Here is a 288,358-nt window from a genome sequence, read left to right as displayed (position 1 = left end):
TGAACGGGCAAAACGAAATTTCTAATTTATAGTAAAACAGGAGCTAAGAATAACCACAGAGAATCAATCATGCCCTTGGATGAAAAAAATAAAATAAAATAAATAAAATAAAAACCTCTTAACTTTTTGCAATTTCTAATTTAATTTAATACACATTGTATTAACTTACCAACACTTTTCGTTATTTTTCTTTGATCCTGAAATAGAAGGCATTAAAGTATGCACAGATTATTGAAAGGGGCAAAGAGAACAGGCTCTGGAACCAGACCTGCCAGTCAGGTTGGAATCCTGACTATGTGCAAAGTGGGGAAGTCCCAGGAGGCAACATGAGAAGAAGATTAAAAGGTTCAGAGTTACAATTCCTCCACCAAAATAAAAGGTCTGGGTGCTACTACTAAGGTTTATGAAATTTGCGGGGCTGATTACATATTGTTTTCTATAAACAAGAAGAAAAAAAAATTGCTTCTTTATTCCCAGCTCAGCAGACATCTCCAAGAAGTCAAGAGACTGAACCAGAGATGAATTTTCAAAATATAATTTACTATGCATTTATTATGTGACAGGCAGTGTTGCAAGCAGTTTATATTTATTAACTTATATAATCTTTGGAAGAAGCAGGTAAAGGATGTCACCAGGAATGGTGGAGTAAAAACCCTGAAAATCCACTTCTCCATAAAAGCAATAAGAACACTGAGAAAAAAGGTCAAATCGTAATTTCTGGAACTCTGGAAATTAGCCAAAGTCTTGCAATAATTTGGGGAATATTTATTTATTTATTTATTTTATTTGAGACAGAGTCTCGCTCTGTCGCCCAGGCTGGAGTGCAGTGGCACAATCTCCACTCACTGTAAGCTCTGCCTCCCAGGTCACACCATTCTCCTGCCTCAGCCTCCCGAGTAGTTGGGACTACAGGCGCCCGCCACCATGCCCAGCTAATTTTTTGTGTTTTTAGTAGAGACAGGGTTTCACCGTGTTAGTCAGGATGATCTCGATCTCCTGACCTCGTGATCCACCCGCCTCAGCCTTCCAAAGTGCTGGGATTACAGGCGTGAGCCACCGCGCCTGGTCAGAGAACATTTATTTTTTAAAAATAGCTGAAACGTGGTAATAACCATGAGCTTTGTGTCATTTTCAGTTCCTTTATACTCACTCTCCTCTCTAGCTCTGCAGTAGCCTTGAAAACCAAGAGCCCTGTGATCATAATGAAAACAATCATCCTAGAAGCTCTGGAGGAGGGAGCACAGGTTTGGAGCTCCCCTAAAACATCATTCTCAGAGAACTACCATCATTTGCCTAGAAGTTCCCTGGAAACTTCCTCTCAAAGGGGTTGTCTTTATTTGGCCTGAACCAGTGATCACTGACTGTGAACAGCCGTTCTCCAGAAGTGTTTGTCAGAAACAATCAGCAGTAACTATTTAACATGAAAGCTGCCTAAAGCAGCGATAACATTTGGAGACAAAAAGAAGCTAGCCAAAAAAACTTAAAAGTTTGAGAATCTGAGGAATAAGATGTCATCGGGAACTTTGAAGAGCTCTAACATAATCCTGAAAATCTGAACAGCCACACACATGAAAAAGAATGTGTGACAGCCCCGGGCTGTGCATATGCCCAGGAAACACCTGAGAGGGCTCTAAGCTCTCACCTCTTTATCACCTGGAGACGCTGCACAGACAGGAAGTGAGGACTAAGGCAGAATTATAAACTGCCTTCCTACACGTTGAAGGCATACCTCAATACCCACACAGCCCCTTATCAGAGGCTTGAAAGATGGGAATTCGGGGCATTTCTGAAAATCTGTGTCCAGACATTAACTGACACAATAAACTAGCTATGCAGAGACTCCAATAAATACATATGAAAAAAGATGCAGACTTTAAAGAGTCAGTCCAGAAAATTAACGAAATAAACAAAGAGCAGCAATGAGAACAAATCCTGTGGAGAAGAAAGAATATGATTTCCAGAGTGGCCACATATTATTATTTAAAATGCCCAGTTTTCAACAAAAACAGCCCAGCAGTTTCTTGGAAACTTAAACATAGACTGGGACCCACAAGCCACTCCCAGGTATATCCCCAAAAGAAGTGAAAAGAAAGCAGTAACACTGCGTCTATTTGAAGATGACAAGATCTTGCATATAAAAAAAATCCCGAAGAATCCACAACATAAAAACTCATATGCAATGTCTGTATAAAAACTTGTATACAATGTTCATGGCAGGATTGTTTGTAATGGCTGAATAGTGGAAAAAACCCAGAAGTCCATCAACTAATGAATACATAAACAAAATGCTGCATATTCATGCTGTGGAATAGGATGCAACCATGAAAAGGAATGAAGTACTGATAAATGCTACAATATAGACAAACCTTGAAAACATTATGCTGAGTGAAAAAAGTGAGAGACAAGAGGTCACATACTGTATGATTCTATTTCTATGAAATGTCCAGAATGGGAAAATCCACAGAGGCATAGATTATTGGTTGCCAGGACCTCGGGCAAAGCAGGGTGTATGGAATGACTACTAGAAGATGTGAAGCTTCTTTTGGGATAATGAGCTTGTTCTGAATTCCATAAGGGTGATAGTTCACACCTGTGTGAATATACTAAAAGCCACTGTGGGGGCGGTTGTGGGGCTGCTGCAGTCTTCTCTATTCAACAGATGATAAAACGGAGGTACTAGAGATTAGACAATTTATGCTAAGTCACAAAAGTAGTAGGTGATAAAAATGGGATTCAAACTTAGACACTCTGACTCTAGCATCTAAACTTTTAACTACTATGTCATGTGGAACTTGCAAAGGTCTCTTTCCTAGCAAAATTCAACTAACAAACCAAACAGGTGATACCTTGTTTCCTTTTGAGCTGGAGACAATGATATAAAATAGAGATATTTGTGCCATTTTTGTAGATTAGGTGATATACCCAGATATTCTGTAAGATTCTGATGACATGTAATGAAACCTATAAGTACCTTTACAGAAACTGCCTCTCATTGGATCATTTGGTTCCAATTTTGCCATATGTAAAAGCTTCTACTATAATGGCACAGGAATAAGACTTTATCCTGCAGAAACTCTACCAGTGTGGACTTGTCATTTTCTGTTTCACAATGTTACTCAAGCCCTCAATGTTTACCTTCCTTGTTTAAAATACAGGGATAATAGTGGTATCCCCTTAGAGGACTGGAAGTAACACACTTAATACGCTTAGGCTACTGCCATGAACACAGGGCTCCTTCATAAGTGCTAGCTATTGTAGCAATAATTAATGTTATGCTCATACTGATACCATGAACAAATCAACCGCATAATTCTTGTTAATATAGGCAATATGAGAAAATAATTAACTTGTAACTTAAATGAGAATATGATCAATGTTCACCAGCCACTACAACCAATGCAAGAATAGCTAGTAACTCATGGACTGGGTGGATGGAGAGTGAACTACACAAATGAGGTGAGGACACAAGGAGAGAAGTATTCTGCTGAATTAGCAGATATTTTCCCTAAGTGAAAATTTTGGAAATGGATGGAAACTATAACCCGTTGAATTTTCAGAGTAGGATTGTGAGACCGAGTAACATTTTTCGAACATTTTTAATCCATATTTGGTTGAATCCACAAATGTGAAATCCACAGATATGGAGGATGACTGTATGTTTAAATAGAATAAATATATTAATTAGTTCAATTTATTTATTTATTTTTTAATTCTCAAATGGTGCTTGGACTGGGTCACTGGTCACTAGCTTAATTTTTGATACCCAGGGAAATTTTCTCACACAGGCACAAGATTATAAAGAAATCAGTGTTTATTCTCAGATGCAACACCAATTCCACTTAGCAGAAGGTCCCTGGGTTTCAAAAGAAGGAAATGAAGTATCTTGGTTTGATGAGGGGAAGTCACTGACTATGAGAAGGATGTCAAGTATTTTGGACTGATAAGCACAAGTTGATGAAGAAAACAGAATGGATTTAGAAGAGCTCTGATCTTGTCCTGGGGTTTTTCTCTGACTTTATAAAGACCTAGACTTCATATCTTTGCTTCTATGGAGACCAGATGCCTCATTTCCAACAGGAGGGGCTTGATCAGTTGACCTCTGTGTTCCTTTCTCAGAGGTCTCATGTTCTACAATTAAATGTCAGTCAAGAGCAGGCATCTCAGATTCTTTGGAAGAACCGCCATGAAAGGAAAAGAATGGAGAGAAGAAGAGAAGTGACTGAAGGAATAAACATGCTGCTTTCTGAAAGGGTGGAAGACACGTGACAACACAGCAATTAATAAAAGGACAAAAGAGATCTGGGAGCAGAGTTTTCATGTTTGAGTAGACGGACTCAGCAGGAGGGTTAAAAGATGGGCAAGGTGGGCGAGTCACCAATGAGAAATGTAAGGTGGGGAGGTGGTATGGTGTTGAGCAATGGGCAAGGGATTTGAGTCCTAAAACCTGGTTGAAGTCATTCACCAATTTATGTAACTGAGGGTAAGCCACCCATGTTTCTGAGCCTTATTTCCTCATATGTAAAGTGTGAACAATATTTATACTAGATTCCTGAGGATTCACACAGGATCCTTCAAATGATACCTAATAGTAAATTAGTTAATATATCCTGCACCTAGTTTGTGCCCACAAATTTCTCTTTGGGTGCAATCTACAAAAACACAGAGTTATCTTTATCCCTTGAGTTTTGTCCCTGAAGTTATCCCTGGAGTTTGACAGAAAGGCACAACAAAGCTCGTCTCCTAATCCCTTCCCTTCTCTGTCCAGAAGTCTACAAAATCCCCCTCAAAACTTACAAATATTGTAAAGCCTTACCAGTAAAACCTACTGTGATAAATAGAAGCCACAAAGTTTACTCATATAAAATGCAAATTCACATTATATGAGCTAAATGGATGAACTCAGCAGCCTTCAGAGTATTCCACTGAGGGTTCTGATCTATCCTAACCAAAATCACAGCTGTGGTTTGGCACACACGGTGAGAGTTACCTTCTCCTATTGATGGAGATGATCCTAGGCTCTGAGGCTTAGCAGCTCTAAGGATCTTCTCTTCATGTGCACCTTGAGAAGATAAGGCCAGGAGACTATTGTGGTTGGGGGGATGCATCATCCTCCTGCCCTCTTTTCAAGATGGGCTTGTGTGTTTCATCCTTCCCTCCACATTCCCCTCCTAGGCCAGAAGATAAGAACTTTAGGAATCATTCTCCCCATTTAAGAATGGGGGCTTGGCAAAGAACAGATCCAATCACGAATTTTATTGTACTATTGGGGTATTTTACTGTAACTCTCACATCCGAAAAGCATCATATCAATGAGTGTTTGTGTTATCTACTATTTTAACTGATAAGGGCTGACTTGTGTCTCTGCAAAATTCATATGTTGAAGTCCTAACCCCCAGTACCTCAGTATTTGGAGACAGCACCTTTATAGAGGTCATTAAGTCCAAATGAGGCCAGTTAGGATGTGTCCTGATCCAACATGACTTGTGTCTTTATAAGGAAAGGAGAACAGGACACACAGAGGAATGCCAGAAATGCATAGAGAGAAAAGACCATATGAAGGCCCTTGGAGAAGGTGGCCATCTGCAAGTCAAGAAGGGAGGCTTCAGGAGAAACCAACCCTGCCAGCACCTTGATCTTGAACTTCCAGACTCTGGAACAGTGAGAAAATAAATTTCTCTTATGTAAGCCATCCGGTCTGCGGTATTTTGTTATGGCAGGCCTGCATTTGTCCATGTTTGCATAGCTATCAAGAAATACCTGAGACTGGGTAATTTGTAAAGAAAAAAGGTTTTGTTGGCTCACAGTTCTGCAGGCTGTCCAGGAACCATGGCACTAGCATCTCTTCCTGCTGAGGCTCCGAAAGTTTCCAGTCATGACAGAAGGCAAAGGGAGAGCTGGTGTATCACATGGCAACAGCAGGAGCAAGGGGTAGTGGGAGATGCCAGGCTCTTCTCAACAACCAGATTGCACATGAACTAACAGAGCAAGAACTCACTGCAATGCGGATGGCCCAAGCCATTCATGAGAAGTCCACCTCCATGACCAAAACACCTCTCACCAGGCCCCACCTCCAACATTGGAGATTCCATTTCAACATGAGATTTGCAGGGGACAAACATTCAAACCATAGCACAGCCCTGGTGGACTAATATATTAACCAAATGCTAATGGCAACCTCTATTGAGGGAAATGGACAAAACGGAGAAAGAAACCCACATTGCCGAGCCTTATGCACCTTCTCCTTCCCTATTCCTTAGAGTAAATAATGGAGGCTGACTCTTCCTGATGGGAGTTAAGGCTCAGAGAAACACACTGATCTGAAGAAATTATTCAAAGCTCAGGAGAGCCTTTCTGCACAGGAATGGTTACAATAGGCCATTGTATCAGTTATCTGTTACTGCTTCACACAGTGCCACACACTGAGCAACTAAAGCAACAAGTGTTGTCTCGCAGTTTCAGTGGGTCAAGAACACAGGACTGGCTAATCTCGGTGGTACTGGTGCAGGGTCACTCACGAAGCTTCAAGCAACATGTTAGCTGGAGATGCAGAGTCATGAAGTTCCTGAAGCTGTAGGCGCCAGTTCTCAGCTCACTCACATGGCTTATTTCCTCACCTCACAAACCTCTCTCTAGGGCTGATCACAATGTGGCAGCTGACTTCCTCCAGAGCAAGCAATCTGAGACTGAGAGGAAGAACAACCAAGATGGCAGCCACAGTATCTTGTATAACCCACCTGCAGTTTCTTGTATAACCCACCTGCAGTTTCTTGTATAACCCACCTGCAGTTTCTTGTATAACCCACCTGCAGTTTCTTGTATAACCCACCTGCAGTTTCTTGTATGACCCACCTGCAGGAGGGACATATCATTGGGTCTTCCATGTGCTATTGGTCACACAGAACCCCCACACAATGTAGGAGTGGACTAACACAAGGGTGTGAATACTGGGAGTTGAGGACCAGTTATTTGCAACCACCTTGGAGGCTGGCTACCATTGAAAAAGTCTCAGAAGAGAGTGTAGAATTTACTAATTCTCTGTGCTTACTCACCTGAATCCATTCCTTCTCCCAAACCCATCCGCCCCGAGTAAATACAGATCAATAGAACCCAACATTTCCATTACATGTACTCGTGGGGGAAAAAAAGAAGAAGAAGAAAGCTGGTGTCAGGTAAAGTAGTAAAGTGGGAAGAGAGTCAAATAGTTATTTACCCATTATATTTGTGAGCAAATAGCATGTGTGGAAAGACCCATCTAATCATAAGTAAGACAGAAAGAAAGGCATGTTATATAATGTTGGCATCACACAGTTAGAAAACACACATACAACCAACAGCAAGGGAAAATTCGGGTCCTAACCTAGGAGAAGGTATAAATTGACTCTTCATAGTTGGTTTCTGCTACAAAATAACCTTAAACCAGTATTGATTCAATAAAACAGCATCCTAAAGATAAGATGATGAAACAAGAAGATTGGAAATGAAAGAAATTAAATTGCCAATCACTACCACATCCCTTTGGAAGTCATTAATTAGAAAAAGCAGAGAACAGAATAGTCATCTCTGAAAATCAAATTAATGACATAAAAGAAATACTCCAATATAGATTAAATAGAAAAAAAAAATAAGAAAGAAACTAATAAATAGAAAACACATGAGAATATTATTGTACCTACAGCAGAAAATCCAACAGATTGACAAAAAGATGTATTAAAAGGTAAAAGTAAATGTCTCTGAAATAGAGAAAGTATTGAAGTTGCAAATCCCAAAAGCACAATGTGCCCGGGGAAATTTGGTATAGAAAGCTTACCACCAAGATTTGTCCTAGTAAAGATTTTGAAAATCAATGATAAAGAAAATAGTTCTTCAGGCACCAAGCAGAGAGAGCAAGTCGCTCTAAAGAAAGATATGACCATGGCTGGTTTTACAGTTTTCTACAAATACTGTTCAATAAGAGAAGATATCAAAAAATACCTACAAAGTTCTGAGAAGAGAAGTCACGGTCCAAGAATATCATACCTCGTTAAGATGTCATGAAGACATAAAAGCGACTCATATATATTCTCAAACAGGGAAGAACTAAAGATACATAATGCCTAGGAGCCTTTCTTTCGTTTAAAATTTAAAAATTGCTTGGCATTAAAATTCATCGGCCAGAGATGGTGGCTCACATCTGCAATCCCAGCACTTTGGGAGGCCAAGGTAGACAGATCACAAGGTCAGGAGATCAAAACCATCCTCACCAACATGGTGAAACCCCATCTCTACTAAAAATACAAAAATTAGTCGGGCATGGTGGCGCATGCCTGTAATCCCAGTTACTCGGGAGGGTGAGGCAGGAGAATTGCTTGAATCTGGGAGGCAGAGGTTTCAGTGAGCCAAGATGGCACCACTGCACTCCAGCCTGGCGACAGAGTGAGACTCTATCTCAAAAAAAAAAAAAATTATCAATTACAGAATGAATTTAAGTGTGGAACTCATGAAGGTAGAAGCTATGATGAAACGGTAGGTAATCAGCACCTAATCCATTTAAATATAAAGCTAACACTTAATAACTATGCAAGTGATGGTCGTAGAACAGAATATGCATGTTATAAACCTAGACGATAAAAAATAATAATAACACTATAAGCAACAAAAATTGACACTGAGGGAGGGGAGCTACGAAACACTCAATGATGGTGAAAGGACTCATTCCTCCATTTTTCAAAGCAGTCTCAACAGATACTTTCCTAAAAGCTCAATATGAGTTTACCAAAAACAAAACAAACAAACAAACAAAAACCTCCTCATGTCATAAGGAGTGAAATCTTGAAATATTTCTCAAAATTTCTCTCTCTTTCTTAACTTTAAAATCATCTTGAGATAACAGTCACAGCTATTCTTGGCATGGTATTTATTTAAAAATTAAGAATTCATTCAGTATTTTTCTTCTATTTAGTTAAATCTAAAAAGTTGAATTTAAAAATAACATCTAGCATATCATTCCATTTTTATAAATGTATTAAAGGCACAATTATCTATTTATTCTTCCCCTTTTTTCTGAATAAATATATAGAAAAAGTGCTGAAATAACAGCCTAACAATTGTGATAGTAATTTCTGGGTAAGTGGCTTGGATGCTTATTTTTATTTTTATCTTTATGCTTTTACATTCATTGATTTCTTTATAATTTATAAGCATCATTCATTGGAAAAAAGTGGAGACAAATATGTCAAGATGTTATCCATGGTTAAAACTCAGTTGTAGGACAAGAAGCAATTATTTTCTTCCTTATATTTTGATGTTTTCTCAATTATTTTGAAGTGGAAATTTTTAAACAAAAGGAAAATCATTAAAATTGGGAGAGATTTTAAAAACCATCTAGTCCAGACCTTTTGTTTAATAAATTTAAATAAATGCAACACACATTTATTAAGTGTCTACTGTGTGCAGATCAATTCAAAGATGAATAGGATATAGGCTTTGCCCTGAAACCAGTGCTGTGCTGGAGTTGGCTTGTGATAGCTCATGAGGGTTTATTTTTAAGTTTTCAGGAATTTAGGGTGCTAGTTGTTACATACAGCTATTATTTAAAATTACATTATATACTTCACTGTAGTATTTTTCATGCTGGTAAATATCTTTAATCTTATTTTGATATGCCACATTATAAATAAAAATGGGCTACCGACAGTGCCTTTCTTAAAAAATTACACCCAGATGTAGTGGCTCATACCTGTAGTTCCAGCTACTTGAGAGGCTAAGGCAGGAAGATCACTTGAGCCTCGGAGGCTGAGGCTGGTGTGAGCCATGATGGCATCACCTGCATTCCAGCTCACGTGAGAAAACAAGAAAAAATTACTAAATTTTGTCTCAAAAAAATAAATGATACAAACTTATAATTAAATAAATTATATTAAAATTCTTAAATTGTGTCTCAAAAATTACACAAACTTATAATTAAATAAATTATATTAAAAAGAAAAGTATGATGCAAATGTAATTGTGGTTTTTGCCATTGAAAGTATTGGTAATTTTTAAAAGCAGTTAAAAGTATTTTTGTCATTAAAAATAATAAGTACCCAGACAGTTCCAAGTGATTTTATTCCACGCGCTGTTACCTGAGCTCTTGGGAGCCGTTTGGCATGTTGCCTCTGTCTGGTGGAAACCTGTGCCATGGGGTGCCGTGGGGGCTACTGCGCACCTCTTCTCAACTCTCCTTCAAGGACATCGCATTGAGAGGCTAAATTTGGCTTTTGCGGGAGGATTTTCACCATGGAAAGCATTAACTGCTACACGTTTGAGCTTCACCATTTTAAAGAAGCCATGAGAAAAAATGGGAATGATGTAGATTGTACTTCAATGTATGCCAAGCTTGTAGCTATGACGTGAGTATCACAAATTTAAGGAAAGAAATATTCTTCCAGTATTTGGAAACTGTCACTCAGTTCAGTAATCACTCATGTTACTGACAAATGAATGAAGTTACAACTATGTCTTCATTGTTTCAGTTTTGTCTTGCTAATGCAAATGGAAATACCAACCAACTGTCATGGCAGAACTACATTCGTTCCTCAATTGCAACCGTACGTTGGCGGCAGTTACTGGAGTACAGTTAATACCAATGAAAACATCTTGTGAGAATCAATTGACTAATTGGAATTGACTATAAAAGGTATCATATGATATAATATTGTATTATTATATTTAAATGGCATGCTGTATCCTCTTTATATTGGTGAAAGTTGTAATAAACGTATGAGTGCGTGTGCACATGCTCACATATAGTTTCTTTTACAGTTGGTCGTTACACATTTACTAACACAAAACTGTTCATAATCTAGTGTGAAGGAAAAATCTGTGAAAAACGATCAATAACGAAAGGCAGAATGAAAGAATCAAAGTCATATCCTATGAGGGAACAGCGTGATCATCTGCCTGGTGAAAGAAAGCAAGGAAAGGATCTAAGGTTCAGAAGGATGATGAGAATGGTGCAGTTGATTCCGTCTGCCAGCAAAGTCAATCATCGCCAGAGCTCAGCACCCTCTCTCCCAGCAGCCCATGGAGAATGTCAGACTCTTTCCCTCATTCTGCTTGTATGCTGTAGGCACATGACGCCAGGTTCATTCTAAACCAAATTCACTGAGATTTTGTGCTATCAAGATGCCTTGGAGTGACGTGGTCAATAAACCGAGAACCAGGAAGAGATTTCTCCTCTCCGAATCACCGTTCCGTCGCTTCCGTCCTTCCTCTGTGATTCTTCCCACGGGAATCCTTTTACACCTGCAAGCCTGAGCAGTCAAGAGAACCATGGCACATTTCGACATACGACAGGGGAATTCTCTTTCTTTCTTTTATCTTTTTCTTTCTTTCTTTTTTTTTTTTTTTTTTTTTTTTTTGAGGCGGAGTCTCGCTCAGTCGTCCAGGCTGGAGTGCAGTGGCGCGATCTCGGCTCACTGCAAGCTCCGCCTCCCGGGTTCACGCCATTCTCCTGCCTCAGCCTCCCGAGTAGCTGGGACTACAGGCGCCGCCAGCATGCCCGGCTAATTTTTTGCATTTTTAGTAGAGACGGGGTTTCACCGTGTTAGCCAGGATGGTCTCGATCTCCTGACCTCGTGATCCACCCGCCTCGGCCTCCCAAAGTGCTGAGATCACAGGCGTGAGCCACAGCGCCCGGCCACGACAGGGGAATTTTCTAAAGAGACACACATCCCTGACTGAGGCAGAAGCTTCATCTGAGGATGCAGGAAGTCGAATGGTCACGGTGTCATTGCCTCTTCTAAACAGAAATGGAATCAGTGGGAATAATTATAAAACTGGAGAATATATAAAAAATTACCTCTAAAATAAACCTATGTCCTTCCTAAGAAGTAGCCATGCTCACCAGATGGAGTGGAAAGGCAGCTGGGGAAGTGGGTCAGTCCCACCTGGGCCTTCACCCAGCTGGGTGACCCAAGACCTTCATTTTTATCACCTGTAAAATGAAAATGTTCAACAGGCTGTTTTTCATGTCTCCTTTCAGCCCTAATGTTTCTTAATTCTAAGGAGTAGCAGAGTAGAGATCTCTCTCTAAGGAAATTTAAGAAGTTCTTAGCCCCAAATAGAGTCTGTTTTGCTACAATGCGTGTTTCTGCAATTTAAATTAACTCATCCATGACTGACGATTTGGGGAATATCTGAATGGGAGAAAAAGCGTGCTAATTCACAGTTTTTACCAGCAGTTTAGATTTTGTGCCTCCAAGTAACAATAGCTTCATGCAAAGTCCACCAGCTCAAAGTCCACCAGCTCAGCTAAACACAGCCAGGTATGAAGGATTCAGCACAGCACTGCACACTCAGGTGACTCAAGTATGCTCCAAAAGCTCACAGTCAGAGCGTCTCAGACGAGCTAGCTGGAAATGCAGAATCCCAGGCCTTACTCCAGGCTGACTGAATCAAAATCTGCATTTGAACAATACCCCTAGGTTATTCATATGCATATTAGAGATTGAAAAACCTTGGTACCTTCAACATTCATTCATGGCACTTTCTACTACTCCTGCTACTCAACTCAGTTTTACTCATGTCCTTTCTTTCTTGGATCTGTTTATTAAGTGGCTCTCCCACTTCTGTTAAGCTACTGATAAGGTTTGGCTGTGTCCCCAGCCAAATCTCATCTTGAATTGTAGTTCCCATAATCCCCACGTGTCGTGGGAGGTAATTGAATCATGGGGGCGGTTACCCTCATGCTGTTCTCGTGATAGTGAGTGAGTTCTCATGAGATCTGACGGTTTTATAAGGGGCTTTTCCCATCTTCACTCTGCACTTTTCCTTGCTGCTGCCATGCGAAGAAGGATGTGTTTGCTTTTCCTTCCGCCATGACTGTACGTTTCCTGAGGACTCCCCAGCACTGCGGAACTGTGAGTCAGTTAAACCTCTTTTCTTTATAAATTACCCAGTCTCGGGTGATTCTTCATAGCAGCATTACAACGGACTAATACAGCTATCTACAATTTTGTTTTGGTTTTAAGGGATTGAAACTGTCATTTTAACTCTGATTCTTCCTCCTAGATCGCTAATGTTTTTGTCAGTACTGCGGCTAAAAATTTGCAACATTCTTTTTCCCATAAGGCTTGTTACATTTTAGCACATGATTTTGAGATATGTAAAGTTTTTTATGATCTTATATATAACATTATAGCAGAAATGCCAGTATATTGCTTCAGTCCAGTTCTGTCTTTATTAAACTAAGTTATTGAAAAATAAATATATCCTTTTTTATGCTAGTGTGGACTATTCAGGAAAAGAAGGAAAAGTAATTTTCGCTGATTTTTTACCAGCCCAACCTCAGGAGGGTTGCTTTCCTTTCCCTCTTCCCTAAACCCACACTCTACCACTGAAAGTGGTGTCTGTTCCTGGCTCTTGGTATGGGAACCACAATGAGTATGAATTACCGATCATAAAAATATTTTGGTCTGATATTTAAAAATTCATTGTATCCTCATCCTAATAAACCCAGTAACCCTTAGTGAGGCCACAAAAAAAAAAAAAAAAAAAAAAAAAAAAAAAAAAAAAAGGCATATTTGCTTTCCTGGGGGCTTCTCTTCCGGTTCACCTGGGTAGAATTCTGGGTGTAGTTCCTACTTCTACCACTAGGGACCACTCCCGTCTCCAGGGACCTTGCGCATGTCTCAGTCATGGACCCACAGCACCTGTCCCAGTCCCCAGGACTCAACCACTGGGCAAGGAAAGCTCCCAAGCAGGGATTCCGCTTCACTTCGGTTTTCTGTGAGCCACGTTTTCTGCTTATAGACCTGGGAGGTAGGAGCTGACCCAGTGTCCCACCGGGTCCTCCTCTGGCGGTTATGGCCAAGCCAGCTGGCACACCCCTGAGGCTGGAAAGGAGCACGCTGCCCAGCCCGCAGGGCCCCGCGCTGTGGCTCTCAGACCTCTCCTGTTAGCTTCAGCGAGGTTCTTCTTCTGGCCTAAGGAAGCTGCTCTTCTTCCAAACCATCTCTCTCAAAATAGGTTGCCAGCCACTATGGTCTACTAGAATTGAGTCTCCCTATTTGAAAACAAGGTTTTGTCTTTAAAAAGAAAAAAAAGAGCGCAAGGAAGAAGTCGATTTTGTTTATATTTAGTTGAAATATTGTTCCCTAATCCTCCATTATCATTTTCATGTCCCTCTATCCTTCAGCATTCTTTATTATTCCAGGGCTAGACCTGCCGTGGGTCTGATCACACCATTAAAACTGTGACTTAAAAGCCTGTATGTGCACAGCCAGGAAGGCTGCCTCATTGGTGGAGCACTGCAGGGCCCTTCTCAAATGGACCACCATCACTGGGCCAGAGGCAGTAACCCCTGAACATTACTTTTACCTCCATGAGGAGCTAGTGAGGCTATAGTGCCCAGATATTTGGCCTACCAACAGTACTGATGTTTCTGTAAAGGCATTTGTAGATGCAATTAGCCTTTAAGTTATAATTTAAATGTTAAAAGATAACTGCATTTGTAGATGCAATTAACATTTAAATTAAATTATTATAGAAAGGAAGACGGGAAGGAAGGAAGGAAAAGAAAGAGAGAGAGGAGAGAGAGAAGAAAGAAAGAAAGAAAGAGAGAGAGAGAGAGAGAGAGAAAGGAAGAGAAAGAAAGAAAGAAAGAAGAGAGAGAGAGAAGGAAAAGGAAAGGAAAGGGAGAAAGAAGAAAGAAAGAGAGAGAGAGGGAGAGAGGGAGGGAGAGGGAAAGGGAGAGGGAGGGAGGGAAGGAAGGAAAGGAAGGAAGGAAGGAAGGAAGGAAGGAAGGAAGGAAGGAAGGAAGGGGAGGAGGGAGGGAAGGAAGGGGAGAGGGGAGAGAGAAGGAGGGAGGGAAGAAGGTAGGGAGAAAAAAATAACACCAGGTGGCAATGAGTGATTTCATGACTTACAAGATTTGAAATTGGGTAGACTGACAGCTTCACTGCTAAGGAGCTTCTAAGTTGAAATGAAAACTATGAATCCCAGACTTTTTCCCACATTTGCCTCCCACATTGCTGTGCATATAAGCACTAGGTTCCTGTCCCTCTGACTTCACAACAGAAAAATAGATACTGGAATTCCTGTATATATCACCTTTTTAACCACTGCTATACCTTTCTGGGGCTCTTGTTAAAGTAGTAAGATTAATTTACATAATGAAAAGTGTTTTTCTTTTCTTTTCTTTTCTTTTTTTTTTTTTTTTTGAGATGGAATCTTGCTCTGTTGCCCAGGCTGGAGTGCAGTGGTGTGATCTCGGCTCACTGCAACCTCTGTTTCTGGGGTTCAAGTTATTCTCCTGCCTCAGCCTCCTGAGTAGCTGGGATTACAGGCCTGTCCCACCAGATCTGGCTAATTTTTGTATTTTTAGTAGAGACGGGGTTTCACCATGTTGGCCAGGCTGGTCTCCAACTCCTGACCTCAAGCAATCCACCCACCTCGGCCTCCCAAAGAGCTGGGATTACAGGCATGGGCCACTGCACCCTGATGAAAAGTGTTTTTCTACAGGACACATTAGCACTTTCATCAACCACTAGTTCAGAGCCTCAGAAGTCCCTAAAAAGTGGTTCTCAACCCTGGGGGCACATTGAAATCACCAGAAGAGTTTGTCAAAGCTACTGATGCTCCAGCCCCATCAAATATGATTAACTCACAATCCCCTGTGTAGACCATGCAGAGGAAACTTCTTGAAGCTCCCATAGGGACCCGGACATGCAGAGGGGAGAAACCCCGTCCTGAAGACCCAGAAGTGGGCCACCACCACCATTTGTCCGTGAACTAATGTCACAGTCATTATTCAATGGAGCCCATAGTAAATTGGCTAGCATAGGCTTATTTCTCAGCTTGACTCTCAGCTTGGCTCTCTGGGAGACCCGATGTCCTTTCGGGCTCAGCTTACCAGTCATTTGACATTTCAGCCCCCATCCAGCATCGGCAACACCACCAGCACCGTGGTGGGGTGGTGCCAAGAGCAGAGGTTACCTGACTTACAAGCCGAGGCATTGGGCAGTGACCCTTCATTTTCATCTCTGTAAAATAGGAAGAATTATCAAAATACCATGGGGTTGTCTGTAATATTAATGCAGTATGTGTAACATTCACTGCCATAGCTAGCAAAATAAATTACTGCTGTGGGTAACAGAGGTTCTTACCAAGAGCTCCACAGGTAAGAGTCAGGAGGTGCTTTTGGGATTCCAATAATTTGGAATGAAATGATGATGAATTGCAATTTGGTCGCAAGTAAAAACAAGACAAATTGATAAGACTTGAGGTAGGAAGTGCTTGTGTTTGCTCTCTGTGGCAGCCATTGAGGCTGCCCTCAGATCTGTGACTCAGGCCTTGATCCTTTGTGACATTTCTTGACATCCTTTCCTGCCCTCCCCACGACTGCTGCCTTCTCAGCCTGCACGAGCCAGCCAGGATGATGGTGACTGATACTCTCCAGTCTGTCCATTGCAACATGATTTGTAATAATAAAGAGTGAGACTAACAGACATATTCAACAATAAAGGGGAAGTTGAATACATGATGTCTTTGTTTTTCAATGGAATCTGAAGAATTTCAAAAGAATTACAAAATGCTCACAATATAATTTTAACTGATCCAAAAGCAAGATCAAACTGATGATGTAGGTCACTTTTAATTGTGCATGTAGGCGAGTGTTTGGAAAAATAATCACTGTATCGAGCACCTGTGATTAGAAGCTGATCTTGAACCTTACCTCAAATGCTCATCTGAGACTAGCCAAGTATTCCTTGCTTTAAAGAGTCAGGTACCTTATCAGTATATCTATTAAATGATAGTATCTACCCAGTCACCTTCGGTGCTTTAGGAATTAGGTGGGGAGGAAGATTAATTGAAAAAGATAGTTAATTTTTTTTCTAAAAATGTTTACCTTTAGACATTTCTCTGGCTCCTCAAGACATCTCAGAGATCAAATTTCATCTATTTTGTGTGTGTGTGTGTCCCAGATTAAGGCTTTCCACCATTTTTCCTCAGAAGCACCTGCAGTAGTTGACATGCACAGCTTGGACACACCTTCATACGCTGACAGATTATTCTGGGAGCTGTGTGTTTATCTAAAAGTCTTAATGCCAAGGAAGATAAGGAAAAAAAGCCATTGAAGGGGAACTGGAAATCTGTCCCCAGTGAACAGATAGAAAAAGCCCCACGGGCTCTCAGGAAGAACTTTCGGGAACTTTGAAAATGGATTCACATTCAGAAAATGCTGTTTTGTGACCCTTGTTTCTCACCCAGGCCAAATCTGAGTTACAGGCAGTTCAAAACAAGTACAAACAGGGCTCGTGGTGTTACTAGGTTGGCTTATTTTCTGGAAATACAAGATCTTTCCAGAACTTCTTTATTAATTGATATGAGTAAAACTTTCCCCCTTTCCTGTCCATCAGACAGAAATAGTCACACCTCAGAAAATGACTAAGTGTTTTTATAGTAAACCTCAGATGAAGGCTTCAGGGAAGTGACTGGGGCAGGGGCACCTCTTGCACCACAAATGCCTTACGTGGATGTGAATGCTTTAAATATTATATCAGCTCCAGGGTTTATTACAGTCCCTGTAAGTTTCTCAGAGGTGAAAAGGCAATAATCCAATAGTCAACCATAGGGGGACTTGGAAATGGTATTTGTGCTTAGCCTTCTACTTGTTATGTTGTTTTCCCAAACACCCCTCATCAGGTTGAGAAACTAAATGCTAAGGCGTCGCCCTGGCCTCCTTTCTCCTAAGTCAGAGACTGTCAGTCTGGGTTAGGTTCCAGGAACCTGTATTTTCCAAAAGCTTTAGACATGATTTTAGTATGTTAAGACTTGAAGTTCGCAAGCTTGTCGAGGAAACATTATCCTATGTTGTAAATAATTATATTGATAAGTTAACATACAGAGGCAGAATGCTCTGAATTAACTATAATATTTAGAAATGTTTTTCAGCAATGCTGTGAAAAGAATTTTGCTATATGTATCATAAAAGTAAATAACCCTTAATAACCGACTTATTGTTAGCTTGGCATGGTAGCACATACCCTTTAGTCCTAGCTACTCAGGAGACTGACGTGGGAGGACTGCTTGAGCCTGGGAGGTCGAGGTTGCAGTGAAACATGATCACGTCACTGCACTCCAGCCTGGGCGACAAAGCAAGACCCTGTCTCATAATAATAATAATAATAATAATAATCTACTTATTAAACTACTGGTAAGTAGCTCTTGCTATATGTAAAAATATATGGAGTTGCGTCTCATTTTATGTAAGAATTAAATGAAAATCTTGCGTATTTTATTGGTTATTGACCCACCATTAAGAACCATAATGATAATCATTGATACTATTATAGACAATCTGAAAATAGGGCAGTTTGTAAGAGATACTGTCTGTTAGCATTTCACCGGGAAAACAAAAAGCTCTTCAAGCATTTACACAAAGGAAACTCATTGCAGGGAGAGGGTAACATGGGTGCGGAAGGAACTGAGAAGCCACATTGAGGCAGCAGATAACCTGGGGATTTGCAACAGCAGGAAACTACTGCTGCCCTTAGGCTGGGGGCAAGAGAAGGAAGTAACGCCACCTGGGAGCAGCTCCATCTAATGGAAGCTGGAACCACCTCAGGTATGTCTGTCTGGTCAGAGCAGGATTCACAATGGGGTGCAGCTGCTAACAGACATACCACATAAGGCTAGTGGGGAGGAAAGCAATAGCCCACCCTCTCCCTCCCAGCCCTCCAGTCTCTCATCAATTAGCTGAACCCAATGGAAAGCCAATTGACCTGGGAGCCTGGGAAGTACATCCCTGGTGTCAGCGCTCCTGGATACAGAGCAGGGCAGGGGCAGGATGAGGAATGGATCTGTGGGCAACAGACAGAGGTCGGTCCAGCAGAGAGAGTCAGAGATGCTGTGAAAGTAAGTACCTGGGTGATTAAAAGTGTAAAGGGAGGGGAAAGATGGTTAAAAACAAAGAAGGTTGACAAAGTTTAATTACAGGCCAAGAAAGAATTATTGACCATGAACTTCAAACTGGAACAACAGGCAGCGAGCGATCAGGCTTTCTGCTTCTGCTATGAATTAGACCCTCAAGCATTAAAGAATACTGAAAACAATGCAATACATTGTGTACGGGGTAAAATGTATATGGTGAACCCCAAAGACCTGAGGCAGGTCTCAGTTAATTTAGAAAGTTTATTTTGCCAAAGTTGAGGATGTGCACCCCCGGCACAGCCTCAGGAGGTCCTGACGACAAGCGCCCAAGCTGGGCAGAGCACAGTTTTGTTCTATACATTCGAGGAAGACATGAGACGTCAATCAACATAGGCAAGATGAACACTGATTCAGTCTGGAAAGGCAGGACAACTAGAACCAAAAGAGGAAGACTCAAGCGGGGAGGAGCTTCCAGGTCATAGGCAGATAACGGATAAATGGTTACATTCTTTTGAGTTTCAGATTAGCCTCTCCAAAGGAGGAATCAGATATGCGTTTGTCTCAGTGAGCACAGGGGTGACTTTGAATAGAATGGGAGGCAGGTTGACCCTAAGCAGTTCCCAGCTTTACTTTTCTCTTTACCCTAGTGATTTTGGGACCCTAAGGTTCATTTTCCTTTCACAATATCAAAAGTCATACTGATGTGGTTATTATTAAGAATTATTCTTTATTTAAAACATCTCATGACTCTCAGGTTTCAGAAATATAAATTAGTCTCAGGTATATTATACATACTAGAGAAAAGGAAGATGGAAAAGGATATCTGATTTTCTTAGAATCACTTATAAGTAACTCAGTTGAGAGTGAAAAATTTTTCTTAAGTATAATGAAATTGTATTAATATTAACATTCTTCTCTCCTTTTTTTTTTGAGATGGAGTTTCACTCTTGTTGCCCAGGCTGGAGTGCAATGGCATGATCTCAGCTCACTGCAGCCCCCGCCTCCCGGGTTCAAGCAATTCTCCTGCATCAGCCACAGGAGTAGCTGGGATTACAGGCGCCCGCTGCCCTGCCTGGCTCAATTTTTTTTTTTTTTTTTTTTTTGTATTTTTAGTAGAGATGGGGTTTCTCTATGTTGGTCAGGCTGCTGTCGAACTCCTGACCTCCTGACCTCAGGTGATCCACCCGCCTTGGCCTCCCAAAATACTGGGATTACGGGCATGAGCCGCTGCACCCGACCTTAAAATTCTTCTTTTCTTTTGTCTGTCACAGTGAATTTAAATGGACGCTTCTGATTTATAATAAGTTTTATGTTCTTATTCTTTGAGGTTTTTTTAATGTCCAAAAGGCTACTTCAAATAATTCTATATTTTATGAAACTCAATTTGGAGATGAGATATATTAACTTTATTCCTAAGCTTCATTTAAATGTTTAGTCTTAGAATTTGCATTTTTATTCTAGTTTGGAAATTTACATCTATATTAGAAATGCTAGTTTCTGGATGGTCTATAGATAAGGAAAAGAATGAAAGAGAGAAGAGAAGAAAAGGAGGGGAGGGGAGGGAAGGGAAGGGAAGGGAAGGGAAGGGAAGGGAAGGGAAGGGAGAAGAGAAAAGGCATCCAAGCAAGGATTTGAATCCCTTCAAAATCTATTAAGTGAAATGCAGGTAAATAATAGCTATACTAAGGGGAAAAAAACCTATAACCTATTCAAAGAAAATACTTTTACTTTAAAACGTCATTGGCTTACCTTGTTTATATCAATTTATTTTTTACCGTATAGAATACACTTTGTATCAGATAGGTAGACTATATTTGTTTTTTTCTAATCTCCTTATGTGCAATAATATCTTTGTACTATGTCATTCTACTCACAGGTTTAATTCTAAACTTCCTTTGCCACAAATATCTAAAAATAAAAATTATTTAAATGTTAGTTTCTGTCTTGCTGTGATCATGAAAAACATGATCTTATAGAGCCAACAAGCTCAGTGATCTCTAGCAGAATAAAAACAAAACACATTTGACTTTAAGCATATCGTAGGTAAACTTCTAAAAACCAGAGGCAAAGAGAAAATCTTGAAAGCAGACAGAAAAAAAAAGACATATTACATAAGGGAACAAGAATTATTTCTAACTTTTCATAAGAAGCAAGAGAGACCAAAAGATAATAGGATGTCATAATTAACATACTGGAAGAAAAAAATAGCTTTCAAACCAGGACATTATATCTAGAAATAAAGTTTTTCAAAATGAAGTTACAATAGACATTTCAGATCAAAAAAAAAAAAAAAAGATCTGAAAGAATTAGCCTACAGAAGCCTTCACTAATTGAAATACTAAACAAAATTATTCAGGATGAAGGAAGCTGACAGCAAATACAATCACAGATCTATAAGAAGGAAGTGAGGACACAAGTAATGTTAAATACTTGGGTAAATATAAATAACTTTAAAGAAGACATGTGACTGTTTAAAGGAAAATGATTACACTGTATTGTAGGATTTATAACACATGTGAATGTAATGTACAGCACAAAAGGTAAATGAAACTGTATTGATGAAAGTTTCTTACATTTTACCTGAGATGATAGAACATATCTTCTAAGTACACTGTGAAAAATGAAGGATACATATTATAATCCCTAGAGCAACTATAAAATATGATGCAAAAAGTTTAGCTGAAAAAGAATAGAAAATTAAAGTGAAATGTCTAAAGTTATTCATTTAACCCTTCAAAACAGAGAAGAGGAACAAGAGATTTTTTTAAATATGGGGAAAAAATAGAACACAATAGCAAAATGATAGATCTAAATCTGATCACACTAATGACTACACTAAATATAAGAGGACTTTACATAAGAAAAAAATACATGCCTATGCCAATAGATTCAAGAAATAAAGCATTTAACAAAACTCAACACTCACTAATGATAAAAATCCTAAAGAAACTAGGAAGTAAAGGTAACTTTCCCAAGATAAAATACTCCTGTGAAAATTCTGCAGATATGATATTTGATAGTGGAGTATTGAAAACCTCCTTCCTAAAATGAAACAAAAAGCAAGGATATCAACTCCCACCACTTCTATTTAACAAGATATGGGCATTCCTAGACAATGCAATAAGGAAAGCAATAGAAATAAAACTTGGATGGGGTAAAACGGTTGTTCTTATTTGTTGACAAAATTATTTGGTGGAAAATTCTAAGGACTCTTCAAAGCAACTACTAGAACAAATAAATGAGTTTAGCAAGGTTATGGGACACAGGTCAGCAAATGAAAATTATTTATATTTACTTATGCCATCAGAAATGAACATTTAAAAACAATTCTTACATTAGTGTTAAACAATATAAAATATTTAGGAATAAATTTAACAAAAATGTGCATAAACTGTAGAGTAACATACTGAAAAGTGTGCAATACAGTAAAAACTACTACATAATATTGCTGAGAAAAATTAAAGAAAGCCTAAATAAAAGACAAAATATACCACGTTCATGGTTTGGAAGATTTTCTCCTGTGAAAATGTCTATTTTCCCCAAATTAATTTATAAATTTCATCCAATCCTTATCAAAATTGTAGCATTTTTGGTAGGCATTGACAGATTCTAAGATGTATATGGAAATTGAAAGGTTTTACAGTTGCTAAAACAATCTAGAAAAAGAATAGTAAAGCTAAAGAGCCTATCTACCTTACTATAATACTTTCTATACAGCTACAACTGAAAAGTTAGCATGGTATTGGCATAAATACAGAAAACGAAATCAATGGAACAGAATAAAGAGTCCAGAAATAGACCTAAATTCATATGGTCAATTTATTTTCAACTGAGACACCAAAGTAATGGAATGGGAAAGTGTAAGTCATTAAATAAATGGAACAGTTAGATATACATACAGAATAAAACGTACCTTAAGGCATATCTCGCACTGCATGTAAAAGTAAATTTGTGGTGGATTATAGGCCTAAATGTAAAAATTAACACTATGAAACTTCCAGGAAAAGCATAGAATATCTTCATGAACTAGCAGACAAATATTTATTAGACAGGATCCAGAAATCACTAACTATAAATGAAAACATTGATTAGCTACACTTCATCAAAATAAAAAATTTCTCAGCAAAAAACACTGTTGAGAAAATGAAAGGGTAAACCACAGACTGAGCAGAACTATTCGCAATACCTAAATCTAAAACAGAACCAATGTCCAGAATATATAAAGAATCCCTTCAATTTAATAATAAAAAGACAACCCATTAAAAACATGGGCAAAACAACTTGAATAGGCACTTCACAAATACATTTTATTAATTGTCAATAAGCACAGGACAAATACCCAATGTGTTGTCATCATCAGGGAAATGCAAGTTAAAATCATGAAGTGATATCATTATAGAGCCACTAGAATTGCTAAAAGTTAAAATATTGAGCAATCAGAAGTAGCATACATTGCTGGTAGGAATGTAAAATGGTATAACAGTTTTGGAAAAAATGGAACAGTTTCTCATAATGTGTTTCCCCTACTACCCAGCAATTGCACTCCTAAGTATTTACCTAAGAGAAATGAAAATATGTGCCCACACAAAGACTTGTAAACAAGTATTTACAGCAGCTTTCTTTATAATAGCCCCAAACTGGAAATAACCGAAACACCTACTAACTGTTGAACAGATCAACTTCAGAAAGATTAAAAAACCAGTGTATTCAGTTAAACAAAGGGCTCTTTTAAGAGAGAAAAGGTGTCCTTCAATCAAGCCAAAGAGCCTCTAGGGAGCATTAGGGTATCCTTCAGCCATTGCCACAGAAACCAAAGAGAGTGAACTGATTACCTTGAAAAGATTTGTGGATGTGGCTTTTATCAAATAGAATGACATCCAGTGAAATTCACCAAAGACCCACCGACTTCTTAAGAAAATTGTTCCAGCGGAAAAACTGCCAGCTTGGGCTGAAAGAGACACAGCAAGAAATGAAAAGATGCTATTGAACCCGCAAAATTCTCTGACAGGGAGCAAGCTGACAAAACTACTCAACTGCAAACAGGAGCTACCTTTCATGAAAAAGGAAAGATAATTCCTAGATCCAAGAGCCCGGGAAAATTATTCTCGTCTTGAAATCTAATCAAGAAACTTCTATTTGCTCAGATGCATTTTGGAATTGCCTTTAACAGGTGGCTTTTACCTTTCATTTCCCCATTTTTTGAACGCAAAGTCTGCAGCTTTTATTCTCTGCCTATCCCACCACTGTATGTTGGGAGTAAATAATCTGTAGTTTTAGTTTCACACGTCAGCAAATGAAGAGAAGTGGTGACCCAGTAGCTGTACTCAATGGATTACACCTAACAGCCTCATTGGTAATGATTTAGATTTTAGATTTGAGCTGATAAAATGCAGATGAGATTTTAGGCTTTGAACTAATGCTGCAGCAGAATGAGACTTGTGACTTTTGGAGAGGTTGATGTAGTTTGCATTTGGGATAAATAAATCATTAAGGGCCAGAGGGTGGATTGTGGTAGGTTCTAACAGCATCTGATTCCCACCCCATATTTCATCCCCCCTCCCTAGAATGTGGGTGGGAACTGTAAATATGAGAAGATACAGCCATGATTGGGTACAAATCAGTTGACTTTGAGTTCACCATAAGGGAGAATATCCTGGGTTGATGTGATCTACCCAGACAGGTCCTTATAGAGAAAAGAAGCAACAGTAGCCATGCTCCTGCTGGCTGGAAGGAAGGAAACAAATGGTCATCTTGTGAACTTCCTAAGAGGACCACATAATAGGGAGCTACCAGCAGCCTCCAGGAGCTAAGAGCAGTGCCTGTTAACAGCTATCAGGAAAATGGGACTTCAGCTATAAAACTGCAATGAAATTACTCTAGCCACCAGTGAGCTTGGAAGAGAACCCTGCACCTGAGATGAGGTAGCAGCCCTGGCCCACAGCTCCCTTTTAGCCTGGTGAGACGCCAAGCACAGAACCCAGCTGAGCCCTATTGACTCCTGACTCACGGACACCGTTTTAAGCTACTGCATTTGTAATCATCTGTTATGCAGTATAGAAAACTGATGTTTTACTTAAAGAGGTGATCTTTGGAAAATAATTATGGATCTGTTTCCTTCCTCTTCCTCAAAATCATACAAAATGTGAAACCAAGACTGAGACAGGGATGAATGACGTCCTTCCACCAGCAGCTCCTCATTCCTAAGAATGACGAACATGCAGAGGGGATGCATGTAGCCTTTTAGCAAATGCTAAAACTCTCATATTTGAAGAGGCTGAGTGGATGGATAGATGGACAGATGATGGAGGTGCGGGCTTTGCCAGAAGTTTGCTGCCTGGGTTGATGAAGGTGCTATGCCTGCAGAGGTTTTCAAAATCGTTCTCTACTTCAGACTTAGCAGTCTCTATTTCATTCTCATCAGATTTTCTCTCGAAAGTGAGATCATTTGACCATGACTGGGAGATAACAAAGGTAAAGTATTTTTTTTCTAATGTCATCCCTGTGGCAAACCCATTGTCTATGATGTATCTGGGTTGAGAATATCCTACGAGCCTACCTTCATTCTAATGCCTTGCTTCACCTGCCTGTACTGGACCACTCCCATGTACTAATGGCACTTTGATTAAGGGACGACTCCAGACACTACTGTTTTCAGTGAACCATTTGATTGAAGGCACAGAGGTTTTTGCATCCTGGGGCAATGCATCCTGTTAAGATACCAGATGGGTGAGAATTCAGAGGTTTTTGCAGCGTGGAACAATGCATCCTGTTAGGATCCCAGGTGGGTGAGGGTTCTACCTCTCTTTGAGAAAGTAAGAGATGGGTGATTGTGAAGGGAGATAGCAAAAAAAAGAAAAGCATAAGAAGTTTCCCCAAATGCATTCTCGGACATCATTTTTGGGGAAAAGGACACATGAAAATCAAGTCAAGAATCTGGACATTAACTCTTTTAATACTACCAGGCCCTTGTACCACCTGAAAGGACTTCATGAAGCCCACATCCCCACTTTGGAAATTGAAAATCAAGAGATTTCTGAATAAAAAGCCTAGAAATGTAACTGCTAAAAGCATAAGCCAGGGTAAAACAGGTCTTCCCCACTTCTCCTGACTTAAAAGAGATATTTTTAGACAATTACTGGAAACTACTACCAGAGACCTTGATTCGAAAAACCAAGGTCTTTAGTTTCATTTTAGCTAGACATCAGAAAGTTTTGTGGGGTGTGCATGGGGGTGTGTACGTCTGTCTGTTCTTCAGTGTGTCTCTGTGTAAGTATTCTGAATAAAAAAGGAAACTGCTACTTGAGCTGAGCTAATAATACAGTTTTGAATATTTATGCATTCGTTAAATCTTCTCTAACACAGTGGCTCCCCCATGAATCTGGACACAAGACCCAACTCACAGGTGGCGTCCAGTCTAACTGCCCTATTGCCCTATAGTAAAAACCGGAACATAAGAGTTAATATTGCTTTATCACTCAAAATATGATCATCCAAAAGACCAATAAATTTAAGGAGATGACTTCTTTTTTGATGAGATTTTAAAAAATAACAATGAAAGTTTTTTGCCAATTCTAGTTTTGGTGAATGACAATAGGAAGGTAATATATTTTCAGGACTCAGAGTAACATTGTAGATCTACTCTTTGTGGTAATATAGACGGAAAGAAGTTTGTGTATAGATTTATTACACCAAAACTCTGCGAGCAGTTCGTTAACCTTCAAGGAACTACCATGTATTCCATTCAAAGACAAAGAAAATCAAAACTTTGTCTATCTTGGCGCAGTCATGATATTGAAGACAGGTCCATAGTATTTTCTTGATTCTGAACATAAAATTTCAGCTCTTTCAGAGAAGTAGAGGAAGATGCAACATGGAATATTCTTTAAACCTCATTATAACTCCCCCCTGACTTTCTATGACTTAAAATTTGCGCTGAAAATTCCTGGTCATGACTCTTTCTAAATTAAACAGACTTTCCAGTTGCGTATTAAAATGTGGGTCACTTCAGGGCAAGCGACAAAGTCAGGGGGGAGTTATAATGAGGTTTAAAGAATATTCCATGTTGCATCTTCCTCTACTTCTCTGAAAGAGCTGAAATTTTATGTTCAGAATCAAGAAAATACTATGGACCTGTCTTCAATATCATGACTGCACCAATTGCAACTTTATCCTCATTTTAGCCTCCTCTCCCCATACAGAAGATTGACTAAGATCATAGGCATAATCCATTCCAGAGAAACCTCTACCTCCTTAGAGCCCCCCCCCCTCCAGCTCACCCAATCAAAGCCTAAATCCTATCATTGGTTTTTGTCAACACCTCTTACAGGGCCACCCCATTTTCCTCCATGGTGTGTGTTCTCTCTCGCTGCAATAAGTAATAAAACCAACTTGTTTAACTACAGGGGTGTTTCGGTGACCTTTGACTGAGGGTCAGTGATGGAGTAAATGAATTTCTTAATTGATGCTAGCATTTCAAAACACATCTGCCTTGGGATTCCTTAGGTATCTTAGACATCACAACTCCCCAAAGCCTTTTGAAGGAAAAGAGTTTTACCTCTTTGTTTCTCTAGCAAAATAGATGGATTCTTCCAACTCCAGGAAAACCTCAGGAGATTCATCTCAGTGGGATTTAGTCATCTGAAAGTAAACCCATAAGCCAGGCATAAGGGATGGGAAAGACTTTTGAGTAATTTTTAAATTATAAAATGAGCTACATTATGCGTTGGTGTAGGTATTTATTCACAACCACAGAGTTATCACTTATAAAAACAATTTCAAATTACATCTCTAATCCATAGCCAGCTACTTTTTCAAAGTATTGGTACATGGAAGATTTCAGCAGTTCTTCTAAGTACAAAGTAATGAGACAGAGTAGCCCACCTGTTACTCAGCTCCCGCCCGACTAATGTATTTTTCTATACATGTCTGCTGACCGCCAGACCTTACAGCACCCCCTGATCAGACCTTGCAGACTGAGTGAAGACACTAACATCAGGAGCACCCCACTATAAATCTTACTCAAGGGAGCTAACCCTGTCATCTGCATGTGCACAAGACCACGAGAATGACCAATCCTAACCCTTGCCTCCTTGTAATACTAAAATCCCTGCCCAGTGAAGGGCTTATCTGCCATGTGATACATGAAAAAGTATGTCTCTACACTGCCCTTGCATGGCTGAAATTCCTTCCAAATCATGTTTACATACCTTTTATTTAACATCGACCCCTTTTCTTTTTTTTTTTTTTTTTTTTTTTGGAGACGGATTCTCGCTCTGTCGCCCAGGCTGGAGTGCTGTGGCCGGATCTCAGCTCACTGCAAGCTCTGCCTCCCGGGTTCACGCCATTCTCCTGCCTCAGCCTCCCGAGTAGCTGGGACTACAGGCGCCGCCACATCGCCTGGCTAGTTTTTTTTTGTATTTTTTAGTAGAGACGGGGTTTCCCCGTGTTAGCCAGGATGGTCTCGATCTCCTGACCTCGTGATCCACCCGTCTTGGCCTCCCAAAGTGCTGGGATTACAGGCTTGAGCCACCGCGCCCGGCCGACCCCTTTTCTTTCCCAAATAAAAGATCCCAAGCAGCTCTTCCCAGGGAGCCAGCCAGGGAATCCTTCCTCCTGTGCTGTCTCCCTTGTGCTCAAGCTTAAGCCCTCAATAAAGCCTTGTCTGGGAAACTTGCTTGGTTTCCTGTCAATTTCTATTGCGTGGGAGCCTAAGAACCTGTGGTCCGTAACAATAACAGGTCTTACTTTAACTTTGTGTTCTACAAACACAAATCGCAATGAAGAGGGCTGGGAAGGAGAAGGGACTTGGAAGTCATTCTTAAAGAACATGGTGCCAATGCTGGACGCTAGTTAAAGTTGATGAGAACAGATTTTATTCACTCTATGGCAAAGGCAAGTGTCCAGCATAAACTGAGCTCATCTTTTTCTGCGCACCGGTGACTGGGTGTTTCAAGGAAAGAATGAGAAAGTAGGGGTAGGGATGGAACAGAGGTTCAGTAGAGTCAGGGAAGTAGAAACTTAAAACAGCGGGAAGGGGGTGGTTGGTTTATGTGATTAGTCCATCCGTGTTTGTTAACTAGCGATTATCCACTTAGGCTTCTGTCCTCCCATGGAGACTAGAAGGCAGGTGCCCTATCTTCAGGGGTTGGCAGGAATGAAAAGTAAATCCTTCTGGTAGCCTTGAGTTTTCCCAGGCAGGAACTTAAGGAGCCTGGAGTCCTCATCCCAGGAGTGCCTCCTTGAGCTGTTAAGAACTGTGCTGTGACAGTGCTGACTCCTTGTTAGAGAAAAACTTGCTTGAATACAGTTATTGCCTCACTTGAGTTTGTACGTTATTTACTAAAAACACCTTCAGGAAAACAAGATCTTCAACAGAGATAAAATTTGCCAACCAGCAGATCTAGGAATGGGCTGACGTGCCTGATAAGAATAGGGTGACAGCATCTGCAGAAGGTCACAAAACACTGATGAAGAAAGCAATGATTAACTGGCTGCCTGTGATTATGCACATTTCATAGAAATGTTTTGGTCATCATTTCCCCTAATTTCCCTTAACCCCCCCACCCCGGATCAAGTTCCAGAGGCAAAGCTCAGAGAGGTGGTCTCTGAGTGCTAGTTCACTCCCTCCTCCGGGTTGCTGGCTTCTTAAATGAAGCAAACTTTCTTTTCACCAAAGCGCTCTTGAGTTTTTGGCTTTCAAGCAATGAGTAGCCCAGATCTGAGTTCAGTTACAATGATAGTGTTTGTTTGTGTCTCTTAGTGTGGGAATGAGTAGAAAAAATCGTTTGTGCTGCGAGTCAGCCATCCTCACGGGCCAAGGTTAAGGCCTAGTTGAGAAGATGGCTCAGAGGAGCTTGACCTTAATCAAGAAGAGAGTCTTCGTCAGTGGGAATGTAACCAAGTATCCCCATTTTTTTTAAGAGAAAGAGAATGAGTTATTTTTTAATTAATATTTTCTTCTTTTTTCTTTTCTCCTTTTCCTGTTTCCCCACTTCCTACTTAGCTCTTTAGAAATGCAATTAGAACATTCTACCTTCTCCAGATGTTCTTGACAAGGCAAGCTTATCTAACTGTGTACTTACTTAGAGGCTCCGGAGCAGAAACCTCTCCCTTGGGAGATGCCTCAAGAGACAACAGGCCAATTTACAACCCAAAGTATTCCCACCATGAAACTCTCTCCCATCTGGAGCGTATATTGAGACAAGTGTGCTTTGCAGCCTGGTTCTGCCTGTGATGGTGCCAGCTTGGCCATCTAGTAGATAAAGCACTGAAGCAAGTTCCATGGACTCCCAGGTGCTCACTCCCTCCCCTGCATGCCACTCATGCCAGGCCTCCTTTTAAAAGTGCCCACTTTCTGCTCCAAAAGCGAAGCGGTACCCTTAAGGCAGGAAGCCTGGACTTCTTCCCATAAGCTAGCTTTAGAATAAAATGTCACTTTCTTTATACCAGACCTCGCTCCTGTTGATTGGACTCTGCAGGTGGTGATCAAGTGAACCTGTGATTCGGTTACAGGGTGATTGACCAAGCAGCTCTGTAGCTCCGTTTCTCCCAAAAACTATCGTAGGTAGCTTCTCCCAAAGTGGTGATGAGGTTAGTGGTGTACACGTAAGTAGACACAGTAGTTATCTCCACAACTTCCATGCTACCCTCCCTCTATGTGTAGCATCCATGAAATTTGAGTGTCAGAGAAGGGCAGAGTGGAGAGAAACATCGAAGACTAAAACCAGGACTCTGATTCAAGAGCTAAGACTGCTCTGCCTCTAGCCACTAGATTTCCCTTTTTGTTTAAGGCAGTCTGAGTTTGCTTTTCTGTTACTTACGACTGAAACCATCCAAACTGAAATATACGTTTTAATATAATCTTTTGGGGTAAGTAAGAGAACAATTCAAACATAACCAGAGGACAAACTCTTCATTTATTGTCAAGGGAACTGCAACTAGAAAGAATAAATACAGAATGTTTTTGCAGTTTAATAGTTTGGTGTTTCATCCATAGAAGGGATAAATTTCCAAACCTATGATTCCATATGGAAAGATGGTGGCTAAGTAGTGCCCAGGAGCGATCTCAGACACCATCCTTTGTACTCTACGTGGTTGTTCATCTGGGCAACATTTATTATCCCCAGCAGTAATGGGTTGCTCCTAAGCGTATGTTAAAATAAAGTTAGTGAATAATGACCCCTTTTAAATTCATTTGCTATCGTGATGTCAATTTATTTGAACAGTTGGCTTAAAAAGCTATTGTATTGAACTAGGCATGAACACGTTGACATGCTACTGCCTTTTATAACCCTGGTCTCTCTATAAGCTCATCCATTATCTCCTAATTAAATAACAAAGGTTCCTTGGAAAGACCCCAGTTAGACGTCATTACCAAACATTTGGCCATCATTTGCTAGATTAATGAGACTAATTATACAACCCGCAGCAACGAGTCAAGACGTTGGTGAAACAGGAGAGATGAGATGTACAAATCCTTTTGTAAATTGCTTTAAATCAAAGCAGTTCGTCCCCTGTTGATAGACTGGATTACTTTGAATGTTAGTATCTCTCTTCCTGTCAGTCATTGCATGCTCTGAAAGGGGAATGGATGACTCATAACTCTCGGGAATTCACTCTCTGCCTCTCTGTGACAGCATTGGATCCATTTTCAGCTCTACAGCATTGAGCATTTGGGCTGGGTGAGAACACTAGATATTACATTGGGTCTTCTGGTTTCGATTAGAAGTGGGCATGAGAAGAAAACTCAGTGAAACATGCAGCACATGATTAAGAACCATTCTTATCTAAAAGAATTGGAAGGAAGATTAACATTGGTTCAAAAGGTGGGCTCTGAGGATAAACGACCAGGGCTCCTGGCCCCTCTCCTTCCTACTTGTGCAACCATAGGGAAATTACTGCATTTGGTGTTTGTAAGCCTCATCTTCCCATTCTGTAAAATGGGAACGTAATGGTACCTTTCATACACTGTTTTCTTGAGAACTCAGTGTGACAAGGTGCTCAGCCCCAGTGCTTATTAACGCTCAGTAAATGTTAGCATGTGGTTTCACAAGGAGGGTAATGACACTGTGGTTTTTTTAAAAAAAAAAGCTAATATAAATATGTTTATACTTACATGTATTCTTACTGCTGTCTCAGTACCATTTCAAAGGAGGGACTTCTACGTTTGTAATATTTTGAAGTCTGAATTAAGATAGGTCTTTCAATGTGGGTGTGTAATTAGGATTGAGTAAAGATCAAGATATAATAGTTTAGGATTGATAGATAAAGCAATTGTACGAGTTTCCAGGTAAGAGGTTCACACAATCTTAGGATATTATCTGTCCTTTCATGTTTTCTAATGGTGAGTTGATGGATCTTTCAAGATATTCCTGAAATGAGCAATAAGGTTATTTTCAGGTTTATTTTCCTGGGCAAGAGTTTAATAGACTAGCAAATTATGTTGAAAGAACACAGTGGAATAATAAAGTCAATAAGCTCTGTGAATTTCCATGTTCAATGTAAAATAAAAGTGGTTAACCCAAAATTCGTTTCTATATAAAACTTTCTGCAGTTAATTTTGCAGCAAATTTCTGTGTTAAATTTTATTTTATGAAAAGCGCTGCTAATGTCTTTGTATGCATTTACCATCTCTTCATGGACAAAAAGGAACCATTAAGGGAAAAGTTGGCCTTAGATCAAAATTTCTCTTCAAGAGAATTCACATTTGTAAAATCAAGAAGCAAGTTACCATACTCAATAATAAAGGATTCCCTGAGGGGCCAGTCTCTTTATTTAGGGTGTCATTAAGGTTTAATTTGTGGCCACACTACTGAAATCTTATTTTTAGAGGGGAAAAAGAAAAACATTAAAAAGAACATGGCAAAAATTCTTCCTTCATGTCAATCATTAGACTCCATCATATTTTCTCATCATTTAACCACCCCCATGACTACGTTCCTCCTAATTCAATTTAGGAGGATCAATATTCTACAGATCAATAGTGCAACCACTCCCATTGCCCATCCTTCAGTTCTCTTGCCCCTTTCATTCTAGGTCCCACCCCTGGTAAAACACCATCCGTTGATAAACCCGGCTGTTGCAAACCGACAGCCATATCCACTTGTACTTGACCATGACAAATTCTTGGTTATTTTGAAAGAGAAAACAGTAGTATGGAAAGTTCTATGCGAGTGAGGGTTGGCTACCGTCTCACAAATCTGCCACCTGGTTATCATAAAATCAAGTCACAGATTCAACACCACCACGTATTTAGATATTTTGTATGTAATCATTTATTAGCAGGCAGATGGGAAGGGTTCTGCAAGCTTCGTGGAGTCTGAGCTCCCTGACCTTTCAGAGATCTGTCCACATCTTGCCAGAGACTCTCTGGGACATACACAACATTGCAGAAAGAGGACTCTGTGACTCCCACGCTTGTCATCAGGCAACAAAAAACCGTCTGACTCACTCTAAACACAGGCTCAGATAGGCATGTAATTTGCTATTCTAAGTGTAAGTAATGTCTCTAAAATATTTTAGGCCACCCATACCGTTTCACTACTACTAACTTTTTGTAATCTCAGCACTTTGGGAGGCCGAGGTGAGTGGGTCATGAGGGCAGCAGTTCAAGACCAGCCTGACTAATGTGGTGAAACCCCGCCTCTACTAAAAATATAAAAATTAGCTGGGCATCGTGGTGCGTGCCTGTAGTCCCAGCTACTCAGGAGGCTGAGGCAGGAGAATCACTTGAACCCAGGAGGTGGAGGTTGCAGTGAGCCGAGATCATGCCACTGCACTCCAGCCTGGGTGACAGTGAGACTCCATTAAAAAAAAAAAAATCCCGTTTCCAACAATTGTGTTCATTAATGAGTCTCAAACCTCACAAAGAAAAAGGCACTCAATATTTATTAAGCTACTTTTTAAAAAAGCTTGGAGTTGACCAGGGATAGAAGGAATCAAATTCCTCGTAGTAAATGCCTATGGAGGATGGACTTTCTGACACCCTGAGAGTAGATTTCTAAAACAACAACCAAAGGCTCCCATGTGCAGACTTCTCAATCTTTTTAATCTGGACGGAAGTTTTAAATGATGCTCAGGATACAAAAGGTTAAAGATGTGTGACACATGGTACATGCAAGTGGAAATTTGTTTCCCTTGTTTAGAACTAATTATGTCCTTTTTTTTTTTTTTCTTGAGATGGAGTCTCGCTCTGTCGCCCAAGCTGGAGTGCAGTGGCATGATCTCGGCTCACTGCAACCTCTGCCTCCTGGGTTCAAGTAATTCTCCTGCCTCAGCCTCCTGAGTAGCTGGGATTACAGGTGCCCACCACCATGCCCAGCTAATTTTTGTATTTTTAGTAGAGGCAGGGTTTCACCATGTTAACCAGGCTGGCCTCAAACTCCTGACCTCAGGTGATCCACCTTGGCCTCCCAAAGTGCTGGGATTACAGATATGAGCCACTGCGCCCAGCGTAATGATATCTTTTTAAGCAAAAAAATTGTTTCCTAGAAAAAAACATAACTAACTTACCTTTCGAAATTAAGCTCTTCCCTTTTGCCTCAGGAAAAATTCACTCAAACTGGGCTTCTCTGTTCTCACACTAGAACGATAAACACAGAAGACTTCTATGACCAAAGATGGAGTTTCTTCTCACCACCAAGCAGTGGACCCCAGCTGGGTGTCCTCCATTGAATTCCAATTCTATCTGCCTGGAGATAGTTACCGATCCCATAGGTTGAAGGCTCAGTCTTCAACCCCCTCCTTCCTCCCAGTTGCAAGTCCAAGCCTCCTGAACTCTGACCAACTGGCACCAAGTCAGGGTTTCCACGACTGTCCCTGGGTTTGGTTAATTTTCAAGAGCAGCCCACGGGACTCAGGGAAGCACGTTTACTGGTTTATTCTAAAGAATGTTGCAAAGGACACAGATGAAGAGATGCGTATGGTGAGATACGTGGAAAGGGGTGGAGAGCTTTCATGTCCTAGGCATGACACCCTCCAGGACCCTCCACGTGTTCCACTCACTGCAAGCTATCTGAACTCTGTCCTTTTTAGTGTTTATGAAGGCTTCATTACACAGGCATGACTGATTCAACCATTGGCCATTGGTGATCAACTTGACCTTCTTTAATGTGAAACATGTGCGGCCTAAAAATTAAATTCTGAGTCAAACTTGAGGTACACACAGATGTCATTTTCAACTGAAGGGCTGCCACTTTTTCCCTTGCTCTTGGTTTTATTAAATAACAGAAAATTTGCTCCTATGTGTGAGAAGTTGCAGCTGCAGTGAAGTGTTCATCGTTTCCCTGAGACTGGCAGAGCACTCTCTTACCTGGAAACCCAGGACTGGCCTCCGGAGGGATGTGCGTGTCTCATCGAGAGAGTCTGGGGTTGCATGGGGTGCAGGATTCTTCCTCTTCTCTCCAGACTCTGTCTCAGACTGAGTCAAAGATTCAGAAAAACGCTTCCTCGCCTGGTCGTGCACTTGTGTTTAAAGAGAGGGAAAGTATGGTTCAATTTCATTCTGCAGTTCTGCCAGGTTCTGCTCAATAAGCAGGCCCAAGCAACAACGGAAACATCTCAAGGATTTCTTTCGCAGCATGGTTCTTTTTATAAAAATTTAGTTTTCTTTTAAATCCTAAAAAATCTTGACATTTGTGGTGAAAACATTTTCTCCAGGGCTTTGCAGAGGCTTATTTGACTGCTTGTTGTTATGAAAAACATCTGCCAATGTGACTGGTGTTAACAAGTCATTCTCCATCTTCAAAGCATTCCCCAAAACCTGGTCTTATGTTGTCTTGAAAGTATCCCTCAAGCACAGTCATAACATTTCTGTTTGGAGGAGGAGATGATGTCTCTTTATCTGACTTTTCACAAAATTTTAAAAATCTCGGTTGAATTTATCCCTGTTTAACTGTATTTACAGCAGCATTCAAACCTTTTGTTACTTTTATTTATTTATTTATTTATTTATTTATTTATTTATTTATTTATTTATGTAGAGACAGAGTCTCGCTCTGTTGTCCAGGCTGGAGTGCAGCAGTGAAATCTCAACTCACCCCAACCTCCGCCTCCTGGGTTCAAGCGATGCTTGTGCCACAGCCTCCCAAGTACCTGGGACTACAGGTGCCCGCCACCACGCCTGTCTAATTTTTGTATTTTTAATAAAGATGGGGTTAAAAAAATTCTGAGCAAACTATCGCAAGTACAGAAAACCAAACACGGCATGTTCTCACTCATAGGTGGGAACTGAACAAAGAGAACACTTGGACACAGGAAGGGGAACATCACACACCGGGTCCTATTGTGGGGAGGGGGTAGGCAGGAGGGATAGCATTAGGAGATATACCTAATGTAAATGACGAGTTAATGGGTGCAGCACACCAACATGGCACATGTATACATATGTAACAAACCTGCATACTGTGCACATGTACCCTAGAACTTAAAGTATAATTAAAAAAAAAAAAAAAAAGAGCTGGGGTTTTACCATATTGGCCAGTCTGGTCTTGAACTCCTTACCTCAGTGATCCTCCCACCTTGACCTCCCTAAGTGCAGGGTTTACAGGTGTGATCCACTGTGACTGGTCACTCCAAGAGTTTTTGACCCCAGCACTACTGCATGAACAAATCAGTGTGTTGTGACAATTCCAGGTTTTTCTTATTCTACAGAAGATGTGAAGCCTCTTATCAAGTCAACCCTGGATGAAGTGTTACTGGTACAGATGCTAACACAATGACCCCAACACAGATGCCTTGTTTAAAGATACATAGACAAAATTTAAAGTAGATCTTGGCCTTTGCTTGGTTTGAGCAGCTCTTCATAGCTGAAAATATTGCTTCAATTTCATTATTATTTACCAATCTTACTTACAAATGACGTGACTGGTGTCAAGTTAGATGCTGCTGCTGCTTTTATCAGTTTATTATTCAGAACCTTTTCAGGATCAAGAGGCTTTTCAGCAATATCTCAATTTGTCTTACCATTTGAGAGTGGATTTCTTTTTTCAATTTCTTACACTAAAAATGGGCCTAGGATTTAACTCAGTATAGTTTTACATACTAGGGATTATTAAGTTTTCACCAAAAGTGTGGCCTTTTCTTTTTTGAGCAATAAGTTCTGCTAGTAAGTAAGTTGAATTCTGAGTCATTTCTCAGAAAGCGACTCTTTTTAGCAAATACCTTACACTGTTTCGAGATTCCAATGGCGATCTCAAATAATCAGCTTCTTTACTTCTCAGATGTGAGGTGAAGGGTCTTTTCCATTCTGCTGGAGCCATCGCTGTGGTCACAAGTCGTTTGCCAGGAAAGACACAAAATCTGGCAAGACACAGTTGCCCCGTGAAATTCACTGATAAGCAGTTTCCATTGTAAACATGAACATACAAATTTATTATGTGCCCTTTATTGCACTTATGCAATGAAATGACTCAGAAGATTGTAGCTCTTCATCACTTTATCACCACAATCTGTAGGTCTAGACTTAAATTATCCTCCTCTTTCTCACATCTCATTTTCAGAAATCACCACATGGACTCTCCAACATGATTGGCAATATAAATGCTAATAAATGATAACACAGAGGGCATAATAAGTACTTGAACAGAAATTGCAAAAAAAAAAAAAATGAAAATGTCACAATAAAATTCTCTTCTAACCTATATAAACCTTGCCTTGCAATACTTATAACAGCAAAATGCCAGAGCAGAAGCTGAGTTGCAACACACACAAAAATTCCTTCCGTAGAATGGAAATGTCCCTGCAATTTACTATTAGGCTGGGTGCAACTTGCTTGCTCCCTTGTATCTGTCAGGAGTGTAAGAAGGTTGGTCAGGGGAGGTGACTTTGGGAGGGAGAGGCTGGTACCTTCAGCCTAAAGTCTTTCCATGGGCCCTATAGCATTCACCGATTATCAACAGCCTTCCCCAATTTGCACGGAAAACTGAGAATGGACTCCTACAAATAAACACAGTCCTGTTCACGGCAACACAACAAGGCTCAAGGATCCCTAACAAGATCCCAAGAGGGCTGCTACGTCACTAGTGTTGTGCAGTACGTGAAGTCCAAAAATTGGGGTTTACCCACAATGTGATACCAGTTTACTCCTGCAAGAATGGCCATAATCAAAAAATCAAAAAACCATAGACATTGGCATGGATGCAGTGATCAGGGGACACTTCTAATTGCTGGTGGGAATGTAAACTACTACAGCCACTATAGAAAACACTGTGGAGATTACTTAAAAACTAAAAGGAGAACTACCATTTGATCCAGCAATCGCATTACTGGGCATCAACCCAGAGGAAAAGAAGTCATTATATGAAAAAGATGTTTGCAGATGCATGAGAAAGATACTTGCAGATTCATAGCCGCCCAATTCACAATCACAAAATTGTGGAACCAACCCAAATGCCTATTAATCAACAAGTGGATAAAGAAACTGTGGTATAAATATACAATGGAATAATTCTCAGTCATAAAAAGGAATGAATTAACGGCATCTACAGTGACCCAGATGAGATTGGAGACTATTATTCTAAGTGAAGTAACTCAGGAATGGAAAAACAAACATTGTATGTTCTCACTCGTATGTGGTAGCTAAACTATGAGGACACCAAGGCATAAGGATGATATAATGGACTTTGGAGATTTGGGGGAGAGGGTGGGAGGGATTGAGGGATAAAAGACTGCAAATAGGGTGCAGTGTATACTGTTCGGGTGATGGGTGCATCAAAATCTCACAAATCACTGCTAAAGAACGGTAACCAAACACCACCTGTACCCCCAGTAACCTATGGCAAAAAAAATTTTTTTTAATTAGGGTTTACTTTTTCATTCACACTCCCTTGCAGAATCACCAGCGACATCTCACAAGATACCATCAAAGAAGCTCTGTCCTAGAGCGTAGCTTAAATGAGCATGCACATTTATGTGTGACTATCCATGCCAAAGAGTTCTTAAAGAACAAGTGTCAGCCTGCTGATGCGCCACTCTCTCATTGCCCTGTGCATTTGAGTGTTTCAGAAGAAATTCATATGACCACACTGGGACAGAGACTCGTCTGATGCCATGAAACTTTGAGTAGACACAAATGAAAGGCAATAAATTAAGCACAAGAGAACTTGGTTCAGTATCTGGGGCCAGCAAGGAATTACGCACTTAGAACCCAGATGCTAGGTTTCAGTGAGGCAGGTTATCTTCACCTCTCCCTATCCCTACCCACGAAGCCCAAAGAAGGTGTATTAGTCTGTTTTCATGCTGCTGATAAAGACATACCCAAGGCTGGATAATTTATTTAAAAAATTTATAAATGAACTGGTTTAATGGATTCACAGTTCCATGTGACTGGGGATGCCTCACAATCATTGTGGAAGGCAAAAGGCACATCTTATATGGCGGCAGGCAAGAGAGAATGAGAGAACCATGTGAAAGGGGAAACCTTGTATAAAATCATCAGCTCTGGTGAGATTTATTCACTACCACAAGAACAACATGGGGGGACTGCCCCATGATTCAATTATCTCCTGCTGGGTCCCTCCCACAGCACGTGGGAATTATGGGAGCTTCAGTACAATATGAGATTTGGGTGGGGACACAGCAAAACCATTTCAGAATAGATAAAGGTTTCTGACACTAAAGGATCCTGGAACAGGCACCACTGAATCCTGGATTCATCTACAGGAGGAACAGGTAAGGGACCAGAGAACAATGATCCCTTACCCTGTAACGAAATGTTTATATTTTAAATGTCTCCTTTACTTTATTGCTGAGGATATGGTAAAACCTAGTGAAAGTAATGTTAGACAAGCCCAAGTCCTTTTTTTGTCAGTTTGTTCACCCAGACCAATATTTGGGGTCTGCTCTAGTTTACGGATTAGTCTCATTTTGAATTCATGTTGATAATCTCCAATAAACACTCCTCATGGCCTGGAAACTCTGAGAGGCTTTTCAGGTAAGTCCGCTCTACCAGTTCTTATCAAAGTGACCACTCTCTTGCATGTTACCAAATATGTTGGATATTTGTATCCTGATTTTACACCACCTTTTAGTAGCATTTTTGTGCATTTCACTATCCCATCTTTTATTTTTTGCTAAAAGAATATGTATTTATTGTAACAACTTTATTGAGTTATAATTTACATACCATGCAAATAATTCATTTAAAGTATACAATGTGATGGCTTTTAACACAATCTGTCTTAGAATATTTCATCACCCCAGAAAGAAACCGGTACCCATTACCCATCACTCTCTAATCCCCCCAGCCCTCCTTCCAGCCCTAGGCAACCAGTAATCCACTTTCTCTCTCTAAAAATTTATCTATTCTGGATATTTCATATAAATTGAATTATTTATCATGTGATCTTTTGTGACTGACTTCTTTCCCATAGTATGTTTGCAAAGTTCATCTATGTTGTAGCATATATCAGTATTCCATTCCTTTTTATTGCCAAATAATATTTCACTGTATAGATCTACCACACTTTGCTCATCTATTAATCACACGGTGGGCATTTGGGTTATTTCCAGTTTTTAGCTATTATGAATAATGCTGCTGTGGTCATTCATGTACGAGTTGTCCTGTGGACATATATTTCATTTCTTTTGGGTATATGCCTATGAGTAGAAGTGCTGGGTCATATGTTAACTCTATGTTTAACCTTTTGAAGAACTGCCAGGCTGTTTTTTCAAAGTGACTAAACCATTCTTACATTCCCATCAACAATGAATAAAAGTTATAATTTCTCCGCATTCTCATCAACACTTGTTATATCTGTTTTTTAAAAAAAATTACAGCCATCCTAGTGGGTGTGAAGTGGTTGTGGTTTTCACTGGCATTTTTCTGATGACTAATAAGGTTGAACATCCTTTCATGTATGTATAGGTTATTTTTATATCTACATTGGAAACTGTGTATTTAGATCCTTTGCCCATTTTTTTAAATGGTTGACTTGGTATTTTTTTTTAATCAGTGAGTTATGTTATTTATATATTCTAGACACAAGTCCCTTATCAGATATATGATTTGCAAATATATTCTTCAAGTCTTTGGGTTGTTTTTCCACTTTCTTGATGATATCTTTTGAAGCACATGTTTTTCATTTTTGAAGTTCAATTTTTTTTTTCCTTTTGTTGTTTGTGCATTTTGCATTGTATTTAATCAACCATTGCCTAATCCAGAGTCCCAAAGATTTACCCGTGTGTTTTCTTCTAAGATTTTTACAGTTTTAACTCTTACATTTAGGTGTTTAGTCCACTTTGAGTTAATAATTACATATGATGTGAGGAGGGGTCCAACTATTTTCTTTGGCATGTAGATATCCAGTTGTTCCTGTATCATTTGTTAAAAAAATTCTTTTCTGTTGTTTTGGCAACCTTGCTAAACATCAATTGACTATAAATGTGAGGGACTATTTCTGTGTTCTCAATTCTATTCTATTGATTTATATGTCTATTTTTATGCAGCACCACACATCCTCTTCTTGAAACACTCTGCTCTTGGCTTCCAGACCACAAAACTTTTCTGGGTTTTTTCCAATCTTTCCATCTCCTGTGTAGTTTCACCTACTTGTTCCAGCCGTATCCCTGAGCTCTAAATTTGTCTATCTGACTGCTTCTGCTGCATCTCCATTTAAATGTCTCATTTAAGGCATTTCATACCTTACATGTCCAAAACTAAACTTTTGCTTATCTAATATAGCAAAATATTCTTACTCAAGTCTTCCCATGAAAATGGAATTTTCATCCAACCAACTTAGCTAGAAACTTGAAAATCACTTTTGTCTCTATTTCCTAACATCATCTGTATCAATTGGGATCAAGTCAAAAGACAGAAACCACACTAGTTATTTTAACAAAACAAATTTAATATAAATAATTTCAACCAGATGTTAGAGAATGCAAAAAAAAAAAAAACAAAAAGAAAACATAAAGATATCACAAAAGTATTAAATGCAGTGAAAAACTATCTGCCTTAAGTCTGGGGGAACACAGAGATAAGGCTGGAATTATTAAGAGCTTGGGATTATGAGACCCCTGGAGGAAATATTCCATAAAGTAGGACTTAGACCTCTAAGAAGGGCTCTCCAGCAAGCTGTTGCTCCTGTCTCAGGATGGGTTTGGGATGGGAATGAAGCTGAACCTGGGAGTATTAAGAAAAGTGCAAACAGAAATCTACTGTCACAGCCAAGATGTATTAGTAGCATCTTTGCTAGAACATTGCCAACAGGAACTGGAAGCAAAAAGGAAGGAGCAGGTCTCTTCCCATGATGCCTCCAGCCTTTCAGTATCGCTTTAGTGTCTTCCTTCAGCAGAGGTTAGCATGTTGGGAGTTGATAATGCAGAAATGTTGTTTTGTAGAGTCTCCATCTCAGCATCCAGAAAAAATGAATGTGGAAGGACAGCTTTGAAGCTGAGAAGCAAGAGCTTAGTAATCAACTCAGTCCATCCTTTTGATTACTCAGCACCCATACTTCCTGTTGTTTCTGCCTGTATTCTCTGGACCCTACCTGCCTCTCTAGCCTCAATCCCTGACTCACAGTGTGTTGACGATGTTAATATTCTTTCAGGTCCCCAAATCCCCAAAATGATTTCTGGCCTTAGAATTATCACATTTCACCTGGACCACTCTCTACCCCACACCCATACCAGTTCTTTGCCTGACTGGTTCCTTCTTATCTTCAAGTCTCAGTTAAACTCTCTTCCACAGAGCGGGCATCCTTAACCACGCAATTAAATAAGCAACTGACTCTTGCATACAACAATTTTTCTTTTCCATCATTGCATTTATATATTTATTGTATGTTTATTCATGTGAAAATTTTTTATGTCTGTCTCCATCAATAGAATATGAGCCCCATACTTACTTCGCTTATTTCGTTTATCATTTCACATATATATATATAAAACATCCATCATAGCCCCTGATATTTCATAATGTTGAATAAATATATGTTGAATAGATGCTACTGAACCAACCACTGTGTTGTCAGGGGTACCATATTCATCTGCAAAAGAGATCTTTTTTGTGTTGGGCAAGTGTTAAGTCAAGAAGTGGGGGTGAACATTTTAAAAACCTAGTGGAGGGAATATTTTTCTTGCCCTAATGGTAACCATGGTGCACCCAGACCAGAGACGCATTAAAAAAAATTTTAGTTAAAAAAAATAAAAAATAAAAACATTTCAGGAAACAGGATCATAGTCATCTGGAAAATAAAAACAGAAAATGGATATTTGGAAGAACTGGAAAATAGGTAAAAGTAATTCAGATTATGAACACTTTGAAGGCCAAGCACAGGATACACAGCTATTTTATTTCCCCTGAAAACTCAGCAAAAAGGATGAGCTTCTGTTGCAGTAGCAGTGGTCTAGTTTTACCAGCAGGAAGAAATCCCAGTAAAAGTTATGTGTCATTTGAATAGATCAACAACAGGCAGGTAACACATGTATTCAGTAGAAGAGAGGAGATGTTTGGGACTTGAAAGTGGAGGAGAGGAATAAGGAAACAGCATCTTTCAAATTGACTTAGAATTTCCTCTTTTCCGTGTTCATGTTTTTCACTAGTTGTTCCCAAGTGTCCTCAAACAAGTCATTTTTCACTGCAAGGATAAGTCTCTGCCAATATCTTTCACCAGATTACATGGAAGATTCCTAATTTATAGTAGGGGCCAGCATCATGGGCATGTGACCCATGTAGTCACAAAGAGCCCTGTGTCCAGAAGGGCAACACACTTGATATGCGGTTCTGCTGTTGCCATCATGAAATTCATAGATTTCTGATAAAGTGATCCTGCATGTGTATTTTGGACTAGACTCTGCAAATGGTGTAGCTAGTATTACTCATAGTCTAAGTTCTGAGCCATATTATGCTAAAAGAACTTCCACATATAAGTCCTTCCCAACCCTGGGCTTCGTTTGATAATCTTATTTTATTAATATGAGTTTAGAAAGTACTATGTCCAATCACCCTTCCCAGTCCCTGAGATTCCCTCCCCTGCCCTTGATGACATGCATCATTTCTGCTACATAATAAGCATGGGTGGGAATTCACTATAATTTGATTTTCCAAAATAAAGATTACAAACTAATAAATCTGCTAAAGATGATCTTGCACATAACTAAATGACTTTTGTGCAAGGGGAGATTTAAAAATATATTTCCTGAGTGTAAACTGCCTCCCTTCTTTCTCTGCTACCTCAGATCCCTGACCTCACACCAACTAGAAATACAGTGGAAATTATCAGTACAGCATTACTGATTATAGTTTTCCACTAAAAGATCTGTATTGTTAAAGCAAGACTTTATATATGCAGCATTTTGTAGTTCTGTGAGTGCTTTCAGATACTTTGCATCATTTGACCATCACAACAACTGTGTGGTAAGCGGAATGGTCTTATAAATTCTGTGTAGGAACAGTGTCAAGAGCAAATACAAGGAGATGGCAACTCAGGGTCAAGTCTAGCCTAGACCACTTCCTTGGTAATAAAATGAAGATGAAATGTGATCATATGTGTAAAACTCCTAGTACAGTGCCCAGTGTGGAATACATACGAGTTTTTGCTGTTGTGTGCATGCTACCCTGGAGAAATTGAGGACAAACGTAGTCCTGATTAGAATCCTATCCACTCACCACCATCTGTCTCCAGCAGTTCCCACAAGCATCCTGCTTTCTCACGGCCTCTTGACTTTCCACCTGCTGCTCTGTCCAAAATTGCTGCTGCCCATTTTCCACCTGGTTAACTCCCACTTATTCTTAAAGACTTATCTCATGTGGCCCTTTTTCTAAGGCTTTTCCCTATCAGCTCTTCTCCAGGCTGTGTTAAGTGATCCTTCCTGGGGCTCCCATCTCCCTCTCCTTGCTATGGCTGCACTGTGTTGTGCTGTAGTTGCCTGCTCCCAAGTTTGTCTTCTCTGTTGCCAATACTTACCTTTAGGTCAGGTAATCTCTGTTTTGCAGTTCTTGAGTAGATGTTCAGTCAATATTCTTTCCTTAAGTGAATGAATACATAAATGAATAAAAGAAGGTAAGAAGGAATCAATTAATTTGCTTTTTGTGTGTGCCCCTTGTAACAGAACTGAGATGCCAACAGCTTTTCCACTATCCTGGAGATAAGCCAGCACTCTGTTTTAAAGCTGAAAGCAACAGGGCATGATTTCCCTCAAGGAAAGCATTCCTTGAACTTCCAAGGATCTAGCCTGTGGCCACAGGTTTAGAAATGGTAGACAGCTGAATCTGAGTTGGGGGAAGGAGCATCACTTGATTGCAAAGATCATTTTTCTTGGCACTAGTCAAAGAAGAGGACAGAGACATCTGCATGTCCCAATGACATCACTTGGCCCTGCCTTGCACAATAGAGGAAAAAAGCTGCCAGGGCAAATTTCCAGTTTATCTAGACATAGCTGGGCCAAGGCCAAGATTTTCCACCCCTCTCCCTACCCCTACTGCTCCCAACACTGAAAATGGCCTTTGGAGCATAAAACTGCTGGGAAAGAGCCAAGCTCTTCATCATGAGTTCAAGGTGGTGTCATCATATACCCTGGTCCTTCTGTGCTTCCACTCACCACCCCCAACTTCCACCCAAGAAGCCACTCCCTGAATTTGAAGGTTAGCATTGCTACACATGTTTTATACTTAAACTATATATGTATATATCCTTAAAACTGTAGAGCCTTGGTTAACACTTCTTAAACTTTATATATGTTTTATCATGTTGTACACATTCACCTTAACTTACGAATGTCTTCTCAATATTACATTGTGAAATTTACCCACATGAATATTTGTAGCTCTGCTTCATTCATTCCCTTGGGTAACTATCAGGTTGCCAGGGAGGGTGTCAAATGTGACAGAAGCTAGTTGGAGATGTGCTCCGTGTGGTATGTGAGGCTGGTAGGAGGGCGTGAAGGGGCACATCACTCTCAGCTCTTACCCTGCTCTCATCTTGGGGTAAACGTGTATCCGGGGAGGATCTGTGGTCTGCTTCAACACATGGAGACCGGGTTGATCTCATTTCCTGAGCTTTGTTCCCCTCTTGAGTGATTCTACAATCAGACAGTATATTGAACCAAAACAACGTTGGTCTGGAAGTCAGAAACCTAGATTCTTGTCCCAGTTCTGAAATAAGAACCCATGTCACCTCCGGTAAGTTATTTCACCTTAGCAAGCCTCAGTTTCCATGTGGAGTATAACTCAGTTTTCAGAAGCCTTACAAGTCACAGAGGACCCATGAGGCACAATTCTAGGGTGGACTGCAGTGAAGTTGTCAAACTTTGTACAGAAGGACCCTGCGATGGTCTCTGCACCCCCACTTCCCACCTAAAGATAACTATGCAGATTACCTAACTTTCCTAAGCCTCCCTTACCTCCTCCCCACAAATTGAGAGAATAATGATGAAGTTATAAAATGCATGTAGGCCGGGCATGGTGGCTCACGCCTGTAATCCCAGCACTTTGGGAGGCCAAGGCGGGTGGATCACGAGGTCAGGAGATCGAGACCATCCTGGCTAACATGGTGAAACTCTGTCTCTACTAAAAGTACAAAAAATTAGCCGGGGGTGCCAGGCACCTGTAGTCCCAGCTACTCAGGAGGCTAAGGCAGGAGAATAGCGTGAACCCCGGGAGGCAGAGCTTACAGTGAGCCTAGATTGCACCACTGTACTCCAGTCTGGGCAACAGAGCAGGACTCCATCTCAAAAAAAAGTAAATAAATAAGTAAAATGCCTGTAAAGTGCTGAGCACAAGGCTGGCACATAAAAAGTGATAAATGTTAGTTAATAGTATTAGCATTTTTCTGAAGATAATATTTTCCCATTTTTTGCATAACTTCTGTCCTCCTAAAAATATGCATCCCCCATACATATTCCTATTAAGTTTTTGGAGGGTATTTTGTCATCTCCTGTAACTGCCACTGATTATGCCTCTAAACCCAACCATGTCACCACAAGGACACAGAGGCCACGGCACTGGTGCTATGCTGCCTTTGACCACCATAGCCAGCCTCCAAGTCTGGAGCACCAATGCTCCTTTTATACTTTTCCCAAAATCCCAGACTTTTTTGCATTTCCCAAAAGTGAAAAAATCAAAGCAAAACAGAAAACCTCTCAAAGTCATTATTGCCTTATTTTGGTTGCTGATTTTGATCATTGTTTTTTTTTTCAATCCCTTTTCTTCTTAGCACTCACGGAATATAGGCTGGGAAACAAGTCTCACAGAACTTTGCCTCTGTCTCCCAATAGCCAAGGGTAGTTTTGTCTCTTGAGCATATATCTGAGATCTAGGTCATATCTATGTACCTTATGCTCATCTCTGAAGATAGGCTGTTGCCCAGGAAATTTTTGATCCCTCAAAAATTCCTGGTCGCCATGCTTGCCTTGGTTCCGTCTCTAGCTCTGCCACTCCGGGACTCCGGGAACCCTTCTGAGCTACAGTATTCCCACCTCAGCCCCTCAGTGCAGAGGCCCACCCCTCGGCACTCTATGAAGACCCTCCCCTTCCTCTTGTTGGCAGATTTCTCAACCTCTTAATGAAAGAGTAACCATCGGGTCTCTCTCAGGGGACATCATTAGAGGGTGTCATAGAAAAAAATAATTGTCCCCCAAAGATGTTATTATAATTCCGGAACCTGTGGATATGTATTTTATATTTCAAAAGGGTCTTTGCAGGTGTGATTAAGTTAAGGCACTGGAGATGGGGTGATTATCCTGGACGACTGGGTTGGGCCCAATGTACAAGAAGGAAACGGGCATCGGAGTTAGAGAAGAAGATGTGGCGAGATGAGCAGAGATGGGAGAGAGAGAGAGAAAGAGACCTGAAGATGCTACGCTGCTGGCTTTGAAGGTGGGGAGGGCAACATGAGTCAAAGAAAGCAGGAAGAGGCAAAAATAGATACCCGCAACCCAAGGTACCCAGGAGGAACACAGCCCAGACCACACCTTGATTTTAGGACTTCTGACCTCCAGAACTGGCACATAGTAAATGTGTGCTGTCTTAAGACAATACATTTGTGACTTTGTTACAGCAGCAGTTGGGACCTAATACAGGTGAGTGAACAATTTCCTTATGAAGGATCCACCCCAGTCCTCCCAGCTCCTGAAGTCCTTTAGACCCTCTTTTGCCTTAACGTGAGGCACTGTGAAGTCTCAGAGTCCTTGAGTCTGAACAGCGACCTCCTGAGGGCAAGCTTCAGCCAACCCTCCCAGCAAATGTTTAGAATCCCTCTCTGTTATCTGAGCTGGTACATTGAATCCAGAATCTCTGGTAAGTGCCCTTAATTTGAGAAATTCAGCCTCATCTAAAATTGCATTCCTTTCTTCCTAGTTTATGACCTTAAAAATTCATTCTCACCCGTGCTTCTCTGGTTTCTGCTGGTATTCATTGGCAACATCTTGTAATTCACTGGGTCTGTAAGCATTCTCCTCCCAGGTAAGACTGTATTTACCCCCTGAGCCTTGCTGGGATACAGCTCTGGAGTTATAAGGGAGAGAGAAATCAAGACTCTGGAGGCAATGAGAGACTGGTCCTGTGTGAGAAGCGTGGTTCCTGTTAGAAATCACCCAGGTGAGATGTTTGCGCTAAGCCTCAGGGGAGAAGGACTTGCTTCTGCAAGTGACAAAGCCTCTTTGGGGTTTGAATCTGCCCAAACATTCTCTTTCTAATCCTCCCGTTCCCAGAATTGTCCTATTTTCTCACACACACACACACACACACACACACACACGCACAACGAATGGGAAAGCTGGAAAGACAGAACCTGGGCTGTAATTCAGCGGCCCACGAGGACAGACCACGCCTGATTGACAGCTGTGTCAGCCCCATGCCTACAAGCCATGAGCACACTCAGGGAAGTGCTGTGGTCCTCTGCCTGTTTCTTTCAAAGAAAATCTCAACCGTGAGCTCATCAAATTATTTTAAATTAAGCTTTCTGGCACAGTTAAAAACAGGTAACCTGTATTGTGAAGGTAGAATATCTTTGTTGCTTTCACACTTAATCTGATAACATCGACAATCCAGACAGCCCATTTTCTTGAAAATAGTTGTACCAATTAGAGTAAAAATGTACTGGCAAAGAACAGACTCCATTCTGGCTAGTTTAGGTAAGAAGAGATTCTTATCACAGGCTAGTGAACACCTTCCAGAATCATTGGGAAAGATGCAAAATAAAACTCTGGGCCGTGCTTTTAGGAATAACATTCAAATGATACTGCAGTCTCTGGCAGACAAGAGAATGGTTGCTTTTGCCACAATCGGGCACAGGGAATATGCAGCTTGAGGGATGGAACCTGCCTCTGCACACAAGGGTCCCCCTGCCAAGCCGGCTCACTAGGATCCATTTCAATGGAAAGGAGGTTTCTTGTCCACCTCAAATTCAAGTCCTGAGCAAATGTTTCTGCTCGCAGAACCTAAATCACATCCCAAACTCTAACTGCAAGGGAATCTAGGAGATGTCATTTTTAATATTCCAGCCTCTACTCCAAGAAGGCAGTTGAAAGCAATCTGCAGCGTCTGCCCACTCCCCTGGGGATTCCTCCAGGAGGTACCACCAAGGAACCATCTGGAAAATCACGCAGCGAGGGTAATCCAAGCCCAACAGCTGCATCCGTGAGCTCGGGACACGCCAGAGGCTTCTTGGCAGATGAGCTGGGAGTCAGAGCCCTGAGAAGAATGCGGGATCAGTTGTTTGGCAAGTGAGGGAGGCAATTCAAACTCAGCTCAGATGTTATGTGGATCAGGAATTTGAACTCCGAATTGTGCTCCATTGTTACCTTTTTGTGTGTTGGATTTTTCTTCATAGTTCCTTTTATCTTATTGTTTAAAGATCTCCAATTTTATTTCAGAAATGGGGAAAAAAGACTTCTACACCGTAGTCAAGGTCTCTAATGGGAGAACTCACTAGTGAGAGAGTAATGGTTCCCACCAGAGGGGAATTCATCTGACAAGCTTCTCAATTTACAAATTCTCAGCTTATGTTGAATATGGCAAATGAGAGCCGCATACGCATTATTTTTGTTTTGGAATTTGGATCTATACAATTAACTAAGTGAAAGCTAGTATGCTATATGAATGCAAATTAATTGCTCCTCATTTAAATAACAACAATTAAGACATTGTTAGCTGTACTGGTTTGCATACGCAAATTGTTTGTCTTTGCTATTCGAGAAACTCACTGATCACAGCTGCATGAAAAATGTCTGGTCTATGAAACTTCAATCCATCTTCACATGATAATGCTTAGTTACGCAAAATTAATTAACACTTGCAGATCAAGGGATGTTACTCTTATTTTCATCTACCTTTAACTCCTAGAATTGTATACAATTACTTCCTGAGAAAACTTGTGCAGAATAATCACTTAACATGAAATAAAGTAATAAAACATTGAAACTCTGATGCGCATATGTGAATGAGTCTGGGAATGGGTGAGTTTCTGACAAATTGAGCATATGGAGCCTTGTGATTGATACAAAAGTAGCCATCTCCAAGAAGCCCCAAGCGCTCGTGTTTGCACAGATTCTCTAGTGACTAAGACTGTTCTTGTTTTCTCTACACCTTTTTGTCTTTTTCCACTTTCCCATAAGCATTTTTAAACTACGTACTGTTTTGCTACGCTGAAATACTCAAATCACCTCCAAATCTCAAAACCAAGCAGGGAAAGGCCATTATTTAATCACAGCAGTTACGGGATGCAGAAGCAGTCTTCACATTTCCCAGGCAGCCAGAAATCATTTCCTCCCTCTGTAAACCCACCAGATTGTTTTTTCAACTCACAGGAAGAAATAGTGTTTTGGTCTCACTTATTTGGAGGTATATTGGAGGTCTGTATATCAGAAAAGAGAAGCTGTCTCTAAGCCCTCAAACCCAAACCAAGGTTAAAAAACACCCCCTTTTTCCTAGTTATTTGGCCTGGAAGCCAAATAATGCTTTTAAAGTAAACCTGGGCATTTTTAAAAACCGATGTGGATAATTCAGAAAAAAAAAAAAAGAAATGTTTCAAGTTTTCTCTCAATTTTGCAGATCTGACCACACATCGCATCAGCCTCCGGGTCTTCAACATTTTGTGACTGCCACGAGCTTTCCCTAGATTGGTAAGATCAACACAGGTGGCTGAATATATTTCTGTCTCTAATTAAAGGCTTCCTTCTTCTATGCTGAGCTATTGATTAATTTGTAATCCACTAGCAGGTCTTCTTATGCTAGTTACCAAATACACAGTTCCAGAGACAAATTCTCTTTGAAACACCTCATTGATGCTTATTTAAAGTAGGGATCCCTAACCTCTGGCCTACAGACATGTAGCATTCCATGGCCTGGTAGAAACCAGGCCTCACAGCAGAAGGTGAGTGGCGGGCCAGCAAGCCAAACTTCATCTGTATTCACAGCTGCTCTCCGTGGCTCACATTACCATCTAAGCTTCGCCTCCTATCAGATCAGCGACGGTATTAGATTCTCATAGGAGCGTGAACCCTATTGTGAACTGCACATGAGAAGGATCTGGGTTGCATGGTCCTTATGAGAATCTAATGCCTGATGATCTGTCACTGTCTCCCATTGCCCCCAGATGGGACCGTCTAGCTGCAGGAAAACAAGCTCAGGGTTCCCACTGATTCTACTTTATGGTGAGATGTAGAATTATTTTATTATATATTACAATGTAATAACAATAGAAATAAAGTGCATAATAAATGTAATGCACATGGATCATCCTGAAACCATCCCCTCTCTCCACCCCGTCCATGGAAAAATTGTCTTCCATGAAACCAGTACCTGGTGCCAAAGTGGTTGGGGACTACTGATTTAAAGGATACACCATCATGCATCTTAACTACTTTTTTTGAGGACAGATGTGAGTTATCCTGAATAATCAATGTTGTTATTCATCTGTTTCTTTTTTTATATCTCTCACAGACACTATTTATCAACTGGATAATTTCTCTGAGTAATCAAGAAATTAGTAGCCTATGCTTGTAGTATGTGTTAACTGGGGAAATAAAGATCCCAAGGATAAAGAGAGGAAATTGATCTAATCAATGGATGGAACACCAATTTAAATGTTTAATCATTTCTCACAACTCTGCGAGCCCCTTGAGATGCTCTGTGTTCTCAGGCAGCTGCTATGCAGAGCCTGCGAATCCAGCAGGAGACTCCTGAGGCACCAGCAGCCTCCTTGTGAATGGCACCTGTCCCGCTAGCAAGACCACCTCCCCGGCCTGGCTTCATGACCTGGCCCTATAAAGACAGCAGTGTTTCGCTACCTTCCCAGAGTTAGTGCTGACTCCCTTGAGTACCCAAATAGGAAACCCACAAGTTTTAAAGCATCCGTTTAATCCACCATGCTTGGTAACTTTCACATTGGCTTATGCAAGAACTTGCTCCAGTACTGTTTTAAATCATCTATTCTGGAACTGGCAAATTGTCTGCTTGGTTTTGCATACACCAACTCCAACGAACTCATAATAGCTCCTAGGAGCACTGCACTGAGAAGGATTCTGAGGTCATATCTGAGCTTAATGGGAAAGCACATTGTGTCAGGCAGCATTTATGTCCCATCAGTCTTGCTCCAGCCACTGCTGCAGGAACCTCCTCTGCACAAGTGACCCTCACAACACCTCACTGCAGCTTCCTGGTGTCTCTTTTGCCTTCTATCCAAGGGCAGTTCTGCCCCTGTGGTGAGGAATCTCTGTAGGAACCAGCCCAGCCACGCTGCCAGTGGGCTAATTGTTGGGGTAGCCCTTGACCCGTGGGCTGAGAGCCAACGGGGAAATACTCCATTTCTGTGTCTTGGGTGGACAGTGCTGAGGAACATTCTACACCATTGTAGATGGCCCTTGACGTGGTTTGGCTCCGTGTCCCCACCCAAATCTCATCTTGAACTGTAGCTCCCATAATTCCCACGTGTTGTGGGAGGGATCCAGTGGGAGATAATTGAATCATGGTAGTGAATAAGTCTCACAGGATCTGATGGTTTGATAAGGAGTTTCCCTTTTTGCTTGACTCCCATTCTGTCTTGTCTACCGCCATGTAAGACATGGCTTTTGCTTTCCACCATGGTTGTGAGGCCTTCCCAGCCACGTGGAACTGTGAGTCCATTAAACCTCTTCTTCTTTATAAATTACCCAGTCTCAGGTATATCTTTAACAGCAGTGTGGAAATGACCTAATACAGCCCTCCCTGGGGTTAATCCCACAGCCGTAACCAGCTAATAATGCATCTATAAACTGGCTGGAATTCCCACTTTCCCTCCTCACTCTCCTTAGCTCCCCATTCCTGTTCTCTGAGATCACTTCTCAAAGTAAATTATTTCTATAAGAGTTCTTATCTCAAGTTCTGCTTTCTTGGGGGGAAATCCAGGCTAAGAAAAGGCCCTGCTAAGTTATTGGGGAAACTGACTCCAGTCAGCAACAGAGCAACTGATACAATATCACTGAGGAGGCAGTTCAGTTAGTTGACAGTTGTTATCATTATGTATAGTTTAGAATAAACAATGTGTTTGTTTTAACTCCAAGTTCAATCTTTTGTTCATCATCTTTAAAAATTAAGACAAATGTTTCATCCTGCTTATCAACAACAATATCAACAATCTTTTCTGGGTGATTTTTTTTAGAGTACTGTCTAAAAAGTACTGTTGAGAATGACTAAGGAGAAAAAAAATAGAGAACTGCTTGCAAGGCTTAAAGTACAAATGATAAAAGAGGGTAGGGAGCTGAGGGGCTGAAGAGAGGTTGATTAATGGGTACTATACTAGTCCGTTCTCACACTGCTATAAATAACTACCTGAGACTGGGTAATTTATAAAGGAAGGAGGTTTAGTTGACTCACAGTTCTATAGGCTGTACAGGAGGCATGGCTGGGAGGCCTCAGGAAACTTACAATCGTGGCAGAAAGGTGAAGGGGAAGCAGGCACGTCTTCACATGGTGGCAGAAGAGAAAGAGATCAAAGGGGGAAGGGCTGCACACCTTGAAACAACCAGGTCTCATGAGAATTTCATCATGAGAACAGCAAGGGAGAAGTCTGCCCCCATGACTCAATTGCCTCTCATCAGGCCCTTCCTTCAACATGTGGGGATTACAGTTTTACATGAGATTTGGCTAGAGACACAGAGCCAAACCATATCAGATACTAATATACACTTAGAAGAAATAAGACCTGGTGTTTGATACATCAGTAAGTTAACTATAATTAACACAAAGTGATTGCATATTTCAGAATAGCTAGAAGATAATAATTTGGACATTCCTAGCATAAAGATAAATATTTAAGATGTTGGATATCCCAATTACCCTGATTTGATTATATGAATGTATCAAATTATCACATGTACCCTAAACATATGTACAGCTATGGTGTATCCATAAAAATAAATAAATATTTTTATAGAAAAAAAGATCCAAGAGCAAAAGCTATAATAATAATAATATAAATTGCATATTCTGAAAACTAAATAAATGGCACAAAGAAAAAAATACTATCTTTAGGGAAGAGGTGGAACTTGAATCGGATGTGCAAAAAAAGGATTGTATTGGCAGAGGAGTAGAAAGAGAATTCCAGGCTGAGGACTGGTTTTAGCAAACGTGCAACATGGGAATGCACGTGGCATGTTCAAGAATTAATTAGGCAACAAGTTTAGGATAGAGAATATTTATGGAAATAGAAGGAGATAAATTTAGAGAAATAGACTGGGATTATACTCTGAAGGATGATAAAGACCAAAATAAGAAGTCTGAATGTTTATTCTACAAGCCATAAGGTCTTATTGGCTATTTGGTGACACACACTATCAATAAGCCTTGAAGCTTGCAGACCAGAACTAATAAAGCATCTCAGATAATGTATATGAGCACAAGGAAGACTGCAGTGCACTCTTGAACCACACAACTGCTACTCACAATTCTTTTGAATAATAAAAAGTGAAGGTGAGAGCTTTAATGCTTAAAAGAAGAGGAAATAAAATAAAATTGGGATGTCAGAGAGCAATATGCACTCCCATGTTCACTATAGCAATATTCAAAATAGCCAAGATATGAAATAACCTGTGTCCATCAAGTGATAAATGATAAAGAAAATGTGATATAAGTAAAGCCTTAAAAAAAAGAAAAATCTATCATTCTTGACAACATGAATAAACCTGGAGGACATTATGCTAAGTGAAATAAGCCAGGCAGAGGAAGAGCTATGCCACATTATCTCAAACCATCTCATGATGTGGAACATAAAGACGTCAAACTTATAGATGCAGAGAGTAGAATGGTGGTTACCAGGGACTGGAGGTGGGGGAGAAAATAGGGAATTGATGGTCAAAGCATACAAAATTTCAGTTCAACAGGAGGAACAAGTTCAATGTATCCATTCTACAACATGGTGATTCTATGTGTTGTATACTTGAAAATTGCTCAGAGAGTAGATTTTAAATATTCACTACAAACAAATGAAAATCATTTGAGGTAATGTATATGTTAATTAGCTTGATGTAGCCATTCCACACTGTACACATATTTCAAAACATCATATTGTGCACCATAAATAGATACCGTTTTTAAAATTTCTCAATTTGAAAAAAATGTTTTAGAGAAGAAAGCAAAGAAGACAAAAGGCAAGACCTTACTTGTGAGCCTGAATCCACCAGCCTGGATACCAGTGGATTTTCCTGAAAGAAGTCACTGATTTTTTTTTTTAAGTAATCATTACTTTTCAATTCTAGGACCTAGAAAATGCTTCTAACATGTTTACAAGACAGTAAAGGATTAGCCACTGAATATATCAATGTGTTAAAATGATAAAATAATTAGGCAGGCAAGATGGAAAAGGAAAAAGGCTTTAAAATCTGCAGCGGAAGGATGGATTCAGATAGCTGCTTCATACCTCTTCCTTCTTGTTTTATATTTTTAATCCTGTTAAAAAAGTCACTCACTCAACAAATATTCTTTGAATGGTGACTGTGTTTCATGGGAAGGTTACCAGAGGCACAGGCTTAAAGTCAACACTGCTTTCAAATCTATACTCTGACATCTACTCACCCATGATTTTTGCAAATCGTGTGTACTTTCTGATCCTTTTCTGTAAAACGAAGATATAATATCTACCTCATAGTCTAATGTAAGAATCATGCTTATAAAAGTTCTATAATATGCAATCAATTAATGGAAACTTAAAGATTAAAAAGTTTCATTTTCCATATCATCAAAAAAAATGGAAAGATAAATAACTGTGTGATAGGGCATTTACTAATTTCCTAGCTATAATTTCAGCCATTGTGATAGGTTCTGCCTACAGAAATAATTTTAGTTGGAATTTAAATATCTTTATTAAATCTTTACATTTCTGTAGGAAACATAAATTCTGACTTATCATTTAAAGATGGCCTATCCAATGTCCATGGATTTAGTTTCTCTGCTTCTCTGACTTAAAAAGAAATGGTATACTGAAAGTTATTTATTTGTTTCACATAATTCTACTTGAATTGCTTGAGATATCTGCTTTCTAGCTTCTCATTTAAAAAATCCCTCAAATAATCTTGAAATACACAGTAACTTTTATTTTGATTTTTCCATTCAGCTTCGAGTTTAATTCTTTGAGATTCAGTGATTTAAGCTTTTAGTAAATTACCATTATGATTCTATTACATCACCAACTCCAGAATTATAGCACTGAGAGAAAAAAATATATAAACTCACAAGTTTAAATTTTCTACAACTAATTATTGAAAAAAAAGCATTTTAATACTAAATTAGATTAAGGCAGAGAGCATACAACTGATAAAAACTCCAAAAGGTAGCAAAATCCCTGACACTCATTGATAAGCCCATTGTCTTTGATAGCACTGTGATAATGTTTCTATTACACAAGAAGCTTTGTACAAGTTAGAAAAAATACTTAAGTGACGTTATCAAATGTCTTTTTTTAACCCACATCAAAATAGCAACTAAAAAAGCACATCAGAAACATAATAGCCTCAGTTAAAGAGTTGTTTTTGTCTGAAAATGGAAGAAAATCTAACATATTTACCATCTCCCCACAGTTTGCATGTCTCTATCAGTTAGAAAGGACAAAAGTATACAGTGAAATATGATTTCCCTCAGTAGCTTGAGGCAGCCAGCAAAAGAATTTTGACCTTACAGTGTCTCCTTCAAAGGACGCTGTGCGAGCAAGTGTTTTCTTCTCAAAAAGCAAAACCAGTCACTGTTCAAAACCAACATGGCTAGGCTGAAGATCTCAGCAACATCTGTGAATTTCTCTGCAAACTCATCAGCAGGAACAGGTGGTAATTTACCAACCAAATAAGCGAGGTAAATGACTCTACAGAGAACTCCCTGGTACAGCACAGACTACGGGGGTTGAGGAAATCGGATTGCATTCTAAAGACCCACTACATAACATTGTGCCAGTAGTTAACAACACGGAACTGTGCACTTAGAAATTTGTTATGAGGATAGATCTCATATTAAATGACCTCCTAAAATATGCTGGAGTGATGTCTCTCATCTTTTTTTCTGTTTAAAATTAGGTGTATTATTTACATTGCTTTATTAATTTTACTATTTTTGTCAATTATGTTAAGGAATAATTTGCCTACAATATAATTCACACATTGCAATTGTACAAGTCGATGATTTTTTCCAAACATGTATCATGTAACCGCTACCCCACTCAAGACACAGAAATCCGGTGGCAGTGGGCAGGGGGGCGGGGGGCGGGGGAAGACAGGGAGGTGTTGGTCAAAGGATTCAAAATTTCACACAGAGGGGAGGACTCCTTCAAGGGATCCATCGTACAGCGTTGTGTGAAATGGGATCCATTGTACAGGGATCCATTGTACAGCATTGTGACTCTAGTTAATCACAATGTATTGTTATTACTTGAAATTGCTAAGAGAGTAGATTTCAAGTATTCTCACCGCAAATCAACCATAAATATGTGAGGTAATGCATACATTAGTTAGCTTGATCCATGCCACAAGGTGCACAAATGTCCTAATATGTTGTATACCATAAATATATATAATTATATTAAAATTAAAAGTTCATTAATTTAAGTAAATAAATAACTTTTTCAAAAAGATACAAAATATTTTTCATCTTGCCAGAAAGGTGTCTCATGTCCGTGTGTAGTCAGCCTCTGTCCCCCACCCTCTGACCCTGGAATCCACGAATCTAATTTTGACCACCACAGACAGGTCCTGCCTGCTCTAGTATTTGAGGCAATGGAATCACAGGGTCTGTGCTCTTATTCTGTGACCAGCTCCTCTCACTCAGCATCGTGTGGAAGGGGTTCTTCCTCAGCCATTCATTTACACGAGGTGTCTGCAGCGGCAGCACCAAAGTCCCAAAGCAGGATTTATCCATATGGCATGAGTGCCATCTGTGTCACTTCTTAAAATGTTTCTTCTCTGACCAAGGGAGGGAGGCAGCCACAGTGCTGCTCAGGACACTGAAGGGACCCTTCCTCCCACCTTGCTGGAGCCTCCCAGTAGGAGCCCAGGCCAGCCAGCAACTTCATGTTCTGCCTTGTGAAACTTGAAGAAGCCAATTGAGTGAGCCTGGACTTCTGACCTACAGAACTGTGCATCAATACGTTTTGGTTTTAAGCTACTTAGTTTGTAGTGGTTTGTTACAGCACCTGTAGAAAACCAGTGCGGCACCCTATCTGGAAAATAGAGACTCCTCAACTTGGACTCCACACTGCTAGAATCATGACCAATGAATAAAGAAAGATGCCCACCGTGTTATGACTTATATTCATGGAGGCAATTTGATTCCAACTGTCGGAAAGAGGATATTCCACTTGAGGTAAAGAATTTGCTCTTTGTTTTTATTTGTAAATGAATTAAATACTTCTTAAGATGTGAAAGGACTAATTAAATCCATAGCGACCCAATTCTTCTGCATGAGTGAATGATTTCATATATCTGTGCATGTATTGTGATTAGTTACATTTAATTCATGCAATTCATTTAACAAACGTTGTTTGAATGCCTACTATGTGCCAAGTACTCTCTAGTTGTTGGGATACAATAATAAGTGATATAGGAGGAAAATCCCTGCTGGCATAGAGTTTCTATTCCAGAAAGGTGAAGCCAACTGGGAAGAGGGATGGGGAGGGAGACAGAGAAGAAGAGCACAGGGTCTAGAGTGTATACGTGGACAGGGGTTACAGAGGGACTGAAATTTAAAACAGAGTGATCAGGGAACTCATCCTAGAGAAACTGATGTTCAGGCCAAACCTGAAGGAGGCCTTGTGCCCTGGGCTCCAGCCTGCCAGGATGCTAAGAAGCAAACAGGGGCTGATGCAAACGGAGTTGGGTGGGGAAGATGAATCAGAGATGGATCTGGGGCATGGGGGCTGGGCAGGTCCTGTTGGGAAAAGGAAGCCCTGGGGCCTGGGGCAGAGTGGCAGGTATGACTCTGCTGTTAGGGAATCTTTCTTTCTGGCTGCTTGTGCTGAGGGCAGGCTGCAGTGGAACAAGTACTGGAGGAGTCCTCCCTCCCATCAGGAGTCCTCCCCAGTGCCATCCTGTATTGATACAAATGCATGTTTCACCATGCACATCTGTGCTTGTGTATAAATACATACAATAAGATCTTGCTGTCTGGCAGATAAGAGTTTGATACAGAACAGCTCACTCCAGCTTTCCTGTTCTATGTATGCTGCAGTTCTTCCCTCTAAAACTGAACTTGCACGTGAAAATGACTTGCATCTGTTTTTATTGATACACTGATGTGCTCTACTCACATTCTTATTTGATTGTCATCAGTAAAGCAATTAGAAGGAAAAAAATCTAAACTACTATGTGTGTATTACTCTGTTAACACGTTTTTCTCTTGCAGGTTGAACAGCTGGTTTCTTGAACCAATATATAACATTCATTGGAGTGATTTCCCACCCGCTCCTGCTAGGTACCCTGGCCACCTGGAAAGAGGACTTCCAAAGTTCAAACAGCAGTCTGTTGTGAAACTAGAATTTACTTAAAACTTACTCCATATCTCTAATGGTTGTAGATGTTTACAATGGAGAAAATTCAAAGGCGTTTTTCTTTTGTGTTTTGCATTTCTTTCTGATTAACCAATTAACTCAGATGTGAGCTCATGTCGTAAACTTAGTTGGCGCTCTCCAAATATTTATTGAATAATTAATTAATTTTAAGTATCAGGTAAATTCAATTGATTACAGCAAACTACAGAACCAGTGGCTGAAAATAACTGTGAAGTAAATGCTACAGAGGAAGAGCTATTTGAACAGCTACTTTGCTTCAAGATGGGATCTGAAAACGGATTCTTGGAGCTACTTGCGTATGAGAAGGACTGCCTGAAATGATATTTTCTTTAGGCTTCCCAGAATTTGAATGAGAAGAGAGGGGCCGCTTGAAGACACGGTAGAAGATTGAAAATATCCCTGGTACTAAAGCCTTCGCAGTTCCTCAACCACAACTGCTCTGATTGCCAGCAACAGATGCCATTGGGCCCCATTCTCATCAGCTTTTGAAAATTGCAACAATTAACAGTGTTCTTCTCAAGAGAACACTCTTCTGACATGGGTTTTCATGTTTAAAGTAAAAAAGGAACACCCCACAAACATTCTTTCTGAACTACACCTTTTCTATTTTCTAGTGGAAATTGTAACCACAGGTTGCCATGTTTTCCTTCCTGTGTTTGAAAACCACATGTGTTTTAGTGAAAACATTAAGGTGAGTAATGAAATGGAAGATTTCAAAGTGCCAGCCACCTGTCACTAGAAATGGAAATATCTCACTTAATCCTTCTTCTAAGGCAATAAATTAGAGTGAGTTGAAGATGTAATTTTTAGTCAATCCATCTCAGCTCAATAAAAATCACGTATCCTGATCTGGAGTAAAAATATTATACAAATATTTGTCAGAGTTAGGTTCTTTTGCACTTTATGGATTTGTTAAATGGAAAGAAATGTTATCTCGTCCATTGCTTTGTTATACAGCAGAGGAAACTGAGGCCCAGAGAGATGATGGGACTCCCCAAGTCCTCATGGCTTGTCAGTGGTGGAGCCCAGACATGTCATGATCATGAATCTGGAGTTCTAGGACTCTGAAGTCCACCATCGGCCACCACAGCACACTGCCCTGTTCCCCTGCTCACAGAGCAGGTAACAGCAGAAAAGGGGCGGGGAGGGACAATATTGAGTGCTTCTTAGGAACTTCCACGTTTTATTTCAACTCATTCTCACCTGTGAGGTAGATAAATACAGCAGAGGTGTGTTATACAAACTAACCAGCACTTACTATGTGAGCATGTTCTTCAAGTATCAATGGAAGACGTTTGTTACGAGGATTTGTTGCCATTACAGGTGAGGAAGAAGGTGATGATGTTTCTTTAAGGCTGAGAGTGAGAAGCCAAACAAGTTAACATCTATGCTTTTCCAAAAGCATAGCTTGACATTTTCCTCTATTTCTCTGACTTTCTCAGCAACACCAGAAATATCCTTAGGACCATAAGATAATTGCCAGTCGACTCCCTGGAGGGGAAGGTAACTCAGCAGCCACAGGTGTCTGCCAGTGAAAAGCTGAAGGTGCAGCTGGATGAGGAGAGGAGTCAGGAGCCTGATGTCCATTCCCACCTGGCCACGTGCGGCTTCCTCTGCCTGCCTCACTCTGTCACCCTGTGCCCCCCTCTGCTCTGGGCATAGCTGGCTACTGAGGGATGAGACCCTCGGGACGCTTTCTCCTTGAATATCTCCCATCCCAGCACTCGATCCTGGATTTAGCAGCTTTACAAACTCAGTTTTGTCTGGGTAATCAGTACATGATGCAAAAGCATGCAAGAGACTCATGTGTCATCCGTCACGGAGGGTCTGCCTCAGATCACCGATATTGTTCAATCACTTGGGGGGCTAAACCACAGATCAGAATGGTTCTCCGTGAGCAAAGACAAATGTGGCAAGACAATAATTAAGAGGATATTTATCTGAAGCTATCAGAGGTGAATCCTCCAGCAGTTTAGGAATATTTTCAACTCTTTAAGGAAAGAAGTACAATTAAGTACAATGGAACAATTCAGAAAACAAGATGACAAATTTTTATCGTCCAACTCTCTTTTATTTATTTTTCCATAAGTTTTTGGGGTACAGGTGGTATTTGGTTACAGGAGTAAGTTCTTTAGTGGTGATTTGTGAGATTTTGGTGCACCCATCACCCAAGCAGTATACATTGCACCGTATTTCTAGTCTTTTAGCCCTCGCCCCCCTCCCACCTTCCCCCTAAGTCCCCAAAGTCCATAGTATCATCCTTAGGCCTTTGCATCCTCACAGCTTAGCTCCCACATATCAGTGAGAACATACGATGTTTGGTTTTCCATTCCTGAATTACTTCACTTAGAATAACAGTCTCCAGTCTCATCCAGGTCACTGCAAATGCTGTTAATTCATTCCTTTTTATGGCTGAGTAGTCTTCCAACATGTAAATGTACCACAGTTTCTTTATCCACCAACCCTCCTTTTAAATATTCTTTGTCAAGCCCCAAGACTTTTAGCCTTAACATCTTATCTTTTATGAACTCAAATTAAAATCTCCCAGATGATTATGTTCCCTGTACTTACACTTTATGTCAGTGACGTGATGACACTTTCATCTCACAGATGAGACGCGCCACCTCTGAGGGACAGAGTGAGGAAATCCTCACCACTCCTGCTTGTTCTTGGTGCCTTCTTGCTATTGGATTCCATTTAGAAATTGGCATGGTCTGTCTTTTGCCCAGGTTGAGATAAATTCTACTTTTTAAGTGTTTAAGGCATGTAACCACTAACTACAATGTAAAATTCACACTTTACTGAACTTTTTCCTTTACAGATAATTTTTACAGCATTATTATTTGCTCTACGCAAGACATGGTGCCAGGAAACCAGAGGAGATACCAGAAGAGATCTAAAACAAACTCAAGTCTGGGGGGGCAGAGATGGGGGTGGAGAGGGAGGAAACAGGAGAGAGGAAGAGAGAAAGATGACTGTGAAATCAAGAGGTCAGAGGAAGCCTCACAGAGAAGCAGGGGGCTGGAATCGTAGCAGTGAGGATGGGAAAGGACTGGAGACACCATTTTAACTAACATTTCACTCATCAAATAAGAAAAAAGGATTCAGAAAGTATGCATGGCTTATTTAAGGTCACACTGTCACCAAGCCTAACTTGTTACCTTACAGAATAGCAGAGAGAGAGGGAGAGAGAGAGAACACACTGGTCCCCTGCCCTCCACTCACTAAGCTCCTGACGAATTCTCAGTCACCTGGGAAACCAACCCTGTTTCTGGCTACATAGAAAGGGCTATGTTATATTAATATATTATATTAAATATAATAATATCATACTTGATTTTCAAATAATCTTTTTACCGGAGTTGACACATGCAGAAAAGAATGCAAGTCACAAATGCACAGCTAGATGAACTTTTACAAAGTGGACCTACCTATTACCTACCTGCTACATCAAGTCATAAAAATAGCGCCATAAGCCATCCTGGTGCTCCCCCCCTGACACTCCAGCACCCGCCTCCCCAGATGCAGTAGCTACTCTCGTGACTTTCCATTACATGAATTAATTTTACCTGTTTTTGGATTTAATGTAAATAAAATCGTACAGTGTGTCTTTTTTTTGGACCTGGCTTCTTTTACTTGACATTTTGCTTTCAGCATGTGTTCAAGCTGTGGCGTGTTTCCACTGATGAAAATACCACAGTTTACCACAGTTTTAGTGTGCAGTCTCCAGTTGGTGGATGCTTGCGTTTTTTCTACTCTGGGTTGATTATGAACTGGGCTGCAGTGAACATGGTGTAGATGTCCTTTAGTGCCTATGTCTACATTTTTGTAGGGTATGTACCCACGACATGCCTGGGTCACTGGTTTTGCATATGCTCAGCTTTAGTAGGTACTGCTAAACCGTTTTCCAAAGTTGTATGAATTTACATAAGAATTCCACTTTCTCCACTCCCTCCTCATGATGTACATAATGGACTCACTATGTCCAGGGAGTTACAAAGTAGAGCATTGAACTTTTTGAATTTTCTTTCCTAGCTAAGAAGTAGAAGAAAGAATTTAAGTTGAGAACTGTGGGAGAAGTTCTTCATTCTATCCAAACGCAATCACAAGAAAAAGAGAATGTGTGAGTCTGCAAAAGGTAAGTAAATGTAGAGAGGTTTGGGGAAACAGACACAGGTATAAGGGTTTTGTTTTTTAAAAATCTTTTTAGGGCTTTGACTTTATGGAGTGTACAAAGACTATAACCTCAAGAACTCAGGTTTAAAGAATTTCAGTTCTTCTATTGTTCGGTTTCTTTAGCTCAGGTTTTTACTACGTTCCTAGGAAAGGTGGAAGCTTGGGAGTAAAGCTATGGTAGCTAAAATGTGCTGCACTAAGCTGAGTTTTATCGAGAAGCCTTTTAAGTTCTTAAATGTTTATGTCTTTTCTATTTCCCTTGGCAGAGCAAGGGACAGGACAGAAAGGTTCTGGGAAACAACCATCATGTCTTTTGCTCAAGAGAAACTTTCTCAGTGTGATTAAAATCCAGTCCACATTTCTGCAGCCCTCCCAAATTGATGTAACTCCTCCATTTACATACCTAATCTGGCAGTTCCGTATCAGTTGCTTGAGACTTGACCTTTTCCTCTTGTTAAAAGCCCATGATCCCAGATATTAAACAAGGAATTTGTGGTTTTCTTTCACTGTGCAGTGGAAATGCTTTTAAAAGTTGCTTTGGAAGAAAGAAAATTTGAAGTCATTCTTTGGCGTTATAAGGGCAGATTTAAACAGTATCATTACTCATTCTTTGAGTTTTTTTTATATGTGTAGGAACAATATTTGTCCTTCAGTAAAAAGCAAAGTAGCTTGTCCTATTCAGAGCAACCAGAACATTCCAATCAGCCATCTAAAAATCACATCTGCAATTTTCTAAAAAATTAGAACATCAGCAAATCAAGTCAAAACCAAACAAACAATTGTAAAAATGATGTTGTGGCCTAAACTATAAACTGTATGATATAGAAAATGTGGGCTTCAGTCTCAAGATATGTGACCTCAGCCACAAGGAGGATAAAATGCCAAAGTACTGACAGGTATCTTTATATTTTGAGATTAGCAATGACTTCAAATTTCTTTTATAGACAGTTTTATATATTTCAAAATATTTATGGTGAATATTTATCACTTCATAATCAGGCAACCAGTAAAAGTTATTTTTAAAATAAAATAATTCAAAAAAGTATAGATAAATGAATATTTAAAAATACCAAAATGTTATCTGTCTGTGGGTGGTGACATTCTGACTAATCTTTTTTCTTTTCTCTAATTTCTAGTTGTGTGTGTGTGTGTGTTTGGGTATACATAATCTTTATCATAAGAAAAATAACAAACATTTCTCGAAATCTATATGTGGAATACGACCCTTTCTTTTAGCCTTTGCAGTTGGTGGTCCGAATTCTCTAGACAGAGCTCAGCGTGGCTCCTAACGAAGCCTGCCTGGGTTCTCATCCTGGCTCTGCCTCTCACTTGCTTTGTGGTCTTGTGTAAGTTATTTACTTTCTCTGAGCCTCAAGTCGTCATCTGTAATGTGTGCACAGTCCCCATATCATAGGATTGCCGTAGGGTTAAATAAGATCATATATGGAAAATACTGTGATGCAAATGCTCTATAACGGGTAGTTGTTAATTCAAATTGCACCATTCTCTTCTTGAGGCTTATAGGGATCAAAGCACGTTAGAGGGTATGGCTAATCAATCTTACCTATAAAAATGCTGGGAGGTGATATGAATATACCCTCCTTTTAGTAATTTTAAAATCACCACTTTGAGAAGAGTTTGTGAAATAATGCATGACATTTGTAATCTGCGTAGAAAAACAAACACATTTTCTGTTTTCAAATACCACGTATCTTTGATCTTCACACATCTTATCTCCATCAAGTTCTCATAAGAGATATGAAAAGATTAGTTCATTTTTAAAATTATTTTTAATATTATACAAATATTAGAAATAGAATTGTAAGCCAATAGAAATACAAATGTGAGCTATTAAGACTATTTCTTAAGTATAAGAGATTTTTCTTCAGTCATCATCGTGCATTTTATTTAAGTACCAGGCAATCCAGGTGCGGTTTTGTTTGTTTTAATGAGTAAACTGGAGATCGAACATCTGCCTTCTGGGTGATCTGCTGGACTCCACATGCATGACTTTCTCTCTCTTACGTGCTGCCTCTACCTAGTGATAGGCAGACAAAAAGGAAGGAAAGAAGAGAAAGGAAAGGAAATGTCAGCTTGGCTCCACTCACAGCAGATGAGCCAATCCAAGGTGAAAGAAATAACCCGTCTCCAGGTTTGCGGTTGCGTCCCAAATAAACATTTTGAGGGTGAGATGCTTGCGTTGAGGGATAAACTGCGACCAAGAAACAAAGCACGTCTAAGTGACTCACACAACAGGCACACATAGTCAGCCACATTAGGCCACTGTGCTAAGCCACCAAGAAAAAAAAAAATCTTTACATTTTTGTTCCACAGAAGTTTTTCTTTAAGAGTGAATGGTCGAAGTGATGATGTAGCCAAAAAAGCTGGACACAACACAGAGAGTAATGATTTTCAGTGTTTTCCTGGTACCACCAGTATAGCCTTTTATGCAGGTGTTTGCAATTTTTTTATGCCAGTGAATATAGGAAATTAGCAATGAATACCACTAGAAGCAAATTGTAGTACATCCCCCATCACTGACAATTAGTACTTTAATTTGATAGTATCAGAATTTTATAGCTGGAAGAAACCTGATAGAATATCCTGTGTAGCCCGGCATACTTTCTGTAAAATGAGAAATCTCTTCCCAATTTGTGTGTGTGTGTGTGTGTGTGTGTGTGTGTCTGGATGGCAGAATAAAGCCAGGCTATGGACAAAGGAGAAGGGAATGATGAGGGTCAGGTGTGGCATTTGCCTTTTCAAAAAAGAGACTGAGTTACTGACTCTAAAGTAAGGTGCCTTTCAAATCTAAACAGATAAAGTGACATACTCAAAAGTAAGTTCCCTTTCAAATCTCAAGCAATTGCACTACGTCAAACGATGAAATTGCAACCATCAAATTTATCAATATGACAGTTTTCATCTTGATTTCTTCCTCCTGGATTTACAGATGAATTCTCAGATTGATTAATCCTTCCTGGGGAGGACTTGCCATTAAAACGTGTGGTCTTTTGGGTTTTCAGGTTGCTGTTGTTTTACCCTGCTGGAAGATAATCACTAAAAAGCAGTCTCTGGGGATTATCTAATCAATATCTCTTTAATTTCAGACAAAATTTTATACCCACTTGGGCCATAGTTATTCTGCTAATATCTCTAGGCTTCCCAAATCCAGGAGAACTGTGTCTGGGGGATCTTTAGAAATACTTGGACTGACTAGTTTTATGTTGGTTCTACCCTTAGAATCCAGAAACACACCAGAAGCATATCCTGTTAACTTCTATCTGTGTTAAGACAACATTGAAAACGTAATTATTCACTATCTGATTTAGAAACTAATGTCACAATTAGAGTCTCTGTATTGGTAGTGGTAACAACAACGATGACAACAAATTGTACCCATAGAATTTCCAAAGCCATAATTAAAACCAGATGGCAAATACTGTTTTTATAACTCCCACCTTTAAAAAAATAAAATACCAAAGGAACTGTTTCTTGTTTAATTTCATTCTTGTATAGTGTAATAGTAACTGATACCCAGGAAAAAACAATCTACTCTAAATATTCTACACAGTAAGGATTAAATTCATTTTCTATGGTTTTATTATTTAGTGGACATTGTGATACATTCTAATCTACACATTGCCCATCTATCCATGTCTTTTGTCCTCAGAATATCTTATTAATCAGAACTTTCATAAACATACACAATTCTTTGACTGTTTCAAGAGTCAGACTATAATTTCAGCTCTTGTCTTGTTTCTGTGAATATGATGGCAGAAATCATGGATTTGAAGATCAATCGGACCGGTATCAAGCAGTCCCCTACCACTTATTGGCTGAATGAGCTTAGGAAATCGTTTGTTTAACCTCCAAGGCTCAATTGTCTCATCTGTAAAATGAAGAGGATATTATCCAGCTCAGGGGATTCGTTGTTAGAATCAAATTAAATAATTAAAATAAAGTGTGTCACACTATGCCTCGACACAGGTAGTAAATGTACGATAAACATTAACTAATATTCACACATTATCTCTTTTTAAATGAAGGAATAATACATACTTCCCCTCCCTTGTGTAAGATTTTTTAAAGTAACTTAACATTACAAAGCATGTCTAATACATATTTTAAATAATGGAACTTTCAAATCTATATTGTAAACAGTTTTCAGACCTTAATCTAGGGTAAGGTTTACGTTCGCCTTTCACTGGTTTTCACTGGAAGAGTTGATATCAGTCTTACTATCAACAGTAATCGAGGTTCATCACTCCCCAAGAGGAGGGCCCGGCTTTTCATTTGTTTGTTTGTTTGTTTGTTTCAGGGTTTAGGGCTCTTTTCTGGCAATAACAATTTCTGACTTCTAATTATCTTTCTCCGGCTTGAAAATCTAAAGTTGGATTGAAGAAGAGAAATGACAACATCTCCCTTTTTCTTATCCAAGCTGTGAATTTAAAATACCTATGTTTTTGTTTGTTTGTTTATTTGTTTGTGCCTATCAACTCTGACCCATAGCTCCCAAAATAATTTTGATATTTTCTGAATAAATTGACACTAGACTTCACACATCGCTCATGTGTTCGGTTAGGGTAGGTCACTGTCCTCTAATTCCATGCTGATTCTTCTAGGGACTCTGGTGAGTCACTCGAAAAACAATTTCTGCCAAACCTTTGGGAAAGTATCAGTGGTTTGGTGGCCCAATTCTTCATCAAATAGTGCAAACTGGTTTCCTCCAAGCTGTGACTGCTGCAGAGACAGAAATGTCCTTGTTAAGTAACTCTGTCCTCAAATTTTCTATGTGTATCATATAGCCTGCTTCTCCCCGAATAGTACCTTTCTCCAAATCAAGACTCAAAATAAAATGTTTTCTTTTTAATTTCTATCCTAAATCTCATATAGAAGGAAGGATGCAAGAGGTAGTCTCCATGGAAGAGAGAGTATAATCACCAACTAGGTCCAAAACAAAAGCAAAGTGACGTCCTGGGTTCCTTTTTCCAGGTTCCGAGTTGCAGGAAAATGGGTTGTGGCAGCTCCGGGAGCAGACACATGGGAGTTCCTCCTTCCTCAGCTCTCAGGAGGGCTGCTGAATCCAAGGCAGGGGTCAGGTGCTTCCGAGATGAAGTGAACTGAATGAAGCGGCTACCGGACAGGCAGTCCTCAGCATTATTCCAGGAAACGTCAGGGTAGAACCTGAAAGAGGAAAAGAAGTACACAGCTGAAAGTTGGTGTGTGTTTAACGTAATGAGTGGAACCTCACCGCCCACGTGTCATCCCCTCCAGGAAACGCCATTTCCTCTTCCAGGAACAAAGGTGTGGAGAACTTCTGAGAGCAGCCGTGTTTATAAAATGAAGAGACTGTCTGATAGAAAACAGAAACACCCTGTGACCTGGGAAAGGAGGTGGCGGGTCTACAGGACGCTGGCATCAAGAATATCTAGAGGTGTCCACTACACCTAACGGATACCCAGAACAGACGTGAATTTTTTGTTTTAGATGAAATTTTAAGATGAAAAAATCCCAATTTTTTAGATATATGATGGATGTTGTTTTAAAAGATCCAGTCTTCAGGTTAACAGGTTTCCTATTGTAGGTTTCCGATTATAGGACGTCTGAGTAGCCAAGAGTCCTCAAAGATCAGTTGTCCAAAAGAGAAAGAAAGAGAAGCTGAGTGCACGATGTAAGAATGGAGACTTGGCCAGGTGCAGGGGCTTATGCCTGTAATCCCAGCACTTTGGGAGGCCGAGACGAGCGGATCACCTGAGGTGAGGCGTTCGAGACCAGCCTGGCTAACATGGCGAAACGCCATCTCTACTAAAAATACAAAAATTTGCATGGTGGCACATGCCTGTAATCCCAGCTACTCAGGAGGCTGAGGCAGGAGAATCACTTGAACCCAGAAGGTGGAGGTTGCAGTGAGCCGAGATTGTGCCACTGTACTCCAGCCTGGGTGACAGAACAAGACTCCATCTCAAAAAAAAAAAAAAAAAAAAAAAAAGAGAATTAATTATTCAGCAGCTCTTGAGATGGTGGCTCAAGCCTGACCTGGGTTTGAATCTTGGTTCTGGTACTTTATTAATTGTGGGATCTTGAGGGAGGTGCATAACCTTTCTAAGCCTCGTTTCTCTCTTCTGTTAAAGAGAGATGATGATGATGATGATGATACATATCACATAAGATTATGAAGATTACATGAGTGGTGCATCTAAAGTCATCACAGGCTGGGCATGGTGGTTCACCCCTATAATCCCAGCACTTTGGGAAGCTGAGGTATGAGCATCACTTGAGCCCAGGAGTTTAAAATCAGCCTGGGCAACATAGTGAGACTCCATCTCTACAAAAAAAAAATCTTTTTAAATATTAGCTTGGGCATGGTGGTGTGTGCCTGTAGTCCCAGCTATTTGGGAGGCTGAGGTGAGAGGATTACTTGGGTCCTGGGGGATCCAGGCTGCAGTGACCTATGATCATGCCACTGCACTCCAGCCTAGGCAACACAGCAAGACTCTGTCTCAAAAAGAAAAAAAAAAAAAGTCCTTCTCATACCTGGTGTATATACGAAACTTTTTCTGAAGCCACTAACTACTGATTAAATTAACAGGACATATGAGCTTCTTTTCAGTGCCTAATTGTCAATGAGAAACCCAGATATGGGGTGTGAGGAACTTACCATCGTTTAGGCACAGCAGCTGTTATCGGTTTGCCATTTCTTCTTTGCAGTGTAACAGGATCCACTGAAAAACAGTTGGAGAAAGAGCCAGGTGGATGGCACTCTGAGCTAGGGACGCTTCTGTTTTGTAGTTTGCAGAAAGAATCTGCTTGGGAATCACTGCTTCGGCTCTGCCTCCTTGTTTCCACACATAGACGCACTTTCCTGCCAAATTTCCATAGCAAATACCCAGTGAGCACCTACTATACGCCAGGTTCTGCTGATGTCAGAATGAGCCAGCACTTCTGAGGTACTGGCCACCCTTGAGCCTCCTGGCTAGGATCTTCCAAGAGCTACAGCCTCTGGCCTGAGGGTCAGTCCAATGCTGTTGGATATTGACAAATGTGGGGCTAATTTTAATGGAATATAGTTTTATCCTTAAAAGGTGTGTGTGTGTGTTGGCTTTATTGGGTTCATATGGATTAGGGGCATCATAATAACTCATTTCCCAGTGCACACCTGAGTGATTTAATCAAGTCATGAAACACCTTCTGGGCCTCAGTTTTCATCTGTCTTGCCATCCGCGGAGGTCCTTTTTAGCTGACATTCTATACTCCCATGACCAGAAGGCTGCTAATTCAACTCTGGGCTTTTGCTACACCTTTTTTGTTTGTTTGTTTGTTTTGTTTTGTTTTTGGGTGCAGAGTTTTGCTGTCCCTCAGACTGGGGTGCAGTGGTGCAATCTTGGCTCACTGCAACCTCCTCCTCCCAGGTTCAAATGATTCTCCAGCTTCAGCCTTCTGAGGAGCTGGGATTACAGGCAGGTGCCACAACACCCAGTTGATTTTTGTATTTTTAGGAAAGAAAGGATTTTGCCATGTTGGCCAGGCTAATCTCAAACTCCTGGCCTCAAGCGATCCACCTGCCTCATCCTCCCAAAGTGCTGACAATACAGGTGTGAGTCACCGCACCTGGCCTGTTTTGTTTTAATCGTTTTTAATGTCTCTCTCAAAACAAGAAAAGAAAAAAGGACAAAAAATTACTGTTTCACTTCTCAGATTCATCTGATCTTAGTACACTACAGCAAGAAAATACTTAATCAAGTACATTTTAATAATTTGATGTCATCATTGCAAGGAAACCATTAAGTGTATTAGTAACCAGACATACAATTTTCTAGCCTGAATGAGAAATTAGTTACATGGAGTACAGAAAGGAAACCACCCCAGTTATCCTCATTGTGACCATCATTAGTATTACCCACAAGGCATAAAAAGTCCTAAAATGACAAGCACGGTGGCAACATCACCTTTGCAGCTTCAAGCACAGTGAAGTTGACAACAGTTCCCCCTTGGCAATTGTGTATAAAACGACAATGTGCAGATACAGAAAATCAAAGTCCCAGGTCAGAAGCCACCTAGAAACGATGATCCCAGGACAGAAGTGTGCCCAAACTTCCCGGGGTAGGTCATTTTAAAAGGAGCAATGTTTACAAGACCTTTCTAGCGTAAAAAAAAAACCAGAGAAAACAGACACAGCTCTTTCCACCCAATCTGCTGGAGCGCCGTTTCGTTTTCAGTTTGGCGACAGGGAGGCATGTGGCCTCTCGCCCCTTTTCCTGACGCTGAGAATGTGGCCGGAGCCTGGGCGCTCCTGCTCGGCCTCGCCGCCCTCCCGGGGCTGTCCTGGGCCCTCCGGCCGCCGCCTCCCGCTCCAGTTCGCAGCTGGGCAACAAGTGGCTGGTAAGGAGGTGGGGAGCGGGAGGTGGGGAGCGGGAGCCGGGGCGCGCGACCGGGGGCGCACGGCGGGGGACCGAGCGCGCGTCCCTGGCCAGGGGTGCCGGGTCCCGGGAGGCTGGGCTGGCTGAGAGGCTGGCGAGCGCCCCCTGGCCGGCAACGCCTTCGGGGCGCACCCGCAGTGCGCCGGGCCCGCCAGCCCCGCCAGCCCCGCCAGCCCCGCCAGCCCCGCCAGCCCCGCCAGTCCCCGCGCAGTCCCCGAGCCACCGGGCAGCAGCGGCGCCGCGCACGCTCCAGGTAGGGCCCCGGGCCCCGCGCCCCGCGCCGCAGCCGGGAGGGAGCAGGCTGGAGGGGCTGAGACCCGTGGCGGGAAGGGCCACCCGGGGCCCCTCGGAGAGCCTCCGGGAAGGGGTGAGGGCTACCGGGGGAGCAGGCGGAGTAGGAAATGGAACCAAGAGGGCGCAGGAGCGCACCGGGGGGGCATTTCCCCGCTGGGTTTCTGGGGCGCGGGTCGCATGGGATGCGGGAGGCTGGCGACCTTAGCCGGGTGGGGGCCGCCGGCCTGGGGGCGCTTCGTCCTTTCCTCTCTCTTTTCCTTCTCACCTGAACGAAAGGCGGCCTGCGGGGAGGGAGGAAGGTGGAAAGTTTTTATATTCTTGGTAAAAAACGCGTGAGGAAAGGTGTTTTCTGGAGATGGTATCCTGTCCACAGGGGAGCATACCCCGTTTTCTGGGAATGTATTGGAGCACGGACGCGGGTGCCGTTGCTCAGGCTTCTAAACAAGCCAAGTTTCTTGTCAAGGGCCTGGGGGAGGGGGAGGCAGGTCTTTGAAAGATAACAAAAAAAAAAAAAAAAAAAGTCTGGGTGCTCATTCCTGTGGCCTCAAGTGAGGTTATTCTCCATCTTTGAGCGCCAGGTTAACCAAGCAAAATTTGTGCAATAAAGCATCTTGTGGTATTGGATTTTCGAGAGCCGCCGTTATCAATGGGAGAGTGACTGTTGAATGCTACAGCCGTGGGCGCTCCCCAGTGGGCATGAAGACAGGTCCACGGGCTGGCTGGATTGGGAGACTCCGGTCCTTCCTGCATGGAGAGCGCCACAGAACGGCCTCGTCCCCTGTGCTGTCCTGCCCGTCTGCGGGCTGGACGTGGTGCTAATAAAAGATGATTCCGGAGTGGCACGGGCTGAAGGGGACTAGGCTGGAGAAGGTGGAGCGAAGAGAGAGCATTCCGTGCCCTCTCCCTGCCCGTGGGGAAGTGAACCATCTGTTCCTGGTGTCCAAGTCCTTGACGTTCCAGTTGCCCTTTCAGAACACACCTCAAGCCTGTTGAATTCTTTTGAGAACCACCTACAAGATCTGAGGAGTCCGCCCACGCTTTCTGTCAACTCCGGCCTCTTTGTCCTTTTCTTTTGCCAAAGAAAATTCTAAACCATTGGGATTCGGGAGGCTCCATGAGAGATGCAGGAAGCCTGGAGGGTCCACTCCATTGTTCTTTTCCCTTAGTTTGCTCCCTAGAAGCCACGGTCCCCACTGGGCCCTTCCTGCCCGAGGCTGTGTGACAGACAAGCCCTATTCTTAAGGTCCTGGGTCCCCCACCCCACCCCACACCCCGACCTTGTGAATCATCATCTTCATTTTTCCCCTAACTTATCTTGGGTAACGCTTGTAAAATGGCAGGCTTACTGCGGATGCTTAATCTCTTTTAAAAAAGTGCTGTGTCTAGTGGGAAGAAGGGTGACATTTACCAATATGGTTGCAAATTACTTTTGAAGTTTATGCACAGCTGTTTAAAATCCCTCTGAGATCAGTGCCATTGTTTGATGCAGGTGCCTACCACAGAAGGCTCTTGTTAGCCCTTTCCTTCTGCTGACTGAACATACATATATTTAAAGACGTGGCGTAGGGAGAGCTTCTAAAACCTGCAAAGCCTCAGCTGCACAGCTCCTGCAAGTTAGCGATCCACTCTAAGTTTTTTTTGTTGTTTCTGCCTTCTTGTCTCTCATGAACTTTTGTTTCTGATTTCAAGAGTAACCTGCTGGGCACCGTCAGCCTCTGTTTCAGTGGCCTGCGATTTTCTTCTACACTTTAAAAATGTCAGTATCCAGGCAAGACTCTTGTCACCCACCATCCGCGTTGTCATGTTCACTTCCGCTGTTGTCTTGTGCTGTGGTGCCTCGGGGTGGCAACTGTTACTTGAGCAAACTTCTACCTCTGTTCTCCTGCAGAAATGTCCTCTCTGCGTCTGCGCTTACCACACACGGTGCAACAACTGGAACTTTGATTTGTTTTGCTGTCTCACTTCTCCTTCAGGCATTAAGGGGATGGTGTTTGATTATTCACACCTCAGCCCTTTCTATAATCTCAAAGATCCCTTTCAACAATAATACTCTCTGTCTCTTGCTAACACCAAGCATCAGAGGCCCCCTTACATAGCCGGCTTGTCATTGGTCATTTCTATAAAGTATTCTCATTCTAACATATGCTGTCTTTTCTGTGGAAAAGACTAAATTCTTCTCTGTAATGAATTAGATGTTTTAACCAAAATTCTATGTGGACTGGGTCCAGAATTTTCTTTCAAGAGTATGAGCTTGTGGTACAAGTATGTAACTTCGGGGATTCAGAAGTAGACCCACGCAGACGAATCTCCTTAGAACGTGTGATGTAATTACGGTATACTTGCCTGTCTTGAAATTAGGAATTAGAGTTAGTACTTCCTGTTTTTAATGCATTTGATGTCTTAGAGTTGCTGATTATGTTGTTGCACCTAAAAATGTTGCTAATGTGATGGTTCGTTAGCAAGGTTATATTTGATTTCAGGTGATTTCCTTTTTATGGAGTTCAGTCTTTCATTTTTATGTAATAATTTGCCTCAAATCATTTAAAATGATATATGGTTATACAATGAAAAATCTCAGCAATATAGATGTGATTCCGCCTGTGTGTGTGTATATATGTGTGTATGTGTGTGTGTACTCTTTAATTTAAAATAGGGAAATTAGTATTGTGATGGCATACGTAGCATTAAACTCATGCTTGCTGTTTCTCTTATTTTAACACTTTAAGCAGCTCATTTCTAAGTAGCTATGTGTTCAGCGTAGCTTTTTCGCACCTATTCCAGTTGTTAAGGAAGAAATCATGAGAAGCTATAGAAAAATGTGATGTTAAACCAGAGAAGATGGATGAAAAGGTGTTTCCTTACAATGGTGAAAATATCTTTCATTATTTTAACATGCCAAGCATTTATACATGTCAAATTCTGATTGCTCTGTCACCTAAACACATTCTTGGGGACAAAAGGAGCATCAGAGTGTTAGAAATTAGGAAAGCTCACTCAAGCCCAGAATCCTAGATTTTTGCTCCTGGATTAAATTAGCAAATATTTGGCGGGACATCTTTCTGCAGGTTGCTGTAGGTTGATGTTAGCTTTTGAATTAAGCTAATAGTATTAATTATAATAATCAGCATTAACAAAACCAATGATATATGGTTTTGAGTCATTATTATTTAGAATTTATGTGCCATAGATTATACTCAGAATTTTATTTATATGTAAGAGGCATTACTACTTCATTTAACAAAAGCCTTCATATAAATTAGATATTATTGTTATTCTTCTAATTTTTCAGATGAGGAAATGAGGCTCAAGGGGTAGAGCCCTTGTCCAGGCCTTATAACTGGTAAGGGGTAGAGTCAGGTTAGCTGGACCATCCAGATTAGTCTAACCATCAAGCATTTGTTTTCAACCACAGTCCCAGGCGACCTACCAGTTAACTTTTTTATTGTGTTAAAATATGCATAACTTAAAATTTAACTTCATAACTATTTTCTAGTGTACAGTTCAGGGACATTACGTATATTCACATTGTTGTGTGACCATTGCCATCATCCATCCACAGAATTCTTCTCATCTCCTAAAACTGAAACTCTGTCCCCATGGAACACTAGTTCCTCATCCCTCTCTCCCCTCAGGCCCTGGCAGCCACCCTTCTACTTCCTGTCTCTAAGATTTTGACTGTTCTGGGGACCTCACATAAGCGGAATACCGTATCCATCCTTTTGTAACTGTCTTATTTCACTTAGCCTCAAGCTGTATCCATGTGACAGCATTGGACAGGACTTCCTTCCTTTTTAAGTCTGAATAGTATTCCATTTATGGATATACCACATTTTGCTTATCCTTGCATCTGTTGATGGTTGCTTCTAACTTTTGACTATCGTGAATAATGCTGCCATGAAGAGGAACGTGCAAATATCTGTTTGAGATCCTGCTTTCAATTCTTTGGGGTGTATATACCCAGAAGTAGAATTGTGGGGTCACAGGGTAATTCTATGTTTTATTTTTTGAGGAACTGCCATACTGTTTTCCACAGTGGCTTGACCATTTTACCTTCCCACCAATGGTAGAAAGGGTCCCCAGTATTCCATATTCTTAGCAATGCTGTCTTTTTTTTGTTTTTTGAGATGGAGTCTCGCTCTGTCGCCAGGCACGATCTCAGCTCACTGCAACCTCTGCCTCCCAGGTTCAAGCAATTCTCCTGCCTCAGCCTCCTGAGTAGCTGGGACTACAGGTGCATGCCACCACGCCCAGCTAATTTTTGTATTTTTAGTAGAGATGGGGTTTCACCATGTTGGCCAGAATGGTCTCCATCTCTTGACCTCGTGATCCACCCACCTTGGCCTCCCAAAGTGCTGGGATTACGGGCATGAGCCACTGCACCTGGCCTTTTTAAAAAATCTTTTTTTATAGTAGCCTTTCTAATAGGTGTAAGGTGCTGATGAGTTAACTTTTTACCCAATCATCGAATGTCCAATGGCAGGGATCTCGGCGGATGCTACTCCTGAGTTCATTGTTTATTTCCTATCCCAGCTTGAGCATATACACATTTTTCTAGTGAAGAATTAATGGAGGAAATACAACTTACACAGCACCTAAGGGACTAGGGAAGCCATGGAAAGGACAGTCCCTAAAACATAAACAAAATGTCTCTGTGGGTATGGTTATCTCCACCTCCGTGAGGAACCTTATGATTCAGAAATGAGTAGTTGTTGAGAATAAAGTGAACATGGCATCAGTGTTAATAATCCTGAATGTGAGGGACAGATACTTTTTAGAAGGTTAGTGACAGATACAATTATCTTTTGTATGTTATCAGAGCAGGACAAGTTCCCAGGACAATGGAGAGAATGGAAAGGGAAACTGCTATTGATGAATTCACCAGGCCTTTGTTGCGAGCCTCCGATCACACACCGTGCTACAAAACCCACAGGGAGATGTAGTCAGGCAAATAGGAAATTATAATGAATTGTGATGAATTCATGAGATATTTGTACTATTATATATCCGTTTATAATGTCATGCAACTCTACTTTATATTTATTAGTTTCCTTTCCGTCTCTTTTTTCCTCTAGCATGAAATTCCATGTGGGCTGGCATTTTGTACCTAGATGTGTCCCCAGCCACTCTAACAGGGCCTGGCACATACCAAGTTCTGAATAAATATGTGCAGAAAGATGGTGTAAGTGTTTCACTAGGGGACGCACACGGTGTTATGTGTGCAGCTAGATTTGGGGTGTCCCAGAGCTATCAGTGATGGCTGAGCTGAGACCTGAAGGGGAAGTGGCAGTGAGCCAGACAGGGGGTTCTGGGAGGTAGGAACAGTGTTTGTAGAATGGCCCTGTAGCATTTGAGCCTGGAATCCCAGTGCAGTCGAGTCTAAGCCTTGCAGGTGAGTGGAAATGAGCAGGGTAAGCATCGCAGCTTCCATTTAAACCTCTTCTCCTCGTCCTAATTTGCCATATGACCTTAACCAGTGAAATTCTTGGAGTGAAGAAAATTGTGATCTCTGATAGCAGTGATGCTGTGAGAAAGGAGCATGTGCCGGCGTGTGGGCTGTTGCGGGTTGGAGCTGGAGGGGTCAGCTGCGCCAGATCACACAGGGCCTGTAAGCAGGTGAACCATATGCATTATCCTCCAGATGGGGACTGTTCATAGAGTGAAAGAGCATGTTATTAATCACTAAGCTTGGGTAACAGGTACAAACCCAGATTGTCCTGGGCAAACTGCCCTGTAGAGTTGCCCTACCTTTAAGTCATGTGAAGGAGTTTGATCCTTTTCTAAGAACAGGAGGAACCCTTTAAAAGGTTTCTCTACCAATGGATACAAGTGCCATTCAGGTTCTCTTCAGCATTTCAGAGAGTTTTACCTGCCCATGAACTCACAGCACTCGGCTTGCACTGGAAGCTCACCTATACCTTGACAGCTGTCTCCTCACTGGGTACTTAATTCATGAACAACTAGGAGGGAAAGAGGACAAGACAGTCAGAGGTCTGCTCTTTAACTCTTTGCATTTTTTTAATGGGGTATTGCTCTGTCGTCCAGGCTGGAGTGCAGTGGCACAATCTCAGCTCATGGCAGCCTCCACCTCTGAGGCTCAAGGGATCCTCTGGCCTCAGCCTCCTCAGTAGCTGGGACCACAGTTGCATGCCTCCATGCCCTGGCTAGTTTGTGCACTTTGTAGAGATGGGTGTTTTGTCATGCTGTCCAGGCTATTCTCTAACTCCTGGGCTCAAGTGATCTGCCCACCTTGGCCTCTTAGAGTGCTGAGATTAAAGACATGAGCCACCACACCTGGCCTAGCTCCTTTCGCCTTTAACTGGAGTGTTAGCTGATGCCAAGAACACACCTTTTGGGTTTTTCTTTTTTTAACCTTGTAACACCTAAAAGACTGGGTGCTAAGTGTTAAAAGAAAAAAATCTCAATCTGGTGATTTAAATATCTGCACAAGCAGAATCATTGTCATCCTGAAACTTTTTCCCCTGTGGGCGAGAATTCCTTATGAGTGTACAATCTATTGGAAAAATCGAAAAGTGAACAAACTACGGCAATATATTCTAACATTGACCGGTCACTATGGGCCATTTGCTGTGCTAAGCACTATATGTAGATGATTTCTTGGGTGCTTCGAGAACATGTAGAAGGGAACCAAGTCCTGATTCAGAGGTTCAGGAAAGGCTTCCAGAGGACAAGGTATCACAGGTGGGGATGGAAGATGTATGAGAATTAGCCAAAAGGACAGGGGTTCAGAGGTGAGCCAAGTCTGTCCTGAAAGTAAACAGAAATGTTCTTCTTGTCATTTTGAGAGAAGTTCATCTCAGCTGTGTTCAGCATTTTTAAGGCATAAGCTTCAACATTTTCCATTCTGTTTTCACTGATGTGTTTTAGCTATACAAAACCAGGCCTTCTGCACAGTTTTTCAAATTCCAAGACACAGTCCACTAGTGGGCAATGACATTAATTTTGGGAGTGATAGCAAGCATGAAATAGAATAAAACAGAAAATACTAGAATGCATTTAATGTAGGAAGGGTAATTATTTCATGAAACTTTGTATCATTTGGTTTGGGACACATTCAATCTGTTTCTTAGCTAAAAAAAGACATTCATGCAGCCAAAAAACATGGAGAAAAAAACCCTCAACATCACTGATCATTAGAGAAATGCAAATCAAAACCACAATCAAATACCATCTCATGCAAGTCAGAATGGCGATTATTAAAAAATCAAGAAACAACAGGTGCTGGCGAAGTTGCAGAGAAATAGGAACGCTTTTACACTGTTGATGGGAATGTAAATTAGTCCAACCATTGTGGAAGATGGTGTGGCAATTCCTCAAAGATCGAGAACCAGAAATACCTTTTGACCCAGCAATCCCATTACTGGACATATACGCAAAGGAATATAAACCATTCTATTATAAAGATATGTGCACACGTATGTTCATTACAGCACTCTTCACAATAGCAAAGATGTGGCATCAACCCAAATGCCCACCAATGATAGTCTGGATAAAGAAAATGTGCTACATACACGCTGTAGAATACTATGCAGCCATAAAAAGGAATGAGATCCTGTCCTTTACAGGGACATGGATAGAGCTGGAAGCCATTATCCTCAGCAAACTAACACAGGAACAGAAAACCAGACACCTTGTGTTCTCACTTATAAGTGGGAGCTGAATAATGAGAACACATGGACACAGGGAGGGGAACAACACACACTGAGGCCTGTCAGGAGGTGGGATTGGAGGGAGGGAGAGCATTAGGAAAAATAATACCTAGGTGATGGGTTGATAGGTGCAGCAAACCACCATGGCACACGTTTACCTATATAACAAAACTGCACGTCCTGCACACGTACCCCAGAACTTATTATAAAAATTAAAATTCAAAAAGTAAAGTACATACCTATGGCATTAAGTTTTCTATACCATTCCTTTAAGTTATAGAATCGGGTGAGCTTAGGGGCCAGAAGGAAGAGGGAGCGATGGGAAGGCAGTCGTTAGTCATGCCCTGTGCCCGGAACCCGGGAATCAGTCATTCGGAAAGCCCCATATGTTGGGTGGATCTCACAGCTTACAGAGAAGCCAGCTGAGGTGTGCAGGTTAAGAAACTTGATCAAGGGTCACACATCAGATTACTAGTGCTGACCCCTGATCTCTTGGCTTCTGATGTGGCATTCTTTCCATGCCTCCAAGGACTGTGTTCCCAAAGTTTGTTAGTTAAGTGGCTGTTTAGGGAAGGACCACACGTGGTTCCTGTTTGTTTGTTTGTTTTTGAGACAGGGTCTTGTTCTGTTGCCCAGGTTGGAGTGCTGTGACTCAATCTCGGCTCACTGCAACCTCCGCCTCCCAGGCTCGAGCAATGATTGTGGCTCAGCCTCGAGGGTAGCTAGGACTACAGGCATGCACCACCACACCTGGTTAATTTTTGTATTTTTAGTAGACAGGATTTCACCATGTTGGCCAGGCTGGACTTGAAATCCTGGCCTCAAGTGATCCGCCTGCCTTGGCCTCCCAAAGTGCTGGGATTACAGGGGTGAGCCACCCCACCCATCAGGGGAAGATATTTTCTTAGGGGGAGTATGTGATAACCATGTCCCTGGTTTGTTAGGAAGGATATAAACTTTGAAATGTACCCATCAGTTTCATAAAGAACAAGACAGGTTAGGAAGAAATAGCGTTTATTATACAGACCAGAGATCTTTCAGCATGACATTGACAAATATAAACTTGGCCACCGTCCCTCCGCTAAAGCGTTTCCCTTGCTGCTGAGGAAGGACCACCTGGTGATGTGTGAGATCATGCACTTTCTTTGCCGCCTCTGTGGTCGCTGGGATCATCACAGCTAAATCCAACAGCCTGTTTTTCCAGCGTTTACACATAGGCTGATGAGTTCTCCTGGAAAACATGCCGCTCTGCAAATTCAGGATGCCGTAGCTCTGTGACTTCCCCCTTAGTCTAGGATCTCTGTCTTCCCCAGCTCCCAGACATTTCCCTGGCCAATGATCTTGCTTTCCATGGCAGCTTCTCCTCAGCTGCTCCCGCCTCTGCCGTCCCCTTGCGTTCAGCAGCCGCCTTGCCTCCTGCTTCCCTGAGAAGGTGCAAGTTTCCCGAATGAGAACTGCCCCCACCCTGGGATCACAGGAATGCACGCCTCACTTTATCTGAATCCACCCTCTCATCCTTCTTTTCTTTCACAACGAAAGATACCCCTCAGTTCCAGCCAGGCGCAGTGACTCACATCTGTAATCCCAGCACTTTGGGAGGCCGAGGCGGAATCACTTGAGGCCAGGAGTTTCAGACCATCCTGGCCAACATGGTGAAACCCTGTCTCTACCAAAAATACAAAAATTAGCCAGGCGTGCTGGTGCATACCTGTAATCCCAGCTACTCGGGAGGCTGAGGCAGGAGAACCGCTTGAACCCAGGAGGCAGAGGTTGCAGTGAGCCGAGATTGACCCACTGCACTCCAACCTGGGTGATGGAACAAGTGTCTATCTCAGAAAAAAAAAAAAAAAAAAAAAAAAAGCCGGGCGCGGTGGCTCAAGCCTGTAATCCTAGCACTTTGGGAGGCCGAGATGGGTGGATCACGAGGTCAGGAGATCGAGACCATCCTGGCTAACACCGTGAAACCCCGTCTCTACTAAAAAATACAAAAAATTAGCCGGGCGAGGTGACGGGCGCCTGTAGTCCCAGCTACTGGGGAGGCTGAGGCAGGAGAATGGCGTGAACCCGGGAGGCGGAGCTTGCAGTGAGCTGAGATCGCGCCACTGCACTCCAGCCTGGGCGACAGAGCGAGACTCCGTCTCAAAAAAAAAAAAAAAAAAAAAAAAAAAAAAGCCCCTCAGTTCCTGCCTGAGGCTCACCTCCCCTGGGGCCCCGGAATCCATTTCTTTCTTGTTCTTGGGAATCTCAATCCCTTATCTTCCCTGTCACCTGTGTTTTCCTTCTCTCCCTCATTTCTGGCCCCATTCTCCCTGTACTGTATTAAGTGAGCTTAAATCCCTTCCTTCTGTGAAAAAAAAAAAGAATTATATATCCTTTTATACATTCCTCCTGCTACTTCCTTGTCACTCTCCTCTTCACAATCAAACTCCTCAAATTGTTGTCTACACTTGCTGCCTCTGCTTCCTCACCCCACATGTCTTGAACTGTAGATGCCTGGCCTTGCCTCTTGAGCCCCTCGGAAATGATCCCCCACCCTCTCCCCATGAAACGATCACCCGCACCCTCCTCATGGCCGGTTCCCGTGGAGTTCTACCCCCCTCTTACCTGACTTCCTGCAGCCAGATGTGCTGTGAGCACACATGCATCCTGGGTGCTTGCCCCCCTGTGTCTCCCATGACCCCCCGCCCATGTTTCCTTCCCTCCTCTCTTCTCCTTCGCAAGCTCCTCTTCTTTATCAACCTGGATGACTGATGTTCCTCAATTTTCCCACCCTGTGAGCATCCTCATCCCTCATCGCCCTCCATACCTATCTCCTCGCTGGCCCTGACGCCGCCATGACTGCCCTTGCCGTTCTTCCCCAGATAGTTCCTGGGCACGCCTAATGCCTCATGCCGCAAAACTGGATGCACCACCTTCCCTTTCCTCTTTCAACATGTTTTCCCCTCCTGCTCTTTTCTGCAACTGGCATAGACATCACCTGCTGCATGACCTGAAATCTGTGTGTCATTCCTTGACTCTATCTCCCCTATTTCCATAACTTGCCCCAAACCGATTTTATGCGCTCACCCTGATTCCTCCGTGTTCCCTCCAGCCTGTCACACTCCCGCCACCTCTGCTCTAATTACAGCCACCACCGTCTCTCTTCTGCGTTGACGTGGAACCTCTTCCCTAGCCGTGGTTACCGTGTGCTGCCTTCTGGAACCCGGCGTGCCGCTCCCTGCTCTAAGTTCTCCAAAGGCTACCCAGTGCTCCCGGGATAAAGCCCAGGCTCTCTGATGTGGATGTGAAAGTTCTACCCCTTTCCTCTCCAGCCCTCACATCGGGTTCCTCCAAGTCTGAACCTCTTTAAGCTCCTCGGAGGTCCCTGCATCCCCTGGTCTCATGAGCGTCTGCTCAATCTCTGAGCTACTTCCTGTACCTCATCAGCTCCCAAGATGGCTCTTGTCCTCTGGAAAGCTCTTCCTGATCCTCCACGTCAGCACTTGGCTTTCTTCCACACTGCACACTCCCTGAGGACAGGATCCACACTCTCTCTTACTCTTTTTGTTGCACTTCTAGCATTCAGCATTGTATCTGACACATAGTAGGTGCTCAGTAAATATTAGTGGAATAAATAAAGGAGTCATACCTTTTAGAATCTGTAATGCCCAAGGGACGGTGTGCTGAGTGCTAGAGGAAAAGCATCCCAGTCTAGTGACTTAAATGTCTGCACAACAGAATTACTATTGTCTTGGAAGGTTTTGCCTCTGGGCCTCTGGGGTTATCTAGATAAATTCTACCAGAAATCAGAGCTGAAGGGGGTGGGAAATGTTTAGAATTCCAGGAGGCGACTTGCTGCAAGAAAAAGACTCCACCTCCCCTTGTATGTGGTTTGATTTTTTTTTTCCCCTTATCATCCTCTTGGCATCCTGCTTTATGGACCATTGTAATGTCAGTAATTAAAAAAAGATTAAGCTAAGCGTGATCAGGAAATAAAAGATAATATTAAAATATTCAAAAATATTCTATAAGCAAAAGAATGAGGCAACAGGTAAACATAAAATGTAGACATACCAAAAATTCATAAGTGATTTTAATAAAGAAAAAATAGTAAAGGATAAAAGAGATAAAATTTTGTTTAAATTAAATGAAAAATATTTTAAGGATTCTTCAGAACAAAATCATAATTTTTTTTTTTGTTAGTTTTTGGGGGATTTTTTATTTTGTTTTGGTTTCGTTTTGTTTTGTTTTTTCTTTTTTGGAGACAGCGTCTCGCTCCGTCATCCAGGCTGGAATGCAGTGGCGTGATCACAGCTCACTGCAACCTCTGCCTCCCGGGTTCAAGCGATTCTCCTGCCTCACCTGAGTAGCTGAGAGTACAGGCTCACACCACCATGCCTGGCTAACTTTTGTATTTTTAGTAGAGACATGTTTTCATCATGTTGGCCAGGCTGGTCTCCAACTCCTGACCTCAAATGATCCTCCCACCCGCCTGCCACCACCAAAGCACTGGGATTACAGGCATGAGCCACCACGCACGGCCTATAATCACTTTTAAATGTACTAAAATAGATACGAGTAAGAAAGGTAAAAGACTCAATTCAAGAATTAGGATGATAGAGGTATGCCCAAAACAAAGTAAGTGAAAGCGTTCACTAAAAAAGAATGTTTATCTTAAAAGGAAAGAGTAGTAAACTATTTAGGGGACTCACTTAAAAGTAGAATAAACCAACATTATGAAACCAAAGAAAAGCATAATCTTTTAAAGAAGATTAGAAATAAATCCCAGCAACAATAAAATAAAATGGGCACTCACATCTATGGGTTTCTACAACAGCTAAACCCCGGCTAAAACAGTGTTAAAGCCAGTGCTGAGGTTTCCAGCTTGTACCCCACAAGGCCTTGGTGACCTCAGGGATGTCACAGAGGGAAAACACTGGGACTCCACTGAGACATTTCCCTCCTGGGGAATGTAAGCACAGGGTCAGGTAAGGGCAGAAAAGAGAGCTACGCTCAACTTTGTCTGCAGAATTTGGATGACACGTCTTCCTATGCAAGACTTGGTACCTTGTGCATTCTGGCCCTGAATTGCATCTCTATCCATTGTGTTCTGCTATCCTTTTAGAAATGAGAAGGGAATGGGCTCTTTAGGGCCAAGAGTATCCCTGTCTTTGTTCATGGAGGTCTCTTCTCAAACAGAGTCCCTATGTCCTGTTCATGAAACACTATTTGCCCCTACTATATAATTGGCATGTTTTTAAGTGTCCTATTGTATTAGACCTTTTCCAAGTCACCTGTGATGTATGGACTTTCTCTCTGCTTCCTGTGTCTCTGGGGACCTGAGGCTTCTATCCTTCTTATTACTGGAGCTCCCTAATGACATTTTAATTCAATTATTGTCTCCTGAGTAAGCCTGAGAGCATGTACCAAGTCTTCTCTTTCTCTCTTTAACTCTCAGCACAGAACTCAGACAGAATCTTGGATTGAGGAGGTTCATGAGGCCTCCTATAGCCAGGGAATATATTTAATTTCCCTCCAGTCACCAATATGAAGGTTTCCAAACATTAATACCATATTTTAGGCCCTAATCATTAACATTGAGAGCCCTAAGCACTCCAATTTGGGTCTAGATCTAAAGGTGAGTTTTAGGGGAATCTGACTGAGAAGTGTTCCGGGCCAGCTCCATAGAAACCCTTGGGCACACTGACGTCTTCCTGGCCGGTGTCATCTGCTTGGTCATCAGCTGTATTCCTCCCCTCCTGAGCTCTCTCTGTCTCTCTGCTCTTCAGTTTCCTTGCAGTAATCAAGGACAGGTGGTGGCTGGCACACAAGGATATTGGGAACCCATTGGGTTGTCCCTTGTAGGAGAAGAGACTGGAGAGAGGCCACTGAATCTCTTTGCATCATTCACCCTACCTAGTCCCGCTCTGCCAGGGTCACGCTCACCTTCCAGACCTACCCAAGAGTGAAGTCGGACTGAAAAGTCCCAGAAGTGGGAATTGGGAGACAAGGTTGAATGGATTAGGGGCAGGTCTGGGATTCCTCCTGATTCGAATACTTTGTAGCTATTTTTGGGAGGCCCTTTTGGCATCTACCCATTCTGGCCAGACCAGGATTTCACCTGGACAGCTGGGGTGGGAAAGAAGTGGATGCATTTCAAGCTCCTAGGGCTGTAGTTGGTGTGTCCTGTCATAACCACTGCAGAACATCCAGTGTAGGTCAGAGGATGAAACCACTGGTGGCACGTATAACTCTACACCAATAAACTGAAGTGCAGTCACACAAACATGGGAGTCATTCAGCTACAATTAGCTTTGCTATGGACAGGAGGAATTAAAATGTAATGCCATAGCAACAGCAAAACATGATTCGTTCTACCGTGTTAGTGGGGATGGTAACACAAGGAACGTTATGATAACCAAGTTTCTCTAAAAAGGTCAAATGGATTTCCTCAGTGGGCTATGTTTCTGGAATATAAGATAATGATGAATAATAGAGGAAATCTCTCCTCTAAAAATGGGAACTCTAATTCATCTGCACTAGTCATTCAATAAACATAAATTGGCATACATTTTACTGGGGACATACTTAGAGGGGTAATATGAACAGTAGACATAAATAACTCTCGTATAGGAAGAACATGAATTACTCTACTTTGTAAATATTAGTTTGGTGCAAAAGTAATTGTGGTTTTTCAATTACTTTTGATGAACGTAATTCAGTGGGAAGTAACTTACATAATTCCGAGTTCTGAGGCAGAGGCAGCTGAAGTATTTGCCATGGTAATGAAAAGAAGGACTTTCCTCCTGGGATTCTTTCCTAGTTCCTGGACAAGGAGATTTGTTAATATTTATAGTACACTTGAGATCTGCAACTAAAGGTGCTTTAGGAGAACAAAGTATTGCAACAAGAGGGAAGGGATTTTTGTTTCTTTTTAAAATAAAATAAATGCAATTTCTTTCACCAAAAAAGGCTAACATTGCTAAGCATATATTAGCACTTCCTTTTAGAAATTAATAAAGTAAAACTCAACCATTAGCAATTTCCCATAGCTGGAGCTGGCAGAGGGGAATGTTCACACATCACATCATGTTTGAATTCTGTTATTTTTATAGAGAAGAAAACCAGCAAGCAAACCCCTTCTCTTGAGAGAAACAGCTTAAAGTATTCAGAACAGAGAGCATATGTGTCTACTGAAATAAAATAAAATCAATTTTCTCTAGGAAAATGTTATAGATATTTTCTCATGGAAAAATAGACTAGACTTCTGGGTCTAAATATGTAAACATAAAGAGAGATCACACTATTCATTCAAGTACTGTGCTATCTCAAGACACCCAGCCATGCTGCTGAGAAGGCACATTATAAAGAAGCATCAAACATTCTGCAGTTTCAAAAAGTGAAACGTACATTTGCTTGAATGTGCATCTAAACACTACCCATAGGAAAATTCAAACGAAATTCCAGGGAATTTTAATCCACATGCCACATTTTCTTAGTCTTTTGCAAGATAGAATCAGAGGATTACATTTTCTGAAAACTCCTTTTTCAAAAGCTTAAGCCCTAATCAGTTAAGTGTGACAAAGGCTGGAAATGGGATTTGGTAGTAAGTAATTAAGGATGAAGTGCAAGTTGGTATATATTGACAGTGGACCCGTGCTATTGTCCTGAAATTGTCAGTGGGGAGTTTATTCTTTATTTGACATGTGTTTATTTGACCCAGAGCATTGCTTTGAAGATATCAATTGCTATGGAACAAACTGCTCCCAAACTTAGTGGCTTAAAAAGCAGCACCATTGTATTTGCTCTTGATTCTGTGGGCTAGGGATTTGGGTCAGCTCTGGCTTGGCGGTTTTGGTCTTCACGGCATCCCTAGGGTCCTCTCATAAGGTTGCAGTCAGATCTGAGATGGGGTCACTCCCTTATATGGCCCCTGGGTGGTTGAGATCCCCCCACCTGTTATTTCTCCATATGGGGTCTGAAACTGGGAAGTTCCTGCTGACTTGGTCTTTGGGTGAAAAACAGGTCATAGGCCAGGCAAGATCAAGGAGGGGCAGCAGAGAACACTCCTGGGCGAGCAACACAGTGGCCTCACAGAAGGACAGGTGGGAGGGGAAGGGATAGGCTGCAGCAGCTGCCTTTGAAAATACCATCGAGCAATAGTATTGCAGCCATTTATACCATAATATTTCCTACAGAGGACCTCGCTTATTTTCCGAGACTGAGCCTCTAGTCTTGCTCTTCACACTGCTGATAGAGGATCTTGCTGCAACAAAAATGATTGCTCACTCCACTGCAAAGCTCTTTGGTTACTCCACATCACCTGCAAAATAGTATCCCGGACCTTCGCAGGGCCCGTGAGTTCTTCCCGGCCTGTCCCCTGCCTGTTAGACTCAGGCCTCCCTTGAGTCCTTGAGCACCTCGTAGCTCCCCAGGAGCCCCTGGCATTTTACAGCTCTGCACCTGATCCCAGGCCCAGGGTGCACTTCTCACGCTCCAATCGTCACTTGGCTAACCCTTGAGACATCACCTCCTCTGCGAAGGCCCCCACAGGCTGGGTCAAGGTGTGTCTCCTCTGCATGCCCTGGCATCCTGTGCACATGGACAGCTCAGCAGCTCTCACACGCCCTTCCTCCCTCCCCAACTGCACTGTGAGCTCCCGAGGGCAAGCTCTGCATCTCTTTGTCTGTCTAGCCCCTAGCCCTCGCCTTGAGCAGAGAGTCCCACAAGTAGCAAATACTCAGTAAATTTTGATGGAATGTCAGCTCAGTATAGGCACATGACAGAGTGGAGGAGTGTCGGAGGGAAAAGACCAGAAAACCCCATACAGGAAGAAGGTGGTGTGATCCCATGGAGAGTTGGAGGCAGGAAGAGGAGGAACAAAGCGGTGGGCTTAGGCTGCCAAGTGGAGGCTGAGAGCGCGCTAGGTAGACGAGAGATGTGAACAAGCATAAAAAGTAAAGCAGAAAATCTGATTCGATGTAAGATAAATCGAGGCATGTGTCATGATGAGGGGCTTATAGGGAAGAGGCAGTGACAAGGTAGGAGAGATGGCCCAACATCAGGATGGGCCATGGAGACCTGTGCCCCTGACCTGGACTCAGAAGGCAGGGCACCCAGAATCCCACCCATGCACCTCCAGACATGCAGTAGATCTCCCTGTCACCGAGAAGAGGAGGAGGGACACTGGGCAAAGTGAGGTTGCTGCTTCCGGGACTCTTGGAACTGTGGGACTCTCGCTCTGAAATCCCAGCCATCCCTTCACTTTCGACTGAATATCTTCACTCTTGAGCCAAAGTGATTGCATGCCTTTAAAGTGAAACTGTGTGTACCGGGATCTAGTTGACAAGGGACAGGGGCTATTGTTTTATTGGGGGAGGGGAGGTGGCAGCTGAGAACCAACCAAGGAAGTCCACCTTGAAAGAACCATAGCATTTTTTCAACAAAATAACTAAAAAGTAATCATTACAGAAAATATTTTAGTGCTAAATCTTGGAAGAAAACATGAGTGTTCTTTTGACTCTGAGTATGTAATAATTGCAACTAACATAGATTGAACTTTTTCTGTCTGCTAATAACTGTTCTAATCACTTTGCATCTATTAACCCATTTAATCCTATTATGATCCTCATTTTTCAGACAAGAAAACTGAGGTTAAATAGCTCGTTTAAAGCCACAGAGCTACCATACAGCAGAGCTGGAATTTGAACTCAAGCAGTTTGATGCCATGGTCTGTGTTCTTAATACTCCACGTAGCAAAGCCTGATTTTGGGAATATACCTTATCTACTGACTTACGTTTAAAAGTACTACCTGACATTGAAGTTAATTCTGAGAAGTGGGTTTTGAGACTTCCTTCTCTCTTTATAGCTCAATTACTGTGTGGGGCTATTTCCTTGTTTTGCTGTCCAATATATTACTTATTTTAGTAATGGAGAGAACACGCACTCTGGTTGAGCATCATCATCAAGCCGGGAGCTCTGCTTAGACCTAGTCGGCTTTGCTGAGTTCTTCTCCAGGCATTCTCTGCTGGGCCCTGGAGTGTGGGTCTCTCTGCTCAAGCACTGAACACTCCTCCTGGTGTTTAGAGAGATTTGGAAAAGGCTGAAAAACCACATGGAACTCCGGAAGTTGTTGTCTTTTCAGGGAAAACTTGTGAGGGAGACAGGAGATGGCCGCAGTGGTTTTCTTTGGGGTCCAGCACTGACCGGGGCATTTATGAGGCTCCCCTGCAGGAGAACCACACGGATGAGTTCATAGACAAGCCTGAGTGGGCTTCTCCTTTGTTCCTCCTTACCTGTGAGCGTCCACCTCAATCCCTCCCTCTTTCCTTTCCAGTATCTCCAGATGCCAGGTCCGTGGCTCAATGTATTTCCTTCCTACCAGCATTATTTCAAACTGACAATCTTGTAAATTTTAAACTATAGTTTAAGTAAACCTTAAAAGCTTATTTTAGAATCCTAATCTGCTTTTTCAGACTTTTATTCACCTCAATTCTCCAACTCCCTTTTCTTTTTCCTTGAACTTTCCTCCCTTCTTCCTGCTTTCCTCAACTCTTTCATGTCTTTTCATGCTATATTTAATAACGTGCTAAACACATTAAAAACGGCAAGTTCTATCATATCAACATACATGCACACACCCACACACATATATACTGACGACCGTCACTTGCAAAGGCTGTTAAGAAGAAAGTTCGTTTAATTAAAAACCAGCAAGAATGGTGGCCAGATTAACATTCTTGAGTCATAACTTGGAGGTTTGAACTTCAACTTTATGGAGCTGTTCTGAGAATTTAAAAAAGTAATCTATTCTGTCATACTGTGAGATCTACATAAATTATTTTTCAGCATAGGCCTTTGTAACTTTTTAATTGGCTTTTGAGTCGGTGTGTTTCTGTGTATGTGAATCAGTTGTAGGTTCACGTCAAATTTCTAATTGTTTCGATGCCTATTGTTTAGTAATATTTGACAGGGTCCTGAAGCACACGATTCCAAAAAGTTCAAAAAAATACCCTTATTCAAGAAAACATTTCTTTTTTCCTTTTCCTTTTTTTTTTTTTTTTTTTTTTTTTTGAGACAACAGGGTCTTACTCTGGTTGTCCAGGCTGGAGTGCAGCACAATCTCAGCTCACTGTAGACTGCACCTCCCAGGCTCAGGTGATCCTCCCACCTCAGCCTCCTGAGTGGCTAGGATTACAGGTGCACACCACCATGCCCGGCTAACTTTTTGTATTTTTAGTAGAGACACGGTTTTGCTTTGTTGCCCAGACTAGCCTCAAACCCTTGGACTCAAGCAATCTGCCTGTCATGGCCTCCCAGAGTGCTGGGATTACAGGCGTGAGCCACCGTGCCCAACCTCAAAAGAATAATTTTTAAAATTTCAAGAAACCTGTACTTTGTTTTGACTTGGTTTCTAAAATAGAAAATAAAATGGATTATTTATATTTGACCAAATAGACACATTTTCAGAGGCTGAACAATTCTCAGAGGCTGAACAATTCATTGAGTATGTAAGCATTAGCCCTGAAAATGAATAACAAGGAAAATTAGAGTAGCCACCAGGTGCAGCATATCTGTGAAACACTATCCTAGGGGCGGAGACAAAGTCTCCACACTTTCTACGGGTTCATTTTGTCTAATCGGTCCGTGATGCACCGCCTCTCAGCCAGCGTTTGCAGGTTTTTAGATTCAGTCGTGGAGGGGAAGAAGAAGCCGTGTAAACCAAAAACAGCACAGACGGATTTCTTTCTCCTTGGAGTAGGCTTCCCAACAAATCAAGGATGACTGCCTTTAGAATGCTGCTCCCCACCTAATCTCAAAATACTCCAGAAAGTTCTCCCTACACCTTATTCTATCCAGCACCTGAAATGCTGCCAGCTCGGATCTTAAGGGACACAGATCCTCTTAAAAATGCAAGCACTGCTGAGATTCCCTTCACCCATTAGCGTGGCTTAGGCAGTAACAAACAGAAAATGGATATTTTCAAGGACAAGGGGAAAGCTGGGTTTTATTCGGTCACTAAATGTTGACTGATCAAACACCTAACTTGTCACGCCTTTTTCTGGGTGTTTAAAACACAGGGGGAGAAGAGAGGGAAAAGGTACTGACCTTCGTCAAGCCTACACCTACTTTTTTTGGAGTAGAAAGACAATAAGTAAATAACACACAAATAAGGTAAAGTCAGGCACCTCAAATGCAATGACGTGACCACTACACATTCTGTGCATGTAACAAAATACTACATGTGCCCCATAAATATGCAAAATCTGAGGTATCAATAAAAACAAACACACACACACAAAACTCAAAGAACAATAAAACAAAGACAGTGAAGAAGTAAAGAGAATTTCTAAAATCTGGCCTGTTTTTAGATTATTAAATGTTTCCTTTTTTTATGGAGAGTGAAAAAAATATCTGATATTGTACTTGCTGCCACAAAATCATGGTTAACAAAAAAGATACAGGCCAGGCGCGGTGGTTCACACCTGTAATCTCAGCACTTTGGGAGGCCGAGGCAGGCAGATCACCTGAGGTTAGGAGTTCGAGACCCTCCTGGCCAACTCGGCCAAATCCCGTCTCTACTAAAAATACAAAAATTAGCCAGGTGTGGTGGTGGATGCCTGTAGTCCCAGCTACTCAGGAGGCTGAGGCAGGAAAATCGCTTGAACCCTGGAGGTGGAAATTGCAGTGAGCTGAAACTGTACCACTGCACTCCAGCCTGAGTGGCAGAGCAAGACTCTGTCTCAAAAAAAAGATACAAAGGAGTCACTAGATGATTTAGAAAAAGTCATGTCCCTCCTTCCCTGGCCCAAACAATGCACAGCTCTTATCTGCCCCAGTCCTCAAGGACTGGGATCAGGGCTCTTTTATTACCCAGAAGTTCCTTTACCAGTTCTTTTCCCGGCATTTAGTTGGTGACTAATGAATATTTCTTCCTAGTGAGCCTAGTATAAGGTATTTGACTGTGATCATTTATATTCATAATGAGGATATATAACTTTTCTTTTTAAGCCTTAACTTTTTATTGCTTATTGCTGAAATGTTAGCAGATAGGCCAATGAGTAGAGAGAACCTCGAGAATTCCCTAATTAATTCCCACTCATACAGTCCAGGGCCAAGCTCTCACCTCCTGCCCTGCTTTTAACTGCTGTGCACATCACCGCTGGAGGGACATGCCTCGCTGCGCGTGACCATACACTTGGGACTCTCTAAATGAGAACCAGAGAATCAATAGCCCTAGTTCAGTTCTGAATGAAGTTTCTCATTGCCCCCCTTCTCTTATACCCTAAGGCTAAAGACTGTCTCTGAGAATTTTCCCCAAATCTTTCTAACATAGAAATTAAAATAGTAAAATAAGAAATTAGATCCCTCAACTTCAACTTTAAAATCTCAATTCTCTTCCTGCATCACGGTGACCACGTCCTCACAAGTGCGAGAATAGATGACGATTGCCATGCCTCTCCATGACTCTCCTAAAAACCTGCTGCTCCTAGGGACTCTATGGACTGAGTTTCCTGGACCAAAGCCACTTCTCCGATCTTCATGTTACCCCGTGATGTTTGTTTGCTAAACCATCAGCTTAAGTTATTTATCCTGTATCTTTTATCTCAGTTTTCTGGTTGCATTTTATCTATGTCATCTTTACTTTAGTTGAGCTAACGCTGTGGTTTTGCAAATTAAATCAGCTGTGGGTTTCTGTATGTAACTCCTCTTTGTGTTTACTAAGCCTTTTAAAAAAAAAATAGTGCTGTATGTCTGTTTACATCTTTTCTAGTGTGTAAGGGAAGATTGTTTTCCTTAGGGTTCTTTTAAACAATTTCAAGGCTATTCAGAAGAATACATTTTAAGAAACCAAAACATCTTTTTTAAATGCCTTGTTTAACATATATATTTGGCCGCAATTGAATCCCCTTAAAATTTTGAAGTTTGTCTATGATAAAGAGGTTGTGTGGGTCATAAGTCTGGACTTTATAGTTTAGGCAAAGATAATCTGCTTCATGTTTCAAAGCAAGGAAGAGATTTTTTTTAAAAGACAGCCCACGTGGCCCATGTGGGGGAGGAAAAGGCAGCGTGAAAGAGCAAGGGGATACGTAATTAAACATCTATTGCAATCATGAAATTATTAAGAGAATATGTCTGAAGTTCCAGCACTAAAAGACTGAAGAGCAGTGATGAAATGCAACAAAAATAACCAGAAAAATCCATGGGACTTGTTGCATAGATGGATGGAGGAGATGAAGAGGAAGGAGAATTCACAGCTGGTTCCAATATTTCTAGCTTGGAAGACTCAGTAGGTGGTAATTCCATTGATGAAGACAGGACAGAGAGGAGAGGCACAGACACTGGGAAAGGAAGAATTCATGTTTGTTTCAGTTGTGTTTGAGGGGCTGGCGGAACATCACTTGGAAAAGTCCAATATGGAGTTGAATACAGGGGAATGAAGAAAGTGAATGTATAGTTCAAGAAAGATATTCTTTTTGAGGTTACTACTAGGTAGAGGATCATAGGAGCCATCAAAAAGGATGAGATTGGCCAGGAAGGTTGGTTAAAGAAAAAGGAAGGAAAGTCAAAATGTATTCCAAAATATTTAGGTAAAGAAGTGAAACCAACAGAATAAGCTGAAGAGTGAGCTGAGAGGGAAGGAGAGCAGGAGAGAAGAAGGAAGTCGACAGTGTTCTGTGCAGTGTCGAGGAAGAAGACCAAGAAATTGAATTAAAATACAATTTATAGTACAGAATTATATTTGGTGTGGAGAAAGGTCTCTGGCACAAAAGGAAGAAGGTCTCTGGTTGAGGAGGAAGACCATTTCCAGCTGCAGGATCTGGAAATGACCAAGTCATTGGCACTCTTGCAGGAAACAAGATAGATCCACAAAGTGCTGACTGGAGGAATCCATATGGCAGAGGGCAGAGGAGCTAATGGAAGGGGAGGAAGCAAAGATGGTTCAGGAAGCTGATTGGTGAAGGAAGGGAGGTAAGGCCATAGCTGCGGGAGAAGCCACGGCAGAAGTTGTTAGAGGATGGAAAACAGGAGGGTGTTTATAAGCGGGAGTGGGAGAGAGGCAGAAATCACAAGGATGGCAAGGGGTTAAAGAAAAGAACCATTCCAAGGGTGTGTGCAGGGTTAGGATCATGTATGCATGAGGCATTCAGGGAAGAACAGATGGAGACCGGGATAAGTTGAACCAGAGCGAAGGAAGTTGAGCCATTTATATTTTGCGGCTTCCAGTTTTTTCCTTAAAATTAACAAGCTCATCTGCTGAGGTGGAGAAGGCAGAGTCACAGTTTTGGAGACATAAGGGGAACAAGTGTGGGACAGCCCGTTTAGGAAATGGGTAAAGAAACAGGCCAAGAATAAGTTTAAAAATAAAGCCAAGATTGTTGGCAAATTCAGCAATAAATCAAATGCTTATATAATTCTTTTATTTTTATTGTGGTAAACATAAACATAACATAAAATTTACCATTTTAACCACTTTAAGTGTACAGTGCAGTGGCATTAATCAGATTCATGACTGTTTCCAGAATGGTTTCATCACTCAAGCAGAAGCTCTATCCCCAGTAAGCAGTAATGCTCCATTTCCCTCTCCTTTCAGTCCCAGGCCACCCCCTTCTACTCTTTGTCTCTATGAATTTGCCTCTTCCAGGTAGCTCATATTATATGTTCCTTTTTTTTTTTTTCCAAGACAGGGTCTTGCTTTGTTGCCCAGTCTGGAGTGCAGTGAAGCAATTACAGCTCGCTGTAGCCTCTAACTCCTGGACTCAAACATTCCTCCCAACTTACCCTCTTGAGTAGCTAGGACTATAAGCATATGCCACTGCTCCCAGCTAGTTTCTTATATTTTTTTGTAGAGATGGGAGTTTTGCTACATTGCCCAGGCTAGTCTCTAATCCCTGGCCGCAAGTGATTCTCCTACCTCAGCTTCCCAAAGTGCTGGGATTACAGGCATGAGCCCTCATGCCAGCCTATTTGTTGCTTTTATAGCATTAGTCATAGGATAAGAAAAAGGAATAAGTTATTCTTCTACTGTATAGCACTCTGTAGATGAAGAGGTCATTCCTAAACCATACTCTGGTTTTGTTGTTGCCGTTTGTTTGTTTTTTGAGACAGAGTCTCGCTGTGTTACCCAGGCTTCAGTGCAGTGGCGCGATCTCAGCTCACTGCAACCTCTGCCTCCCAGGTTCAAGCGATTCTCCTGCATCAGCCTCCCCAGTAGCTGGGATTACAGACATCCACCACTACCCCAGCTAATTTTTGTATTTTTAGTAGAGACGAGGTTTCGCCATGTTAGTCAGGCTGGTCTTGAACTCCTGATCCCAAGTGATCTGCCAACCTTGGCCTCCCAAAGTTCTGGGATTACAGGTGTGAGCTACTGTGCCGGCCTGGCCCATACCCTGTTTTTTAAATCCACCATGTGGTATCCACTTATAAAACCTTACTATTAATACAATGCTATGAAATTGATATAATGCTTGACCCTTAAGGTGATTCAAGTCAGCTGAAGTCTTTGAACCCCTCTAAATTCTACTTTGAATTAAATAATTTCTTTATCATACGCATACACAACATTGAATGTCTTTTTTTCCCAATCCGAATGATAGCACAGAAATGTGAATCTGTTTCTGTTTAGTGTTCTCTTCCAGAGGATTGCATTATTCACTGAAAGTCTGTTGTCTGAAATAGAAGTTCCCACAATACTTTGTATATGCGTCATTTAGGAAGATAAGAGGTTTTTCCTATTAAGATATGTATACAAATAACCAGTCTGTGTTAATGTTTATTATGGGTGACATGAACAGATCCTTCTCGAGGAAGTTTACATGAGTCACTATAGCATTAGATCTTTTTTTTTTTTTTTGAACTTTTAGATACGCGGGTATATTACATGATACTGAGGTTTGGGGTACGATTGATCCCATCACCCAGAAACTGAGCATAACACCCAATAGTTAGTTTTTCAACCCTATCCCCCCTCCCTGCCACCTTTACTTGTCCCCAGTATCTATCGTTGCCATCTTTATGTCCACGGGTACCCAATGTTTAGCTCTCACTTCTAAGTGAGAACATGCACTATTTGATTTTCTGTTCCTGCATTCACCACTTAGGATCATGGCCTCTAGCTGCATCCGTGTTGCTGCAAAGGACATGATTTCATTCTTTTTTGTGGCTGTATAGTATTCCATGGTGTCTATGTACTTCATTTTCCTTATGAGCATCTAGGTTGACTCCATGTCTTTGCGTTGTTAATGGTGTTAACATGAACATACATGTGCTTGTGTCTTTTTGGTAGGATGATTTATTTTCTTTTGGATATATACTCAATGATGGAATTGCGAGTTCAAATGGTAGTTCTGTTTTAGATTCTTTATAGACTTAGTAATTTTTAATGGAAATGAATTATCTTCCCAATGAAAGCACATTCTAATAAAAGACTTATTGAAAGAAATGTCTGATATTGGGATCATTTTCCTAACACAATTTCCATTTTCATTTTCTGTAAAGCCCCCACAAGAGTTGACAGAGTTCCTGTGGTGGAGATGAGTGAGCTGTGCCTCTTCCTATAGTGGATGTAGTGGATGTGGCTTTCAGATGCCTTTTACATTTCGAGCTGTAGATAGAAAATGCCAGAGGCCACAGCATTTCCCCAGGCCCTGAAGCTAAGCCGACACCCTCTAATATTGCCGAACCAAAGTATTAGAAAGGAAAACTATTCTCATATTGTCTCACTTCCCCAAATGTATCTCCCCTAATTCAATTCCAATCGCACTTTAATTCCCAATTTGGACCCCCATTTTCCTCCTGAAACTACTGCTGGAGAGTCCCCACTCTTCAGGGTTGCAGTTCCTTCTGTGACGTGCATGGACTTTGGTACCAACTGGCCTTGATTGCTTTGTATATGGGTCTTGTATCCCAAGGAGACTATAATCTTCCTGACGGTTGTGGGTTTCAGTTCCTAGAATCATGAAATAGTACCACTTTACAGATGAGAACATTAGACCCAGAGAGGTAAAGTAACTTGCCTAAGGTCACACAGCTGAATTCAGCAAACAGCTGAATTAGTCTTTCTTCCCCATTTGAACTACTACTTGAATGAGCGCTCCGAGACTTGATCTCCACAGCACTCTGTTTTTTTACTGTTTCCACGGCACTTTTTTGTTCCGGAGACCTTTCTCCATACCAAGTATAATTCTGTACCATCAATTGTATTTTAATGTATACAATTATAGTCACATTTCAGTTCCTGCTTCCCAGAGATAAACTTGACTAAAGTTTTAGGTGCTCGGAAATAATTTAATGACACATTTACAGATTTTAAATTTTGCTAAGAAATTTGGCAATAACTACCAAAGTTGAAGATATGTGCATACCACAACTCGGTAGTTCTATTACTTTGCATGTATTCTATAGAAACTCTCAAATATGTTCCCAAGGAGGTATGTACAAGGATGTTCACAGCAGCAAGAGTTATAAGAAAGTGGAGGAGAAGGAGGAAGAAGGAAGAAGGAGGAAAAAAAGAAAAGGTGAAACATCAATAGAAAAAAAGATGGATAGTATATTTCTTTCTTCTTCTTCTTCTTCTTCCTTTTTTTCTTTCTTTCTTTTTTTTTTTTTTTTTTTTTTGAGACAGGGTCTTGCTCTGTCACCCAGGCTGGAGTCCAGTGGCACTATCTCGGCTCACTGCAACCTCCACCTCTGAGGCTCAGGTGATCTTCCCACCTCAGCCTCCTGAGTACCTGGGACCACAGGAACACGCCCAGCTAGTTTTTATGTTTTTAGTAGAGGCAGGATTTTGCCATGTTGCCCAGGCTAGTCTCAAAGTCCTGAGCTCAAGCAACCTGCCTGCCTCGTATGTCATTCTGATGGAATCTGCAGCAGTGGTTCTCAAAGTTTTAAAACATGCTGTATGCAGAATACATGTTTTCAGGAACATAGAGGTATATAAAACATGTATAAAAAGTTATTTTTATATTTGTGCATATCTGAAACACTTTATAATACAATTGAAAAACTATAAATAGCTATATAAGCTCAACAACCACAAAAAAAGATTAGAAAATGAGCAAAAGACTTGAGTAGACATTTCCTCAAAGAAGATATACAAATAGCCCAAAAGCATATGAAAAAAGTTCAATATCAGTGATCATTAGAGAAATGCAAATCAAAACCACAATGAGATACAATCTCACACCAGTCCGAATGGCTATTATTAAAAAGTCAAAGAATAACAGATGCTGGCCGGGCGTGGTGGCTCACGCCTGTAATCCCAGCACTTTGGGAGGCCGAGGTGGGCGGATCACAAGGTCAGGAGATCGAGACCATGGTGAAACCCCGTCTCTACTAAAAATAGAAAAAATTAGCCGGGCGCAGGGGCGGGCGCCTGTAGTCCCAGCTACTCGGGAGGCTGAGGCAGGAGAATGGCGTGAACCCGGGAGGCGGAGCTTGCAGTGAGCCGAGATCGCGCCACTGCACTCCAGCCTGGGCGACAGAGCGAGACTCCGTCTCAAAAAAAAAAAAAAAAAAAAAAAAGAATAACAGATGCTGGCAAGGTTGTGGAGAAAACAAAATGCTTATACACTGTTGGTAGGAGTGTAAATTAGTTCGACTATTGTGGAAAGCAGTATGGTGATTCCTCAACGAGCTAAAAACAGAGGAACCATTTCACCGAGCAATCTCATTAATGGGTACGTACCCGAAGGAAAAGAAATCATTCTATCATAAAGACACATGTACGTGTGCGTTTACTGCAGCACTATTTGCAGTAGCAAAGACATGGAATCAACCTAAATGCCCATCAGTGGTCGATAAAGAAAATCTGGTACATATGCACCATGGAATACTATGCAGACGTAAAAATGAATGAAACCATGACTTTTGCAGAAATATGGATGGAGCTGGTGGCCATTATCCTTAGCAAACTAGCACAGAAACAGAAAATCAAATATGACATGTTCTCCCTTATAAGTGGGAGCTAAATGATGAGAACACACGGACACAAAGAGGGGAACAGCACGCACTGGGGCCTATCAGAGAGTGGAGGGTGACAGTAGAGAGAGGATCAGAAAAAGTATTAGGTACCAGGCTTAGTACCTGGGTGATGAAATAATCTGTACAACAAACCCCGTGAAACAAGTTTACCTATATAGCAAACCTGCACGTGTACCCCGAACCTAAAATAAACGTTTAAAAAAAAAGAGAGAAGATGCTCAACATTACTAACCATTAGAAAATACAAATTATAATCCCATTAGAGAAGTGCAAATCAAAGGAGATATTGCCTCGAACCCATTAGGATGGCTAGTATCAAAAAACAGAAAATAACAAGTATTGGTGAAGATATGGAGAATTGGAGCCTTTTTGCACTGTTGCTGGAACGTAAAATGGTATAGCTGCTATGGGAATCAGTATGGTGGTTCCTCAAAAACTTAGAATGACTACATGATCCAGCAATTCTACCCTGAGTTTATATCCAAAGGAATTGAAAGCAGGATCTTAAAGAGATATTTACACACCCCATTGATTAGCAGCAGTATTCTCAATAGCCGAGAGGTGGAGATGACCCACATATCCATCGACAGATGAATGGATGAACAAAATATGCTATAAACATGCAATGGAGGCTGGGTGCAGTGGTTCATGCCTGTAATCCCAGCACTTTGGGAGGCTGAGGCAGGCTGATCACTTGAGGCCAGGAGTTTGAGACCAGCCTGGCCAACAAGGCAAAATCCCATCTCTACTAAAAATATAAAAATTAGCCGGGCATGGTGGCATATGCCTGTGATGCCAGCTACTCGGATGGCTGAGGCATGAGAATAGTTTGAACCTGCGAGGTGGAGGCTGCAGTGAGCCAAGATCACACCGCTGCACTCTAGGCTGGGCGACAGAGTGAGATTCCATCTCAAAAAAAATAGTGCAATGGGATATTAGACGATTAGCCTCAAAAAGGAAAGAAATTCCTTCAGGTGCTGTAATATGGATGAACTTTGAGGAAATAGTGTTAGGTGAAATAAGCCAGATACAAAAGAACAGATATTGCATGTTCTACCTATGTGAAGTATCTCAAGTAGTCAAATTCACAGAAACAGGAAGTAGAACGGTGATTGCAGTGGGTATGGAAACGGAGAATGGGGAGTTATTTAATGGGTGCAGAATTTCAGACTCGCAAGACACAAAAGTTCTGGAGATGGATGCCCAACGATGTGAATACACAGAACACTGCTGAACTATACACTGAAAATAATTAAGATAGTGAATTTCGGCCTGGCACAGTGGCTCACACCTGTGTGATAGAGAGAGATTCCTTCTCAAAAAAACATAAAGAGTGTGGGGTGGGATCTCCAACTGCTTAGGCGGGAGAGGAGGTTAAACAGTCATCAGACAAATTCAGATTCTAAGGACAGGTGAATGAATAGAACCAATAAGTGAAGATCCAGTTTCCAGTTATCTCCATGTATCAATGTCCTTGGCCTAAGTCAGTTAGAGTTAATCACTGTAGAGTTAATGATGGTGTCTCTCCTTGCCATGAACAATATATTCTGTGGTCATTGCATTATTAGAACGGGCAAATTGGTTCTTCAGTTAACAGTGTGACCGGATCATTAAACAGACAAATCTCCTCGATGAAAAACCTTGAGTGATGTTGATTTTGGTGGAAGCATAAAGCCATCCGCAAACGAGCCTGTCCAGGATGGATGTCAGGTGGCAGGAATTAAGCTCAAAACTGTGACTCACCAACAGCTTAACTTCTTTCAGGTTGATTTTCCCCACTGGTGAAATTCCCATGAATATTCTACATAACCCTTTGATTCTTCCAACATGGTTTTTCCCAAACATCTTTCCTGAGAGCTCTTCAAAAGATGGTAAAGGTACCTTCGTAAGACACATGATGTAATGAACTTGACCTCGCTGAGGGGAAAACGGCCGTGGTAGCCTGCTTGGAAGAAATATGCAAACCATCTGAGAAAGAGGCAGCTCTCCCAGTGTCGTGGGGGTGGAGACCATATCTTTTCTTTGCACAACAGGAAGGGCCGGCACCTTCAGCTCTTTCGGTCCTGACGGCTGCCTGCTCAGAGCATCAGCCAAACAAGGTCTTGTCATCCCAGCCAGGAAGGATGAGCAGTGCATGGGAGTGGCAGGACATTGTGGAAGGAGTACGGCCAACTCCCCAGTTTCCTCCAGTCCTTGTCCCTGGGCTGGGGCTCCTCCCAGCACCTGCCATTCAGCCCTGCTCAGCGTATTTCTCTGGAAAACAGACCCATGGGCCTTGTCGGCAACCTGCTGTGTGAGTTGGGGTGTGTGTCTGATCATTGAGAACAGTGTTTTAGCATCTGGAGGTGTATGTTTGCTTTCCTTAGGTAACCACAAAATAGTGGTTAGCTTCTCTCTAATTGATAAGGGTGACAGAAGTTGCTGCTGGCTTTAGAATGATGCCTGAACTCTTCTTCTGACAATGAGTGTGGTTAATTTAGTCATGACAGACACACTTCTGACTTTTTCCTTCCTCCTTTTTTCCCCAACGCCACCTTTCCCCACGGTGGTGTGTTTCTGCTTTTGTTTTGTTTTCCTCTGTCTAGAGACTGAACGAGGCCAGACTGGGCTCAGCTGAAAGCTAGGGGAAGCCTGTGCTGCTCCTGCAGGGCTGGGCATTTTGTTTTCAGCTCCCTGGACTCCACCTGTGTGACTTTTTCTTCCTTTCTTTTTAAAAGTAAACATGGCAGGATGTGTGCTCACCAATTACCGAGCGCACAGAAATACAGGAACTGCTGGGCTAACCAACACGACTTCAAAGGACAGTGGTGAGGAGCCCCTGCCTCCCTGCCAGCCTTTAAAGGGCTGAGCTCTCCGGGGAGGGCAGGGCCCGCCCGCAGAGCTCCATTGAAATGACTTTCCAGCCTGTGACTTTCTTAGAGCCCTGTGGAAGGACTCAACGTAGGGAAAGGACACGCTGGTAGTGGGGATTCCCTCTTGCTTTGAGGCCAAAAGAAACCCTTTTATATTACTTTTTGATTGAATGTAATGACAGAAACAATGAAAAGAATGTAACCTTGACTTTGCAACTCTATTTTCCCGGCATATTCCTAACAACACCTAAGAAAGCTATGATGTAAGGTAGCTTTTATCACCTTTGTTCCTTTTAGGTAATGAGTTAGAAGCACAAAGCAGGCAAGAGACCTTGTAAGGTCAAATTTAATATTAAGCTGACCTTCTGATGGCCCAGGACATACCCCTGGGTGCTAGAATCTAACACGGAGACATGGATGGCCACGGGCACCCGGTGATCCAGCCGTTGAACTACACACAATTCTGCTGTTGTCCCCAAGGGAGAACTGTTCACTCTGAAGCTGTAGATGCTGTGTTATAGGGTGTTAAAGTCTCTACGGTTTCTGTCAATGCTGTTGCATTCATGTCTTGTTGCTCCTGCTAAAATGCAAGTATTTCTTTTTTTTTTTTTTTTATACTTTAAGTTCTAGGGTACATGTGCACAACATGCAGGTTTGTTACATATGTATACATGTGCCATGTTGGTGTGCTGCACCCATCAACTCGTCAGCACCCATCAACTCCTCATTTACATCAGGTATAACTCCCAATGCCATCCCTTCCCCCTCCGCCCTCCCCACAATAGGCCCGGGTGTGTGATATTCCCCTTCCCGTGTCCAAGTGATCTCATTGTTCAATTCCCACCTATGAGTGAGAACATGCAGTGTTTGGTTTTCTGTTCTTGTGATAGTTTGCTGAGAATGATGGTTTCCAGCTACATCCATGTCCCTACAGAGGACATGAACTCATCCTTTTTTATGGCTGCATAGTATTCCATGGTGTATATGTGCCACATTTTCTTAATCCAGTCTGTCACTGATGGACATTTGGGTTGGTTCCAAGTCTTTGCTATTGTGAATAGTGCTGCAATAAACACGTGTGCATGTGTCTTTAGAGCAGCATGATTTATAATCCTTTGGGTATATCCCCAGTAATGGGATCGCTGGGTCATATGGTATTTCTAAGGCAAGTATTTCAAGGATGAAATTCATGTTCTCCCACCAGCGCTTGTCTAAAATCCATGCTCAATGATTATTTACTGTATGCAGGTTATTACTGAAGAGAGGACTTATATGTTCTTCCCATGACATCAGAATGCAAGGATGTTTCTCCAAGAGAACAGGCTGCAGATGCATTCGCCTGAGCACAGTGGTGAGGCAGCCACTGAGCCCGGAGAGTCAGCACCACTCCAGGGTGTTGGGCTGAAAATAGACTAGAGAGAGTAATCTCTATGCCCTCATTTTATAGGCAAAGAAGCTGAAACCCACAGAGGGCAAGCAATTTCCCCACGTTGACTCTGTTCTTCACTGAGCTTTGTATTGGCTTCGTTGCTCTTCGTGAAAACACAAGGAATGACCACAGTCGGAGCCGGGATCCATGTGTGCATCCCAGGCTCCTGCCTCTCACAGAGAGTCGAAGAATCTGTTGAGAAGGTGTGGTTGCTTTCCTTGACCTTAAACTTAAATAGCGCAGAATTGCTTTGGGCTCAGCATTTTAATCACGTCACATAAAAATCAGATGCTATCCACAGAGAAGAAAAAAAATCACTTGAGCTGTGCATATGAATATTTATTAGAGAAAGAGTAAAGAGTAGATATTACTTCATATGGAAACGAGGAGGCTTGGAGCTGGTTTTAATATGCAGCATTAGTAAGAATCAATGCAGAGAGAATGCTATCTAGCAATTTTTAAATCTTCACTCAAAGAGAAATGGGCTTGAATTATAGCAGGAGAATTTCTGTTTAGTTGTTAAAAAAGATAAAAAGTAGTAATCAGTAGGACTCAACATGGACTTACTAAATTCATGCCAAATTCACCTAGTTTCCATTTTTGTAGAATCACCAGACTAATGAATTATTAGACTAGTGAGAGAACATTTTGATTTCAATGAGATATTTAACAAAATGGCTCATAACACTCCTATTAGAAACATGAAAATTACCTAGTGGGCACCTAGGGGGCAACGATTCCTTCAGATCCAGGAAAAGGGGGACTTTAGGGCCAGGTCATAGAATTTGGTACTGGATTCTGCCAGTCACCAACACTTCTAGAAATAAACATCCTTAAGATTTAGAAGTCAGGCCAAATTTATAGCAGACCACACAAAACTCAAAGGGTCAGTAGAATGCAGATTCAAAATGATCACGTAGACTGAAAAGCTAGGCCAAGGTCAAACTCAGATCTGACTTCGGCAAAAGCCTTTATGCAGATTCAACAGCTTAACTGGTCCAGGGCCCGGTGGGGAAAATATGACTTTAGAACATTATGATGAACAGGACTCTGGGGTTTTAGTTAATTGACATTTCTACCTGAGTTGGCAGTAGAATGTAGCATCTGCAAAAGTCAATTCACTCATGGTCTGCATTGATGGACCTTCAGTGCATCTGGAACTTTTATCTTCTGTTGATCAAATAGTATCTGGAAATACTGGTTATTCTGGATATGCATTGTAACGATATTGAGACTCATGAAAAGATGCTCAACATCCTTCCTCATTAGGGAAATGCAACACAAATCAACGAGCTCTGCTTCACACCCATTAGGACGGCTATTACCAGAAAAAGGGAAGGAGGTGTTGGTGAGGCTGTGGAGATGCGGGACCTTCTGGAATTGCTGGTGGACATGTGAAGTGGTACAGGCTCTGCGGCAAACAGTGCAGTGATTCCTCAAAAAGTTAAACAGAGTTTCCACATGATCTAGCAATTCCGTTCCTGAGTATTCTCAAAAAGATTGAAAACGAGGACTCAGATACTTGTACACTAAAGTCCATGGCAGCATTGTTCACCACGGCCAAAAACTAGAAACAGTCCAAATCTTCATCAGCAGAGGAACCAGCAAACAAAATGGGGCATATTCATACAATGGAATATCACTCATCTTTAAAACGAAATGAAACTTTCTGACACCTGCTGCAACACAGATGAATCTTAAAAACGTGATGCTAAGTGAGATAATCCAGACGCAAAGGACAGATACGCTAAGACTCCACTTGTATGAGGTTCCTAGAGTAGTCGAATTTATAGGCATAGAAAGTAGACGAGCAGTTATCAGGGGCTGGTGAGTGGGAGGAACGGGGCGTTAGTGTTGAATGGGGACAGAGTTTGAGTTTGGGAAGATAAAATCGTTCTGGAGGTGGATGGTGGTGATAGTTGCACAACAATATGAATGTATGAATGTCACTGAACTATACACTTAAAAATGGCTAGCATGATACATTTTATACTGTGTGTATTCTACCACCATAAAAAGGTTATTAAACGTAGACTAAGTATCCTAGACTAAGTTACCTAAATAACAAAAACTACTACAGAAAGCAAACTGACAAACTTTGTGTGTCTGGGCAAAGATGGTCAAGATCATAGGTCTAGAAACTGACAAAGAAAAGATAACTAAAGGAATTTGGTTATCATTTACTGTCAAGAAGAATGGGCAGAAGAGCATGCTGGCCACCCTTTACTAGCTGAAGGGATTTCCTGTGGCAGAGGCATTACATGAATTCCACTTATTCAGAGTAACCATTGCGTAGAATCAGGACCAATGGAAGAAAGTATACCCAAGGAGGTAAATTTCAGTGCAGGAAAGAACTTTTAACCAATTAGAACTATATTTTGAAAAGAAGGAGGGGCATTGCTAAATGCACAACTGAGTGTTCACAGTATACTCAAGACAGACATTTTGTGCAATTTGTGATGCAGAGTGCTGTGCTGATGAGTTCTCTAAAGCAGTGGTCCCCAACCTTTTTGGGCACCAGGGACCAGTTTTATAGAAGATTATTTTTCCACGGACTGGGGTGGGGAATGGTTTCAGGATGATTCAAGCACATTACATTAATTGTGCACTCTTTCTATTATTATTAGAGCCCTGAACTTATGTTCCCGCAGCTAGAGGGTCCCATCTGGGGGTGATGGGAGACAGTGACAGATCTTCAGGCATTAGATTCTCATAAGGAGTGTGCAACCTGGATCTCTCGCTTGCACAGTTCATGACAGGGTTTCTGGTCCTGTGACACTCTAATGCTGCGGCTGATCTGACAGGAGGCAGGGCTCAGGCAGGAATGGTCACTCACCTGCCACTCACCGCCTGCTGTGTACCCCAGTTCCTAACAGGCCACGGACCACCACTTGTCCATGGCCTGGGAGATGGGGGACCCCTGCTCTAAAGGGTCAACATAGGTAAATTTAGAAAAGTCAGCATCCTCCAAGTTCTCAGATACATTCTCCGATTCACTGATGAGTCCTGAAAATATAGTGAGGCAGAATGTTAGGGCCAACAGAAAGGAAAGTAGGGCTCTAGGGATTATAGTCACCAAGATTTCTACCCTTGTGCAAGAGAACCATCACTTAATATTTAGTCATGTCATTTTCAATTATTAAAAATAAATTCATCATGCCTGTAATCCCAGCACTTTGGGAGGCTGAGACGGGCAGATTAACTGAGCTCAGGAGTTCAAGACCCGCCTGGGCAACATGGTGAAACCCCATCTCTACTAAAATACAAAAAATTAGCTGGCATGGTGGGGCGCACCTGTAGTCCCAGCTACTCGGGAGGCTGAGGCAGGAGAATTGCTTGAACCTGGGAGGCGGAGGTTGAAGTGAGCTGAGGTTGCACCACTGCACTCCAGCCTGGGTGACAGAGCGAGACTCCATCTCCAAAATAAATCAATGAGTAAATAAATTCAAAGTCATTCATTTCTAGATAAAATGGAACTAGATAAAAGTTGACAGCTTAAAATCTGAACTAGGAGAATCAGTCTTATTCCAACTCCGACTTTCCAGAGTCCATGACCAGCTGGCACTAGGACGACTCCAGCAGACCTGTGTCACTTTGGTGACATCAGTGTGACGTCACAGCCGAGCAAGGGAAGGCCCCCATTACCTTAGTGCTGACTGGATGTTCTGAAGGCAGGAGGAACCAGGAAGGGGTCTCTTGGTTTTAAAAAGTTTTTCCCCATGTTCTTCAAACCGAGTCATGTCTATGACAGATGTGAAATGCAGCTTTTGTCATGACATTTCCCAATGGAACAGCTCCCGTAAAATGCTTCCTGTCTCTCTGCTGAGAGGTCATTCCTGTCTGGAATGCCTCCAGTCCAAAACCAGCCTGGCTCCTTTAGCTTCCCCGAGGTCCAGCGAGGAAAGACCCGGAATTGGTTATGAACAGGTTGGCCCAGGCTTGTATACCCCTCTCCTGACAATGCCGCCTCCAAGCTCAACCACCTCCAGGCCCCAGTCCGGGCAGCGCTGGGAGTTGGACCACTGGAACCTAGCACAGTGGGCCTCTCCCTAGAGCAGCTACTCCTGTTTCTGAGCCCACACACTGAGGCACGATAACGGGTGTTTCAGCAGGAACAGAAGGCACATCCTTGGGGAAGCCAGCAAGGGCCTTGGTCCCACTCTCCCTGAATTTGCAGTAAGCAAATTTGTCCCCGAGACAGCAATTCCCCTCCCTTCTTCTTTTCCTTCCTGTTTTGCAGAAGGCCAGATGTTCTTTTCATGCCACTTGCCTTTTATTTCCAAAGCATCCCCAGCGAGGAAGCACTAAACTGCAGAGGCCTCAGAGGAGGAAGTGCAGGGGCGGGGGTGCTGTGGAAGAGGAACCAGAAAAGGGAAAAGTTAGCTTGCCCTCCCTAGCCCTGAGTTTGCAGATATCAAAGTCAAGACGTGTGGCTTCCTTTCTTGGAGCAACTGAGGTGAAAGTGTCTTTGAGAGTCCCAGAGAAGTGTCAGATGAATAAGACCTGTCAATCATCATATCTCTGCAGCAAGGACCAGTGAAGAGAGCTCAGTGGGAGCCAAAAGTCTCCTGACGAAGTTCTCACCATAACCAACTCAGCCAGGTGCCATTAAAAATACTCACAGAACAGCACTTAGCTTACAGGAGCTCAAAGACCTATGCATACTTTCAGAATAGACTCTGAGAAAGGAAGGGCACTACCTGGGCAGTGCAATGTCCTCAGGTTAGCTTCTATGACACCTGAGTTCCCATTCCCACAGGGCTGGGACAAGCTGTGCATCCTTGGGCAAATGTCTTCACCTCTCTGAGCCCATTTCCACATCTGTAAAGTAAGGCAAGAGACCAACTTGGATATGTCACAAGATGGTGGCATTAAAATGGAGAGATGGAATGTGAAAGCACTTTGAATAAACATCGGATTTTGTTAGTCCTCCTCCTCATTTATTTCCTTAAGAGGTAAACTGAGGTACAAATTAACAAAATGGCTTATTGGTTTCAGTCCTTTTAGAACAAGATGAAATTTTATTTTAGAAAACAAAGTGAGAAATTAAAAAAAGAATCACCAACTTCCCTGCAAGCATTCAACAAATGCCCATCGTATGAAACCAACAAGAGTAGTCAAGCCCCCTCTTCTGCATCTCCCACCAGCCACACCCCAACACCCCCCACTGCGCCCCATCTTTCTGTCTCTGGTGCTTGTCAAATTGTTTCATCGCCAGCCCCACAAGAGCTCACGCTACTCTGAGCCCCTAGCTTGGGAGAGTGAGAACTGGGATGGGGAAGGGTATTCTTCCAAAGGTACTGTAGGTATTGTTTTGTTTCTAGGAGGGAAGATGGTGCCTCCAGACCTCTCCTTCCTCTTGCAGCTCGCAAGCAAACACAGATGGAGGAGATGCTCTAACTGTTTTTTCTTCTGCTTTCTCTCTCAGGGTTCTCACCCAGAAAACCTATCAGAATTTCAAATTTTCAGACCTCAGGAAAGTGTTGTGCCCCAAAGATGGTTTGGGGTTGTTTTGTGCTGTCAGCTGTAGGGCTGAGTCAGGACCCTGAAGCCCAGTGCCCCATTTGGTTACCACTCTTTATCTTATTTTTGCTTGGGAGAAGAACAGGGAGAACTGGCTGGAGGAAGAGGAGGAGAAGGGGAGGGGAAGAAGGAGTTGAGATTTTTAGAGTATAATAATAAAATTGTATTTTACTATTAGAATAATTTTGTATCTTCCAGAACATGTTTTCAGTTATAGCCTTGTCTGCTTCTTACTAAAGTCTTATGAGGTGTGCTATTCATTAGTCTACAAGTTTGCTGCTGTCATAGGGCTCCCAAGCAACAGTGACCGAAAGAAGACAGTGGACGTCCCTCCCACATCAGAGCCTGGGCTCAGGCAGTCAAGGGCATAGCTAACGTCATCGCCAAGGTCACTGCCAAGGTGATTTGACACCATCGCATCCATGTTCCAGCCAGTGGCAAGTGTCTGGGCCCACCCTGGGGGTTATACCCCTCAGCAAAGGGACATTGAGGGAATCTATGTCTGGGACCACCCAGGCTCAGTGGAGGCGGGGGGGGTTAAAGCTATGGGCTGCCCGAGTCTTCAGATGCCCTCACTTGTGGCCATCAGCTTCACACACTCCTTTTCTTCTCCTCGTCCTCCTCATTTCCACACACACGCAGACTTCTCCACTCACACTTGCTTCCCCAGGGCCCCCCTTACTTCCCACTGTCCTTGGGTCCCCAAAGGTGGCCTGGAGCTGGGGGCAGGGCGCAATTCCACTGCTCAGTAGGAAGAGGGCCTGTGATCCACTGCCATGACTGCCACAGGGCGGTGCTCCTAGAACTCCATGTGGGCGGCTGGGGGCATTTCCTCATAGATCTATGGCAAATCCACAACAGTTGGTTTCATCAATTTAAAATGAGTGACAGACAGACTGACTTTCCAAAGCAGAGACCTTATTTGGGAAGAGCAGGGGACTGCAATCGGGATCTGTCTGCTTTGATGGATCGCAGGTGCGTCTAAAGAGGCGCGGCGAGGGGAGACTTCAAAAGACCAAGAGGGGACGTGGACATGGGCTCAGTTCAGGAGGTGACCTTGGCGCATGGCTGGAGACAGATGTGTCAGACCAGCAGCTTGTCTGGAATACTTTGGTTTTGGGGAATTCCTTGCCTACTTCCTTGGTAGCCTCCCAGGTCTTTTTACTTGGGGTTTGACATAAGGGACTCCATTTTGATACTGGTAACTTTCACATTTTCATAGCACCATTTGGTAGTGGAAAAAAAAATGTATTAATACATATGTGGATTTAAAATCATGGGTAACATTTCTATGGAAAAAAATGTATATTCCCTGACCTAAACAAATGACTTATTAGTAAAGCTATAAATGTTTGCTGTTTCTTAAGTTAGGAATCTCCTATTATGAGGATTGGAGGATTCTTGGAAACAGGAACTATGGCTTAGATGCCCACAGTACTTTCCACTTATGGAACTCCTGATAGGTTGGTATTAGGTGAAAAAGAGACTTGTTAAATTACCAAATGTTATCAAAACTGGGCATCTGAATGGTGCCAGGTGATATCTGGGACCAGGTGAACAGAGGTCTTGTAGTGGAAAGAAACTAGAGTTCGAGTCAGTGGAAGTGGGCCACGTTATTTACAAGCTCGGCAGCCTTGGAGAAAGTGTTAATTTCTGTACACATCCATTTTCCCCTTCTTTATAATGGGAACAATTCATCCTACTTCACTAAATTGTTAGGACTTCAAACCGAAGAAATATATGAAAAACATTTTCCCTTTTTGTTATACAGAATTATTTTTTAAAATTTGAACTGCAAATTCCAAAAAGAGCCAGTTAAAATCACCTAATATCCCATATACTGAGAGATAACATTCTGTTCCAAATTTTTTCCCACTGACATAGATTTTTATATTTGTAATGAGTTTATATTTTTTATATATATATATATATATTTAGTATGTTTCTATTTAACTTTTAAGTATATTCTGTAAATATCTTTCTTTCAATAAATAAGCCACTGGTTATAAAATATTCCATTATAGTTACATCCCGTTATATATTTAAACAATATCTTATTTTTGAATCTTCAGGCTGTTCCTAGTTTTATTATTATTGAGCTATGCTTCAATGAACAGTCTTGTAAGTGTATTTTCTTACACTTTCCTTATCACTTTAAAGTCATTTAATACACATTTCCTTCTATAAAGCTTGTAGAGGTATCTAATCCAAATTGCTATGGCCAGATCTGCTTCATAATTCATGTTTTATAAAGGTAACAAGGTAACATGAAGGTAATAAAATATATACTGTATATTACAAAATTTTCCCAAAAAGCTGTGTACTGGGGAAGGATATTAGGAGTTATGTTCAGTAGAATACGTAGACTATAAAGAGCTTCATGTCAGATTTTGAATTTTGCTACAAAGTTAGTTGATATCACAGAATAATTTCTTTTCTATTTTTATTTATTTATTTTTTTATTATACTTCAAGTTCTAGGGTACATGTGCACAATGTGCAGGTTTGTTACATATGTATACATGTGCCATGTTGGTGTGCTGCACCCATTAACTCGTCATTTACATTAGGTATATCTCCTAATGCTATCCCTCCCCGCCCTCCCCACAATAGGACTCGGTGTGTGATGTTCCCCTTCCTGTGTCCAAGTGATCTCATTGTTCAATTCCCACCTATGAGTGAGAACACGTGGTGTTTGGTTTTCTGTTCTTGCAATAGTTTGCTGAAAATGATGGTTTCCAGCTGCATCCATGTCCCTACAAAGGACACGAACTCATCCTTTTTTATGGCTGCATAGTATTCCATGGTGTATATGTGCCACATTTTCTTAATCCAGTCTGTCACTGATGGACATTTGGGCTGATTCCAAGTCTTTGCTATTGTGAAAAGTGCCACAATAAACATACGTGTGCATGTGTCTTTATAGCAGCATGACATAATCTTTTGGGTATATACCCAGTAATAGGATGGCTTAGTCAAATGGTATTTCTAGTTCTAGATCCTTGAGGAATCACCACACTGTCTTCTACAATGGTTGAACTAGTTTACAGTGCCACCAACAGTGTAAAAGTGTTCCTGTTTCTCTACATCCTCTCCAGCACATGTTGTTTCCTGATTTTTTAATGTCTGCCATTCTAACTGGTGTGAGATGGTATCTCATTGTGGTTTTCATTTGCATTTCTCTGATGGCGAGTGATGATGAGCATTTTTTCATGTGTCTGTTGGCTGTATGAATGTCTTCTTTTGAGAAGTGTCTGTTCATATCCTTTGCCCACTTTTTGATGGGGTTGTTTGTTTTTTTCTTGTAAATTTGTTTGAGTTCTTTGTAGGTTCTGGATATTAGCCCTTTGTCAGATGAGTAGACTGCAAAAATTTTCTCCCATTCTGTAGGTTGCCTGTTCACTCTGATGGTAGTTTCTTTTGCTGTGCAGAAGCTCTTTAGTTTAATTAGATCCCATTTGTCAATTTTGGCTTTTGTTGCCGTTGCTTTTGGCATTTTAGACATGAAGTCCTTGCCCATGCCTATGTCCTGAATGGTATTCCCTAGGTTTTCTTCTAGGGTTTTTATGGTTTTAGGTCTAACATTTAAGTCTCTAATCCATCTTGAATTAATTTTCGTATAAGGAGTAAGGTAAGGATCCAGTTTCAGCTTTCTACTTATGGCTAGCCAATTTTCCCAGCACCATTTATTAAATAGGGAATCCTTTCCCCATTTCTTGTTTTTGTCAGGTTTGTCAAAGATCAGATGTGGCTATAGATGTGTGGAATTATTTCTGAGGGCTCTGTTCTGTTCCATTGGTCTTTATCTCTGTTTTGGTACCAGTACCATGCTGTTTTGGTTACTGTAGCCTTGTAGTATAATTTGAAGTCAGGTAGCGTGATGTTTCCAGCTTTGTTCTTTTGGCTTAGGATTGTCTTGGCAATGCTCTTTTCCATTTTTAGGGCTTTTTGGCATTTGGAATCGCAGAGAAGGGATTAAAGACCTGGATAATTTACGTATCTTTTATTTCTAGTAAAATTGAACTTGTTTTATTGGCCCTTTATGACTTTTCTTTTGTAAATTGCCTGTTGTTAGCCTTTGTCTGTTTTTTGATTAGAGGATTTGCCCTTTTTAATGATATTTAAATAATTAAATATTTTGCCACATATTTTGCAATTATGTCTCCCAGCTTTAAGTGTGTTAATAACACACAAGTTTTTTGTAAAATAGTTTGGAAATGTTTACCTTTGTGGGGCTTGTTTGTGGGATCATATCTAAGAAGTCATTCCAAATTCTAAAAGGGTATAATTATTGATCTATATTATCTAGTACTGTTAGTGGTTTAGCAGTTTTCTTTCTGCATGAATGTCTTCAATCTATCTGAATTTAGTATTATGTTAGCTTTAATGTAGGTTGTAGCTGGTAGACACAGTCCCATTTATTAAGCAATCTTTCCCTTTCCCGTTAAGCTTAAATACCATCTTCTTTAAACACAAAACTTTTATATATACTTGAATCTATTTCTGGGCATTCTATTTTGTTCTGGTAACCTGTCCATCTCTTTTGCTGCCAGAACCACATTATTCCCATTATAATATCTTTATTTTAATAGTATTAGGGCTGAGGGAAGGAAGGATGAAGAGACAGAGGGCATTTTTAGGGCAGTGAAACTTCTGTATGATCCGCTGTAATGGTGGATCCATCTCATTATCCACAGAATGTACAGCGTCAAGAGTGAACCCAGGCCAGGCATGGTGGCTCGCGACTGTAATCCTCTGACTTTGGGAGGCCGAGGCGGGCGGATCACCTGAGGTCAGAAGTTCAAGACCAGCCTGGTCAACATGGTGAAACCCCATCTCTACTAAAATACAAATATTAGCCAGGCATGATGGCGGGTGCCTGTAATCCCAGCAACTCAGGAGGCTGAGACAGGAGAATCACTTGAACTTGGGAGATAGTGGTTGCAGCGAGCCGAGATTGCACCACTGCACTCCAGCCTGGGCGGCTAAGCGAGATTCCATCTCAAAAAAAAAAAAAAAAAAAAGAGTGAACCTAAGGTAAATTATGAACTTTGGGTGATAATAACATGCAAACGTAGGTTCATCCCCAGCTCCGATGGGGGATGTTGATAATGGGGGGAGCTCTGCGTCTGCAGGCACAGGGGTTACGTGGGAACTCTCTGCACCTTCTTATTTTACTGTGAATCTAAAACTGCTCTAAAAAGTAAAAAAAAAATTGTTTAAAAAAACAAAATCTAAACATTACTTTTGAAGTCATAGAGCTTAGATTCAAGGGAGAATATGAAAAAATTAGAAAATTATAATAGATTGCAATTTAGCAAGTATTGTAGTAAAACAGGATACCACAGAATAGTGCTCTTCAACTCTGTGGTAAAGGGCCAGTGAAGAAATAAATCACCAATATCTCTTAGATTTAGCAGCCTCTTAATTATTCTTGTCTTTGAAAAGCTATTTGTAAACTGTAAAGTGCTCTGTGCGTATTAGTTATTTGCCACTAATCTAGAATGGACTCCTTTTAAAAATGAAGGTAGTTATTCACCCCATCTACCTTCTACTCTGGAGAATAATGAAATCGCAGTTATAAAATGCTGTCTTGTTCTCTTAAGAGACTGGTGTCTTATAAGAACAGGCTGAAGTATGTTTCAGACGAGATTGGGTGCATTCGGGGTGGGATGACTGTAGACTGAAGTGCATTTCAAGCAATGTCTCTCATCACAAAATAATCTGAATGGCTCACGACAAATTCACCAGGTAGAAGCTTGACATTTGCAAGCTGTATATCCCATAACCAAGTACTGTTTTTAAACCATGTTTTTCTTAAAGAAGCTAAGCTTTTAATCTGTTCGTATTATATGCATATCATGAATATAGAAAAACCCCTTTTAAAGTATGACGAGCGAGGGGTTCGGCTGGCCACTGGCTAATTGAATGCCAGCTACTGCACTGGACGCTGGCACACTGCTCAGAAATCAGTACAAGTTACAAGCATTAAGTCTGACAAGGTCCCACATCTGGCCATTTAAACAATCCTTCAGCCTGTATAATATTAATACTCTGTGCAGGAGCAGATCCAATCACCTATTCAAATCAGATCCTCACTGAGTGATGCCCAGAAGAGTCAAACACTGGCCCAGCCGAAAGAGGACCAAGGGAGGCACTGGGAGAACTGGCCCTAATCCCCTCCTGCTGCTAATTAGGTAGATAGCTTTGATCATTCGCCTTAATTTTCTGAGCCTCAGTTCTCTCTTCTGTTACATGAGAGGGCAGACCACTAGATCAATAAGGGCACTTTCAGCTTTCAAAATGAAACAAACAAACAAAAAACAGATCCACTAACTGATTTATTTCCTGCCTTATTATAATGGATTCATCCATTTACTTATTCCAAAGACGCTTATTATGGACATCTTACATGGTCAATTCCTGTGTCACATGTGGTCCCTAAATGAAAAGAGAATATGGGAAAGAGAGAGAGACAGAGTCCCTCAATCTACCTTCTTCCGTCCTCTGGGTGGGGCCAGAATTCACTGAACTTGAGGAAGTGATGAGAAGTGGTGAGGAATGGGTTGGGGAGATATTCTTAACATTACCATTTACCTAGAACAGGGTTTCTCAACCTCACCACTATTGGTTTTGGGAGGGTTCTTGGGGACTAGCCTGTCATTGTAGGTTGTTGAGCTGTGTCTCTGACCTCACCCTACTAGATGCCAGGAGCACACCCTCCCGCCATTTGTGACAACCAAAGACATCTGTCTCCAGACATTGCCAAATGTCCCCCACCAGCAACGTGACCCACTGAGAACCGCTGATTTAGACCCACCAGGCGCTGTGCTGGGTTCTGAGCAAACAGAAACGAGAAAGCTGCAGGCCTGGCCTGGCGGAGCCGACTCCAGGGCAGCTTTGCCAGCTTCAGTGTGCATCCATTCCCTGGCAGCCTTGCTAAAGCTCCACCCCCACCCCAGGGTTTCTCACCCAGCAGCTCTGGGTGAGGCTGCAGGATTTGTGTTTTTAAAGAGGCCTCAGGGATGCTGATATTGCTGTTTCTCCAGGAACCGCCTCTGAGAACCAAGCGGGCTCCACCCTGCTGACAGGTGAGAGTACAGATGTCCCCTTCTCACATCATAAAACAACTTAAGAGTTTTTTTTTTTAATTCAAAAATTAGGCCCCCAGTGGATACTCAGCCTACAGTAAATCTGAAATGTCACAGCGAGGAAGAAAAACAGAGACTCCCGTAAGCTAGAACAATGCCAATGGGTGGTCAGTTTTATGTATTAATTTTGGCTCCTTTCTGAATCAGCACATGAATGGTCAGTGAAGGGGCTGGCCTAGGAACCTAAGTATTACCCAATTTTAGAGTTTCCATGAATTCTAAACCCGAAACAAGTGCAACCAAGTTTTACGACACTTGCATTTGCAGCATTTCTGGCTGCAACTGGATGTGATCAATTCATGTTGCCCTAAACGCGTACATCCACCCAGGTAGACCCAGCTCTTTCTTTCTGCTTTTTCTTTCCCTTCCTCTGGTGCCCTTCCCTGGTCCACCCTGTCCCTTTATCTGCAGCAACCCCCCCGTGACTGTGATAGCCCAGTCCCCCGTCACCGGGCACAGCCGGCACATGGAGGATTCCGTAGAGTATTCTCTGTAAAACTGTTAGCTCACTGCGAACCGAGCACCGCTGCTTCCGCTTGCTGTGTTGATACTACCAAATACTGTATTTTCTCTGAAAAGTGTGACACGCCCGCAGGAGGAAGTGGGGTGTGGTGTCCCAGCAGCATAGGAGGACAGGAGTGTTTTTGCTACTGGTGTACCCAGGGGTGACAGCTCACTTGGCCATTTCTTGCTCTGTCTCTGACGCCAAGTTCATGGGAACCAGCCATGTCTGCATTCCTGGGATCAGAGGTTAAGAAAGTGGAGTCCAGGCTCTTGAAGCCTCCTTCTCTGAGTGCGCTCTAGGAAGGAAAGGTTTGCCCCATAACTGCCCCATAACGTATTGAGAACAGGGACCCGGTTCCAACTGCATATCCAGTGCAGTGCTTTGCAGTATGGTAGGCAGGTATTCCAAATGCTTAGTGACTAACAGCAAAAAACAAACGTTTGTGTCACTTCATCCCCTTCGCAAGTGGCTCAGAGGTGTTCTGGGCCATGTCTGATGACCCACGAAACAAGTTCCCATGGTATTTTCATGAGGGAGAATTTCTGAGGGTGTTTTAGTCAAGTGTAGTGTGATCATCATAGCCATCTTTTCCAGCAAACACTGCCATGCGCATTTTCCACGGATTAATTCATTCAATCATCACAACGTAGACATAGACCCAATGAGTGGGTCCATTATACACCTTGCTTTGCAGATATGATAATGCAGTCCCAGAGAGATTAAGTCACTTGTCCAAGACCATACAGCTTGGACACTGATAGAACTGGCCTGTACTCCATGACACCCACATTTGCAAACCGTGAGCTCCTTCGTGTGTTAACTCCTTCCTGGGTCTCTGTGCCTTTTTGAACTCTGCCATGCAAAGGTTCGAGAACAGCAGAGCCCCATGCCCAGGGGCTTCAGCTCGCCTTCTCAGTCTAGGCACCCTTTGACCAGAACACCCGAGTCCCTGGTCCCAACTTGACGCCCCTGTTTTGGGTGGTGTGCTCTTCCTCACTGAGCACCTACATGGCAGAAAGAAACGTCAGGAGGATTGCAAGGGATCCAGCATCTCAGTTAGAGCTACTGGGTCGCAAGATGGTAGAGTCTGAGAGAAGGTTGTCTTTTCAGAGTAAATTTTGACACAAAGAACAGAGTCCTACATTTCCATTTACTCCTATAGAAGGCAGCATCTTTGTGTCCAGTAAGTGATTATCCTAACCACAGTTAGAAAATGATGCCAGAGAGGCTTAGTTCCTCCCAACTTTATCTGATGAAGTTTCTTTCTAGACTTTGGCTTAGAAATCCTCATTGATCCCAATCAGCCACCTCTAAAGACATGAATGGCAGAAGCTTGGAGGGAATTGCACAGGCTTATAGCATGCTGAGAAAATTACCCCAGATAGGTGGAGGAGCCCTGACATCCAGAAGAGAACTTAGGGTATTCTGAGCCCATCTCTGTTTATATCGCCCACTTCTTCACTCTTCAAACCATAGCCATGGAGTAGAAAGAAAGATCATTAAGCCCCAGGCACAGACAAAGAGAAGCATCCTATTAGTGCTTAAGATAATTAAGCAAGTTGCCAGGAAAGCCTGTCCCTACAGTCATAACACGTCCTTTGCAAGTAGGGACAGGTGGGAGCAGACAGAAACAGTGTACAGCAAAACCCCCATGCATTCATGTCCTCCCTGACTTAACTTTCAAAGACATTTGCTAACAAGAAATAATGTATTAGTATGGGTGGAGACACTTAGCCACCAAGGCTGGGTTCAGGTGCTGTTGCTTACTCGCTGTGAGTCCTTTGCACAATTTTGTGGGTTGTGGGGGATCCAACACATAAGCCCTCTTGGCTATGCTTGTGCTTAAAACAAATGGTGTAGCAGATCAGGAGGCAGGGAGATGGAGAAGCATGTCCACCCAGTTATAACAAAGGCTGGATCGATGGAGATGGCTAAAGTGTTCAGGCAAATAAATTGGTCGTCTCTGTTCACAGCATCCCAGGTGATGCTGGACTGTGGCAGGGACCCCTCACCCCTGCCAACTGAGGACGATGCACCCCCCACCCTAGCCTACAGCATGGCCAAGAATAGTGCAGAAATGGTTCTGCAGGACAGCAGATCCTGCAAAATGAGAGGAGGAGGGTGGAGATGGGTGGGAACGGTTTATTCATCTAGAACCTGTTAACCAAAAAATGAGTGACTGAGGCAAGTGTCTCTATCAGTTGAGGTTTATTGAGCTAAAGTTTGAGGACACGCCCGGGAAAAACACCAGCCACAGCAGAACCTGTGACCTGTGCTTTCCAAAGAGGGTTTTAGGAACTCAGTGCTTAAGGAGAGGGGGCAAGCAGGAGGGAAGAGGGAGGAGGGAGGCAGTGAGGCTGTAATTGGCGCTTACCAAATCCATGTCTTACATAAGATAAGGTCAATGTGTGAGAACAGGGAGCAGAGGAACAAATCCATTATGCACCTGCCTCAGGGTCAGGGAAAGAGTGACTGATCTCAGCTGGCCCTTCTCCTGTACCTGGGAAGATGAGCTTGAAATCAACATTGTCAGCTGAGTTCCTAAAACAGAACTGTTTTAGAAGTTAAGCTTAGGTTGTAATCCTAGGGTTGCAATTGGCATAGGCTTGTTTTGTAAGGGAATGTGGATCCTGAAGGATTGAGGGGCCAGAAAGGAATTTCCTTGTGAGCAGTTTGTGAGGGTGGCCATCTGGAGAAACATGAGGTCTTTTGTCACTGTGGGAGCCTGGCTTACGTAGAATGCTGTGACACGCAGTTGTGAGGTGACCACTGTCTCCTGGGGAGAAAGAATGGCAGGGTGGCAGGACTCGGCTTCCAGGCTTACCTCTCCCCATGGCATAACGGGTTTGGGGACCCGAGATTTTATTTTCTTTTACAGACTTATCCATCAGATCAATCACTTTTCTTCCTGGGGTGCAGGAATGGGGAGTAAGGATAGGTTAGAGGGAGAGGCCCAGACCCAGGCAAGATTCTTTGTTTGAAAACACAAGGGGGGAAAATATGAGTTTTCTAATAATGACCACGATTAGCAACTGCTCGGTAAGTGATGGGTGCTGTTGTCCTCATAACCAACATCATCATCATTTCAGTTTTTATATCTTTTACCATCTGCTGTTTTCTAGATATGGAAATTATGTGACCTAGACCTCAAATATCTATCCCGTGATTCCCAATACATACCCACATGCCCAAGAAGTTTCAGTACCTGGCTGCTGAAAATACGACTTTTACATCCTTAGTTCATGTGTCTCAATTCTTGATTCAGAAAAGATAACAACGGTTTTCTCCATATCTCACAGTTAACGTGTTCAAATCAAACGTCTCCTCTTCTTGCACCATCTAGCTCTTCCCACAGGGCTCCCATCTTGTGAATGGGGACGGCTTCCTACCATGGGGTGGGGTCGCCCTGCTCCTCCTTTTCCCTCCCCTCATCTTCAGTCACTTGGCACATCCCGTCAAGAGACATCGAAATCCCTGCACGCTGCCAGGGTCCCTCTTCTGGTGCCCCGACCATCAACTGGAAGAGTGAAGTCGCCCCCAGTAGTATCTCTTCTTCTGCACCTGCTCCTTACAGTCCTCTCAACACAGGGACCAGGATACCCCCATTCTAGGTGTAAATAAGTCTGCTCTGCACTCAGAGCCAAAGATGGCATGTAGACCCCTCGGGCGGTGTCCTACCTGAACTCCAGATTCTCACTGTGGCCTGTGGACAGCCCCACGGGCACGCTTACCTCGTCTGTCTTCTCTACCCCTTGCTCACTCCACACAGCCCAGCCCCCTTCCCAGAACATGCCTGGCAGCTCCAACCTCACACCCATGTTTCAGCCGGGCACGCTCGCCTGCTATTGTCAGCGTAGCTCACTCCTCTCCTCCTGCAGGTCTTTACTCAACATCATTTCACGGAGACCCTTCGGAACCAGTGAAACCCTCCCTGCCGCCCCATCCAGCACTCCCCACCTCTCTCCTCTGCTTAGTTTGTTTCATGGGAGTTACCTGGTATATTTCATATTATATTCTTCTGCTTTCTTGTCTGTCTTGTGCATCTGGACCCCTGCACAAAGGATGGATTTTGACTCTTTGGCTGACTGCAGTGTCCTGAGACACTTAGTGCCTAGTAGCTCTAGTAACTGTTTGTTGAATGAATGAATGAGTGAATGGATGCATAATCACTATAATCAGAAATTGTGGACATTGTAATCATAGAACATTAGGTAATAAATACCAAGGAGCCTGAGGAAGAAGGAGAAAAAGTATCTATGATTTGGACAGCCATTTTTCCAATTGTGGAACATTGTTTTAGCATTTCAAATAATGAAAATAAACACATATAGAAGGCTTACTATGTGCTGGGCATTGTTCTGTTTTATACATATTAACTCATTTAATCTGTGCAATGCATGTAGGAGTTTATGGAGTTTCCTCATACCTTATCTCATCCAGTTCCCAAAATAGTACCAGCAAATTGTGGGTGATTACAACATTTTCAAGGATTCCTCCCCAGGGCAACTGCTTGTGGGAGAGCTGAGGTCTAGAAAGGAATTGGGAGCAGGAAAGGAACCAAGTCTGACCCCACCCCCACGCCAGCATTTTGATTTATGGAACCCTGGGAGGAGAGTTTCTCCAAAATGATACTTCATGGCCTCCAGCAGATCCCCCCTCAAAGAAACCAACCTGGGAATGGCCCTCTGTGTGGAGATCAAGGAGGAAAGAGGCGAGTGAGCCTTTCTTCTTTCCTGCTCATGGACTTAGAGTAGGAGTGTCCGGGACATCCATGTATATACTGTTTCCATTTTTCCTTTTGACATCTTCGATGTTCAAGAAGCCTGCGAAGGATTTGTTCAGAAATCAGAATTAGTTCTAAGGCAGTTGCCTGAATAACTGAAAGCTAATGACCCCACAGAGAGCACTAAGGCAACATAAAGTATGCAGGGGAGTATGGCGAGATGGGATTATTAGGTTGGTGCAAAAGTAATTGTGTTTTTTGCCAATACTTTTAATGGCAAATTTTAAAAATTTTGTATTTTTAATAGAGGCAGGGTTTCGCCATGTTGGTCAGGCTGGTCTTGAACTTCTGACCTCAGGTGATCCAGCCGTCTCGGCCTCCCAAAGTTCTGGGATTACAGGCATGAGCCACCACGCCCAGCCTTTTTTTTTCCCCCATTACTTTTAATGGCAAAATCTGCAATTGCTTTCACACCAAATTAATAGAATATTTGTTGAGTTTTAATATAATTATTGTTATTGTTTTTACCACAATTGACCTTCCCCTACTCTTACCCTCAGAAAAAAAGAAAAAAAACTTAAAATAAATCCATAGTCATTTCAAAAGTGACTTCAATAATTTTAAAGTCATTCGTTGTTGGGACTCTGAAAATGTAGGAATACTGTTACGCATGACAGATTTCCACAGCAGACAACAGTCACCTAGCACATGCTTGGTAGTTCAGCTGTAACATGGGCTAAAAGCTCATGGAAAGCCTAACCCCCTTTTAAACACTATTTCTATGACTGGCTGAACTCCGTGGTGGACGGCAAGGCTGTTTCCTATATCAGTGAGAGCCTGCCTGCTGCAGCCAGGAGGCACCTCACAGGGACTGCAAGCACAGAGGGAGGTGGGCCAGCTGGGGCCCGAGGGTCCAGACTTGGTGAGACTCGCAGACCTTGGCCCACTGCCCTCCTCCCTCCTCACCCACTTTTCTCCCTTCTTCTTCTTCACATCAGTACTGGTGGCAGCACCCTGAGCTGAAGGGGAAAAGTTCATATTCAACATCAGAAGGCATTTTATTTGTATGTCGCCTTGGTGAGAACTCTGTCCTATAAGAGAGGACCCTTCCCATCTAGGAGAAAGTCTACCCGTACCTGTCCCCATCTGAGCTAATTAATTCTATGGATTCTGGAAGGAGAAAAACAAAAGTGAAAAGTAGGTAAGAAGAAAGCATGGCAGACATGCGCTTGGAATACAGCTGAAGACGCTAGATCTGGCAGGTGGTAAGATGCTACGGAAAGGGACTGAAATCTGAGCCCTGAGTTTGAATTCAGGCCTTCCAAGCACTTTGTAACCATGGACAAGTCACCTAAACTTGCTGAGCCCCAGCCATAAAATCTATAAATTAATAAGATGGAGATTACTACCATAGTTGTCCTGTCCACCTGACAGCTACTGGAAGAGTTTATGGAGATAACGTAAGTCAAAGTATCTATGAGATTTCATTACAATCATCAATGTGATGATTATTTGTAATATTATTTGGTGAGTAACTAGTAATACCCACTCTATCTCACGGGATTTTTTAAGGATCTCATGAAACATGAGAAAGATTTCGAAAGATGCTGATTGTGCTTGGGTGGAGATGGCAGAGCTCAGAAACAGAAGGAATGGCATGAACAGAGCCACGGAGACAGATATTCAGGGAGCATTCAGCAAACCGAGAGAAGTCCAGGCAGGCTGGGACTCCACTGAGAGCCGTGGATGTGTGAAGAGGGCCACATGAATCCAATACATGGGGGCTTTTAAATAACAGGTTAAGAATTAGGCTTTAACTCAACAAAGACTGGGACGGCTTTCTCAAGTAATAGTGTAACTTGGCCAGGGCTATGCCTTAGTGGGACGATCTATTCATGGAACCTATTAAAATCGGTGTCAGAAGATTAATACTGTCATCCCAGGTGCTTTATTTTCTATCTTTCAAGGTTTCACTTCAATGCTATTGTTGGTTTTAGGGGGAAAGTGTGGAGTATCGTTAATGTTGGCAGGCAGGAGGGCAGCACTAGGTCTGTCCACGAAGCCTCCTTCATCTCTAGTTCTGACTGAGGGTTGACTGTTAGGCTTGGGTTTCTTTTGTCACTGTGTATTGTAGGGGTTATTTTAAAATATTATCTTCAATCTATACTTTATTATTATTATCATTATTTTGAAAGGGGTCTTGCTTTGTCGCCCAGGCTGGAGTGCAGTGATGCAATCACAGCTCACTGCAACCTTGACTTCCTGGGCTCAGGTGTTCCTTCCACCACGGCCTCCCAAGTAGCTGGAACTATAGGTGTGTGCCACCATGCCCAGCTAATTTAAAAAAAAAAATTAGAGACAGGGTCTCTAAGTATGGGCGCCTGGCCCATACTTACTATTTTAATTCACTTTTTGAGACCATTTTTGTTGGTGAAAGCTAATTAACCTCTTTGTAATACTGCTTGGTAGAAGTCTTAGCAACAAAGCAAAACGCTACCCGACTATGTGATTTTTTTTACTAGTTATCATCTTTCTTCTGTGGACATTGTGAAAAAGTCTTTTTTTATGTTTCTTTTAATAGCAGTCACTTTTACCTAAGAAACCTTTCTATCTCATAAAGAAATCCAAAGCTATGGGTGTAGCTTAATTTGCCAAAATTTTTCTGAATTGATGTTTACCAAATTTGGCTGAGCAGATGTAACTGGAAACCACTGAATGCTTTGTTTTTCATCCCCAATTTACTATTGATTAATCTGTGTTCTCTCTTCCACATGTGAGAGGTATTGATACAAGTGATGACTAGTGTTATTTTACTTCTGTTTTTGTTTTTCGTTTTTTTTGTTTTTTTTTTTTTTTTTTTTGAGACGGAGTCTCGCTCTGTCGCCCAGGCTGGAGTACAGTGGCCCGATCTCAGCTCACTGCAAGCTCCGTCTCCCAGGTTTATGCCATTCTCCTGCCTCAGCCTCCCGAGTAGCTGGGACTACAGGCGCCCACCACCTCGCCTGGCTAGTTTTTTGTATTTTTTAGTAGAGATGGGGTTTCACCGTGTTAGCCAGGATGGTCTCGATCTCCTGACCTCGTGATCTGCCCGTCTCGGCCTCCCAAAGTGCTGGGATTACAGGCTTGAGCCACCGCACCCGGCCATGTTATTTTACTTCTATGAGACTCTCCCCCAACACTGAACCACCTCCCACTAAATTACAGTAATACAAATGCTGTCCAAACATTTTATTACATGAAGAAGTTGGCTATTTCTTATTTCATTTGCTACTGAGGAAGAGAATTCTTGATATTTTTCAGTTGATGAGAGTATATTATACTTCTATTGCTTTCTATTTATATGGAATTTCTCCCCATCAGGTTCAGTTATGTGGACATCCTTGGCATCTCTATGAAAACATTCTGGGGGTTTGAATTGTGGAGGGTGAATCAGCCTAGCTAAATTGGGCAGTCAGTGCCCAGAGAATCAAAAGACCAGAATTCTCAGTTCAGGACTCAATAGTGTGGGACCTAAAGCACAGAGCCGTACCTGTATCAAAGCTACACACAAAAGACAAATGAGATCACACTTAAAGCTGAAAATAGTGAGCCTGTAAGAGTAAAGATCCTTTGTAGATCTAAAGTACATATGGGCCGGGCGCGATGGCTCACGCCTGTAATTCCAGCACTGTGGGAGGCCAAGAAGGGCAGATCACCTGAGATCAGGAGTTCAAGACCAGCCTGGCCAGCATGGTGAAACCCAGTCTCTACTAAAAATACAAAACTTAGCCAGGCGTGGTGGCACACATCTTTAATCCCAGCTACTCAGGAAGCTGAGGCAGGAGAATCACTTGAACCCAGGAGGCAGAGGTTACAGTGAGCTGAGATCGTGCCGTTGCACTCCAGCCTGGGCAACAGGGCAAGACTCCGTCTCAAAAAAATAAATAAATAAATAACATAACATAACATAACATAACATAATGTAACGTAACATAGTACATATCATGATGGTGTTTTGCAGCTGGGATAGCAAAAGCGTGGAAGATTGGATGGACATACCTGATATCCATCATGATAATGGCCGCATCCAGATAAGGACATCAGAGGGTAGTAAGTGCTCTGCAAGAGATAGATGGAGGGTTTTATGGGACCTCTGTAGCAGAGTGCAGAGGAAGGTCACATAATTTAGCTCAGATATGCTCCTAAAAGACTATTTCTACTTTCCTCCTGCTCTTTTTGGTACACACCAGTGAAGTTGAGAAGGCCCATTAGAAAATATATCAGAGTTGTAATAATGATAATAACTAACATTTATTGAGCATTTACTTTGAGCCAACCCCATTCTAAGCACCTTGTGTGTGTTTGCCCATTTAATCCTCATGGCTCTTTGAGATGAGTAATAGTATTATCACTGATTTCCAAATGAGAAAGCAGGCTTAGATAGTTTAAATAACTCCAGCAGTTCAGTGTATGAGGGCATCGATCTTTTGCTTATAACAAGTGCCGGGCTGCATCCTTTGCTCTTGACTCCCTCTGTAATTATCTGTCACTTAATTTGACCATTGTATACTCTTGCAAGTAAAACAAATGCATGAGATGAAGAGATTCGGTAAAACGTTGCTTTTGAAAATGAACTCCGTAAGCAAAAATGCACTGAGTCTCTAACATATATCAGACAGGGGGATCAGCTCTGGAGGCACATAGATGATGAAGTCATGGCCCCTTCTCTCGGAATTGTTGAGGAAGACAGATGTGAATCCATAAATCCAACAGCACATTCTAGGGAATTAGGGCAGTGTGGCCTCCGGCACTCTGTCTCTTCCCCTGTCTCACAAGCTGACCGCATTTCCAAAGGAATGTGGTCACAGAGGGAAATTGTTTATCATCACTGGGGATGAGGGAAGTAAGGCACCCACATGCACTCGTTCTGAGGAGTTCTTGCTAAATGTATTGCAGATGAGACCAGAGGGACTTGTGTAGTTGGAGTCGAACCCCTCTTCTGAGTGTATGTAGCATCTCAAGAATTAAGTAGGGGACATCCTGGTGGGGCTCTACTAAGTCCACACATTAGAGGGCTGAGAGCGTGGGAGCCACAGGATCAACCTCACTCGGACTGTAGAAATGGCAGGCGTGACGCAAATCAGTATGACAGGTGCTGTCTAGCAGTGCACTCAGAGAACTGCAGGAGCCGGGGCTGAGAACTTCCCATGGAGATGTGTTGATGGGAGGGCCCTAGAGGAGGGGAAGGAAGGCTTCCAAGAGGAGCTAGAGACTGAACAGGAACTTGAAAGATGAGGAAGCAGGCGGGGAGGATGGAGTGAAACAGGGAGGCATGCCAGGGAGAGGATGCAGCTTTCCTAGAAGTCTGAAGCTGTGAAACACACGGCATGTTGGAGAAACAGCAGCAGTTGTGCAAGATCCTAAGATCACTCAGGCTGGAGCATGGAGATTTGATGGAGATTGAGAGGTGACCAAGGCTGGACAGAGGAGGCAGGGTAAGATGCTGCCGTGAGTCACAAGAGAAGTGATGCAGAACTGGTGGAGGAGGAGATGAAGCCAGTGGGTCGTGGGGCACAAGGGGAAGGGTGAAGTTGAAGCAGCGAGTGAGGGCTGGGCGTCACGGCACCAGCACTGAGCGGGCAAAATGAAGGAAGAGGCAAGTTTGAAAGGGAAGGCAGGGAGTTCTGTATGGGACCTGGTGAGTTGAGGGTCCCCTTGGAGATAGCCAGGAGAGAGTTGAATGCGTGACTTTATTGCTCAGACAAGGGGTCTATGGGGGGCCTAGCCCCTGCCTTGTTCGGAACAGCCTGGCCAGTCAGTCTTCTTGTGCACAGATTGTTGTCGTAAAGTATGAGACTACCATGTGTTACACAATAGACCACCAGGATGGCTGAACAGTATGCAAGAACTTTATTGGCCGTATCAGTTTGCACACCGGGAAGAGACGGTCTTCGGCGTGTAACGAAGGTGCTCTCTCTTCAAAGAGGGAAAGTACAGGCTGCTTTTATGCCTCCCAGGGTCCGTATTACACAATAGAGTCAGATATATTCAGAAAGTTTTGGGGGAAAATCTATACATATTTGTGAGGGGAGTTAAGTGCAGCTGCCAGGGGTAAACATATATCCAACATACATCCCATGTTCACTTTGGGGCACGGTTTTAGCATTAAAATGAGGTGTTAAATTTGGCTCTTTATGTTGAAAGGCAAATTATAGGACACAGTGACATTTTGTGTGCGGCATCTGTAAGCTGCTGAAACTGGCTTGAGGTCTGCAGGTGCTTAGGAAAGAATGCCTGTGAGGCTGGTCCGCTGTCCAGTCAGAGCTGCAGGGGTCTGGGTTGTAAATCAGAGTTAGGAAGGATCTCGCACATCGCCTGATTATTCTTATTATTAGGGAGACTAGCAAGGGTGTGGCTTTTCCTGTAGCTGTAGGAATTTAGGAGGTTGTGATGCCAGCCAAGCCCTGGATCCTCCACCCCTGGGTAACTTTTATTTCTTTAACCTTAGAGTCCATCTTAGTTGATGAAGGGGCAACTGTCTTGGTTTCTCAGATCACATGTGAATGGAGAGTGAAGATGAGACTGACCGAAATTTAGAGCGCACAGAGGACAGATCACACAAGCTTAGTCCTGAGGCATGCTATTCCAGCATATATATTTTTGTACACAGAAACTCTCCTTTCTATTTTAACACCCAGGGAAATCCCCTCCTCCCTACCATTGGCTCTGAACACCAAAAGGCAACCCACGAAAATCTTCTATGTTAATTTCTTTCTTGTGTATTCATTACACATCTTCTGGGCTCTTAATATAGCTGGATGTTTTTACATACACATATACATACATATACATACACATATATACTTACATACACACACATGTGTATATCTGCTAAATGGATTGTGGTAATTTACATACCCAGCAGCATTGTATGAAAGTGTATGATTCATTTTGACCTTACCAACATTAAGTAATAGCATTTCAAAAATATCTGATAATTGCATAGGCAAAAACATATTGTTGTTTTTATTATATATTTTTCTTTTCTTTTTATTTAAGACAGAGTCTTGCTCTGTTGCCCAGGCTGGAATGCAGTGGCATGATCTTGGCTCTCTGCAACCTCTGCAGGGAGCCAAGCCATTCCCCTGCCTCAGCCTCCAGAGTTGCTGGGATTACAGGGACCCCCCACCATGCCCAGCTAATTTCTGTATTTTTGTAGAGAGGGGGTTTCACCATGTTGGCCAGGATGGTCTCAAACTACCAACTTCGAGTGATCTGCTCGCCTCAGCTTCCCAAAGTGCTGGATTACAGGCATGAGCCTCCACACCCAGCCTATTTTTTATATATTTTAAATATTATAATTCTTTTTACAGCTTAAATTAGGACTTAAAATGTTAGTTTATCCTCAGATAAAATGCATTATTAATTTCTAATGTTATTTTATTCTCAACTGTGTTTGCCTAACCGCAAATATTCAAAAGAGCTTAAATACCACAGAACCAAAGCTATTTTAATTTTTTAAAAGATCTGATCATTTCCCTTTAGTAATTTGAGGCTACTTTTGATTACTTTAAGATTTTAATTTAATATGCAGCTTTTCCATATATATTCTTTTTACTTTGTCTCTATAATCTCTGTATTTATAATACATGCCTTAAAATACCCATTGCGTATATTTCTTTTCTTTTGGGTTTTGAATTATCATACAGTAAAATGGACTTTTGGCTTTGGTGTACAGTTCTGTGAACTTAAGTCTAGATTTCTGTGACCACTAGAACAATCAAGCCGGAGAACTGTTCTGTCTTTCCCCCAAATTTGCTCATGCTGCTCCTCCCTGCTCCAACTCCTGGCAACTACTGATGTTTTTCTTCATATAGTTTTATCTTTTCAAGAATGTCATGTCCATGCAATTACGTAGTGTCTTATTCTGCATGTCTTAAATGGCTCATATGGCTGACCATTTTTCCACAATTAGTTGCAACTATGATTTTTGTATCCTGTATAGCTTGTGCCTTTGCAATTTAGTTTCTTGGGTCATAAACAGTGCTTTTCTTGCCAATGTGTATACCCATAGTATGTAAGAATGATGTTAACTTACTTCTGTTACACGAACCATAGCTATTTCCCTGGATAGGTCTTTACCTTTAAGTTAGGTTATTTTCTTTAAATGTATAAGACCTTACCAACAGAAATAACCACTTGATAAATAATATTGTAATACTCTGGTGATCCAGTCTCATGCAGTATCCCTAAATCTGGGAAACGCTGTAAAAAAAAAAAAAAAAAAAAAAAAAAAAAAGATATTATCTTAAAGATGCATTTTTTCTTGTGTGTAGACATTGGAAACAGACTAAATATGTAACTACAGACTTTAGTAAGGCAGATCATAGAGCTACTGTCAATAGGGTGTTGTGCAAGAATGACAAGGAAGCCTGAAAAGATGTCAGAGAAACTTGAAAAAAATGTATAGTAAAATGTTAACTTAAAAAGCCAAATATAATTCCATACCCACAGGATGATCATAGCTTGTAAGAGAAAAACAAAAAACTTGCTAATTTAAAAAGACTAGGGAAAATAGATCAAAATAGTAACTGATTTCTTTCATTGGTGGAAATCTGGAAAGCCTTTTTACTAACTTTGTGTGTCTTCTTTATTTTTCATCATGATCAACTAAAAAGCACTCTGAACAACAGAGAGAAAAGCACTCTGTGCAGTTCAGGTGTAAAATGCTGCCATCTGCCTGAAAAACTCACACCTGGGCTTGCAGTTCTATTGAATGATGTGTGAAGATTACCACACAACCACCTATTCTGTCTTCTAGATGTCAAGTGTATGTCAGGTCACGTCTGACATACATTTCTAAAGGTCTGTGACCAGACCTTTAGAAAGAGGGATACTGACTTGGCTGTCAAACAGAACATACATGTGTTGGTCAAATCATCAAAATGCTTAGAAGTAACAGAATAGCGCAAGTGAATCTGGTGAAATGGCTGTTTAATCTGCATTGCTTATTAAGGAAGAAATCATTGTCTAGGCAAGACCTTCAGGAGGAGAGAGGGTTTTGCCCCAACTCTCTTCCTTGCTGTAATGGAAACCCTGGTCACCCTGGAGGTTTCCATGTCTTCCTGAGACAGCATTTCCCAGTCACCTGCTGGGCTGCTGTTGCCTGATTAGAAACCCAACCTAGGAATAGCAGAGTGACACCAGAAAAGGCCAGAGTGCTTTAACTCAGGCTTTATGAGTCAGTGATCCCTCTAGACTCAAACAGAATTAAGGAAATCTTCAAAAAGTCCCAACATGGCGATCACTCCCATCACTGAAGATGATTCTCAGTGATTTTTCCTGATTTGTGGAGAAATGAAGTTTTGTCTAAAAGACCCAAGTGGCCCAGGAAAGAAGAGATTCTCAAAGAAACTCTCTCCGGAGAATTCATAGCTGTTAGCCCCACTCCTGCCTGGGAATTCTAAACTCATAGGGCAAAGGGGGCCCCCTAAAGACAAATTTGTAAGTCATCTACCTGCTAATTCAGCAACGTGATAGATACGGAACCCAGCAAATCATGATGTTTACCCAACCGTCTCCATTAGATAAACCTTCCAAACTCTACAGGAAATTAGGACTTCATTAATATCTGTGAAATTAACAGCACCTGTCAAAAGCTCCTAATTTGTCTCTCTTGTAGAATCAAAGAACACTGGCATTTAGCACACAAGAGATACCTTTTGGCTTAGCTAGATGGGGTATTACAGGTCCAAGATTTCCAGGTATGTTACAGATTCTCACTTCCAGGTCTTTATTATTTCAAACAGTTTTCTTTCTTTACACAAAGGCAGAAAAGACAACCAATGGTTTGTTTCTTATCTTTGGCTTACTTATGAAAACTTAGAAAAACAAGTATAAGTATAAAATGGTCAAGAAGAGAGACAGAGCAAGGAAGTAACTTTTTCACTGAATACCAGATGATAGTTTCAGATTAATGGGACCTCGGGAAAGTAGGTAAACAAGAAGGGGTATCTAGTTTATATAAGTGGCCAGAACACTCAATAATGGAACAATAGGTGAAGAATTAGACTAGATTCCTGGATTTGTAGCCAACACTTTGATAACTATCATCTAAACCTCTTGGAAAGCATAATTACTGATTTTGGGGCTTTTATGAAGTATTTTGTTCATCCTTAGATGATAAAGTCCTATTTTATAGTAGTCAATGAGTTTAGAGTTTTCTATGTGGTTTGTGATGTACAAAGGCTTAGAGTGTGTGTGTGTGTGTGTGTGTGTGTGTGTGTGTGTGTGTAACTGTGAAGAAAGCAGACCTTTTTGAAAATGTCTGAAGTAAATAAGGATCAGCTGCTGAATGCCTTGGGCCAATCCCATTACACACATAAATAGACCATGTAAGAATTTTGCGGTGTCATATTTAACTAGTGTGACTCAAATAGACTCGCTCTTTATAAACTCATTTTCTGATTACTGTGTGCTGTTTCCGGGGCACCTACTTGAATAACAGAAGACATAAAATGTTGGAAAACCTTTGCCTCACTCTCCAACCATTGGGCCTAACTCCATTAGGTTGAGTGGAATTAACTCTTGAGTTACTTCTTACTAGCGAAGTTGAGTTCAGACTTTCAGAAAGCCTCTCCCCTCGGCAAGTCAGTGTGTGGTTTTGGGTGAGTCCAGCAGTGTCTTCTGCAGAAGGGGAAGTGAAAACGTTTGTTCAGATGGATAGTGGACCTTTGTGAGGTTCTGGCTGTCCATGATAAAGCACTGGCTAAGTAGACGTGGGACACCAAAAACAGTATCTTTTATAGCCCCCAAACAGCATTTGTCTTGTGTCGTTTTCCAGGGTGCAACCATGTCGCCATTTCTTCGGATTGGCTTGTCCAACTTTGACTGCGGGTCCTGCCAGTCTTGTCAGGGCGAGGCTGTTAACCCTTACTGTGCTGTGCTCGTCAAAGAGTATGTCGAATCAGGTAAGTTTGAGTGGGTTTTCAAAGCAGGGGAGGAGGAGGAAAATCCTGCTATGAACTATGTATAAAGCAAGGTCTTCCAGGACATTTGACATCATCTGGTGGAACCAAATCCTACCATTTAGGACACTGATGACGCCCAGCAAAGCCAAGGGCTTCCTTCTGGACACACATTTTGTGATGGACTCTAAACCAGGACCCGATGGCCCACCGGTGGCTCTATTACACCGTCTCATTTTTCCCACATATACAAAAGGAAAGAGACAGTTGGGTTGAGAAAATTACATAAGGAGTTAATGGGAAGGAGCTCTAATGAGCTGAAGTAGAACATGGCCCTATGTGGTTAAGCCTGGTTACTTTAAATAAGTCTAGGTAGATTAAGACTGCATAATCTTCCAACCAACTCTAAAGACTACTTACTGCTGCTTTGGCAAACTTCAGTGGATATTACAAAGCATCTATAATTAGCCATTAGAGTCCAAATTTCAGAAAACGTACTTTCGCACTCACTAAGGTCTTGGCTGAATGGAAGAATCGTGATGTTTCATCAAGTTTAAATATTTACAGGCAGCTCAAGGTGAGGGGGAAAGTGGGACAGCCACCCAACGTCCCATTTGTGGGTTCAGAATGTTCCGTTCCAACAGCCTTATGTGTAGGGAATTTCTCTGTGGGCACATTGACCAGCTTCCGCTCTCTGAGAGCCTCAGCTCCGCATTGTAAGTTTGCCGTGGATTTCCAAAGGAAAAGTAGGAGGGAGTTTAGATCCCACAACTCTCCTGACTGCACACCTTTTCTTGTTTCCCTACGTGCATTTTGATTTTAGTAGACACTTTGTAGAGAATGATAATGACAATGGATGCAGGCTTGCAGTAACTGTGGAAGCCGTCACAGTTCACTTACACAAAAGTGTTTACAGAGAGACCACTGCAAGAGTGCTGGGGCCAGAGCATAGAGGGAAAAAAAGTCAACTAAATAAGCAGAAGGAACTCAGGAAGACTGCCTTCCCTTTAGAGCATCTATTCTTGCAGAAGAAAGTGGCAATAAACAAAAATACCAACAGCAGGTAATGAAGGAACAAAAAGCAGTGTAAAGAAGAGAGGACTGGGGGCAGGGATGTGTGTTATCTTATATAGGGTTGTCCTGCAAAGGCCTGTGAGCAGGGACATTTGCAGATGCAAGAAGAAACTGACTCAGATGTTGAGAACCTCCTGCCAGATGCTCACAGTTCACATTTAGGGGTTCCCAAACCTACTATTTTGCATCCCCCACCAAAAGACTTTTTGCTTCACAGCTGACTTTGTCCTTCCAGCCACTCTGAACACATCAAAGCCAGGGAGACTGTCTGAATCATCTTGATTTCCTTTCTGCCCAGAGTTCTCTCCTGTTTAGTTAAAAGTGTGAATGCCACTTGCTCCCAACCTAAAACCTTTCAAATGTCACAGACATCTTTGAAGTGTAAAATGTCTGAGTTTTTCAAAGCCGCCTTTGACTTAATGGGTCTCCTGGATCCAGTTCTCTTTACCCTCTCAGTTCTCCCTGACATTTGCCTCCTGAGGGCCTTTTTTTTTTTTTTTTTTTTAATTGTTTTTGGCCTTGCCTTTGAACTTGGTCTAATCAGCCATGTGGATCGAGAGACCTTGTCAGAAAAGAAGGAAACTGGTTTTCCTAAAGATTAGCCTGTGGAGTTGGAGGGAGTTTAGAGATTTTTGCTTTTGATTTTATTTTGGGTTTGTTCTGAAAAGAAATCACTCTGAATATTATCATTCAATATTTACTTCTACAGAATTTAAACACATTTCAGTTCTTGGAGTGTAAGACTGTGTTTTCCACAATAAGCCAACAGAACAAGGACAAACAGACCATGGGACGGTGGGGCTGTGAGTCACTGAAAACGGTAACACTCTAGATAGTCAGGATCCTCTGTTTAGGTAATTACACACGTGGTGAATGCAAATGTAAAAAGTGCCTTGCTTCGAGGATGTTTGCCCCTTCTCGGAGGATTTTTGGCCCTTTTCTCTAGGCACAGAGAATGGTTACCATCAAAAGGAATTATCCAAAAGGGAAGCTTCAGGTCTGTGGAAGTAAAATGTTACTGTGATCATTAATATTGCCATTGGTTTCTAAAAAGCCCAATCTCCAGTCCAATTTTTTTTAACCAACCCACAAAAACTTTCCCCTTTCTATTCCACCTTTAGTAATCTCATGGTTTATATCGTTCCTAGCCAAGTTTATCTAACATTTGAGTTTCAAGCTTATTCAACTCCTTGTATACCCCCAAAATAAATACTAATTTAACAAACGCTAAATGCCTGCTCTGCTTAGCTTTGTGTGTTGGACGGAAGGGGCCCTCGAAAGTTAGAAGGGCTTTATTTCCTGGCTGTAAGCGGATTTTTCCCCTTTTGCTTAATCGACATCTCTGAATTGCTAAGTCTGCCACTTAATGTGCTTATATCACAAGAAACAAACCCTCAAATGCAGGTTTCTGCTTCTGAAATGATTAAAGAATAAATACCAGAGAAAATTCAATGTGCATGAAAGACAAGGAAAAACTTCTTAATTAGCAAACTCTTTGCCAATCACAGTGCGGCTTTAGGGAGGTTTCCCCTAAACTGACCTTCCCGTCTACAGATTCATTACTATTTCCAGGGCTGCTACCTGCTTACCTTTCCTCACTTGCAGACTTGCAGTCTGCTTCAGCCTCGCTGGCTCCATGAGTGAAGACCAGCACCACCTCTCCGAGTTGCCCATCAGCTTTTGCTGAGGGTGCATGGTACATGTAAAATGTATCTTCACCCAAGAATTAGAGAAGGAAATAATGGCTCATTATGTTTTAAAGATCATTGCCTCTTACTGTATTTATGTCAAATGGAAAAAAATTTAAATATTTATTAAAGGAGCATTCATTATACGCTTAAATTATGCCACTATGTCTTTCAGATGAACACACAGTAGTTTTGAATTGACTATGTTTAACCCGGGGCCAGTGAGGTTAATCAGCCGTAGGATTAACACGACAGATTAATAAAGGAGAATCTCAAAGGCATAAAAGATTTTTTAAAAAGTTTGTTGCTCAGGTGTTTACAGCCAGAGTGAAGCAACTAACTGTTGATTAGGAAAAGAACATTTTGAAACCAACCCGATAGTACCATAGACGGTTGTTTTTGGCTAATTATAGAAATGGACCCTTTTGATCTTAAAGCTTGGAACTTTCTGAGTTTCTTCCTCAGGAAAGGATCCCCACACCTCTCAAAAAAAATATTAAAGAACTGAAACTTACCACATCATGGCATCCAGAGATGGAAGTGCCAGGCTCCTGGTTCATTGTGATTGGTTCCTTACCCCTCCCAAGTTCCTGTTTTCTCATACAAAGTTACATTTCTTACCTGCTATATAAATCCCTAGTTTTAGCCGGTCTTGGAGATCGACTTCACACTGAGCTCTCGTCTCCTTGGCTGCAGCACCCAATTAAAGCCTTCTTCCTTGGCAATTCTCGTCATTTCAGTCATTGACTTTCTGTGTGGTGAGCAGCAAAACCTAGAACGCCTGGTGTTTCGGTAACAATTTCCAGTCCAAGGCGTTAGCAGATTGTTGTCTGAGTTACCTACATTGGAACTTATAAGGTTCAATGCATCACCTTGCATCTAGACCGGGGGACTGTCTCATTCTGTCCCATATTGTCTCTGATTGTTTATGTGCTGCTTTTGTCTTCCCAACAGAATTCTATATCCCAGAGAACAGAGGGAGCAGGTGCTACCGTTGAGTTGAACTGAATTATTTTCCAGCCCTGGCTGAAGGAGTAATGAGAACTTACCTTTCTGTTCCTAGAGAATGGGCAGATGTATATCCAGAAAAAACCTACCATGTACCCACCCTGGGACAGCACTTTCGATGCCCACATCAACAAGGGAAGAGTCATGCAGATCATTGTGAAAGGCAAAAACGTGGACCTCATCTCTGAAACCACCGTGGAACTCCACTCGCTGGCTGAGAGGTGCAGGAAGAACAACGGGAAGACAGAAATATGGGTAACGTTGTGTAAAGTGTATGCACCTAAGGGATAAGCATGATGGTAACAGACGACTGGCTCAGAACTCCATGTCAATCTGAAGGTGTGATTACGCTGGCCTCGGGTCACCAGGCTCCCTACCACTTCCTTATTGGTGATTTGACAATGGCAATGGTTATTCTTGATGGGCTGTAGAACACATTGACATCTTCAGATGCCCACATCAAAGAGTTGTAGAAAGTCTCTTAGACTATGATAAAGTGTTATTTATTTAAAACTGTTAAAGCAGGCTTGGAACATCTTAAATTCCCCTTAAGTGGGGGATGAATTTTTGTCTATCAATCCAGTTGTCAGTTTCATTCACTTTTTCAGTTTTGGGAATAATATTTGTATATAAAACTTAATCAAGATTTATCAAACAACAACTAATGCTTTTTAACTTAGAAATTACTTGTTTAATCCAATAGACTCAGAACACATTGAGATATCAAAATCTTAATTTTATTAAACTTCATCAATGCATTTCTTTTTCTTTTTCTTTTTTTTCTTTTCTTTTTTTTTTTTAAACAGAGTCTTGCTCTGTCACCCAGGCTGGTGTGCAGTGGCACGATCTCGGCTCACTGCAAACTCAGCCTCCCAGGTTTACACCATCCTCCTGCCTCAGCCTCCCAAGTAGCTGGGACTACAGGTGCACGCCGCCATGCCCCGCTAATTTTTCGTATTTTAGTAGAGACGGGGTTTCACTGTGTTAGCCAGAATGGTCTCGATCTCCTGACCTTGTGATCCACCTGCCTCGGCCTCCCAAAGTGCTGGGATTACAGGCGTGAGCCACCGCGCCCGGCCCATCAGTACATTTTTAAAGTAAGTAAAAAGCTATCAGAATGTGAGAGGATAGAACAAAGATCCATTTAATGTTTGGTCTTTTCTCTCCATATTTCGACAGTTCCTACAATTTTTTTCAGCTGTAATGAATTCACTTAGCTTACTTTGACTAAGAAGTGCATCATACACAATTCATCTTAGCACACCAAGTTGTTAAAAACCTGGATTATGGTAGTAAATATTTAGAAATGTTAAAAGGAAGGGTAAAATAATGAAAGCGTTAAAAAAAATTCTAATGAAAATTTCTGAGGCACAAAAGAAAAGAAAATATATCAGTAAGAAACTGCTTTTACCTGATCTGAAATCCAGAAAATATTTTCAAATGTTTATATCATCTGTGCCAAAGGAGGGAATCCTGACTTTCTGCTTCTTACTTTCTATAACTGATTTTAAGAAATCCACTCAAAAGATTTTCAAGTCACAGGTTTCAAATGGGAAGGACATAAACCTAAAAACTAGGGTTTTGTGTCAGTTTTGTATTTTTGACCTAAAAAAAATTAATGCTTTTTAAGAAAGTATAAAAATCTTTGCTTGCATCGCTAAAGTAATCTTTAGAGACAAATATATGCCAAGATTTTTAAAAAGGTGCTCATGCCCATGCTTAGCTATGTCCAGGTAATTCAGCTGGGCAGTATCTACTCAGCACTTGTGTGTTGGCTTGGGAAAAGGGTTCCTGGGGCTGGGCGCGGTGGCTCATGCCTGTAATCCCAGCACTTTGGGAGGCCAAGGTGGGCAGTTCACCTGAAGTCAGGAGTTCAAGACTAGCCTGGCCAACATGGCGATACCTTGTCTCTACTAAAAATACAAAAATTAGCCGGGCATGGTGGTAGGTGCCTGTAATCCCAGCTACTTGGGAGGCTGAGGCAGGAGAATCACTGGAACCCAGGAGGCGGAAGTTGCAGTGAACCTAATTGTTTTATTAGGTAGAAGCAGGAATGGGGGAAACTGAGGAAGACCAGTTTATTGGGTCTACCTAACTTTTTTTTAAAAGAATCGTCAATTCCCCAATTTTAAAAATACAGTTCTATTCATGTTTCCTTCTCAATTAATGAAAGGATAAGTCGGGGGGCGGGATCTTTTCGTTAAGTAGTCTTCACTGATATGCAGGTTGCCGTTCTGTTTATATCTCTTCAAGTTGCATATGATTTCTTGCCTAGGATTTTGCTTATTTCATCCTTAACAGACTTTTCCTTGCATTCTAGGATTATTTAGACATAAGCACATGGTGGCATTCAGATGCTCATTTCACCAACTAGCACACTTTTTGCACTTTTAAGCTTTGGTGGACTTTTTGTTTTGTTTTTTTTTTTTTTTTTTTTTTTTTTTGCCAAGGTTATTTCTTAATTTACTTTTATTTTAAGGGCCAACAGGTTGTTTGGGACTTACATTTTCCCTTGCTTCTTTTGGAATCTATGTTTCTAACGCTCATTTCTCTAAAGAAAATGATATTCTCACATTTGCCTTTCATGTCTCTCAATGCCATATTGAGAGACACTTTTTGTTTCCCCAAGGTTGTGACTGTTTTCATGGCTATCTCCTATTTGCTCCCCAAAGTGTACTGGAATATGGCTTTCTATGGGTGCTGTTTTTCCAGGAGCTAATTGCTTTAATTTCTCCATCACTACTAAGTACGGAATATTGCCAACTTTGTGGTCACCTGGTGCCAATTTTCACTATTCCATTTGGAAACGGGCCCCTTGCCATAGCTCTTCCATCTCCATTTTTGCCTCCATCTTTACTCCTTATTCCACAAGCCAGAGAACAATGGTGCATAGCTGCCATGTCAAAAGTACTTTTTTTCTATGAATCTATTGAAACTCATATGAAAATGTATAGTTGTCGCAGCAATGCAAGCTTATTTTATCACAAAATTCTCACAGCAGTAATGCTGTGACATAGGCATTGCTATTATGTCCGTTTTTCAGCAATTTCCCAAGACGGTGACTGGCACAAGGTCGCATAACCAGAAAATTATTTAGCCACGATTCAAATTCAATCCTGAGTTCCACAGGACATTACTTGCTATTTCTTAGTTACTCTGGCTCACCTGGCTAACCCACGGACATAATGACCAACAATGACCTTCAAGTCATGTTCTTTCTTATTCTTTTTGGTCTGTTGATGGCATAATGGGATGGTTTAATAGATTAACATCAGTGCTCAGGTTGTCTTGGACTTGGATTTGTCCTTTCTTCTGCTTATGTCACTTCATGGGAGATCCTACATCATCCCTTAAAATGACACTTTGTTCTGCCCTCTTATACATAATAATAGAGTACTGAAGTATATATTTATATACACTTATAAATTCCTTCCCAGACCAGTGTAATTAGAATTTTCTTTAGTGGAGGATCCAAGACTTACCTAAAAATACAATCTCTCTTTGTGAAAGAGAAAAACCACCCCCACTGAATGCCCTGATTAACTTAGGCATGCATCCCAGGTAGAAAGGAAGACAGGGGCCTGGGAGCAGCCTCAAAGAGGCAGGATTTATCTTTCCCTTCAAAAGAAGAGCTTTTTCCCCAAGGAAGCCAGTCCCAGTGCCTGCGATTCTTTTGTCATGATGAAGATCTGGGTCTTCCCTGTGACAGTTCTTCAGATAAGCAGCATCACCGCACCAGAAAACCGAATAGAATCTGTTTTAGGATTTTATTTCTTCCTCATGTAAGTTTTTAGATCCAAATAAAATTAATGAATTGCTGGGATGTTTTAAGAAAAGAAAGGCGACTGTCACAGTTGCTACAGTCGTCTGATGACAATGAGTGTGCGTACAGTGGAGAGTAACAATGATTGTATTCTGTGTTGGAAATCTCTTGCCATCGTCAGTAGCCAGTGATGTCATTGAGCTCAGGGCTTGTTTCGCATTCTGACTGATGTTTCTCTCCTTCTCCCAACCAGTTAGAGCTGAAACCTCAAGGCCGAATGCTAATGAATGCAAGATACTTTCTGGAAATGAGTGGCAAGTGACATTTCTTCTTCCTGTTTGGGGGTGAGGAGGGCATGGCCTTCTCCTCAAATGCAGCTTATTTTACCTTTGCAATTATTGTAGAAAAGAATAAAGAGGCAAAAAATTGTTTTAAAATTCTCAGAGACACTCAGGCATGACTTTAAAAGACACTATCTGGGCCAGAAAAATGTAGAAATATAAAACATTTACAGCCCTTGTTTTTAAGTGATGTGAATCCATATGCCCAATGCTCTTAGACTCCGTCTTTATTTTAGTTTAGGAATTCAGTCTAAGTACAAAAGACTGTTGATGTGTGGTTATGTGTGTACACACTGTCTATGTTTAAATGATGTGTTCTAACAACCTGCCATATTATCAGTAGAATACAAATTAAGAAGTAGATAAATATGTTCCATAAAATTAGTAACAAAATGCTAATACTTGAAGTAAGTCACCTCAAGTCCTTTTAGGAACAAGAAAAGGTGAGAAAACATATAGCTAAAGGGTTTTGGTTCCACGTTACATGTGGACTTTGGCCACAGAAGTTAAATTTCCCGGTACAATGTGCTGAGACAGGCTGTCAGGGCTGAGTATGTGAATCAAATCCCCCTACTTATAAAATCCTAAGCCACAGCATGGACATGTAAATTTACTGATGGTAAACTCACTTCATTTTTTCCTAAATTAGTTTTACTACCAAGAAGAAGCGAGTTTGACCTCATGCATTTATGGTGCTTTCTGAGTTTTGGCTTACCATATATAATTCCTCCGGGTCTAAATTCAAACAAATACATCAGAGAAATACAATATTATGAAATAATCACAGAAAACATTATTATGAAATAATCATAGAAAACTCACCAGATATTCGATGATATTGAGGCCTGGGTGATTCATCTTTTTGGTGTGATAATAATATTGTGGTTATGTTTTTTAAAAGGCATGCTAACCTTTTACAGATATATGCTGAAATATTTTAGATAAAAAAAAATGATACCATGGCTTTGCTTCAAAATAATCCAGGGGCATGGGGTGTAGGATGGACAGGGTATACTGAAAGACAGTGGCCATTAATTAATAATTGCTGAAACTGAATGACTGATACATGGAAATTGATTATAGTATTTGCTCAACTTTTATGTATATTTGAAATTTTCCAGAATAAAAATTTTTTAAGAGAAAGAAAGCATTACTGAGAAGGGAAAAATGTACCGGAAATTTTATTTCTTTTTCCTCTTGGAAGGTGTAGATATATAGTACACATAGTATAACTTTTGAATTGGCTGAGGTAGAGTGATTGCAGGATATCTGAATAACCAGATTTGCATAAAAGGTGAAAGTGCTGACCTAAATAATAGTATCAATGATGTTTAATTCCTTGAATAAGAGAAATACATTCCTCCCATTAGTTTAAAGCATGACCCAATGTAAATTGAAAAAGGGTCCTGTCTGGGCATGGTGGCTCATACCTGTAATCCCAGTACTTTGGGAGGATGAGGCAGGCAGATCACCTGAGCTCAGGAGTTCCAGACTAGCCTGGGCAACATGGCAAAACCCATTCTCTACCCAAAATACACAAATTAGCCAGAGCTGGTGGTGCATGCCTGTAGTCCCAGCTACTTGTGAGGCTGAGGTGGGAGGATGGTCTGAGCCCATGTTGTCGAAGTTGCAGCGAGCAGTGATTTTGCTACTGCACTGCAGCCTGGATGTGAGAGAGAGAGAGAGAGAGAGAGAGAGAGAGAGAGAGAGAGAGAGAGAGAGAGAGAAAGAGAAAGGGAGAGAGAGAGGAAGGAAGGAAGGGAGGGAGGGAGAGAGGGAGGGAGGGAGGGAGGGAGGGAGAGAGAGAGAGAGAAAGAGAGAGAGAAAGAAAGAAAGAAAGAAAGAAAGAAAGAAAGAAAGAAAGAAAAAGAAAGAAAGAAAGAAAGAAAGAGAGAAAGAAAGAAAGAGAGAGAGAGACAAGGGGGAGGGAGGGAAGAAAGGAGAAAAAGTGTCCTTTGAAAGAAAGAAGGGAGGGGAGGAGAGGGGAAGGGAGGGGAGGAGAGGGGAGGGGAGGGGAGGGGAGGGGAGGGAAGGGAAGGGAAGGGAAGGGAAGGGAAGGGAAGGGAAGGGAAGGGAAGGGAAGGGAAAAAGGGCCCTTCATCAGAATGCAAGTATTTTTGGTAATTGATTTTAAGATCCCTGCTTTGAAAAACAATTCCATGGACAGTCCTCCTATTCCTGTGGAACTTAAATACTTTATTAGAATGAGAGAGCAAATTCAGTTGGGCAAAAACAATGATATTCCACAAACAATAATGACAAAAGCCTAGGAAATGTTTTAAGAATAAAGCTTTGTAATATTTAAAACTTTTTATATCTAGATCCAAATTGACACTCGGTCTCTAAATTTTTATATGTCAAAAAAATCTAATTTTAAAAACCAAAGTTATGGAATAACCTAACTAGAAAATTCCTGGTTAATGACAAGGAAGAGAGTAGAGGATGCCACTTTCTTTTAAGAATGCTCATTGTTAGTATAATAAATCATCTTCTGAAGGATTCAGGAAAGCAAAACGTGTTCTTCTACTCAGGGAACATGAACCCAGATTGAAGAGGTGGTACAGATCAGACAATTAGATAAAATTATAACCTAAACCACACAAATACTGATTAACCAAGAGATCAGTGTATGTTGCCTTCATTTCAGTAAGTTCCACAGTGTGGGCATTAAAGGGTAGGAAGAGTTGAGTTTTCTGAAGAAGAGGGATGGCCTTACAAGGAGGAAAAAGTAAAGGCTTGAGCAGGAATATGCCATGGGTGAGGGCTGCGGGGAGAACAGCCTAGGTAGACTCTCAGGCTCCTGCTGAAACCAGAATGAAGAGTCAGAGACAGATATTGGAGGGCAAGAGGAGTGCATAGTCTTGGGTTGTGCTTTGAACTAATGGGAAGAATATACTTTCTTTTACTTAAGGAATTACACAGTATTGGTCTACAAAATTTCACTTATGTTATGGAGAAGTGATAAAAATCTGTTCTAGGAGTGTGGCTACAGGAATAAAATAAAAGGAATAGTCTAAAAGACAATACTGTTGCAGAAAGATTTCATTGTAGAGTAGATGAAATATCTACAGAATGCCTGTTAAGGGTACATAGTTGAGATGCTTTATAATTCTTTAAAAATTAGGCTGGGAGCAATGGCTAATGCCTATAATTCCAGCACTTTAGGAGGCCAAGGTGGGAGGATCACTTGCGCCCAGGAGTTTGAGACCAGCCTGGGCAGTGTAGAGTGACCCCATCTTTACAAGAAAATTTAAAAATTACCTGGGTATGGTGGCACATGCCTGTAGTCTCACCTACTTGGGAGGCTGAGGCAGGAGGATCGCTTGAGCCCATGACATCAAAGATACAGTGAGCCAAGATAGTGCCACTGCTCTCCAGCCTGGGCAACAGAACAAGACCCTGTCTCCAAATAATAATAATAATAATAATTACTCCTTAAAAATGTAAGTTGAATGAAGGGGGAAAGTGTTGAGAATATCTCTTAAAATAGCTAGACTGGGAAAATGGTAGGAGTGGCAGAAGTGGGAGATATGGAAAGAAGAGGAAAATGAGTGGGGGATAAGGAATTCAAATTTGAATAACACTTGAGATAATACCATGTCTCTAGTGTTCCTCTTCCATGGAAGCCTCAAGTCCTCTAACTCACCGGGAAGTAAATGGCTCCGCTCTCCATAGCAGACTACTTTGTTCTTTCTCTTTGAAATCCCCTCATGTTGAGTTTTTGAGCAGGAATCATTTTTTCTCTGCTTCCTCTGTTCTCCTGTTATTACTTTCTTGTAACCAGAATTCCCCATGGTCGTCTCATGCCCCCCGCCCTTCTATTTCACACCTTCCTATGTTTCTCTATTCATTCAGTAACCAACCTTCAACCCATATATCATCACTCAGAATTCTCCACCTCCAGGGACTCACACTCAGAACTTGTTTTTCCAGAGCTCATCCTCCTCCCCTGTCAATTCTGCCCTTCTTCTCAGCCAATAAGTACTAGCCTTTAGTTCAGTTTCCCTTTTACCCCATTTATTAGCCCACTTCTGGCATTAACTCGCTACCTAGCCTGGCTCCCATGATAAGCCTTTGTCAGCACTCTGCTCTTGTTAGTTCCCTCTTTGCCATGGATATTCTGATCTCCAAACCTTGCATTCTCCCCTCTCATTCTCCCCGGCTTTGCTAGAAAAAGTCGTACAGCTAAGTGTGTTACAAACAGATGGTATTAGATGACGTCCCTATGGTTCAGACTCTATGTTTGGCTTCTTAGCAGACCTCTCCAACTAAATTTCCTGTACTTACACATTTTAAGGGGCCAAATTAAACTAAGTATCCAAAATTACACTTACCACATTCACGAGCAACCTATTTCTTTTATAACTTACTATCGTACTTAATTATATAATAACTCATTCTACAAAACCTGGACATAATTTTTATAGCCTCCTTTTCCTCCAACTTCCATATGAGTGCATCAGTCAATCATTTATGTTCATGTTGTCTAGTCAATATTTTGTCCATTTCATTATCTAATTACTTCCTGACTACCTCCTGCCATATCCCATCCATTCTCCTATGGTGGTCCTAGAAGTAACAATGCCAAGCTCCAATCTGACCACATAATGCCTCTGCCCCTGCTGCAGCGTTCCAGCATCTGCAAATTGTCTGCAGGAAAGTGTCCAAACTGATCTAACACGTACACATCTTCTGGAAGTGACTGCTGATCATTTCTGCTTCACCCTCTGCACTCTGGCAATGCCCAGCTAGTTCTGGACCCCCACCCGCACCCTGAGGAACCTTAGCTCTGTAGTTTTGCTCATTCCCTTCCACCCAGAGAGAGCAACTTTGGCTTTTCCCCACCATACCTTCTCCCACACATTAGTAGGAGTTATCTGTCCTTCAGAATTCAGCACAGAAGCATCTCTGCCAGGACCTTTCTTGTCCAACTTCTCTCTTTCTCTCCTTCACCTACCTCCACCTGCCTAAGCTGGTATAGTTTCCTCATTTTCATGGTCCCATAGCATCCTGTGAATACCTCTGTACTGACATATTGATTGTCTTTCCTTTTGGACTCTTAACTCCTTGCAGGACAGCCACCGTCAAAACACATCTCATTAATTCCTTTAACTTTGGCGCCAGGTTTCAGGTGAGGCATGCAGGAAACACACAATGAATGCATGTTGAACTGTTCAGCTAGACTTACCTTGGCACTTAGAAATCTCCTTCGTTTCCTTTTGATTCCCACACAATGGCTCTTCCTACCATTCCCATCCTCCTTGGTTTCTGGGGGTGCCTCAGTCTCCTCTGATTCTGGGAGGTTGACCTTGCCTCCAACATGATTGGTAGAGACCCTATCTTCTTTTTTATATTTTTAAATTTATTTTATATACTTTTTTTTTCCCTTAAGACGGAGTTTTATTCTTGTCACCCAGGCTGGAGTGCAATGGCACTACGTTGGCTCACCGCAACCTCCGCCTCCCGAGTTCAAGTGATTCTCCTGCCTCAGCCTCCTGAGTATCTGGGACTACAAGGATGTGCCACCATGCCCAGCTAATTTTGTATTTTTTAGTAGAGACGGGGTTTCACCATGTTGGTCAGGCTGGTCTCGAATTCCCAACCTCAGGTGATCTGCCTGCCTCGGCCTCCCAAAGTGCTGGGATTAGAGGTGTGAGCCACCATGCCCGGCAGACACCCTGTCTTCTGTCTGTCTCTGCACTTTAAGATGCAGCTGCTTCCTTCCACCTTCTCCTCCTGCTCCTCTGCCTCAGAGACAGCTGCTCCCTTTCTTGGTTGCACACCTCTCATCCCAGCAGTCCTGCTCTATCAATACAGTTTACCTCTGACATCCTCGACTCTGCCTTCTCTCTGCAGTTTCTTCCTCATTCCCAAGACATACTGTATTATCCATCTTCCCCAATCTTGAACACCATCTCTTCTTTTTTTTTTCATCTTTTTACCTCCATGAGTTTTTTTTTTTTTTTTTTTTTTTGCTTTCCCTAACACACTCCTTTAAAAAGTAGTTTATATTTATCAGTTTCTGTTTCTTCCCTTCTACTTCTATTCTTAGACCCTAAGACTCTGGCTTATAATTCAACCAATCTGCTGAAATGGCTTTCTCCAGGATTATGAGTTCTCACCTGCTTCTTAGCCTTCAATTTCCTTGATATCTCTCTGTCATACAATGCTGAAAATTTCATTTCTTTTCAACTTGACTGATGCGATGTTGTCCAAGTTTTCCTCTTAATTTTGCAGCTGCCTCTTCTTGGTCTCTTTTGCCATTTCTTTTCCTACCTCCTAAAAAATATGGGTACCCATATCCCTGAGCCTATTCCACACCATCATATATTGCCTCTTAAGGTTGGGTGTTCTGTGCCTGTGCCACATCTCCCTGACTTGACTGTTAGCTATGCAAAGGTGAGGAATAATACATTTCTTCAGCACATCCAGCAAAGCAGTTTACTCACAGCTGCTCAGGAAACTTGTGATTTCATTGACTACAAACAAATGATAGGTTAGACCACATAAATAGATTAGAATCCATTAGTATAAAAGAAAAAAAATTGCAAAAACCAATGAGCTCATTCAAACCAGTAAATAGAGAAATAGTCAATACCAAAAGAATTAAAGAATTCTGTTTTTACATTTACTCTTTTATAATGATTGAAAAAGAGGATAAAGGAAATCACAGAAAATAAGAGTATAAATTCATTTCTAGAAATTCCTAATATTTAAAAAAATTATAGTATAATGTACAAATTATATATATGAACTATATATGTTTATAGTTTATAAAAACATGTTTATGTACATGTAGACATATGTAAACATATGTAATCAATATACATATAAAATACATATATGTTATAAAACGTGTTTACATGTAGACATGTATGTATATAAACATATATGTATAGACATGTATAAAATACATTTACTATACATTTAAACATATATATGATTTTTACAGTAAAAAACTGTATAGGGTCCCTAGAATAATTCACTTTCATTCCCTGCATTTAAAAGTATATTTGTCCTTTTTATTTTATTTTAATGCATCTGGACCAAAATAGAAACAAGTCACATGTTATAAACAAATGACCTACTCTACTAGTCACAAGTTGTAAATAGATTTGGACATTTATACCAGAACTTGTGGAAGAAGGTCATGAACTCAGTGACCCTTAATTTAACCCCTCATTTACCAAGCTGAATTTATTATTTCCAGCCTAGTTCCAGGTAAAAGGACCTAAATTACCTACTCTTAAAGTATCAGGCAAAGTATTATGTCCCATCTGTGGAACTGTTAAGAGGGTTACTGGAAATGCTTTTTGTCTGGGAGTTGGGGTTGCCATAAAACAGATCTGTGGGCACTACAGAAAAGGCTTGAGTCCAAAAGGATGTCCTGGGATGTGGCTGGATTCCTGGAGGAGGTTTCTACCCACACAGCTCCTCCTTCGTCTACCTACAGTGTTTCTAGTCTAACCACTGTTAGGGATTGGACATTAAGGTACCTTGGAAGATCATTTGCTTCAAACGCATTGTCAGGCTACTGCCAACTGCTTAGCCAGAATCAGAGAAATTTAGCTTGAATATTATTAACTCATTGTGAAATATGATGAACCTGCTATTTAAACGAAACCTCAATGTTTTGTATTTGTAACAAAATAGAAGAAGTAATCCAAGAGTCTTCAAGCTATTGTAAAATTTTGACTCTAGGATTTAAATTCATTATCCTTATTTATTTATTCATATATTTATTTGTGTATTATTTTTATTATAGCAATCATTATTTTTATTTCTTTACTGTTCCCTGTGTTATTCTCCCTCACCTACTGAAGTATCCATTGTGCTGTTTAACCATGACTGTCTTACAATTTGGTGTTTCATGAGGACCTGGGCTTCAGCAAGGGCATCATGAGCATTCTCATAATTTGACTATCTTAGTTTTTCAACCCTTTGGAAAGATATCATCCAGGTATAGGGCACTGTAAACAGTGACTATCCAAAGCACTTTCACCAATATTCATGAGCCCAGGGTGAAATGAATAGATTGAATCTGATGGCTTGATGCTGATGACTAGGTAATGCACAGGATTACCTAGACACTAAAAAAATGCAGTGAGATATTAATTTTCTGGCCTTTTTCACATGGTAAATATGGTTGGTAGCTGGTGTATCTGATCACTGTGGACATCAGGAACCAGGACACAATGTCCCAAAGTTCCTTTCCCCTCACACAACATCCTGGTCAGCTCCTCCCAGTCTACTCCAGCATGTCTCCAACAACTGACTGTAAGGCTTCCTGGCACCTCTGAAATACTGTTCCCAAGATGCTGTCAGTAACCATGTGATTCTCTAGAATTACCGGCAGGAAAGCCTTTGCCACTTCCTGCCTTTTCTCGTTGAGTCATCATTGACAGTGACAAAGAGAGGTTAATAGATACCTTCAAAGTTCTAATCTCTGGTTTTGAAACTTGAAGAGGATAGCTCAGCCCAGTCAAAGAGGAGCGAAGGATTGAGCCAGTAATCCAACATTGTTTTCACCCTCTAATAATATGCCCTGTGATGAATCTATGTTGTAGAATTAAGGAAAGATGCTTAGTGTGGTACCCACCATAGTGAGTACCTGGAATGTTTCAGCAAGTTCTCAGTGCTGGTTCTCCTCTAGCCCTTGCCCATCTCCCTCCCCTCCTGACCCAGATGGAATAGGAGTTGTCCTGTTGCAGACCTTCACTTTCTCCCCCTTTCTCTTCCTGTAGACACAAAGGACATGAGTGAATTTGAGACGGAAGGCTTCTTTGCTTTGCATCAGCGCCGGGGTGCCATCAAGCAGGCAAAAGTCCACCACGTCAAGTGCCACGAGTTCACCGCCACCTTCTTCCCACAGCCCACGTTTTGCTCTGTCTGCCACGAGTTTGTCTGGTACGGTCACTTGGCATCTCCCTCCAAGTTTTGTTGCATCTTCTTAATTCTGTAGGCTGGCATGCTCCACCATGGGGTTATACTGGAGTAAGTGCTACCTCAGCATTGTCAGGGACCTCGCCGGAACTGAGAAGGTTCAAATGGTGTGATCCAATAGAAGAGGTGCATGAGGAAGCCAGGTCTAGTCAGGAAAAATGCCCATGGGATTTTAGTTTCTGCCTCAATCGGGAGCTACTAGGGGTAAGTGGGAAGGAACAGAAGTGAAAGGTATGTTTATTACAAGCAGTTTTCCAGTTTTATAGTCAAAACTTCCCCCACCTAATGGCCCAACCGTGCTGGTGCTACGTTTTGCAACAGGCAGCACTTTGCCATTGTAGCTAACGGTTTAAATGTTTATGAGGCTCTTGGGTATCTTAACAGCCATCAAACAGATCAGTTTAAGCCTCAGTAACCACACAGCAAAGGCTACGACAGAGTAGAGACTTGAAATGACTCCTGTTTCTGGCTCTCAGCATCCTAGCCTATTAAGGGATACTCTTCCCTTTAGGCTACTGCAGAAACTGTTAAAGCACAGCTCCCGTGTAACCAGGGTATCCACATGCCAGATTGGCTTGGAGGGTTTTCAGCAACCTGCTTTCGTCTAATCACCGGAACCTCCTTTCTCTCTAATCAAGGATGTCACTCAGGAATCGGCCCTACGTGTGAGACTTTGTTGGTTGCATGAGACTTTGTCAGATGCTCAGAAAGAGGAAATAAAATGTTACAGATGTCTTTGTTCATCTGGAGTGAGCTCACCGAGGCCATGAATTTTTAAATCTAGCACAGGGGAATGTGCTACAAAGAGTCCGTGATGCAAGAGTCCGTGATGCATGCGTTTTCATTCATGCGTTTTAATCTCTATACGTTTGTTTGGAAAATACAACAATGAAAAAGAAATCAGCCGCTTCTCCTTTATTTATTTATCAAACTTTTTAAAAAGCAGCTTAAAATGAAAAACACTCTGTTAATACTCTCGGCAAATGATACAAGAGGGCTACTGATCAGAAACTGCTCTGTGATCTTAGGGGGTTATGAGATCTCATTCACCTCTTAAATGCTGTTGGTGCTGATGTTGATACCAACGTTGAAATAAATCAGTGTGTGCTTTATTACAGGGGCCTGAACAAACAGGGCTACCAGTGCCGACGTAAGTAAGAGGGTTTCGGTTGTAGTACCATCATTCTTTTTATTTAGTTATTCCTTAGGCTATGAAGATCATAAGCTGCATTTTTTTTCCTTTTCAGAATGCAATGCAGCAATTCACAAGAAGTGTATTGATAAAGTTATAGCAAAGTGCACAGGATCAGCTATCAATAGCCGAGAAACCATGGTACGCATTTACATTCCTCTTTGACGTGCAGTGATTTTTATCAAAACGTTAAATGTTACAGCCCACGAATGCTTCTGAATAATGCCAGAACTTGAATCCTTCCATTTATCAGTGAACATCCATCTCCCTAAAACTCTTTCCTCTTCAATAATGATTATTATCGAGTTACCCAAACCAGAGGGTGAATTCGAAATTAGCCAGGCATGGTGGCATAAGCCTGTAATCCCAGCTACTCAGAAGGCTAGGGCAGGAGAATCTCTTGAACTCAGGAGGCGGAGGTTGCAGTGAACCAAGACCACGCCACTGCACTCCAGCCTGAGCAACAGAGTGAGACTCCATCTCAAAAAAAAAAAAAAAGAGAAACAAAAGGAAATCTGCACTTGTACCTCCTATATATACACAAATTATATACAGGAAGAATTTTCATGGCTCTACTTTTCCAGAAAAATGGCACAGAAAGTGGCCAGAAAGCCTAGTTTAGATTAATTATATGAGAACAATCCTTGTGGCACCCCCAGCTGGAAATGACAGTAAAAGAGTAAATAAAGGCAAATGATGATAAGATACTGCAACATGGCATTTACAAGGTCAGAGATAATAACAAAGGCGTAATGTTATGTTGAGAAGCAAATATTTCTTTTAGAATAAACTTTGAGGTATAATCTGAAGACAAATTATATTTTACCTAATGGAGGAGGGAAACTGGGCTAGCATGTGGGCAGCCTATCATTATGAATTTTAAATTGTTTTAAATTTGTATGTATTTAGGAGGTACAAGTGCAGATTTCTTTTTTTTTTTTCAATTTTTTTTTTTTTTTTGAGATGTAATCTTACTCTGTCACTCAGGCTGGAGTGCAGTGGCATGATCTTGGCTCACTGCAACCTCCGCCTTTCAGGATCAAGAGATTCTCCTGCCTCAGCCTCCCAAGTAGCTGGGATTATAGGCATACACCACCATGCCTGGCTAATTTTTGTATTTTTAGTAGAGATGGGGTTTCACAATGTTGGCCAAGCTGGTCTCGAACTCCTGACCTCAAGTGATTCACCTGTCTCGGCCTCCAAAAGTTCTGGGATTACAGGCATGAGCCACCACACCTGGCCTACAAGTGCAGATTTCTTCTATGCATATGTTACCTAGTGGGGAAATCTGGGCTTCTAGCAAACCCACCATCCGAAGAGTGAATACTACACCCAATAGGTAATTTTCAACCCTCCCTCCCTCCCATCCTGCCACCTATAGTCTCCAATGTCTATTACTCCACTCTGTAAGTCATGATGAAATCTTTCGACTTCCTTCTCCCACCCTTTCCTTCTTCATTCCACAAATCCTCACTGGGTATCCGATTCTCGGAAGATACTGTTTTGTGCATAACACAAAACAGACGTGGTCCTGCAAAGTTGGAGAAAGAGATAATAAACAAACAGCTATGTATGGCTTCGATTTGTATGAAGTGCTACAAAGAGAGTAAACAAGGTGCAAGGATGGAGAGTAAGCAGGTGGCCTGCTGAGACTCCGTGGTCAGGGAATCTCCCCAGCGGAGGGAACGTTGAAACTGAGAGCTGAAAAGTGACAGAGCTGGTTACGTGAAGAGCAGGAGGAAGGAAGCTCCTTACAGGCTGGAAGACCCTGCTGAGGGAGAGTCCAGTGTGTTCCAGGAACCGAAGTGTAGTGAGAGCTGCGAGGGCTGAGACTGGAAGCCCACACTGGGGAATGTACAAAGGCCTGGGTCATGCTGGGTTTCTTTGGAGTCTGGAAAAGTGATTGCATTTTGTGCAACTTGTAGTAGAAAGCCCACTTTGGGATGCTGTAGTGGAAATAGTGCGTTGAGATATGAAAGTAAAACCAGAGACGACAGAAGGAATCCCCCAGGCGGGGAAATTGGTGGTTTATACCAGTGAGATGTCAGCAGAGATGGAGCAAAGGGGGCAGGTTCTCTGGTGATTTTGATGCTATAAATGACTGGATTTGCCAAAAGATTAGATGAAAGAGGTGGATATAAGGATGATGCCCCAGGTTCTGGCTTCTGCCCGAGGCTGAGCAGTGTGGTAGATAAGAGAGCCACGACGGATTGAAGAAGACTGGAAGGAGAGATGAATTTTTCCACTTTGGACAGGTGAGTCTGAGATGTGGACATCCAAGTGGAAGCATCAAATAGACAATTTCACATGAGCTTGGAATTCCTCTGGGACAAGGGCCCAACCCTATAAATCTGACAGTGACCATCATATAGGTAGATTTTAAAGTTGCTGCAGAGATCGCCTAGGGAGGAAATACAGAAGGTTCAGGACTGACGACAAAGGAATCTAAAATGAGATGTTAGGTAGAAGATAAAGGATAGAGATAGACATTGAGAACCTGGGCTCAGAGCGCACTCCTCCTACACCTAGAGTGTATGAGTTACAGAAACCAGGAGGAGAAGAGGTAGGTTGTGTACTGTGCAGTTGAGGTGTTGAGGAAATTGAGGCCCACATGCAGATCTTCACAGGCTTGAATCAGAGAAATGTCAGGGGCATATTGGAGGTGTTAGTCTGATTGGCTTGCATGAAGGGTGACTTGATGACATGAAAACAACCTGTGAGTTAATATTATGAAGAAGGTGGACAGTGAAGGAGATGATGGACAGAGAACAGTGGCTGGGAAATGAGACTCCAAGGATGGAAAGTGCTCCCCTGGCCAGGGAGAGATGGATAAAGCTGGAGAGACAGATAAACAAGACAGTCAAGTCTGTTGGCAAGAAGCGAAGAGTTCCCGAGCTCTGGTGGAGACGGGTCCCTGGCGCTTCCACGGTTTAACCGGAAGGGGAGTAGGGCAAGACAGTTGCTGATGGGGATAGGTGTGGAGCTTTGGTGGTGGACACACAAGGGCACTCCCCTTAGACTGCCTGTGTCCCCTGTGGAGTCTGCCAGCTGGAGGAAGGAAAAGAGAAAGCAACAAGTGCCTTCGAGGAAAAAGGAAGATCTGTGAGATAATTATCTTAGAGAAAGCAAGGTGACTTGTGAAAAGCCAGACTGTGGAGCAGAGCTGAAAGTCTATTTGAACTTGATGGAGTCAGCCTTCTCAGGAGTGTAATTTTCTCCAACAAAGGGGCAGGTGCAGAGAAGGCAAATTGGCTGGATTTTTCCAGAGCAGAATTTCTTCTAACATTTAGAACCAGAAGGGGATAAACTCGTGCGAACCGGTGATTCTGCTAAGACTCGAAGAGGTTAGAGTAGTTCGTTCACGTTTGATCACCTGTAAGTGGCAGAGCTGGTACTAAAATTAAGATCACAATCTCTCAGACCATGTTTTTGCTTGTTTAAATCACATTTTCACCTCCCAGACTTCTTCCTTTACTTGATGCCTTCAGCTTTTCTAGAAAAAAAAACACAAATGTCTGAATCACTGTTAACCTCAATGGCTAACAAAGTCCCTGGCACAAAGTCTTGAGAAACTGTCAGCTACATAAATAAATGTCTGTGATATTATCTTCTCCGGGGATATTCTGAGTTCTTGTTCACTCAAAGGGACATCATCTTTGGGATTCTTTTGTTCCTCTACCCCTGGAGCAGTATTGTCCAATAGAAATAAATAGAATAAGGGCTACGTGTGCAATTTTATATTTTCAAGTAGCCCACATTAAATAAAGGAAAAAGCAATAGGTGAAATTAATTTTAATAAGATATTTTGTTTCATCCAATCTGTTCAGATATTATCATTTCAACATATAATGGACATTTGAAAATTCAGATACCTTAAGTAATTTTTTTATACAAAAGACTTCCAACTCCAGGGTGTGTTACTTCACATGTCCAGCACATCTCAATTCTAACTCACCACCTTTCAACTGTTTGCCAGCCCCATGTGGCTCATTGGTTTTCATACTGGAAAGTGTGTGCATAGAGTCTTCATCGGCCATGGGGTCTGGAGCCATTTGGGCCTGTGTTCAGGATTCGATATGGTCCCCTTCCAGCCTGGACCTTGACCTATTAATTGTTCATATTTAAACTGTGGAATATAAGTGAGTCCTGAAAATTATTTTTTTCTTGGTTGAAAATGGCTATAGTAAGTACTGAGCAATTTTTAATCAATTCTAAACAGTCATTCTAAAGAACCAACGCTGACCAGTACCCCTGGCGGGAAGGTTAGATCTACTGCTGTGCTGTGCACCTTTCCAAAGGAGCTGTGGAGTTAGAAACTTCTGCAGCGATGATAAACCTTTATAAAATAAAGCATTTTATCCTACACAAGAATATTGACATTCTTACCAGGAATCCAACTAACCCAAGTGTTTTGTTGTTATTCATGCAATAAGTTTGATTTGAACTCTGGAAAACTATTTTTTTTTTAAATTCTAGGCCAGGTGTGGTGGCTCACACCTGTAATCCCAGCACTTTTGGAGGCTGACACAGGTGGATCACGAGGTCAGGAGATGGAGACCATACTGGCTAACACAGTGAAACCCCGTCTCTACTAAAAATACAAAAAAATTAGCCGGGCATAGTGGTGGGCTCCTGTAGTCCCAGCTACTCGGGAAGCTGAGGCAGGAAAATGGTGTGAACCCAGGAGACGGAGCTTGCAGTGAGCCGAGATCGCGCCCCTGCCCTCCAGCCTGGGTGACTGACTGAGACTCCATCTCAAAAAAAAAAAAAAAACTATATCGATCACTAGCATCCTTCTCCCACTCCCCTCTCCTCATCTCGCTAAGTCTTCACATTTATTTTGAGACAGAGAAGAGAATGGCTGGACTCTGATTCTGACTGCCAAGCTTATAGATATCCCAGCTCTAGAGCTGTGTGTCCTGGGCAAGTTTCTTACCTTCTCTGTGCTTCATCTCCTCCTCTGTCAAAGGAGAACAGTAATAGCAGCTACCTCAAATGGGGTATTTTGAGGATTACGTGAGATATCACCTGTGTAGTAGATGATGCATGTGACATATTTGTTAACCGCACCTGGCAGGAACTACCCCCTCCTCTTGCCACCTCAGTTCACGAATAATAGGTGTGAAATGCTTCTCACATGAGGCAGTAATACTGATAAACCCATAGAAATGTTTCCTTTAAAGAAGGCATTCTTTTTTACATCTTCCAAAGGTTAAAAGCACTAGTTCTGGACTGAAAGAGAAAAGAAAATATTTATACTAAAACAGGAAGGGAATCTTCATCTATTTAAATGGAAGCAGTGTTTCCTCAGCGCTTGCTTAAATAACCCTCCTGCCATCATCCTGAGCTGTTAGCCTGTCTGTGCGGATGCCTCAGATTTCAGTTGTCTACAGGGTGCTTGCTACATGCAGAAGGCAAGCATGCCCCCTCACCTACAGTTGCTGAGGGCTGCCTGCTGTCTTCAGGCATGACTCCAGGGCTTGACAAGTGACAATGATGGTTTAAAATGCACACAATGCCAGTGTTTTCATTATGACCTCTGTCAGTTATGCTAAGGTAACTGCAAGAACATCCAAAGTCGGGGCCCCAGGGACACACCCGTGATGTCACCTTCTGCCTTTCTTTCAGTTCCACAAGGAGAGATTCAAAATTGACATGCCACACAGATTTAAAGTCTACAATTACAAGAGCCCGACCTTCTGTGAGCACTGTGGGACCCTGCTGTGGGGACTGGCACGGCAAGGGCTCAAGTGTGATGGTGAGTCCAGCGGGGGGTGAGCATGGTCCCACGTGGACCCTCTAGGGGATGGAGCGAGGCTTTCTGGGGAACTGGAGGGAGGATCTAGGGGGGACGACTTCCACACCCAGCCCAGACAACTCATGATCATAAGTATGGTCTTCTGGGGCAATAAGCCACTATGTTCCTTTCCTTGCACCCTGCCACACCCCCACCCCCACATCCCAGAAAAGAGCACAACAGTTCAGGTTCAAGATCAAAGCTCCTAGCTCCATCACCTTCTGTCGTACCATAGCCCTGGGGGAAATGAAGACAGTGTTTCTCCTCTCACTGCTCTTTCTACTAGTAGTTTCCTCAGTGGGTTCTGGGCTGCCTTTCCTAATCCCAACAGGTCTAGCGGTGTGGTACTCCAACCCTTCTCCTTTGCACCAGCTAGTAAGATTCTTTCTGTCATCTCATCAGAGAGAAAGCCCAGCACATTCATTTGGCTGACGCAAGGTCCTGCACAGAAATTCTGTAACATTAGCTTGAGCATCTATCCCTAAACCGTTGCTCTGAACTTCAAGTGCCCAGTAAGAGGCCGGCCCAGCTCTAACCGCCATTGCCTGTTCTCTGGTCTTTCTTCCAAGGCCGGGATCGCAGCAGAGCCTAACCGGCCATTCATTACTGTTGGAGTTTCTCAGACCTACCATCAAAAAAGGAAACAAGGCACGGCTTTCTTGCTGTACAACTCCAAGTTGCTAAGGTGATAATGTTTAGAAGCGGAGATGCTGTTACACTAGGATTAAGGACTAGGGAAGAAAAAAAAAAAAAAAACCACGAGAACTGACAAGGCACTCTGCTTTCTGGTTGAGGAGAGACAGGGGCAGGGCCCAGAGAATGGAGCCACAAAAGGAGAGCCACCTGCTGTATACAGACAGTTTCTTATTGTTTTCTTCTTCTTTTACCTTTTTTTTTTTTTTTTTTTTTTTGAGGCAGGGTCTTACTTTGTTGTCCAGACTGGAGTGCAATGGCTCAATCACAGCTCACTGCAGCCTTGACTTCCTGGGCTTAAGCAATCCTCCCACCTCAGCCTCTCAAGTAGCTGGGACCACAGGCATATGCTACCATGCCTTTTTTTTTTTTTTTTTTTTTTTTAGAGATAGGGTCTCACTATGTTGCCCAGGCTGGTCTCAAACTCCTGGGTTCAAGCAGTCTTGCCTCCTCAGCCTCCAAAAGTGCTGGAATTACAGGAGTGAGTCACCATGCCTGGTGAGCACAGACCTTTTCTTATGATGAAGTATTAAATATACAAGCCACTTTATTTTTTCTTGGCAGCTGTATTTTGATCAGTGCTACTGACTAATGTATGTCCTCTCTTTTGAGTGATGAGGTACGTGATGGAAGGAGGCACAGCATCTTCCGCATTCTCCCCTTCTTCATCCCAATCGTGTTCACGTGTCTGGTGGAACCCAGAGCGACCTCTCAGTGGAGGCAGGAGGGGTTAGGTTTTCAACTCATTACCTAAAGCAGACATCGCAGGAAGCCAACTTTAGCCTCAAGAATCCCTTCCTGACCCCAAAGGACACTGACACGCTTTTCTCTACACGCCTGTTCAAGAAGACCTGGATAGGCAGGGTATTAAGAGTTCATTAAGACTTCAGAGGCAACACCTAGTGTCCCGGCATCCTGACCGTATCCACAGAAACAGGAATAAAGACATTCTCCCTCTTGGTTCTCCTGTGATGGTCTCAGGTCGGGTTCTATGTCCTGGGAGCCCGAGAACCCACTTACAAGAAGATCTGGTCCCAGCAGCGCCGCAGCACAGCAGCACAGCTTAGAACTCCCTGGGGGTTCCTGGGCGTGACTGCAGGGCTCTCGTGCCTGCTTCGTTTCATTTCCTTCCTCGAATATTCTTTCCTTTCCGTTCCATTCTGTTCCCCGCTCTCTCCTACCGTCTTCATTTCAAGTGCTCCCCTCCCCCTTTTCTTTTGTCCCCTCTCCTCCCCCTCCCGTGCCCTGGTTTGTTTTCCATTCTTGCTTCTGACACCCCCCGGGTCCCTGACCCTCCGCTGTGCTCTCCCCACATGCGCTGCTCTCCCCACACGCCCGCGTCCTCTTCTCTGGACTCTTCTCGCCCTCTTCTCCGGCTCTCTTCCCTCCCTCTCTGCCTCCCTTGCATCCTGCCTCCTCACAAGCCGTCTTCTTAAGTAGGGCCTTCTTTAGCCTTTTACCCTGCCTTCTCTCTCTCCCCACGATAATTCCTATGAAAATAGTCATCCAGAGGGACTCTTTGCCCCCCAAGAAATTGAGTTACAGCCTGATAGGTTGGTAACAAAGACTTATGACCTTGTCGTGGAGATGGTGGTGGCCTTTCTTCACGGCCATGCAAGTCACAGAGAAGCCTAGATGTGGCTACAGTGTTAGGAGCAAAGTAAAACTCCATCCCCCTATGTTCACTCCTAGCTGACAACCTCACTTGGTGTTACAGTGATGCGTAAGAAAATGGAGCTGGGGCTACCCAAGTTAAAACCTAACACCTTCTAAATAAGGTGAATGTGAGTTATGCGAGTTATGCTGACAATGTGGAATTTGCAGCACAATCAATCATTTAAAAAAAAAAAAATCCTTTCTATAGTAAAGATTTTAGGCCGGGCACGATAACATACCTGTAATCCCAGCACTTTGGGAGGCCAATGTGGAAGGATGGCTTGAGCCCAGGAGTTTGAGACCAGCCTAGGCAACAAAGTGAGACCCCCATCTGTACGAAAAATCAAAAAATTAGTTGGGGGTAGTGGTGCACGCCTGTGGTCTCAGCTACAGAGGCTGAGGCAGGAGGATGGCTTGAACCCAGGAGGTGGAGGCTGCAGTGAGCTATGATTGCACCACTGCACTACAGCCTGAGCAACAGAGCAAGACCCTGTCTCAACAACAACAACACAACAACAAAGATTTTAAATATGCAGAAAAGATTTTGCTTCAGCTGAATTTTTATGGCTATATCTATGCCTATAGACTAGGTCTAGTAATGGTTTAATAGTAGACCGGGCGAGGTGGCTCACACCTGTAATCTCAGCACTTTGGGAGACTGAGGTGGGCAGATCACTTGAGGTCAGGAGTTGGAGACCAGCCTGGCCAACATGGCGAAACCCTGTCTCTACTAAAAATACAAAAATTAGCAGGGCGTGGTGGTGGGCACCTGTAATCCCAGCTACTCGGGAGGCTGAGGCAGGAGAATCACTTGAACCCGGGAGGCGGAGGTTGCAGTGAGTCAAAATTGTGCCACTGCACTCCAGCCTGGGCGACAGAGTGAGACTCCATGTCAAAAAAAAAAAAAAAAAGTAATAGCTATTTACATAGAAAATTCTGGTTTATTTTATTTTATTATTGAGCTATTTGAAGAAGAGTGGACCAGTGAAAACTACAGGTGAGGGTTGCCCAAATTTCACCTAAATATTTTAGTATCTACATCTGTGCAATAAATGATGAAGATGAAAAGGAAGTTGTATTTGTTGAGCACCTACTCAATGCCAGTTATTGTGCTAAGCTTCTTTGCACACATGTGTGCAAATCAGCAGATAAGATTAAGACCGCACGATTTCACAGCACCCAGTGCCTGCTTCTATTACAACACTCTCTACTCACAGACTCTGTCAGCTGGATTTTGGAAATCTTGATATCTGATTTTTCTTTATTTTGATGGTGATGTTTCTTTTTCTCTCTCTCTTTTTTTTTTTTTTTTTTTGTGAGACAGAGTCTCGCTCTGTCTCCCACACTGGAGTGCAGTGGCGCGATCTCAGCTCACTGCAACCTCCACCTCCCGAGTTGAAGTGATTCTTCTGCCTCAGCCTCCTGAGTAGCTGGGATTACAGATGTGCACCACCATGCCTGGCTAATTTTTTTTATTATTATTTTTAGGAGAGATGAGGTTTCACCATGTTGGCCAGGCTGGTCTCAAACTCCTGACCTCAGGTGATCTGCCCTCCTCAGCCTCCCAAAATGCTGGGATTACAGGTGTGAGCCACTGTGTCCGGCCTTTAATGGTGGTGTTTCATAAGCAAAATTTGAATTTCTAAACCAATAATTGTCTTTACACAATCACATGCGCACACACTCTCCAGTCCAAGAGGGATCTCTTGGTCACTGGCAGTGCAAGTTAGTTTTTATGCTAGTGTTCTCAGGATTCATGAATCAGAACACTCACCCTGAATCTTAGGATCCCTGAACTAGAATCCTGTATAGATCATGAGTTCAGTGCTGGGGATCCTTAATCAGGAGCCCCCAGAGCATGCATGACTTGCCCAAGGTCACACAGTGTCCATGCTGTGCAATCTGCCACCAGCACCCCATTCTCCACCCACCTGACAGGTGCTCAAGTATTTCCCCCTCCTCTTTCTTTTTCTTTAACATCTCATGTGACTTATAAAGATGAAAGAAAACTTTGGTTCATTTTATTTGAGTTGCCTTCTATAACTAGGTCGTAGATGTGAATTTAAGTTATCAATTCATGCATGCAAGAAATATCACTTTCTTTATGACTTTGAGATCCACTTAGTTAAGATTCTCATCTGGTAATTCTTGGGGCCCTCTACCCTTCCCATAATCACACGAGGTTTTGAGGAGCCATGGGTACAGGGGCCTGGAGACTGGGGAATGTGCTCTAACACCCGGTTGCTGTTGGCATCCTCATCTAAGCCCACACTGGTGAAGCCTGTGGCTTTCTGTTTTTACACCATGTATAGTTTTGTGATTTTTTTTCAAAGCTGAGGCCCCCATGCCTGGTCCAGTCTCGCTAAGTGTGTTCTGCCGTGACCTCTCCTGGTGTTGCTAGCCTCCTAGTCCATCCCTTCCCACATACACACAGCACCTCCACCAACCTGTTCAGCATTGCCCCTTTACTTCTGCATCCACAAAATCTTGCTCCTCTCTTCCAAAGTCCAGGAGAGGTGAGGGGCACAACCTCCTGTGCTGTCTCCCCTCCCTGCTCTCAGACACATGCCCTTGTCCTCAGGGACAAGTGGCCTTCGGTTCCCACCCACTCAAATTCTTAAAAATAACCTTGTCTGGCTTCTGCAAGAGATGGCCTGGCAAGGGGCTGGGGGACAAGAGGGACCAGGGAAGGAAAACCATATAGGGAAGAAAAGAAACCCAAAATAATATTTCAACAAACTTGCTGCCACAATTAGAAAACGCAGTAATTATTCTGGAGAAACTCCTTAGTTGGTTTTCTTTCTTTTTTTTGAGACGGAGTCTCACTGCTGGAGTGCAGTAGCGTGATCTCAGCTCCTGAGCTCACGCCATTCTCCTGCCTCAGCCTCCCGAGTAGCTGGAACTACAGGCGCCGCCACCATGCCCGGCTAATTTTTTGTAGTTTTAGTAGAGACGGGGTTTCACCATGTTAGCCAGGATAGTCTCGATCTGACCTCGTGATCTGCCCACCTTGGCCTCCCAAAGTCCTGGGATTACAGGCGTGAGCCACTGCACCCAGCCCTGTTGGTTTTCTTTTAAATAGGTCTAGGTAGTTGGCCGGGCATGGTGGCTCACGCCTGTTATCCCAGCACTTTGGGAGGCCGAGGCAGGCAGGCCACCTGAAGTCAGGAGTTCGAAACCAGCCTGGCCAACATGGCAAAACCCCATTTCTACTAAAAATACAAAACTTAGCCCAGCATGTGGCAGGCGCCTATAATCCCAGCTACTAGGGAGACTGAGGCAGAATTGCTTGAACCTGGGAGGTGGAGGTTGCAGTGACCTGAGATCGCACCACTGTACTCCAGCCTGGGAGACAGAGCAAGACTCTGTTTCAAAAACAAAAGCTAACAAACAAACAAATAGGTCTAGGTAGCTTCTGGCATTCTTAAACCACAGTGCCTGTCTCTGTAAAACAATCACCATTGTCCTTCCTCCGCCTGGGCTGTTGCCCTGGCTGTGAGGAGTGTGGTGTGCCGTTTTCTGAACAGCTCTTAGAAGGGGATCTGTTAATGAAAGTAGAGGTGATCGTGGGCCTTAGGAAAATTATATCCTAAGGAGATTATCAGAAGGAGGATGCTGGGCAGTGGGTGGCAGAAGTGGGCACAGGGGGGAAAAGGGGGAGGTGGAAAGAGGTGCTTTTGCTCCATCAAGTCCTATTGCCATTCTCCGGGCAGTCACACAGCTGCCTCGGGCCTTAGCTTACTTATAAAACTGCCCTATCATATCCCAAGAGAGAAAGACAAAGAGTAAAAGAATCTCAAGACCTAACCATTCCCACCCTCTTTTGTTATTCTTTGTTCCAAAGAAAAGATTTCACTTTTGTAGCCTCAAAAGAATTTTGTGAATTAAATAAATAAAACATCTGCAGGCTGAGGCTGCCTCCTGGGCTTCAACCTAAAGGCCAGGGGAAGCTCCTCACAGCCCAGGTAGGAAAGGGGATGTTTTGGACCCAGATTGGAGTGGGTAGGAACATTCTTCTGATGCAGGGCAGGTGAGCCCCGAAGTGGGGCTTAGCCCAGGAGAGTTGTTAGGAGCTGTTAGGAGAAGAAAACAGCTTCATTGGTCAACAGTGTTACAGTTCTGTTGGTGTTACAGCTCCATGACTGCTCCTGCAGAGCAGGGCTACCCCAGAGGCAGAGAGTAGCAGCTCAGGGCAGTGCTGCAGTCCTGTTTATACCCACTTTTAACTACGTGCAAATTAAGTTCCTGGAAAAAGGGTGGTAATGTGTGGCTATTGCCATGGCAATGGTAAACGGACATGGCACGCAGGTGGGCATCTTCCGGAAAGCTGCTTCTGCCCTGTCCCTGTTTTAGCTAGTCTTCAGTTTAGTCTGGCATCTGAACCCCACCTCCAGAGTTGAGTCCCACCTCCTACCTCACCTCCCCTCCAGCACGTGGATCACTACAGGGAGAGCCAGGGTCACTTCCTCCCAGCCGTGGCACCGTAGGCTTCCCTCCTTATCCACAAGGCTCTGTCTTACCTCCAGAGAGAGCTGCTGAGCACCAGGGGGTTCCTCCACTCTTGCTCACCAACTGCCTTCTTCCTTCCAGCATGTGGCATGAATGTACATCACAGATGCCAGACGAAGGTGGCCAACCTTTGTGGCATAAACCAGAAGCTAATGGCTGAAGCACTGGCCATGATTGAGAGCACTCAACAGGTAGGAGGAGCATGTGCCGTGGACACGTTCCCGCCATGGCCACTCAGCAAGGATGTCCATGCCCTTCTGCTCCTTCACCTGTGGCAGCCCTACGGGAAATGCCGGGATGTATTTCTGAGCACCGGCCTTGCCCCTGGCTTTCATCTCCGTGCCCACACCGCCCCCCCATTTGAGATAGTGATTTGATGCATGTGTATTATGCCGAGCTTTATAAAATCTTAAATTCTTCATGGCATGAGCAATGCAGAAACAAATAAATTCATTAAACTTATTGAAGATTCATTGACAGCTTTATGTGAATATATTCGGGTTACAGAATAGCCTGGGGGAAAACACTTATGTGCTAGCATCATCCCTAGAGTCCTCACAGAACACCGAGTCCAGGGCAACTTTTGCCCTGCTGTTTACTGCCTTGGCATTAGCCGAATTCCCAGATCCAGGGAAAACCCCTCTTTAAGACTTGACATTGCCTGTATCAGCTGTTTTCCCATCCATTGACCACCTGTCCTTATTTGTGATGGAATGACATAGACAGCATGAGAGAATCCTGTCAGCCTCAGAAAAGTGTGAAGGAGGAAAACATGTTCTGCTAATGCGTAAAATATAGTAGATAGACTCTCCCAGAATATGGAGTTCTAAAAGAATGTTGAGGAAAAGAAGAGCTTCGGTGACCCTATGCATTTAGGAATTTTAAATGGCTTTTGTCCCCATGGTTAGCAGGCTGAGCTGTTCCCTCAATGGTGGGTGGTCTGACTCTCCGTGTGTCATCTAGGCTCGCTGCTTGAGAGATACTGAACAGATCTTCAGAGAAGGTCCGGTTGAAATTGGTCTCCCATGCTCCACCAAAAATGAAGCAAGGCCACCATGTTTACCAACACCAGGAAAACGAGGTAACTGTCCTGGTCAGCAGTCTAATCAATGTCAGTCATTAATTTCAACCCTAAACTGATGCCCTTGGATTTAAGTTATCAGCTTACCTGGTCTGATTAGGTGATCCACCTCCAGCTACCCATTAAGAGGCTCCCATTCCTTAGAAAAGAAACCAAAACCTTTTACCTTTGTAAAAGGCAGGAGGTGGGGGTTAGAAAATGGGATACATCTGGAGGGAACAACCGCAAATGTTTTCTTAGAGTTTCAGCACGTTACATTCTGTCAGTGTCATATGGTTTTACAGAAATAAATCTGTCTTAAAACTTGGTGGTGGGAAGGTCGCAGAAGATATTCTTACTCTGCACCTTTGAGACTTAAATTTAAGGGTAGGAAAGAGAAGGACTCAAAGCCACTTTCATGACCTTATGGCAGTTTTTCCAGCCTACTGTTTGAAAATAGTTCATGAATGGATATGACCCCATGTTTCTGAGACCTGAGTCGTTTCAGCATACATTCTAAAATACTTATTGTCCTTGAAAGAGTATGAAAGATAAACCTAGGGATTTGAAAATATAAAGACTATTGTAGGCAGGGGAAAATTCCTAAAAAGTTCTCACGTTTTCTCTGACTTAAAATCAACTTAAAAATGTAAAAGAAAGGTTTGGGTTACATTTAGGAGGGGTTGCCGGGCAGTCAAGGAGACCGTGTCTTAGCAATGATCAACATAGGCAGCATCTTTTTCTTTTTTTTTTTTTTTTTTTCTTTTTTGAAGACAGAGTCTTGCTCTGTGGCCCAGGCTGGAGTGCAGTGGCACAATCTCAGCTTACTGCAACCTCCGCCCCCTGGGTTCAAGGGATTCTCCTGCCTCAGCTTCCCAAGTACCTGGGACTACAGGCTCACGCAACCACACCCAGTTAATTTTTTGTATTTTAGTAGAGATGTAGAGATGGGGTTTCACCATGTCACCTAGGCTGGCCTCGAACGCCTGAGCTCAAGCAATCCACCAACCTCGGCCTCCCAAAGTTGTCAGATTACAGGCGTGAGCCACCGCACCCGGCCAACATAGGCAGCATCTTGACTTAAATTCTGTGATGAATGATGCAGTTCAGATCTTTAAAAATCTGCTAGATTTCATTTCCTCTCTCTCACGTTGTAAATTGTAGAAATTGATGCCACCGTGCTTGTGAGCCATGCAAACAATTGAAAATCATTTTTTCCTAAAATTTGGTGAAAATCTCTAGATGCCCTTGATTTGACATTATTAACAGAGCTTGTGTATTTTGCATGTTGGAATGTGTTAAGTTGAACTATTTCCAGTCTTGAAGAAAGAGACTTAGTCCACACTCCAAATTCCAAATGCCAGGCTCACAGACAGGGGGCGCTGCCCGCACAGACAGATGGAGAGGTATTAAAGCTGCCTGAACTGCAGGAAACCCTCTAAACACTCCCAGTTACTATGATGGAGCCTCAGCATGGGAAGTAGAAGAGAAAGCACATGCTCTAAGTAACTAGAATGGCCTCCATTACTCCATGTTCATTTTTAACCACCAGCTTGCCATTTTCAGAGCCTCAGGGCATCTCCTGGGAGTCTCCGTTGGATGAGGTGGATAAAATGTGCCATCTTCCGGAACCTGAACTGAACAAAGAAAGACCATCTCTGCAGATGAAACTAAAAATTGAGGATTTTATCTTGCACAAAATGTTGGGGAAAGGCAGTTTTGGCAAGGTAAGCTACTGCACAGGACAACGCTGTGGCCCAGCTCTAGGAACTGATGAGCCAAGTTCCTGGTCAAAGAAACTAAACTCGTGGGGCCACCAGGACTGCATGTGAGTGTCAAAGAGAGCTTTCCTGAGGGGGCTCTGAATAAATAGGGACCCTGAGGACTCTAGGCCCACAGGAGCCTCAGCTTTCTGGAAACCTGTGTCTCCAAAGCTACTTTACCTGGAGAGTGTACATCTCACACGCCTCTGAGTTTGATGTCTTTGGGCACCAAAGACATAGGAAGGTGCCTCAGCCACTTCCTGTTTCACACGGTGTTTGCGTTTGTTTCATTTTGTTTTTTCTTCTTTTGCTTCATTCTCAAGCCTGGAGTGTTGTTTTAGTTTGTATGTGATTTTTTTTCTCTCTCTCTATTAAATGTCTTCAGGCTTGGATAAGTTTCCTTGGGGTGTGATAGGGCTCGGCTCTGTGTCCCCACCCAAATCTCACCTTGAATTGTAATAATCCCCAGGTGTCATGGGAGGGACCCCCGGAAGCTGACTGAATCGTGGGGATGGGTTTTCCCATGCTGTTCCCATGATAGTCAGTAAGTCTCATGAGATCTGATTATCATTTTTTTTTTTTTTCAGAGTCTTTCTCTGTCGCTCAGGCTGGAGTGCAGTGGCATGATCTCGGCTCACTGCAAGCTCTGCCTTCCAGGTTCACGCCATTCTCCTGCCTCAGTCTCCTGAGTAGCTGGGACTACAGGCACCCGCCATCACGCCTGGCTAATTTTTTGTATTTTTAGTAGAGACGGGGTTTCACCATGTTAGCCAGGATGGTCTTCTTGATCTCCTGACCCTCGTGATTCGCCTGCCTTGGCCTCCCAGAGTGCTGGGATTACAGGTGTTAGCCACCACGCCTGGCAGAGATCTGATGATTTTATAAAGGGGAGTTCCCCTGCACATGCCCTCTTGCCTGCCACCATGTAAGACGTCCCTTTGCTCTTCCTTTGTCTTCCACCATGATTGTGAGGCCTCCCCAGCCATGTGGAACCGAGTCCATTAAACCTCTTTCCTTTATAAATTATCCATTCTTGGGCATGTCTTTATTAGCAGCATGATAACAGACTAATACAGGCTGCTATAACAAAATATCACATACTGGCTGGCTTAAACAACAGAAATTCATGTTCTCACAGGTCTGGAGGATGGCGGTTCACCATCAAGGTGTTGCCTGGGTTATTTCTTCCCAGGCCCCTCTCCTTGCTTTGTAATGGCAGCCCTCTCTCTGTGCCTTTAGTATTATCTTCCCGTTGTGCATGTCTGCATCTAAGTGTTCTCCTTTTTTGAGATGGGGTCTCACTATGTTGCCCAGGCTGGTCTTGACCTCCTGAACTCAAGTGATCCTCCTGTCTCAGCCTCCCTAGTAGCTGGGATTACAGTTGTGCCACCACACTCTGCTTAAATGCTCTCTTCTTATGAAAACACCAGTCATATTGGATTAGGACCTGCTGCAATAACCTCATTTGACCTTAATTACCTTTTTGAAGGTCCTGTCTCCAAACACAGTCACATTCCGAGGTACTAGGGATTGGGACTTCAGCATAGACACAATTCAGCCCATAAGAAAACTGTAGCTTGAGAGTCCTGGAAAATAAAATTGTAGAGAAAGTCTCTCCTCTAAATTCCTCCTGCCATACATGCAGGTGGGGAGTTGTCTCCATCACTTATAGATGACACGGAGAGGAAGGAAAGAGCGAAAGGAGGACAAGCAAAAAAAAAAGAAGAAGGGGGAGGTGAGAAGAAGGAAGAAGAAATAATTTAAGAAATTATAACCAAACCAACTATTGGTGACTGACCGCAGAAAATTTTCAAGCAGTCAAGTGATTTAAGGAGCGATGATATGGAATACAGGCTTTTAGATAATTTTGATATTAAGGATACCTCATGTATTAATGGGGCTCCTATTTGTTTTACCTTCTTGGATGGCACTCCTAGGAAAATTTTAATCAGAGATGACTATTCCATGAATCTGTGCAGCCAAAGGCAGCAGTATACACTACCCCTGCTCACCAGACTTTGGCAGGATGTCTTACCCAGTTTACTTAATATTAAACAAACTAAAATGCAGCTGAGCAGTCGCCATAGCTGAATAATATTGTGCTCCATTTGGGGTTTGTGTTTCAACACTGATGCCTTGCCTTTCAGCAAAATCTACTCTGTCCAGCACATGGTAGCTGATGTTCATGAATTCTTTTTGTTCATTTCCACAGTAATATGAACCACAGCAGGCTCATTTGGTGCTAATCTGAGCATAATAGACAATTTTACAGCCAGTCTTCATTATAATTTAGTAGCAATTAATGTGCAATTATAACCTGTTACCAAAAATTGAAAGTACATTACATAGATGGAAATTGTCTTTTCGACTTCTTAGTTTATGGCTGGTTTTAGGATGTTTTACTGAAAGAAGCAATTACTAAAAGAGTACTTTTAATTGTTAATGAAATGTTTATCTTTCTTTGTTCCCATATGGATTTCTACATTTGAGTAAGGTTAATAAGAAAGATGTTAAGTTAAACCTACAAGCCTTAGTATCCCAAGGCGGAGCTGGGAGCCCCAGGATTCCCCCACTCCATGTCCAAAGTCATCTACTTCTTTTCATCAGGACCCTGAGTCCCTACACATGGAGAGGAGAGGAGGGGGAGGTATCAAAGCAAGATAGGATGGCCATGTTTCTCTTTCTCACAACACTGAGAATACTCCAAAACTTGTCTTTTCTCTCTCTTCTGCCTTTATATGGAAAGTATGTTTCCTCACCAAGACCTTTATACCCTTGTTCTCCTCACACAACTTTTAAGCCTACGAAAACAGATTGTGTGTTCTCTGGGGATGTGAGCATCATTCATTTGCCTGAATTCCCATCTAAGTTTCATCCCTTCTATCAAGTCAGCTACCATCAAGCCACGAACGTGCACCATCGCGTTTTAAACCTAGACTCTCGCGTGTTCAGGGCTGTTGTAGCATCATCGACTTCGGTCTTTCCCAAAAGTCAAGGAAAGAAACAAATGACAAATGACTGAATTTTAACAACTGTGATTCAGAGATCATTTTAGAGTCTGCTTTCCCAGGTCTCATCTTACCTGACTTTCACAACAGTCCTGTAAGTTAGAGAATGCAGTAATTGGAAACTGAAGCCCAGAGGGGCTAATTCGTCTGCGCATATTTCCACAGTTAGTAAATGTCTGTGAAATAAAACTAGAGCTAGAAATTTCTGTCTCCAAATGCCATGCCCTTACCATTGACAACAGTGTGTTGCTGCATCATTTGCAAAACCTAAAATTGTTGAAACCCTCCATCATATGCCATCTGGTGTCCTTTGATATAAGAGCCACGAAATCAAGTGGGAAAAGTAAATTTTGGAGTTACATCTTTCCTAGTAGCTCCAAGAATCTGAGAAAGTTATTCTTTGAACTCGGTGTTTGTTGTTAGTGTTGTTAACTTCTGTCTGGCAGAGCGTGATGAGCTAAGAATTAAATTAGATAATACAATTAGGTCGCAAGTGTAAAGTAGGTAGCAGAGTGTGTGACAAATAGAAGGTCCTAAAATGTTTCATTCCCATTTTGGTGTCCTTTGATATGAGAGCCACGAAGTCAAGTGGGAAAGTCAACTTCGGAGTTAAATCTTTCCCTAGTAGCTCCAAGAATCTGAGCAAGTTATTCTTTGAACCCAGTGTTAGTCACATTTTAGGACCTACTATGTGCCATACATGCTGCTATGAATAATTCATTGCTGTGTTGTCAGAGAAAATGGTGATTATTTATTTTTTCTTTTGAGACAGAGTCTCACTCTGTCACCCAGGCTGGAGTGCAGTGGCGTGATCTCGGCTCACCACAACTTCCACCTCCCAGGTTCAAGCGATTTTCCCACCTCAGCCTCCCAAGTAGCTGGGACTACAGGCGCCCACCATCATGCCCGGCTAATTGTTGTAATTTTTTTTTTTTTTTTTTTTTAGTCAAGACGGGGTTTTGCCATGTTGGCCAGGCTGGTCTCGAACTCCTGACTTCAGGTGATCCACCTGCCTCGGCCTCCCAAAATGCTGGGATTACAGGCGTGAGTCACCATGCCTGGCTGCTGTTTTGTTTTTGTTTTTGTTTTTTTAAGTACACAAGGAGAACTATATCCCTCCATTCTTCTTGTGGCCTGGAAAAACTGGGTAAAATACAAAGCTAGGATTTACGTGCACTTGCAGTGATGTTTCAAGTACAATTTCTCCTCTCCACATTCAACTCTTCTTTCTTCACTGTGCACTCTCTCTCTCTGGATTTTTATTATACCCTCACTCAGGCCCCTGAGCAGGCAGGGCACACTTTTATAAACCCATTCAATTGCTTAATAATTTTGTGAAACCCTTGGAAAGAGTACAAAGATAGTATGAAACAGTGATGTCGTGTCCGAAACCAGTGAAGTGCTCCATGTTGTCTCAGGAATAACCTGTGCAGGATGGGTGGGGGTTGGAGAAGGAACCTCTTTTCCCACCCAACACAGGTGTCTCTCAGGACTCTGTCTCTTTTTTAAGAAGTGGGAATCCAAATTCTAAAATAAAGTTACTTCTTCCCTTTCCTTCCAGGTCTTCCTGGCAGAATTCAAGAAAACCAATCAATTTTTCGCCATAAAGGCCTTAAAGAAAGATGTGGTCTTGATGGACGATGATGTTGAGTGCACGATGGTAGAGAAGAGAGTTCTTTCCTTGGCCTGGGAGCATCCGTTTCTGACGCACATGTTTTGTACGTTCCAGACCAAGGTATGGCTTCTGCTCCTACAACCCTACTTCCGCTCTAACCTGTCTCAGCGTGGTACCTCCTATGGCGCCCTCGTTAGGAGAGGCGGGTTGTTGCCTCCATATTTACCTTACATTTCGGTGTACCTGCCATCCATCCAAACAAGTTTCATCCCTTCTACACACCATGGAAGTTTTACTTAGAACGTTTCAGTGTCGTCGATTGGGAAAGATCTTTTTTTTTTTTTTTTCTGAGACGGAGTCTCACTCTGTCGCCCAGGCTGGAGGGCAGTGGTGCGATCTCGGCTCACTGCAAGCTCCACCTCCCAGGTTCACGCCATTCTCCTGCCTCAGCCTCCCAAGTAGCTGGGACCACAGGCGCTGCCACCTCACCCGGCTAGTTTTCTGTATTTTTAGTAGAGACGGGGTTTCACCGTGTTAGCCAGGATGGTCTCGATATCCTGACCTTGTGATCTGCCCACCTCGGCCTCCCAGAGTGCTGGGATTACAGGTGTGAGCCACCGCGCCCGGCCGGGAAAGACCTTTACTTCTAGATTTGCTTGTCTGTTTTCCTGTTTTTTAGAATTTGGTTTCATTTAGCATAGCAACCGGGCTTCTCAGCAGTCTGCGACTTTGGGGGAAAACGTGACAACTGTTTGTGCATCTGCCCTGCATGTATTTGAAGAGATAAAAGTTGGAAAATAGATCAAAACGTAGGTACAGTATTATTTTTCTCTTCAAGGCTGGCAGAAAAAGCAGCCTTAGAGTGGGCTCATCAGTGAGCAAGCCCCAGAGCCGGGAGGTGGAGGTTGGATGCGTCTGCATTCCCACTCCGCATTGGGACCCTTTCCTTAGGCTGAATTTGCCAGAAGGCTGTGCCGTTCTGGGAGGACTTGCATCCTGGTCTCCGTTTTCCTTAAAAAAAAAAAAAAATCATTTTCTTTCCTAACTCAAAATTATTCAGGATCATTGTAGAAAATGTTTATATACTCAAAGAAGAAAATCACTTATAGTCCCACCACTTAGATATACTCACCATTAATACTTTGAAGTTTCTCCTATAGATTCTCTCTGCAGTGGACTTTTAAAAACAAAAATAGCAACCCACTGTAAATACCAACTGCTCGGTACTCTGCGTTTGTTACACTCTATTTTGTACATTTTCTTATGTCTTTGGATATTCTACAATGTGATTTAACTAGAACATCTCTAATTTTTGTTCTGATTTAAATGACACCAAAATGAACCTCAAAGATTAGTTTTCACGCACACGCATTACGATTCTTCTCACCTGATTTGTCTCCTCGCTGCCACCCCATCCCAGCTGTCCACCACCTGTACTAATTCGCAGCCCCAGGTGGGACCATTATGACTAAGGTCCAAAGAACACAAGGGGTGGAGGCTTTTCCGTTTTTTTCTTTTTTTTTTTTTTTTTTTTTTTTTGAGTTGGAGTCTCACTCTGTTGCCCAGGCTGAAGTGCAATGGTGCCATCTCAGCTCACTGCAACCTCTGCCTCCCAGGTTCAAGTGATTCTCCTGCCTCAGCCTCCTGAGTAGCTGGGATTACAGGTGTGCACCACCATGCTCAGTTAATTTTTGTATTTTTAGTAGAGACAGGGTTTCACCATGTTGGCCAGGCTGGTCTCAAACTCCTGATCTCAGGTGATCCACCCCCCTCCACCTCCCAAAGTGCTGGGATTACAGGCGTGAGCCACCATGTCCAGCCCTTTTCCTACTTTCTATCTTAAGCCATGATGACTGAAGAGTGAATGAGAGAAAACTTTTAAGGTGACTTGAGCGATGGGAAGAATTAATGAGGGATCCAGGGAATGAATGAGGAAAGTGGATGGCAACTGGGGCATCCATCACCACCTCTGCAGTTCCCAGTAAATTCTCAGCAAATGTTCAATAACCAAATCAATGAATAAATTTCCTTACCTAAGATAAAGAGAAACCAGACCATGGCAAAGCACTTAGTGAGCATATACTGGGCTTAAAGCACTGTGGAGGATACAGAAGTATATAATACCACTCCCAACCTTGAGAACTTCACACTTTAATAAGAGTCAAGGCTGCATTTCTAACAGTATGAGTAATATTAGATCAGAAGGCAATCGCAAAGTACCAGAGCTGAGAGAAACTAGAAATGGGAATTTGAATGGGCAGAAAGGGTCTTGGGCATGAAAGGTGCGGCTGCAGGAGAGGAAGTAGAAAGCAGTGAAGTGCCCTGATCAGTTACTTAGGAGAATGCAGGCCCACTTCCTGCCGCAGGAGCAGGCTGGGACTTCCCATGATGAAGGCTAGAGAGATTTTGTACTAGAAACTCCTCCTGGAGGTGATAAATACCCATTGGCCTGGGAAGGTGAAGGTATGTCATCTGCAGGCAAAGTAACAAACTCTGCCACCATCTCCATGCTGTTGGGAGGGTGAAGGTGTGTCACCTGCAGGCAAAGGGACAAACTCTGCCACCCTTTCCATGCTGTTGTCTAGATTTTCTGCACACCCGGTGGCTCCCTGTAATCTTTTCCCTTTGTGGTATTTTGGGGCTTGTAGCAAACTGCTAAACACACTGGGTTTTTTTGCCATAAATAAAGACTTTTATTGTAAAGCCTTCATAATAGTGAAAAATTGGAAACAACACAAATGCCTAATGATAGATTTATTGAATAAATTATTATATGGTCAGAGAAAATAATACTATATAACCATTTTAAATGATGGTATAAATGCTTAAATATTAATATAGAATGATGTTTATGAAATCATAAGTGGGAATATATAAGATTTCCTTTTAAGCAAGAACATATGCATGTATAAGCATGAAAAATAATGAAAAACTGACCGTTGTTAATTGGGAGGTAGGATGAGAAGTGATTTTATTTTTATTATGTCTTTCTGTGTATGTACTATAAACACGCTTTAGACTGGGCTTCTGGGCACTTAGGCAGTTGTGCTTCTCTTGGTGCCTTTTCCCCATTTTTTTTGATTTGCATGTATGATGGTTTTTGTGTCTTATGGGGAAGGCTGTTGGGAATCCCACATTGTAGAGGATCAGTGTGCTCTCTTCTCTTGCCTGTCCATCACAGCTTCAGGCAGCATTTGTTTCTGTCCCTCTAATGAGAGATCTCCTTAACCCATTTATGCCTGAGGTTGCAACTTGTTCAATTTTGAAATCAGACCTTGGCGATGACCTTGAGCAGTAGGATATAAATAACTCCCACTTGCTTAGCATTCCAATAATGGAACGCTAGGTATAAAAGAGTTCCATGCAGCTGGAAAGCTTTACCAAGACCTGAGCAAAAAGTGCATCCACAGCATTAATGCCGGGAGACAGAAAAAAAAACTTCAGCAGAGAATGTGCACATGAAATGTAAATCTGACTGGCTCAAGACTCAGATTTCAAGGAACTGAGTCCTTTTAGAAAGAGAGGAAAGAAAGAAAGGAAGATGCTTGAATCACCTTTCCCAACACCCGAGTTGTTTTTTCTGAGATGTCTTATTATTCAAACCTTGCTTGTCAAAGTAACTGATTAAACACCACAAGTGAATGCAAAAGGCAACAATTGATACTTGATATGGATAATGCTTTCTTCTGGAAACATGTTGGGAATGACCTTTCTTGAGAGGACAGTTACCTGTGTATACTAGTGAAGACATCAGATAAGATAAATTAACTATGAACTTCTCCAGGGCATTGTTATTTTTTAAAGGAAGTTATTCATCTGTTCTCTTCCTCCAGAGAGCGCGCCTGTTGAATACCAGATTATGCAGGAGATTCTGAGGACAGGTATTCACTTGTTATTAATCAGGGGCATTTGGATTAAATTGTTAAAAGTTTTTAAATTTCATAGATGAGGGATATATCATCTATGGAAGGGTGAAAATATGATAAAGCCATTTAGGAAACTACAAAATGTGAAAATTCCTGTGGACTTGGATTCTGAAGTTCAAACCCAGATCTGTTGTTTATCAGCAGGGCTCTGAGGCACCCACTTTACCCCTGCCAAGGACAGAGAGTAAGAGTTACAGGCAGAGGGGCTGGGAGCTGTAAAACCAGGGGCCCTAATGGGATGATGCTGTCTGGGGCCAGAGATGTACAGAATAATTCATGGAATCTGAGCCTGAATCTGAATGAGGCTGAAATCAAACGAATCTTCACAATTAATTTTCTGTGTGCTGGATCAAGATGACTTTGTGCATCATCCAGGCTCTGACATAAATTACTGGCTCAGGGTCTAATGTACATCAGCATTCTGAGAGGCTGCTGTCTTTGCAAGAGAAAAGAAGGGCTCGCTATTATTTCTTTTACTTTTTTTCTAACATTTCTTTGTTATTAATATTTACATTTTCTGTCTTACATGAAAGTCTGCAGGGCTTGAAATTGCACAATCCCTTCTCAGCACCCGCTTCAGTGCGGATGCCAGCCAATTTTTGCACTACTAGATTTCCAGCTTAGATTTTTAATAGTTTCCATTACTTACATTTTAAAAAGTAAAAAAATAGGAAAATCCACAATAAAATTTGTCTACAAGAAGAGTTGTCATAAATTTTTTAACTATATACACTTACAAGTAGATTTAAAACAATTAGAAAAAAAAAATTAACCATAAAACTTTGAAATACTCAAAGGGAAAAATAAATACTGAAAAAAACAACTTCCCTCTTTTTAATTATGCTGCAGTAAAAGAAAGATTAATAACTCAAGTATCCAAAGTTTCTGTGCTCTATCGCTGATAAAACTTTGAAAAATAAGATTTACTTCCAAAATTTGTTTGGAAACTAAAGATGCATCTAACACTGTAAGGATGCTATTTCTTTTTAATTTCAAGGACATAATTTTCCCTTAAAAATTAAAAGTGAACTAAGGTCTACCTTCCTCTGTGTCTCCTTTGAATTCTGAAAGGCTGATCTGTATTCTGACATTTAAGAAGTGTTACTATTTCTGTAAACTAGTTCAACCGTTGTGGAAGACAGTGTGGTGATTCCTCAAGGATCTAGAACTAGAAATACCATTTGACCCAGCCATCCCATTGCTGGGTATATACCCAAAGGATTATAAATCATGCTGCTATAAAGACACATGCACATGTATGTTTATTGAGACACTATTCACAATAGCAAAGACTTGGAAGCAACCCAAATGTCCATCAATCATAGACTGGATTAAGAAAATGTGGCACATATACACCATGGAATACTATGCAGCCGTAGAAAAGGATGAGTTCATGTCCTTTGTAGGGACATGGATGCAGCTGGAAACCATCATTCTCAGCAAACTATCGCAAGAACAGAAAACCAAACACTGCATGTTCTCACTCATAGGTGGGAACTGAACAGTGAGAACAATTGGACACAGGAAGGGGAACATCACACACTGGGGCCTGTCATGGGATGGGGGAGCCGGGAGCGATAGCATTAGGAGATATACCTAATGTAAATGACGAGTTAATGGGTGCAGCACACCAACATGGTACATGTATACATATGTAACAAACCTGCACGTTGTGCACATGTACCCTAGAACTTAAAGTATAATAAAAATAAAATAAAATACATACTTTGAAAAAGAAAAAAAAAACCAGAAGTGTTACTATTTCACACCTAAGTAGTTCTAGATCCTATAGGAACATGTCTGTCTCCGGGTCATCCCCTCAGGTTGGACTGGAGGGCAGGCAGCTGTGGTTCTGCAGGCCTCTGTAGAGTGGCCTCCCAGAGTGATGCCAGGAGGCAGAACGCTAGTGTTCCTGGATCCACATCACTGCCCTTGACTCCCACACTCTCAATGTGCACCAGTTGAACATTCTTGGTCAGTATCACTTTGAAATTTTTCTTTTATGAAAAAGAAAACCGAGTTTCACTTTCTATTCATAGAACACACAAAGCTCTACTTCTGGTTATGGCTTCAGGGCGTGAGTGTGTGAGTTACTTTGAGCAAGTCACCTAACATTTCTTTGTGACATTGGTTCTCCTTTTTTGCTTCCCAAAGGATAATATAAAAATAACAATAATAATAATAGCACTTGCAGAGAAGTTCGGATCCTTTTTGGAGAAAATACCATACTAACTACAAGGTACTATTATCATTTAAAATTAAAAAGAAAAACTCCTTCAACTCGATAGTTTTTAAAAAGTATGTCATCCTGGTATTTCCATAGTTTTAAGGCAAAATCCATCCAAGAAAGTTTTTAATTTCAAGCATTTTATTCAGAAACTGCATCTGAAGCTCTCAAAAATGCTTCAATCCATGAACCCTTCAGTTGAGCTAGGAGCCCTGGAAATTATCACAATTGTAGCAAAGAAGAGAAAACCAACGGAAACCACATCCTCCAAAAGACGTGTCTCTGCAGTAAGACAAGAATTAACTTTTTATGCTGCCCCCATCTGTAGTGACAGATAAGCCTCTTTTCTTTAAATTCCTCTGGTGGCGTTCTGATCCTGAGAACGTTTACAAGTTGTTATTTCAGAAACTGGGGGTCTCTTAGACGTTCTGCAGGTTCCCCCGCTATGTAACCAAACTGTGATTTGGCAAATGTTAGATTTATATCAAATTTACAAAAATGAGTCAATTTACAGCTGTCAACCTGAAATAATCAAAAAGTCCGGAATCTAATTTAAAGAACGCTTATTCGAACTCAAAGTTTGAGGATGGCCCCACCTGGAAACACCCCAAAAGAATGGTGTCAGAATTGCAAAGGAGGGAACTTTAGGGTTTATTTCCATAGGGAGAGACAGAGGCATTTTTAGCAGGATTACATTTTTCATGCAAGGCTGATGCATAGTTCCAGGAACTTGGTTACAGGCAGTGTTTCTTTTTGGGAAAGGGACATTTAACATCTTTTACAGAGTGTGCTATAGTCATGGGTTTTCTGTCATCTGGTCTAAGGAAAATAGGACAAAAAAAGGGGAAGGTCATCTTTAACAAGGTTCATTAATTAAGAAGGCAGGAGGCGGCCGGGCACGGTGGCTCACAACTGTAATCCCAGCACTTTGGAAAGCCGAGGCGGGTGGATCACCTGGGGTCAGGAGTTCAAGACCAGCCTGGCCAACATGGCGAAACCCTGTCTCTACTAAAAATACAAAAATGAGCCGGGCGTGGTGGTGGGCACCTATAATCCCAGCTACTCAGGAGGCTGAGGCAGGAGAATCACTAGAACCCAGAGGGCAGAAGTTCCAGTGAACTGGATCATGCCACTGCACTCTAGCATGGGTGAAAGAGTGAAACTCCGTCTCAAAAAAAAAAGAAGCCAGGAAGTGTTCGTTGCTGACATTGTTTAATTCTCTCTAGTTATTGTACAGGACAGGAGAAAAAATAAAGCAAGTTAAACTACAATCTGAGAAACAGAAGTTGTAACCATATGTGACTCAGATCACAGTCACATCTCTCTCAATGCATAAAACGCATTTTAGGAATTCCAACAGCTTTTAAATGTTATTTATTTTCACACAGTAATTTATGGGAAATTAATCTTGCACTCACAATGTTTGCTTAAGGTTTTCTCATCCAAATACACAAGAGATAATCGGCAATGAGTGAACACATATTCAAGAATTCTTGGACTGAAAGAACAAGACACTCACTCAGTGCCTCTGAAATGCCGCATCTTTCCTACATGCCTGCTTTCTAAGCTCACAGATCTGTTCTCATATTGCTGTGACTCTGTAATATTCTTCCAGGCTCATGGCCCATATTATCTGTCCATTCCTTTGTCAGCTGTTCTCATGAAGTTCCAAATGTATTGTCACCAGCTTCCCAGAAGACATGAGCATTTGACATCTCCCTCAACAAAGTGCCGCAGGAAAGTGCCTGTCCTCTGTGAATCTACGATCCCTCCCTTTGTTTTGTCTTTTTGTTGTTGTTGTTGTTGTTGTCATTGTTGTTTTTGTTTGTTTTGAGAGAGAATCAAGGGAAATGCTTGAGCCAGAGATGGAGAAACCAGACAAGAGGGAGGCTATTCAGGTTGTAGGCTTTTCAGATAGGCTTCTTTCACTTAAGAATATGTGTTTAAGGGTTTTTCTTTTCTTTCTATGGCTTGAGAGCTTATTTTTCATTGCTGAGTAATATTCCATTGTATGGATATACCACCATTTATCCATTCACCTGTTGAGATGCATCTTGGTTGCTCAGAACAACTAACAACTAATTATTTGTTATGTTCGTTTGTTTTTCTTATAATGACAGACTCCATGGATCAAGAATTTTAGAGTAGGGTGGGGTGGTAGAGGTTATCAGGTCAGATCCCCTCATTTTGCAGCAAAGGAAATGGAGCTCCAGAGAAGATAGCCAGCTGGTCACGGTAGAGTGCTCTTTTCTGTGGTCAATCCAAAATTATTAGTAAAGTTGAGACTTCAAGATACCTAAACACAAATCCAACTCACAACTTATTTAATTGGAAAATTATTCGTTCCATGTCCTAAACCTTAGACCTGAGCAAGAGGGGTTCTGCCCAGCTGCTCACTTAGAATCCTCCCTTTGGCCTTTCTCAAACTATAGTCCTTCCTATGAAGCCAAGAGGTCATCTCTGTTCCTAAACTACTCCCCATGACCGCAGAATTCCATACCTAACCAGCCTCAAGCCTGTGTAGACATCTCCCCAGGTTCTGTCCTTGAAAGGGGCAGGAGGGGACTTTCCCTATATGGCCAATTAACAGGTGCAGAATTTTGAGGGATCCTGAATTTGTTACTGGCCTTCTTGGTCATTATGAAGTTATATTTCCTGAGAGACAGAGAGAATGTATAGGAATGTAGAGCATATTTAATTCAATTGTTGGTGAGCTTGATTAATAACACTTAAATCTGAGGACCCATGGTGTGGTCCCTCCCTTTGCACACTCGCTCCAAATCTTGCAAAGGTTGGGGCTGTCCTTGTTCTGATTATAATGCAACTTAATGCTTTTCTTCCCTGTGATAAAATAATAGCAATATATATGATAAAGTTAATATGTAAGGAATGCTTGCCATATGCCAGGCACAAGGCTAAATATTTTACATGGATTCTTTAGTTTTAAATATGAATGATAGCTCCTCTTTCTTCTTCAGATCAGAATTCCCAGCTCTTTCCATTGGCTGTCATAGGAGATGTCCCAAAGTAGAGTTGAATTCTATCTCTGGTTTCCATCTTCTTATACAATGGTCTTCGCTGTTACAACATTTGTTACATGTGCTTAACATATGATACTTTGAAAGGTGTGATGGTAAATTTAGATGTTTTGTCATAAATATTTTTATCTTAATTTTACTTATTTTGCAGAGATTGCAAATATTCTCTTGCATAAAATTTAGTACGTTGGTTTACTAGCCTTCGGAGAAAAAAGATACCTCGAAAAAATGACTATCGTTATTCTTTTCCTTCTTTTCCCATCTTATTTTTCTGGAGAGGGAGTCTATACATCTGACCTTATTTGCATGATATTTGCCAAGTTCTCAGTGCATTTACAAAATTAACTGTTATTAGTTTGATAAAAATCATTAATTTCTTTAATGCTATAAACCCGTCATTCATCCTGTAATATATGCACATTTGGCAGCCGTTTCCTTGTTTACTCAATATTTGACTAGCTGTGTTGAATAGTCATCACAACTAAACACTTTCCCGTTGTCTTTATTTTCATTCTCTCATTTGAAAAATGTCATCACTGTAAGAAGAAAGCAGTGTAGAAGCTAGGTTGTATTAAATAACTTTTGAGGCCACTTTTACAATTCACCCTTTACTAATTCTAGAATATTCACAAAATGTCCTATGCCTCCCTCTAAATAACTATCTTGTGTTTTAAGTAGTGTTATATTTTGACAGCTCTAGGACCTTTAACTCCTCCAAATGATATTCATGTATGTAAATGCAGTCCTATGAGAATTATACAACTGATTTTGTTAAATCTATCACTTCGATCTCGTATTTAATCATCTTTTTTTTTTTTAAGACAGGGTCTCACTCTGTTGCCCAGGCTGGCTTTGGACTCCTAGGCTCAAGTGATCCTCCTGCCTCAGCTTCATGAGTAGCTGAGATTACAGGCATGCACCTCTGCGCCCAACTTAAATACCATTTCTTTAAAGCATCAATAACACGAACATAAAAGAGTCATACAGCTTTGATTACCTGCCTATCTACAGAACCTCAACATTGTTTATTGCCTTCAGTTGTCTGGAAATCACAACAAAGCTGTAGGTAATGGTGACTCATTTTCATGGACAGGATTCATTTTTCAGAGGAGGAAACCGAGGCCCTGGGATGGTGGGATTTACCTGATCATACAGCTGATTAGCCACAGTCTCATTTCTCACAGACCAGAATCTCCATTCAACAGATGCTTTGCCAGGAGTTGTTGACAGTCGGCAAGACTGGGACACATTTGGCAAGTCCCATCCCCCAGTGCCATCACAGCTTCAATTCTCACCCACCAGAAAGAATCATTTGCCTCAGTTAATGTATTACCAGCCATAAAGATGTGAGGTCTAGACTAGTAAGTGCCATTTACAATTAACCCAACACAGGCCACATTCTCTCTCCCTTCCCACCATCTCTCTCTCTCTCTCTCTCTCTCTCTCTCTCGCTGGCCTGCTTTGTATCCTCTCTCTCACCAGGTGTCCACAACCTAAAGGGCAGCCTAGCAGGTTTTGGTTTTGTCTTTCCTGGCTTTTAAATCATTTCCTAGAAGGACAGCTGCCATCAGTTATCAATTGCCCACTGAGGGCGAATGCAGAGCTTCATTTCCACACACAGTATTTTGTTTAAAACCCACAGCAACCCTAGGAGGTAGGAGTATTATTACCCCATTTCACAAATAAAATGAAGCTCAGGAGAGGTTAAGTCACGTCTCCACAGTTACAAATAGAGGCGCTTTGAACCCAGGGCTGAGTAAGGATGAAGCCCACATTCTTTGCGATTACTCTGAGTCTCATTCTTCTTGGTTTGCTTCTATCTATGCCAGCCCAGGGCGTTTCCAGCAGGCAGACACTTCTTTTTGCTTGCAGTTCTGCAGAGGTTCTGGTTAGCTGTGGGTTGCCTTCAACTCTGAGCACTCCTTCCCCAGCTGTTCATGAAAGTTTGAGTCTATTATATTTGTATTTTCCTTTTACGATGGCATTTTGGATTCAGCTTTTAAAAGGCTTACCCATCCCTCAAAATGTGATCCTCAAAATCCAAACCTCAGGACCATGTAGTTTGTATGTGCATACATTTGTGCTAATTTTATCACAGAACCATCTCTGTGGCCCAGAGTGGGCCCAAGATATCACGGATGACTCGATTCCCAGGCTTTCCAAACAGACGAGCATCCTCTAGAGAGACAGCAGGTCCTCCAGGCCGGATCACCCAAGCTGGACTTCCAGGCATGGACCGTCCCTGCTCCCCTTCAAGAAGCCCACGTTTGACCAGGCATTCATCCAAGCCAGAGAGTTAAACTGATGCAAAATACCATCACAAAGGACAAAAAAGAGTCAGTGCAATTTTCCCATGCTGTGGCTTAATATAAAGATTAGAACCAAAACAGATATTTGACAAATTTATTGTGGAGCCTGCAGTTCTCTTGGGAGGATTAAATGTGGGGCATCCAACATGCTATAAATCTCCATTGCTGTTTAATTAACAATCACTAGCAACATAGTCGTCTTCTCACCCTCATGGTAGTAAACACTGACGGTGCCCTGTGATCTCTTAGACTTTAACGGCCTATTCAACCTCCCAGTGCTCACCACTAGTGTGGCGTCTGATTTAGCGCTGAGAACACGTGGGAAGGTGTGTGGAATACATGGGAGTGGGGCTGAACTGTTGCCTCCAGTCCCCTCCCACCACTTTCTCCACGTCTAAATCGACAGTGTTAAATTCTGAAATGTCAGCCTTTCGAGGAATTTGTAAGCATCCAAACACTTAGAAGAAACCGTTCACTCAAGCACTGTCAGAAATGGTTTTGCTCTACACTTTCATACGCTTTGCTCTCCTAAGTACTTGAAAGAAGATTCCACCTTTGTGGCTTGTATAGGGCCATTATAGTTTTGAGTAAAAAGGTGAGGTTAGAACAGAAGCTCTTTGTATGGTGCTGATGAGAGCAAGAGGTAGCGTGAGAAAGCGGGTGTGTGCAGGCAAGACCAGTGACGACTCTCAAATTGGGTTTGAAATCTCAGTGTTAAGTCATGATTTATGTCAGCTGAGAATTTGGGCCTATCCAGAAGAGAAAAGGGTGGACTCCCATTAAGTATATATGGAATTAGTAAATCAGATCAGAAACTAACATTGAAAAAAGACAGACACTTACCTTGACCTGGATTATTGAGGTAATTGCCATAATACTTGGTTTCCCCATTCTGTGGCGACCAGGCAAGGAGTCTGACTGTCAGACCAGAACAACGTTTCTACCATTACCTCCTATGCCCCACGGCACTGGTTGGGTTCACATCAAAATGTAAAGGTTAATTCCGTTAAGAAACCACCCAGGTGAGAATTTCGAGTGCAAATTCATGCCCAGACGCACCAAAGGTCCCCGCACTTTATGGATTCCTGATTCTGTGACGTATTACAACCCTTTAAAAATCAGGTTGCTCTAAAGTGTTATAAGTACATTTATTTTTTAAAAAATCATTGTCTCACATCATTGAGGAGCTGAGGCTGGTTGCAATCCTGGCTGCCTCTGATATGCTCACCACAGCCTGAAGACCACCCAGACCATCATGTCCTCTGGCAGAAGAACTCTGTCATAAACTGTAGCTTGCCTCTGCCATGAGTTAAGTCGGGACTGGAGAAAAATGAGGTTAAACTTGATTGCAAGCTCCAGGGAGGAATGGCTGGCATGCCATGCCCGTAGAATATGCTCAGTAGCTAATTACTGAGTGTTGAATGAATGAATGTTTTCAAACTCCACCCTTGGAGTCAGAGACCAAAACACATTCTCCTTATCACCCTGCACCCTGTACTTTCCGTAAGTACATGATCGGCACATGCTAAGTGCCCTGAGTGCCTGGCACCATCCCATTGTCTGGCCAGCAGGTCAACTGGACTCTCCCTTGTGCCCCAGCTTATCTGCCGGGTTGTAACACGCAAGCATCTAGCTGTCACATGGCATCCCACCTAGATTCCCCAGGCTTCCTGGGGTTCAAAAATATAGATTGGCTAAATGATTTTGACAGTCTTCTGATAAGTGATTTCATGACAGAATCGGTTCCCCTGAAATGATCTAATCCATTTAAAAAGTAGTCTTCCTTGTTGTATTTTCTCTAAGGACCTAAAAATTGGAACTGTGACTGGGTATGGTGGCTCATGCCTGTAATCCCAGCACTTTGGGAGGCCGAGGTGGGCGGATCACCTGAGGTCAAGAGTTCGAGACCAGCCTGGCTAACATGGTGAAACCCCATCTCTGCCAAAAATACAAAAATTAGCTGGGCGTGGTGGCGCATGCCTGTAGTCCCAGCTACTAGGGAGGCTGACGGGGAAAATTGCTTGAAGCCGGGAGGTGGAGGTTGTAGTGAACCGAGATCGCGCCACTGCACTCCAGCCTGGGAGACAGAGTGAGACCCTGTCTCATACAAAATAAATAAAAATAAAATGAAATAAAAGTTGGGATTGTCTTGTTTTTCCACAGGAAAACCTCTTTTTTGTGATGGAGTACCTCAACGGAGGGGACTTAATGTACCACATCCAAAGCTGCCACAAGTTCGACCTTTCCAGAGCGACGTAAGAGCCTTTACAGGGTTTGGGGGTTTTCCATTGTTCTTGTCAGTTCCCACATTATTGTTTTTTTCTTTTTTCCCACTTGGCGTGCCTGAATCCCAGGGCCAGGGAAACCCTCGGGAATACATCAAGCAAGGCAACAGTTTTCCCAGGTTGTGAAACTGAAATTCGTGTCAGTTTGGTTTCATTTCTCTGTGATTTGAAACTAACTACTTAGTTTCTTAAGGAACCTCCGGATTCATCAGGCTTCTAACCAATCTGAGCACAGAAGCAAATATGTGCCCTTTGGAAAGGAAGCAGTGAAATGGATCGCAGACCTCAAGGGTGGTCCCCAGGGATGGAGCTTGTAGCTGAGGCCTCTTACGGAAAGCCTGATGTGGAGGCATAAATCTTTAGGAAGCAGGAAGAAGCACTTACTCTATCTATCTGAGAACAAAGCTTCACCTTCCTCGTGCCAGGCAACCTGAGACACATGGGGATGGGGCAGGCTGTGTGTACCTGGTAGAACTGCACCTGTGTCCACAGCACTCACTGCCCCTCCTCCCCATGCTGTTGCCCTTGGGTCCTACTTCCTGCTCCCGGGGACATGCAAGTAAAAGAAAGCTCTGCCACTGGACTCGTTGGAAGATGATGAGTACAAGCTAGCTAGCTTTGCTCAACGCTCAGTAATCCCTCCCATCTGCATGAACACTTTGCGTGGTTTAGGTTGAAGTGGGTTGAGAAATGGATTTGGTCCGCCAGCTCCTGTAAAAACCCTGGCTGGAACGGCTGTTTATCACATCTAGTGGGTAGCGCTATGCTGAGATCATTGCCTCTGGGAAACGTCAGCAATGCACCCAGAGGTAATTTTACCGGATTTCCGCAGCAGAGAAATCATCGGGCACTTTTCATGCTAGAAGGCATTCATTTAGTCCACTGTCCTCTCCAGCCAGCCTGGACCCACGCTATCCATCCTGTCCTAAACGCCTTCCAGGAAGGAGAAATTTGCATTCTTCCACAAGATCCAGCAAACTTCCCTTCTAGGAAACTGGCTCTTGTATCCGACCTTAATCCCACCAGTGATGGGGTAAAAACTCATTTCCTTTAAGCTTGTCACCATTGAAGATAAAGAGTAACTTATCATCTTGCCTCTGCTAATATCCTCTTTTCCACCTCATGGGCTGTAAGTGTAGCCCAGGCTAAAGGTTCTCAGTATGAAAATAAACCAGCCAGTTCTATTCAGAATGGTGCACAGAGGTCTATGGGTGGCAACCAGAGTTTAAAACAAAGGGAGAAATTATTTGCCAATTATCTATAGTATTACTTTTTCTTCTTTTCTTTTGTTTTTTTGTTTTGTTTTGTTTTGTTTTTGTTTCTTTTTTTTGGGAGTCAGAGTCTTGCTCTGTCACCCAGGCTGGAGTACAATGGTATGATCTCAGTTCCCTGCAACCTCTACCTCCCAGGTTCAAGTGATTATCAAGCCTCAGCTTCCTGAGTAGATGGGATTACAGGCACCCAACACCATGCCCTGCTAATTTTTGTATTTTTACTAGAGACAGCGTTTCACCATGTTGCCCAGGCTGGTCTTGAACTCCTGACCTCAAGTGATCCACCCGCTTGGGCTTCCCAAAGTGCTAGGATTACAGGCGTGAGCCATCCTGCCTGGTCTATACTATTACTTTTAATGTCTGTGTATGTTTTATTAGCAATAGCAAAAAAAAAAAAAAAAAATGACAATCTGAGCATTGTTGTTTAAAGGATAAGAACAAGTACTAGTACTAGATACAGGCAGGACTCACTTAAGATGCCAGCTCTGTTTTACACTGTTAGGACTGAGGCTGGAGGTGTCTGAGCCTCCACTTTCTTCTGTGGAGAATGAATGGACAACATCTTCCTTGTTAGGATTAAACAGAGTTATGTGTGTATTGCCATTTAGCCATACACAGCATGTCATAGAAAGGTCAGTCTGGGTTTGGGGATTTTATTTTTTTCCGTGACTACATTCACATTGAACCTTGGTTCTCTTTCCCCCAGGTTTTATGCTGCTGAAATCATTCTTGGTCTGCAGTTCCTTCATTCCAAAGGAATCGTCTACAGGTAAATTTTGCTTTGTGGAAACAAATGCTAAGATATTGGCTCAGTTAATTTAATCATTGCACCGAGTGCTGTGAGAGAGCCCGTGTGATTTCGTGGGAGGAAGCTCCACACATAGGCCTCCTGCCCACCGGGATTACACAGACGATGACTTACAACCAAGAATGACTTATTCACAACCAAGGAAGACATTCCAGTCTCCAAAGCAGGAGAGTGCTGAGCTCATTCTGTCCTTTACGCTGGTTCTCACTTGAATTCCTACTTTCACCTTCCTTCTCCCGTTTTCACTCCCCTGTTTTCTCTCCCCTGTTTTCTCTTTGTTATCTTATGGTTTCTTTCTCTTTTGTCCCTTCACACCTCTTATTTTTGCTTGTCTAAGCTTTGAGCCACCTAGAAATGCTTATGGAATTTTCTCCTTCTCTGCTGTATGACATCATTTCACGTTCTTCTGTCCAAGCTCTTAGATTGACGCTATTGTACCTCAGTCTCCTCACTTCTTTTCTCAAAATGTAGTTAGCATTTATTTAACATACAAACCTCTACAAGCTTACTGTCAGATTTCCAACTCACTGCAGATTTGGAGGAAAAATAGGAAAAAAAAAGAAAGGAGCTGGTGAGGAGGATAGCTGAGCTGCTGGAGACCAGATAATTAGTATTGAAGCTCTGGTGCTTACAGAGTGCAGAATTCACTTACGGGGAAGGACCTCTGCATTTTCTGAGGGTGCAGTCAAGTGAGGGTTGCCCTATTTGGAGTCACAGAACTAAAGACTTAGGGGGGGTTTGGAAAGTAAGTATTCTTAAGCAGCCTCTTTGAGTATAAAACTTGCAGAGACATGCCCAGGCTGTGGACTCTGAAGTTCACCCCCGGGTTCTGATGCCCCACAGGGTGTAAGTGTGACATGCCTCAGAACACCCTGGGCCTCTGGGTTCTCTGCCCTCTCCAGCTGGCTCCAGGGGTCCTCGCTGGTCTTCCTTGGCACTCCTTCCTCACCCCCATGGAGTGCTGGCTTCACATGGCAGCCTTTCAGAACCTTTCCCATACTGACCTACATCCCTCAGAGCTGGCCAGGTGCAGTGGTTCACACCTGTAATCCCAGCATTTTGAGAGTCTGAGGCAGAAGGATTGCTTAAGGTCAGGAGTTCATGACCAGCCTTGGCAACACAGTGAGACCTTGTCTCTACAAAAAATTTAAAAAACTAGCCAGGCATTGTGATGGCACACATGTGGTCAAGCGTCTGAGGTGGAGGGATTGCTTGAGCTCAAGAGGTTGAGGCTGCAGTGAACTGACATCGTGCCACTGCATTCCAGCCTGGATGACAGGGAAAGAGCTTGTCTTGGCGGCAGGGGGGGGGGGGGGGGGGCTGAATCAAGGGAAGCACGTGAATTATCTTTAAAAAATCGACTTCACGAGTACAGAATGAGAAGAAACTGGGATAATGGCATTTCTTCGTATAGAAAAAAAAAAAAAAACACCTGAAGGTTTTAGTTTACAATAAACTCAATATTGGGTATTATTGTGATTAAACTATGAAAAAATATGGTGCAGGATCTTAGTCCACTGTGGCAAAAGGCAAGAGGATGGTAACGGAGCTCTGGGCACCACTGTAACCTGCACCAATCAGATTCTCTCTCTGGAGGATTCTGGCTTCATTCTGAGCACCACGTTTCAAGAAGAAAACTGACAAATTCAAGATATTTGGAAGGTAGAGGCCAGAATGTTTGCCCTTCATCCAGTTTCCCCCAGTGGCCACATCTCACGCAGCTGTGGTACAAGGTCAAAAGGGTCTGAAAACCACGTCATGAGGAGTGAAGTCTGATCTTGGTGAGAAAACAGAAAACTTGATGTCATTTTTTTTCAAATATTTGGGGTGTCACACATGATAACAATAGAAAGCCCCCTTGCACCAATAGGTGACATCACAGGGAAGCCAAGTTCGGTTAATTGTTTTTTAAAAAAAAAGTTATCAGTTACATTTCCCTAAGAATGGAATGGGCTCTTTCAAGAGGATACTGGTTCTCCAAGGACACAGAAATTTGTTGGCATGACATTCTGGCATTGGATGGATTCTGGTTCTAAGGGGTTCCGTATTAGTTAGGAACAACCTTCATCAATTGGACTTGGAATTAGGTGCAGTATAAATCATTCACAAAGAAACAAACAAATACGTAGAAAATAGCATACAGTAAGTATGTTTTTTAGGTCTTTCCTCCTTCATCATTACCCTCAGGAAAGTCCTGGGATCAAGGATCTCCAGTGGGTATCGGTGCTCTGTCCTCCTTACACTGAACTGCACCCCTTGGTAAATCAAAGAAAGAATCCACAGCAGCCAGCAGGCCCTTGCAGAATCCGCTTTGTCTACACCCCACTTGGTGTGCAAATGAATAGATACATAAGCGCCTCTCGTGAGCCCCTCTCAGGCTGCAATGAGACAAACTCCCTCGCCTCCTATGGAATTTTATGTTAACGAAATTATATTTATTAACGTGAGATTTGCTTCGCTTTTGTTTTTCAGGGACCTGAAGCTAGATAACATCCTATTAGACAAAGATGGACATATCAAGATTGCGGATTTTGGAATGTGCAAGGAGAACATGTTAGGAGATGCCAAGACGAATACCTTCTGCGGGACACCCGACTATATCGCCCCGGAGGTAGGAATGCTGTGACAGGCTGCTCCCACCTCAGCATGTCCTGGCCACGTGCCATTGCTTCTTTCATCCCTGAAAATCAGAAGGTTTTAAGTATCTTGGTTCAAGATTTGTACCTGTTTTCCTAAGTATCTCATAAATGCCACCATGCATGTGGGTTTCTATCATTATTTTGTAGGGAGTGCTACTTTTACAAATCACATCTCTCCAAGGCTTGCAGAGTTTGGCATTTCCTTTCCCCCAGCCTTAAAACATATTCACTCTGCTCAGACCTACCAGAAGGAGCAGCTAGTGAAGACCCAGGTGGAAGCAAGCATCCACCCAAATCAAGTGGTGAAACTGTGGGGTCAGAGGACTTGGACTGAGTTTCTAAGCCACCACTGATGTAAGCACAGAGTGACTGCCAGAGTCTCACTGACCTCCATTTCCTCTTCTGTGAAATGAGTATAATGCTGATGTCATGGTGTTATTGCAAGCATTAAATGAGAAAGAGTGTGAAAGTTAAAACTCACCCCTGCCCCCATTAAGAAAAAAAAAAATAAGAAGAAGATATTGCTGTCACATCCTGAACACACAGAGAAATGACATTTGTACAGAAGGCATTTATCAATCCAACTAAACCCACCTCTACCCTTTTTGCAGAATCCTCCCCAGCTGCCCACCCAGGGAGATTACTGACGCCCCTCCCACTTGGTCTTTCCCATGGCACAGCACTTGTCCTGGTTGCTTTTTCATCTTCAAATCTCCCTGCATGACTGGATGTTTGCTCTGCAGTCATGGACAGTTTCATATTCACTTTTTAAAAATTTTCATTTCAAAATAATTGTAGATTCACAGGAATTTGTAAAACATAGTCCAGAAACGTCTCCTGACTGTGCCCTTCATCCAGTTTCCCCCAGTGGTCACATCTCACATAGCTGTGGTACAATGTCAAAGCCAGGAAATTGATATCCATCCAAAGTGTACATGGTTCTATGCCATTTTCTCTCATGGGTAGATTTGTGTGATCTTGTTCACTTTTACATGTAAGGATGTAGTGCAGGTCTTGGCACATTAAGGTGCTAATAGATACCTTCTAGAAGAGTAAATGGATGAACTAACTAATAAACGTGTGATTGGGGATGGTTGTTTGATAAAGACTCTGGCAGACCTCTGATTTCCTGGGTTAAATGATTCAGCAGCAAGTTCCTGTCATTGCCAAAGGAGTTGTGGCCATGCGAGTCCTAGAACTATGTAGCTTTGCCCTGTGGTTGGGTGATATGTAATTTGAATTTAGCCTTGGCCTCTGTTCCATGAGGAATGATGGCTTTTAGCTTACATGGCATTGTTGAACTCACAGAGTGAGGCTGATTGATTAAATAACATTCTGATCATAGAAATCTGTGTTTCATTCAGGTTGGCACAGATACGGGTATTGATGCTATAAACCATTTTCATTTTGAAGTGAAACCAAAGCTCATCAAAGCATGAGTGAAGGGGACCTGAGAGGAGAGACTCAACTCAATTACTGAATTCCCCTTCACAATAATTCTGAAATATGCCCTCATGCACTCCGCTCAGACCACCCTCACTGCCATCGCCAGCAGCAGTCTCCTTTGTCACTCCCTCAGTCTCACCTGAGCCACCTCAATTTCTTTCCTCTTCACCTTACAACACCTTGGTGTGGCTGCCTTACTCTGATGCATTCCTGTCAACAGATGTTGGGTGCCAGGTCTTTTCCATGACAAACCTCTTCCCGATTTCCATCTGCTCCTTGCAGAATCCAGCTTCCACAGTTTGCTTCTCTCTGCAGCTTCACTCCCTTCTTGTCTTTCACGTATGCTTGTCTCCACGTGATTCAGTGCTTGGTCCTCTTCTCTTCTTACTCTACATCCTCCATGAGCAACTTCATTGATGACTGTGGTCTTTGCTCTAGAGTCAATATGGCCCACCTGCACTTCTTCCTGCTGCAGACATGATGTCCACTTTCCTGCTTGAGACCTCCAAGTAAATGCATGAGTCCTTCAAAGACAGTAGGTCCACAACGCTCTCTGTTGAACTTGCTCCCTACTTCCCTCTTTCCTTCTTTTTCTCTCTTGGTGAATTACATGTCATCCATCCAGTCTTCTAGAGAGAAAACTAGGAAATATCCAAATTTCCCCGTTCTTTCTTACCCCTCAAATCCACCCAAACACCAAGACCTTCTAAAATTGGACCCTCTCACGTCCATTCATTCTCCTAAACTTGTGACTGAATTCGGACTCTTCCCTTAATTCCTTCTCCAAGTTCAAACAGATCCCCTTGATCCAGCTCCCCGCAAACCTCCAGGTCCTCCCCGCCCTTACTGCTGTTACCCCAGCGCAGAACTGAGCGTCTCTTGCCTGGCTCTTGGTGACACGCTTCCATCTGCTTTCCTCCCTTACCATCCATCACCAGGGCATGCTCTTTACATGTGTTCATGCCTTTTGATCAGTTAGAAAAGCATCCCCAAGATCCGTCTGTATATGAATCATATACGTTGTCACCAACTAAGAGAGTCTGTGTGTTATCAATGCCTAAGAAGGAATATGATCAGATTACACTAATATATAGTATAAAATAACTAAATTGTATTATATTCATTGATACTACAAAAATATCTATGTTTCATTAAAATAATGAGATTAAATAACTTTTTAAAAATCTTGGTTTCGGCCACACGCAGTGGCTCACACCTGTAATCCCAGCACTTTGAGAGGCCGAGACGAGTGGATCACGAGGTCAAGAATTTGAGACCAGCCTGGCCAACATGGTGAAACCCCGTCTCTACTAAAAATACAAAAACAAAAAAATAGCTGGGCATGATGGCAGGCGCCTGTAATCCCAGCTACTCAGGAGGCTGAGGCAGGAGAATCATTTGAACCCTGGAGGTGGAGGTTGCAGTGAGCCAAGACAGAGCCATTGCCCTGCAGCCTGGGTGACAGAGCAAGACTCTGTCTCAAAAAAAAAAAAAATATCTTGGTTTCACACTTTAGGACTCTAGGATGGAAAGGTCTGATTTGTTTATTTCAATTATGGGTTTTAACAGTTTATAATAGCTGGAAAATATACTTCCCGAAGGTATAATTATAAACAGACATTATGATATGCACTAAGGCAAGGACGTCACTGACAATAGCAGATATAAGTCCATAATTAAAAGCAGTGTTTTTGATATATTCCATTTTCTTAACCAATCTTCTGTTGGCTAAAACATTGTTTTTAGCCTCATCATATGTGGCTGACAGAGAGCTTGCCCTGGGAGAAATCAAAACATCAGTGTTGCCATTTTCTCATGTTCTGCTTAAGAAAGCATTATTTTAGTGCAAAATTAGCTTCATCCAAATGTTATGTTTGCATTGCTATTGCAGTGTTACCTTCAGCCCAAGCCTCTTTGTAGATAACTTCATAAGGCCTTGTCATTTTGTAAAAATTTATTTAGTTAAAACAGCACTCAGGCCGAGCGTGATGGCTCACACCTGTAATCCCAGCACTTTGAGAGGCTGAGGTGGGCGGATCCCTTGAGCCCAGGAGTTCAAGACCAGCCTGGGCAAGATGGCAAAACCCCATCTCTACTAAAAATACAAAAATTAGCCAGACATGGTGGTAGGCGCCTGTAATCCCAGCACTTTGGGAGGCCGAGGCGGGTGGATCACCTGAGGTCAGGAGTTCAAGACCAGCCTGGCCAACATGGCGAAACCTCTGACCAACGTGGCGAAACCCCGTCTCTTCTAAAAATACAAAACAGCCTGGTGTGGTGGCAGGCGCTTGTAATCCCATCTATTCAGGAGGCTGAGGCATGAGAATCGCTTGAACCTGTGAGGTGGAGGTTGCAGTGAGCCGAGATTGCACCACTGCATTCCAGCCTGGGTGACAGAGCGAGACTCTCTCTCAAAAAAAGAAAAAATCAGAACCCAAAACCATAGCACAATTTATGATGCATGGAAAATAAATGGATAAGCCGAGCCACCGCCGAGCTCCCTCTGAGATACAGCCTCCCTCCTCCCCCCAGGATTCGTCACTTCCTGTTTCAGTTTCTCAATGAGGGTACCCGTGTCACTCTAAATGGTAGATAGTTGTGAAGCCTCAGTTCTTCCTCATTTTAGATTTTTTTCAATGGATGTATTATAAATACAAGTTCGAATTTTCTTGTCATGTCTGGGATGGTCTGGGCCACCCCTGGGTACACACATCCCCAGAGGCCACAGACCAGCCAAGTCTCCAGATTCTCCTCTGTGCTGTGCAGACCCACCTCTGTCCGGCTTCAGTATTCTCAAGGAGTCCGCATTCTCAGCTGGCTGTCAGTCACAGTCCTGAATGTGGGTCCCTAAGAACATGTGCTGCCACGTTAAATTGCTACCTACGAATAGAAGAATTCTTTTAAAAAATTTAAGTGCGGCCGGGCACAGTGGCTCACGCCTGTAATCCCAGCACTTTGGGAGGCCGAGGTGGGCAGATCACAAGGTTAGGAGATCGAGACCATCCTGGCCAACATGGTGAAACCCCGTGTCTACTAAAATACAAAAAATTAGCCGGGCGTGGTGGCGACTGCCTGTAGTCCCAGCTACTCAGGAGGCTGAGGCAGGGGAATTGCCTGAACCTGGGAGGCGGAGATTGCAGTGAGCTGAGATCGCGCCACTGCACTCCAGCCTGGCAACAGAGCGAGACTCTGACTCAAAAAAAAAAAAAAAAAAAAAAAAAAAAATATATATATATATATATATATATATATATATATATATGCTACCTGCCCTGGCCAGGCCACACTGTGCCTCTCTGCCATTGCACATCCTTGGTCTGTGATCCTTCCCCCGAACACAGTCACCTTCTCCCTAAAGTTGCCGCCGGCTTTAGGAGTCACCAGCTGTCCCCTTCCCTGTGCGGCCACAGCACCTCTGCATCCACCTGACCAATCCATTGAGCTTCTCCCCATCAGGGACCACAGCTTATCCACCCACACACAGGCTGGAGCAGCCGCCCTCAGCTGCTTCCTGAATCAACGACCACAACAAGCCAAGCAGCCTAAAAGTTCATCTCTAAACGTGTACTGGATTCCCCACCTCTGGGCATCTTTCGTTAAATAACCCTCCCCAGCTTCCCCCTTCTTTACCTGGAAGAATCCGCTGCTGGTCTGAGGCTCCCCTCCCTCCATCCACTCGGGGAAGTTTTCCTTCGTCTCTCTCAATTCCCCATTGCCCCTTTCTCCCTCAAAAAGGACACAGAACTGGAGCAGTTTCCCCCTCCTCGGTGCCGTAGGGAAATGTTCGCCTCTCTTGCGTGGTTCTAAGTTGATGCTGCCCTGCGGGGTCTTTACGAGTGTTCCGCTGCTGTCTCTCCTATGAACGTGTCTGTGAGCACCTTCAGGGAGCAGAGTCTGGGCCTGGGGAAAGCCAACCAGGTAAAGCAGAGAATGGAAACACAGGAACACACAGCAGCTGGGACAGAGGCCGTAGAGGCAGAGAATGGAAACACAGGAACACACAACAGCTGGGACAGAGGACATAGAGTCTGGCTGACAGGCACCCATCGTTCCTGTGGGGAGAACTCAGATCTCAGAAGCTCATGCATTTCAGAGCAACGTCAGGAGCCACACATGAAAACCAGACCTGCGCTCCCGCGACTGGGGACCGCCTCACTAGGCTGCGCCTCCTGAGGGCTAAGGTACCTCCCAGAAGCCCCGCTGTTCCCCCTGTGTTCCTATAATAGGAGCAAAGAGAGGCTGATGTCTCTTTGGAGGTCCAAACTCATTTTGACAAAGAATAGGAAGGCAGTTAAACAGGGAAATAGCGTTTTTTTTTTGTTTTTTGTTTTTTGGGTTTTTTTTTTTGGCGGAGTCTTGCTCTGTCGCCAGACTGGAGAACAGTGGCGTGATCTCAGCTCACTGCAACCTCCACCTCCCAGGTTCAAGTGATTCTCCTGCCTCAGCCTCCAGAGTAACTGGGACTACAGGCGCCCGCCACCACGCCTGGCTAATTTTTGTATTTGTAGTAGAGACGGGGTTTCACCATGTTGGCCAGGATGGTCTCGAACTCCAGACATCATGATCTGCCCACCTCGGCCTCCCAAAGTGCTGGGATTACAGGCGTGACCCACCGCGCCCAGCCGGAAGCATCATACTCTCTATGGCACACTAGACACTCAGTAAATGCAGCTGGGATTGCAATGCATGGAAGCAGCTCCCTGGAGAAAGTCGGAGTTCCCTGGAAACCACACTGGATTGGCCCGGGGGGTCGCTGAGTGTGGGGGCAGCACTGGCCTGGAAACCACACTGGTATTGGCCTGGGGGGTCGCTGAGTGCAGGGGCAGCTCTGGCCTGGAAACCACACTGGTATTGCCCAGGGGAGGTCGCTGAGTACGGGGGCAGCACTGGCCTGGAAACCACACTGGTATTGCCCAGGGGAGGTTGCTGAGTGCAGGGGCAGCACTGGCCTGGAAACCACACTGGTATTGCCCAGGGGAGGTCGCTGAGTGTGGGGGCAGCACTGGCCTGGAAACCACACTGGTATTGCCCAGGGGAAGTCGCTGAGTGCGGGGGCAGCACTCACCCAGTTGCACATCGTGGTGGCCGAGCCCCACCTGTCCAGACCCGACGTCCCAGCTCCTGAGGCTGCAGGAGAACATATGTGGCTTGCTCCGGCGTCTGGTAAAACCACCGCTCCTCTCTTGGTGCTTTCTCAGGTTTCATTGTGCATTTTGAGCTGTGCCTCTGATTCTTTGGGTCAAAGCGAGGGAGGAAAAAGAACAGAAGAAGAGATCACAAGGAGGCGAGGTCCCAGGGCTGACAGAGAAAGGGGCCACCCTTGCTGGTGTTTCTCCACCACAGTCTCTTTAAAAATCGAGCATGGGCCGGGCACAGTGGCTCACACCTGCAATCCCAGCACTTTGGGAGGTCAAGGCAGGCGGATCACCTGAGATCAGGAGTTTGAGACCAGCCTGTCCAAAATGGTGAAACCCTGTCTGTACTAAAAATATAAAAATTAGCTGGATGTGGTGGCGCGCACCTGTAATTCCAGCTCCCCAGGAGGCTGAAGTAGGAAAATCACATGAAGCCGGGAGGTAGAGGTTGCAGTGAGCTGAGATCGCACCACTGCACTCCAGCCTGGCCAACAAAGAGAGACTCTGTCTAAAAAATATAAAATAAAATAAAATAAGAAATTGAGCATGGTGTGAGCATGACAGCTTGAGGTTTAACACCAAGAAGCACATTACGATATGGAAGGAACATCACGTAGTAAAATCCTAAAAGACCAGATTCAGAACGTCGCTCTCAGCTCACTAGGAGACCTTAAATAAGACCTTTGGCCTTTCTAAGCCCAGTCATCACCCCCTATAGAAGAAGGATAACTGCCTAGCTCGGGGGGTTCTTCTCGATAAAAGACATAATGTCTGCAAAACTCCTAACGTGTCAGTATTCTTGAGGTGAACACTCTGTTGCGTGTGTGAGTTTGCATTTTGCTTCTTCCTCCTAAGGTAAAACTGAATTTTTTTACTAACAGTGCCAGGCTTTGAAGGCTTAATTTGCACCACAGCTGTCTCCTGTCCTTCCAAATTTTCTTTTTGTTTGTCCTGCCAAAATGAAGTTGTTTACAAAGATATGTGGTTTCTGTTTGCTTTGACGCCGCCTTGTGGCAAGTCTCAGAAATTGCATGTTTCCCTGGCCCAGCAAATTGAGCAAAGACTGTGTTGGGTGCATCTTAAATTTCTTTATAATTCTCCTTGGATCTACTTTCAGATGATTCCTTAAGGCAAAGTCTATTTTTTCTAAATTATAAAGTAAACTTTAGCATGTAAATATTGAGGTAAGAGTAGCGGGTAGCATTTTTATATTGGAAATTAGTAACGGATTACAAAATTCTGTTTGCAACTTGATCTTTATTTTCAGAAATGGGGACAAGCACATCATCAAAACAGATATTTATCATAGCAGTTATAGTCATCCCATAAGACGAATCATCTTGACTTTGCAACTTTTCATTGGATCCTCACAAGAAGCTTGTAAAAAGCGGGCCAGATATGATTCCTGTTTCTCACAAATTTCTCATTTGTGAAGTGAGTGGGTTAAAAGGTCCTCCTGAAACTATGCAAGAAGGGATTAAGCCAAAAGTAGAGCCCGTGACATTTTATATGGTCAGCAAAACTGTTGTGCTGCTGTTGATATTGTTCTTCTGTTTGTTTAGCAAGTCTGCCTTAGAGACACTGCACAGCACCCCTGGACCTCACTTAGCACTGATGTGTCTCCCAGGAGGGGGCCCGGGGGGGCGGAGGGTCAGAGATGGGCTTGCCATGCACATCAATCTGTTCCATCTAAAAAAGCTCACCAACATCAAATAATGCGGCTTTCCTAGAAAATGTTGGAATGTCTGGGTTTTTTTGTTTGTTTGTTTTGTTTTTTTGAGACAGAGTCTTGCTCTATCACCTAGGCTGGAGTGTGGAGGCATGATCTCGGCTCACTACAGCCTCCACCTTCTGGGTTCAAGTGATTCTCCCGCCTCAGCCTCCCGAGCTGAGTAGCTGGGATTACAGGCATGTGCCACCACACCCAGCTAATTTCTGTGTTTTTAGTAGAGACGGGGTTTCGCCATGTTAGCCAGGCTGGTCTCAAACTCCTGACCTCAGGTGATCCACCCACCTCAGCCTCCCAACGTGCTGGGAGAATGGCTGGAATTGCAGTGTCATTTTCTTTCCGAGGCCGTCAGTGCTACAATTCTGCCACTCATTCCAAAGGCCCATTAAAGAAGGAAGAGAAAAATTCCATTTGGTAGGAGTAGCGCCAACAACAAAATACCTTCTGCGGGTGTGTGTGTGTGTGTGTGTGTGTATTTACGTGTGTCTGTTCACAGATGCATCCAGCTAAGCCCGAACACATTACAAGGTAGAACAGATGTTCATCCCCAAAAGAGTCTGACTGTCTTGCTTTTGAGTTTAGTGCCTCAATCCTATTATTCCTTCTCCATTTTGTTTTGGCCAAAAGCAACTTGCCTGCAACTCATCCTTGGAGCAGCAGTCATGAATTGGCAAAGATTTTTTCCCCTCTTTTCCATTAAAAAAAATTGTATGTGCCACTACTATGTCCTAGTGTTTTGTTTTTAATTATGGGAAAATGCACATAACATGAAATTTACCATCTGAACTATTTTTGCGTACAGTTCAGTAATGTTAAAAATAGTGCCAGGTGTGGTTCATCCTAGCACTTTGGAGGCCAAGGTGGGTGGATCCCTTGAGGTCAGGAGTTCGAGACCAGCCTGATCAACATGATGAAACCCCATCTCTACCAAAAAGACAAAAATGAGCCAGGCATGGTGGCATGTACCTGTAATCCCAGCTACTCAAGAGGCCGAGGCAGGAGAATCGCTTGAACCCAGGAGGCAGAGGTTACAGTGAGCCAAGATTGTGCCACTGCACTCCAGCCTGGGTGACAGAGCAAGACTCCATCTCAAAAATAAATAAATAAATAAAATTAAGTGTATTGTATAGTTGTACAATCAGTCTCCAGAAGGTTTTCATCTTGAAAACCCAAAGCTCTGTCCCCACTAAACACTAGCCTCCCATTCCCCCTCCCCACAGCTGCTGGCAGCCACCATTCCACTTCCTGTCTCTAGAATTTAACTATTAGGTTGGTGCGGAAGTAATTATGGTTTTTGTCACTGAAAGTCAGGGCAAAAACCTCAATTAATACTTTAGCTACCTTATGTTAATGGAGTCATTCAGTATTTGTCTTTCCCTGCCTGGCTTATTTCACTTAGCATAATGTTATCAGGGCTCACTCACATAGCAGGTGACAGGTTTCCCTTCGCCTTTAAGGCTGAATAATATTCCACTGTGTGGATGTACCACATTTTTTTTCAATGCCTTCCCTATCCCTCCTCCCCACCCTCCACCCAGACCCTGGCAACTGCCCCTCTCAGCTTCTATAAATTCAATGTGTTTACATTTCACGTATAAATGAGATCTTGCAGTATTTGTTTTGCTGTGCCTGGCTTGCTTCACTCAACATATTTTCCAGGTTCATCCATGTTGTTGCAAATGGAGATTTTCTCCTTTTTCAGGGCTGATACTCCCCTGTGTATATATAGCACAGTTTTTTTTATCCATTTATCCACTGATGGACACTTAGATTCCATATCTTGGCTATTGTGAATGATGCTGCAATGAGCAAGCGAGTGCAACTGTCTCCTCTACCTACTGGTTTTATTTCCATTGGTAATTTAGCCACCAGCACATTTTCCTTATTTCTGCATCCATGGATGGATCCTACCATGTACCATCTCAGAGAAGCTCTGGCACAGTTTGTTGGGATGTCAGGCGCTGAGCAGAATGGCATGTGCCCTCTACCTCCCAATGTCCAAAAAGGAATTCATTGAAAGATGAACATACAAAGCCTTTTTTGCCAGAAGAGTGGGTTGGTGAAAGGATAGAAATCTTTCAAAATATTAGGTAGGCTTCCAGACTTTAAATCCTCCTCCCTAACAGAAAGACTCAGACCCCGCTATCGAGCTGTAGGTAGCTCTGAGAGATCTCTCATTTCTAGATTTGAGTGCTTTGGGGGTTTTTTTGTTTTTGAGATGGAGTTTCTCTCTTGTTGCTGAGGCTGTAGTGCAGTGGCATTATCTTGGCTCACTGCAACCTCTGCCTCCCAGGTTCAAGCAATTCTCCTGCCTCAGCTTCTCAAGTAGCTGGGATTACAAGCTCCCGCCACCACGCCTGGTTAATTTTTGTATTTTTAGTAGAGATGGGGTTTCACCATGTTGGCCAGGCTGGTCTCGAACTCCCGACCTCAGGTGATCCAGTCGCCTCGGCCTCCCAAAGTGCTGGGATTACAGGGGTGAGCCACTGCACCTGGCCTAGATTTGAGCACTTTGCTATCCTCGGTTCTCTTTCCCAGCACAGGACACAATTGGATTCTGCCTATCGGTGATTACAGTTGTGCCTCCTGAACTGAACGGTCATAGAGAGCCAGGCTTTAAGGAAGGGAACTGTCCAGATGGCCTCTTCGGATGCTTGATTACTACAGAGAGTTTGTGTAAAGACTCAGGACAGTACAAGTCAGCAAAGCACAAAGGCTTGGTTTCGAGGCTTACACCAGTGCCGGTGAAGAACTTAGACACATATCAGCTTTCTTAGGTTCAATATTTTTTTTTTTTTTTTTTTTTTTTTTTTTTTTTGAGACGGAGTCTCGCGCTGTCACCCAGGCTGGAGTGCAGTGGCCGGATCTCAGCTCACTGCAAGCTCCGCCTCCCGGGTTCACGCCACTCTCCTGCCTCAGCCTCCCAAGTAGCTGGGACTACAGGCGCTGCCACCTCGCCCGGCTATTTTTTGTATTTCTTAGTAGAGACGGGGTTTCACCGTGTTAGCCAGGATGGTCTCGATATCCTGACCTCGTGATCCGCCCGTCTCGGCCTCCCAAAGTGCTGGGATTACAGGCTTGAGCCACCGCAGCTGCCACGTAAGTTCTCATGTCACTGATGGGAAAATAAAAACGAATGGCATCGTTTCATTGTTTCTTTACAACCAGAGGAAAAGTACAAATTGAAACTGAGAAGTGTTTGCTCGGACTCAAACTCAAAAATGTCAGCATTGTGTAGACATCGCTCTCCAGTCATTGGCTTCTGAAGAGAGAGTTTTCGGGGTGATCTTGATTGCAGCCACACACCAGCCTCCACCATTTACTGAGTGGCCTTGGGACGCTCTGGAAGGGTCGTCACTCCTCAGCCTCATTCCTATTAATTTCGTGTCTGCCTTTTGGCTGTGCAGATCTTGCTGGGTCAGAGATACAACCACTCTGTGGACTGGTGGTCCTTCGGGGTTCTCCTTTACGAGATGCTGATTGGCCAGTCGCCTTTCCACGGGCAGGACGAGGAGGAGCTCTTCCACTCCATCCGCATGGACAATCCCTTTTACCCACGGTGGCTGGAGAAGGAGGCAAAGGATCTTCTGGTGAAGGTAAGAAGTGAAGCCAAGAGTGTCTTCATAAGATGAGCATTAGGTCTTCTGGTCGATTTTTGGTTCCTCTTAGATTCCAACTTGCACATGGCAAACAATGATTATATGGAACTGGGTTTAAATGGGATATGCGCCATCTGTGTTTTAAGAGGCACCAATATTATAAGCATTAAATGTCAAAAAGAGGGTAAGATAAACCCTCATGTGCGTCAGTTATAAAATAAGGGCCCAGGAACCAGTTCTATGACCTTGAATACCCTCACCTGGAGATGCAGTTGGTTCATTAAACAAGCACATGGTATGACTTAAAACTCAATCTTCTAGCTACTTGGGAGGTTGAGGCAGGAGGATTGTTTGAAGTTGGGAGTTTGAGGTCAGCCTGGGCAATGTGTCGAGACGCCTGTCTCCAAAACAATGAAGAAAAAAAGAAAGAAAAGAAAAAAAAATGGGCATTTAGGCCGGGTGCGGTAACTCACACCTGTAATCCCAGCACTTTGAGAGGTCGTGAGTGAATCACCTGAGGTCAGGAGTTCAAGACCAGCCTGACCAACATGGAGAAATCCTGTCTCTACTAAAAATACAAAATTAGCCAGGAGTAGTGGCACATGCCTGTAATCCAGCTACTCAGGAGGCTGAGGCAGGAGAAAATGGGCATTTATGTTATATAGAGGTTTTTGGTTTTTGTATTTTTTTTTTTTAACTCAGTCTTTTGTTTCCCTTAGTTCTTATTAGAAATATTCCATCCGGTTCATCTTCCCCTGCCTCTGCTTGAAAACTTAGACAGGATGTACGACTTTTTGGCCTACTCTTAGATAAAAGACAACCTGTTATCACTCTTACGTTATGAAACACTGTCTCAGTGGGACAATTAAAACCATCCAGTCCAAGATATTATTCATCGCATAATTTTTTTTTTTTTTTTTTTTTTTAAACAGAGTCTCACTCCCTCACCCAGGCTGGAGTGCAGTGGCATGATCTCGGCTCATTGCAACTTCCACCTCCCGGGTTAAAGCGATTCTCCTGCCTCAGCTTCCTGAGTAGCTGGGATTACAGGTGTGCACCACCACACTTAGCTAAATTTTTGTATTTTTAGTAGAGGCGGGGTTTCACCATGTTGGCCAGGCTGGTTTCGAACTCCTGACCTCAAGGGATCTGCTTGCCACGGCCTCCCAAAGTGCTGGGACTACAGATGTGAGCCACCATGCCCAGCCTCATCACATAAATTTTAATTTTAAATCTGGGATTCTGGCTTCCTTCCCTTTGCTCGGAGCTAGTGATTAGCAGCTGCTCACTACTGGAGGAGAGAGTGTTGTCCCGCTCTCGCTGACTGTGTTCTTGTTCTCTTCCTCTCTAACTCCTGAGTTTCTGCTTCAGACCTTACGGGGTAGAAGCTGAGAGAGGAAGGAGGATGAGCAGAAAGGATAGTTCTTATTCAGCTGGCAGCCTCCTACCCCTGAACTGGAGGATGGCTGAAGCTGAGACTTCAGTGAGGCACGCTACCAGGTTCTGCAGAAATACGTATCCTTGCAGACGTGTGTGGCTGAAACCCTTGAGATACAGGCATTCAATCCAGTCCCTAGCCTACATACTGTACCAAAGCTGATTCTGCAAGACTCTCTCACTGTTGGTTTCCTGCCCAGCAGATTGTCTTGAGCAGTGTACCAGTCTGTTCTTACGCTGCTGTAAGGACATACCTGATACTGGGTAATTTATAAAGGAAAGAGGTTTAACTGACTCACAGTTCTGCATGGCTGGGGAGGCCTCAGGAAACTTACAATCATGGCAGAAGGCACCTCTTCACAGGGCAGCAGGAGAGAGAATGAGGGCCAAGTGGGAAGGGGGAAACCCCTTATGAAACTATACTCTCACTATCATGAGAACAGCATGGGAGGAAAACCGCCCCCATGATTCAATCACCTTCCATCGGGTCCCTCCCATGACGCATGGGGATTATAGGATTATATTTCAAGATGAGATTTTGGGTGGGGACACAAAACCAAACCTATATCAACCAGTACAATTGACCTTTGAACAGCTCGGCAGTTAGAGGAGCCAACCTCCTATGCAATGACAAATCTGCATATAACTTTTGAGTCCCCAAACTTAACCACCAATAGCCTACTATTGACCGGAAGCCTTACCAATAACATGAAGTCAATTAACACATGTGTTGCCTGTTATATGTATGATATACTATATTCTTACAATCTAGGAAGCTAGAGAAAAGAAAATTTTGTTAAGAAAATTTAAAAAAAATGTGTTTACTATTCATTAAGTGGAAGTGGGATCATCATAAATATCTTCATCCTCATTGTCTTCATGTTGAGAGGGCTGAGGAAGAGGGGGCGTTGGTCTTGCTGCCTTAGGAGTGGCAGAGGCAAAAGAGGTGGAGGAGGTGGGAGGGAGGCGGGAGAGGCAGGCACACTCAGTATAAATTTGATTGAAAAAATCTACATATTAGTGGACCGGTGCAGTTCAAATCTAGGTTCACCAAGGGTCAACTGTACTTAAAATACCTACAGACCAGCTGTCCCCAACCTGCCCTACCCACTGTCCACTGGAAATATTGTTGACTTCTTCACTCTAACAAACTCTGAGAGTGCAGGCTATTACCATCTTAGCAGCAATCTCCAGAATTCACCATCAAAACAGAATTCAGCGCCCCATCCGTGGTAGCCCAGGATCCATCGAGAATACAGGCACAGTATTACCAATGGAAACTGGATTCTGAGAATCACAAGGTGTGAGCCAGGAGCTCCCAAGGCAAACCCATGTGGAGACATAGGAACTCCTGAGAGCCATCATGAAAGCTCTGGACTCTAGACAGACTCAGAGTTGGCCTTTTTTGAGGATGCGAAATTCTCTCCACAGTGTATGAGTTTAGCAAGTTGTAGAATCAAATTAATCATGTCAATACAACATGCTAAATGCATACAAGAATAATAAGGACCTACATATACTGAGCTGTCACAGCAAATATTTGGGTCAAAAAGACCCACCACTGTAATCAAGAGCCTAGCACATCTAGGCCGGGTGTGGTGGCTCATGCCTGGAACCCTAGCACTTTGAAAGGCTAAGGTGGGAGGATTGCTTGAGCAATCTGAAATTCAAGACCAGCCTGGGCAATATGGCAAGACCCCATCTCTACAAAAAAATATAGAAATTAGCCAGGTGTGGTGGCTGGCGCCTAGTCTCAGCTACTCAGGAGGCTGAGATGGGAGGATCACTTGAGCCCACAAGGTGGAGGTTGCAATGAGCCATGATCACACCACTGCACTCCAGCCTAGGTGACAGAGCAAGACCCTGTCCCCCCCTCAAAAAAAAAAAAAAAAGGATTCTAGCAAATCTAAAAGAAGTGGACCAAGAATGCAGGTGTTTTAGAAGAAACATTGTTTTTGATTTCTGGCATTTCATATGTCAGCTGGTTAAAAAATAATCATTTAGAGAAATAATTTTTAGCCTTGCTCATGCTATGTTGAAAATGGGAATAGGAGAAGATCCTTCAACGTTGGAAGCTATCCATGGGTTCTAAATTAAAAACTAGAAAAATATTAGCAGGCTTATCTTTTTTCACCAATCTACTTTTTTGCTTTTGAAGAAGGACTTAGAATTAAATGTAAAGGGAATACACTTCCACCTCTCTAATAAAAGTGACAACTTGTCTTGGGCATTAGAAACTTGGAGGCAACTCCAGGGCTCTCCCTGGAAAATCAAGATCTTGAATCTGAAAAGTGCTGACAAAGCCCTCACAAGATCCCCAGCCCAAGGGTAAAGGAGCAAGGTGTGTAAAAATTTGAGCCATTTCCATTCAGCTTTCACTTTCTGACTGTGATCCAAACAAGCAATAACTTAGAAAACTCCCTCAACAACCAATTAAAGGCACTTTTAATGACCAAACACAGATAAAATGAAAGCTAATCTCAAAATTAACCAATTTTTAAAAAAAGGCTGACAACAGTAAAAATAAGTTAGTAGGGACTGGGCGCGGTGGCTCACCCCTGTAATCCCAGCACTTTGGGAGGCCGAGATGGGCAGATCACAAGGTCAGGAGATCCAGATCATCCTGGCTTACACGGTGAAACCCCGCCTCTACTAAAAATATAAAAAAATTAGCCAGGCGTTGTGGCAGTCGCCTGTGGTCCCAGCTACTCAGGAGGCTGAGGCAGGAGAATGGCATGAACCCGGGAGGCAGAACCTGTAGTGAGCCGAGATCGCGCTACTGCACTCCAGCCTGGGCAACAGAGAGAGATTCCGTCTCAAAAAAATAATAATAATAATTTTAAAATAGTAATAATAAGTTAGTGGGATCTGGATATTAAGTTATTTTATATAAAGGCAGGTTCGAACATTATTACAGTTGCTACATTTGTAGCAATCAATGTAGCAATCGTAATCATGAACTCAGTGTGAAATGTGTCAGCTTGGGCTCCATAACAAGACAACACAGACTGAGTGGGTTAAACAACAGACATTTCTCTCTCACAGTTTTAGAGGCTGAAAGTCCAAGATTAAGGTCCAGCAGCGTCAGTTCCTGATGAGGACTCTCTTCCTGGCTGGTAGACAGCCGCCTTCTTGTTGTGTCCTTACAGCAGGGAGAGAGAGAAACTCTGGTCTCTCTTTCATATGAGACTTCTAGCCCTGTTGGATCAGGACCTTACCCCATGACCTCATTTAACCCTAATTATCTCCAGAAAGGCCTTACCTACAGTTACATTGTCGGTTGGGGCACCCACATGTGCATTTTGAGGGGATGCCGTTCAGTCCAAAGCATGAGGCTGCACTGCAAAGCCTGGGCCATCAAAACCCACTGGAAAAAAAGTGAGCGCAAGGCTTGGTCTGTACAACCCAAGGCATGAGGGCACCTCCAGACTCAGGGGCTGCCTCCAAGTGAGTCCCAAGGTGGGGGTCCTGGAGGGAGAGTCACAATCCTTCAACACCCCTCATGGCCCATAAATGCCAGCCTCCCCCTGAGCTTCCCAAATCCAGCCTACCCTGAGGATGTGCAATGCTTCAGACCAGGATGGAGGGTGAAGGAGGGGCAGAGGTAACCAGAAGCAACTCCGTGGAGAGAACTTGGAAGTGATGATTTCCAAGGAGAGAAAGACTGGGTGGGAGGAAAGGATTCCTTCCAGTTGGAGGAGAAAAGGTGAAGAGCCGTGTGCTGGAATCCTACTCAGCAATGAAAAGGAACACACTATTGATCTATAAAACAACTCAAGGCATTGTGCTGAGTGCAAAAAGCCAGTCTCAAAAGATCACATACTCTCCGAGTCCTCTGAGTCCACTGACATAACTTCATTGAAATGGCAACACCATAGACATGGAAGTCAGATTAGTGGTTGCCTGGGGTTGGGGTGCTGGGGACAGGAGGGTGGGCGTGACTCTCAGGGTGCAGCACAGGCAGATCTTTGCAGTGATGGAACAGTTCGTATCTTGCCTGGCGCGGAGATTGCCCATATCTGCACATGTGATAAAATGGCGTAAGTAGTATATACACACATGGTACCAGTGCCAGCTCCTAATCTTATGCTATCAGTATGTGAGATGCAATCATTGGGAGAAATAGGGTGAAGGGCACCCAGGACATCTCTTTACTGTCTTATCAACATCCTGTGAATCTATGATTATTTAAAAACAAAACTAAATCTAAAGCTAAATGCCTTGCAAACACCAAAATAAAAAGTCATCTGCAGAGTTTCAGTGGTAAGAGAAAGAGTTGCCACAAGAGAAGAAAATAAATTTGGTTGAATAGAGCAGACACTGAGATAATAAAGGATAAAGAAGAAAACAGGAGGACTGGTGGGTGAAAGAGGTCCTTTTCTTTTTTAAGACAGAGTCTCGCTCTGTCACCCAGGCTGGAGTGCAGTGGTGCAAATCTCAGCTCACTGTAGCCTGTGCTTCCCAGCCTCCAGCGATTCTCCAGCCCCAGCCTTCCATGAAGCTGGGACTACAGGTGCGTGCCACTGACACCCAGATGATTTTTATATTTTTTGTAGAGACGGGTTTTGCCATGTTCCCCAGGCTGGTCTCAAACTCTGGAGCTCAAAGCAATCTGCCCGCCTCAGCCTCCCAAAGTGCTGGCATGAGCCACCATTCTCAGTCAAAAGAGGTTCTAAATGAAGCTTGTCCAACCCATGCCCTGCGTACAGCCCAGGATGGCTTTGGATGCAGCCCAACACAAATTCCTAAACTTTCTTAAGACTTTATGACATTTTTTGTGATTTTTGTTTTAGTTCATCAGCTATTGTTAGTGTTAGTGTATTTGATGTGTGGCCTAAGATAATTCTTCTTCCAATGTGGCCCAGGGAAGCCAAAAGATTGGACACCCCTCTTCTGAGTTGACATAGAAGAGTTTGGACTTGGTTATTTCCCATGTGAGTTAGTAAAACTTCCATGAACCTTCCCTTATGCACATTCTTGCAGTTGGGCTGAAAAAATTAATTTCCATTATGCAATCTGCTGCCCATAAACTGGCTTCCAGCTTTATCTCTATTCCTCCTTTGCTTTGATCCAACAGCCCCCACATTCTTGAGCCCCATTTGTTACAAAAATAAAAGGTAATGCCGTTTCCCAGAAATGCCCTCTAGGGAATTCGACAAAATGTCATGAAACCCAGAAGTCATAGGTCCTCTGGAAAAGCTGAGGATAGCAGCATTTCGTGGCATCTGTGACAGCAGCAGTGCCAGACCTGTCACCGTCAGCCCTCCTAGGGCATGGATGCATGTTGTGCACTGAACAATTGCACACTGGGAGAGGCTGTGCTCCGGCAAGAATTCCAGTGGGGACGCTGCTGTCCGGTTGATGATTGCCAAAGAAACACCCTTTACTTCCTCATTTATCCATCCAGGATGTCCTGTCCATTTGTTTGAAAATGATGGGAAACTAATGATCTTGAACATAAATATCTCTTCCTTTCATAGAAAGACATATCTGAGGAGCGACTGAAGAGGGAAGGCAGGTTCCAGGTACAATCTGTCAGCGCCGCTGCTGGCTGTTCTCCGCAGCCTGGAGCTGGTTTCTTGCACAGACTGTCCAATAAACTTAAACAAATTTCAACTACATCCTGGCTATTTTTTCCCATCAATATAAACCTCCATCCTGACAGCTTTTATGAACAAAATCAAGTCTTCAAGAATTTTATTTCCTCAGTGCAGCTTTCCAGGGGCGGAGCTTCCAGCCTGACCCCCGTCCCGTGAGGTCACCTGTCATCCTGAGGACCTCAGTGGGTCGAGTGGCTGCAGGGCAGAACATATACTAATTTACCGTTCTGTGCAAAACTGGAAAGAATATTGAAGCTCAGAGCTGGAGACCATATGCTCTTCTCATTACACATTTTATTTTTTTAAATATATTTTTAAAATTTGCAGGTAAACATCCAAGCTCAGAAGGCCCATTGACATGATCCTCTTGGTATAAATGCCACATGTTCACTGGAAGAAATAGAATAGAAAACATAGCCTGCAGCACACGTGGCCCAGGGAGTTACTTCCAGCCTACTTCGCTGAAGCATCTTGCTAGAACAACGTGAACGAGTTTTTGGCCTCTTCCTGAGACATTTATGCCATCTATCTAATCTCGTTTCATCCAAATGTCCTTAAGAAGTGGAGGTCAATCATTTAGTATCATTGTTTCAGGAGAAGGGACATAGGGCAAGTCACATATTCCTTTTGCTTCCTTTTTTTTTTGTTTTTTTGTTTGTTTGTTTGTTTTTGGTTTTTTTGGAGTCTTGCTCTGTCACCAGGCTGGAGTGCAGTAGTGCAATCTCGGCTCACTACACTCTCCACCTCCCAGGTTCAAACAATTCTCCTGCCTCAGCCTCCCGTGTGGCTGGGGTTACAGGCATCCGCCACCACACCCAGCTAATTTTCGTATTTTTAGTAGAGATGGGGTTTCACTATGTTGGCCAGGCTGGTCTCGAACTCCTGACCTCAAGTGATCCACCTACCTCAGCCTCCTGAAGTGCTGGGATTACAGGCATGAGCCACTATGCCCAGCCTCTCTTTGCTTCTAAAACAACAATCAGCTTTTCCATGTGATGACTCCCGCTGTTTTATAGTTTGTATAAATGTATGGGGTGCGGGTGTCATTTCGTTACATGCATGGATTGCACCGTGGTGAAGCCGGGCTTTTAGTGCCCACTCCATTTTCTGAGTCTACAGAAAAATATATCTTACTGTGAACTTGGTGCTTCTTTTCTATGCTGAAAAGAGGCAACCGAGATAAAATGAGGATAGAAGATGCGTGATCTGCAGGTAAACCAAGTGGAAAGACAGCTTATCCACTTCCTCAGCAGGCGTCTACTGAGCATCTATGTTGTGCACGGCACTATGCTAGCTTCTGTAAGGAACAGACGTGTCAATGGTGCCTGGCCTCCGGAGCTTACAGTCTAGCAGGAAAGAAGACAACCTTGAAAAAAGATACAATGTGCTAATCCTCCAGTGGAGGGAAGATGTTGTGTGGTGCCCAGATGAGAGATTATCCATCAGGATGAGTGGGAAGGAGGCCACCTGTCATCAAAGTGCATAGCTCCTTTGAGGCTCAGCTTCCTCAGCTGACAACTGGGATGATAAATTTGTTTTTCTTAGAATTTGTTTTAAAATCACGGAGGCATCTGGCATAGTGCCTGCCTCTCAAACAACATTGGTTGGAGTGGATGATGTATCAGTCTTAAGAATCATGAAAGATGCGAATGATGTATGATGGTGTCATCAATTCTGAATATGACTTGAACAGAAGAGAGAGAGCTCCCTGTCAGTGGAGGTAATCAAAGAAAGTTTCACAAGGAAAAGGGGGTGAAAGCTGAGCCCTGAAAGATAAGGCAGAATTTAAAGATGAGGGGAGGGAAACGGGAGTCGACTAGGGGAGGGTATCTCATGGCAAGATGGAAATGTCATTAGTGAGGGACAGAAACAGGAAGACAGGTGGTGTCTTCCGTGAGCAGAAGTGTCTGGACTAGAGAGGGTCCAGGGAATGGAAGGTCCTGTGAGTCAGCGTCAGACTCCAGAGAGCCTCGAATGCCAGCCGAGGGCCCGAGGATGTCAGAACTCACCAGACCTTAGAGATCACCTTGTCTAGCCTTTCATTTACACACGAGGAAACTGAGACTCAGAAAACTTACCCGAGGCGACGTGGGTAGTCAGTCTCTCGGATGACTGTCATGTTATTTCCACCATGCAGTGGCTTTCTAATTGGGTACTTTGGAGCCCCAAGTTTCCCTAGCGAGTCCTCAGTGGCTCCCATATAGTAAGCGGGAGAGAGGAAGTTGAGACTGTGCCAAGGATTTGCCAGTCAGATACACCGGGTGATTGCCCAAACATTTCACCCGGGACTTCAAAAGAGATTCTCCTACTCTTTTAAAAAAGGGAGAAAACTTCACTTTACAATAGCATGTTGTTTGGTCTTTACATTTTTTTGGAAGAACAGAGCCTTTGAAGATTTTCAAGTACTAAGATAACGTAAGTGGAGCACTATTTCAGAACACGCAGGCTGGCTATGTTTATGAGCAGTAAAAACAAGAGACCCTTGCAACTGAGGTGTGAATGGAGGTCAAGTCCTTGTGAAAGCCTCCTGGAAAATCACTGCATTCCACCATGTTTTCTGTTTTAAAGAACCTTAGGCTCCTTAAAATGCCCTACAACTCGTGGTGACTTCATCAATAAACATCTAGCTGATGTAAGAATAACCGGTAACTACTCCAGACACCCAGGGGACCTATTACTTTTCTAAGTTAATGTTTAGACTCTCCTGTTTCTTAATGCCCTTGACAGGTTTTATTTAAGTTTGAAAAATATCCAAGTTTCTTTCCTGTCTTGCCAGTGTTCATTTTGAAAGAACAGGAGAAGGAACAGCACAAAGAGGAATGTACATATGTGCCAGCTCAGAAATTATTAGATGGACCTTGAATTAAATATTACTCCTCCAGCAGGTTTGCAGGAGCTGAGGGTAATTCTCTTCACTCAGATGCCTTGTAGAGTCCAAAGCTGACTGCTAGGACTAGTTTCTATTGTACCTGAGTCCCCACAATGCTGGAATCATTCTAAGAATGCAGCTTTGTAAGAAATGAGACTCGATTGATGGATAATCGATCAAATGACAAATAAATTATCACTGACTCTATGCTATTGGGTTTAACAGACCAGGAGTTATAGTGCACAAATGCATACATGTGTGTGCATGTGATCATGTACATGTGTGTATATGCGTGTGTATGGCTGCCCATGTACATGGGCTTACATTTGTGTGTGTGTGTGTGTTAGTGTGTGTGTATGTGTTCATGTCTGTGTGTATGCATTTATATACACCTGTCTGCATGTGTATGCACGTGTGTGTTCATGTGTATGTATGTGTGCACGTGCTCACACTTGTGTGTGTGCCAGTGTGTGTGTATGTGTTTATGTCCATGTGTGTATGCCATCACATATGCCTGTCTGTGTGCATGTGTGTATGTGTGTGTGTGTGTGTGTGTGTGTGTGTGTGTGTGTGTGTGTGTTGCTGTCTCATTAATCATCACATCAGGAGGGCACTTGGCTCACTTTACAGGTGAGGAAACTGACTCAGGTCTGTCAGTTGCCTAAGGTCCCATCAATAACACGGGGCAAAGCCGGTTTCCAATCAGGTCTATGCACCTCAGAAGATAACGTGTCAGGCTCCAGCAAATTTAGAAAGGCTCCTTCAAGGGAGAGTGTCAGGACCAGGTTGACTTTAGTCAGTCCTGATGAAGGTGAGTAGAAAAATGAGGTTAGAAAAGAAGGGGCTGGTGCACTGGGAAGCACCACGCCCTCCTGACACAAAAGGCTCATCCCTGGAGACCTCAGTGCTCCTCCTCTGCTCCCTTTCAGCTCTTTGTGCGAGAACCTGAGAAGAGGCTGGGCGTGAGGGGAGATATCCGCCAGCACCCTTTGTTTCGAGAGATCAACTGGGAGGAACTTGAACGGAAGGAGATTGACCCACCATTCCGGCCGAAAGTGGTAAGGACTCGCTCATGGGCCGCTTGGTGTCAGCCACTCTCCCTCCACTCAGGGCCATCTGCCTGTCCAAGTCACCGCAGCTGCCCACCCCTGCCGGAGCCCCGACTCCCCACCGGCCCCAGTCTCCAGGAGGAATGCACTTCCCTAACACATGTCACTGGGCTGGTGGGGCAGGGAGGGGAGGTCACTCTTGTTTGCAAAATTTAACCTCTGTCGTCAAGATGCACCTGCATGAAGAATGGATTGCTGTGTGCCCATGCCTTAGGTTGAATATGAATTTGTGAGGATGAGTGTTAAACAAAACGGGGTTTTGCACATGACGCATACCTACTTAATGGTCCAGTCTGGGTAACCCAAACTCGGACATAAACCCTGCATCCTACATCAGGAATTTTGGAGCTGTTTTTTCCACGATGTTTATTAAAGTATCTGTAAAGTGCTCATGTAATTACATTTCCTAATGGCAATTGTTAGGTGTTCTTTGGTTTAAGGGAGAAACTAACTAAATCGGTGCTTTAAAAAAGATAGGTCTGTACATTTCCATATCTGTCCTCACTGGCAAAAGTCATTAAGCTACATCAGCAAAGGCAGAATGACCTGGTTACCTGCGAGATGAGCCACCATAAAGTGAAGTCAAAAATAAAGCAAGGTTGGGCTGGGCATGGTGGCTCACACCTGTAATCCCAGCACTGTGGGAGGCCGAGGTGGGTGGATCACCTGAGGTCAGGAGTTCGAGACCAGCCTGGCCAACTTGGTGAAACCGTGTCTCTACTAAAAATAAAAATAAAAAATTAGCTGGCATGGTTGTGGGCACTTGTAATCCCAGCTACTCAGGAGGCTGAGGCGGGAGGATTGCCTGAGCCCAGAAGTTTGAGACTAGCCTAGACAATCCATCTCTACAAAAAATACAAAATTAAGTGGGATTGGTGGTGCATGCCTGTAGTTCAAACTACTCAGTAGGCCAAGACAGGAGGATCACTTGAGCCCAGGAGGATGCAGTGAGCTGGGATCACACCGCTGCACTCCAGCCTGGTGACAGAGTGAGACACTGTCTCCAAAAATAAACTTTTTAGAAAAACAACAAAAAAAAAGTCATTAAGAAAGCACATTTTAAGTTACGAACATCACAATTTCTAAAAATACTAATTTTTAAAAGAGTGGAGCAAAGTGGTGGGTTTGCCAGCCTTAACCATTCACCGTGATTGCTGGGAATACTGGAGTGATTGCCTGGGTAGACATGGGCCATCTGTGCACTAAAAGGGGCCAGGCTCATGGACTTCCCAACAGAGTCCACCCCGAGAACACACAGGCTATTAGTCGTGATAGCGAATGGCCAGAAGAAGCAGGTGCATCTCGTTCCCAGGGCAAGAATAGTTGTTCTCAACATCTGTCCCAACCTCCAGGGGCGTTCCAAGGGCCCAACAGGCCGGCCTCAAGCACTCTAACTATTTGTGACAGTACGACATCTAATACGTGGGTTAGTCATTTGTGATAAAATAAAAATTTTCCCTTGTTTTTAGCTATCAGGACTATTAAACCATGTCTCACCTTCCACTGCAGATTAAAAGCGACTTAATATTTTGCACATAAAAATCAAAACTTTGATCTAAGCTTACCCTAAAGGACATTCCCAGTTCTGCCAGTAGGAAACTTTCCCTGACCTGTGGTCTGAGCTGCCGCTGACCTCACAGCCCCAGGGCCCTTGGCAGGTGGGAGGGGCCTGACTCTTAGTTTCGCTTCTCTGTGCTCATAGGACGTTCTGTTGATCATGGTTGCTCTCAATCTCGGGACAGTGAATTGAACGCCATACTGAACAGCATGTATGAAATAGATGCTTGCTTTCCCTTTCTCTGTTGTTTGGTTTTGGTTTTCTTGCCATGAAAACCAATGGGCCAAGTGGTCTGAAAGGACTCTGTCCCAGTCTGTGTTGTCTAAAAAAGACAGCCCAAGATGTTTACTAATAAAATACAAGGGCAGGGGACTGACAACAGCCAAGAATGTCGATAAAAGAACAGGAATATGTAATTGTGAAAATCCTTCTCTCTTCCCATCCCTCCGTTCATACCCCCTCACTCCCTCTCCCCACCACCCTCCCTTATCCCCACCTTGTGTTCCATGAAAACTAAAAAGACAGAGGTCAAATTCAGGCGGATCACTTTTTCAAACGTTGCCAACCCTGCTTCATGTAAACCATTAATTAGAAACATTAGATCCCATTTGAATGTCTACAGTGGTAGTCTTTCTGTGAATTTATGAATTTATATTATTATGAAGCCGAGGACACAGGATTGTAGCCATGTTCAATGAGAGCTGTGCATGGTCATCTATAGGCACTGCCCCTATTTAGTGTCTCTGCACACGCCAACTTTGCCATAAGTAGATCACAGCCTAGATAACAAAAGTGAAAATCATGAACTTACTGACTGATTTTGCTTCTCTTTCTTTGTTCCCTTAAACTCTGACCAAGAAATCACCATATGACTGCAGCAATTTCGACAAAGAATTCTTAAATGAGAAGCCTCGGCTGTCATTCGCCGACAGAGCGCTGATCAACAGCATGGACCAGAACATGTTCAGAAACTTTTCCTTCATGAACCCCGGGATGGAGCGGCTGATATCCTGAATCTTGCCCCTCCAGAGACAGGAACGAATTTGCCTTCTCCCTGGGGACTGGTTCGAGACACTGCTTGGGTTCCTTTTTCAACTTGGAAAAGGAAAGAAACACTCAACAATAAAGGCTCAGACCTGTTCGCCCCCGACGTGACTTTTATCTGTAGCAGAAACCAAGTCCACTTCACTAACGACGATGCCCTGTGTCTCGTCTCCTGACATGTCTCACAGACGCTCCTGAAGTTAGGTCATTACTAACCGTAGTTATTTACTTGAAAGATGGGTCTCCGCACTCGGAAAGGTTTCAAAACTTGATGCTGAAATAAATTATGACTCTTCACCTGGGCTCCAACTGCTGATCAATGAAATGCTTGTTGAATCGGGGGCAAACGGAGTACAGAAATCTCAAGACTGAAACGGCCCCATTGCCTGGTCTAGTAGCGGATCTCACTCAGCCGCAGACGAGTAATCACTAACCCGTTTTATTCTATTCCTATCTGTGGATGTGTACACGGCTGGGGGACCAACCCTGGAGAGGTTTTTATGGGAATTCTTTACAATAAACAGAGCTTGTAACTTGAGATCTACAAATCCATTCATCCTGATTAACCATGAAATCCATGGTCAAGAGGACAGTGGAACGTGAGAGGGAAGGTCTGCTAGACACCTTCGCTGGTTATCTTGTCAAGATAGAAATGATATTTAGAGTTCCCCAAAGATAGTATCATTTCACCCTCGCCAGTGAAACCTTTCCATCCGCCCATTCTCAGCAGACTCCAGTGTCGGTGGAGTCGTTCACTGCCATCCTCACATTATAACAAGAAAATAAACGACGTGCGTAAGTCTCCTGGGAAAAGAACCTCAACCGCTTCTCGTGCCATGACTGGTGATTTCATGACTCATAAGCCCCTCCGTAGGCATCATTCAAGATCAATGACCCGTGCATGCTGTTTGCAGCAGTCAGTCGAGTTTAATTAGAATTCCAACCATACATTTTAAAAGTATTTGTGCTGTGTGTATATTTTGATAAAATGTTGTGACTTAATGACAAACAGGTGGATGTGTAAAAATGGAATTAAAAAAAAAAAAGAGTCCTCTTAATCATTTACTTCCCCACTTGTCCCCCACAAGAACTTGCTTCTGCTGTGTCAGTCCTCAAAATGTAGCTAGCATTGAGATGATGTTCTATAATTGGGGGATTGGCTGGGCACAATGGCTCATGCCTGTAATCCCAGCACTTTGGAAGGCCAATGCGGGCCGATCACCTGAGGTCAGGAGTTCGAGACCAGCCTGGCCAACATGGTGAAACCCTGTCTCTACTAAAATACAAAAATTAGCCAGGTGTGGTGGCAGGTGCCTGTAATCTCAGCTACCTGGGAGGCTACCTGGGAGGCTGAGGCAGGAGTAGAGTAAGCCAAAGGGTGAGGAAGTCAGGTGACCTTAAGGCAATCGTAAGAAAAGCAAGTCTGCATGATATTCGGAGTCACTAGCCTACCTCATCACACGGCTGGAAATAACTTTAGATACTATATTTAAAATAGAATAATATAAGCAGACTGTTGACAGTCTGCAGGTATGCTGGGGCTTTTTCCTGACTGCTTGGAGCTCTTGTGATTTTTTTTTAAATAGACACTCCCCTAAAATGAACACTAGTAACCTCATTTAAGGAGATGGAGATGGGCACCTATCTTCAGATGTGTCCATTCAGGTGTCTGGGCCCTTTGTTCTGAAAATAGCACCATGACTACAGACCTCTAGTTATGTGAGAAGGCGACGCTTGTCCTCCCCTTGCTCCAAATGAAAATGCTCACACGTGTTTACCAAATTCACCTGCTTAAAGGAGGGAGAGGGTCCTTCAAGGCCCTGGATGGGCCAGTGGAGAGCAGGGCGCCCCCTGTTCTGTTCTGATCTCTGCTTTGCATTTGCTGTGAAGCCCTGAACAAGGCATTTCATCTTTCAGGGCCTGCAAGTAATGGGTTGGTGAAGATGCTATCTAAAGTCCTTTCTCACTAGAGCACTTTCTGGTTCTAATCTGAATCAAAATCCTGCGAAGCTGAAAGGTCAGTGAGCAACACTTTCCACAGCAAACACTCATGGATTCCACATGCTGCAGGCCTGGGGGCAGCTCTACCCCACTTTCCTTCCAACCATCCTCTCCTCACTCTGGGCTCCCACATACCCCTGCCACAGCACCTAACATCCTCCCGACACTCAGAGACCCCAACAGGACCTCCACCAGGAGACAAGTGAAGACTGTGGGCTCTTAGAAACAGGAACCAACACAACTTTTACCCCCTCCACCAGACCAAAATAATGTCTATTCATCATCTGATTTTGTTTGTTTTCTTTTTTTTTTATTTTTTTGAATTAGAGACAAGGTCTCCCTATGTTTCCTAGGCTGGTCTTGAACTCCTGAACTCAAGTGATCCTCCTGCCTCAGTCTCCCAAAGTGCTGGGATTACAGGCCTCATCATTTGTTTTTAATAAATGTCACCTGTGTGAATCCATCAGCTGACTAACAAGGTTACTATTTGCTTCGTATTTCTGAGTGTGAGAAGTACTTATTACTCCCTTCTATTCTTTCAGGGGTCCTCTGAAATAGCTTATTAATATCCCTATTTAATAGGGGAGAGGCCTGGCCAGGTGCAGTGACTCATGCCTGTAATCCCAGCACTTTGGGAGGCCAAGGTGGGTGGATCACAAAGTTAGGAGTTTCAGACCAGCCTGACCAACACGGTAAAACCCATCTCTACTAAAAATACAAAAATTAGCAGGGCATGGTGCCATGTGCCTGTAATCCCAGCTACTCAGGAGGGTGAGGCAGGAGAATCACTTGAACCCAGGAGGTGAAGGTTGCAGTGAGTTGAGATTATGCCACTGCACTCCAGCCTGGGCAACAGAGCAAGACTCCATCTCAAAAAAAAATAAAATAAAATAAAAAATAAGGGAGAGACCTGAGGCCCAGGGAGACCATAAAGGTTACACTAGAAGGTTGAGCAGTGGAGACTTGAACCCAGAACTCCTAGCATCAGATCTTGCTTCATTCCAGGGTACAGGGTTTCAGCAACATCCGTCCATCAGCATCTAATGATTATCATTCAGTAAAGTTTTAAGTGGACTCCCTAGTTCAGGGCCACACCTGGCTTACCCGTCCTGCTTCCAGGGAAAATGGCACGGGGGACCAGCCTCTTCAATCCCGGTCCTCTCACCACCACTCCCAGTTCCCCTCCACAGTGTTCTTTAGCCTAGACTCAACCTTGCCAATAGAAATGAGAACTTCACCTTGGGGCGTAGTTAAAGGTTTTGGAAAAAGAGAGACCAGTGCTTCTTTTTGGAAGATATGGACTGAGAGTTTGGCTCTTTAGATAGATCCTTTACCACTTCTGCACGTGCTGACAAATGAGGCCTGAGAGCTTTTTGTGCACAAGAGGCTGGAGAGGCTGGCCACAGAGAGAGAGAGCCTGGTGCACAAGAGGCTGGCCACAGAGAGAGGGCTCCCGGCGCACGAGAGGCTGGCCAGAGAGAGAGGGCTCCCTGTGCACGAGAGGCTGGCCAGAGAGAGAGGGCTCCCTGTGCACGAGAGGCTGGCCACAGAGAGAGGGCTCCCGGCGCACGAGAGGCTGGCCACAGAGAGAGCGTTGACCAGGGTTTTCTCAGATCCTGTCCAGCAAGACCACGCTTATGGGAGAGGAAGAAGTCACAAACCAGCCAGAGAAGAAGAAATGCCTTTGTTACATTATAACAGTGCAGGCAGGGGTCCGAGCTCTCAGAGCCTCTGTCTCCGATGGACCCATCAAGGATGGCCACGAGAGGAAGTGTCAGCCTTAAACACCCATAGACCCGGAACATCCCAGAACCCACTCACAACAGTGCAAATCAAGGAAGCCTTCTCCTGCCACCTCTCTCCTCTTTCTCTGTCCTTTCCCAGCTTGGGGGAGGGAGCAGAAACCACGGTCATCGGAAGGAGAGGACTGCGCATGGGCGGATGGAAAATGTGAAGACGCTGACCATGTGCCTTCCCCACTGCAAGCCACCAGCACTGCCCCCTGGAACTAGATGAGAGGACAGGGTCAACTTTAAATCGGTTTTCAATCATTCATGGCACTGCACATGTAAGTTGCAGAAATGAGTCTTGAGGGAGGAACTGAAGGACATGTCTAATGTCACCGGAAAGGTCACGGGACCTTTGAGATTTCAGCCGAAGTTTGGAAGAATGAGCCCACAGAGCAGGTCTCAGTGGATGGTGGGCGCAAATAATAAAGGTGTTGGTTTGGTTTGGCTTTGTCCTGAGAATTTTGCTTGTTTACACACAGACAAGCCCTAGAGCGACAGCGATGTTGCTCTTGGTGCCACAGCTCCACAGGAGATTTCTTACACGTGGGGGACCACGCTCTTTACCACCGAGCCTGCCACCCTGGCAGACACTCCGCCATCATGCACATTTGTTGAGTGAGTGGGTGAGTAGGATGTGGGCGAGCACCTGTCTACAATCCTCTGTCTGTATGGCGCCTGGTGGACACTGCTTTGTCCTACAGGCACTACAGGATTAACCAGACTTGGGTGTCAGGTCCTCTCTCCTGAAGAATTTTAGACAGAGGCAGAAATAGTTGACCAAGAGAAAAGGCATTTGGTAAAGGCCACAAGGCAGCCAAAGGGATGGGCAGCAGAAGCCAGGAGGTAGGGGCAGTCACAACAGCAGAGACACAAGGTCATCCTGTCACCGCAGTGTGGGTGACTCAAGGAGGGCTAAGACCAGCAACTTCCAGTAAGTTGCTCTCACTTCCCGGAGTTACTGAGGGGTCCCCAAGGTGCTGGGAGTCTTGCAGGCAGCCCTCCAGTAGTCCTGTGTTGTTCTCTCTGACTCAGGGAGCCAACCTCATGGGCAGCAGCCCCCGGCCGAATGCAGTGGGGGGAATGAAGCCACTGGCTGCTCTCCTTCCCTCAGGGCCGTCTGCTCAGTCTCCTGGAGGGTCAGTGATGAGGGGAGGAGCCCCGACTTCCTTGTTTCTCCCTGTGTCCTAAGTAAGTCCTGAACCCAAAGAGACTGAGTGTGTCCCTGGGGCATGCGTGTGCCTGTGTGTGTATATCAGAGCAAGACACCACACTGCTGTGAGCACCAGGCTGGCTGACTCATTGTTCCCTACATGCCTGATGTCTGCTCCTGCTCTAGGACTTTTACTCATTCTCTCCTACCAGCCTGAAAGGGCCAGAACATCTCATAAACAACCCCAAAGCCAACCAACCCCAGGCCTGGCTGCAGCACCAGCAGCCTCTTGCACGAGGCCTTTGCTGACCACGCCAGCTGCTGCTGCCCAGAGATGCCTCCTGCCTCTATTTGTCCTCTGAAATATGCATAGTGAAGAGCTTGGCCAAACTCTCAGTGCTGAGAGATATTTGAAAATGGAGTAAGCGCCACCCAAGGTTGTTTCTGTACAGCACTCAACTCACTGTCTGAGAAGATCCTCAGAGGTTGGCAACAACTCCCACTAGGGGGTCATCTGAGAGGCGCAGTGACCACAGTGATCAATGATGTCTCACCATGAGGACAGGAAGGAAATGCCCAGCCAGGGAACCTGTTTTCTGCCCCCAGCTTCTGCCTTCCATGTCATTTCTTCACTCTACTGAGGATGAAGCTTTGACTATAAAATATGCTGTTGGAATGCACCAACTGCCCTACTCCCAGAGGGCAGGAGGAGAGCTCAGTTTTCCTTGTGGAAAATTCTTGCAATTACCAGCTACTGGGTGAAGTGCTTTGTGTATATTACCTCATTTAACCTCCAACAACAGTCTCTGAGGACAGCATCATTGTCTCCATTTTATCAAAAGGACACTGAGGTTTGGAAAGGTTACATATCTTGCCCAGAATCATAGAAGAAGAGCTGGAACTAGATCCCAAGCCTATTTGATGACAAAGCTCATCCCTCTATCACCATAAGGGGTGGGAGAGCAAGTGGGTTATGGAGTCAGGATGCCCGGGTCATACCCAACTTCACCCCCGATGTGGTGCATAACCTTGGACAAGTCACTTAAACACTCAGCCTCAGTGTCCTCCTTTCTAAAATGAGTACCAAGAAGTAAAGACAAAAAATAAATAAAATAAAATAAAATAAAAAGGACAGTAATAGTGTTGGCCTTACATGCCATATGAGAAGTGAATAACATCATCTATGCAAAGCACTTGCAAGAGTGCCCAATGTGGAACAGGCACCCACTAACACAGTATTGTTATTTTACTGCTGCATCCCAACATAAATCATTTAGAGACCACTTTCATGGGAAAAATAATTCTATCTGATTGATCACAAAGAGAGGGGGTATCAAACCTAAATATGAAGAATGAACAAACAAAAAGTTCTACTTTATTTTTCTTATACAGCTGAAAAAGCAAGATACAATTTGTAAAAGTTAATACAAAGAAAACTACAAAAGTAATAACACTGACAGCAACAAGACTGATTTTATGGTGATGATGATATTACAAGGCTAAAACTAAACTACTACCCTCCATGTCAATGTATCTTAACTACCATGGTGTGGTTCCTACTGAGTTCAGCATGGTTAGATGAGCACACGTGGTGCAGTGACTCGATCTATGCACCACGTTCTCTACTGGAACTATCAAGGAAGAGCCAGCTGTGCAGTGTGTCTTGATGTCATTCAACCTTCATTTGTCAAAAATGCTTAAGTGCACCTAGGCTCTTTCTTATAGCACATGACAAATTAATATCACTGGTGGAAATGAAGTCATGAACAAAATGCACCACAAACTCTGAATTCTGACACCACCTAACAGAACTTTCTGCTGTGATGGAAATGCACCACCCCTGCACTGTACAGTATGGTAGCCACTAGCCACGTGGGGCTATCATGGGCTTGAAATGTAGCTGAGATGAAAAAACTGAATTTTTCTTTCTTTGAGACAGGATCTCACGGTGTCACTCAGGATGGAGTGTATTGGCACAAATACAGCTCACAACAGCCTCCACCTCCTGGGCTCAGGTGATCCTCCCATCTCAGCCTCCCAAGTAGCTGGGACCACAGATGCGCACCACCATGCCTGATTGATTTTTTGAGTTTTTGTAGAGACAGGGTCTCACTTTGTTACCCAGGTTGGTCTCAAATTCTTGGGCTCAAGGGATCCTTCCCCCTTAGCCTCCCAAAGTGCTGGGATTACAGGCATGAGCTACCATGCCCAGGCTACAACAATTATTATCTTCAGAAACACTAAGGTTGTATTACATTCACATTACATCCATGAACTAGACCAGGGGCTATAAAAATTCAGAACATTAAAGAAACTTCCCAAAAAATAGATTAAAAACTAGAGCTAAAAAATGTTGGGAAAATAGATAAACAAATTAAAGTTTCAGTTCCGAGATCCAGTGTCTAATTAATAATAATTAGAGAGAAAAAAAGAGATCAGAGGGGAGGAAATCATGAAAGACATAGTACAAGAAAACTTCCCAGAACTGAAATACATAGGTTTTCAGTGTGAACAGACTATTTTGGTGTCCAACAAAACAAAAGAAAAAAAGATCTACACCAAAGAATATAATTTTTAAAAATGTCAGAACACTAGTGATGAGAGAGAGAGAAGTTGTTCTGAAAGCCTCCCATAAAAAGCAAAAGAGGCCACACACAGTGGATCAGGAAAATGGTATTGGACTGCTCATAGTAACAAAGAAAGTTACAAGACACTGGAACGATGTCTTCAAAATTCCAAGAGAAAATAAATTTGAACACACAATTCTATAACTAGTCAATCTTGATTCAAATGTTAGAATATAACAGAGACACTTTCAGACAAACAATTTCTCAAAAAAATTATCCTCTGCATACCTGCTATTGAGAGGATATATTTTACCAAAAAAGTGGGAGTGAAGAAATAGGTCATCTCAGGGGAGGGAACTGAAGCAAGAGAGACAAAGACACAGGAACCTGGAAACCAAGGATCCCATGCAAGAGTGACTGAAACAAAGGAAGTTCATGCAGTGATTATGAAAAGAAGTTAACACCAGCAGCCGTGCCATAGTGGTAAAGTCTAGAGAACACCCAGTCAGACAGCAAGGGAGTGGAGTGTCCACACAAAGCTCCCTCAGGGAAGAAACCCAACACACAGATTCAAAGGCATGGTGTGTTTAAGCCTATTAAAAGGAGATTTTGAGGCCTAGGCGAGTGGATCACGAGGTCAGGAGTTCAAGACCAGCTTACCAACATGGTGAAACCCCGTCTCTACTAAAAACACAAAAATTAGCCAGGCGTGGTGGTGCGCACCTGTAATCCCAGCTACTCAGGAGGCTGAGGCAGGAGAATCGCTTGAACCTGGGAGGCAGAGATTGTAGCGAGCTAAGATTGCACCACTGCATACTCCCACCTGGGTGACAGAGTGGGACTCTACCTTAAAAAAAAAAAAAAAAAAAAGGAGATTTCGGCCAGGCACAGTGGCTCACAGCTGCAATCCTAGAACTTTGGGAGGCCAAGGAGGGCAGATCACCTGAAGTCAGGAGTTAAAGACCAGCCTGGCCAACATGGCGAAACCCCATCTCTACTAAAAATACAAAAATTAGCCAGGCACGGTGGCATGCACCTGTAATCCCAGCCACTCAGGAGGCTGACCGAGGAGAGTCACTTGAACCCAGGATGTGGAGGTTGCAATGAGCCAAGATGGCGCCACTGCACTCCAGCCTGGGCGACAGAACAAGACTCTGTCTCAAAAAAAAAGATTTCGGTTCTGTCAGAGATTTGAGAGTGGGTGATACACAGAAACCCAAGCATATTAATAACTATTTTATCAATTCCAAATAAAAGAATACTTTGTTCAAAAATGCAAAGATAATTATAATACATTAAATGGATCCATTGTGAGTAGTGATGATGTAAATGCCGAATTAATCAAACTGAGAGTTATAACCTGACTGAGAGAATGGGAGAGCACGGAGGGTATGTGTATGGGGAATTGATTAAATAAACTATCATCTTCCTCAACAGGAAGCCCTAACATCATCTCAAAATTTAAACATTAGGAAAGAGCAAAACACAAATCTACTTAAGATATAGGAAGGAGAAACAGATAAAGGGTTTTTAAAATATATGTATTTATTACTTTGAATACACAAACACTTAATGTATACATACACACACGTATACACATATGTACACACACATATAAATAGATTTGATGATAAATATAGAGATAGAAATAGACAAACATAGATAGATAGATAGATAGATAGATAGATAGATAGATAGATAGATAGATGATAGATAATGGATAAGATAGATATAGAAAGGAGATAAATGGACGAATGGGTGGATGATAGATGGGTGGAAAAATAATACAGAGGTAGATGATTGATAGAATAGATAGATGATACATAGAGATAGATGGATGATAGATTGATAGGTAGATAGATGATAGATAGATAGATAGATAGACGTTAGATAAGATGATACAGAGATGAGATAAATGAATGGACAGATGGATGGATGGATGAGTGATAGATGGATAAACAAATAATATGGAGACAGATGATTGACAGAATAGATAGATGATATATAGGTAGATAGATGGATGATAGATTGATTGATAGACAGGTAGGTATGTAGATAGATGATTGATTGATAGACAGACAGGCTCTCTCCCTGGAAAGTTGGCAGTTCCTTGAGCTGGGACTGAAAAAGCACAGGAAATATAACTTTATCAGACACATTTAGAGGGTTTTTGAGCCTGAGGTTTCAGTTATGACGGACTAGTCCCCAGGCCTCCCTCTGACTCTACGGTCCTGTAATTAGCCACAGGAGTTTGGGTGGAGAGGAGCACTGAGGGCTCCTGAGCTCAAAGCCAGGGGTCGGGTGAGGATTGGGAAAGTCTCTTAAGGAGTGGTGGGCAGGTTTTCCTTCCTCTTTCCTATAGTAACACATGAGAGGGGGAGAAAGCAGGGGAGGAAAGGATGGAAACAAAGAAGGAACCAGACTTTGCTTTGCTTTCTGCCTCCTGAGGATGTCAGAGCCGGCCAAGACTGACCTCTGTCATGAAGGAGCACGGATTCTCACCAGCATCCCAAGCCTTCCCTGTCAGGTCTTTGTCGTTCACCAGCATCCTCTGGCAGGAGACAAATGTCAAGAAAGTTTAGTGATCTAAGAATTTTTTTCCAAGCCTCAGAGGTTTTAGAGATGCATCCTTTCCTTTGTTTTTAATACATCCAAAGCTTCTGTGACTTCACAGGTGATATTTTAAAATACAAACAGCGACACGTAATGAATTTTAAAACAAGGATGTTGCTATTTGGAAAAAGTCGGTTAGAACGCTTGCTGTCAAATACGCTTTCAGAAGAAACGAATTTTGGAGAAGCCTGAGGAGGCTCATAAGACAAGAAGACGGGCATCTGGGAGATGACGGAAGAAGGCGCACCTCCGGGAGAGGGCGGAAGAAGGCACGCTTCTGGGAGATGAGGGAAGGAGATGCGTGTCTGGGAGATGGTGGAAGGAGACACGCCTCTGGGAGACGGTGGAAGTGAAGGGACTTTCACTGGGAGCAAGCAGTATTGAGAAGCCGGAGACGTAGGAAGGACATTAAAAATCTGAAGTTACTTCAGCCACTGGAGAGCCAAGGGCCACGGAGTGAGAGGAAGGACTCCAACAGAACTCACTGCTTCCCTTCTCCCAGCACATGTCCTGGCAGCTCACCTAGCTGGATACTCTCACCTGAATGTTCACGTGGCCACCCTATCGTCCCACTAAGGCAACACTGGAAGCACCAGGTCTAAGGCAGCCACCGTCGGGGAAGATGCCAGGACAAGAATGGATGGATCAATGCATTCTGAGCATCACACTAGCATCGTTTTAGATTGCATGCATTCTGAACATCAGAATGGTTATGTCAATTCGAATTTGGGGTCTGACTGAAATTGAACTAGAATGTGGACTATCAAAGTAAAATCTAAAAAGAAAAGAATTTCTCTGCAGGTGCATGTAGTAATCACCAAGCGGTTATTGTTTTTTGTTTTGGGTTTGGTTTTTTTTCCAGTGCTGCAGGCTTTAAGAAGCTTTGGGTGTCCAAGCAAAGATACAAATCTGAAAAACAAGTGGAAAATCTAACTCCAGCAAAGCCTACTCAAATTTCAGTCTGTATTTCAAAATAACAACGGAGGACATCCACCAAACAGAAATTGGAAACTACCCTGCTGTCACCCTGTCTTCCTCCTCAACCCTCTCCTCCTCCCACTTAAGCACAAGCCACCTATTTCATGTTGCCATGGAAATTGTGCTTGGCAGGTGTCCCTGAGATAACCTTGGTTATATGGTGAAGTGGAGACCTCTAGTGTCCCAAACTTGTATTTCCTTCAAGAATACATTACAGGAGTGGTGTCTGTGATGGTGAATTTATCAAGAGGAAAGTTGAACCTGCTGAACAGGTCAGGCTATAAAATGACCAAATCCCAGAGTGAAATAAGAAGAAGAATCTTACCAGCTTACTCCTGCAAGAATGACCATAATTTGAAAGTCAAAAAATAATAGATGTTGGCATGGATGTGGTGAAAAGACAATACTTTTATACTGCTAGTGGGAATGTAAACTGGTACAACCACTGTGAAAAACAGTGTGGAGATTCCTTGAAGAACCAAAAGTAGGACTACCATTCAGTCCAGCAATCCCACTACTGGGTGTGTACCCAAAGGGAAAAAAGTCGTTCTATGAAAAAGACATTTGCACATGCATGGTCATAGCAGCACAATTCACAATTGCAAAAATATGAAACCAACTTAAGTGCCCATCAACCAACGAGTGGATAAAGAAAATGTGGTCTATATACACCATGGCATACTACTCAGTCATAAAAAGGAATGACATAATGTCTTTTGCAGCAACTTGGATGGAGCTGGTGGCCATCATTATAAGTGAAGTAACTCAGGAATGGAAAACCAAACATCATATGTTTTCATTTATAAGTGGGAGCTAAGCTATGAGGATGTAAAGGCATAAGAATGAAATGATGGACTTTAGGGACTCAACGGGAAGGGTGGGAGGGGCCTGAGGGACAAAAGTCTACACAGCAGGTACAGTGCACACTGCTCAGGTAATGGGTGCACCAAAATCTCAGAAATCACCACTAAACAACTTATCCATGTAACCAAAAACCACCTGTACCCTAAAAAAACTATTGAAATAAAAGATTCAATTAAATATTTGAAAAAGAAGAATCTTTGCATTTTGCACTCATTGTATGTCTGGTCAACCATATCAAGAATCCAAATGGCTATACCCTAATAGGTATTTGATTCCCACAGATTTATTTGCCAAGTATTCTATAAAGTGGTCCATTCCTTTTTCAAAAGAAGAAAGCAGGCTAGGCATGGTGGCTCATGCCTGTAGTCCCATCACTTTGAGAGGTCGAGTTGGGCAGATCACCTGAGGTCAGGAATTCGAGACCAGCCTGGCCAGTATGGTGAAACCCCATCTCTACTAAAAATACAAAAAATTAGCCAAGCATGGTGGCAGCACCTGTAATCCCAACTACTTGGGAGACTGAGGCAGGAGAATCTCCTGAACCCAGGAGGCAGAGGTTGCAGTGAGCCGAGATCACACCACTACACTCCAACCTGGGCAACACAGCGAGAGACTCTGTCTCAAAAAAAAAAAAAAAAAAAAAAGAGAGAGAGAGGGAGAAACATTAGCAGCAATTGTCAACAATGGGGCTTCATTTATAACTTGACCCCAACAATCCCAGAATAGCACACAGAAACATACGGTTCTGGGGTTCTCAGCACAGACGGAATTCTACAATGGCAGTGACCAAACTTTAGCCACTCATGTCCAGTATGACTTGTTCCCTCCCCCTTACCACAAGCTTGTTCTCACACCTTCACCTCCTTAAGCTAAATTAGAAAGTTCTTAATCTGAAGTTCATGAATGAGCTGAAATTTCCTGTAAATTTTGAGTAGGTGCGTATATAAGTATTTTCTTGGGTTTAAGATTTTCTCTTTATCACTAGGTTTAAGAAATTTGATTACAATATGTGTTGGTGTCATTTTCTTCGTGTTTCTTGTGCTTGGGGTTCATTGAGCTTATTGGGTGTGTGGATTTAAAGTCTTCATCAGGCTGGGCATGGTGGCTCACACCTGTAATTCCAGCACTTTGGGAGGCCGAGACAGATGGATCACTTGAGCCCAGGAGTTGAAGACCAACATGGCCAACATGGCAAAACTCCATCTCTACTAAAAATACAAAAATTAGCTGGGCATGGTGGCTCATAACTGTAGTATCAGCTACTCAGGAGGCTGAAGTTGGAGAATTGCTTGAACCCAGGAGACAGAGGTTGCAGTGATTGGAGATTGCACCACCGCACTCCAGCCTAGGTGACAGAGCGAGATTCTGTCTCAAAAAAAAAATTAATTAATTAATTAAAATTTAAAAAATAAAGTCTTCGTCATACTTGGAAAGTTGGAGGCCATTATTTCTTTAAGTATATTTTCTGTCTCCCCCTCCTTTGGGTCTCCAATTGCATATATATTTGGCCACTTGACGTTATCCCATAGTTCATTGATGTTGTGGGGATTTTCTTTTTTTTTTTCCTTTGTCACTTTTATCTCAGGGTCTTGGATAATTTCTACTGCTACGTTTTCAGATGTACAAATCTTTACGTCCTTACAAATATTTTCTTCTGTAATATCTAGTCTCCCATTAATCCTAATCAATGTATTGATTATCTCAGACATTAGTTTTCACCTCTAGAACTTCAATTTTTAAAATATACTTTATGTCTATACTTAATATGTTCAATACTTCTAGCTTTTTGAATGTATGGAATGCAGTTATAATAACACATTGAATATCCTTGTCTATGAATTTTATTATCTGTGTCATTTTGGGATCAGTTTGATTTGTTGATTTGTCCCCTCCTCATTTATTTTTCTGTTGCTTTCTGTGCCTGGTAATTTGCGATTAATGTTGAATGTTGTTACTTTTTCTTTGGTGAGAACTGGACATTTCTGTATCCTTAAAAACAGTTTTGAGCTTTGTTTTATGATGTGGTAAAGTTACTTGGAAGTTGTTTGGTCGTTTCAGATCTTGCTTTAAATTTTATTGGAAAAGATCAACAAAATGTTTGATCTAAGGGTAGTTTTTCCCACTGCGTAAGACCCCCTGCAGGCCGCAGGATTTCTCTTTCTCCGGTCACTGCCCTGTGAGCCCCAGCTGCCTGGGACCCTCTGACTCCCTGCTCTACCTACATGACTCAGGGAAACTTCCAGAGTCAGCTTGAGTTCCCCACACATTTGCCATGCCCTTGAAACCTTCTCCAGGTAGGAAGGTGCTACAATCTTGGGGATCACCTTATTTGCTCCCCATCTTTCAGGGACCACTGAGATTCTTTCTGACCTGATGTCCATTGTCGTCAGCACTGTTATGTCATTTATTTTGTTAGGTTTTGGTTGTTTCAGGTGGGAAGGCAAATCCAGTCCCTGTTACTTCACCTTGGCCAGCAGTGGAAAGCTCAAATATTTTTCTTTTAGCTATTTAATCCAGTGCTTCCTAGTGTGTGTGTGGGTGTGTGTGTGTGCACAAGTGGAATTTAATCCAGTGTTTCCAAGTGTGTGTGTGTGTGTGTGTGTGTGTGCGCGCGCACAGGTGGCATTTAATCCAGTGCTTCCTAGTGTGTGTGTATGTGGCATAATTTTTTATCTTCCCATGTCTACATCTACCTAAGGATTAAAAATACTCATGTTGAAGAATAGATTGTTGCAGAAAAGCCCAAGGAATGTAGGCAGGTACTGTTTTTATTGCTGACATTGATGAGAAGTTTTGATATTTATATTTCATTTGTTTTTGCTGTTTAAAGTAAGCCTAACCTTTTTAAAGTGGTTGAACACACCACAAGGCTGGGTGCGGTGGCTCACACCTGAAATCCCAGTACTTTGGGAGGCTAAGGTGGGTGGATCACGAAGTCAGGAGATCGAGACCATCCTGGCTAACACGATGAAACTCCGTCTCTACTAAAAATACAAAAAATTAGCCGGGCGTGGTGGCAGGCACCTGCAGTCCCAGCTACTCGGGAGGCTGAGGCGGGAGAATGGCGTGAACCCGGGAGGCGGAGCTTGCAGTGAGCCGAGATCGCACCACTGCACTCCAGCCTGGGCGAAAGTGCAAGACTCTGTCTCAAAAAAAAAAAAAAAAAAAAAAAAGAAAGGAAAAAGAAAATTGTAATGTTTGTACAGAAAACTAGAGTACACGAGCAATTGTGCTCATAAGTGATTGTGGAAGACAGCAACCAGCCCAGGAGTACTGACAATACCAGGCTGTACCTAGTGGTCCATTGAGGGATCAGTAACTCAAGTCACTGGTAACCCACTTACACTATACCAGTGTGGACATTGGTCAGGAAGTTCCAATCTAATCAATCATGAATTTATTTAATATATGACGTGAGATAGGGATCTAACCTTACTGATATTCCAAATGGATAACCAAGTGACTCAATGCTGTTTTCTGAATGGATCTGTCCTTCCTCCACTGATTTAAAATTATCTTTGTTGTGAATTATTTTACCATACATACTTTTGCGTATCTTTGAATATCACCTATTACGATCTATTGAACTGTTTGTTCTTCCATCGAGAACCAACTGTTTTGGTTGTTATCACTTTATAGCATGCTTTGATATCGTAGCAAGGCAATTATTTTAAGTGTTTTTCTTCTATATTCTTACACATGTGCTATTACAAATGAACTTTAAAGTTAGCTTCAATTTCACTTTGTAAAACTCCCTTTTGATATTTTTATTGGAATTGCATTGAATCTCTAAACTGATTTGAGGATAATAAATTTCTTTTACATCTTAAAGCAAATTCCAAGATAACTAAACATTCCTTTGCCCAAATATGACCTTAGAGCCTTCTTACCATAAATCTATCACATTTAAAAGTCACTCCTCTTTTACCAAGCATGATGGCATAAGCCTGTAGTTCTAGCTACTCAGAGGCTGAGGCGGAAGAATCTCGAGTCGAGGAGTTTGAGCTGTGATGGTGCCATTACACTCCAACTTGGGCAACAGAGCAAAACACCATCTCTTTAAAACATAAGTTTCTCCTCAACTTCCAGCTATTGTCTGGGTTCATAGGCTAATTTTGCCAGAGACTAAATAAACTTGAGGGAATACTGAGATGCTGGGCATTTTTGTGTTTATTAAAAAGATTTAGTATCTATAACGTACTTAGAAGCATGTGTAACCATAGTAAACAAATAAGTGTCATCTGTCATCATCATTGTACAGTATTACTATCACTGTAAAACACTTCCTCCTAACCCCTTTGTGTTTATCTTTCTGAGCTTTGATAAGATGTGGACCTCAGGTGACAGTGATGAGTAGCCAACTCATAATATAAACTATGTACCAGGGTCAGCAAATGTTTCTGTAAAGGACAATTTAGCCGACATTTTAGGTTTTGATGGCCATACAGTCTGTGTTGCAACTACTCAGCTCTGCCGTGCAAAAACAGTCATCGCCAATATAGAAACAAATGGGTGTCCCAATGAAACTTTACTTATAGAACAGGGTTCAGTCTAAAGGCTAAATTTTGCCAATCTCTAGACAAAATCAGGAAGTCAGTTTTATTTGTTTTTGATGTCCTTCTATTGTGTTATTATGATCCCTTTTTTCAATCACTTACCACCATAGGAATTTGTCTCCTCTTAGGGAAAATATTACCGGACCTTTTGGAGATTTCCGAGGCTAGAGTGATGTTTCTGGAATAACTGTCAAGCAATGCCAAGTTTTCCCAAGGGGCATGAAGAAAAAAACAATCATAGCTAATAATTTCTGAGTGCCTACTATGTGCCAGGGAACTTTCTAAGTGCTTTAAATACATCAACTCCTTTAATCTCCATAATGCCTATAAAAGGTAGGGGCCATGATTGTCCTTACCTAACTGATAAAGAGCTTAAAGAACAGAAAGCCTAAGTACTATCAGATAATTGAGTTGCTCTATGAACTATGTAGACTACCCCCTCACTATAAGCTAGAGGCTACAAAATATACTGATGACTTAAGAACAATTGATTTTTCCATAAAACTCAAAGATCAGCGTGCTAGCTCCAATAGTCTGCCATGTTTCTCAACAGGGATGATTGGCATCTTGGAGAGGACATTTTTTGTTTTGTTTTGTTTTGTTTTGTTTTGTTTTGTTTTGAAACGGAATCTCACTCTGTCACCCTGGCTGGAGTGCAGTGACATGATCTCAGCTCACTGAAACCTTCACCTCCCAGGTTCAAGCAATTCTCGTGCCTCAACCTCCCCTGGGATTACAGGCACCTACCACCATGCCTGGCTAGTTTTTGTATTTTTAGTAGAGACAGGGTTTCACCATGTTGGCCAGGCTGATCTCAAACTCCTAACCTCAGGTGATCCACCCACCTTGACATCCCAAATTACTGGGAATACAGGCGTGAGCCACTGCACCCTGCCAGACAAGACTATTCTTTGCTGGGTGGAATTGCTCAACTCATTGTAAGATGTTTTGCCTACCTGGCTCCCAAGCACTAAATGCCAATCATGCCCACCACCAACAAACACCCCCAGGCCATTTTGAAAACCAAAATGCCCCTATGCATTTCCAAACACCACTGCTACTCAGAGTCCTGGGTGATGTCACTGTTTCAAGTCAACCTCAGCAGCTGCTGACCTAGAAATAAAGCCCCACCCTCTGCCCTACATTTCCTACCAAGAAGGCAGCAGCTTCACCCAGCTGGTATGATGGAGTATTCCAAACAGAAAACCAGCTGTGAACTCTGGCACTTCCCATCCCAATTCAGGAGCTTTGTTCATTTCACTTAAGGATTTACATCACTTTAAAAACACATATCATGACAAGTAAGTAACACTTGAAATGATCCCATAAATGTCCCTTAAGAAGAACAAATCATCTCAAAAGGAAACAACAGATCATCAGACCAAAGCAGGAAATAAGAAAGGCCTGAAAACAGCTTGGTAACAGCATTTCAGCTCATCCAAGGAAGCCTAAGATTTCTTGTCAGTGTCAGTAATGGCTACTGAATGCAACAGGAAGAGCGTGGAGACAGGGATGGCGCAGTGAGTAGTCCAAAGTGTAAAAAGGCTGACTTGCACTCCTTCCTCCTCATAGTTTATGACTTGCACTCCCTCCCCCTCATAGTTTATGAGCTTCTGCCAGTCTTCTTCCAATGGAGAGGCTGAGCAGGGCTCTTAAACTTTCTGTTTGTCATGGCATCGAACAGCTTTTTAATACCTTTCACCAAGGCATAATGAACTAACCTTTCTAGATTACAAGACTTGTGATTTTGCCATTGGAGTAACTGCATAAACAGAGAGACTTTATCTTAGTTTGCTATCTTAATTCTAACTATTTTCCCCATTCCATGAAAATGATAGCTTTTCAATTTATCAATATTTATGCTACATTATCTCCTCCAAGCTATAAAAAAAAAAAACCTTCAGTAGAGTTACCCACATTTAATCTAAATGGAAGAAAATATATTATCGAAACTGTGTCATTTGAAAGTTCTTTCAGGAATAGCTGAAACGAAATTCCAATTGGAAATTCCAGAAAGTGTATGTAAAATGAAAAAGAGGCTGGGCACGGTGGCTCACGCCTATAATCCCAGCACTTTGGAGGCTGAGGCGGGCGGATCACTTAAGGTCAGGACTTCGAGACCAGCCTGGCCAACACGGTGAAACCCCGTCTCGACTAAAAATACAAAAGTTAGCCAGGCATGGTGGCACAGGTCTGTAATCCCAGCTACGCAGGAGGCTGAGGCAGGAGAATCACTTGAACCTGGGAAGCAGAGGTTGCAGTGAGCCGAGATCGTGCCATTACACTCCAACCTGGGTGACAGCACAAGACTCCGTCTCAAAAAAAAAAAAAAATGGAGAAAGAAAAAGAAATAGACACTTCATCTCTGGCTGCGAGGAACACCCATATTAATTCCTGTTCTATGAGGTCACAAGCAACATACATCCAGATTTGGTTCTTTCTTCCACTGTCCTCTCTGGTGACAAACATCCTTAGTCACTTAAAATCTTTACAGTAATTTCCTTTTCCCTCTCTCTCACTGTGAAAATGAAAAACCAGTCAGTACATATCCATAAAACTGGCAAAACTTGAAAAGTGAGACCAGGAAGCAAACTGCACAAAATTCACTTCATGAATCCGCTGCTGATGAAAGTGTAAACTGCAACAATCACTTTGGAAAACAATTTGGCATTGACTAGTAAAACTGAACCTGAACATACTCTACGGCCACCGTTCCACTTCTGGGTAAATCTGTGTTCCAGCTATTACCAGGAGGCAGTGTAAGAATGTGTAGAGCGGCATTGTTCATAACAGTAAAAACCTGTCAACAACCTAAATCCCATAAACGTTTCAGTGGATAAATAGCATCGCCTAATGAGTTAATAAACAGCTACTAACATCTCCAAAAGAAAGACAAATGGATCTCAGGAAATGTTTATCACGTGAAAAACAATACTGTCTCTAAAGTAGTCTTGCCAAGGCTGGGTGCGGTGGCTCACGCCTGTAATCCCAGGACTTTGGGAGGCCAAGGCAGGCGGATCACCTGAGGTCAGGAGCTCAAGATCAACCTGGCCAATATGATGAAACCCTATCTCTACTAAAAATACAAAAATTAGCTGGGTGGGGTGTGGTGGTAGGCGCCTGTAATCCCAGCTACTTGGGAGAATTGCTTGAAGCCAGGAGGCGGAGGTTGCAGTGAGCCGAGATCTAGCCACTGCATTCCAGTCTGGGTGACAAGAGCGAGACTCCATCTCAAAAAAAAAAGTGATCTTGCCAAAAAACTAAATCTATCAATCAAACCTGAGTTTGGTCAAATGTCTATGTCCAAGTACTAATTTATAAGAAATACAGAACACAGAATAATATGTCAAAGTACACCCTGGAGCAAAATCTAAGCTGAGCAATCAGCAAAATCTAAACTGAGCAATTCCATAATATAAGTGTCAATAAATAAATTGCAAGGAAAAGTAGGGGAGATAAAACTATAGGTCTAAGACAACTTAAAAGACATCAGTGAGTCACAGCATATGGACCTTATCTGGATCCTGATTTAAAAAAAAAAAAAAAAAACTGAACGAGACCACTGGAAATTTGAACAACTGACTCAAGACTTGATGATATTAAACATTAATGTTAATCTTCTTGGTGTGATAATGGTATTGTGGCTATGTTTTAAAAAGAACATTTTTAGAGAAGTTTCAAGATAGATATATCATTTTATACTTATTTACAATTACATATAAGGTTTTACAGATAAAATGATACGATATATGGGATTCGCTTGAACATAATACTAGGCAGAATGAGTTAGGTGGGGATATGGATGAAACAAAATTGGCCATGAATTGAATCTAGATAATGCATCCATGGAGATTCATTACGCTGTTCTGGCTGTTACATGAACACACGCACACCATGCACACCACGTATGTACATGTCACATGCACATACCACACACACATGCATTCACACACAACCCATATACACACAAACACCACACATGTGCATGTCCCATGCACATACCACACACATGTAATCACACATTCACACACCATACACACATGCCTTACACACACCATAGACACCAACATACTCACACATGAACACACCATACACATGACACAAACACCATACATACACACCATACACACCCACACGCCGAACATGTATACCACACATGCATGCATGTGTACTCATGTAGCTTTCCAAGCATACCACATGCTTTCTTCCAGGTCTGACACAAGCTGCTGCCTGGAAGTCACTTGAAGTCCCCCTAACTTGAACGCCTCCTCCTGATTTCTGCTCCAATATCGCCCCTCCAGATGCTTCTTATGCCCCCACTCATCCCCTCACACCTCCCACACCCCAGCACCATGCACGCTCACTGCATTCGGGACTGGGTGCTCGCTTACCTGCAAGCTCAGCTGGCGTGGGCTTGCATGTTCTCTGCCTCGTGTCTCCAGCCTGTAACAGAGCTGGACATTTGTGGAGTGAAAGCTGGATAGATGAATTACCAAATTCTTTAGAGTGATCTATTAGAACCCACAGCTCTTTTTGGGTTTGTGAAATTAGAAAAATGATGCCTGTGGTTTTTAAACTTCACTCATTGATCTTTTCAAAGGGCTTTTACCCCTGAGGAAATAAAAAGGACCGTATATTTTGCATATTCAAAGTGCATTCGTTCATTTCAACTTTATTAGCTGCGCTTAAATCATCACACCGAAAATGCATGTTTCTGCACTCATATGAGACATTCTAATTAATCTTACACTAGGTCAACCAAACATTTGCATCTTGTAGCTGAAAAGTATCATTTAAAAGTGGCTAAAACTCTACTTCCTTGTCGGAAGTTTGGCAGTGGTGAGTGCATACCCATTGTAATGACGGTGAGCCATGCCCTCAGTGCCTCAGGTACTTATTTCAGAATGAACATATTGTCATAAGATCTGCACAAAGACATATTCATTTCATGGCATTATTCAGAACTGTTTTGTGACTATACAAATTATAAAATCCTTCTGGTTAAACATGACACATTGACTATAAAGCGACTCTCTTTTTCCTTTTTCAAAAAAAAAAACACTTTATTGAAACATTAAAATAAACTGAGAAAGTAATTTTAAAATTATAATTAAAAATTACTCAGTACCATACGACAAATTCTGCATTGGTATAACCTGCAATCACAATTTTAGCCACTGGGGGGCGACTTCAGCGAACATTATTTTACAGCCGAATTCTGGAACCACAGGTTAGAGCTCAAAAGAACACGGGCCCCATTGTGCAAATTTTTCCTTTTAGTCTTGGGAAAAAAAAAAAAGTAGCTTGGGTATTTGGTGTTAGAAACTGTCTGGAACACCGTTCTGAATTTTAAAAAGAACAATTTTAGGATGATATAGGCAGGCTAAGGCATCTCCAGTTTCTAACATAAGTTCATTCTAACCCAAAGATTTTTCTAAAATGTTGTATATTTTAGATCCACACAATGCTTTAGATTTCACCCCTATAGAGTAATCTCGATTCCAAAGGGCATTATTATCATAATGCTTCTTCTCCATGTTGGTAAAATATGAAGTGTTAGTTGCTACAAAGGCCCAAAACAAATGGCCCAAATGTCCTCCAGGATGGGCCCTCTGAATGTGCAAGCTCTTGGTAGCAACATGCCTGACCTGAGGTTATACCAAGAAGAAATCATTCCCACCAAGGGTCTCCCAGCTGCATGGAAATGGGACAACACTGGTAACAGGCACCAACCTGTGAGACTTTGGAGCTGTCATTGTTCTCCATGGGCACATGGGTGCACCAGTCATACAGTCCCATAAAGTAGCCAGCACTCCCGCACTTGTCCTTCAAAGCCTGACCCTTCCAGTAGCAGCAATTAGCTTCCTCTAGACCTAGAATCATGTGACAGTCCATTTGGAAAGAGCAGGATAAAGAACTTGAACCATCTAGTGGGCTCTTGGGCATAGCTGGCAAGACGCAAGGCAAATTCCCTCTTCCAAAATATCCACCTTCCCTCTCCACCACATACTTAACACTTTGCTATTAAAAATCTTATTCTTGAGGTCAGGAAGACTTGTGGGGCTCCAGATTTCCCCAATGAAAATGCCAATAGCACTGGGTAATAAACATGTAAGTTGCTGTCATGTGTGATTTGCAAACCTGCCAACAAGGCAGCGAGCAGTTCCCTGGGTGGAGTCCAGGACGCAAAAGGAGAGAGCTCTCGAAAGTCAAGATGAGAGGATGGCAAATGGCGAGCTGCCCAATGAACAGATCTGCCTGAAGGAACACTGCTTCCCAGGGAAACACATCTGTTTGTTGTGAAGCTCTTACTATGAAAAACAGAATCTGACCAGGCGCGGTGGCTCACGCTTGTAATCCCAACACTTTGGGAGGCCGAGGTGGGCAAATTGCTTTAGCTCAGGAGTTTGAGACCAGCCTGGCCAACATGGTGAAACCCTGTCCCTACCAAAAATACAAAAAATTAGCAGGGTGTAGTGGCACACACCTGGTGGGAAGATCACTTTTGGGAGGCAGAGATTGCAGTGAGCTAAGATTGTGCCACTGCACTCCAGCCTAGGCAACAGAGTGAGACCCCATGTCAGAAAGGAAGGAAAGGGAAGGAAAGGGAAGGAAAGGGAAGGGGAGGGGAGGGGAGGGGAGGGGAGGGGAAGGGAAGGGAAGGGGAGAAGAGAGAGAGAGAGAGAAAGAAAGAGAGAAAGAAAGAAAGAAGAAAGAGAAAGAAAGAGAAAGAAAGAAAGGAAGAAAGAGAAAGAAAGAAAGAGAATCCATTGTCAGAGTCTGGCATGGAAGAGGGATTTTATCTGAACATTACAAGTATTTGAGTTAGTCCTCTGGTCACAGTTTCCATGCAATATATATATATATCTCTCTCTCTCCCCCCCCCCCCTTCTCTCTCTCTCTCTCTCTCTCTCTCTCTCTTTTCTTTTCTCTCTCTTTCTCTTTAATGCCATTAAAGGATTTTTGTCCTTATCTAACCTTGGCAAGGAAAGGGTAGAAGTCTGTATTTTCTTTTTATCCTTGCTACTAAAATGGTGACCATAATCCTGAAAATTGTCTCTCAGTTATTAGAATCTGTGGGCACTTTTTCTCCATTTCCTCTCCCCCTTTTTTTGGCCTTTGTATCCTGCTATCTCCTATCTTTTCCTCATATGCACCCTAAGGTCTTATCTGTCACCATAGAGATTGTAAAATCATAAAGACCTGTGGGTCTAGCATCTGTTCTTAGGAGGAAATAAATGAGTGTGTGTGTGTGACTTTGGGAATAAAGTATTGCTGAGACTAACGATTACTCATTCATTTTTTTTTCGTTTATCCCTGAAACAAACAATTATTGAGCACCAACCATGTCTTAGGCACTGGGAATACAAAAATCAATTAGCATCATGCAGACCCTTTAGCTGTCTCCATTTCAGTAGGAGACATAAACACTGGATTGCAATACGTTGTGCTCAGACACGATAATAAGAGGTGCATAGATCAAAATGGTCTGACACAGCATATGAAACATCCATAAAACAGCTTTCCACAGTTTCCTCAGGCCATGAGCACGGGCAGAAGCTTTGTTTCTGCGGTTACCAAAGGTCTCATCTGAGACCCACCAAAGTCAGCAGAAACCTGAGAGTGAGCCGGGAAGTCACGGTTCAGGGACACTGGTTCAGGGATAGCAGAGGGGAATGAAGACATGAATGCTGAGCTGGGCGCTGCAGGTGTTGGATGGTCAAACCAAGCTGCGTGGATCCTGATATAAAAAGAACATCAGAAGCACTTCTCTCCGTTCCAAGTAGAAGGGACCCTACTCCATAGCCTTGCCTTGCCCTGACTAAGACACTGGCAGCCAACTCCTTAGTGCTTATCACACTATGGTGTCCTTGAGAAGTGTGACTCCTGCCCCACCCCACCTCTGACTGTTCACCATCTGCACATTGCTGGAAACCAGGCGTTTTAGCACAGAGCTTCAGGCATGGGAGCCGGCACGAGAGCAACCAGCAGGGCTGGCCAGTGCCCAGTGCTATGCCTGGCTTCCTTGCCCTGCATGTTGATTGGCAGAGGAGATAAAACACAAAAAGAGCACCAGTGAAGGGATAGGATAGTAGAGCAAGGGAGAGAGGAAGGGAGGACAGGAAGCCGGGAGGAAAAGCAGCGGCCAGGTGGTCAGGAGATAGTGTGCAGACACTGAATTAAAAAGTGGTCCTAATTCCCTTCATGGAACTCTTTTTTTGTTTTGGTCCAGTTTTGAGACAGAGTCTCATTCTGCTGCCCACGCTGGAGTGCAGTGATACAATCTCAGCTCACTGCTACCTTTGCCTCCTGGGTTCAGGTGATTCTCCTGTCTCAGCCTCCCAAGTAGCTGGGACTACAGGTGCCCACCACCACACTTGGCTAATTTTTGTACTTTTAGTAGAGACGGGGTTTTGCCATGTTGGCCAGGCTGGTCTTGAACTCCTGACCTCAAGTGATCCACCAACTTCAGCCTCCCAAAGTGCTGGCATTTACGGGCATGAGCCACGGTGCCCAGCCCTTAATGGAACTCTTAAAGGCAACACAGTGCTTCACTTTATACAAGAAAGCTTGGAACAGAAGAAGTAGTTACTGCCACTCTTCCTTGAAATTGTTGAGTCCCCTTTGCTTCTTTGGGTACATGGAGAAGTTACCAAGGCAACCCGAGCAGGGGGATGCGGAGCCAGGCTTTTCTCTCTGTGTCCTTCAGGTTTGGTACAATGCTGCACACATGGTAGGTGTGAGGGAGGAAAGGGCAGAAGGAACAGACGAAGCTCAGCTATTTTTTTTTTTTTTTGGCATTGAAATTGCACTCTTTTGGGGTTTCTTTAAATTATACTTTAAGTTCTGGGATACATGTCCAGAACATGCAGGTTTGTTACAGAGGTATACACATGCCATGGTGGTTTGCTGCACTCATCAACATTAGGTATTTCTCCTAATGTTTTCCCTCCTCTAGTCCCCAGTCTCCCGACAGGCCCCGGTGTGTGACGTTCCCCTCCCTGTGTCCAGGCGTTCTCATTGTTCAACTCCCACTTATGAGTGAGAACATGCGGTGTTTTGTTTTCTGTTCTTGTGTTAGTTTGCTGAGAATGAAGGTTTGCGGCTTCTTTGCAGCATCTGTGTTCTTCCAATAGTTCCCAGCCACCCTAATTTGGACGTGAGTCACTAGAGGGTGGCAGAGGAACATGACAAAGCTGCAGTTTCCGTCCCTGCTGGGCAGGGCTGCCTCAGACCTGAGCTGAGGACTCAGGAACTTCATTGACCAGGCAGGATTAGAGATCGGAAGAATTCCAGGCTTCAGCCTTCCCTTTAATTCAAGATGTGTATCCTGCCTTTAATCAGAGGGTAACCTATGTATTTGTAGGAAATAATAAGAAAAAAGCTGCTTATTGCAGAGCCATGTAGAATTATCGGGTGGAAGTCAGAGAAAGAGACGGCGGGTCGACAGCTCCCAGCAGACAGTGTGACTCAGCAGGAAGGCCGGTGAGAATCCGAGCTTTGGGACCAGAGTGCCCTGGCTCGGCAATCCTCACCAAGTGGCTGATGCTCAGCATCCCAGTTGTTGTAAACAGTACTACACAAAGCATGAAAATGGATCAATATTTTTAAAAAAAAAAACCTCCCCTAAAATGGCAGGGAACCATACAGATGTCAATCCAACTATTACTATTAACCATGTGTTCAAGTCATGAGGTTGTCTACTTAACTAGGTTCTTAAAGTCTGTTGACCTTAAATAAGGTGATACAGAAAATATGATGAAGTACAGGGTTTATCTGAGTACAGAGCTTGAGAATGGTCACCCGGAAAACACAGACCCCAAGAGGACAAGGTCCATGCTCTCAAGTGGGGAAGCCAAGGCTGTGCCTACATAGGAAGAGGTGGTTTTAGCAAGGTTGCAACGTTTTCCATGCAAGGCTAGCAGACATGTTACAGCGATTTGACGAGGGCGGCTTGCTCCATTCCATGGAAGACAACTTCAACATTCTGTGAGGACAAGAGTAATGCTCTGAGGGCTCACCACTCAGAGTGTCTTATTTCTGGTGCTACTCCGTCGTTCCTAATCATTTACGGGAAAAAGCAGAAGTTGCAACAGCATGCTCTGTGACTCAGCCCATCTAGCTGCATTTCTCTCAAGGTTCAGAATATTTTGAAGTTCCAACAGTTTTAAATTTGAATTATTTAATTTTGCAAGTTCTCTAGAAGACAGTAAGCTCTAAAAGGGAATGAACTACGGTCATTGCTCTTATATTCAATATCTTTTTTTTTTTTTCTTTCTTCTGCTTTTTTGTAGAAGTGGGGTCTTTCTACGTTGCCCAGGCTGGATTTGAACTCCTGGGCTCAAGCATTGTCCCACCTCAGCCTGCCGAGCAGCCAGGACTGTAGGTGCATGCCACCTGGCAGATTTTTTTTTCTTTTTTTCAGTTTCTAAAATGAATGAGTAAAGATACTTACATGTAGCAAAACCATATAATTTACTAGCTAAAATGAGCCTTTTTTTTTTTTTTTTAACTGAAAGGAAGCACTGTTAGCAATTACTCCAGGAAACAGGTTAAAAGCAGAGCTGTCCTGGGCCTGCCGAGACACGGAACGTGAGATTGCTCGATGGATCCAGCTTTCGCTGTGTGCTGAAATATGGTTCAGGGCACGCTGCTCGGGGCTGGGACTGCCCTGAGCATATGACAGTATTAAGTCATTTCACCCACATAACAACACAGCGAGGCTGGTTCTGTGACTACTCATATTCTACAAATGTGTATCGACCACCTGCTGTCTTCCAAGTCTTCCAGAATCTTGGAATGCATCAAAACACAACAAGCAAGATGTCTGTCCTTTCAGAGGAGGAGATGAGGAAGACAGACAGTAAATCACAAACATAGCAAACAAGTAAATTACACAGTTTGCTAAAAGGTACTGGGGCTACAGATGAAAGAAGGGCAAAGCCAGGGGATTCAGTGTTGAATGAGGAAACTCAGGTAGAGAACACCATGTCAGCGGCCGACATCTCCAGCTGGCTAGTAACAGAGCCCCACTCTAACTCGGGCAATCTGGCCACGTTCCTGCTTTTCACCTGGACTCTTCTCTTTCAGCTCTGACGTGCATCAAACCGTGCAGCATATTCAAATTCATGTTCTCCGTCAGTGGCACAGAACACATGAAACCTGGCAATACTTCCTTGAACTAAACTCAGTGTCCCCCCCCTCCCACCCCCGATTGACGCCAGACATTTGCCACCCTGGGGACTTGATCTGGGTGACCCTGGGTTCACAGGAGACGCTGGGCCCCTGGAACTGATTGTCAACCCAGTCGGCATGGAGGCCACGTCTCTGTTCTGCCTGGAGAACTTTTTGATCATGAGTTTGTGGAATCGGCCAGCCAAGCCCACCAGACAGGACTAAACAAATAACTCTAGGGGGAGAGGCCAGGCTTCCTGAAAGTCTAAATTGCTTGAACTAATGCTGGCATTTCAGCATTTTGAGCCATTCAAACCACATGATGTCAAACTTCCTCTCCCCTACCCCCATCTCCTCACCCTGTTCTCTTCTGCCTCTTGACCTTCCTCATCTTGTGACTCTGGCAAAACTCCAGGGTGGCTATTCAACTTGTCTCAAGATGCCCTGTGCCAAAAAATAAATAAAAAGAAGGAAAAAAAAGGGGGCAATTTCTGTCTCCAGGGCAAGGGCTGCTGGGCTCAGCCAGGTGGATGTTGCCAAGAGCCCAGCAATAGCTCCAGGCTAGGCAGGGAGCACAAAGGAATATTTAAATTTAAAACTCACTGCAGAAAGGAATTGAGCACATTCTCAACATTCTGAGTCTGCGTGTTTATGTTTAAATATTCCAGCCCCTAGCCTACACACCATCTAGTAAGTAAATCATGGTGAATACTTATTGAGGGCCTACTACATGCAAGGCAGTCTGCTCACCATTATTGACTTGTGTGGACACTATGGCTTTCACCCAAAACTGTCATTCTGTAGGCTGCCTTTTCATGTCTACAAAGCAAGGGAGTTTACACTGACGGTCTCCAGAAATTTCAGCTTTAATGACTGGGTGTAGTGGCTCAGCCATTGTATCATTGTATTGATACGCCTGTAATCTCAGCACTTCGGGAGACTGAGGCAGGCAGATTGCCTGAGTTCAGAAGTTCGAGACCAGCCTGGGCAACATGGTGAAATTCTACAGAAAACTCTATAATTTTTTTTTTTAAATTAGTTGTGTGTGGTGGCATGCACCTGTGGTCCTCGCTACTTGGGAGGCTGAGATGGGAGGATGGCTTGAGCCCAGGAGGTAGAGGTTGCAGTGAGCTGTAATCGTGCCACTGCACTCCAGCCTGGGTGACAGAGCCAGACCCTGTCTCAAAAAAGAAAAGAGAGAGAGAGAAAAAAAGAAAAATGCAGCTCTAAAATTGTGACTCGTTCCTTGCTCTACTGTAAGCATCCTGAAAGCAATTATGTCTCCTTTATCTCTCTCTCCTAGCATCTAGCACAGGCCATGACATGGAGGAAATGATGGGTAAATGTCCACTGAGCAAATCAAACTTCTGAAATAAGGCTCTTCAAGAAGGTTTCAACAAACAGTCAAAGGCTGACTCACATGTCCACTCCAAATGAACGAGAAAACATATTATATAATTTTCCTGTTGTTGAACAGCTGGGCACAGAAAGCTTTTACCCTCCACAAAAGAATATTGACTAACTTATGCAAACCTGTCAAGATCTAAAAGTATTTTCCAACACACAGTCAAATTATATGACAAACAGGCCTTTATTTAAAAATAAGCATCATCTTTTGAAGAACTAAGTTAGAAGACTTACACGTCTTAATTTCAAAACTTACTACACAGTGACAGCAATCAAGACATTGTGGTACTGGCATAAGACTAGACATGAAAATCAGTGGAATAGAATACATATTAGAATACATAATAGAGTTCATACATAAATATGCCTGTACATTTATGGTCATTGACTTTCAACAAAGGTGCCAAGGGAATGCAAAGGAGAAAAAATTGGCTTTTCAACAAATGATGCTAAGAACAACTGAATATCTACATTCAAAAGAATGAGCTTGAACCCCAATCTCACACCATGCACAAAAAGCAGCTCAAAATGGATCATAGACTTAAATGTAAGAAGTAACACTTATGAGATTCTTAAAATAAAATATAGGGATAAATCTTCTTGACTTTGGATTAGGCAAGGATTTTTCTTTTTTTTTTTTTTTTGAGATGGAGTCTTGCACTTGTTGCCCAGGCTTGAGTGCAGTGGCACGATCTCATCTCACTGCAACTTTTGCCTCCCAGGTTCAAACGATTCTCCTGCCTCATCCTCCCGAGTAGCTGGGATGACAGGTGCCCACCACCACACCTGGCTAATTTGTTGTACTTTTAGTAGAGATGGGGGTTCACCATGTTGACCAGGCTGGTCTCAAACTCTGACCTCGGGTGATCTGCCCACCTTGGCCTCCCAAAGTGCTGGGATTACAGGCATGAGCCACTGCACCCAGGCAGCAAGGGTATCTTAGATCCAATCTCACAAATAGGGAAGCTAAAAGTAAAAGTTGATAACTTGGACTTTCATCAAAATACACAATGTTTGTGCTTCAAACAACATTGTCAAGGAAGTGAAGAGACAGCCAAGAGACTAGGAGAAAATATTTGCAAATAATATACCTGATAAGGCGCTAGTATACAAAATATATAAATATTACAATTCTATAATATAATGACAAAAACTCAATTTAAAAATAGGCAAAGGGGCTGGACATGGTGGCTCATGCCTGTAATCTCAGCACTTTCAGAGGCCAAAGAGGGTGGATTGTCTGATGCCAGGAGTTCAAAACCAGCCTGGCCAACATGGTGAAACCCCGTCTCTAATAAAAATACAAAATTAGATGGGCAAGCTGGTGCTTGCCTGTAATCCCAGCTACTCGAGAGACTGAGGCAAGAGAATCACTTAAACCTGGGAGGCAGAGGTTGCAGTGGGCCAAGATCATGCCACTGCACTCTAGCATGGGCAACAAAGTGAGACTCAAAAAAAAAAAAAAAAAATTGGCAAAGAATTTGAATAGGCAGTTCTCTAAAGAACATGTGTAAATGGCCATTAAGCACACATAAAGATGGTCAACATCGTTAGTTACTAGAGAAATGCAAATAAAACCACAATGAGTTGTCACTTCGCTCCCTAGGATGCCCACAGTAAAAAAGATAGGCAATCGCATGTGTTGACAAGGATGTGGGGAAATTAACCAACATACAGTGCTGCTGGGAATGTAAAATTTTGCAATGAGTTTGAAAAATAGTTTGGCAGTTAAATTTTCAACACATCGTTACCATATGACCTAGCAGTTCGTCTCCTAGTTCTGTATCCAAGAGAAGCGAAAACATATGTCCTAGTCAAAGACATGTGCACCAAGCTTCGCTGCAACATGATTCGTAATAGCCGAAAAGTATGAGCAACCCAAATGTGCATCAGCTGATGAATGGATAGACAAATGTGGTGCCATACTCACACAACAGAACGCTATTCAGCAATAAAAAGGAACGGGGTGCTCTTACATGGTACAACATAAGTCAGCCTCAAGAACATTAAGCTAACTGGAAGAAGCAAGTCACAAAAGACCATGTAGTATATGATTCCACTCATGGGAAATATCTAGTGGAAGCAAATCTATTGAGACAGAAAGTAAATTAGTGGTTGCCTATGGCTCGGCATGGGGAGACGGGGGAGTGACCTCTGTGGGTACGGAAGCTCCTTGGGGAGTAATGAAAATGTCCTGAAATATGATTGTGATGGTAGTTACACAACTCTGTAAATATATGAGCATTGAATTGTATACTTTAAAAGGGTAAATGTTATGCTATGCAAATTGCATCTCAATAAAACTTGTTTTAGTTAAAACATCAACTCTTGAGGGCAAAAAAAAAGGCTTAGTTTTAGCCAAGTTTCTAACATCCAGCAAATGACAAGGGGAATTAAATGCTGGAGTCTAGTACTTAGAGGTGACTGTTTACCTTTATTATCTATTTAACTATGATAATAGTAGCATCTAAGTTCCCAGGACAGAGATGATATCATTATCAATCGCCATTTGCTATTGGGAAGTTTTAATGTCTAATGTTTTTTGGTTCCTGGAGCTAGGAGGTCTTACTGCTTGAGGATTCCATTAAGTCTGCCTGCATCTTACTGATGGGGAAAATTGAGGGAACACTACAATGGTGTATTGAGACCCATTATGAAAGCTAAATAAAGTGGGAGCAGAGAAGGAAAAGGTTGGCCTCTGAAAAATATACTCAGTACAGGGCACTGACGGTCAGGACCTCGGCGATGTTGGTAATGAAACTGCCATTGCAAAATTATGACTGAGACAGTGAAAGAGATCTGACCGAACTGACTCCATCTTGCTTCTAACCTCCAAGCTGTCCTTGTTCATTCTTCGGCTGAATTAACTTTGGGAGGAACTTTATAGTTCATAGTTTAAAATGAAGGTGATAATAGCCCTTTCCCAAAACAAACCTCCTTCTTACCTGGGGACTAGACTGCCTTTGTAGAACTAAGAAATTACCCACAAGATTAGAATTATGGTTTAAGAGTCATGCAATCGGGCTACAGGATTCTGACCCTCCCGAAGCTGCTAAGATCAGGGCTTGAGATATTTCGCAGACCCTGCACTTGATGGATCAGCTGGTACCTCCTCACGAGCCTTCCCCCCATTTACCAAATTATTCTTAAAAACTCTGATTCCTGAATGCTCAGGGAGACTGGTTTGAGTAATAATAAAACTCCAGTCGGCCAGGCACGGTGGCTTACGCCTGTAATCCCAGCACTTTGGGAGACAGAGGCGGGTGGATCACCAGGTCAGCAGATCGAGACCATCCTGGCTAACACGGTAAAACCCCTTCTCTACTAAAAATACAAAAAAATTAGCCGGCTTGGTGGCAGAAGCCTGTAGTCCCAGCTAATCGGGAGGCTGAGGCAGGAGAATGGCGTGAACCCGGGAGGTGGAGCTTGCAGTGAGCCGAGATCGTGCCACTGCACTCCAGCCTGGGCGACAGAGCAAGACTCCATCTCAAAAACAAAACAAAATAGAAAACAACAACAACAAAAACAAAACAAAACAAAACTCCAGCCTCCTGCACAGCTGGGCTCTGTGTAAATTATTTGTTCTCTATTGCAATTCCCCTGTCTCGATAAATCGGCTCTGTCTAGGCAGCAGGCAAGGTGAACCCATTGGGTGGTTATAATAACAGCAAAGGTCGCACTGTTCTGGCACAAGGAAGACCTTCAGGAAAGAGTCATGAAGAGAAGGAGTGAATGATGTATGTCTGGAAAAAATATCAAGCTATTCCTCTCAACCATTCTTATTTGACACAATCACTATTTGTTTTTGAGAAAATAGATTATAAAATTGCCCTGCTTCTTGGGAGTAGCATGGACTTTCTTCCTCCTCCTGGGTTTTCAACTGTAACTTGATCTTTTCTCAGTCAGTTGCTGGGCTGAATTCATCAATTCAACAGCTTGCCCAGCATGGACTGCAGGTCTGATGATTTGGCGTATGTATTTACAACACGTATCTGAGAAAGCCGGTGCCGCTGGCACCTAACACTACCCATTCTGAAATGGTGCTTAAGGTCAGAAAAAGGAATGCTGCTGCTCAGTGAAGCTAACAGTTAGAAAGCTGTTTTTTGTTTGTGTTTGTTTTGTTTTTTGGTCTCTCTTGCATTTTTAGATGTTTGTGTTCTAATTCTTCCCCCTTCTACTCCAGGAGAATAGTGACAGATTGGAAAGATGAGTGACCTAGTTCAAGAACCCAACCATCGGTGGAGTGCTCTGTGCCCTGTGAATGCACAAGCAGACTGCAGAGGCGCCAGGTATCCTGTCTCTGGAGATCAGGCCACTATGCTTACAACAAAGGCAGATGGGGGAGGACCCAGAGTGTGTCAAAGTCATAATCACAAGGCCAGTGCTACAGCCTGCTTATCACCAAAGATAAAGAATGAACGAAAAGACACCTTCACAGATAAACTAATCAGAATTTAACATCATACATAAATGGCAGTAGCAGCTTCCTTTTCACATGTATTTCAGGAAGAAAATCATTTCTTCCTGCCTCTTCATGTATTAATTTAACATGCATTGATTATCTACCCCATGACAGACAGTGTGCTAAGAAAGTTACAAGCATAAGTAAAGCTCAGACCCTACCATAGACCTAAGATTTCACAATCCAAGAGCGGGGCAGACCTGAACACAAGTATACATGGTAAGATTCAATGTGTGATACAATTAAAAATACATTGTGATCAGCCTGGCGCGGTGGCTCACACCTGTAATCCCAGCACTTTGAGGGGCCAAGGAGGGTGGATTACAAGGTCAGGAGTTCAAGACCAGTCTGGCCAAGATGGTGAAATCCCGTCTCTACTGAAAAAAATACAAAAACATTAGCCAGGCGTTCTGGCAAGCGTCTGTAATCCCAGCTACACTGGAGGCTGATGCAGAAGAATCGCTTGAACCCAGGAGGCGGAGGTTGCAGTGAGCCGAGATGGAACCACTGCACTCCACTCCAGCCTGGGTGACAGAGCGAGACTCAGTCTCAAACAACAACAACAAAAAAAAAAAAAAAAAAAAAAAAAAAGGCAACAACAAAAAAAAAACCACTGTGATCAAACTGTGGGACAGTAAGGCACTCCCCCGCAAAATAACTTTCAGGCCCCGGATTCTGTGAAATGTCTCTCAGACAATTGACTAAAAACACACACTTCCTCCTGCATTTTCAGATTCATGGATTAATTTTCTATGAAGGACCTCCTATGTCAGGAGTCTGCAAACTTCAGCCCCTGTACACCAGTCCAGCCTACTGCCTGTTTTCATAAATACAGTTTTATTGGAACACAGCCACGGTCATGCATTTAGGTCTTGTCTATGGCTGCTTTTACCATAGTGGCAGAGTTGGGTCGTTTAAAAGAGATCACGTGTGAAAATATCTACTCTCAGGCCCTTCACAAAAAAAGCCAAACACTTTACTAAGAAAAACATTTCCAATACATTTAACAGCAAAGGGCTCACATAGAGAAAACTATAAAATCAAATCAAAGCACCAAAAACAGGTTTGAAGTAAATGGAAGTATATTCTATGATGAAAAGACAGTAACAATAACACACACACACACACACACACACAACTCTCCCAAAAATTAACATACAAATTTAATGTCTTTCCAACTAGTGATATAGGAGTTAAGAAGACATCACTAAGGCAGATAGTAAGGGTATGGGAATCCTCGGTAAGGCTTTTCTCTTTAAAGAAAAGCAGCCCCAAATCATTTTTCTAACAAACAGCAGCCTTCAAGTCGAGCTGCAAGCATAGACAAGCAAGCTGGGAGCTTGCTCGAGGGAATGCTAGGCAGGAACTAGGGACTAGACGTGTTCAAGATGGCGGCGCCATCGTCCCTTCTCTTGCCAGCCACCTGTACAGTGAAGAGCAGGCAAGATGGCCCTGATCAACTGGAAAGTCCATTTGCATAATAAGACTGGTGGGGCTACCAGCCTTCCCTGTGGGCTATGTAAAAGTCGTACAGAATCTAACCGATCTGTGAGGCCTACGAAAATCAGACACCACCTCCTCAAACCAGGCTATGAAATCCGTTGCGTTCGCTGCCACCCAGTCTTTTCCACTTGGAGACTCCTTTCTCTATAGAGAAAGCTGTTTCTCTTTTTCTTCTCTTCTCTTCTGCCTATTAAACCTCCGTGCCTAAACTCCTTTTGTGTGTCTGCGTCCTAAATTTTCCTGGCGCGATGACGAACCCCAGGGTGTATACCCCAGACAGTGTAGCCATTTCACTAGTATCTCAATTAGGTTTAAGGGGTTTTTGTTGTTGTTTTTGTTTTGATTGTTTGCTTTATGCTTAAAATTAAATCATATTACCTTAACATTTATATTATGTGAAATAAATGCCCAAATATAATCCAAAATTTTCTGGAAAAAAGAGAAAAGGAGAACTTGCTTTAGAAGTTATGAAAAACACTTTTAAGGCACTGTAATAAAATTAACATAATGTTAACGAGGTAATTAACATAATATTGACAAGGTACAGAATCCAAAGGCGATATTTTAATTTTGTGGGGAAAGGATGGATTATTGAATACTACTAGAAAACCTTTAGGTAAAGATGGTGAATTTAACACGTGCATCTATTTTCACTTCTTCCTCAAAAACAAAATGCACTAAAACAATAGCAAAATAACTTTTTTTAGCATAGACCCTCAAATATAGGGGAGCTGGAAGGATCTACAGCTGTAACAATGTTTTAAGGAGAGAAACCAGATAAGGAATAGAAAAAAGACCAAGCCAGAAGTAGAGAGAAATCCTAGGACCAAACTGAGGCAGGCTTTCCCAGAAGCTCAGAAATGATAAACGTGAGAATAAAAGAAGGGCTAAAATAAAGAAAGTTTGTTGTAATTTTGCTTAAGAAACAGGGCCACATGTCCTCTTCCCCATTTCAGCAACTAAGCCGCTAGTTCTTCCTACTTTTGCACAAGACAGTAGGTTTATAATCAAAGGAGGGCAAAACAGAGAGCGTCTCTGGTCTGAGGGATACTAGAGGGATGAAGGAAAGGGATTAAATGTATACATGCTGAGATGCCCTCCTCCAGCATGCAGAATCAGGCTTTCACCCCAGGGGAGCTCTCAGTTGAGTTTTCTGTGGGACATGATCAGGCTGAAAGGACAAGAGAGCAGCCCAGCCAAGGAAGTTCCCAAGCTCAATGGTATAACCAACTGGCCCTTCTCTAAAGTGCACAGTTAACATACTCCACTCACATGCACACAGCTCTATCTGCTTCATAGTCCTGTAACCACCCTCTAGGGGTCACCTTGCCTGCTACCTAGATGGAACTAGTTTACCAAGACAGGGAAATGGCAGTAGAGAAAGAGTAGTTTACACAGAGCCAGCTGTGTGGGAGACTGGAGTTTTATTATTACTCAAACCAGCCTACCTGAGCATTGGGGGTCAGAGTTTTTAAGGATAATTTGGTGAGTGAGGGAAGGCCAGTGAGTCAAGAGTGCTGATTGGTTGGGTCAGAGATGAAATAAATCATAGGGAGTCGAAGCTGTCCTCTTGCACTGGGTCAGTTCCTGGGTAGGGGCCACAAGATCAGATGAGCCAGTTTATCGATCTGGGTGGTGCCAGCTGATCCATTAAGTGCTAGGTCTGCAAAATATCTCAAGCACTGATCTTAGGAGCAGTTTAGGGAGGGTCAGAATCTTGTAATCTCCAGCTGCATGACTCCTAAACCATAACTTCTAATCTTGTGGCTAATTTCTTAGTTCTACAAAGGCAGTCTAGATCCTAGGCAAGAAGGTTTGTTTTGGGAAAGGGCTGTTATCATCTTCGTTTTAAACTATAAACTAAGTTCCTCCCAAAGTTAGTTCAGCCCATGCCCAAGAATGAATGAGGAGAGTTTGGAGGTTAGAAGCAAGATGGAGTCAGTTGGGTCAGATCTCTTTCACTGTCTCAGTCATAATTTTGCAATGGCAGTTTCAGTTCCCACTCTGAAATACTAGGAAACAATCATGGATTATAAGATAACTGAAGAAAATCTCTAATAAGAAAGATAAAAGCCAATGCAAATATATAAAGGGGCAGGCAATTTAGAGAAAACAAGCCTAGGTATGAAGGGGAGAAAAAAAGACTTTCTAAAGAGAAACTATCACTAATAGCTTTAGAAAGACAAAAGAAGAAACAAGAAGAGGTACTATATAAATGTAACTCAAAGAAAAAACAATTCTTAAAAATTAAAATATGATTTCAGACATAAAAAACAAAGGAAGGATTAGAACATAAAATTGAGGAAATATTCTATAAAGTAGAATAAATAAAAGAAAGAGAGGAAATAATAGGAAACAAAAGACTGGAAAATTACAGAATCTGTCCAGTGGGTTGAATTCCTGTGTAATAAGAGTACAGAAAGCAACAACAGAGAAAATAGATGAGAGAGAACCATCAGTGAAATAAGCCCAAGAAATGCATCAGAATTAAAGGGCATGAATTTAAAGATTAAAAGATCCTACAGGCTGCCAAGTGGGATAGGAAAAATGTTATTTTCAAAGGTCAGGAATAAGAATGACACCAGATCTGTCGATAACAGCACTGGAAGCTAAAAGGGAATGGAGCAAAATCTTCAAATTCCTAGTGGAAAAGCATTCTCACCCTACACAAGTATATCCAGATAAAACGTCAAGAAAGTATCAGGATAAAGACATTTTTTAACATGAAAGGACACAAAAAGAACAAAATGTACTGCCCATGCACCATTCTTAAGAAATCAGAGGAAACTCCACCAAAATGAGAGAATAATTGAGAAAGAGGAAAACAGGAAGAGTAAGAAACAGGAGAGAGTGAGGAGCCCCAAGATGGCAAAAACGAGAAATCCCAAGATGACAGCTGTGCAGAGGGCCTGGAGTTCAACTGGCCCAGACGCAACAGGTCAGAAGGCTCAGGGCAGACCTCTTCAGGAAGATGAAATTGCTAGAATACCTGAAGTCCCTACGTGTCTTAGGAAGAGATTTAGATGAAAGAATTGGGAGTTCTATTAGTAAAAGGTATATAGAAAACAAAGAAAATGAAATATCAAACTTGGTTTCACTCCAAAGAAAACACAAAGCTGCGTCGCAAAGGAAAAGTACACACAATTTAACAGTATGAGAAGGGCATATGTGGACCCGCTGTGCTATTTTTTGCCACTTTTTCATGTGTCTAAAACCTTTTCAAAAGAAAAAGCAATCATAGTATATGTGGTAGACAGTCTCTAAAATGGTCTCCAATAACCCCCACCTCCTGAAATTCACACTCTTGCATTGCTCCTCCCCTTGAGAACGTGTGGAACCTGTGATACGCTTCTAATCAATGGAATATGACAAAGATGATGAATGCATGTGATTCCATTACATAAGGGTTGCTGGAGGCTCTCTCTCCTCTGCTGGCTTTGAAGAAGCAAGCTGCCACCTTGAGAGAGCCCCCCATGACAGTGAGCTATGGGTACCCTCCAGAGCCAAGAGAGGCCTCCATCAGGGAGCTAGCAAGAAACCAAAGTGCTTAGTCACACAACCGCAGGGAGCTGCATTCTGCCAGCAACCTGTGTGAGCTTGGACATGGACTCTTCCCCGGGGTAAACTTCAGATGAGAATGCAGCCGTGGCCAACACCTTCGCTGCAGCCTTGCGAGACCCTGAACAGAAGGCACAGCTCAGCAATGGCCTGACTCACCAACCCACAGAAACCATGAAATAACCAATGTGTGTTGTTTTAAGCTGCTAAGTTTTTGGTAATATTGTTACGCTCAATAGATAACTAATGCAAATCTTCTAGGCTTAAGTGTGGGTTGGACCTAATGAGTCGTGTCTAGTGAATAGAATACAGTAAAGATGATGGAGTCTAGAACTGCTTCCATCTTGTTCTCTTCCTGTTTTTCTTCTTCTCTGAGGGCCAGCTGCTATGCTGTGGACTACTGATTGAAAGACCCAAGTAGCCAGGATTTGGTATCATTGGCCAACAGCCAGAAAGGACTCACGACCTGCAAACCCTACGTGAGTGAGCTTGGAAAGGGAGCCTCCCACTGCCAATCCTGGGGACATGGCAGCCCTGGCCAGCAGCCTTCACAGCAGCCTCGCAACAGACCCTGAGCCAGAGACCCTGGCTAAGCCATACCTGGTCTCCTGGCCAGAGCCCTGAGATAATAAATGCTTATTGCCTTAAGCAGCTAAATTGTGGGGTAATTTGTTACACAGAAATCCATAACTAACACGATAGACTACATGACTCAGCTTTGAATGGCCTTCCTATAGTCCTACCAAAGTAAATGCTAAAAATTAATCTGACCGAAACTTGGGGGAGTAAGAGTTGGGAAACTTGTGAGTGTGTGGTGGGAAGGTAGTGGGGAAAAGCAAAGCCTTCACTTCCATGCAGGGAAGTCAAAGAAGGGTGTCAAAGACTAAAACTAAAATGGAGAGGTAGCAATAAAAGTGAGAACAGTGAAGGTGCTTACCCTTCGAGGAGGGTAGGAGAAGCCGGGAGGGGGAGGAAACACTGTTTTCTATCCTGACCCTTGTAAATCTAGGTGACTCTTTACATGTGGACGTGTATACCTTTGATAAAAATTTAAAATTACAAGAGACTTCCACGCCCAGCCCAGATGTGATTCTTTCACGCATTTCAAATGTGATTCTTTTGTCCAATCTAAATTGCTTTGTCATTTCTTTCAAAGATAAAAAAGACTTGAGTTGTCTTTCTTTAATGATTTTTCTTTATATTATGTTTTAACCTTTGAGTTTTTATTTAATATTTTCTAGTTTGTACAACCCTTAACTTTTTGTTTTTGAGACAGAGTCTGATTCTGTCACCCAGGTTGGAGTGCGGTGGTGCGATCTCGGCTTACTGCAACCTCTGCTTCCCAGGTTCAAGCCATCCTCCTTTCTCAGCCTCCCGAGTAGCTGGGATTACAGGTGAACATCACCACGCCCAGCTAATTTTTATAATTTTAGTAGAGATGGGATTTCACCATATTGTCCAGGCTGGTCTCAAACTCCTGACCTTGGGTGATCTGCCCGCCTTGGCCTCCCAAAGTGCTGGGATTAAAGGCATGAGCCACCATGCCCAGCCAAACATTTTCACTCTGTATCAAAGCTTCTGTTTCCCTAAATCCCTAATTCTTTAATCCCTTTTGTCTTTCCCTTGTGTGTGTATATGTATGTCTGTGTATGTGTGTGTGTGTGTAGGTGTGTGTATATGTGTGCATGTGTGTGTGTCTGTGTACGTATTTTGTGTGTGTGCCTGTGTGTGTGTGTATCTGTGTGTATGTGTCTGTGTATGTGTGTCTGTGTGTATCTATATGTGTGTGCATATATGTGTGCGTGTGTGTGTGTTTGTATGTGTGTAAATGTGTCTGTGTGTCTGGATGTGTATGTGTGTGTATGTGTATGTGTATATGTGTGTCTGTATGTATACATGTGTCTGTATGTGTGTGTATGTGTATCTGTATGTGTATGTGTGTGTCTGTGGATAGTGTGCATGTGTATGTGTCCGTGTATGTGTGTGTCTATATGTGTACATGTGTGTAACTGTGTGTATGTCTGTATGTGTACGTGTGTTTAACTGTGTGTGTGTCTGTATGTGTATGTGTGTCTTTGTGTATATGTGTCTGTGTGTATATGTGTGTCTGTATGTGTATGTTGTGTGTATGTGTATCTGTGTATGCGTGCACACATGGCCGAGCCACACTGCCAGGTCTTGTCCGCATTTTCCTTAGCAGAGAGGGAGCCCCACAGTGGACTCTGCAGTGTCCATATCCAGCAGTGGCCGGCACACGGCAGGCACTCAGTTTAGGCAGCCTGAGCCTCCTCGCCATGCACACCACCCACCCCAGGCCTGGGCAGCGCCGCAGCAGAGGAAGGTGGGTGAGGAAGGGGAAGGCCCAGGGCTAGGACCCCACTTCAGCCCTCAGGAGGGCCATGGCTGTCTGGCTCAGCACTGAGCCCTGTGAGGCCAGCACCAGGCTGACACTGATGAGCACGGAGAACCTGGGACCAAGGCAACCACGGGGCTCTGAGCTGACCAGCTCCCTTGGCCTTCACTTCCTCTTTGTGTCGTCCTTCCCTGTTCAACCTGCCGATGCTTGATTTTTCCATTTTGTCTTTTCTGTTTTGTTTCCTAGTTCTGGGATCACTTCTCATTCACCAGCCACGAAACTCCCCAAAACGACCTCCAGGTCACATCTTCCTTACAACATCTTGGTTGGTTCTTCAGTGAGTGCAAGCTGTCCCTTGACTTGCTACCATGCCCCAGAGAAATAGAACAGATGGAATTCTCACCTGTGCTTATACTGTCTTCTGCACAACAGCACACCTTAGCCATCGCTCAGTGAGCAACTTCACTGATCCCTGTCCAAGGACTTAAATGATGCCTGGGAATGGAGGCTGAGCTACATACAGGATGACAGCCAGGAGGGAACCTATGTGGGAGTCCTAAGTAGCCCAGGACAAACATTGCCAGCCAGATAGCTGGTCCACATGAACTGAAAACTCACCTTCCTCATCCTGCTGGAACTTCTAACCACACCATACCCAGCTGGCCCTGCCCACAAACAGACTCTAACAGAAGGACATAGGCCAGCTGCCCTCGCTCCTGAAAGGGCCATGAATCCGAGGATTGCTTATCAGTAAGCTGGCGGGCTACCTACGAACCGACCTGATGCAGCACAAAATATTTGCCCAGTAACTGCAATCTTCATTGGATATGACAATTCATGGGGCTCCTTATGAGGCTTGCCATTAAAAATATGGAAATAAACTGGCGAATTGAGAAGAAAAGGAAGCCAAAGCAAACACGTATAAAGAGATACCTCCATGATAAGGAAAACCAAGGTGTTTATATCTCCTCTGACCAGTCAGAAGAAACCAGGTGAAGCATGTGCATAGCTTTCTATGTGCAGCTTTACAACCAGCGCCTAAATGACCTGTCCTCCTTCGAGAACAAAGCCTGAGGCAGATCTTCTGGGCTCCTGCTTTGTGAGGAGATGGGTGCAATCCCAGGGTAGCAAGAGTGAGGGCAGGAAACAAAACGGGAGTGGGGAAAACAGATGCAAGGGATGTGCTGCCGGCTGCTCACGGCCTCAGAAGACACAGCTGACTGTCCAGGCATATGGGACACTCAGGGGCAGGCCAAAGGCATCACCATACCTGGAGCAGTCTGAGTGTGAGTGGGAGCAGGAGGGAGGTGGGCAGGGAAGGGACACAAATTCACAAGTGCCGCCACCTCCTGTATCAATGGTCAAACCTCCTTGCGTGGGGCACGAAGCCCTCTCCTGCCCACACCTCCTTCAGGCCGTCTTCATGCCGTACAGGTACGTGATCTCACCTGCACTTCCGGGTCGAGGCCCAGGCCCTGCGCTTTGCAGCTGCGAGCCCAGATCCACAATTCACCTGAGTCAGGATGTGATGGGAGCAGCCAAGACCACATGAGACCACAAGGCCGGGCCTAGGGAGTGGGTGCCGGGCTGCTGCGGTTCTCAGCCCTGAGCCAGCTACAGGGCACCTGGGGACAGGCAGGTGGGGCCGGGTGAATGAAGGTGGGAGGCGTAGGCAGACATTTGGCCCAGTATAACCCCTCTTAGTAAAGTGACCTGAGGTTTACATTCTTACAGTTCAAGAACCTAACTCTTGAAAATTCACACTGAATTATTCTCACCCTCATCATGCCTCCTCATCTCCCAGTGCCAGCTACAATCACTTCCAAAATCAGCTGTAGTTGAAACATCACTTCACACATTCAGACTCAAGTTTATCCTATTATGGCATCCACCACCCCCACCCCACCCACCACCCCCACCCCACCCACCACCATAGCCTTCAAACATCTGAAGGCCAACAGTTCCCTATCCAAAAACTGTGTGCTCCATTCAGAGGCAAAGCGTTCTCAGGCTGCATGCCCCAAGATTTTATCAGGAATATATGACTGCAATGGCCACAGCACTATGGTATGCCAAGGCAGGTGGTTCCTGGCCTGTTCCCAAAGTCTTTACATTCTTGTCGGGAGAAGTTCACAGAGACTTTGTAATGCTTTTTGCTTTGAAATACCCCAACGTGCACAGCCTGGGCAATGCTGCGTAAAGTTTGATATGTTTCATTGCATCAAGTTACATGAGGATTTGGATATTAGGGAGGCTGTGGGTAGTGGGGGAAGAGGTAGACCAGAAGTCAGGATTGTTGGCTTCTCCTAGTCCCTGCTCAGACACTAACCTCATGTGATGTGGGGCGTACAGATATCAACTGTGGCAAAAGAAAGGAAAGAAAGGAAAGAAAGGGAGAAAGGGAGAAAGAGAGAAAGAGAGAAAGAAAGAGGGAAGGAGGGAAGGAAGGAAAGAAAGAAAGAAGGAAAGAAGGAAAGAAAGAAAGAGAAAAAGTCTAGGAATGAGTAACAGTCTGCAAGTCCATAAAGCCTGAATGCTGCCTGGCCGCTGGCTGTTGTTCTTCTGCTATCACGGCATAGATATGCTGCAGTTCCCCATCATTTCCCACAGGCCTCGAAACCTTCTGGGGAGTTGCAAAATACAGATGCCTGGACCTTCCACAGAGAAATCTCTTCGTGGAGAAGGCAGCCAGATTCTAGTGTGATTTGAGGCACTCCAAATCCAAAGGCTCCACCGGTTGCAAACATCTTCCTAGGCCAGCGTCATCATTCCTGATATACCAGCCACTTTTGTCACTGCACAAGCAGCAAATACTCTCTTTTGAGTGAAGACATTATGTTTTGTTTTTGTTTTGTTTTGTTTTGTTTTTGAGGCAGGGTCTCACTCTGTCACCCAGGCTGGAGTGCAGTGGTGCAAACACAGCTCACTATAGCCTCGACCCCCTTAAACCTCCCACCTCTGCCTCCCAAGTAGCTAGGACCACAGGCAGACACCACCATGCCTGACTAATTTTTAAATTTTTTGTAGAGACAAGGGCTTGCTGTGTTACCTAGGCTAGTCTTAAACTCCTGGGCTCAAGCAAGCCTCCCCCGTCAGCCTCCCAAGGTGCCAGGACTACAGGCAGGAGCCACCGTGGTTGGCCTATTACATTATTTTTTCAAAGGTACTCTATTCAGTTAGCCAATACCACAGCAAGGATCCATCTAACTGTTTAATTAAGAACAACCCTTTTGCAACTCAGAGCAGGGCCTGAGGCCACAGGACAGAGAAGTCAAGTTTTGACAGGGAAAGCCATTTGGGCCATCTTCCTGATAGGGCTGTCTGTGGTGCCATAGATACAGCAGGATGGCATCGGGCAACTGGAAGGGAGTGGGGAGGCCCTGGAAGCTGGCCTCGAGGGGCACAAGAACAAACTTTGTGAACTTTCCCAACTGTGCCCAGGCAGTCTCAGTCCCATGGTTACATTTCGACTCCCACAACGAATGTGAAGCCTTGGAGAATGAATGGGTTTTGTTTGGCTTTTCTGAGATGCATCTTAATTCAAGACCTTTTGCCTGAGTGAGTCAGAGGCAGGAAAGCCTCCAGTCCCACACCAGCTGGTACTTTTCCATTGCCTCCTCCTGGATTATATAACAGCACATTTTTAGAAACTTGGTTCTCGTTGTAGCCTTCTGAGCTAAAATTTCAGCTTCCCAGTCCTGACACTGTCAATTTTTCAAGAGAGGAGATATTAGTGTTTTTGAGCAATGGAGAGATGTTGGAGAATAATATACCCATTACATGGAAAAGGAGTACAGAGTTCCACGCAGTCATCTCAAAATATTTCCCTTCCACACCTGGGTTTATTTAGGGATATGGTAAGAGACCCCAAAACTGACTTGGGAGAGTGCCTCTGCTGGGATACTTTGAGTGTAGAGTCACATGTGGAGGTATCGTATTAGCTAAATTCATACTAACATGTAGTTGATTGATACAGCATCCAGAGAAGCATTCTGTGGCAAGGAAGTTTCATGGGGCCATCTTGAGAAAACTGAGCTCCTGAAATAAGCAGAGGCTGGAGCAAGAGGAGGGAAATGTGTCAATAGAGATGGAGGGAAGGGGCTTGTGGTAAAAAGGAAACTGAGGTATAGACCATTTCTATGACAGTCAAGTCCATGTTGCAAGATGACCAATTACAAGAACCAGATTCCAGGTCTCTCACTTCTCACCTCCCTTCTTAAAATGGCCAGCCTCACCTTCCGTAAACCGTTTGTCCAAAACAGCTCCTCGTCCCAAGGACCAAGTTTGACCAAATCCTCTCCTATTTAAGTAGAAGCAGAAAAGCACCAGCGCGATGCCAACCTGTCTTCTTTGGTGGCACTTTGGACAAAGCCATCTGCACAGTGAGTGGCATTTGTTTTGAAGTCTACTTAGCCCCCAAAGACATGAAACCTTAGTCGCAGCCCACAACATAGGACCAAAGCCAAACAGGAATCGAAAGAATCAAAGACAAGGCAAGAGCACACCAGCTGCAGCTGTTAAGTCTTCTCCAGCAGTCCCATGTCTAGTTTCCTTCCCTTTCATGCCCACAAACACTGACATTTGTGTACATGCCATTCCCAAGGGCCTTCAGATTTAAAACACACACGCCCATCATTTTCAGCTGCACTTCAGAGAAGCATCTCAAAAACTATGCAGAGAGCTACAGCTTAATTCTGGCCTAATATGTTTCTAGATACCTGCTATAGCAAGACCCCAGCTCTACAGAACATTTAAACATTAGCTGGGTATGGTGGCACAGGCTTGTAGGCCCAGCTACTCAGGAGGCAGAATTGGGAAGATTGCTTGAGCCTGGGAAGTCGAGGGTGCAGTGAGCTATGATCACACCACTGCACTCCAGTCTGGGGTGCACAGGGCAAGACCCTATTTCTAAATATATAAATATTTAAATAAAGAAAGAACTTTCACAACTCCCATTCCCTGATCCTACCCGTCATTGAATTCCTCAAAAGTCATATAGGTTTCGTTGCAATAATAAACACTTAATGAACTGATGGGGACTTATATATGTCACTTGTCTCCCCGCCAAAGTATAATGTTCTGTAGTGAAAGAATGCTGGGCTGTCTTCTCTCTGCACCTACAGTGTCCGATACAGTGCTTTCTTCTGAATAAGGGATCAGTAACTATTTACTGAACTGACTTGAAGAAGTGGGGTAGGGTTGGGGAGTGGAGCACCTGAAATTGGTGAAGACCATAAAGCTCACTGTTAAAAGTTTGCCAATGTCAGGTATACACAAACCACATTTAAGATGGTTCAGGGGATACACTTAGTGTTTGCCCAGGTTTTATTTTCCACCTGACAGTTACATTTTATCCACGTAAGTTGCCAACATCGATTTTGCCATTTCTATGTGGTAGTGTCTTCGTAAAATCAATAGAAATAAAATTGCTCCACTGTGGGGCTTCAGCTTCTACCATCTTCTTCTGCTTCTCTCCAGATGTTTTCAGGATTTGGAGGATTTTTCTAGAGCAGAAGGAAGGGGTGGGAGAAATCTCTTTTAACAGCTCTGCAGGTGCCTGCTACATTCCTGGGAGCTTGTTAGAAATGCAGGTTCTCAAGCCTCACGCCAGACCTACTGAATCAGAACCTACATTTTAACAAGATCGCGGGATGATTCTTTGCACATTAACACCCGATAAACGCTATTCTAGAGTCCTGTGGAAGAAACATCTTTTCCATTAGGAAATTGTCATCAAGAACTGTGGCTGGTTAAAAATGGCAGTGTTACCACTTCTTCCACTCGGAGTTAGGGTCTGTCGCCCATCCCCTTAAATCTGGGCTGGCCTGTGACTTCTTTTGATCAGTAGACTATGGCAGCCATTGACACTGTGTCACCCACAAAGTTGGGCTTTAAGAGATCTGAGGCTTCTGTCTTTTAGAACACTCCCTGGAGGGACCCAGTGAATACACTGTGAGAAGCCCCAGAGATGCACTGTGGATGAGAACTAAGACATTTGGCACAACGGTGTGGTTCTCGGCTGACAGCCACTAAGAAGCCAGGTGAGTGAGCCTTGCTGGATGTTCCAGTGCAGGTGAGCTCACGTGGAGCAGAAGAACATCCCAGCTGAACACAACCAGCCATAGACTTGTGTTAGGTAATAAAGAGTTGTTTTAAGCCACTAAGCTTTGGGACGATTTATTATACAGCAATAAATAACTGAGGCAGTACAATAATGAGAGAATTTATCTCCTGAAGAAGTCTCTTTTAGCAAAATGATTTGCTGAATTATAAAACTGTAAGCATCACAACTTTCATGAACTTTCCCTGAAACTCTCACAGGTAGATAGTGTAGTTATCTGCAAGATGAAGAAGCCTGTGAGTTCAGAACTGCATCAAGGAAAGCCATGAATTTGTGATTCAGAACAGAGCAACTCTCCCATCATTCACAGCCCAGGATGGCCGAGCGCAGCCAGAAAAAAAGTGCTCTTCCTTTGGCCAGGGGTACCTACCCTACAGCCAACAATTTCTTCTACAGCATAAATTGTTCACTTAAAAATATTATAAAGTGTTGGTACTTCTAGCAAGGAAAAAAGCTTATATTCTAGAAAAATAAACTCAGAAAGGACAGTACTCATAATTTTGGAATTATCAATAATTAAATTCAGGTCAATCAATTTTTATGGAGTGAAGTCCAGGTAGTTAAAGGCATTCCAAGTTAAATAAACTATTCCTGGCCCTCAACAGGTTTTAAAAAACTCTAGGAGGCATGCAGGACATAGTAAAGTATAGTGGAAAAAAACATAAGCTGGGAGCCAGGAGACCTAGCAGCTAGTCCTGGCTCTGTCATGTCCCAGTCGGCATCTGCTGGTAGCAAGAAATAGATGTCAAAATTATCTTTCATTTAAGAACGGGGGTGACTGGGTGCAAATGGGCTTTTCCTAGAACTGGGGCTGGAACCAGAGCAGCCCCAGGAACCATGGAAGTGTTACAGGAAAAGGGGTCCTGATCCAGACCCCAAGAGAGGGTTCTTGATCTCGCACAAGAAAGAATCAGGGCAAGTCTGTAAAGTGAAAGCAAGTTTATTAAGAAAGTAAAGTGGTGAAAGAATAGCTCATCCATAGGCAGAGTATGGTGTTCCCAAAAGCAAGAGGAAGAATGTGTTCAACCTAGGTACAATATTTGTTTATATATAGGATAAAAAATAGATTATGCTACGAGGATTTGTGATAAAGGATTAATTTTCTTAATTATTGTATTTTGCAAGAATCAATATTATCATCTTTAAGGCAAAATTAGGAATGCTTCTGTTCTCAAGATATCGGGATATAAGGACACTCCTAAGTCTAGGTCTATTTAGTAAATATTATCCATCTGTTCCCTTAACCATAAACATCTAGAGGCCAAGAATACCTAACTTTCTGGGAGTGCAGCCCAGCAAGTCTCAGCCCCATTTTCCTAGCCCTCACTCAAGATGAAGTCGCTCTGTTTCGAACGCCTCTGACAGAAGCCCAGGCTAATTCCTCTCTCACGTGGGCCACGTGGTTGCTCCTTCTAGGACTTTTGCTTGCTGAGTGTGCCCTGTTCCCTTTACTCTCTCTTTTACAATTCAGGCTCCCTCCCAGTCTCAACTGCATGCTTCACCATAGCCATGCAAATGCCCTTCGTATTATGACATTAGCAATTTCAGCTTCCGTTTCCTGGTTCACATTTCTAAGGGGGGACATCTGATTGGCCAAGGTCATGTGTCAAAGGTTGTGAACAAATCAAAAAATCGACTATACATGGGTCAGATGACCATGCTGGTTCAATGGACTGTCACAGGGAATTGGGGTCACGAGTTTCCCAAGATGGCTACCTGCAGATAAGCCAGTTTCCTTAGAAAGAGGTGTTAGTAAGACAGGCAGTAATTCTCATTCTTCCACAGTCATTAACTGGTTGGGGTATTTGGGACAAATCGCTTAACCCCCCAGCTTGACCTTTTTCAACTGTAAAGGGAAGTGTTCAACATCTCTAAAGCTTCTTTTGTCTAGTACTAATGTCTGGTCATGCATACTACACAATACAGAATAAAATGGCAAAATACAAAGAAGCCAGCTATACCTACTGTGGATACAGAGGTCCCTATGTACTCCAAACTTGAAAACAGCAAAAAAAAAAAAAAACCCTGAAAAAAATCTGGGTTTCAGTGGCAGGACTGTCTCAGGGTCTTTGAATTGCTTGGACTATATACCTCTTGGACAAGATAGCTTTTATTCAACAGGGTTGGTGATTACCATAGCTATGAAAATGAAGATGACAATTTAGGAGCCACAGCTGCTCAATCCTGCACCCCTCTCTTCTCCCTTATGGCCCACCTTCTCTTACAGGACCCCCGTACCATCCTTGCACATAGTAAAAGCTCAGTGGCCAGTGTGCCATTTCTAACAAGTTAATTCTTTTCATCTTTGAGTGTCCTAACACCTCATTCTCTCATTTGTAGTTACTGATTGAGAGAGTTTAGATGTTGTCCCCCACCAAATCTCATGTCAAAATGTAATCCCCAATGTGAAGGTGGGGCCTAGCGGAAGGTGATTGGATCATGGGAATGGATTTCTCACGAATGGTCTAGCACCATCCTCTTGGTGCTGTTCTCATGGTAGTGAGTTCTTGAAAGATCTGGTTGTTAAAAGTGTATGGTGCTTCCCCTCCATCTTGCTCCTGCTTTCTCCATGTAATGTGCCTGCTTCCCTTTGCCTTCTGCCATGACTGTAGCTTCCTGAGGCCTCCCCAGAAGCTGAGCAGATGCTGGTGCTGGTGCAGGTTATACAGGAAGCCTAGCCTGCAGAACCGTGAGCCAATTAAATTCCTTTTCTTATAAATTATGTGGTCCCAGGCATTTCTTTATAGCAATGTGAGAATGCACTAACACACTGATCAAAACTAAAATCTGAAACATATCATTTATATTTTAGGGTGAATTTAAATCAGTGTGTAACCTCTCCTAAGGCATTCCCATTTAGCCACATGCATGAAAAGGGAGGTGTTCATTTTAGACAGGTTGTAGGAGGGTATTAAAGAATTATTTCTCTCTCATTTAACTCTCATTTTTCTATGAGATAGGTCTTTTTTGGTGCATCACTGCAGAGACTGATAAGTAACCCCTCACTCTGTGCTATACATATCAGAAGCTCATGATGCATTGGCAGAGACAGGACTCAAGAAAGAAGGAATTAAATCAACCTTGTGCACACCACATTGCACCTTATGCAGAGGGAGAAGGGCACCAGAAATGCCATTTAGGCCTCATTGGCATGATAAAAGAAAAACTTCAGTAGAATTAAATTTAAAGGAGTTCAACTGAGGAATGAACAATTCACAAACGATTCACGAATTGGGCAGCCCCCAGAATTACAGCAGATTCACAGAGACTCCAGGGGTGCCTCGTGGTCAAAACAAATTGATAGACAAAAGAAGTAAAGTGATGTACAGGAATCAGAAGTGAGGTACAGAAACAGTGAGAGTGGTTAGGGCTCGGCGTTTGCCTTGTTTGAACACAGTTTGAACATTCAGCAGTCTATGACCACTGGGATTGGCCAACACTCAGCCATTGTTACAGGTGCATACTATTAAGCTAGGTTTTCCATTTTTTCTGACTGTTAAGCTAGGTTGCAGTTCATCCATGAGGACTCAAATATAGAAATATGGAGTCCTTCTCAGGCCATATTTAGTTTGCTTTAACAGGCATATGGATTGTTCTGAGCTAAAACAATCATGTTGATTGCAGGACAAAGTCTTTACTTCTTCCCTTACTCCCTAAAACTGGAGTATATAAATTTCCCCTCCTGTAAAGGAAATTTACATTTATAATGGAAATTTCCACTTGTAAAGGTGTCCCTATACCAGCAAGAGAGTTACTCTCCACTCTCATCACCTGAGAGACTTACCTGCCTAACAAGACAAACTTATTTGCCCCTATGTCTCCTCCCCTCCCCTTCTCATAACTTGCCTCCCCACTCAGAAGCCCAAGACCCCTTTTTACTGTGTTTAGTCTAAGATGATACATAAGCCTCAATCAACTGGCTGCCTCCTTGAGCTATGTTTTTCCTTGTAAGCTCTTGTACATACATACATAATTTAAATTGTTTTTTTCTTCCTCTTGTTAATCTGCCTTTTATCAGTTTGATTCTTGGGCTCAAGTCATTGAACCTAGGAGAGTGGAACGGGAAATGTTTGTTCTCCCCTGCCAGGGCTGTAATGTCTTCAAGTTAGGAATGTGTCAACAGAAGAGAGAAAATAGAGATAGAATCAGAAAATAAACATCCAAAGCTGTTCAGGATAGAACAGCATGGGATCTCGGGGAGAAATTTTTACCAATCACTGAAGGAGGGCATTGGCTGGGCTCCCACTGTGGCCTAAAAAGAGCACCCCTGGAGAACACCCCTTTGTCTTTGTTCTGGTTCCATGGTCAGCCAAATAATGACCAGCTGACCGATGAGTGTGAAATAAATGACTTCTGTTAAAAAGTCACTGAGATTTCAGTCATTTGTTGTATAACATCATTATAGCCAAAATCTAACCCAACTTTTAAAATTAGACTTTCCTCCAAAACTTCACTGTATCTTAAGGATGTCAAGCACACACACATGAGATGCAATGCAAAGTCATCCCTCATTGGGAAAACACTGACGGCAAGCTATTTGTGGATCATGCATACGCCGAGGGCATCGGAAGCATCTCAGCAGAAACTGTCAAGTGGCCTCCATTTCACAGACTCACAGATTAATGACAGCTCTCCATGGACTCTGTAAAATAGACTCAGTCGTGCTGGGAGCATACTGGCAGTTCACTGCCAGGAAGCTTATCTTCAGAGGCACACACTGGGGTGCTATCTCTACCAGAATCAATGACAGGGGTTCTCAAACCTATGCAGGCTATTTTAGCAAAACATTCCATGATGAATGAAACATGAACACAAAAGAGAGTTGTTTGCATAAAAACTAAGCTGAGTGCTTTGAAATGACCCAATTAGGCAAAGTTATATATATATATATATATATATATATATATATACACACACACACACACACATATATACACACACACACACATATATATATATAATTTCAGAAAACAATTGGCAGCTTCTTTTTTTTTTTTTTGAATTATCATAAAATACATATAACATAAAATTTACCATCTATTGTGGACTGAATGTTTGTGTCTTTCCAAAATCCCTGTATAGAAGCCTAACCCCCAGGGTGGCTGTATTTGAAGCTGGGACCTCTACGGAAGTAATTAAGGTTCAATGAGGTCCTAAGGGTGGGGCCCTGATCCAATAGGATTAGTGTCCTTATGAGAAGTGACATCTGAGAGCACTCCCCGACTCTACGCTGCCATGTGAGAACAGAGAGAAGGCACTATCTGCAAGCCGAAAAGAGAGGCCTCACCTGAAATTGACTTGACTAGCACCTCGATGTGTCACTTCTAGCCTCTAGAACTGTGAGAAAATAAATGTCTGTTGTTTAGGCCACCCAGTCTGTGCTATTTTGTTATGGCAGTCAGAGCTGACTAAGACACCATCTTAACCATGTTTAAGTATGCAGTTCAGGGTATTAAGTACATTACCACTGGTGTGCAAAATTGATCTTTTAATGCTGTTTAACTAGAGGTAAATGACACCATTGTAAAAGATGGGGGGTGAAATCATAAAAGCCCAAAACTCTGCAATTGGATTGTTTTTCAAGCACCCTTAAATTCTCACTCCTTTATAAGAAACCCAAACAAGAAAAGGAAATAAACATTCTGACAGTACTCTATGAAGAAAGTCTGAAGAACTTCAATCAGAGAAACCACACTCAAAAAGTCTTCCACCAAAGGGTCAATAAATGAAAGTTCTTATGTTTTAAGTGAGAACGTTATACTCTGTTGGTTTTATTTATTTTTTTATTTCCTTCTTTAACTGACTCTTTTGATTAATCAGCTGATTGCTGGTGTCTACCATGTTAGATAAGGGAGCTTGTGCAAGTTCCATTCCACCTGGCTGGGTCTTAAGGGATGAATGGCCTTCCACCAGGCAAGGAGAATGAGAACAATAACCTGGGTGGAGGAAACAGGTTGAACAAAGTCACAGAAGCATGAATGTACATGACATAGGAAGGAATTGGTGCAATATCAAGTGTGACCAGGACATAAGGTCATCAGGGCCTCCCAGGAGGAAAAGTCAGCAAAGTACACTGGTTTCAGATTGCTCAAGGCCTTGAAAATCATGCTAAGACACTTAACACTTGATCCTCTGGGCAAAGCATTGAAGGTGTTCCTTGGGGCTGTGATCTGACACAAGCTATGGTTAAGCACAGCACATGAATTAAAGGAAGGGATAGCTAACATCAGATGTTTTCTGCAAGAGTCCATGTAAGAGATGACAAAGGTTTGAAATAAATAGTGGCAGCAAAAAAGGATATGTGGGCACAGACATGACAGGCATTTTGCAAGTAAAATTGACAGTCAAGAATAAAAAGATGCATGTTTTTGAGGATAGTGTGGAGATTTCTGGTTTTAGCAATGGGTAAGATTGAACCAGCAGGAAATCAGTCTGTAGCTTTCTTCCAAGCAAATATCCTTTTAACATGGATAAATTAATTTTAACTGGCTGCTACATATTCCCTTGATATTATCACTTTGAATGAAAGGTGAGAACAGTGCTTGAAGTGAAAAGGTTTAAGACACTTCTAGAGTTCAGAGTGACCTGAAACAGTAAGCAGAACAGCTAGCTGCCAAGGGCTCGAAATCTCCTAGAATCAGCTGCATAGCCCAACAAGAGTTGAGGTGTTACCTCTGTTGTTGTTCCTCTGGCATGATTTCTTAAGAATACCAACTGTGTACCAAAAGTAGTCCTTCAAAATTCTCTTCCAATACAGCTAGAGAGTATATTTTTATACTGTCTTTTTTGAAACATAATAGGATTGTTAAATTGAAATCAATTGAATGTCATTGGTCAGTTGCCACAAAATAACCCTATCTACTTCAATTCTTTTTCTACAGGAATCATTTCAGACATTTTCATGAGAGTTTGGGCCTTAAGCCCTTTTTTTTTTAAATCACTGAGAGTCCTCAGCAGTAGTTACCAGACCATGAACATTAAAGAGTATACCTGTTGGCTATATATTTTGTGTGTGTTAATAATTGGTAGCATGAATGTCCACTTGAATTTAAGTTAACACTGTAATTATGTTTATCTTACCTGTGAGGTGCTTAGAACCTGACAGAGAGAAATTAATATAAAAAGTTATAACACAAGTAAAAAGTTAAAAGTATCATAAAGAAGGAAGAGGTAAAATATTTTACTATGAGGACCTGAAATGTTATCATCTTAAGCTTATAAAAATATTAGTCTAGTACTCTATGTCCTCTTCCTTCATTTCTAATTTGTCTGATTCAATTCTTTACCATCCAAATGCTTATTTCCAAAAATGGCCTCTATGTCTTATATAAAGTTCTTCCATCATCTCTTATTCCTCTCACTACAGTCTGAGATAGGCAGTCTCTGAAGTTCTGGGATGGATGTGCACACTTGAACTTACTTAGCCCACGAATGGAGATAAAGCCTTATTCAAGTAATGCTCTAGCTTGGATTTTCTTGGAGTCAGCCTATTTTCTCTTGAGTGCGAACTTCCTATATTAACACTCTGTGGGAAAAATCCAAAGAAGTGTAGATATTGTAAAAATACTAATGTTCCTCTGGTTTGTACTCCCAGACTCTAGTCCTAGAGTAAGAGACTGATCTGTTTACCCTGAAGGCAATTAAGCCTGATTTCCTCTGGAACATCAATGTTGTGTTCCTTATTATGTATTTCCTGAAAGTTTCCATTAGAAATATATCTGTTAAGAAGAGAGGGACAGAGCAAGATGGTGGAAGAAAACTCTCCAGTGATTATCTCTCTGCAGAAACATCAATTTGAACAACTATTTACACACAAAAATAATTTACAAGAGCCAGGAAACCAGGTGAGGAGATTGCAACATCTGGCATAGCACAATAATAAGAAAAAATACACTAATGGGGGTAGGAAGGACAGTTTTACATTTCCCACATCATTCCTTTCCCAAACCCAGGCATCACAGTATGGAGAGAGATGTCATTCATTTGGTGAAAAGAGAGAAGAGTGAGTACAGGACTTTGCCTTGGTCTCCAACTCTGGTCCTGTCACAGTAAAACTCAGCATTGGACAGGCCCACATAGCCCCAGACCCCAGACTGGTACCTGCAGACTGAACCTTTATACCCACTCAGGCAGCAGGCAGGACACAGGGCAAGCCAACTTCAGTGACCCTGTGATCTAGACTGCCCTCAGTGGCAGGCAAGCCTTAGTGATCCCAGGTTTCTGGCCTGCTCCAGTGATGCACCAGCCCCAGTATCCCCAAGCTTTACAACCATGCCAGATAGCCTGCCCAGAATCTTCGGATGAGCTGACTGTTGAAAGGCTTTCCAAGACGAAGTGCCTGGGCAAAGAATGAAATAAGTACCTACTTCAAATTTGCAGACATCAATGCACAATCACTGGGATCAAGCACAATCAGGAAAACATGACATCACCACAGAGATAAAATGCCAGTGACTGGCCCTAAAGAAATGAAAATGTATGAACTACTTGAGAAAGAATTGAAAATAGGCCAGGCACGGTGGCTCACGCCTGTAATCCCAGCACTTTGGGAGGCCGAGACCGGCGGATCACGAGGTCAGGAGATCGAGACCATCCTGGCTAACCCGGTGAAACCCTGTCTCTACTAAAAATACAAAAAAATTAGCCGGGCAAGGTGGCGGGCGCCTGTAGTCCCAGCTACTTGGGAGGCTGAGGCAGGAGAATGGCGTGAACCCGGGAGGTGGAGCTTGCAGTGAGCGGAGATCGCGCCACTGCACTCCAGCCTGGGCGACTGAGCAAGACTCCATCTCAAAAAAAAAAAAAAAAAGAATTGAAAATAGCTCTTTTAAGGAAGCTCAGTGAACTTCCAGAAAATACAGATAAACAATTCAATAAAATAAGGAAAATAATAAGTTATCTGATCAAGAAGTCTACAGAGAGATTGAAGCAATTTTTTAAGGAAACAGAAGTCCTGGAGCTGAAAAATACAGTAAGTGAAATGTAAAATGCAATACAGAATATCAACAATAGAATTTATCAAGCAGAAGAAAAGGATCTGTGAGCCCAAGGACAAGTTATTTGAAAATACTGTCAGAGGAAAAAGAAGAATGAAAAATAAGAAAAGCTTATGGGACTTAGGGGACAACATCAGAAGACCAAAATTCAAGTCATAAGAATTTAAGAGAAGAAAAATATAAAGAGGTAGAAAGCTCATTTTTAAAAATAATCACAGGAAACTTTCCAAACCTGAAGAAAGATGTAAATATGCAAGTATAGAAAGGTCAAAGATCTCCAGTCAGATTTAATCCAAACAAGATTACCTCAAGACATAATCAAACTGTCAAAAAACCAAAGCAAAGAGCGGATTCTAAAAACATCAAGGTAAAAGAAGCAAATAATGTATAAGGAAGTTCCAATACAGCTATCAACAGATTTCTCAGCAGGCGGCTTACAGGCTAAGAAAGACCAGAATGATATAGTGATACATTCAAAGTGCTGAAGGGGGAAAAAACAAACAAACAGACAACAAAACACCTGTTGACCAAGAACACTGTACCAAGCAAAGCTGTCCTTCAGAAATGAAGTAGATGAAGATAAAGATTTTTCCAGACAAACAAAAAGTTAAAAGTTAATCCCCACTAGACCTGTCATACAAGAAATGTTAAAGGGAGTTCTTCAAGCTGAAAGAAAATGATGCTAATGAGTAATACAAAAACAATAAAAATCACTGGTAAAACTAAGTACCCAGTCAAATTCTGAATACTTTAATACTATAATGATTGTGTGTAAAACATTTATATCATTAGTATGAAGGTTTAGAGGCAAAACTATTAACACTAATAATAGTAGCTACAATAATTTGTTGAGAGACATGTCATATAAAGATTATGCCATCAAAAATTCAAATTAAATTTAAATTAATTTGAATTAATTACATCAAAAATTCAAAATATTTGGCAAGAGGTGGACTAAAAGTGTACAGTTTTATCTTATATTTTGGTTTTTTTTTTTGCAATCAAAGTTATCTGCTTAAAATAACCTTTTATACTTCAACATGGTTTTTGTAAGTTTCATGGTAACCACGAAAAAGCAAGAAATCAAAACACTAGAAAAAAAATACAAAGGAATATAGCAAAAAAAGGAACAAAGGATTTACAAAACAACTAGAAAGCCATTAGCAAAATGAAAGTAGTAAGTTATTACCTATCAATACTTACCTTGAATATAAATTGATTAAATTCTCCAATAAAAACTATACAGTGACTGAATAATTTTTTAAAAACAAACCGATTATGTGCTGTCTACAAGAGACTCACTTCACCTGTGAAGACGCACATACACAAAGTGATTTCATGGAAAAAGATATTCCATGCAAATGAAACCCAAAAGAGAGAAGGAATAGCTATATTTATATCAGATAAAATAGAATTTAAGTCAAAAATTGTACAAAAAAATCAAGAAGGTCATTATGTAATGATAAAAGAGTCACTTCAGCCACAGGATATAACAACTTTATATATATACACACCCAATCCCAATGTTGGAGCACCTAAATACATAAAGCAAGTATTAACAGATCTTAAGGGAGATAAATTTCAATACAATAATAGTAGAGGACAACATCCCATTGACAGCAATGGAAAGAAAGAAAATTAATGAAGAAATATTGAATTTAAAGTACACTCTAGATCAAATGGACCTAACAGACATACAGAAAACATTCCATTCAACAGCTACATAATACACATTCTTCTCAACTACACATGGAACATTCTTCAGGATAGATACGTTAGGCCACAAAACAAGTCTTAACAATTTTAAGAAGATTTAAATCATATCAAGTATCTTTTATGACCACAATGGTATAAAACTAGAAATCAATAACAGGAGAAGCTTTGGAAAATTCACAAATACATGGAAATTAAACAACATGCTCCTGAAGAACAAATGGATCAATGAAAAAATTTTTTAATTTTTTTATTTTTTGAGAAAAATGAAAATTGAAATACAATATACCAAAACTTATGTAATACAACAAAAGCAATTCTATGAGGGAAGTTTATAGCAACAAATGTCTATGTCAAAACGGAATAATGATCTCAAATAACTCACCTCAATGAACTAAAAGAACAAAAACAGAAACAATAAATATCAGAGCAGAATAAGATCAACGAAACTATGAGTTGGCTTTTTCAAAAGATAAACACAAATCAACCAACTTTTAGTTAGACTAAAAAGAGAAAAAACAAAATCAGAAAAAAAGGAAGACATTACAACAGATACAACAGAAATACAAAAGATCACAAGAGACTATTATGAACAATTATACACTAACAAATTGGATAACTTAGAAAGAAAAGCCCAGGACCTACTGGCTTCACTGCTGAATTATACCAAACCTTTAAAGAATATTAATTCTTCTCAAACTCTTCCAAAAATTGAAGAGGAGGGAATACTTCCAAACTCATTTTACAAGAGCAACATTACCCCAGTACCAGAGCCAGACAAAGACACTACAAAAAAATTAAAAACTACAGGCCAATGTATCTGAATATACACACAAAAATTCTCAACAAAATCAAATTCAACAGCAAATTTAAATCATTCACTATGATCAAATGAGATTCATTCCCTGTGTGTAAGGATGGTTCAACATAAGCTAATGAATCAATGAAATTAATCATTTCAATAGACGCATAAAAATTGACAAAATTCAACATTCTTTAATGATAAAAAAATATTCAACAAATAATTAGTTATAGAAGGAATGTACACAATAAAGTCCATATATGAAAAACCCACAGTTAACATCGGGGGAAAGTTGAAAGCTTTTCCTCTAAGATTTGGAACAAGTCAAGAACAAGCCCTGTTCTGTTCAACATAGTATTGGAAGTCCTAGCCAGAGCATGTATGCAAGGGAAAGAAATAAAAGTCATCCAAAATGGAAAAGAAGTTAAATTGTACCTATTTTCAGATCAGCATGATCTTATTTGTAGAAAACCCTAAAGACTCCACCAAAAATCTATTAGAACCAATTAATAAATGAATTCAATAAAGTTGCAGGACACAAAACCAACATGAAGCTATGGGGGAAGAAATTTCTCGAAACAAAAACTAAAATATTTTAAAGCAAAGTGAATAAACAAGTTTAATAGCAAATTGGACACAGCTGAAAAGAGAATTAATGAATTGGAGAGTTTCTCTGAAGAAATTATGCAGAAGATAATCCAGAGAGTTAAAGGGGATGAAAATGTGAAAAAAAGAACAAGTGTCATGTCAAACAAAGAAAGTAAAGCATTAATCTAATCATAGCTCTAAAAGAAAAGAGAATTGAACAGAGTCAACAGGAGAAAAAGAAAATATCACAGAGGCATTTAAAAAGACTGTCTCTGAATTTTTTGTCATGATGATAGATATCAATCTACAGATTCAGTATGTCTGACAAATCCTAAGAATTACAAAAGGAAATATAATCTGGTGCACCAGAGGACAAAGATATTGATTAATGGTTAGAATTTTATATATTCAGTATGAGTATTATAATTTCTAGTGTAAGCAGTAAGTGAATAGAAATACATGACTTTCTAACTACTGGAGGGGAAAAAAGTAGAATGAAAAAACTAATTAATCCCTCCCCTTAAAAACAGCATAAAGGACAAAGAAATTTCAGGACAATTAAAGAGCATAAAACTAGATGGTAGAAGTAAATATTAGTACATTAAATAAAAATGAATTAAATATCTATTACCTGCTCACTCTGCCTCCATCCTGTCCTACTCCTGATACTATAATGTACCCAGGAACAGAAAAAGTCTAGCTTTTCTCTTTTACCTCCCCTTCCTTTAGGATTAGGATTTCACCTGCATCTAATCTCCTGCCTTCCCAACTCCACTGTATGGGGTAGTCTTAATGGCAAATAAGGTTCAGACTGAGGAATCAGCTTACCTATAAATACACTCAATCAAAAGATCTGTCAAAGGTATTATATTTCACCATACATAGTAAATGTTCAGAAAACATTATCTGTTGTTTCTTTATTATTATTTCCTAACAGGCCCTTAGCCCTCAAGAGCACAGCTTGGAGTTGTTGCTATTGTTTCTGTGGCATTTTCCGTGTTTAATCATCACATTTTCCCAATGATGTTATAAGCCCTCAAAGGCAAGGCCAACAGTAGCACCAACAATAACAACAATAAACTAACACTGCTGAGCAGTTCTGTAATACGTATGCACACATACCTTCACACCTGGGTTTTCCTTGCCCTTTTGTTCACCTGACACATATCCTTAAAGAATCAGCCCGTGCTTCACCTGCTCTTAAAACTCTTCTCAGTTGGGCGTGGTGGCTCATGCCTGTAATCCCAGCACTTTGGGAAGCCGAGGCGGGCAGATCACAAGGTCAGGAAATCGAGACCATCCTGGCTAACACAGTGAAACCCCATCTCCACTAAAAATACAAAAAATTAGCCGGGCGTGGTGGCAGGCGCCTGTAGTCCCAGCTACTCGGGAGGCTGAGGCAGGAGAATGGCGTGAACCTGGGAGGCGGAGCTTGTAGTGAGCTGAGATCTCCAGCCTGGGCAACAGAGCAAGACTCTCTCTCTTAAAAAAAAAAAAAAAAAGAAAAGAAAACTCTTTTCTAGGCTGACTAGAGGAGGGCTTGTCACACTTTATGGTGTTTGCTTATTTACAGATGTTATTTTCCATTATAAACTCCTGAAAGACAGAAACCATGTCTCATACATCTATAAGTCTGCTCTGCTCAGAATATCATCTCAAATAAATGAGTGAATTGACTACATACTTACAATGCTCACAGCAACCCTGCAAAGTAATTCATTCTTTCTTAGTTCAGTTTTGCTGAGTTACAAGGCTTAGAAAGTAAATGACTTGCCCAAGGTCACGCTGGTTATTACCAAATTCTCACTCTTGCCACTCTGCCACATTACCTCCTCAAACTGCCTGTGTCCTTAGAAAGTCCCCTGAGAGTTTGCTGATTTTTTGCTTATTGTACATCAAATGAAGTCGTTTGACATGTCCTGCATTCTGTAGGTGATGACTTGGCTACCCAGAGAGGTGTCACATTCACCTGAGGTCCCAGAGCTGGCCCCTGGCAAACGGGAGATTTACATCCCGGTCCCAGTTTCCAAGCATTCACTTTACATCATCACCCTTGTAGGAAGCAGTGTATGTACAGGCCCTGGGCTCGGTACCATTATAGAGCTCAGCTCCCGTAATGACTGTGAGCAACTACTGTCAATTCCAGCATTGGATCTTCCAGCAGTGACTCTTCCTAGCTTTTTTTTTTTTTTTTTTTTTTTTTTTTTTTTTTTTGAGACAGAGTCTCGCTCTGTCGCCCAGGCTGGAGTGCAGTGGCCGGATCTCAGCTCACTGCAAGCTCCGCCTCCCAGGTTCACGCCATTCTCCTGCCTCAGCCTCCCGAGTAGCTGGGACTACAGGCGCCCGCCACCTCGCCCGGCTAGTTTTTTGTATTTTTTTAGTGGAGACGGGGTTTCACCATGTTAGCCCATGTTGGGATGGTTTCGATCTCCTGACCTCGTGATCCGCCCGTCTCGGCCTCCCAAAGTGCTGGGATTACAGGCTTGAGCCACCGCGCCCGGCCCCTAGCTTTCAAGTGCTTTGAGCTTAGCAGAAAAAAAAACAAAAACACTTAAAATGTGTGCTATGTAGCATTTTTCCCCTTTCTTTGGCATCTTAAATTTTCCATGTATTTAAGCGTAATTCAATATGTGCATAAACACAAATTATCTCATCAAAATGAAGGCAGTAAGATCAGCTGGTTATTTCCAAGGCTTTTTGCCAAAACCTCCCTTTACTCTCTCCAGAGAGCCAGAACTAGGCTGCCTGTTGAATATTTAGCATTCGGGTGATACTTTTCAAATCCAGCATTCATTTTTAATGAATTATTGCACCTATAAGCCTAAAATGAGAGGTTGTGGAACACAGCTCTATTCTAAAAATAAAAGACAGGTAATAGAGACATAATACATCTAAGTAGTAGGAATCTGTGTTGGTTTGGGAGATACTTTATACATTATTAGTTTTATAATAATTTTAAAACCTGAAGTAAATAAAAGATTTCTGTAAAACAAAGTTTATCGTTAATATGCCAACTGACCTCAATCCATTCAGTCATTCAAAATGACCAGTTTCTTTGCACATTCAACAATTAAGGGTGAGAAGAACTATGTATCTCTTCACCTATTACTGAAATACTAAGAGATATGTGATTTAGACAGCTAGACAGCAAACCCCAGACCAAATTCTGCCACACAGAAAAATATTTATTAGCAAATAGGAACAAAGCCATTTCTATGAGTTTAATACAGTACCAGGGTTCAGACATTTCCATGAAATATTAACTCTAAACAAACGTAACAGCATTCTAGCAGTAGTCTTCAGCTAACATGCTAATGGGATTAAGTTGCTAGAACCCTCTGTTAGTATGTGGACACAAGACAGATTGGCATACCTGGTTTAGGCATCACTCCAAACAGTTTCTAATCCAGGATTACTAGATTCCTAAACCCTATTTATCAAGGACAGGGGTGTCTTTAAATAGCTCTAGCCAACTCACATATCTTCAACACTCCTTAATTTTCCAATGCAAAATGACTTCTTATATTAGGCTAATTAAGGAAACTTCTAGAACTCTCTAGAGATAAAGATCCTTAAAGCCTTATAGTAGTCCTTCAAATACTACCAACCATTCCTAAAAGATGTGTGTCCAGTTAAGGTATTTTAAATTTTAGCTACAACCTTATAGAAGATTAAGAATACACACACATGCACACACACACACACACACACACACACCTGTTTATACTAGAATATTTAAAAGTAAGTTATAGACAATATAATAGCTAGATAAAACAAAAGAATAAGGTATATGGGTTTTACAAAGACACACAGTATAATGACGGCGTCTCTGGACTCTTCCATAAAACAAAGGCATATTTTTTTAACTTTAGTTTGGTTCTTAATTACACAGAAAATCACAGCTTAGTCCATAATTAAATCCAGAGAAAGTGAAGCCCAGATAAATGGCATGACTTGCTGTGGGGTGTCCTGATAATTAATGGCAGAGTCAAAGCTGACACAAATCTTTAATCTTTTCCATGCTACTGTGGCGCCCACAGGTAATAGATGTCTACAAACAAAAAAAGGTTTTCTACATATAAAAATCATCCATAATTCTTTGTAGAAACTGTGAAAAAGAAAATATAAATGTAAATAATCAAATGTTATTAATAATTCTAGCAGCACTCAGATACAGCCACCATTGCTGTGTCTTTCTAAATATTGAGGTGACCTTGTAATTTTGGTTTACAAAATTTACCTGATACCTCATGCGTGGTTTTGTGAACTGCTTTTATTTCATTTGGTTTTATACTGGAATTAATTCACCATGACATTTAATAGCCTTCAAACCAGGATTTTTGTAATGGCTGCATGTTAGTCCGTCATATTAACATTTATTTATACATTCCTCTATTTTGGATGTAACAGTTATTTCTGAAGATTTGTTTTTTATAATCTCTCTCAGATGAATATTTTTCTCCTAGAATGTAAATACTATGAAGGCAGAGAGTTTGTCTTACTGATCACAATACCCTCAACCCCCCAGAAGTGTCTGACACATAGTTGGAGCTCAACAGGGATGGATGGATGGATGGATGGATGGATGGATGGATGGATGGATGGATGGAAGGATGGATGGATGGATGGAAATCTGTATTTGTATTTACCTCTGATAATTTCTCAAAAGTCTTGTTAGTATGAGCACTAACATTGATTCTCTAGTTATGCTTGCTACACAGAATACAGGGCATCTATTTATCTCAAAATATTCATTATCCCATATTGTACTAAAGCCATATTCATTCTTTATCTGACACATCTGAAATTAGTTGTTATTTATCTGAAATTCAAATTTAACTTGATGTACCACATTTTAATTTGATAAATCAGACAAACCTAGTTCTTAACGTACCACCTTCACAAGACAGCCTGGCTAGAATACTCCACTGGTCTCTGAGCAAAAGCCTAATCCCTTTAAAGAATCTAAACCCATTAACCTACAGCAGCCAAACTGAGTGCTGTAAACAACCTCTATCTTTTGAGCTCCTGATCTTCTCCATCAGTCAAGACAAATTAGAAGAACAATAAGAAAGAGAACAACCAGTCATGACAATGGAAGAACCAGGCCATGATCTTTCCAAGCACAAACTGCAGCATTTTAGCATCTTCCCAGCACTGCTTCCATGTCTATCCCTACCTGTCCTCCCCTGCCTCTGACATTAGTCATCGTGATGCCTTCCCGCTTCTCCAAGGGACTCATGATCTGATCCTTGCCTCCCCCAATCCAACCACCTGCCTGCCCATCCCCCTCTCTGCACTCCAGCCAGCTTGCATGTCTCTCCATTCCTCCCCTGCACCAGGCTCCTTCTTGCCACAGGATCTTTGCACATGCTCTGGCTTCTGCCTGGAAAGCCTTCCCTGTCTCCTCCTCCCTCCTCCCATTCCTTGGTTAACTCTTAGCCATTCATCATCACAGCTCCGAAGTCACTTCCCTAGGGAAGTTGTCCCTTTTTGCAGGCTGGTCAGCTTCCTTCGATCTAAGCTGTTACAAGTTCTGTGTATTCGTATGTTTCTTGCGGCACTATTCTCAATAGCAAAGACTTGGAATCAGCCCAAATGTCCATCAATGACAGACTGGATTAAGAAAATGTGGCACATATACACCATGGAACACTACGCAGCCATAAAAAAAGGATGAGTTCATGTCCTTTGAAGGGACATGGATGAAGCTGGAAACCATCATTCTGAGCAAACTATCGCAAGAACAGAAAACCAAACACCGCATGTTCTCACTCACAGGTGGGAATTGAACAATGAGAACACTTGGACACAGGGTGGGGAACATCACACACAGGGGCCTGTCATGGGGTGGGGGGACGAGGGGGAGAGCATTAGGAGATATACCTAATGTAAATGACGAGTTAATGGGTGCAGCACACCAACATGGGACATGTATACATATGTAACAAACCTGCATGTTATGAACATGTACCTTAGAACTTACAGTATAATAATAATTAAAAAAAAAAACTTAAACAAAAAAGTTCTGTGTATTTTCCCTTCTCTATACTCATCATAGTCAACATTTTATTTTTGCTCTGGGATTATTTGATTAATGTGCTAGAATCAAAACTCCACAAGGGCCAGAACACCATGACTCTTTTTGTTATCACTATGTTCCCAGCACCTAGCAAAAGAAAAATAAAAAACAAGACCCTCGTTGTCACCAAATGGTGATACTCTAATTCTCTCATTCCTTCCAAATGTATTAGCTGAATTTTTCAATAAAGAAGACATTTCCCTTATCAGCTCTTTGGGAGCTGTGAGGTACAGTTTATACAAGAAAAACAGAATAAATGCTTGAACTTTCCCCTTTTATTTACCAGTTTTCAGAATAATTGGAGGTGACAGACTCCTCCAAAGGTAACAACTGAGTTTGGTTTTACTGGTTTGAGTATTATGAATTCACGGACCTATACATGTTGACGTGTTTCAGTCCACTAAAGTCATTATTCTTTGGGATGCTCAAATTGTCTCATTGTTGGCCAGTAGAAGCCTGGTCCCTTTTGCCATGATCCCAGCTGTCTTTAATAGCTGTCCGGCTCGTATGACAAGACATTCTTGGATCCCCTTGCAGAGCTCCGGACACCAACCTGGATCAGCTATTTCTTCAAGAAGGCCTGGTTCCTCGTACATTCTTACTCACCTGTGGCTTCAATTCCCCAGCCTCTAAAAGGAACACTCCAAATAGAAATTCCGTTCTGGTTTTTCTCCTGTCCACGGACCTGTATACCTGACAGATGACTGGGCATTGCCATCTCTGCCCACAACACACATCCTGAATTTGACTTGTTTGCACCTGAAGTCATCATCCACCCCCAAGACGGGCTCTCTATTATGCCCTCCTTGGGGATCGGAACTTGGAGTCAGGTCAGGGCAAGACACTGTTAGAAACATGTGGAATTCAGCCGCACCATCGTTAGAAAGTCCTCTCTGTGTGTTCTGGCTAAACCAGCCTTCTACCAGGGCAGCATGATTCTGGGCTTTGCAACATTCGTGATCTGTTTGAGGACACTGAAGCAGATGCTCAGCCACATCCCTTAATTTGCATGAGCCTGTGGGAAAAATATTTTTAAGAAGTCTGGCTGGCTGAGCAGGCCAAAGGAGACGATGGAAAAGAAGGTGGTTTCCTGAAAGCATGAAGCTGTGACTGTTCATATTTTGACACCATCCCAGGAAGAAGCGGCTGAGGTAGGAAAGTACAGTCAGCTCTGGGAGTCCCCTCTGGGGAAGCTGGCTATGAGACGTGGAAGAAGCTCCCCAGCTGCCGTAGAAGGCACCAGAAGGTTTCAAGCTTTCCAGGTGGGCATCGAATGGGCAGCAGCACAGGCATAACCTGGCGTGGCAGAGGCGCCAAGGAAGACGGCAGACGCCATGCATGACATGGCAGGGGGATCGCACTGCATCGATTGTGCATGAGAACACCTCTCACCACCCAGGCGACTCAAGTAGATAACTGGATGGGTGGTTCCAGGAAAAGAATGGACATCCTGCTGGGCAAAGCGTCTCAGAGCACTGAGGTTTGAAAAATGTGGTGAATTTGGAGGCACTTACAGCTGAGTCCCGGGACAGAGCAGGCACAAAAGCAACACCATTTTCTCATTGCCCAAGCCAGCCCCTGCCCGCAGCACCTTCGCTTCCAGGAGCCACACCCAATCGATGGCCGGCTTACGATTCTAATCTTGAAAATCTGTCGAAGTCTTTTCCTTCTCCATCACTAAGCTCTCTCCTTGAAGTAAACATTTTTGTCCTGGAGGAATGCCTCCTGGCTGATGCTTCTGCAAGTCACCTCACTTCTCTTCAAGCCCTCCTCTGTTACAGACTATTTCAAATGTATTTTGTGTTGTTGTTTTGTTTTTGTTTTTGTTTTGTAACTTTTGCCTACCTTGTTGGCTCACGCCTGTAATCCCAGCACTTCGGGAAGCCGAGGTGGGCGGATCACCTGAGGTCAGGGGCTCGAGGCCAGTCTGACCAACATGGTGAAACCCCAGATCTACTAAAAATTCAAAAATTCAGGTGTGGTGGTTGGTGCCTGTAATCCCAGCTACTCAGGGGCTGAGGCAGGAGAATCGCTCAAACCCAGAAGGCGGAGGTTGCAGTGAGCCAAGATCGAGCCACTGTACTCTATCCAGGGTGACAGAGTGAGACTCCATCTTAAAAAAAAAAAAAATGCCTACCTAAATATAAAATAAAAATTTGAGCTCACTCCAAAATATATTCATATTTACTTACAAGTTGAAAATGCCCTTCTGAACTGAAAATTACGTATATTTTAGAACATACACAAAAAAGAAGTTAAAAGAAAATGAGAAAAATAAATAGATGTGATAATACTTTCTTTCATTACTTCAATTAACAGTCTTACCAATCTCACCTGAAGACTGCCTGAAAAGTTCTTCAAGGAGTTTGGGATTGTAGGTGCTTTTGATGTTTTATTCAGACGGGACTAGATGATTTCACCCTGAAAGTGCATCTTACATACCTAAAAACCACTGTCTTTAGGGCTAAACATAACAGAAAAGTGATGAATGAAAGAATCTGTCCAACATGTCATCTTTGATTGAAGATAAATACATTCATCTTATGGTTCTAGCTCTATTGAATTGAGTCTGTTTAATATGCCCTGTCTGCAGCTAAACTAATTATTTCTGGCTGGGTTTTTAATTTCTTAGCTAGCCCTCAGATAAAACACAGAGTTGAATGGTTACGTAATCACCAGGTGCTGCTCAAGTGGTGATATTTCAACTCAAATACGGATATCAAAGAAGAGAAGCGAATAACAACAGAGAAACTTCTTGTGCTAGGGCCCTGGTTGCAGGACGGTGTCCCACTAGGCTCCAGCTCTTAAATGGCAAAGGTGCTGCTGACACCTCTGTAGTTCTTGCAAGATCAAATACCAACTGCGTTGACTTCAAATCTGGCTTAAAAATAGGCCTGGCAGGCATAGTTTTCTCATCAAAACAAATTAGCCTAAAAAATAGCATTCCGAGAGACCAAGGGTTAGGAAAATTGTCCTGTAAGTGTTTTGAATTCTTTGTCAACCCTCATAACTGGTGCCGTTCATGAGGCAGCTTATTGGCTCGGGGGATGATAACTGAAACAGCAAAACAGGATGTGTCACCACCAGGCCCACTGCTCTGCTGCAATCTACGAGAATTAATCAGTCTTGGGTTTTTTTGTTGGTGGTGACGGTGGTTTTTTTCCTTTCTTTCTTCCTTTTTTATGTCAGCGTCTCAGATGGGCAGACACTGGAACAGCTCCTTATTTGCATGCAGCGTGGCCTGGCGAGGGTGAACTGAGGACACACGGAGCTCCCTCTGACTTGGCACCGGCAGGAAGTCGGCGGCAAGAAGCTACCACTTTGCAAGCCTGGGTGGCTTTTCCTTTTTTCTCTCTCTGTCATTCATTTTGGAAGAAAACATAAGTTTGATTTCAAACAGAACACAAAAACTTGGAAAGAGGGCCAAACACAGGCAGCCAGATCATTCTTGTCCCCACTGTTTTATATATATATATATATATATATATACTTTAAGTCCCCACTGTTTTATATATATATATATATACTTTATAAAGTATATATATATATATACACTTTAAGTTCTAGGGTACATGTGCACAACGTGCAGGTTTGTTATATATGTGCCATGTTGGTGTGCTGCACCCATCAACTCGTCATTTACATGAGGTATATCTCCTAATGCTGTCCCTCCCCCCGTCCCCTCCCCACAATAGGCCCCAGTGTGTGATGTTCCCACTTTCACTTTTTTGTAATTTAACTGGAGAGGCTGCAGAGGTGGCAGAAAGGGGCCGGAGGGTGACAATGCCCCAGGCACCCCCTTTCTGCACAGTGGGGTGTGGCATCCAGGGGCAGCCTCCTCTCCAGACAGCTGGGCAAATCCAAATCTGTGTTTCTTTGTCATTTACCTAGGAGTCCCTTATTCTAACGACCACTGCCGTGTGAGTGGTGACAGGTTTGAGCAGAATGAGTCATCGCTGAAGGGATAGCTGCACCATTTCACAGGACTTTGGTTCTTTCTCACTGATTTTCAGATGCAGTTCGAGGCTCCCGTTTCTCTCTGGGTTTGAGTGTCATTCACAGAGCACTGCTGCCTGCAGCTCACTGTATAATTTGCAGTCCTGCTGTCTGGGGCCTGAGGCTCCATACAAGATGTGCCCAGAGAAGCAAATGAGCAACTCTGCTCTGATACGGGCAGCAAAAGGGCAAGCAGGCACCAGTAGGACACTGAATTTCTGGGGGTGGCCTCTGGCCAAGGTTCCTGTCACCTCTCTCAGATAAAACACCACATTCTTCCCCAACAGAAGCAGCAAAAATATATAATATAGGCCGGCACAGCAGCTCACACCAGTAACTTATGCCTTGGGAGGCTGAGGGGGGAGGATCACTTGAGGCCAGGAGCTGGAAACAAGCCTGGGCAACATAGCAAGATCTTGTCTCTACAAAAAAATTTTAAAACTTAGCTGGGCATGGTGGTGCATGCCTGTAGTCCCAGCAACTTGGAAAGCTGAGATGGAGGATCACTTGAGCCCAGGAAGTCAAGGTTGCAGTGAGCCATGATTACACCACTGCGTTCCAGCCTGGGTGACAGCGAGACCCTGTCTCAAAACAAAACCATACCGTAATATAGAGTATTTATATGTTGCCTTATTCCAAGGAACAAAAAATGGTGGGAAATTAATACAGTATAATACGGTATGTGGTAATATTTAGATATGTCTAAAATGTCACTTTGATGAGCAAGTTTTATCACTTTTATACTCATCCTAAATTTTTTTTCCAAATCAGAGTGCAATGGCCCTTGGGAACTGGGAAACAATGTCTTCCCAGACCTGGAGGGAGCTCCAAATGACTGGATCCTAATGATTCTACGGGTTCCTCGCTTCCCCAGCAGTCCTTGCCCACTGAGTAACCATTCCTACAAATATCCCCATCCCACAAGGCAATGGTCTTTTCAAATTCCATTACGTTTTTGTCTCTTGCCAAATTGCTATCTATACTTTTAACAGCGTTTCATCACCGGAAGAGCTTTACAAGGTTTGCTAACCCCCTTGCCTCCTCACTAGCTAAATATCTCATCTCAGATATCCCTTGAACTTGTACGTCTGCAAAATTAAAATGACTACATACTATGGAACGTCGGGGTTGATTTGAAGGTCAACACCAAAACACCACATCCTTTGAAGGGCCAAGAGTATACACGAACCTAGGTCGTAGGACAAATTTATAACCTGGGGATCCAGAAAAGGGCCGTCCTCTAAGACAGGGGCTAACCTGGTTTTCCCCTGTGTGGCTATAATACCTGGAAAACACATGATTTGAAGAGTGAATATATTTGAATTGCTACAATAAGCCACAATCTAACAAGGGTCCATTTCTATTGGCCATGGAGCTTCCATTTCATTAGGATTTGCCACTCTGATGATGTCCTCTTACCCAACTGACCCAAAGACTTTTAACATCACACCTTTTTTTCTGGGCTTTTAAAGCAAGTTTTTGAAGCCAGAGTAAATCATGATAGGCTGTACACAAAGTCTTTACCTGGAAGACCATCAAATAAACATTTTTATAAGATCTGTTTTATGTTTGTGCAATCAGTGTGTGTTGGCCGGAATGAATTCTCTATTTGCCTGTCATGTGGAAGTATAACCCACGACAAGCCAGCCTAGCCAAGTGGTTCAGTGTGTTGGGTTCTTTGGAACGACACAGACACTTCCAAACCTTATCCTGCATTTAGCTCTTTGACCTTAGGCAAATTACTTTATTATCTTTAGCCTCGTTTCTTAATTTGTGGAATGGAGATAACAAGGCTCGTAGGGTTGTTGTGAAGATTATGTATTTAAATTGTGTAGCCGCAGTGCCTGAAACAACCAATAAATAGACAATTGAGAGAGAGAGAAGATAGATGGATGGATGGGCAGATGGACAAATGGATGGATGCATGGATGGATAGATGGATGGATGGATGCATGGATGGATGCATGGATGGATGGATGGATGGATGGATGGATGGATGGATGGATGGATGAACAGATGGATGGATAAGTAGATAGATGAATGGATGGATGGATTAAGATGGATGGCTGAAGATGGATGGATGGATGGATGGATGGATGAACAGATGGATGGATAAGTAGATAGATGAATGGATGGATGGATGAAGATGGATGGATGGATGGATGGATGGATGGATAAGTAGACAGATGGATGGAGAGATAGACAAATAGACGGATTGGCATCAGCAAAAGAAGAGTCGCTACTTATGGGATCTGATACTGCACGACTTGGGACAAGTCTTGTGATCTGCCAATCTCACAGGGTCATATGGAGCAACTTTGCTCAGATATTGGCAGCAAAAGGCCAGCAGGCACAAACAGAAGGACCCTGACTTTCTGTGGGTGAGAAAAGGGGAAAAGAGAAAAGAAAAAAAGGGAGTGGAACTAAACAAATTAAATGATATTTAAGGTCATTTTCAATCCCCTGATTCTGAGAAAACAGGACTCTGAAGTGTTTGAGCACATTGAAGAAGGGCATTTTGTTAACGACACTGCTGTTTATTTTTGACTGTTTAACTTTCACCACAATGCACTCTTTCATCTAGATTCCTCTTTGCCTTTTTTCTCAGTCTAATTCCCTGAATAACAGTTCTATGTGAAGACCTAGGCTTGACTAAGAAAGCTTGTCTTGCAAGCAGGCTAGTCTGAATTGCCTAGTCTCCTGAATTATCTAGAAATGGCTTTTGTCTGCTATAAGCAGAGACCCAGAGTAAGCGTGGCTTAATCACATTATGGGATGGCTTTCTTTCACATGGCATGGTCTGAGGAGAGATGACCAGGGAGCATAGGAGGGCTCCACATTGTCAGCGGGAACCAAGTACCTTATATCATTCTCCTCTACCACCTTCGGCTGTAGGATTTTGTTCTCTAGAATTCACCTCATAGGCACAAGATGGCTGCTGGAGCTCCAGTCATCCCACTTCTTTGCAGACAGGAAAAAGAAGGAGACAGAGGTACAAAAGGTCACTTTTCCCAGCTAGTCCAGCCCCCTTCACAAAACCTTCCCAGAATCCCGTCCAGTGACTTCCACTTACATCTCCTTGGCCACACTTCCAGCAAGGGACACTGAAATATAGTCTTTTAGCTGGGCACGTGTTCACCTTCCTGTGATAGCAACAGAAGGGAAGAATGGATATCGAGGAAGCAAGTAACAGCCTCTGATATAGTTCCTTCCCCAAAAAACCCTTGTAAAAGGCCAGGTGCCCTGTGACAGGTTCTCCACCTTGCTCCATGGGCAGCCTGCATCCCTGCCTACCTCCTTCCCACTTTCTTTCCTCCTCCCTGGTTCTCATAAGCAATCCTAGCTTCTCGGAGGCAGCTCTCTAGCAAGGCTCCATCTAGGGAGCTTGACTTTAGATTTGGCCAAGCTCTGCTTCACCTAAATGAAGGCATCATCTCAAAACTC

At 42.6% G+C, this 288,358-nt stretch overlaps 1 protein-coding gene, 2 long non-coding RNA genes and 1 pseudogene across 13 annotated transcripts; 1 reads left to right on the top strand and 3 right to left on the bottom strand.

The window, feature by feature from the left end:
- Positions 1-65,903: 65,903 nt before the first annotated feature.
- Positions 65,904-68,332, bottom strand: LOC141407643 (uncharacterized). The gene is made up of 2 exons (XR_012417446.1): positions 68,196-68,332; positions 65,904-66,063 (listed from the first exon to the last, which is right to left on the bottom strand). It is a non-coding gene; the product is annotated as an uncharacterized lncRNA (long non-coding RNA).
- A 153-nt stretch (positions 68,333-68,485) lies between these two features.
- Positions 68,486-69,236, bottom strand: LOC141407642 (uncharacterized). The gene is made up of 2 exons (XR_012417445.1): positions 68,967-69,236; positions 68,486-68,765 (listed from the first exon to the last, which is right to left on the bottom strand). It is a non-coding gene; the product is annotated as an uncharacterized lncRNA (long non-coding RNA).
- A 3,003-nt stretch (positions 69,237-72,239) lies between these two features.
- On the top strand, positions 72,240-216,461 carry PRKCQ (protein kinase C theta). 11 transcript variants are annotated; one of them, XM_074000948.1, is made up of 19 exons: positions 72,240-72,404; positions 133,374-133,500; positions 137,323-137,522; positions 138,074-138,364; positions 141,284-141,344; positions 150,116-150,278; positions 151,433-151,464; positions 151,562-151,647; positions 157,135-157,264; positions 164,243-164,352; positions 165,125-165,242; positions 166,788-166,948; positions 171,554-171,727; positions 185,271-185,362; positions 187,373-187,435; positions 189,947-190,085; positions 201,831-202,019; positions 212,858-212,986; positions 215,454-216,461. In XM_074000948.1, exons 5-19 carry the CDS (start codon positions 141,308-141,310, stop codon positions 215,607-215,609), a joined length of 1,779 nt encoding a protein of 592 aa, XP_073857049.1. In that variant the 5' UTR covers positions 72,240-72,404; positions 133,374-133,500; positions 137,323-137,522; positions 138,074-138,364; positions 141,284-141,307; the 3' UTR covers positions 215,610-216,461. The 11 variants fall into 11 exon arrangements, with proteins under 11 accessions (XP_073857049.1, XP_005564637.3, XP_073857048.1 ...); XM_005564580.5 differs by lacking the exon at positions 138,074-138,364; XM_074000947.1 differs by lacking the exon at positions 138,074-138,364 and having other exon boundaries at positions 137,323-137,606.
- A 64,887-nt stretch (positions 216,462-281,348) lies between these two features.
- Positions 281,349-282,365, bottom strand: LOC141407641 (uncharacterized; annotated as a pseudogene).
- Between the last annotated feature and the right edge of the window lie 5,993 nt (positions 282,366-288,358).

Source organism: Macaca fascicularis, chromosome 9, assembly GCF_037993035.2.
Source record: "Macaca fascicularis isolate 582-1 chromosome 9, T2T-MFA8v1.1".
Lineage (NCBI taxonomy): Eukaryota > Metazoa > Chordata > Mammalia > Primates > Cercopithecidae > Macaca > Macaca fascicularis.
The sequence above is the reverse complement of the archived record's forward strand: the minus strand, read 5'-3'. Positions and strand labels throughout refer to the sequence as shown.

Bases quoted from the DNA above. Each gene is read 5' to 3' on its own strand.
- PRKCQ (XM_005564580.5), top strand. From the start codon at position 133,383: ATGTCGCCATTTCTTCGGATTGGCTTGTCCAACTTTGACTGCGGGTCC. The intron at 141,345-150,115 runs GCAAGTGACATT...CTCTTCCTGTAG, and splicing joins ATACTTTCTGGAAATGAGTG to ACACAAAGGACATGAGTGAA. The intron at 212,987-215,453 runs GTAAGGACTCGC...ACTCTGACCAAG, and splicing joins CACCATTCCGGCCGAAAGTG to AAATCACCATATGACTGCAG.